The sequence below is a fragment of the Triturus cristatus genome, chromosome 4_1 (assembly GCF_964204655.1).
Source record: "Triturus cristatus chromosome 4_1, aTriCri1.1, whole genome shotgun sequence".
Lineage (NCBI taxonomy): Eukaryota > Metazoa > Chordata > Amphibia > Caudata > Salamandridae > Triturus > Triturus cristatus.
Genome location: NC_140585.1, coordinates 1128819681 through 1129108038, shown reverse-complemented (window position 1 = coordinate 1129108038; position 288358 = coordinate 1128819681). Strand labels below are relative to the sequence as shown.

At 43.9% G+C, this 288358-nt stretch overlaps 1 protein-coding gene and 1 long non-coding RNA gene across 3 annotated transcripts in view; one reads left to right on the top strand and one right to left on the bottom strand.

The window, feature by feature from the left end:
- Window positions 1–1776, top strand: part of FEZF1 (FEZ family zinc finger 1) — an 8764-nt gene extending 6988 nt beyond the window's left edge. The window contains exon 4 of the mRNA XM_085650705.1: window positions 853–1776. Within this exon, the coding sequence (XP_085506831.1) occupies window positions 853–1136 (284 nt within the window). The 3' untranslated portion in view covers window positions 1137–1776. The remainder of the gene's footprint in view (window positions 1–852) is intronic.
- A 56993-nt stretch (window positions 1777–58769) lies between these two features.
- LOC146856144 (uncharacterized) lies at window positions 58770–286808 on the bottom strand. Of its 2 annotated transcripts, none has more exons than XR_014980908.1 (4): window positions 286279–286808; window positions 280302–280458; window positions 153662–153709; window positions 58770–63074 (listed from the first exon to the last, which is right to left on the bottom strand). It is a non-coding gene; the product is annotated as an uncharacterized LOC146856144 (long non-coding RNA). The 2 variants fall into 2 exon arrangements; XR_014980909.1 differs by having other exon boundaries at window positions 286328–286808.
- Between the last annotated feature and the right edge of the window lie 1550 nt (window positions 286809–288358).

Sequence of the window (288358 nt, the reverse complement as noted above, 5' to 3'; positions counted from 1 at the left end):
ATTTTCTGGTAGGATCGACTTCTTAAAATGTCACCAACTGATGGAAATGTTAAACGTGCGTGTGCGCCAATAAACACAGAGGGCATGGGCGCAAAGTGGTGATTACGGCCCCAAATCTGAGAAACGCAGCGGCAAGCGTGGAACCGGGGTGACAAACCATGTCTCTGCTCAGGCAATAAGTTCATCCCCTACGGGGGTGCTTTCTTAAAAGAGAAACCAGGATTTGAATGTGTAACCTTTGAGCCTAGACAGTAAAATCCACTTTGCACATTGTCTGTATTCTCTTAAACTATATATATATATATATATATATATATATATATATATATATATATATATATATATATATTCGCGTTCATATTGAAAATAAATCTATATTAATATATATCCATAAAATAATTCTAGCAGGTTTACAAAATGGAAGAAGGGGATTTCATTCTAACCAAGTCCAATTTCCTTTATTTCGTATTATTTAAACATAGCCCCACCCACAATATCTGAAAAATCTTTTTTTTTTTCATCTTCAATTTGATTTTTAGTTTTAGTTTGATGGGGGTGTGCAAATGTCTCAAAGCAGAGCGGGTGCCATCTCCTGGCTGACTGACTAGGACAGCAGTCACGGCTGAAATATTGCAAAAGTGCATGTTTTAATGAAGAATGAATGCACTCTCTCTTGTGGGTACGAACATAGGAGGACAAATGATGAAAGGAGGAGTTGTCAATTGAAGCTGCTAAAATGCGGAGTAGTCATGCTGATGTATGTGGGGGGGATGGGGTTGACAGTCGACACTGCGTGTTCAAAGGGAAAAGATGCTTGGCTCCTTTGCTAACCTCTGCTCCTCCTTTTCTCAGGGAATTACAAGAACCACAAGCTGACGCACAGCGGGGAGAAGCAGTTCAAGTGCAGCATCTGCAGCAAGGCCTTCCACCAGGTGTACAACCTCACCTTCCACATGCACACGCACAACGACAAGAAGCCCTTCACCTGCCCCGCCTGCGGCAAGGGGTTCTGCCGGAACTTTGACCTCAAGAAGCACGTGCGCAAACTGCACGAAGGAGGGCCCCAGGGAGGCAGCCCCGGGGCCCCTGGAGACCTGCTGCACCCCGGCGGTCGCAGCCCCAGCCCGGGCCCCTGAGGCCAGGAGCTCTACCCCACCTGTTCCTCTCTCAATACATGGAGGGGGTGCCGCCCTGGGCCACCGCCCACTACAATCACAGACTAGAAGACCTGCTGCCCCCACTACAGGGTGTCTCCCTAAATCAAGCCTGTGGACCCTCCCAACTTCCTCCGATCCAGAGCTGCGGGAGGAGGGACTAACAGCTCAGGGCAGCTACAGCAACTACAAACTGTCCCCCTGGACCCCCAGCCGCCCCGTTCTCCTCACGGAGGGGGAGGGGCTGGACCGCCACCCTGGACCATCCCTACTGCAGCCACAGACCAGAGCCCAACTGAGACAATGGACAGGTGACAGGTGTGGGGCGCCCACCCCAAGCTGTAGGGATGGGGAGCAGTGCGCCCAGCACCCCCACACCCGCATGAATTCACTTCTTTCCTTCCCCTCCCGCTTCCCTCATCTCAGGATCCCGAGATGTAGCACCAAACGCGAGAGGCGCGGACCGGAAGCGCCCCAGTATTTATTGAACTCTGTATTACCCGCCCGGAAGCCGCGCCGCCACGGTGATTATATTTAAAGTGTACAGATTACATTTCCGTTGTGTTCCTTTTTTGTTACTCCCGTGCCAGGTGTTTGCTGGCTCCACCCTTTTCTACCTGTTTTGAGTATCTTATATAAATATATATATAAATATATAAATATTCTATATGGAGAGATTGTGCTAACGATGTGCCGGATTAAACGTTACTTTGGTTATTGGACGCGCTGTGAGTGTCTCCGACCCTGTGTGGGTAACTCCACCCCCTCCCCCAGGGGAGGGAGCGAACTGGCTGTTGGGGGGTGGGTACCATGGCCATGGGTGAGGGTTTTACTTTTAACGGGGATGTGTTCCATGGCAAGGCCATTTGTGGTCGGTGAGGGGGGTGGGGTGGAGGGTGGCTTGCCTGGCATGACCATTATATGGACTTCTACGGGGTGGTATGCCTGGCATGGTCGTGTGTATGAGTGGGGGGGGGGGGGCAGTTTACGGGGATGACATGCCTGGCCATTGGATTGACTTCTACGGGGGTGGTCTGCCTGGCATGGGTGTGGTGGTTTCGCCGGTTTTAGGTTGTCTGTGGGATTTTATGGGGGTGTGTCTCGCGCTCTCGAGGTTCAGTCGATCAGACTGAATGAAGCTGGTGGCAGGGAGAACGGATGCTAAAAACAGCTCTATCCGTAGCTCCTGGTGGCGCCCCCCCTCCTCCCCCCCCAGGGGAAGCATGGAGGGCCCCGCACCAGCCGCAGGGCCTCGGAGCCGCCAGGCGCGCTCTTGTTGTCTTGCCAGGCGGTGACACAAACTGTTAAAGACTTTAATTAAGAGGGGTAATTAGTTCAGATTTATCAAAGACGTGCTTGTTACACAATTAGCGATTGAGCACGCGCGCACAAGCTGCCAGATGAGCCCCTGCGTCTGTAGAGGAGGGGGCGGGGCGTTCAGGCGCAGCAATAACACACAGACAATAACACGCAGACAATAACATGTGGACAAGAACGAGAGGGTCCCCCTAACCCTGTACTGAATAGCAGGGGGCAGCCACCACCCAACGACCCGATGCCCCTCATCCCAGAAAGAAATTAACTAGGACTTTCAGACGCCTGTTTTCAGAGCCCCATAGCGCCCACCGGACGCTTCTCTGAGCTGTAAAACGCCCACTGCCTCCACAGTTCGTGTGGACACTTTGTTGTACGGGGTCCACGTGACCATGAACTTGGCAAGGGAAAGAGACCGCGGCGGAGGCGTCCACGATCACACAGCTCGGTTCATTAAAACATATAGCGCCTGCTGACTCTTAATCCACTTCCCTTTTTACCATCTCTGTGACAGGAACATCTCAAATTAAAATTAGATTTGCTGATGTCGAGGTGGTATGTATATATATATATATATATATATATATATATATATATTTATTTATTTATTTATTTATGACTCCAGGCACTTTGTTCTTTCATAGTAATTCAGAGATGTTATTGTTACACACCTGCACTATACTCGTATAGTATACATTTGTGCTTGATAATTTTAAGCAAACGTTTTCAACAGTCTTTGAAAAGGCAACAAAGCTGTCGAGATAAAGGTATCCATAAATTAATAGGCCGCAATGCAACAAGTACCGGCGCCAGGAGGAAAATTCGTTGTCTCTGCTCATTTTAAGATTCTTGGTGTGTTTCTGGTGGGCTGCAATGCCCGTTCGACTCGGAAAAAAAACAGTAATGGTAATGTATTTTGTGGGGCCAGTGCGGTGCAGGCTCGAACCCTCCAATCTCCGCGACCGGTTCGAGCTGCGCGATAAAGCTCCGCGGGCGGGACTTTCCCCGAATGTCCGCCGGTCCGCGAAGATGCGGGCGCTCTTTTTAACAGCGTTAAAAACACAAAGGCTTGACTCCGGGGTTAACACAACAGTAGGAAACAATTATAGGATTAGGGCGTCCTTTTACCAATTACCAGAGGACAATAAGTGTGTGTGTGATGAAAGGGTGGACTGCGCAGGGCCATGCCACGGCAGATGACGCAGCTTCATAAAGAGGGGACGGTGGGGAACCCGAGGAGGAGCGTGGGACAAAGACCCTCTCATGGCACCTCTGCCCCCTGCGCGGCCCAGCCTGGGCCCGCTTCACCCTCGTCCAAGGTGGGTGTGCGCTGAAGCATGGCCCTCCGAGGTGGTTGTGCGGTGGGGGCGTCTATCCTGTCATTTGGCGCCATTAACCCCCACCTCCCAGAATGGCATCCTCACAAGAGCCCCTTCAAAGCTGAGCTATATTGTATATGTATACAGAAAAGAACGCATAGAAATGCCTTCTACAAACGAAAGTTTTGCACCAGGACGTAAAATAAAACAAACAAAAATAAAAAATAAACGGGCAAACTGTCTGCGCAATACGTTGCTGCTTACATCGTTTCCTCAATAAAAGGAACAAAAGGTTTTCCGAGGTCAGAGCATGATCCGTTTGTTCATTTTTTTTAAAAATTGGGTACACAGTAAAATAATAATAAACTACATTTGAATTTTTTTATATACAGATAACGCTTTTAATAGGAAGGTAACATGTCGAATACTTCATATTAACGCGATGTGTCATATTTTTATGCGTTCATAAACCTGACCCTGCGTTTTCTAGGTGCACAATTATTTTAAAAATGTGGACAGAGGCAAACTTAGTAATGACAATTGTTTCACATAGCTCTTCCTACCGCACATCTGGTGTTTCTAAGCGCTGAACATGACAGATACACTCGTCGAACCATCTTGCTGGGTTTAAAATAACTAACACAAATGGTGCAGTGTGGATTTTGCACGTTTTTGCGCTAAGGCAAATTTTATGAAATGTGGGATGTCCCGGGCCCGTGGGCTGTTTCACGAGCACTCCACTCCACGGAGCTAAACATCTCTTATGCATTGAAATGCACTGTCACGCTACATACAGCAAAGCACGGTAGCCGAGCTCTGAGTGGTGACTTCCGTTCCCAGCTCTGGTGGCCGGATATGACGTACTAATAGAATTATAGCGTCAGTGCAAATTTAGCACGCTTTCCTTCACAATAGTCACACAGCCCCATTCTGCACCCGTGCACACTGTTCATATAACAAAACCCGGTATTCCAGAAACCTCGGGTTTGCGCACAAATAGTTTGCTTTTATTACATTTATTTATTTATGTGCTTTTATAATACACAGTTGGACTGATTTTACTGCGGTTTATGCAACTGAGAAATGTTCCGCACCAGGACAAAACAGAGGAAATTAACTGTGCACCAAAAGGAACTCGTTTATTGTATGACGGTATCAGTCAGTCAGTCAAACGTCATTATTCGGTTCAAGAGAACCATAAAAGTAGACAAGATAAACATTAAAAACACAATAAATTAGGAGTCACAGTACAAAATATGATTTAATCCTCATTTTGAAAATAATCCCAGTAATCGCATGATAAAATAGAACAGACTAATTAGCGCAGCTGTTGTTAGATATATACTTATATAAATGGAACAAATTGGATTTACTTAAAACAGGGTCCCACAGTACATGTTCAAAAGTCGTGAAAACGGTATTTTTCCGTCTTTCAATAAACAAGGCTGAGTGTAGAGTCCGGCCAGCATGGAACAGATTTCCACCGGGCAGATGCGGTTTGCTCCATTTCCTAATGCACACCACCCAACATTTTACCCTGTTTAGGGCACTGATGAAAACTCTCTGATCATGAAAACAGTCAGCGCCCATCCAGCGACAGGTGTCCACATGGCCATGCTTTCCAAAATGACGCTGTGTACTTTAGGCAGGGCTACTGAAATTATGTGGCAGGGGAGGTCTAAATGATGTGGCAGGGTAGCATTAAGTGGCAAGAAAAGGCAAATGATGCCATCTAATCGGGCACATTTTGTGACAGTATTGCTTCCTCATTTTGTCATTTTTACACAGTTTAGCACAGTCTGGTTAAAGCTTTCCCCCAATAGTACCAGTCTAACAGCCACACGCAGCCATAAGAAACAGAAAGGTGGCCGGTCAACCTTTGGGAAGGGCTTTCCGCTGCACGGCAACACGTGTTGCAATGTTTTAGTAACTTTTGACCCATTCAAGCTAGAAACTATTTTTTCCTAAAATCTGCAGATTATTCAACAGATAATGGATTATGTGGCAAATGAGGCAAATTTAAAATTATGCGAGAACACCACAGCTGCAAAATCGGCTAAATCTACTTGCCTTGGCCTTAAGTCTGAACATCTAGATGTTAGTGCATATGAGCTTCCAACAGCACCGCAGGTTACTGCGCTAATGTGTGTGCCAAAGTCAGAGTAATATCAGTAAACAGACACGCGCGCCTTCCCCCACGCACGCGGGTGCAGAGCAAGCTGATGAAACGTCACTTCCTGTAAGAGCCTTTCGCCTGGGCCCATGCCACAGAAAACGCCTCGATCGGTTTCTGTCTTTTGCATTTTACAACCCGAGGCCTTGCAATCTCAATGCGCCACCGGTGTAGAGGCGACTCGGTGGTCTAGCAAGTGTGCCAAGGGGGCCCGTGAAGGCAAATAAAACGGGCCCGCAAACTACGAGCTTTATGGACTCAAGAACCGGCTGTTCGAATAGACTCGCATCACGCTAGCGCCTGGATACCCCTCGGGGTGATTAGCGTGCTATCCAAACGGATTGATTGATAAGAACATTCTGCACTAGCCAGGGTTCAGTGGACCCCGCTGCCACTGCTCCTGCTGCACCGCTGATAGCTATACTACTGAGGCGAGACGCTTTGCGTTTTACGACAGTAGGCTGGGCAGTATTGCGCAGTGGCATTCCTACAGTGAGAGTTTTTTGGACCCTTTGCCACCCGTGATATGTGCCACTGGCTTTAGCAGCCGGTCTGTACGGGCTTCGGGGCCTCAGGGTTTCGAGCCCGAGGGGCCGTCAGGGACTCTCACGGTGCTTACCATGGCCAGGCCTGTTAGGGGGTCTGGATTCCACCGCCTGCCTGCTGAAGGACCGGGTGCTGAAGAAAATGGTCACCACGTGGTGTGGAGGGGCCGGAGACTCGCAGGGAGGGTCGGCTTTAGGGTGCTGCCACAGGTGCAGCCGCACCTGGCGCTGGCGTGGGGGCGCTGTTTAAAAATAATTTAGGGCCCAAAAGCACATGCTGCAGAGACCTGTGTGTGTCCGGCAGTTTTCAGGCAAAATTAAAACTGTCAAGATAACTCTGGGGATTAATGTTCCTTCTGGAGAGAGATCTGAGTTTTGTCTAGGGACAGTTTTGTCTCATCCTAAAGAAGGGTAGAGGGTTAATGTACCTGCGGCAAATAACGTCTACCATGCAGATGCCTGTGAGTGAACTACCTCGCTCTAAAAAGATGAAATGCATGTCAGAAAGGAGGCTATGGGGAGATGAGGGGCGCTGCTACGGGGGTGAAAGTGAGGGAATCTGTTGAGAAGGAGGTCATGGGGTGGGGGGGTCAAAAAGACTACGGCACCAGGTGTCACCAGCGCTAAAGCCGGCCATGCCACAGGGGCCTCCAATTAAACACCATCTTTCACTTCATGGAGCCTCAATGCAACAGCATTACCACGCAACAGCATCACCACGCAACAGCATCACCACACAACAGCATTACCACGCAACAGCATCACCACACAACAGCATTACCACGCAACAGCATCACCACACAACAGCATTACCACGCAACAGCATCACCACACAACAGCATCACCACACAACAGCATTACCACGCAAGAGCATTACCACGCAAGAGCATTACCACGCAACAGCATTACCACGCAACAGCATTACCACGCAACAGCATTACCACGCAACAGCATTACCACGCAACAGCATTACCACGCAACAGCATCACCACACAACAGCATTACCACGCAACAGCATTACCACACAACAGCATTACCACGCAACAGCATCACCACACAACAGCATTACCACGCAACAGCATCACCACACAACAGCATCACCACACAACAGCATTACCACGCAAGAGCATTACCACGCAACAGCATCACCACACAACAGCATCACCACACAACAGCATTACCACGCAAGAGCATTACCACGCAACAGCATTACCACGCAACAGCATTACCACGCAACAGCATTACCACGCAACAGCATTACCACGCAAGAGCATTACCACGCAACAGCATTACCACACAACAGCATCACCACACAACAGCATTACCACGCAAGAGCATTACCACGCAACAGCATCACCACACAACAGCATCACCACACAACAGCATCACCACACAACAGCATTACCACGCAAGAGCATTACCACGCAACAGCATTACCACGCAACAGCATTACCACGCAACAGCATCACCACACAACAGCATTACCACGCAACAGCATTACCACGCAACAGCATTACCACGCAACAGCATTACCACGCAACAGCATTACCGCACCAAACACAGAAGTCTTTTTAACTCTTCGAAAACGACTCTTTTTTCAAGTACCAACCGAGCTTACCTCCCCATTAATATTACGTATTATCAATTCAGTCGTGCGTAGAGCCAACTATCTCTTCATATGTGGCAAAGATGTCATTTGCAGTAGCTAAATTAACTTTTAAAAGCAATTTTCCCATTTCCGATTCTCATGCTATGTAGTTAATTGCACTTGTACAGTGACTACTGTCAAGAGACTGCTTCGGGGCGCTAAGAATAAAAAGCTCACGCGCCTCTGTAAAACACAACACAACCCCTGCCTCCCTATAAGTAAAACAGCACTCTTGTTCCGTGGCGCCCTTTCTATATCACAAACCAGTCCATTTGATGTGTCGTTTCATCAGTGACGTCAACATGATGTGATCCAGATAAAAAAAGGGTTCGTCCCTCTCAAGAGTGAGATAATTTCTCAGTTGGTTTTTGCACGGCAGGTATCAGGGAATCGTTAAAGAAACATGTCTTATTTTTAATATAGGCCTATGTATTGCCTAAACACTCACTGTTGGGTAGCGGCGGGTAGATGGACAAATACGTGTTTCATGTATTAAGTCACACATTGTGCACGCCTACACAGCGCTCTGAGCAATGTCACTGCCCCGCGAGGGGCTCAGTGCCCCACAAGGTACCCAGTTACTCTTGACTCTGTGACCTTGGCATGGTGGGCATTCTTACAGTAGCGCTGTACATCTGCCGCAGTGGGCACTCTGGCACTCGTGGGTTCGTGCCCAGGCACGGGGGGCACTCTGCCATTCGTGGTTCCGTGTCCTGGCACGGTGGGCACTCTGACGCTCGTGGGTTGGTGCCCTGGCACGGTGGGCACTCTGACACTCGTGGTTCCGTGCCCTGGCACGGTGGGCACTCTGGCACTCGTGGGTCCGTGCCCTGGTACGGTAGGCACTCTGACACTCGTGGTTCCGTGCCCTGGCACGTGGGCACTCTGACGCTCGTGGGTTGGTGCCCTGGCACGGGGGGCACTCTGGCACTCGTGGGTCCGTGCCCTGGCACGGTGGGCACTCTGACACTCGTGGTTCCGTGCCCTGGCACGTGGGCACTCTGACGCTCGTGGGTTGGTGCCCTGGCACGGGGGGCACTCTGGCACTCGTGGGTCCGTGCCCTGGCACGGTGGGCACTCTGGCACTCGTGGGTCCGTGCCCTAGCCCGCTGGACGTTTCGAGACAGGGTTTTCTGCAACTTGATAATGCGCCACAGAAGCTGCAGCGGGAAAGTTCATGTGCCACCCTGAGGGTCACACACGGAAAGGTAACACACGTCTGAGAGTGCCCATCCAGCAGCTTGCAGAGCTGACAGCTTCGCGCCGCTCGGTGTGAAGTGACTGCAGCAGCAAGAGGCCCCGAGGAGACACGCGTCCGATGTGATGGTCTGCAGCTGACACCCACCCATGGTCTCTACACTGGCCTCTCTCTGGAAATAGAAACACCCGGTGTTCCACTCCCGGTCTCCACTAGCACGTGAAAGGCTGGCAGTGCCAGGAGACGGCGTGCATCTGGGCATTCCTCGAGGGGCAGTCTCGATGTGCCGACTCGTGAAGGTGTTAAGTGCCAACTGCTGGGCCCGCGGAAGAACGCCACTCTGACGTAGTACTTTCTTTCCACAGCCAAGACATGTCCTACCTCCCTGCTAGGAAGGCCTGAGAACCAGGTTCAAGGAGCAGGTGATGGGTATGAAAACATTCGGGTCAAGGCGAGCACAAGGGCCTCCATCCTGTAAGAAAGAAAAAGGAGCTGAAAACTAACTTTGTGATGAACACGTTTAGGGTAGTGGTTTTACACAAAATCCAAAAACATCACAGCGATTCAAAGGCGGACAAAATTAACTCTTTCCAAATCCGTTCATTAACATTATCGGTCCACCCCTGCATCAGCATACGAGCGCCGAGATGGAGATCCATCGCCTCACCTCACCGGGTCACTCACGCTGACCCGGAAACGATACGTCTGCGCATTGGCTGCAAAAACTGACACACCCAGAAGATTTTCTGGGAAAAAAACAAACCACGCAGTGATTCCCAAATCATTGGTTACTTTTATTGGCTGTTGACCTTTGCAGCTAATAGCAGTACATCTTTCTGACGAACGATTTTCTAGAGTTTTTTTTTTTTACATAAAAGATCACATGACACCTTTAATTACGACTTTTAAAACACACCTGCATCAAAATGTGTTCTGCCCCAGCCAATCTAAGCATCCCACCTGTTGGAAACGGCCCCGGGGGCCCATACATACAAAAGAGAGGCGCCATTAACCCCCTACTTTAGCAGCTTGGGGGAGTGGGGTGTCCACTGGATAGTTTTGTGTAATATACAATATTTGCGTTTTTGTTTATGGATCCTTTGACTTTGATGGGAAACTGCTCTGCAAGAATATGGCGAATATACCGCTTGCAGCAAATTAACGGGGGAGTGGGGGAGGAGGGATGGAAAGAAGAACAGAGAGAATGCATGGATGCAGAGAAGAATGGAGTGTAGGGTGAAGGGATGGATGGAGAGAAGGGGGAGTGGATGGAGAGAAAATATAGGGATTTGTGGAAGGAAACAAGGAAGATAAGATGGATGATAGAAGGATGAAGGGATGGATGGAGAGAAAGATGAATCGACGGAGAGAAAACAGGTATGACGGGTAAGAAACAAGAATGAGAAGATGGAGGTAGAGAAGGATGGATGGATAAAAAGAAAAGTATATCTAAGGATGGATCGATAAAGCAGATGATGCAAAAAATATACAAAGGATGGAAAGACTGAAGGGAAGCAAGACTGACAAATATATATTAAGATGGGGAGAAGTAAGGGCACAAGACAGATAGAAAGATAGATTAAAGGAAGTGATGACATTTAAGAATTTATGAATCCCCTCGGCAGGAGCAGCTTCACGAACAACTGCTGGGTTTGCTTGCCTTATCTGCTCACTCAGATCTATTCTGAACATGGTTCAAAGTGGAGGTATTTTATTTTTCTGACTATTTCGTTTCAAGGCACCCATACCTACAATTTAAGGCACCCTCATCCACCCGGGCTCCCTTCCAGGACACTGAACACAGGGATTGAAGGCGAACCACTGGTATTGACATTCTGCTACTTTCACACCTGACTTACACCTTGAAAAGTTACACCAGTTATGATTCTTGAACTATTTAAAAACTGTATAGTTCATCATATAGGAATGTCTATAGGATGATCCTATTCCATCATAAGGCCTCTCTAGCACCCCAGGAAGAAGGCAGACCGTAAGATGTTCAAAAGATACAGAGAGACATCCAGGCCTCGATCAGACAAATGGACTCCTCCATGTGGAACATCAGATTCCTGCCTCAGCTGCATTTTTCCTCATGTTAATTTATCCAGTTGCCTATTAAGATACCTCACAGACACATTCTAAACTCTGAAACAATCTGAAGGCCTCAAGACCTTCCCAGTATCACATATGGCCATGGAATGCGAATGCAATAATAATTAGGCAGCCCTTTAAATTAATTGACAGTGTTGTCAAGGACAGCTTGCCTGTTCAAACCCACCAGATTGTTGCCACCAAAATGAAGAACCAGGAGACCTGGATGAATCAGCCCCTTTCCAGGTTTTTCCTACAGGCACCCTTAGATGTCTGATGTTGAAGCGTCTCTTTGTGTACATTACCAATGATCAGAGTGGGTTTTGGGTCAGCCCATTGCTTATCATTGGCTGTCTTCCTTGTCAATCTCATTTGCTTACTTCTTATTCAATGACTTTCTTTCCATCATGTTAGACCTGGCACCATTGGCGTGGGTCTCCCTTCCATTTTTTGCTGTTGCCTCATGTTTTTTTGCTGGTGTTAGATGCTTTGGGTACTGTGCCACTGCTATTTAGTGCCACAGTGCAAGTGCTCCCTATGGTAAATTGATGTATGGATTAGTGACTCCATGATTGGCTGGTTCCGTTTACCTGTCAGACCCTAGTACAGTGCACTGAGTGTGCCCAGGGCTTGTAAATCAAATGCTGCAGGTGGGCTTGCAGCACTGGTTGTGCCACCCACAGAAGCAGCCTGTAAAGTATGTCTCAGGCCTGCCATTGCAGAGCCTGTGTGCAGTCTGGTACTGCCATGTTGACTAGGCAAGTACACCCACTTGCCAGTCCCTAAACCTTCCCCTTTCTTCATATCAGACACCCCTAAGGTAGGCCCAAGGGCAGGGTGCATTGTAAGTATAAGGTAGGACATGCCCTGGTGTGTGTGGCATGCCCTAATAGTGAATTACAGCCATTTTCGTTTTTCACTATTGCAAGGCTACCTGTTCCTCATAGGCCGGAATGGGCAGTTTGATTATAACATCTTATAATCCTAACTGACTCAGGGAACTAGGTAGACGTTCAAGTTTAGTATGCCTGAACTCAGAATGATAAGATACATCTTTTAGTGAAGTTGGTTTTAACATTCTGTGTTTGAAAATACCACTTTTAGAGAGTAGGTATTTTCTTGCCTAACTATCCAAGCCTGCCTCTGCTAGGTTGTGTATTCCTTGTCTGGAGTTTGAGTGACAGGGGCTGGGGGATTCCAGGAGACAGGGTGAGTCAGCACAGGGCTGAATAGAGAGATCTGCATGTAGATGGGTGGGAGGAGTTGCACCTGGGACCTGAATAGGGCTGTGCCTTCCCTCCACAATGCTGGCTCCACCTCCTGTGTTGCGTCTGATGTCCCTGGCCTACACTGTGAAAGGAAAGAAGGAGTATTGTCAATAAATTGCTTCAGGACTGACCAGAACTGGTTTGGACTAGGCAAATGCCTCTCTGCCTTCAGAGAACAAAGAGAAAATGAGTATAAAAGGGGGGACCCAGACCCCAGAACTTTAGATCACTTTTGGGAAACAAGAAGAACCTTTGCTGAGGAGAGGAACTAGAGAAACCGAGGAAGAAACTATTCCTAAGCTGAGTGCTGTTTGGGGGATTGGCCTGCAGTGGTTGCCTGACTGCCAAAGAAAGGAGAAAGGAACTTTGTGCTTTTCAAATCAACTTGTAAAGGATCTCCAAGGGCTTGAGATAGAGCTTGCCTCCTGCTGAAGTCTCAGGGACAACAGACTTCACCAACCAGCTCCCCTGCCTTTCCTTGCTGGGAATTGAAGTGCCTGCTGTTGAGCTGGGCCTTCTGAGAGACTGCGTGTCGCTGGGAGCTGGAAGGGCGACTCAAGACGAAGAAGCGTGTCGCCGCCGCAGCCGTTGTCATCGCATCACCGGAGAAGAGTGTCGCATCACCGGAGAAGTGTACCGCCACTGCCGCTGTCGCCATCGCATCACCTGAAGCGCCTCGTATTGCCGGAGAAGAGTATCGCCGTCGCAGCAGATGCTGTTGCATCTTCGTAGAAGCATGTTGCAGGGCCTGTCACGGCTCAGAAGATTCGCTGAGTCGCCGCACGGCTGTAAGGCCTGCATGAATCGTTGTCGCATCAAGAAGAAGACGCCATTTTGTTTCATTACACTGGATCGTCACCGCATCACGGCGTTGCTGGTCGCATCGCCACAGAAGCGCAGTAAGAAACCGACGCATTACCTCCCCATGCTGAGAAGAATCGACGCATCATTGTCCCCTACGCAGCAGTAGGGAACCAACGCATCACCGTTCTTGCGTGTAAGGAACCAATGCATCGTCTTCCCTGCAACACTTTCATTGTATAGCGTTACGCATCCAAAGGTACATTGAACATAAGTGTTGCATTTACCATCTGAAGAGAACTAAGCTATTTCTACCATTTTTAAAGTACAGTATTTTGGATTTTTGTCGTTTGTGGTCTTGTAATAAGCCTATATAAATAATACTTATTTTTGATATAAAACTTGTATGGTGTCCATCTGTAGTGTTGTCACTGTATTACTGTATGTGTTCACAAATGCTTTCCACACTGCCTCTGAGATAAGCCTGTCTGCTCGTGCCAAGCTACCAAGGGGGTGAGCAGGGGTTATTTTAGCGTGTACCCCCTTACCCTGACTAGACGCAAGGGTCCCTATTTGGTCAAAGGTACCTACCTCTGCCAACTAGAGACCCCCAGTTCTTACATTGGTGGTCAGCGGTGAGGATTCTGGACTTGCATTTGTGACTCATATACAGTGATTGGTGAACACTACTAGTGAGTGCAGACCAAAACGCGACCACATACTTTTGGTAGATTGTTTTTCCTGGGATTTCCTATTTTTGCCAAGAACTGCCAAGTTTAGTCACCATGAGTAAAGCAGCATCCATCACATCTGTTGATTTTGATTGGGGAGAGGAGAAACTTGAAAGCTACAATGTGAAACAGCTGAAGCACTTTTGCAGGAGATTTAAAGTTGCCATGACCGGTCTCTCCAAGAAGGATGAGTTCCAAAAGGCGCTGAGGGCCTGGGTGGAAGCAAGGAATACCCCTGAGAATGAGGAGGGGGTTGAAGATGCAGAAGGGCCACTGGAAGTGCCATTGGGTCCAGGGGGGAGGAGAGCACATTCCCCAACAGGTAGCAGTGTTTCTGCCAAAGGTCTGTCCCCAGAGGAGCTGGAAGACAGGGAGAAGAGTAGGATGCATGAGATGGAGCTGACCAGCCTCAAGTTGAATGGACAGTTGGAATTGGAAAGTAAGAAATTGGCCCTAGAGGAAAGGAGGATGCAAATGGAACATGAGAGAAGTTTGAAGGAGTTAGAGTTGAAAGCTAGGAGCTTAGAGATTACTCCTTCTGGTGGCAGCACACCGTCCATGCCTGTTGAAGCAAGAGTGTATACACCTAAGGATGTGGTTAGAGAATTGTATAAGTATGATGATATTGGACAGTGGTTCAAGGCCTATGAGGTAGCTATGTCCTCCCACCGGGTCCCTGAGAAGGATTGGGGAGCGGGGTTGTGGGGGCGGTTCCTTAGTGAGGGGCGGGATACACTGTTGGACTTGCCTTCCGAGGTCCACAATTCTTATAGCCACATGAAAGAAGCATTGATGTCCAGGTATGCGTTGACTCCTGAACTGTATAGACAGAGACTTAGGAATTGCAAAAAGATGGAGTCAAGCACATGGGTAAAATATGTAACTTTCTTTTGCAGAGCGTTGGATTGTTGGGTGAAGGGTAGCACAGTGAATGATATTGAGGCGCTCTTTGATTTAATTGCATGGGAGCACTTGTCAAGGTATTGTTTTCCAGAGCTACACCAGCACCTGATTGATAGCAGGCTGACTAACCCTAGGAAGCTTGCTGAGGAGGCGGACCGCTGGGTGAGCTCCCGGATCCAGAAGGGTCACGTGGGAGATTCCGCCAAGAGTGGGCAGGGTCCACAGCAGAAGAGTGGGGGGGACAAGGGTAAACAGAGGGAGTTCCAGAAAGGGCCCCAAAGTAATCCCCAAGGGAACCAAGGGAAAGGTTCCCAGCCTCCCCTGAGAAGGAGCCGGGGCCCGACAGGTAAACCTGTTCCTAGAGGACCCCTGAGGTGCTTCAAGTGTGGTGAAGTGGGCCATAAGTCTATTGATTCCCGGTGCCCACAGTTTGGAAAGACAGCACCCACTGGTGCACCACCCTGACAGATGGCGAGTGTAGCCCTGGGGGAGGAGATGGGTGCCAAAGGTGGGTGGGGTCCCGCAGAGATGTCCCTTGTCTCTTTAGGAGACTGTGAGATGGTCCCCAGAACTCAACTGCCTGATAACACTAAAAAGTACAGGCAGTGGGTGACCTCAATGGCCATAGAGTGAAGGCTCTTAGAGACACAGGAGCCAGTGTGACAGCTGTCAAGTGTCACCTGGTGTCTAAAGAGCAGGTGGTCTCCAATGCATTCTGCCCAGTTGTTGCCGCAGATAACACAGAGAGCCACTGCGAGGTGGCTCAGCTTCCCTTTGAGTGGGGGGGGGGGGTCTCTGGTACTCTTCAAGTAGCTGTGAGGCCCACCATGCCTGTTGGCTGTTTGTTCGGGAATGATTTGGAGAGCTCCCCTTGGGCTAAGGTGGAGCAAAGTGCTCATTTGGAGATGTTGGTTCTGCCTGACTGGGCGTGTGTGACCACATGGCCCATGGCAGCCAGTAAGGGCGTTCAAGAGGACCTGGAGCCTGAGAGGGAGGCCCAGGTGCCTGCCTTAAAGAGAAGAGGCAGGGGGCATGGGAAACTGGCCCCCGAAGTTCCCACGGTCCAGGAGGAGGCAGACCTTGAGGGGGATGCCCTGGAGCCTACAGGGGAACAGATAGCTGAACTGGGGCACCTGCCTGAGCTGACCCATTGGCAGCAGGAAGGAGGACCCTCCAGGGAAGAGTTCTGCGAGGAGCAGAAGAAGTGCCCTTCTCTTGTGGGTTTGCTGTAGCAGGCTGCAAACCAGGCAGCAGGTGGTCAGTCTGGATCACATTGGATTTGCTGGGAGAATGGTCTCCTGTATAGTGAGCCTAAGGTTGCTGAGCCTGCGTCAGCCCGTGTGCTGCTGGTACCCCAGCGCTTCAGAGCCTTCCTACTGGGGCTACCTCATGATGTGCCTTTAGCAGGACATTTTGGACAGGACAAGAGCTTTGAGAGGCTTGTCACCCACTTTTATTGGCCCCAAGTGCGCAAGAGTTCAGACACTCATTGCAGGACCTGTCAGACTTGCCAGGCAAGTGGAAAGAGTGGGAGGAAGCAAAAGGCTCCTCTCCAGCCATTCCTTGTGGTCAGCACCCCCTTTGAATGGGTGGGCATTGACATTGTGGGGCCACTCGACCCCAAGACAGCCATGGGCAACAGGTTCCTCCTGGTCTTGGTGGACCATGCCACCCGGTACCTGGAAGCCATATCTCTCAGGACAGTGACGGCCGCCGTGGTGGGACGGGCACTGATGGGAATTTTCTTCTGTGTGGGGTTCCCTAGAGAGGTGGTGTCTGACAGAGATAAAACTTAATTTCCAAGTATATGAAGTTCCTGTGGCAGGAGTGTGGGGTAACTTATAAGTTCACCACTCCTTAACACCCCCAAGGAAATGGGTTGGTTGAGAGATTCAACCGGACCCTAAGAGGCATGATTATGGGTCTTGAGGAACCTATGAGGCATAAGTGGGACGCCCTCTTGCCATGCCTTCTCTTTGCATACCGTGAGGGGCCACAGAAATCTCTAGAGTTCAGCCCCTTTGAGCTTCTCTATGGTCACCCAGTGAGAGGACCTCTGAGTCTGGTCAAGGAAGACTGGGAGAAATCTCCCAGGAAACATCCCCAGGATGTATATAGCTACATGCTGGCCTTCAGGAACCAGACTATGTGTGTCAGGCAACTCGCTGAGTCGAATCTGGAAGCCAGCCGGGAGGAGATGAAGCAGTGGTACGACCAGAATGCCACTCTGGTGGAGCTTCAGCCTGGTCAGAAAGTGTGGGTCATGGCCCCAGTAGAGCCCTGCGCGCTCCAGGATAAGTGGACCGGACTATTTGAGGTTGTCCTGCTCCCTACTTGGTGGACTTGCGGTCTCCCAGGAAGCCCCTGTGGGTCCTGCATGTCAACCGCCTGAAGCCCCACTTGGAGAGGTCTAAGGTGGGCATGCTCTTAGCGACAGATGCTGGAATGGAGGAGGAGACTGAGCCTCTTCCTAACCTCCTGTCGGTGACAGAGCAAGATGGGTCAGTGGATGGTGTAAACCTCTCTTCCACCCTGACCCCTGAGCAACATAATGACTGTCACCAGTTGCTGGGACAGTTTTCTGACCTGTTCTCCCTGATTCCCAGTGTTACTGATTGATGCGTCCATGATGTGGACACTGGGGACAGTCCTCCTGTTAAGCACAAAACTTACAGGGTGACTGACAGGGTGAGAGCTTGCATCAAGGAGGAGGTCTCCAAGATGCTTGCGTTAGGGGTAATTGAGTCCTCTAACAATCCTTGGGCCAGCCCAGTGGTCTTCGTCCCAAAGGCTGTCGCAACGGGTGCCACCCCAGAACTCCGGTTCTGTGTGGACTACCGAGGGCTCAATTCAGTCACGAGGACTGACGCACACCCCATCCCCAGAGCTGATGAGCTCATCGATCGGTTAGGGGCTGCCCAGTACCTCAGCACGTTTGATGTTATGTTATAACGTTTTATTGAGCGCGAACAGCTGCCCCAGCAACGAGGCGTCCCGGCGCTGAACTATAACGATAACCTGAGAGGGGAGAAGGAAAGGACGGGCTATAGGAGATTAGGATGGGGAGAATAGAAATGTTTTGATCGCTTTGCGGAAGGCCAGCAGGTTAGTCATCGAGCTAATGTGATGTGGCAGGGAGTTCCAGAGTCTTGCCCCCAGGACTCTGAAAGAGCGACCGCCCATTCTGCTTAGCCTTATACGTGGAATAACCACCAAGTTTTGACCCGAGGAGCGTAGGGCCCGTTGAGGGGTATAGGGCTCTAGGAGTGGACGCAGGAGGCCAGGACAGTCAGTTTTGAGAATTTTAAAAACAGTAGTGAGGGCTTTAAACTGAACTCGGGCTTCCATGCACAGCCAGTGTAGTTTCTGGATGGTGTTTCTTGCAGAGCACCTGCGAGGGAGGCCTACAACTGCCCTGGCAGCAGAGTTTTGTATACGTTGTAGCCGCGCCATCTCAGCTTTATTAAGGCCAAGAAAAAGGATATTAGCGTAGTCCAGTCGAGCCAGGATGGTAGATTGGACTATCATTTGGCGTGTATGGTGGTCAAAAAAGCCAAGGATCGGATGAAGGCTCCTCAACAGGCCCACACAGGTGGCAGCTAGTTTCTTGGTGTGGGTCTGGAAATTAAGAGATGTGTCCACCCAGACACCAAGGATTTTTACCACAGATTTGGGGGGGGGGGATAGGGCCCAGTGCGGACGGCCACCAATGATCAGTCCAATAGTCGGGATTTTTACCCAGAAGCAACACCTCTGTTTTGCCAGCGTTCAACTGGAGGCAGTTGTGTGACATCCAGCGTGCAACTGCCTCTAACCCGTTCTTGAATCTCGCCGCTGAGATCGAGGGGCCTTCAGTCAGAGAAATGACGAGCTGGGTGTCGTCGGCGTACGACACTAGCGTCAGGTCCCATTCTTTTGCTATATCAGCGAGAGGCTGGACATAAAGATTGAATAGGGACGGGCTGAGCGCCGATCCCTGAGGAACGCCTTGCTCTATGGGGTGAAGCTGGGATATGAACGGGGGGGCAGAGACCCGGAAAGATCTGTTTGTCAGGAATGATCGAAACCACTCTAAAGCAAGGTCTTTGATACCTATGGCTTCGAGACGTTTCAATAAAATAGAGTGGGAGACCGTATCAAAGGCTGCACTAAGGTCGAGTAAAACCAGCGCAGCACTTTGACCGGCGTCCAGGATGTTCCGTAGGTGTTCGATGGTGGTCAGCAGGGCGGATTCGGTACTGAATCCTGGCCTGAAGCCGTTCTGTGATGGGTCTAAAATTTGGTGTTGTGTCATGTAGTTGGCTAGCACCTTGTTCACATGGGCTTCTGCCAATTTTGAGGCCCATGGAAGCAGTGAAATTGGTCTGAAGTTTTCTGGTTTTGATGGGTCTAGGGTGGGTTTTTTTATGATTGGAGAGACCCAGGCCTGCTTCCAGCATGTGGGAACCACCGCTGAGGAGAATTATAAGTTAAGTAAGGTAGTAAGAGGAGGAAGGAAGAACTCGAGAGATTCTAAGAATTTGGCAGGTCTCATGGCGTCTGTGGGCGAGCCAGATTTGACTTTAGTGCACAGTTTAGCAAGTTCGTCATGTGTTAAGCTGGGGATGAGAGACAAACTGGGATTGTCTGGCAGAGGCTCACGTGGTATGGAGGTGTCCGAAAGATTCTGAGGAAAGGAAGTGTAGATTTTCTTTACCTTTTCGGTAAAGAAGGTGGCAAGTTCCTCGCATTGTTGTGCAGAGGTAATACCAGGGACAGGATTACAACTATCTTTAAGTTTATGAACAATTTCAAAAATAGTTTTTGAGGGATTCCTGCTGGAGCTGATTGCTTCCACGTAGTAGGAAGCACGGGTGGTGCGAACCGCTTTATGGTACGATTTCAATTTTCGCAGGTAAGCAGCTTTGTCGGTGTCCTTGTATTCTTTTCTCCACTGGCGTTCAGCTCTTTTGCAATCTTTCCGCATGGTTAGAAGATTTTCATTGTACCACGGGTTAGATGGAGTGTTACGGGTTTTAGTCCGTTTTGCTGGTATTAGGGAGTCTAGTCCTAAGTTGATCCAATTTTGAAAGGCCGCGTAGGCGGAGTTAATATCTCCGTCTGTGAGGTTGAGGTGGAAGTTACCTAGTTTACTAGTAAGGTCACTAGGAGCCAGTTTGTGCCATGGCCTCTTGTATCGGAAATTGTTGGTGTTTTTCACAATCGAGTCTCTGATTTTCAGAGAAAATTGGATAAGAGAGTGGTCAGTCCACCCCATGGGTTTGGGGGGGGCAGCCGAGGCATCTGAGAGGTTGGAGAAAACTGGATCCAGTAAATGCCCGGCAGAGTGAGTGGGAGTTTGGATGAGCGGGTTTAGCTGAAGGGCTGTGAGGCATGCCTGAAGGTTCTTAATAGTAGGATCGGTCAAGGAGTCGAAATGTAGGTTAAGGTCTCCCAGGATGGTAGAATTAGGAGAGGATATCACTAGAGAGTGAGCGACATCTAGGAATTCCTCAATGAACCTGGCAGCGGGGCCAGGGGGCCGGTAGATATAGAGTCCGGAAAGGGTGAAATGGGGACTAGTGGAGATTTTGAATCTTGCACTTTCACAGCCCCAAATGGCTTCCTTCTCAAAAGTACAGTTGTATGATGATTTGTAAATAACAGCTATCCCCCCACCCCTGGAGTCTCTATTGATAGTTTTGATGGAGAAACCCTCGGGCAGCGAGAGATTTAAAATGCTGTTTTGGTCATCGTGGAGCCAGGTTTCGCATATAAACATAATGTCTGGATGTTCCTCTGTTATAAGGGTGAACACATCAGCGTGATGTTTCACAAGGGATCTAACATTAAGTTGGAAGATGGTAAGAGTGTAATGCTTATAAGCAGTGGTATTGTGGCTGGCTAGCCTGGGTGAAGATGTCAAAAAACAGCACGGCTTGCAGTACAGACCTGTTTGCCCAAGGCAGCCTTCAAGTTTATCGCATCTTGTGTCTGGTTTAAGAGCGAGGAGGGACTTTCTATCGTACTGCAGTAAATGTGGTACGAGTTGAGCAGGGGGACTGGCGAGAGGCGATGGTCTGGCGATGACGGGCGCAGACGGGCTTGCCTTAGGCGCGCCTTTGGCGCGCAAACGGCGCTCCCGCTGCGCTCGTCCGCTGCGCTTGCGTGGGAAGCACATTTAGGGAGAGGAGAGGTGGGCGTGGCCTGTGAGGTGGGCGTGTCCTCGCGACTGGCGATGGCAGCCGATCACAACAAACTCCACGAAGCAGCGCTAGACTCCGCTGAATGTGGAATACAATAAGGCAAGTAGCCCAGCAGAGCTCAAGACAGGAATCAAAGTTTTTAAAAAGTGTTACAAACAAAATAACAATTTAAAATAATGGCGCGTAATTCCTCCGGCTTCCGCCTCAGAGGTGTGGTTACAGAGAGCGCACTCGTAATTCAGCGCGTTCTTATAGGCGGGAGGGGTGGGCGTGGCCTGTGAGGTGGGCGTGTCCTCGCGACTGGCGATGGCAGCCGATCACAACAAACTCCACGAAGCAGCGCTAGACTCCGCTGAATGTGGAATACAATAAGGCAAGTAGCCCAGCAGAGCTCAAGACAGGAATCAAAGTTTTTAAAAAGTGTTACAAACAAAATAACAATTTAAAATAATGGCGCGTAATTCCTCCGGCTTCCGCCTCAGAGGTGTGGTTACAGAGAGCGCACTCGTAATTCAGCGCATTCTTATAGGCGGGAGGGGTGGGCGTGGCCTGTGAGGTGGGCGTGTCCTCGCGACTGGCGATGGCAGCCGATCACAACAAACTCCACGAAGCAGTGCTAGACTCCGCTGAATGTGGAATACAATAAGGCAAGTAGCCCAGCAGAGCTCAAGACAGGAATCAAAGTTTTTAAAAAGTGTTACAAACAAAATAACAATTTAAAATAATGGCGCGTAATTCCTCCGGCTTCCGCCTCAGAGGTGTGATCTAACGTCTGGGTACTGGCAGATCACCTTGACTGATGGGGCAAGAGAGAGGTCAGCATTCTCCACACCAGACGGGCACTATCATTTCCAGGTTAACGCTTTTGGGATGAAGGATGCCCCTGCCACCTTTCAGAGGTTGATCAACCAGGTGTTGGCTGGACTGGAAGAGTTCAGTGCCGCCTACCTGGATGACAATGCAGTGTTCAGCGCCAGTTGGGAAGAACATCTGCGCCACCTCTGGGAAGTGTTGATGGCGCTGCGGAGAGCAGGCCTCACGATCAAGGTGAGTAAGTGCCAGATCGGGCAGGGTTCCGTGGTGTACTTGGAATACCAGGTTGGGAGCAGCCAGGTGGCACCCCTACAGCCCAAGATTGAGACCATCCTGGCTTGGGAACCCCCCAAGACCCAGACAGAGGTGAGAACCTTTTTAGGACTCACAGGGTATTATAGGAGATTTGTCAAGGGGTATGGCAGCATCGTTGCCCCCTTGACAGAGCTGACTTCCAGGAAGCAGCCCAAGAAAGTGATTTGGACTGAAACCTGTCAGAAAGCTTTTGAGGCCCTGAAAACTTCCATGTGCACAGTGCCTGTGCTCCTGGCACCCAACTTCTCAAAAGAGTTTATCGTTCAAACAGACGCTTCAGAGCATGGTGTGGGGGCTGTTTTGTCACAGATAAATGAGTAGAGCCTAGATCAACCTTTAGCCTTCATCAGTAGGAAGTTACTTCCATTGAAACAGAGGTGGAGTGCAATTGAGCGTGAGGCATTTGCTGTGGTCTGATCACTGAAGAAGTTGAGACCATACTTGTTTGGGACTCACTTCCGGGTTCAGACAGACCACAGGCCCCTCAGATGGCTGATGCAGATGAGGGATGAGAATCCAAAGCTGTTGAGGTGGTCCATTTTCCTACAGGGGATGGATTTCACGGTGGAACATCACCCTGGTACAGAACACGCCAACGCTGATGATCTGTCCAGATTTTTCTGCCTTAGTGATGAGAACTCCCAGGAGGTAGGGTAGTTCTCCCCACATTTCAGCTGGAGGGCACACGTGTTAGACCTGGCACCATTGGCGTGGGTCTCCCTTCCATTTTTTGCTGTTGCCTCATGTGTTTTTGCTGGTGTTAGATGCTTTGGGCACTGTGCCACTGCTAGTCAGTGCCACAGTGCAAGTGCTCCCTATGGTAAATTGATGTATGGATCAGTGACTCCATGATTGGCTGGTTTGGTTTACCTGTCAGACCCTAGTACAGTGCACTGAGTGTGCCCAGGGCTTGTAAATCAAATGCTGCTGGTGGGATTGCAGCACTGGTTCTGCCACCCACAGAAGCAGCCTGTAAAGTATGTCTCAGGCCTGCCATTGCGAGAGCCTGTGTGCAGTCTGGTACTGTCATGTTGACTGGGCAAGTCCACCCACTTGCCAGTCCCTAAACCTTCCCTTTTCTTCATATCAGACACCCCTAAGGTAGGCCCAAGGGCAGGGTGCATTGTAAGTATAAGGTAGGACATGCCCTGGTGTGTGTGGCATGTCCTAATAGTGAATTACAGCCATTTTCGTTTTTCACTATTGCAAGGCTACCTGTTCCCCATAGGCCAGAATGGGCAGTTTGATTATAACATATTATAATCCTAACTGACTCAGGGAACTAAGTAGAAGTTCAAGTTTAGTATGCCTGAACTCAGAATGATAAGATACATTTTTTAGTGAAGTTGGTTTTAATATTCTGTGTTTGAAAGTACCACTTTTAGAAAGTAGGTATTTTCTTGCCTAGCTATCCAAGCCTGCCTCTGCTAGGTTGTGTATTCCTTGTCTGGATTTTGAGTGACAGGGGCGGGGGAGTTCCAGGAGACAGGGTGAGTCAGCACAGGGCTGAATAGAGAGATCTGCATGTAGATGGGTGGGAGGAGTTGCACCTGGGACCTGAATAGGGCTGTGCATTCCCTCCACAATGCTGGCTCCACCTCCTGTGTTGCGTCTGATGTCCCTGGCCTACACTGTGAAAGGAAAGAATGAGTCTTGTCAACAAAGTGCTCTAGGACTGACCAGAACTGGTTTGGACTAGGCAAAGGCCTTCTGCCTTCAGAGAACAAAGAGAAAATGAGTATAAAAGGGGGGACCCATACCCCAGAACTTTAGATCAGTTTTGGGAAACAAGAAGAACCTTTGCTGAGGAGAGGAACCAGAGAAACTGAGGAAGAGACTATTCCTAAGCTGAGTGCTGTTTGGGGGATTGGCCTGCAGTGGTTGCCTGACTGCCAAAGAAAGGAGAAAGAAACTTTGTGCTTTTCAAATCAACTTGTAAAGGATCTCCAAGGGCTTGAGATAGAGCTTGCCTCCTGCGGAAGTCTCAGGGACAACAGACCACCAACCATCTCCCCTGCCTTCCCTTTCTGGGAATTGAAGTGCCTGCTGTTGAGCTGGGCCTTCTGAGAGACTGCGTGTCACTGGGAGCTGGAAGCGTTACTCTAGACGAAGAAGCGTGTCGCCGCCGCAGCCGTTGTCATCTCATCATCGGAGAAGAGTGTCGCCGTCGCATCAGACGCCATCGCATCACCGTAGAAGCGTACCACCGCTGCCGCTGTCGCCATCGCATCACCCGAAGCGCCTCGCGTTGCCGCAGAAGAATGTCGTCATCGCAGCAGATGCTGTCGCATCACCGGAAAAGCGTGTCACCGCCGCAGCAGTTGTCGTCGCATTCCTGAGGAAGCTTGCCACCGCTGTCGCATTGCATCACTGAAGCGCCCTGCATCACCCGAGAAGAATGTCGCCGTCGCAGCAGACAACATTGCATCACCGGAGAAGCGTGTCGCAGGGCCTGTCACGGCTCAGACGATTGTTGAGTCGTCGCACAGCCGTCGGGCGTGCACGCATCGTTGTTGCATCAAGAAGAAGACGCCATTTTGTTTCATTGCACCGGATCTTCATCGCATCACGGCTTTTCTGGTCGCATCGCCACAGAAGCGTAGTAAGAAACCAACGCATCACCTCCCCACGCCGAGAAGAATCGACGCATCATCGTCCCCTACACAGCCGTAGGGAACCGACGCATCACTGTTCTTGCGTGTAAGGAACTGACGCATCACCTTCCCTGCAATACTTTTGTTTAATGTTATGCATCCAAAGGTACATTGAACATAAGTGTCACATTTACCATCTTGTCCATCTGTAGTGTTGTCACTGTATTACTGTATGTGTTCACAAATGCTTTACACACTGCCTCTGAGATAAGCCTGCCTGCTCGTGCCAAGCTACCAAGGGGGTGAGCAGGGGTTATTTTAGGAGTGTATCCCCCTTACCCTGACTAACCGTAAGGGTCCCTATTTGGTCAAAGGTACCTACCTCTGCCAACTAGAGACCCCCAGTTCTAACACTCTGCTTCTCTTTGTCCCCGTCCTGGAACTTAGCTTCTTTACCATCATTTTAGATGACTTGAACCCTTCCACGGCTGACATCAGGGAATATCTTTTTTCCTGTCAGCTCTTCATGGAAGTGAAGCTGATTCTTGCTCTCTCCCTATGTGCTGCTTTTCACCTTAATCCTCTACGCCACACTGTCCATGTTGCTCCACATCTCTTTTGCTTTCCCTACAACTCCCATCTCCATCTCACTTGGCTTCTGTTTCTGATATTTTTCCTACCTGCTCATCTCCTTCTTTACTACACTGCCTAGCCCTGCTCGCTGTTGCTCTCCACCACTCAGCGGTGTAGACTTGCCCTCCTTCTCGTTGCATCCCCCATCTCTGGTTCGTTTTTGTTGGTGTTGCTATTTCAGGGGGCCCATTAAATGCAATTTGCTACTGGGCCACTCCTTTTTTAACACGTTTTCGTTCTCACCTAAAGGCAAGCTGTCTGGTTCCGAAAGACTCAATGTGGGCCTACCAAGAATTTACAGTGGGCTCAGATCACACCCATTGCTTACCATTGGTTGGCTTTATTGTCACTCTTATTTGCTAGCTTCTTATTCAATGGCTTTTCTTGCCCATCTTCAGCTCGTCCTTGCACCGGAGCATAGCCTCTTTACCATCCTTTGCTTGGCTGACTTGTACTCTCCCACTGCTCCCTTTTAGGGGACTACTTTTTTTCTTTTTGTAGAAGCACTCCATGAGAGTGCATGGGTTTTTATGCTCCCGCCCTTGTGTGCATCTCCCAAATACCCTCACCACCATGCTCCGTGTTGCTCTCACCTGCATGTGCTGCTCTCTCATGTGCATCTCCACCAGCCCACAAGCTCCATCTTGCTCTCTCCCTCATGGTCTGTTTTTACCCTCCCCCTCATTTTACCTTTATTTTCACAGATTGTCCCCATTGAGCCCGCCCAACCACCCCACAAATGCACCCCTCCCTTCTCCTTCACAGGCATTTACATGATGTTTTGGCCTTCATATTGAGGGTCCGACAACTGCCATTTACTGCCGGGGGCTCTGCTTCAAATAAAAGCTTTTTTGCACGCTTATATTTCTTTTTAGTGACCGTTCTAAGTGCTTCTGTCACCTTACATCGATCAATAAAAAAAGAAAGTTCCACCTGTGTTATTCTGTATGCGCATGCTTGCGTGCTTTCATGCATGCGTTTACAAATTGACAGACTGCCAACAGCGTCTCCGCCATTGCACCTTTTTTGTTCTTTGTTTTGCCAATGCTAAATAGCATCGAAAAAAATCATTGTGCTTTTTACCAATGCTGTTCAGCATCTCAGAAAAAAAAGACTAGTCTAATAGGTCTTAAGGCGAGGCTTATTGGCTTTGCCAATGCTACTTATTTTTTTAACAGGAAATAAAAAGGAAAAAAAATGGAAAATGACCACCACAGTGTCTTGACATATACTTCCACATGCACAGTGGTGTGGAAAGCCCCTCACAATTGCCACTCAAGTGGGGGATGCCACTGGGACTGTTGTGATGGTGAACTGGGTCCCTCTACAACAAGAATTGATTGTTTATGGGCCCCTTCTCTCTGCAGGCTTGCAGGCAAAGGCCCATAAATAACATTGGTAGGGGATACCGAGGTAAATGGGATGGGAAGTTGACTGAAGTGTAAAGTCAAGGAAATGGAGTAAGGAAAAAAAGAGGGATAATAGAGAGAGGTAACGAGTGAGCGAGAGAGAGAAAGTAAAGAAAATAAAAGTAAGGCCAGAAGTAAAAAAACTGAATAGCTAAAAAATGAACATAAAGGGCATGAAGAAGACAGACAGATGATTGGAAGGAATAAACTGTGTAAAGAAAGAATGAAGAACAGGTGAAAGTCAGGATGGATGAGTGAAAGGGGGATGGATAGGTGGACACTTATTTTGAAGGGTGAATTGATTAAAGTATAGTTTGTATATTTGAATAGATGGGTTGGTGGGTGGGTGGATGGATGGATGTATTGATGAATTGGAAGAGTGAATGAATAGATATATGGATGGAAGGAGGATGAAAGGATGAAGGGAACACTTCAAAGGAGGGTCAGGTTTGCTCACTTCACTTGGTGATTAAAGGTATAGTTCTACCTGGGGCGTATTTTAATCATCACACTTGATTTTATCTTAATGCATACTGCTCAGCGTCAGCAACATTTCTTTTTTCACAATGCATCAGTAAAAAAGAAAGACCACTGCAAAGTTATTGAAAGTTAACATCTTTCCACCCAAATTAGACCATCTCAGAGTCCCCATTATGCAGTACGCGGATGACCTGGTACTACTGGACCATATTAGAATTTGGGAAGACAAATAAAGAAAGAATTGAATTGAATTGTATGAAAAGGCACTGGAGTCATTACATCTATACAACATTGAAAACAAACTCCAAGCTAATGCCAGGAAAACTAAGGCACAGGTCTTCGGTCACAAATCAAAAAAGCAACTGCTGGAATGGTATCTTGGCCCAAGAAGGATCGCCACTACCAACAAATATAATTATCTGGGAATACAACTCACAGACACTGGCAGATCAACTTAGCAGGCCAGGGCACTTGAAGCAATGGTGGCTCAAATTGCATGTGGATTATGTAAACTAAATCACAAGCTCCAAAGCCACTCCGCAGTGGGTGTCTGACGGGTCATGCAAAACTAATTCCAACACTGAGCTATGACCATCTCTTCTTTCCGGGTCAACTCACTAAAAAACTGGAGCAACTGCATATAATGGCCTACCAAAAGGTATTCAACCTCCCACACTCAACAAGGCGTATATTGATTTGGCGCGAGTTCAATATTACAATGATGGACATCAAATGCAAAAAAGATATCGGCAAATTTTACTATCGTGTGACTGAGGCAGGTCCTTATACAATCAGGGAAGTGCTAAAAGCAGTTTTCCAAGACAATAACAGCCATTGGGCCGGGTACCTCTCGAAGGCAAACAAGTCACTGGGCTTGCCCCCAGATATCATATTTGATACGTCCTTAACAATGGCCAGACTGAAAAATTTGCTAAAGAAACAGAGTAAGCGCATCTCAAGGTTACAGGACCTTGAATGAATCAGACACACCCCTGGCACAGAGGGCCTTGCTCACTCATATGAAATCACAGCAAGCCAACCATATCTGAAAGCAGGGCTGGGAAGGCAAGCCCTACAGAACATACTAAAAACCAGGCTCTTAACACTGCCAATGTGGGATTACAGAGCCCACTGGAAAAATAGAATGTCAGGTTACAAGGGATGCTGCCTGTGCCAATATCACACAGAATCAGCCAAGCATATCATCTGTTGTTGCCCAGTTCTGCTGGGATAGAGACACATAAGAACAATGCTCCTGCAAAATGGCGTGAGAACATGCAAAGAGGCCCTGATGCTCATTTACACCAACACAGCACCAATGGCACTGCAGGAATTGGCAAGTTTTACGCGGAAGCAGCAAGGATTCTAAGAACAACCCAAGTAACGGAGACAAAAGAAGGCAACACACAAGCCGCTGATCGTCCATAGCCGCAGTAACACCTCCTGAAGGAGCACCCAATATGAACTGGCCATAAACGATTTAACTCTTGCACGCTAGATCGCCAAGGAGCACATTGGCAAGCTTGAAGGATACACCACTCAATGGGCCCGCACGAGGGTCTGACTCCACATCTAGCACCTTACTTATCTCTGGCACAATCTCCTGGTGGGGTGCTTTGCACAATTACCCGCAATATAGACTCACACTCTTACATAGCATGTACAATTGGTTCTAACACCCGATCATCATTGATCTGGGAGGATTATTGCTTTTAACTTGCAGCATATGTTGTATTAATTCCGATACATGCCCACGCACAATTCAATTCTATGTGCACGCTTGCACGGCACAACATTGCACGCTCACGTGCCTCCCAGGCTTGCCCAGTGTCGCCTTATTCTGCATTTGTTCCATGAATCACTTGCTGTTCCCACCCCTCTGGGCTGTAGCACCTCCTGGTGCTGTCAACCTGGCTGGGCGATAAATGTTGTGACACTTCACACTTTTACACAGTGTCACTATACAGCATAATCCACATTGTCTTTTCATATCTTTATACGTGGCGCCTTTTTATAATATTGCTTTTTGTAAAAGATTTTAGGTAATCATACAATAAAGATTTTGCTTACTTACTTACTCCTGCAAAGTTATGAGACTTTTACCAATGCTTTCATTCTCTAGTCTTAAACTGCTTTAACTGTATAGCAGGCCTCTTGTTACCAATTCTTTAAAACATATATAGAGTGTGTATTAAGTCCATCCCAGGGGAGCACTTTTCTCTTACTGCATGCTTTTGGCGATTTTGGTGTATCATCCCACAATCTTTCGAGTGCCTGCATTGCAAGTTACATCTAAAAAGTACACTGTATCGTTATACATTCGATTATCTATGTCATACATGGATTCCACACATGGCAGCACCACTACCAGCATGAGTACCACCATGAGCATTACTACCACTAACATTAATATCATCATTACCACAACCATTCCACAGTTACCATTTCCACCACTTCCATATTGCCACCACTACCATAACCACCACCACAACTGCCTCCTCTAACACCATTATCACCACCAGACCAAAGAGAGAGACAGAGAGTGTGAGTGTGTGTGTGTTTGGCACTACCTCTAATAAAGCAAGGGTTGACAAAGCGATAGGTTTATTATATAACTGAAACTGAAATGCAAGCCGATATATTGAGTTGTATGCCACCTGTGAGAAATTGGAGTATAGGCTGCGGGAAGAGTAAGAACTTATCTCAAATGATAATCACGATCCTTGTTAGGGTGAATCGCAGGAGTCACAAATTAAACCTCTGCTCTGCACCCTGGTAGCTTGGTAGCTTGGCACAGAGCAGCCAGGCTCAACTTAGAGGCAAGGTGTGAAGTATTTATGCAGGGTTCAAACAGCCATAAAGTGAAAACACGTAACAAGAAAAATAGCAAACCAATTTAGAAAAATGGAGAATATTTAAAATGACATAAAACAACAATATTCTAATTAGTGGAACCAGGGTTATACATTTCTAAAGTTTGCATTTAAAACTATTGCTAAAAAAGCACTAAACCGAGCTATTGACAACTGGCTGTGCTGCACCAGGACAACAATAAGATTTATGGTTGACTGTGGTGGAGCATGGCTCGGATACAAGGTTTATTCCGGTCACAAAGATACCATTTCACTTAGAAACTTTTTCAGAGGTAGAAAGTCTTCAGCGGAGTCTGGTAGCCAACTTGGTCCAAGAAAGGGAATGATGATGACAAGGAGACTTTGTACAAGGTCTCAGAGTCATACACTCAGTATCGGTCCGGTGAAGCCATTGCGAAGGTTGTTGCATCACTAGTCGGCATACAGTCCGGGGAAGCTTTCAGGTAGGCAGGAAGGTGGCACTCTGACAGCAGCCAAGGATCCTGGGCTGTGTTTGGGGACAGTACTTGGAGATCAGGACGCACTCCCACAGAGGCCAGCAGAGGGGATCAGGTCAGGTTAAGTTGGGTCTAGTGAGATGAAAAGCAAGAAAAGGCCCCTGGAAACAAGTTGTAGCCTTGTAACTCAAACAGGTCAGCCAAATGATACTTAGAGCCACTTCTGGGGTCCTGGGTTCAAGGGTATGAGGTCTAGTTTTCCTTCAGATTCTTCAGTAAGCAGGGCAGTCCTTCTTCTGATTCTTGTCAGGTCCAGGAGTGATCGGAGGAGGGTTCTGGGGGAATCACATATTTATGCCCAGTGCTAGCCTGTGGGACGGGGCAACCACTGGTCACACCCTAGGCAATGAGGTAAGAGTTCCCAGAGGTCACCCTACCCACTTTTAGAGCACTTGCAGTGTGTTTTACTCTAAACAATCCCACGTGGCACATCTCTACCTAGATCCAAGATGACAGGACTTTCTTTATTTGTCAGAGGTATGGCTATGATAATGGACAAACCCTCCCTAGTGGTCAGTGCTTGAAATGGGAAAATAGAGTACCTGCTTGCTTTTTAGAAGTGCTTGTACTCTCCGATTAAAAGCATTGCATTTCACTTGAGAAGTGCAGGTACTCTCCCTCGCAAAATAAAAAAGTGCAGGTACTCAGTACCGGACAGTACAGGCCCATTTAAAGGACTACTTGTAGTCAGTCCCACCCAGTTCTAGGGTTGCTCTGGGACCAAGCTGACTAGAGAGACAAAAGAAGGGGCCAGGCCAATTGTCAGGTTCATCTGCTTGTGACGAGGTAGGCCTCTTCGAAGTGTAACTAGTCCGCAGGCACAGTCCCCCAGACCATCCTGTCAATGGATGGCTAACAGCACCCCACGTCCAACCCCTTTGTCCTCTGACTGGAAGCAATCGTCATTTCACAACTGGTGAGCCACTGGCAGCCAGGTTTCAGTTGCATACTGGCAAAAAGACCTACAGAGCTTTAAGGCGGGTCAGGTAACTATTCTAAATGTACTTTTTTTAACGTAGTCAACATTCGATTTCACTAATCAATTGGAATTTGCATAACTATTAAAATGACTTCTTGAATTATATTTTTAGCTGCTTCCAACCTGAAATTATCATTATAAGGTTTTAGAAGGTAGTCAAGTATTTTCAGATGAGTCAGCTAAACTTGCCGCAGTGAAAAGGGCTTTCTGAGGCATTTATACAGACAGGACATGTGTAACATTAATTTCTGCATGTACTGCTTTTAAATTCCATTCGCCCTCCCTTGTTGAGCAATAAGGCCTACTGTAGTAGGGGTGAATTATACATTTTTTAAAGGAGAGGATTAGGCCTGTCAAAACGGTGATATTGACTGATTGAAAGGGCAGTTAAAAAACTGCACAGTCAGGTTGCAGTGGCTGACCTGGAGATATGCTTTACCAAAGGGGATGATGGACGGAGCGTTTGAGCAAATCAAACACTCACCCCCAGTCAATTGATCTGGGTTTAATCCATCATCATTCTTTAGCTCACTCCACCACCCCAGTTCAGACATGGCCATATGCAAATTAGTCTGACCCTGTGTCTCATGGGAACAGTCCAGCCCAAACTGCCAGTCCATGTCTTCCCTGGACCGTAAACAGGCATCCTGGGACCGGTTTCGGGTTCATAATCCTCATCAGCCAGGCTATCTTGAATCCAGTGGCAAAGTGAGCAAGGGACCCATGTCTGGGCATACCCTACCAACGTAGGGCGAACAAAGCGATACCAAAGGGGATGATGGACGGAGCGTTTGAGCAAATCAAACACTCACCCCCAGTCAACTGATCTGGGTTTAATCCATCATCATTCTTTAGCTCACTCCACCACCCCAGTTCAGACATGGCCATATGCAAATCAGTCTGACCCTGTGCCTCATGGGAACAGTCCAGCCCGAACTGCCAGTCCATGTCTTCCCTGGATCGGAAACAGGCATCCTGGGACCGGTTTCGGGTTTATAACCCTCATCAGCCAGGCTATCTTGAATCCAGTGGCAAAGTGAGCAAGGGACCCACGTCTGGGCATACCATACCAACTTAGGGCAAACAAAGCGATCCCAAAGGGGATGATGGACGGAGCGTTTGGGCAAATCAAACACTCAACCCCAGTCAACTGATATGGGTTTAATCCATCATCATTCTTTAGCTCACTCCACCTCCCCAGTTCAGATATGGCCATATTCAAATCAGTCTGACCCTGTGCATCATGGGAACAGTCCAGCCCAAACTGCCAGTCCATGTCTTCCCTGGACCAGAAACAGGCATCCTGGGACCGGTTTCGGGTTCATAATCCTCATCAGCCAGGCTATCTTGAATCCAGTGGCAAAGTGAGCAAGGGACCCATGTCTGGGCATACCCTACCAACGTAGGGCGAACAAAGCGATACCAAAGGGGATGATGGACGGAGCGTTTGAGCAAATCAAACACTCACCCCCAGTCAACTGATCTGGGTTTAATCCATCATCATTCTTTAGCTCACTCCACCACCCCAGTTCAGACATGGCCATATGCAAATCAGTCTGACCCTATGCCTCATGGGAACAGTCCAGCCCGAACTGCCAGTCCATGTCTTCCCTGGACCAGAAACAGGCATCCTAGGACCGGTTTCGGGTTCATAACCCTCATCAGCCAGGCTGTCTTGAATCCAGTGGCAAAGTGAGCAAGGGACCCACGTCTGGGCATACCCTACCAACTTAGGGCGAACAAAGCGATACCAAAGGGGATGATGGACTGAGCATTTGAGCAAATCAAACACTCACCCCTAGTCAACTGATCTGGGTTTAATCCATCATCATTCTTTAGCTCACTCCACCACCCCAGTTCAGACATGGCCATATGCAAATCAGTCTGACCCTGTGCCTCATGGGAACAGTCCAGCCCGAACTGCCAGTCCATGTCTTCCCTGGATCGGAAACAGGCATTCTGGGACCAGTTTCGGTTTTATAACCCTCATCAGCCAGGCTATCTTGAATCCAGTGGCAAAGTGAGCAAGGGACCCACGTCTGGGCATACCATACCAACTTAGGGCAAACAAAGCGATACCAAAGGGGATGATGGACGGAGCGTTTGGGCAAATCAAACACTCACCCCCAGTCAACTGATATGTGTTTAATCCATCATCATTTTTTAGCTCACTCCACCTCCCCAGTTCAGACATGGCCATATTCAAATCAGTCTGACCCTGTGCCTCATGGGAACAGTCCAGCCCAAACTCCCAGTCCATGTCTTCCCTTGACTGGAAACAGGCATCCTAGGACTGGTTTCAGGTTCATAACCCTCATCAGCCAGGCTATATTGAATCCAGTGGCAAAGTGAGCAAGGGATACATGTCTGGGCATACCCTACCAACTTAGGGCGAACAAAGCCATACCAAAGGGGATGATGAACTGAACGTTTGAGCAAATCAAACACTCACCCCCAGTCAACTGATCTGGGTTTAATCCATCATCATTCTTTAGCTCACTCCACCATTCCAGTTCAGACATGGCCATGTGCAAATCAGTCTGACCCTGTGCCTCATGGGAACAGTCCAGCCCGAACTGCCAGTCCATATCTTCCCTGGACCGGAAACAGGCATCCTAGGACTGGTTTCAGGTTCATAACCCTCATCAGCCAGGCTATCTTGAATCCAGTGGCAAAGTGAGAAAGGGACCCACGTTGGGCATACCCTACCAACTTAGGGCGAACAAAGTGATACCAAAGGGGATGATGGACGGAGCGTTTGAGCAAATCAAACACTCACCCCCAGTCAACTGATCTGGGTTTAATCCATCATCATTCTTTAGCTCACTCCACCACCCCAGTTCAGACATGGCCATATGCAAATCAGTCTGACCTTGTGCCTCAAGGGAACAGTCCAGCCCGAACTGCCAGTACATGTCTTCCCTGGACCGGAAACAGGCATCCTGGGACCGGTTTCAGGTTCATAACCCTCATCAGTCAGGCTATCTTGAATCCAGTGGCAAAGTGGGCAAGGGACCCACGTCTGGGCATACCCTACCAACTTAGGGCGAACAAAGCGATACCAAAGGGGATGATGGACGGAGCGTTTGAGCAAATCAAACACTCACCCCCAGTCAACTGATATGGGTTTAATCCATCATCATTCTTTAGCTCACTCCACTACCCCAGTTCAGACATGGCCATATGCAAATCAGTCTGACCCTATGCCTCATGGGAACAGTCCAGCCCGAACTGCCAGTCCATGTCTTCCCTGGACCAGAAACAGGCATCCTAGGACCGGTTTCGGGTTCATAACCCTCATCAGCCAGGCTGTCTTGAATCCAGTGGCAAAGTGAGCAAGGGACCCACGTCTGGGCATACCCTACCAACTTAGGGCGAACAAAGCGATACCAAAGGGGATGATGGACTGAGCATTTTAGCAAATCAAACACTCACCCCTAGTCAACTGATCTGGGTTTAATCCATCATCATTCTTTAGCTCACTCCACCACCCCAGTTCAGACATGGCCATATGCAAATCAGTCTGACCCTGTGCCTCATGGGAACAGTCCAGCCCGAACTGCCAGTCCATGTCTTCCCTGGATCGGAATAAGGCATCCTGGGACCGGTTTCGGTTTTATAACCCTCATCAGCCAGGCTATCTTGAATCCAGTGGCAAAGTGAGCAAGGGACCCACGTCTGGGCATACCATACCAACTTAGGGCAAACAAAGCGATACCAAAGGGGATGATGGACGGAGCGTTTGGGCAAATCAAACACTCACCCCCAGTCAACTGATATGGGTTTAATCCATCATCATTCTTTAGCTCACTCCACCTCCCCAGTTCAGACATGGCCATATTCAAATCAGTCTGACCCTGTGCCTCATGGGAACAGTCCATCCAGTAGATCTCCCAGTCCATGTCTTCCCTGGACTGGAAACAGGCATCCTAGGACTGGTTTCAGGTTCATAACCCTCATCAGCCAGGATATCTTGAATCCAGTGGCAAAGTGAGCAAGGGATCCATGTCTGGGCATACCCTACCAACTTAGGGCGAACAAAGCCATACCAAAGGGGATGATGAACTGAACGTTTGAGCAAATCAAACACTCACCCCCAGTCAACTGATCTGGGTTTAATCCATCATCATTCTTTAGCTCACTCCACCATTCCAGTTCAGACATGGCCATGTGCAAATCAGTCTGACCCTGTGCCTCATGGGAACAGTCCAGCCCGAACTGCCAGTCCATATCTTCCCTGGACCGGAAACAGGCATCCTGGGACCGGTTTCAGGTTCATAACCCTCATCAGCCAGGCTATCTTGAATCCAGTGGCAAAGTGAGAAAGGGACCCACGTTGGGCATACCCTACCAACTTAGGGCGAACAAAGTGATACCAAAGGGGATGATGGACGGAGCGTTTGAGCAAATCAAACACTCACCCCCAGTCAACTGATCTGGGTTTAATCCATCATCATTCTTTAGCTCACTCCACCACCCCAGTTCAGACATGGCCATATGCAAATCAGTCTGACCTTGTGCCTCAAGGGAACAGTCCAGCCCGAACTGCCAGTACATGTCTTCCCTGGACCGGAAACAGGCATCCTGGGACCGGTTTCAGGTTCATAACCCTCATCAGCCAGGCTATCTTGAATCCAGTGGCAAAGTGGGCAAGGGACCCACGTCTGGGCATACCCTACCAACTTAGGGCGAACAAAGCGATACCAAAGGGGATGATGGACGGAGCGTTTGAGCAAATCAAACACTCACCCCCAGTCAACTGATATGGGTTTAATCCATCATCATTCTTTAGCTCACTCCACTACCCCAGTTCAGACATGGCCATATGCAAATCAGTCTGACCCTATGCCTCATGGGAACAGTCCAGCCCGAACTGCCAGTCCATGTCTTCCCTGGACCAGAAACAGGCATCCTAGGACCGGTTTCGGGTTCATAACCCTCATCAGCCAGGCTGTCTTGAATCCAGTGGCAAAGTGAGCAAGGGACCCACGTCTGGGCATACCCTACCAACTTAGGGCGAACAAAGCGATACCAAAGGGGATGATGGACTGAGCATTTTAGCAAATCAAACACTCACCCCTAGTCAACTGATCTGGGTTTAATCCATCATCATTCTTTAGCTCACTCCACCACCCCAGTTCAGACATGGCCATATGCAAATCAGTCTGACCCTGTGCCTCATGGGAACAGTCCAGCCCGAACTGCCAGTCCATGTCTTCCCTGGATCGGAATAAGGCATCCTGGGACCGGTTTCGGTTTTATAACCCTCATCAGCCAGGCTATCTTGAATCCAGTGGCAAAGTGAGCAAGGGACCCACGTCTGGGCATACCATACCAACTTAGGGCAAACAAAGCGATACCAAAGGGGATGATGGACGGAGCGTTTGGGCAAATCAAACACTCACCCCCAGTCAACTGATATGGGTTTAATCCATCATCATTCTTTAGCTCACTCCACCTCCCCAGTTCAGACATGGCCATATTCAAATCAGTCTGACCCTGTGCCTCATGGGAACAGTCCATCCAGTAGAACTCCCAGTCCATGTCTTCCCTGGACTGGAAACAGGCATCCTAGGACTGGTTTCAGGTTCATAACCCTCATCAGCCAGGATATCTTGAATCCAGTGGCAAAGTGAGCAAGGGATCCATGTCTGGGCATACCCTACCAACTTAGGGCGAACAAAGCCATACCAAAGGGGATGATGAACTGAACGTTTGAGCAAATCAAACACTCACCCCCAGTCAACTGATCTGGGTTTAATCCATCATCATTCTTTAGCTCACTCCACCATTCCAGTTCAGACATGGCCATGTGCAAATCAGTCTGACCCTGTGCCTCATGGGAACAGTCCAGCCCGAACTGCCAGTCCATATCTTCCCTGGACCGGAAACAGGCATCCTGGGACCGGTTTCAGGTTCATAACCCTCATCAGCCAGGCTATCTTGAATCCAGTGGCAAAGTGAGAAAGGGACCCACGTTGGGCATACCCTACCAACTTAGGGCGAACAAAGTGATACCAAAGGGGATGATGGACGGAGCGTTTGAGCAAATCAAACACTCACCCCCAGTCAACTGATCTGGGTTTAATCCATCATCATTCTTTAGCTCACTCCACCACCCCAGTTCAGACATGGCCATATGCAAATCAGTCTGACCTTGTGCCTCAAGGGAACAGTCCAGCCCGAACTGCCAGTACATGTCTTCCCTGGACCGGAAACAGGCATCCTGGGACCGGTTTCAGGTTCATAACCCTCATCAGCCAGGCTATCTTGAATCCAGTGGCAAAGTGGGCAAGGGACCCACGTCTGGGCATACCCTACCAACTTAGGGCGAACAAAGCGATACCAAAGGGGATGATGGACGGAGCGTTTGAGCAAATCAAACACTCACCCCCAGTCAACTGATATGGGTTTAATCCATCATCATTCTTTAGCTCACTCCACCACCCCAGTTCAGACATGGCCATATGCAAATCAGTCTGACCCTATGCCTCATGGGAACAGTCCAGCCCGAACTGCCAGTCCATTTCTTCCCTGGACCAGAAACAGGCATCCTAGGACCGGTTTCGGGTTCATAACCCTCATCAGCCAGGCTGTCTTGAATCCAGTGGCAAAGTGAGCAAGGGACCCACGTCTGGGCATACCCTACCAACTTAGGGCGAACAAAGCGATACCAAAGGGGATGATGGACTGAGCATTTGAGCAAATCAAACACTCACCCCTAGTCAACTGATCTGGGTTTAATCCATCATCATTCTTTAGCTCACTCCACCACCCCAGTTCAGACATGGCCATATGCAAATCAGTCTGACCCTGTGCCTCATGGGAACAGTCCAGCCCGAACTGCCAGTCCATGTCTTCCCTGGATCGGAAACAGGCATCCTGGGACCGGTTTCGGTTTTATAACCCTCATCAGCCAGGCTACCTTGAATCCAGTGGCAAAGTGAGCAAGGGACCCACGTCTGGGCATACCATACCAACTTAGGGCAAACAAAGCGATACCAAACGGGATGATGGACGGAGCGTTTGGGCAAATCAAACACTCACCCCCAGTCAACTGATATGGGTTTAATCCATCATCATTCTTTAGCTCACTCCACCTCCCCAGTTCAGACATGGCCATTTTCAAATCAGTCTGACCCTGTGCCTCATGGGAACAGTCCATCCAGTAGAACTCCCAGTCCATGTCTTCCCTGGACTGGAAACAGGCATCCTAGGACTGGTTTCAGGTTCATAACCCTCATCAGCCAGGATATCTTGAATCCAGTGGCAAAGTGAGCAAAGGATCCATGTCTGGGCATACCCTACCAACTTAGGGCGAACAAAGCCATACCAAAGGGGATGATGAACTGAACGTTTGAGCAAATCAAACACTCACCCCCAGTCAACTGATCTGGGTTTAATCCATCATCATTCTTTAGCTCACTCCACCATTCCAGTTCAGACATGGCCATGTGCAAATCAGTCTGACCCTGTGCCTCATGGGAACAGTCCAGCCCGAACTGCCAGTCCATATCTTCCCTGGACCGGAAACAGGCATCCTAGGACCGGTTTCAGGTTCATAACCCTCATCAGCCAGGCTATCTTGAATCCAGTGGCAAAGTGAGCAAGGGACCCACGTCTGGGCATACCCCACCAACTTAGGGCGAACAAAGCGATACCAAAGGGGATGATGGACGGAGTGTTTGGCCCAGATCTCTGTACTGGGGTGAATGTATGACATTGTTCTGCATTCTGTCCATCAATAGTTCTTTTTGCATTTTTCACCCCGAGTGGGACGGGTATGCTCAGACGTGAGTACCGTGCTCTCCATGCCACTGGAATCAAGCTATCCTGGCTGAAGAGGGGTGAAACCCCGAAACCGGTCCTAGGATGCTTCTTTCCAGTCCAGGGAGGACCTGGCCTGGCAGTTCGGGCTGGTTTGTTCCCATTGGGCACAGGGTAAAGACTGATTTGCATATGGCTGGGTCCAAACTGGAATGGCATGGTGAGCAAAAAAACTATGGATTTAGGCCCAGATTTCTGTACTGGGGTGAATGTATGACATTGTTCTGCATTCTGTCCATCAATAGTTCTTTTTGTATCTGGAGATATGCTTGGCAGTGCTATGTAGTGGGTAGCACAATGAGTTTCTTCAACCCTTCTAGTAGCGTTTAATTTACATGTCCTGGGTACATATACTACCAAATACGAGGGACATATATGTACATTGAATGTGCCAATCAGGTGCATGCCAATTTCAGCATGTTTTAAGGGCGAACATAGCACTTTACTACTGGTTAGAAAAAGTAAAGTCTGCAGAGTCCTAAAGCCAACTAACAACACGTCAGGCAAAAATCTGGGGGAATACTACACAAAATATGGTAATTTGAAACACGACCTTAGCCAAACCGCACGATGTACAGTGCTGGTGCGTTTATTTGCCTTCAGCTCCAAATGTGTTCACCTAGTGCCTGTCCACTGCATGGAGGGGTGCCTGGCCACCCACAGGGTCCCGGGTGCCATACTTGAATATTATGTCAAAGAAACTATGCATTACAACAAACAAATGATGGAAGGAATGCTGACAATGCATACATTCTCCCCCAGTCAAGAGATCTGGGTTAAATCCATCGTTCTTTTGCCCACTACACCACCCCAGTTTAGACATGGCCATATGCAAATCAGTCTTGACCCTGTGCCTCATGGGAACAGTCCAGCACGAACTGCCAAGCCATGTCTTCCCTGGACCGGAATCAAGCATCCTAGGACCGGTTTCTGGCTATCAGCCGTCATCAGCCAGGATAGCTTGACTCCAGTGGCATAGTGAGCACGGGTCCCACGTCTGGGAATACCCATCCCACTTAGGGCGAAAAGCGTTACAACAAACAAATGATGGACGGAATGCTGACAATGCATACATTCTCCCCCAGTCAAGAGATCTGGGTTAAATCCATCGTTCTTTTGCCCACTACACCACCCCAGTTTAGACATGGCCATATGCAAATCAGTCTTGACCCTGTGCCTCATGGGAACAGTCCAGCACGAACTGCCAAGCCATGTCTTCCCTGGACCGGAATCAAGCATCCTAGGACCGGTTTCTGGCTATCAGCCGTCATCAGCCAGGATAGCTTGACTCCAGTGGCGTAGTGAGCACGGGTCCCACGTCTGGGAATACCCATCCCACTTAGGGCGAAAAGCGTTACAACAAACAAATGATGGACGGAATGCTGACAATGCATACATTCTCCCCCAGTCAAGAGATCTGGGTTAAATCCATCGTTCTTTTGCCCACTACACCACCCCAGTTTAGACATGGCCATATGCAAATCAGTCTTGACCCTGTGCCTCATGGGAACAGTCCAGCACGAACTGCCAAGCCATGTCTTCCCTGGACCGGAATCAAGCATCCTAGGACCGGTTTCTGGCTATCAGCCGTCATCAGCCAGGATAGCTTGACTCCAGTGGCGTAGTGAGCACGGGTCCCACGTCTGGGAATACCCATCCCACTTAGGGCGAAAAGCGTTACAACAAACAAATGATGGACGGAATGCTGACAATGCATACATTCTCCCCCAGTCAAGAGATCTGGGTTAAATCCATCGTTCTTTTGCCCACTACACCACCCAAGAAACTATGCAAGCATCATTGAGGTCATGGGAATTGACACAACATCCCATCATAACACAACTGTTAGATCACCTTGTCAAACACAATTCTAACAAGTTTGGGGGCATACAAACAATATTGAGATCACCATCTCATACAGAATCCTAACAATTTTAGGGCTGAATAACACAACAGTCAGGTCATCATCACACACAACCCTAAAAATTCAGCTCACATAACACTACACGTGGGTCAGCTTCTCACACAAAGCCCAAACAGGTTTGGAGGCACATAACACAACAGATCACAATCTCACAATCCTAAAAGCTCGAATTTGGATAACACTACAGTAAAATCACCATCTCACATACAATCTAAACAAGTTCAAGTGCACATAACACTGGTAAATCACCAGCACACATGAAATCTCAAAAGGAGACCATGCCACTGGGGCTGTGTGCCTGTATCTGGAGACAACTGTAACCTCTAACAGGAGCGGCTACACTGAAGGCTGGCACAGGCTCCCAGACTGCCCTGCGGCCAATCCTGAAGCTGCTTTCATGCATTAGAGCAGCTTCAGGATTGGCCGGAGCGCTGCGAACTTGCGCTCCCAGACAGACTGGGAGCCTGTGCCTGCTCGCTTCAACCCGGCAACACAGCTCGATTTGGAGGGAGCTTCAGTGTGCATGGCGGTTTGGCCGGCCTGAGACAGCCAGCCAAATGGATAACAGTGCCATCACTCTCCCTCCAGTACTGTAACCCCCCCCCCCCCCCAGGTTCAGCAAAAGAGAAGTAAAACGTTAATAAAGCACGTTTTAAACCCATTTTATTTGTCATGTTTTTGAGGGTGCTGGCATGAGGGGGCGGCACTCCTGCGCCATATTGGAGGAGCCGCCACTGAATAGTGTTCGAACTGCAAAAAATACCACAGTGATAGAGTATCCACATACCAGGGTCTCTCAGTCAGGATATCAGCCACTTTCTAGACTGTTATGACGTAGGTCACGAATCCACCGACCTGGCCTGTTATAATTGGACATCCGTTAATGCAGTGCTTTCCGCCCCGGGTTTGATTTTGCCCTGGTCAGTGGTTCACCCATGGGAGCGAAGCAGCATGAAGTTCCTTGTAAATTAAGCTCTAATTAGCTTTCTTTCACCCTTAGGAAGACAAACATGGACCAGTTTTGACAGTGTCATGGCTGACAGCAATTCGAGTTGTCCACATAGGGTTCCATGACAGGATCTCTCTAATTAATTATAAAATCTCCTTAACGCGCGATAGCCCCTTAAAGATGTGCAAATCACGCCATTGCTGATCGTGCCTACACACTAATGAGTGTGGCTGACACTCGGTGAACTAAACGTGCTAGTAATTAATTATTACTTGTCAAGTAACCATAAGCCGTTCTCTGTTTGTTTGACAAAAATTCAGCGAGTCCCAAAAACTCAAGTCTGAGACCTTTTTAGTGAGAATATGGGACCAGTCAGGCCTTTAAGTGGGCCAGGTCTCACTGGGTCTGAGCACCGGCAGTTTTCTAAAGGGGACCTCGAAACGGGTCTCTATCCGGCTCTATTTTGTGCCCAGGCACAGGGGGTCCGTTTTTCTCCGGACTGCAGTGACAGCAGGCACATCGATGTGCGCGTGCTCACAGTGCTCACTTCTCACTAGTGGAGAAGTTACAGCATGACGTCATGCCATGTGAGTGTTGTACGGAAAGGGAAATCCTTTAAAGAGAGTGATTTTCTCTCTGGATTTCCCTTCTCTCTTTGAAACTCAGGAGCAGCAACATTGTCGTGGTGTCACCAGGGCTTTAAGTGGAAGCTTTTTCAATATTATATACAAGCCATAGATGCTGCTTATTTGTCGTATGCAAATAACAACCTTTGACAAAGCCAATAGTCCTGACTTGTTGTAGGTATGGTGTTACTTTTTGTATCATATCTGAATACAATGACAGAAACAGCAAAATACAAGTCGGTCGCCACCCTATGCTAAACACAGATGTTTAGCTTACGTGTTTTAAGCCCCGCCCTTAATTTTCCATCCCATTTAAAGCCCTGGGACCAGTGACCCGTGACAACGTCGGGCAAGAGTGGGCACCCAGATTCCGTAGCTCTGCCAAGTAAGCCGACATCTGCCTCGGAGCCATCTGAAGGCACGATCTGAAATCCTCCACCGTGGAAGAGATGAAACGTCCTGGGTTAGTCATTACCACACACACGTGCGTTCCCTTCAATGCAATGTTCTCTTTCACGCACAGCAGAACGAATCACTTTAGTAACCTGAGCTCCATCTTGAGTGAAGGCTTCGATCGCACCCACTGCAGACGAACTGTCACATCAAAATCAAAAACCCTGTCTAGTTGCGAAACGACCTGCTCCAAATCTGGGCTGCACCCACTGCTGGGAATAACTCCCCAGACTTGGCGTGCCTCACTGGTTCTAAATACAGTGATTCATGCAAACACACCCCCATGAACCAGTCAGCACTGGAAATGTCTGAAAAGCCAGGATCCCTACTAACCAGACCAACTTCAGCACTTGAGACAGGAGGGGCAGACTAAGTGACTGTCCTATGAAAATCTGCCAAGAAAGTTGCCTGCATCTGTAATTTCTTGCTGGCCTGTGCTGTCTGTGTGCCCTGGGAGTTCTGGTCTTCACTATTGGCATCGTGTGTGCTATTGGTTTACAGCATGGGTACTCACAAGCATTTTTCCAGAGGCCAAAAAGCATCGTCTGTGGTGTGACTTAGGGCCACAATAATGCCAGCACAGTGGAGTTCGGAGAATGTGGGGATAAAGTGTGCATAGGGGGAGCAAAGCATGTATGTAACGTGGACTGGGACTCCTGGAGTTATGTTGAGGGTTTTGTTTCACACTTCCTTTTAAATTAAGCCTCTTGTCTCCAGAAGAGTCATAGATTTGACAATACTGTGTTATGCTGTATCTGTGTTGATGTCTCTCTACCGCACCCTAGAGTAAGCCTTCTCTATTTGGTTTTGCTACCTTTGGCAAGGAAAGTGTACAAAGGAAGGAACTTGAATATTGAACTGGAATGCAATAGAATATTATGCCTCACAATCTCCTTATGCCTTCAGTCTCTTATCTGTAAACATTTGGGGACAGATTTACAAGAATTGGCGCATCTCTGCATATTTGCAGAGATGCGCCAGTTCATTTGCGTGACGGAAAAATAGCCTTGCGCCACCATGGATGTGCCGCATTTACAATGCGGCGAACCGTGGCGCAAGAACAGACAAATGCGTGACGCATCTTTTGTCAGAAAGGCAACGCATTGCTGGAGTCATGTCGTAAGCACGAGGCAACTCCAGCAATGGTCAGGAATGCCTAGTCCTAACATGCTGCATCACTCCTTACGCCTGTTTCAAGCAGGTGCAAGGTTTTGATGTAGTGGCGTCGTAAAAGTCACTCAGTGAAATCTTGTAGATTTCACGGAGTCACTTTTACGAGGCTTCCTTGCGACGGAACGCCCACCCTGCATATATTAAACCTGATGTAGGTATAATGTAGCACAGTGCTTTACAACGTGACGCATCTGCCTAGATGTGTCACGTTGTAAATATGTTGCATTGTGGCGCATTGTTTACGATGCCACTGCATCACAGAAGTGACGAACTACGGCGTAAAGTTGGCGCAAGGAGCTTGTAAATCTGCCCCATGGAGTACATAGAAAAGGCTCAGTTAAGTTAGTGAGAGCTTCAAAAATCCTGGACCAAGACCACCAGGTGTGCAATTCACTGAGGTGGGCAGACACAAAAAAAAACCTTCACTGCTAGGTGTTGTGCAGTGAGGAAGCTTTAGTCATGGCACTAGGGGACTTGGGTCCAGATTTACAAAGGTGTCATGCAATTCAGCGCAGCACCCAAAGGTACTACGCTGCGTTGCGTGACAGGGAGAGAGCACAGGAGTGCCATATTGACAGAGATATTGCACTCTCCTCCCGTCTCCCTAGCACTGGCGCAGAATTTAGTGCCGAGCTCCATGTACAAACACACCTTTGCACCACAGTGCAAGGGTGTGTGCGTGAGTCTAGCATAAGTTTTGTATTGGAAGGGTACCCTTCCAGTACAAACTACTGTGACTAGACAAGTTAAAAAAGTTTGCCTACTTTGTAAGTGTGCTGTACAGTGCACCACACATGCAAAGTTGGAAAAGAAAGGAGAAATTACAACATTTCTCCTTCAACAACTACTTACCAGCAGTTTTATTGTTTGGCGCAAAACCCTGTCTACTAGTTTTAGTAGATGGGGTTTTGCGTCAAAAAGCATGGGTGGTTGCATTGGAATGCCCCTGTACCACCCATGTAATGCCCCCTTCACGCTAAGTAACATTAGCATTACTTTCTCTTGCAAACCAACGCAAATACCAATTTGCACAGGTTTGTAACTCCCCAAATAGGTTTTGCAAATGGTTTGCGTTAAAAAAGTAACACAAACCCGATTAAACACCTTTGTAAATCTTGCCCTTGATGTTTTTTCCTGGCTTTAACACTTTGTCAAATTTGCTGATTGTGGACTCTATATAAGGCTATCCAGGTTCCACAACACAGTGGCATTTCTTTGGTGAGTTTTTCCCTGAGTCTCACCATCAGGACAACTCACATCCCAGTGTTGTGAAATGAGCATGATGAAAACTATATAACCAGAAGGCATGGTTTGTATTAACCCCAGCCTCCCCTTGTAACAAATTATGTATACCTGAGCAATTATAATTTGAACATATTTTTTCTTTACAGAGCTAGGAATAATTTAAATCAAACTAAACACTAGTAATATGTGATAAGAAAACTTGATTGTAACCCAACAATCATTTGATTTTACCCATGGGTAGAGAATACCCACTAACAAAGACAATTCACTAAAAAATAGTGTAGGAAGAAAGGTATGACTTTGAAACAAGTAGTCCTGCACTATGGTGTTGGTGCTTCACAAAATTGTTTGATCGTAGTAAAATCATGTCCTTCCTACGCCTGTTTACCCTTAATTGCCATTATATGATAGAGGTGGGCAAACCACTGAAGGCTTGAGCCAAGCTTGAGCCTGATGCTTACCTCTTGCTCAACTTGAGGTTATCTCGGACCCTTGAACACAAAACGAGCAGAACCTTCAAATCTGCCATGCACACTAACCTCATGTCTGAAGCAAGAGAGGGATAGAGATACTCACTTACAGGCTGAATTGTAGAACGTGAAACCAGAAAACATAAGAACATTCCAAGCTTCTCCGACTGACCAAATTGTGTGATCCTAGTTTATTTTATCTTGCCTCCTTTTTCTTCACTATTACTTATGAAAGCACCTTCAAACATAAGTTCAGGATGTGCACTGTACAAAAAACTTCATTGCATTTGATTTATTAGACTATAAAGTAATTTTATGTATAATCACAACCTATGCCACGGAGAGGGTGCACATGACCATTAACTTGTCTCTCTTTGTTGACTAATGGCATTGATCATTCGAAACGGTCAAACATGACCTTCTGATTGACTGTCTACGAAGTTTAGGGATTCTAGACACAGCATTGGCCCTTCTGAGTTCATTTCTCACCGATCGGTTTCAATCAGTGTCCCTTAAAGAATTCACCTCAGAGCCTTTCTCTCTGCCATGTGGGGTTCCACAGGGTTAATCGTTGAGCCCAACTCTGTTTAACACCTTCGGCGCGGCAGGAATTCCGCCGCGGCGCTGGGGGGGTTTGGGGGCAGCGCGGTGGCGCTGTGCTCGTGACGGAACCGCTCCGTCACGAGCCACGGTTGAGCTGTGCTCATGACGGAGTGGTTCCGTCACGTCTCTGCCCACTGCGCTAATCGCCCGCACAGGCGGGGAATTAGCGCCGCGTGAGTGGAGCGGCGGCCAACGGCTGCAGCATGACGGATCCACTCCGTCATGAGCACAGCGCAACCGTGGCTCATGACGGAGTGGTTCCGTCATGAGCAGGGAAGGGGTTAACCTTTATGTGACACTGCTGGCCGCCCTGCTCAAGACCTTTGGTCTATTGTTGGCATCCTATGTCAGCAATACACAGATCGTGGTATCTCTCTCCACGAACTGCAATAATGTAGGTAATTTCTTACAAAACTGCATGAGTGCGGTAAGCAAATGGATGGACAGTAATTGTCTTAAACCAAATGAATCCAAAACGGAGCTTATTCTCTTTAGGGAATAACACATCTTTCTGTTTCCCTTCTTGCTGGCCTGATGATATGGGTGCTCTTCCTGTGCTGGTGAAAAAGGTTAGGAACCTTGGTGTCATGAAGGATGAAAAAATCAATTTTAAAGATCAAGTTAGCAAGTTACCTCATCCTCCTTCTTTGCCCTTCGAGCCATCAAAAAATTGCTAAATTTGCTCGATTAGACCTCCTGAAGACTGTTGTTATTGCATTAATCCTATCAAGACTAGACTATCGCAATGGACCATACCAAAATCTGATGAAAGGTTCTTTAAACAGTCTTCAAACTCCACAAAATGTGGCAGCTGCATGCTTTTGAATGTCCCCAGATTCCATTCTGCATCCTTAGCCATTTACAGGCTTCACTGGCTGCCTGTGGAGCAGCATATAGTGTTTAAAGCTTTCTGCATTGCCTACAAGGCTCTTCATGGACAAGGCCCTGTCTATCTGAAGGAGAGATTCATATGGTATAAGCCTGGCAGGAAGGACTCAGGTCCAGCTTCGCCAGTAATCTGGTTGTTCCTCCGGTTAAACGTTCCTCCTGTCCTGCGCAGGCAGGAGCTTCCTCACATGCACGGCCTTGAACTGGAATCAACTACCTTGAGTCTCAAAGCTGCTATTTCCCTCTCAGGTTTTAAAAGGTCTTTAAAAGCCTGACTATTTAAACAATAGATGTCTTCTGGGCTTCATTGATCCTGTCATTGATTAACACCAAGACGCCTTCGGGTAGTTGTTGCACTTAACAAGTTACTTCATTCATTCATTGTCGTTTGAAATGGGAGGGGGTCTTGAATGTTTCAAAGTTCATGTTTGAAAACAATCACTTCTAATAAATTCCCCTCAATGCAGTGATATAATCTGGAATGCTAAGGTGAAACACATTCACATGTCACAAAAATACATGCAAAATGTTTTTTAATGAGAGTTTATCACATTTTAACTTGTTACATATCTTTAAACAGTAAAGTGTTGCTAAAGGTAAGTGGTGTAGGACACCTTCTGTGTTTCTGTCCCCTTAAATCAGTTAAGGTTTAAATACATGCTTGCCCCTTTTACTTCTTTCTGTATGCTAGGGCTCGGTCAAGTAAACAGTAGCCCAGTGCTGCTGTTCACCAGGCGGGCACATGTAATGGTCAGATGGGCCACAAGTGCCGTAGGACATACAAGTATCTCTGATCTAGAGCAAGGGGCCATTGCCATGATCTGTAAATAAAGCAAAATTAAACTATTGTCCAATAGCTGGGGAAGTTCTGGAATAAGCACCCACAGCAAGCAGAAAAGAGCTGTGGAGGTTAATCCTCCTCGCTCTAGCTGCAGGCTTAAATGCAGGCTTATACGGATGGACCGCGATGAGGTAACAACACACGTATGCGGCGAATGACTTCTCCACATATCCGGAAGACCCTTTAAAAAACACAAAAGCTGGGTGTTGCATTTAACATGCAGAACTTAGAGGACACCAACCAGGTCTGTAGCGGGCACATTGCCTTGACGAAGTATGTTTTGGGGGGATGGGCTCTTTTGAAATTGAATTTGCAATTGAGGTGTCTGTGTTGATATAATGAAGATTGTAAGCTACGGCACCTTTTTTAAGAGAGCACAACTAATTAGTATGCACTTGTACATGAGTGCATGATTAGCACAGTATTGTAGGGATCTGTTGGTCTTGAAGAAAGCCATTTGACCCATAGTGGCATATACCAATATGGCTGAAACATGTCGACCGAGATGTAAGAGACCATAAGAATCTCAAATCACATCACCTGTTTTTAACCTTACCCAAGGTCTCCAGAATAAAAGTTTCCTGTGTGGCAGGGTCCTTTGAGGTAATTTTACTCACCTTGAGCCCTAAAAAACAACCTGCTCTGCTGTAATACAAGCCTCGTAGCACACCCAGATGCACTAGGTGTCTCGAGTGGGAACCGTAGCTGATGCTAGTGGGTAAGGGTTCTTCTAAAAACATTTAAGGAGTCCCTGGTGTAGAGATTAGGGTTATTTAGAACATAGGTGGTGGGCTCCCTCTTATTGTTTGGTTTGATAACATCCATCAAATTTAAATCACCTCCATTGACTCAGAGGGCAGGACATATCGTAGCAAAAATGTCTACATTATATATTTCTGTGACCAAAATTGAGGTGCTTCCGAGCTGTCCCAAGTTCTAATAAAGCGCTCTTCTACTGCTTACGGTTTATGTAAGTCTATTTGTTATGATTATGTTCATTTGAAAAGCACTACACAAATGAATTGCTTCTAGGAACGGGAAACATCGGTTACATCGCGGTGTTCACACCGCAATACCTTTACAACGCGGGTATTACAACGCAAGTCATTACAATGACTTGCACTGGATGGCACTCTAAGCTAAGGAATAGTATGATTTAATATTCCCATACCTTCCCTACTGTAACGTAGGCTGGAGTTTGAATAGTAAATCATGCTATTCCTAAGTCCAGCGCCCTCCAGCTCAAGTCGTTGTAACAACTTACGTTGTAATGCCTGCGTTGTAAAGGTATCGCAGTGTAAACATCGCGATGTAACTTCGTATATTCCTAGGAACAAGAGGAAAAAGAACAATTATGTCCTGGAGTTTCATGTCCGGGTGGAGAGAGAGATGAATAACAGCATAATAAATTACCTTAGCTACTTAATAGATTTCAAACATTTTTACAGATTCCTGGGAATCCATATTTGTAAGTGCGTTAGAGTAAACTACAACACATTCGTGAGAAGTACATTAGAATAATATTTAAAAAAGATGTGTCTTGGCTTGGTGGTATATCGAGCAGATTCTTCAGTGCACTTATAGGTGAGGCGGGGACTCTTGGATTTTATTCTTTCCTGTACTGGGAGCTACTGGAGTCTTTGTAGATCTGCGGCCATTGTGGCGGGAGGGGGGTGGGGTTAATCGTTATTTCATACCTCATTTTTGTGCTCGACGTTGTCTATTTTTATCCTAGGAGAATGGTCTGCTGGAGTCAAGACAGGAGTTATAGTACATCTTAAATTGTAGAGTGAGTAGGTTTGTGGCATTGGGTATGAGCTTGGTTTTCAGTAGATTCATTTTGAAATATTTAACTATAACTATTGCTCCAAGCTGTGAATTGGGGCAAAGTTAAACATCTGAGAAGGTTTACAGCTTGCTTACTTTTTGATTTAAGAGGAACAGTGTGGGAGAGGAATGTTGAGGAGAAGAGACTTCATTTGCAGCGGAGAGGTTGTGGGCCTTGGATGAGGAACAAAAACTGGGAAAAAAACAAAATACCTACAGAGGCATATTTGTCTACATATTTGTATTAAAGTTCATTAATGAGTGCCCCGCCCTTTCCCCCTCCTGTGCCGGCCCTTTCATTAGCGGGCGGGGTCCATGACGAGATAGTCTCGTCATGGGCACAGCGCAACCGCGCTCCATGACGAGACTATCTCGTCATGGGCACAGAAGGGGTTAAAGACCTAAAAGCCGAGCTCAGATGCAAATCAAAATAAAAAAGAAATACATTCCATAATACGCATTACAATATATTATATATAATTACAATCCTATGTCATCCGTAAAAAATTATATTCAGTCTACCAAAAACAATGTGTTTGCCCCTCCTATAAATGCCCATCGTCAACAGTAATTTGATTCTGTGGCACAAGGCTGTAATGCAAAATCATGACTATTTCCTTCATCCTGCATCACGTCAACAGTAATCACAGTTATTTATGTCGACACAACATTTCGGTGGTGTACAATCTTCTTCTCCTTCTTTGAGACATAAAACCTGTTTTTATTATTCCTAATTTCAAAATAGACTCACAATCCGCCTCCTTTTATCAAAAAGACCCTGAAACATGTCTTTCATTCACGCGAAGCACGGGGTTGACTGCAGATCATAACTTAAGATAAAGCCCAATACCTTAAGGACACCATGGGTTATGTACACAGACCCTGTTTCCAAACCGATATTGACGGCTAAGCTCTACTGCGCATGTTCTTTGGCTGTGCGCAGTGTGGGGCAGGTCACACAGCCTGGTAGACCAAGCATTGATTCCCAATGTTCAAAGGCGTCTGACCCCACTGCTGTCAGGATTTCTCTGGAATTCAAGCCAGGGACTCCGATACTAACCATACTCATTCATCTTTTTGCCAAATAAGATCTGTAATGAACTCTAGAATCTGAAGTGGCTGTACAGGGGAAGAAGGGAAGGGCCATAGAGAGAGAGGAAACTGAAAGAAGCATCTCCGCCCACTGACCCTGGAAACGGGGACAAGTGAAAAGAATGAGCAAGAACCCTCGGTCTGCAGAGAACTGACTGGTATCTTTTGTGAGCCTAAAATACAAGGTACCATTAATATAAAATATACTTATGTACAGGTACCAATGTCTTGTGAGTATCAGTTCAATGGCTTACCAGGTATGAAGGAGAGAGGCTGTGACTAGGCCCCAGACAACAAGCATACCACCCAGGATCTGAATACAAAGGGCCTCCTCCAGTAGCAGAGATCCCTGGTGGCAGGATGACTTGGAGTGATTGAAGTTGGAGAAAGAATTGTTGAATGGCAGCAAGCAAAGCTCAGAATCAATGGAAGCACTTGATGGATTCAGAGGGGAGCAAAACAAAAAAAGGTAGTAGGGAATGCAAACAGTGTAATGTACGCAATTGGAAAAGAGAACCCACCAATCGCTGTTGCCAGGCAAAGTGTACTACTGTGACTGATGCCTAAATCTTAACACCTCTGACTGACCTGGAAGTATAAAGAACCTTCTGGCTCCTTCCAGAACGTTCCGCCTTTTCCAGAATGTTTGGCTCTTCTGGAATGGGCTACCTCTTTCCACCTTACCTGAAAGTGCAGATCTGTGTTTTTCTGTGACTCCACCTTCCTTCGCCTCCCCAACCACCACTGTGCCATTTGCCACTATTTCCAAAGCCAGCCGATAGCAAGCTTGTATCGTGGAGTCTGCGAAATGTGGCCACTTTCCTGTGACTCTGGACACAATCCCCAAACAGCATGAACTCCAGGGCTTCAGCTGTGCACAGTAGGGGTGTGCTTTGCACTGCGTCCCATGCTCCATGGGTGTCAAACCCATGCTGACCAGAGACCAGGAATTGCACCTCTCCCTACATGGACATCCAACCCCAGCTGAGCTTGGCCTTCGGCCCTGCAGTGGAAGGAGAGTCAGGGCTTAAAGGCCATGTGCAGCAGGGTGGGGTGCCGAGCCTGGCCTCTGGCCAGCCCAGGCACCACAGCCTATGCAGAAATCTGACCCCCATTGGGCACAGCCTTTGGCAGCAGACAGAGTTGGTATGCCACAAGGCCTGGCAAGCAGATAACCCGCTACAGGCAGCCAATTTTGTTTGTTGTTTTATTTATGACGTTCATATTTTGGAACATTCATTTGTGTTTTTTAGTATCAATTTTTATATTTTTTCCATTTTTGTATTTTTTGTAATTATACTTTCAAACTTTTTTGTTTTTTCTTGTTGTTTTAAAGACTGATATTCATGCACCGATTGCACTAGATAGAGAAATATTCCACCCAGCGATCATCCTCCTCTTGCGGTTTTACTTCAGGCAGAAAGGCTTCTCTTTCTCCCTCCTCATGCTACTGCCCCTGCATTTCCTTTTTCCAGTCCTTGAAAGAATGCATGGTCCTTCCATGTTTTATCATGCCACTGGACTGGTTCCAAATGGATACATGCTTGGATGCCCATGTCACGGCACTTGGGCAGAGAGTGCATGCGACTGCGTGCATTAACTTTTGTATTCCCCTGCTGAGTGTGTGAAAAACTTCCACACCCAGCCGCGCCTGTGCTGGTAAGAGCGGCGGGGCAGATGTCGACAGACAATGATGAGGGAAATTAATTATTTATTTAATTTTCCCTCGTGGTCGTCTGTTGAATCCCCCTGCACTTGTATAGTTTATTGCCCTGGGGAGGTATTGCCCTGGGGAGGTGGTTGTCCCTGGAGCTGCAGGGGCCAGAGCAGGCCCCCGCATGCCAATAGTTGATTGCCCCAGGGAGGTAGCATGCGCTTGTGTTTTAGAAAAAAAATCCCCAAATTTGTGAATTTGTCGCGACCTTGTGGATAAATAATTCTTTATTTACGTGGTGGGGTCCCAGAGGAATCCTAAGAACATGGTTTGGGTGCCAGGGTATTCCTATCGTACCCCCTTTTCTTTATTTTTATGAAAACTAGGTCCTAACTATAACTACCTCCTGGAGCCCGCCAGTAGGTAACTTACATATATATATTACCTACTGGCAGTTGCCAGTAGGTAGTTATAGTTAGGACCTAGTTTCCATAGGAAAAGCGTTTTTTGATTTGCCAATATCTTTGGCGTCGTTTGACGAATCTTCGCGAAAGTGTCAAAACGAATGGGGCGGTAAGGTCACCTACTGTTTTGAAAGTTTCAGCGTGATTCGTCTAGTGGGGCAGAGAAAAGGGGGGTCCCATAGGAAACTTTAGATACAGCTACAGCCTGAACGGCTGAAAGGAATTACACCAAATTTGGCAAAAAAGTATCTCTTGGTTCAGAAAGCACTCTTTTTGTTAAATGGTGTAAATCTGTTCAGTAGTTCCTGAGAAATTTAAATATTTCTCAGATATCCAAGTGGGGACGCGGATGATGCATGAATCCTCCCGATCTCGTGACTGCAATTTGATTGGCTGCGAACACTTCAAACCAGGAAGTGTTGGTAGCCATCTTGTGACTCGGTTCAACCGAGTCACAAGAAGAAGGTAAACAAAAAGTTTAAAAAAACAAGAAAAGAGACAGGGTAGAAACACCCTGAACCCATAGGCCTGCTCTGCGGGTCCCACAGGGACCCCCCAAGGTAAAAAAAGGCATTTTTATAAAATATTCGGCTGGATTCGCGTTGGATTGTCGAGTCTGGCTGAAAAGTTTTACAAAAACGAAGAGCGGGCTCCCGCACTTCATTTTGTTTAAGCCCCAAGGTGAGCCATGTCGAAAATAATGATGCGGGGGCCAACGTGGGCCCCCGAAGCCCCGGAAACCACCACCTCCCTAGGGCTAATTTTAGGAAATGCGGTGGGGGCACACAGCCCCCTGCAGCCCTGGGGACTGCCACCTCCCCGGGGCTAAATGTAGAAAATGCATTGGAGGCTTCAGCCTCCCCACTTAGCCCTGGGGACCGCCACCTCTTCTAGGCTATTTGAAAGATGGGAGGGGGCTGCACGCCCCTCCTCCTGGATCCCTAAATGGCCCTGGGGACCGCCACCCCCCAGGGCCGGCCCCAGCAATGTCCCAAGGTGCCCACCACCAGGACATTGCAGTTTGCCAATGGCATGGTGGGAGCACTGCTCCCGCCATGCCATAGCAAACTCTGCTTTGCTTCATGGAAGTGAGAGCATTGAAAATGCTCTAACTTCTATGAAGCAATGCCGGCTCCTGCAGAAGGAGGGGAGCCGGGAGGGACCTCGGGGCCCCCCAACCAAGAGCGCACCAGGAGGTAAGTTTGCGGAGTGGTGGAGAAAGGGGGCGTAGCCTGTCACCACCTCTCAGATATCCCACTGTGTGATGCTGACTGGAGGTAACAGATAAGCTAGTTGGCCCCTAAGGACTCCCAGCAGTGAAGGGGACTTCATCCACCAACCAAGAGTACACCAGGAGGCGCGTTTGCAGAGTGGTGGAGAAAGGGGGCGTGGCCTGCTATCAGAACTCAGCAATCCTGCTGTGTGGGACTTATTGGAGATAATAGGAGGGGTAGTTGGCCCTCAAGAACATTGTTGGGGACCAACTACCCCTCCTGTTACTTCCAGTAAGTCACACACCGTGGGATTACTAAAAGGTCTTCGGAGGCCACGCCCCCCTTTCTCCACCACTCTGCAAATGCGCTGGTTGGGGGATGGAGTCCACTTTACTCGTGAGGGACTATGGGGGCCAAGAACAACTCCAAGTACCTCCTGTAAACCCTACGCGGCGGAATTCCTGAGCGCTGATTGGAGGCCCAGCCCCCTTTCTCCACCACTCTGTAAACGCAAATGCTAGTTAAAAAACCATAGATAATTAGCATTTAAAAAAACCTTAGAAATTCCCGAAAAAAAACAAAGGTTACCGGGACTGTAAGATTAGGCTGACATTTTACTCGTACAAAACCAGAGAAATTCAGCCGTTATAGTTTTCTCAGCTAACTATAGCTCGCGACCCCGCAATGCACTGCCTATGACCTCACATATTACATCCCTCATGACATAGTCAGTGACATCACTGATGACATCACTGATGACGTCTCAAATGACATCCCTGTTTCAGAACTTGAGTACTGTAACCTCTCTCAGTGATCTGAGCTTCCTCTAAGGATGAAGTCTCACTGCAATTTCTTTTCATCCGTAGATGTTCAGAATACTGGATACTGTGTTTCAGTTTCTGTCGGTGGAAACTGTGTGAATGCAAAATAGAGTTCCCTGCCATGGGCTTTCTGTGTGCCCGTGTGTGTATCTTATTGATTTTTATGAACACCTCAAGATCGAGAAAGCAGACTGAAAGAAAATGTCTTAAAAGTGGGTCATTCGGGTCATAAGGACCACCTCTATGTCTTCCCAAATAATGAAGAGTCAGTCAGACTGTAGAGAATACAAACCAAAGATATTTATTTAATATTGCACTTCTGTGGAGCCCAGTCTGACAAGCCTCATGAAAAGACTGCCGAGGGACTGCCTTTCACAAGCATAAAGGTGACAGTTATACATTTCAATAACAGGACGAAGAGATAGGGATCAACACGAGGAGCAAATCGGGGGCACAACAAGCAGGGCCCAGCAACCAGAGACCCTAGTGACCAATTTATCTTCCCTAATTCTTACAGACGTAGAACAACAAGTCCTAGAGAAAGGACTAGGCTTTGTCCCCACAGCACGCCTTGACCGTTTTCGCTTACACTGCGAATTAGCGGAGTTTTTTAGAAAATTAAAACTCAAACATTTTTTTGAAAAACAACAGTCCAGCAATCCATCAACACTAGAAAGTGATACAGGACTACACTTGAAATCCACTTTTACACCACCCCCTCACACTGTTCCAGCAGAACTTATTGCTTATGAGCAGGCAGTGTTCAATGACATTGAGACGTATGAAGATACCGGCACATTTAAGAACATGAGTGCCGTTTAATTCCAGGCTTTACAATCACTTCAGTCTAACACCACGGTGGTTATAAAACCAGCAGATAAAGGTGGCGGTCTGGTTATTCAAGACGCCTCTGCTTATGATAAAGAATGCAGACGCCTCCTTGATGACAGAACTAGCTATACCCCTCTAACCACTGATCCATCACCTGATTTAAAAGTTATGATTGTTAACCTAGTGGAAGAAGCTGAGTCCAACGGATACATAAGTAGACATGAGGCTGATTTTCTCACAAAGAACGAGGGCATCACTCCTTATTTCTACACGCTGCCTAAAACTCACAAAAATAGGATTCCACCTCCTGGGCGTCCGATAGTGTCCGGTATTGGATCTCTTTTGGAGCCCCTATCCATCTATTGTGATTTTTTTCTAAAACCTCTAATTCAGGCCACACCAACCTACCTAAAGGATACTAAAAGCCTGCTGTTACTCCTACAAGACATCACTTTGGCAGCTGATCCAACCTTTTTGGTTTCTTTAGATATAGAAAGCCTGTATACCAGCATACCCCAGGAAGGTACCATCAGGGTTATTCATGACACTCTGGAAGCAACCTCCTGGGAGTTTCAGACATCAAAACAATTCGTTGTAGACTGTGCCACTCTTGCCTTGAAAAAGAACTTTTTTGAATATAAAGGGACCCTCTTCCTTCAATCCTATGGTTCATCTATGGGGAGTACCTTTGCCCCCAGTGTGGCAGGTCTTTACGTTTATGATTTTGAAAGAAAGTACATCCTGACCGCCACCAACCCTTTTTCGTCCTATATATCTTTTTGGAAAAGATATATAGACGATATCTTAGTGATCTGGCAAGGACCTGAGAAACTACTTTAGAATTTTTTCACTTGGATCAATACCTGTGATCCTAGCCTTAAATTCACCAACTCCTATGACCAAAAGGAAATCATTTTTCTGGATCTGGTATTTACCAATTTGGAAGGGAAGTTGGTTACAAAAACTCATTACAAACCAACTTCGAAAAACAACCTTTTGGCTTTCTCTAGTTTTCACCCGCGACCCCTGAGAGAAAATCTCCCTTTTGGGCAATTTTTGCATATTAGACGCAACTGCAGTCATATGGAAGACTACCGCTCTCAAGCAATGAGTCTTTCCAGTAAACTGAAAAACAGAGGTTACCCTGACAAGATTCTCAAACGGAGTTGTAAAAGAGCAAAGAACCAACACAAACAAGCCCTTTTGGAGGAATCAGTAAGACCAGAGGAGGAAGTCCCATTGACTTGCGTGACTACCTACAGCACTGCCTCCAATGCGGTTACCAAGTCCATCCGCAAACATTGGGGCATCCTTACAAGCAACAACTTAAAGTGGGAGAAACCCCTTTTTTCGTTCAAGAAAGCAAGGAGTATCAAGGATGTCCTGGCACATACTAAACCAAAGCAAGGACTAACTGAGAATACTCCCTCTGTACTCCAGGCCTGGGGGCTCCCAAAGTTGACGGGCCATTTCCCATGCAGCTCGTGTAGTGTATGTCATCTTACAAAAAACAGTAAAATCCTACACCTGGAACAAGACAAAATTTGGACCCAACGGGCACATACTAATTGTAACTCATCCAATGTAATTTACCTGCTAACATGCCCATGCGGTATAAGATATGTTGGAATGACTACGCGCAAAATAAAACAGCGTATTATTGAACACAGGAGCAACATCCGATGTGAGAAGAACATCACCAAATTGACCGAACATTTTACACGTGTCAAACATACTCCAGACGACCTCAACTGGACAGTAATTGAACAGATCAGACCAGGGAATAGGTCAGCAAACATCTTATTTGAAAAAGAACAGAGATGGATTTATCGCCTTTCCACTCACATCTTGGGCTTTAACGATAATATCCCCTGGAGCACGGTGCTAAAACGCTAAACATTATACCATGTTTCAAATATCTAATAACATCAGCAGTCTTGATTGACATTTATTGATATCTTTATTCACAATGGTTTAAAAGAAAACACACCCCTTCTCTTTCAGCCATTTTTTCAGCTATAGCTTTATTAGTCATGGCAGTATACTCTGTAACTACAAGCCTTTTCCAATAGTCGCTGTTAGTTAGACATACCATGTGACTATCGTGGCATTTTGCTTACACTTTATTCCATTACATATGAAGTTGGACATTTGCTGATTTTTTTGGTGCCTTCCGTATTGATAAAAATTCATTTTCTCGCTCCTCCGTTGACTTTGTCACGGGAGCAAAAGCCCCGATTTCAAGACCGCCCCCTTAGACCATCTAAGCGGTCTAGTTGTTTCCCTCCCGTCAAACCTACCACGTGACTAGCGTGATGACGCTTAACGTCTCCAGAGCAAAGCACTTCCTTTATCAACACCGCCCACGGGATGAATGTTAACATTCGAGTCTGAAGGAGGGACAAGCAGGTTTCCCGCGGGTTGGAGGCTTTGGGGTAGTAAGTAGAGGTTCTGGTTTTCCTTAGCCTGCAGTTTCGCCATGACCCCGTAAGTTATTTTAACTTCATTATTTATTTCTCTCCACCCAGAGTTTGACTATAAGTCTCGCCCCCCCCACCTGGACTCATGCTGTGACGTTCAAACGAACATCGCGTAAGCACCCATTGCTAAACTCATTACTCGTACCTTCTTTTGGGTTTACGGATCGGTGGGATCAGTCTCCGTTCTCCATTACTACATCCAAGCATTTGCTTTTGCCTCCTATAGTCAGCCATAGTTTGTTGCTGACTTACAGTTTGATGGTTATTGCTATCTTTCTTTGAGCTCAGTCACGTGAAAAAATTCACTTGTGCCCTAATCACTGCCAAATAGGTTGGCGCTCGCTCTGCACAGTTCATTTGGTCTTACTAACTTCACCACTACTGTGCCACGATATCTCACTATACCAGCATGGGCTGATACGAGTGTATATTCCCATATGTTCAGGTACAATGGCAACTCACTGTTTGTGTGCGCGAAGCTTGTTCACGAACTGTAATTTTTTCTGCCTTGTTTTCTGTTAATATTTATGTATGTTGTGAAGCATTGTTTGTTATGTTATGTCTCCTCACCCCTTTTTTTGCTTCAACAGAATTGAAAGCTTTCAGAAATCCTGAAGGCATTTTTCCACAACCGTAAGTGTTAGCGGTTTCAGACACCACTGGTCAGGGTGCGTCTTAGCGAGCGTATACCGCCGTGGTTGTTCACAATTAGGTCCTGAAGAATGCTTCATGTAATATCGTGCGAAGCAGAAACATGTCGACCATTTTGCACTTCTACTAGGACGTAGCTGGTCTAATAATTACCAGAATTCTCACGTCCACCTCACTCCTTTTTAACCGTGCCCAGTTTACCACCATTAAAGTTTTTCTTGGTTAAAACTGCGACACCTTTTTAAACCACCACCTTCACTAAATTGCACTGTCTTCACTCCAACAAAAACCAGCTCCGCTGTAAATCAGGCGTCGTAGCACACCGGGGAGACATTCGGTCTCTCCGGTGGGAACCCAATGATGAAGCATGTCACCAACTAGGTTGGTGAGTGAGGGTTCTTTTACAAACACAATTATTCACCTTATTTAACACTTTTCACGTGCTTAGTCGTGACGGATACACTCTTCCTTTGTTTACATATACTAGCCCTGGGGGACTAAGAGTGGCTCCAAATAATTTCCCTCTCTCTCCTGTTGTTAATTTATAGTTATACATTTCAGCCTGAGCACAAGACACGCCCACCCAGTAACTTTCCACAGAAGGCAGCAGAAACAGAGGGGGCACACAAAGATGAGCTAAGAGTCTGAGACCGGGCACACACAATTTCTCTGGCAAGGTTATTCTGTCCGAGCCTACAGCTGAGCCAGGGGGGGCAGGCTCCATCTCATGGGAAAGGTATGCAGAAGTACAAACAGTGTATTCATTTATACAGCAAGGCTCAACTTACAGAAACACAGGGAATTCTACACAGCTGCTACTTGCAGAGCCAGGGAACAAATAACATGGCCTAGAATTAGTGGCTATGTATAAAATGGTGCCGCAAAGGCTAACTTAACAATCATTACATATGGTAGCACTGATAAGACTTTTAATTTAACTCTACAGACCCCCGTTTTAGCAATAGCTAAGTCATTTTATACTTTTGAGTGAAACATCTCTATTCACATGAACAATATCAATACTCAGAACTGTTCAAATGTTCGTTATTAAGCAGGGAAACTATAAGAGACATGTTGACCTAAAAAGTATCTACATCAACGCTCATCAACCCTTCTATCTCCTTCTGAAGCATGATCTTAGCATTTGTGTTGCATGAATGTCCTTTCCTTAGTAGTTAATGTACCTACGCAGCAGACGCAACAAACTGGGAGACAGTGCATACAAGGGCCTATTTTTCATGTAACATATTTTACATTGTACCTGATGAAATGTGCAATACGTAGATGGGGCAACAAATACAGTGGGGGAACAAAAAAAGAAAGGCAACATTTGCCAACCATCCCCTCGGATGCTAAGTATGAACTTTTGAACCACGGGCGAAGTGAACATTATAATTAAGGTTCCTGGTTTTCCGTTTTTATGGGATTTTACACATAATTACAGACAGAAAACAAAGTGTTTCCTGTCTGTATTGGAAAAATGCAGAAAAGTGTGCTTCTTGTGGGTGACTCTCCATGCTGTTTTTCGTGATTTCTATGACAACAGCTGAGCAAACAGGCAGCATGGGAAGTTAAAAATAGGTTGAGATTTCCCTAAATGCAGGTGTATGGTAACATATATTTGCATTATACGGCTCATATTTACTTGAAGGTGTAGTTTTTTGCTATATTTGGCTGCCTAATTTGCTAAAACTCGAAAGGCAGCAAAGTATGAGTGCATGTTTATTAGTTAAATAAATGTGGAAATATACCATTTTATGACTCCCTATATTCGCAAAACACAAAATAAATATGGATGAATACTAATAAGATGGGCAAAAAATAAATATAGATAAATACAGTCGGAGATGTTAAAAAAATAAATACCATAAACCGGGAGCCCTAATTATGACACATGATCTAAGTCGGGCCTATTGTCATGTTCAGTCTGTAAATGAAGTCATATGTTCACACCCACCTTAATCTCCCCGCCCCTGGATACAAAAACGAACTGTCATATTAACTATCATGACAGGTGCTTAATGTACACATTCATTTGCAGTGCATAAATCAATAAATGTCATATCTGGGATTGGAGAACAGAATCGAAGGTACACCAATCTAGACACTTGTATCATCATTTTATGTCCTCCTGTGCTCCCCTGTGCGAGGAGCCAAAGTAACAAACATGTTCACAAGAGAAACAGGTGCTGGATGAATTTGAGAGTGCACAGGATACTTCTCATTCAGGGAGTAGGATGTTGCTAACACTATTATTAGCACAATAACAACTAGGGATGCAAGTTGTACTTTCTATGTACCGACCCCGCTCTGGACAGGGAGGTGCAAAAGGCTATTTTCCTCATCAATTGGGTGACCAAACAGATACATGGTGATTGGGAGAGAAATGTAACATAATGGAATTGGTGACCAGGGAACAGGATGGTGGGCAAAACTCTTCTTTCCAGTGTCTTTCAGTGAGCCATCACTGGTAGACTCCTATTGTTCATCTGGCATAGGCGCTATTGAGCACCGGCGGTGGAGCTGTTCGTCCTGCTCGGATCCAGATCCCACATTGCAGGGCAAGGTATTTCTTTCTTTAGAATCACAGTCCCTTGGCCCCGTTCGTTGCCTGTCCAAACAATGCACCAATCTCTATTCCCCTACTCTATCGCTGGTACCTTAGACAGGGTATCCGCACCCTATTCTTCATCCATGAAGTCCATCCCTACTAATGATCTACACACCTTATTCTTCATCTCTACTAATCTAAATTTCCCTTGGTGCACTGTTCCTCCGTCAGGCGTATATTGTACCTTGTCACTCCAGGCACAGAGGGGTCAAGAGAAAAAGGGTTCAAACTCAAGGGGGACCAAGGGGCAGAGACTCAAACACAGGCGAGCCCACAGGCTAGGCTCAATGGGCTGGGACTCAAGCAAAGGTGGACCAGCAGGCTGGGGCTCCTGGATAGCCCCTCTTTCTTTTCTTGTTCGATGGTACTGCCTGGTCCAGCACTTTCTTTGTTTTTATTTGCTCTGCAGCTTTGCCTCAGTCGTATTCATGGATGTTCCATAACAAGCAGCCAGGCTGTGCATCACATCCGGGCCCCTCCTTAATGTGACTGCAGGGCGTCCCAGACCTATTAGTGGATATAATGAGAACTTTTAGTTAACTGGCAAGGAAAAAATTTATATATTTTATTTTTTTCTCTCCCATCACCAAGTAGTGGGGAAAGCCTTTCATTCATTTACTAAGCTCTGAAAAAACAATTCGGACATACTTTGGATCATTGCATCTGTCCATTCCTATATTTTTCATCTGAAGAACCTCGAAGAAGAAAATGTGTGGTGGGGAATTATTGGGGGCCATACAGGTACCCTTCCTAGTAATGTGCATCATGTGCACCATACAGTACACAGGCTGAGCAATGTCTTATTCTGACAATGTTATGTTATGTTATGTGAATTTATTTTTATAATGCGCACAGCTACCCAAAAAGGGTTTCCCAGTGCAGACCTAGAAGGAGACTCTGAGAAGACAAAAGTCACTGAATGATAAAATCATTGATTGAATAGCCAAGTTTTTAGCTGTTTTCGAAAATTTGAATACAAGGGTTCTTTACGCATCAAAAAGGGAAGAGAGTTCCACAGACGTGGACCGAGATAGGAGAAAGAGCGACCGTCCATTCTTGCAAGCTTGATCCTGGGAATCTCAAATTTTTATTGAGTAGAAGAGCGTAACGAACGAGAGGGTTGATAGAGGCGTACCAGGTTTTGCAGGTATTTAGGTGCAGTACCATTCTTGATTTTAAACATATAGCTCAGGGCCTTGAATTTGGTCGATTTTCCACCCTGAGCCAATGCAGATCTCTCAAGGCATTAGAGACATAAGACATTCTAGGAATTCTGCAAAGTAATCTCGCTGCAGAGTTCTGTGCCACCTGAAGCTTACACAACACAGCCCTGTTGGCACCCAAAAAGAGGATGTTTCCATAATCCAGTCGTGAAGTTACAAGTGCCTGGACTACAGTCTTTTGGGTAACAGCAGGGAGCATCCAAATGATTTTTTTAAACCATTTGAGGATGGTGAAACAGGTGGCTGCAGTTTTTACTGCATGTTGTCTCATTGACAATTTATTGTCAGTGATGAAACCAAGATTTCAGACCTAAGTAGAGGGAAAGGGTTGAGGCCCCATTTCATCAGGCCAATGTTGAGGGCCCCAGAGATCTGTATTTTTTCCAAGAATAAGGACCTCCGTTTTTTCCCCATTGAGCTTGAGCAAATTAGATTTCATCCAAGATGCAATATTGCGCAGGCTCAATTGCAGGGTAGATGGACCAGAACTCTTTTCTACAGATAAGGAAAAGATAATCTGAGTATCATCGGCATAAGAAAAGAGCGACAGCCCCGCTTCTTCTGCAATCACTGCCAAAGGTTGTACATAGATGCTGAAGATAAGAGGGCTTAGAATTGAGCCTTGTGGCACCCCATACGGCGAAGGATAAACCTTTGAGGAAGCCCTAGAAGAACACACTTGAAATGTACGTTTAGCTAAGAAAGAAGACAACCAACCAAGTGCCGATCCCGAGATGCCTAGGGATCGTAAAGACTTAATTAATACGGTATGAGAAACCGTATCAAATGCGGCACTTAGGTCAAGCAATATAAGCACCACTGTATTACCTGCATCCAATGTGCCTTACTTTCAATTTAGGCATCATGACTTCCAGTACCCACCCAGCAGGGCCTGCTACAAACATTCTTTCATTTCATTTTAATAATTTTCTGCAAACGCATTGTTCCTTCCCACATCACCTGTTACAACCCTGTTACTCAGGCTAACTAATAAAGGACTTTGAGATCTCTACAACTGTACGGAGTGTTGCAGTAACATGAGCAATAATGGTGGTGCCACCTGGGCAAGCCACCAACATATAGTTCCCCTTAAGGATCAGATAAGGGAACATCAGTCTAGTCTACCCATCCTTTCATCTCCATTTCAATTCCAATTCTATCAATTTTACAGAAGGGAGGGGCAGTCACATGGCTGACTTCAAGGTGACACATTTTTCTAATCATGACAATTTTTGTGAACAGTTTTATTTTATAGCCAATTAGACGTGCACTGGTGAGGTGCTGTGTCTCTGTTTATTCAAGGGCATGTTCACAGCATCCTGTGAAATGAGTGGCTAAAGCGAGTCCAACCGATTGTCTTATGGAAATGGCCACAGTCATGACAGTTCCTAAACAGCTGGGGCGGGCTCAAAAGACAGAAAGTGCACAACAATCTGTCTTGTGTACTTACGACACAAAACAGCATACAACAATATATGTACCAAGCACAGAAGCCAAAGAAAAAAACAACACAGTTTCAAGTGTTAGACATTCAGAGTTAAGGCTCTTGTACCATATGCGCCCATGCACCTCATTTAATGTGTTAGTTCGCCAAGGAGCTAATCTCCTATCCCTCTTCGACAGTAGGTGACCTGAGAAGGAAACCTCCTGTCAAAAATACTTACCCCTTTTAAAAAACAAACTCCCTGGTCAGTCAAAACTAAAGATAAGAACAATCTGTTAGAAATGAGTATCTCTAGTTAGCAGTGGTAGGTATCTTTGTTCAAATAGGGACCCTTCCCTCCAGTCAGCGTAAGGGGAGTACATACTTTAGATAACCCCTGGTCACCTCCTTTGGAGCTTGGCACGAGCAGACAGTCTTATCCCAAAGGCAATGTGTAAAGTATTTGTATCAACACTCACAGTAACATAGTGAAAACACCACAAGAAGACACCACACCAAATGCACACCCTCAGTCCCTGTCACACTGAAACCAAACAGGCAATCCACAATCCGGCAGAAACGCACAGAAAAGTTAAACAAGAAAATAGCCACTTTTTAAAAGTGCCAGTTGCTAACACAGACTTTAAAACCCATCCTTACTAAAAGATGTGTTATCAAATTCAGAGTCCAGGGATACCAGACTCCAATTTTCTACCTTATCCCTATGGGAGGATTTGCTTGTAAAATTTTACAACGCATTACCCATTCTGTCCTATGGGCAAGATAGCCTTTCAATAGTGAAAAATGAAATGGGCAGTATATCACTATCAAGGCATGTTACACACACCAGTACATATCCTACCTTTCACACACAGCGCCCTGCCTAGGGTGGTACCGTGGGCCTACCATAGGTGTGTCCTATGTACAATGTGCGCGCAGGCACTGCGGTGGCAGGCCTGAGGCATCTTTTCCAGGCTACTCATGTGGGTGGCATAATCAGTGCTGCAAGCCTACTGGTAGAAATTTATTTACCAGCCCTGGCACAATCAGTGCACTTCACTAGGGATCTACTAGTAAAACAAATATGCCAATCAGGGAGAACCATTGCAAAAACAACAGTTGATGGACAGAATGCAGAACAATGTCATACATTCAGAGATCTGGGACTAAATCCATCATTTTATTTTGCTCACCATGCCATTCCAGTTTGAACCCAGCCATATGCAAATCAGTCTTGACCCTGTGCCTCATGGGAACAGTCCAGCCCGAACTGCCAAGCCAGGTCCTCCTTGGACTGGAAACAAGCATCCTAGGACCGGTTTTGGGGTTTCACCCCTCTTCAGCCAGGATAGCTTGATTCCAGTAGCATGGAGAGCACGGGACCCACGTCTGGGCATACCCGTCCCACTCGGGGTGACAAATGCAAAAACAACAGTTGATGGACAGAATGCAGAACAATGTCATACATTCACCCCAGTACAGAGATCTGGGCCTAAATCCATCATTTTTTTGGCTCACCATGCCATTCCAGTTTGAACCCAGTCATATGCAAATCAGTCTTGACCCTGTGCCTCATGGGAACAGTCCAGCCCGAACTGCCAAGCCAGGTCCTCCTTGGACTGGAAACAAGCATCCTAGGACCGGTTTTGGGGTTTCACCCCTCTTCAGCCAGGATAGCTTGATTCCAGTAGCATGGAGAGCACGGGACCCACGTCTGGGCATACCCGTCCCACTCGGTATGACAAATGCAAAAACAACAGTTGATGGACAGAATGCAGAACAATGTCATACATTCAACCCAGTACAGAGATCTGGGCCTAAATCCATCATTATTTTTTGCTCACCATGCCATTCCAGTTTGAACCCAGCCATATGCAAATCAGTCTTGACCCTGTGCCTCATAGGAACAGTCCAGCCCGAACTGCCAAGCCAGGTCCTCCTTGGACTGGAAACAAGCACCCTAGGACCGGTTTCGGGGTTTCACCCCTCTTCAGCCTGGATAGCTTGATTCCAGTAGCATGGAGAGCACGGGACCCACGTCTGGGCATACCCGTCCCACTCGGTCTGACAAATGCAAAAACAACAGTTGATGGACAGAATGCAGAACAATGTCATACATTCACCCCAGTACAGAGATCTGGGCCTAAATCCATCATTATTTTTGCTCACCATGCCATTCCAGTTTGAACCCAGCCATATGCAAATCAATCTTGACCCTGTGCCTCATGGGAACAGTCCAGCCCGAACTGCCAAGCCAGGTCCTCCTTGGACAGGAAACAGGCATCCTAGGACCGGTTTCGGGGTTTCACCCCTCTTCAGCCTGGATAGCTTGATTCCAGTAGCATGGAGAGCACGGGACCCACGTCTGGGCATACCCGTCCCACTCGGGGTGACAAATGCAAAAACAACAGTTGATGGACAGAATGCAGAACAATGTCATACATTCACCCCAGTACAGAGATCTGGGCCTAAATCCATCATTTTTTGGGCTCACCATGCCATTCCAGTTTGAACCCAGCCATATGCAAATCAGTCTTGACCCTGTGCCTCATGGGAACAGTCCAGCCTGAACTGCCAAGCCAGGTCCTCCTTGGACTGGAAACAAGCATGCTAGGACTGGTTTCGGGGTTTCACCCCTCTTCAGCCAGGATAGCTTGATTCCAGTAGCATGGAGAGCACGGGACCCACGTCTGGGCATACCCGTCCCACTCGGGGTGACAAATGCAAAAACAACAGTTGATGGACAGAATGCAGAACAATGTCATACATTCACCCCAGTACAGAGATCTGGGCCGAAGTCCATCATTTTTTTTTGCTCACCGTGCCATTCCAGTTTGAACCCAGCCATATGCAAATCAGTCTTGACCCTGTGCCTCATGGGAACAGTCCAGCCCGAACTGCCAAGCCAGGTTCTCCTTGGACTGGAAACAAGCATGCTAGGACCGGTTTCGGGGTTTCACCCCTCTTCAGCCAGGATAGCTTGATTCCAGTAGCATGGAGAGCACGGGACCCACGTCTGGGCATACCCGTCCCACTCGGGGTGACAAATGCAAAAACAACAGTTGATGGACAGAATGCAGACCAATGTCATACATTCACCCCAGCACAGAGATCTGGCTCTAAATCCATCATTTTGTTTGCCCACCATGCCATTCCAGTTTGAACCCAGCCATATGCAAATCAGTTTTGACCCTGTGCCTCATGGGAACAGTCCAGCCCGAACTGCCAAGCCAGGTCCTCCTTGGACTGGAAACAAGCATCCTAGGACCTGTTTCGGGGTTTCACACCTCTTCAGCCAGGATAGCTTGATTCCAGTAGCTTGGAGAGCACGGGACCCACGTATGGGCATACCCGTCCCACTTGGGGTGACAAATGCAAAAACAACCTTTGTCATATTGTCCATCTACTGTTTTTTTGCATTTGTCACCTCGAGTGGGAAGGGTATGCCCAGACGTGGGTCCCTTACTCTCCATGCCACTGGAATCAAGCTATCCTGGCTGAAGAGGGGTGAAACTCCGAAACCGGTCCTAGGATGCTTGTTTTCAGTCCAGGGAGGACCTGGCTTGGCAGTTCGGGCTGGACTGTTTCCATGAGGCACAGGGTCAAGACTGATTTGCATATGGCTGGGTTCAAACTGTTACGGCATGGTGAGCAAAAAAACGATGGATTTAGGCCCAGATCTTCTGTACTGGGGTGAATGTATGACATTGTTCTGCATTCTGTCCATCTACTGTTTTTTTGCATTTGTCACCCCGAGTGGGAAGGGTATGCCCAGATGTGGGTCCCTTGCTCTCCATGCCACTGGAATCAAGCTATCCTGGCTGAAGAGGGGCGAGGCCCAACTTACAGAGACACAGGGAATTCTACACAGCTGCTACTTGCAGAGCCAAGGGAACTATTAATTGAAAAACATGGCCTAGAATTAGCGGCTAACTATAAAATGGTGTGCGCAAAGGCTAACTTAACAATCATTACATATGATAGCACGGATCAGACTTTTAATTTAATACTAACAAGACTTGAGACTCACTAATTGTGCCAGTGAATTGTAAATATTGGGCCAGATTTACGACCATTTGATTTTGTGCCTCGCAATTTGCGACAAATTGCGATTCGCAAATTGTGAGGCGCTAAATCAAATGTACAACAGTGTGTTTAACACTGTTTGTGATTCCAAATGGGATCCCACATTGCGAGGCTCATTAATATTAATGAGCCTCTCACAATTTGCGAGCCCATTGGGAATGACAGGCCCTCCCAGGGATGGTGGCCTGCTGGGCTCAGCAGACCACCATGTCTGGGACTGCTTTCAAATGAAGCAGTTTTTTTTTTTTTTAAATGCAGCCCGTTTTCCCTAAAGGAAAACGGAATACATAAAAAAAAAAAGAAACATTTTTGTTTCTTTTGTTAAGGGCAGGCAGTGGTCCCTGGGAAGACTGCCTGCCCTTAAAAAATAATTTTGCATGCATTTGCAAAGGGACCCCTTCCCATTTGTGAATGCATTACCACCTACTTAAAGTAGGTAGGTGGTAATTGCGAGTGTTTTGCGACCGCAAGACATTAATACATGGGTTTAAAACTCGCTATTTGGAAGGGTACGCCCCTTCCAAATAGCGAGTCTCTAAACACTTTTTTGCGCGTCGCAATTCATTTGCGACTCGCAAAATTGTGTTGGTACATGGCCATGACAATTTTAGCATGCGCGAACGGGTCGCTAACCCGTTTGCGCATGCTAACATTTTTCGTACATCTGGCCCTTAGAGAGTTATCATTCAGCTCTGACACAAACATCTTTGCTGATTCTTGTGAACCCTTCCAAAGAATAAATAGGTTGTCTATAAATCTTGTCCAGATAATGACATTTTCCCTCCATTCTCTGGTATGTCTGACCTTGAGCCCTAGCTCCTCCTACCAGCCCATAAGCAAATTGGCATAACTGAGGGCAAAGCAGGTGCCCATTGCAGTACCTCTCACTTGTCGAAATGTGTCATTGCCAAAGATAAAAAAGTTGTTCTCTAGACACAACCTTGCCATCTCTATTACCATTCCTGAATCTTGGTACGAACTTATAGGTCTTGTATTCGGAAAATGTTGCATGGCTCTGAAACCATCTACATGTGCAATGCTCGTGTAGAACGAGGCTACGTCTAAAATATTCAGGAGAAATGAGTCCTTCTAAGTGATGTTGTGTACCCTTCTTAAAAAGTTCCTTGTGTCTTGGATGTACGTCGGAAGGCCTCTCACAAACTCCTGCAAGAAATAGTCTATGTAACGGGAGGTTGCCTCAAATAAACTACCTATAGCTGATATAATGGGTCTTCCAGGTGGGGTTACTTGGTCTTTGTGCATCTTTGGGATCAGGTACAGATAGGTATTATAGGATCATCTACCTTTAAATACAAATACTCATCCTGTGTAATAATACCCATTCCTCTCCATCTGGCTACATCTTTGTGGAATTTGTCCTCGACCAAGTTGCTTTGTGGGACTTTCTGGTAACACTTAGTGTCCTTTAGCTGGGATTTGGCCTCATTATTATACATACGAAGTGGCCACAAAACAATATTGCCTCCTTAGTCAAACTGACGGACCACAATATCCTTCCTACATTTGATCTTATTCACTACTTGAGAATACTTTTTATCATATTGAGTACTGCCCTTAAGGAATTCCTCACTGGACAACAAAGACAATGCTTATAAATCCGCGATGACAAGATCCGAAAATACATCAATTGAATCTTTGGGTACATTGGGAACCCAAGTAGACTTCGGTCTAAAAGGTGTTTTTGTACTCTCATATATGTCCAATCCCAACAATTCAGCAGTTTCTTTGTGTGATTCTAATGGCCTTGTTCCATCACACTCCATTTCCAATTGCTCCAAGTCATGCAGTAATTTCAGATCTCATACCACCAAATTTGAGGCAGAGGTTTCTATGTCAGATTCCCCCACCGTTTTTTGATCCACTCTGTTGTGAAAGAACTGTCTCAGTTTCAATTTTCTTATAAATTTAAAGAAATCAGTTTGTGTCTGTCCATAATTAAAATTCATTCTAGTGCAGTAAGAAAGTCCCAGAGATAGAATTCTAACTTCCTTATCCGTGAGATCCAAATTGGATAATTTGATTACAGTGGTAAAGCCCAGTCTTACTTGCGCTTATGTGTTTCTGTTTCTCCATGTGGTTCTGACACCTGAACACAATTACATGCCCTCCCCTTCATTTTTTGTGTTTCCTAAACAGTTTTTTCCTTTTCTTTGAGGTCTTTGTTTCACATTCATTGTCCTGTCTAAGCGTAAAAAACGCAACTCATCAATGACTTAGTGGGGCTCCTGGGTATCTCTGCCTCTGTTCAAATGCCCCGCTCTATCTTCTTGATCCGTATCCACCTCAGAGCTCAATTCTGAGCTGGTTTCTGTCATCACCTGAAGCTCCTGATCTCTCTTTTCTAGACCAGCATTACTTGACAACTTCTGTCTGCGTATGGTGTCAAAGCATCAAGCAAAAGTATACATTTGGCCTCTCCGATAGTCCAATCTATCACTTGTGAACTTTGTTGCTTTTCTATCTCTGATTGTTTGCTCATGTTTTTTCAATTTAGTTTCCAGTTCAATTTTTTTGGATTGCCTCTTGTTTCGCTATTGTGCCTATCTCTAATTCCATTAATTTGATTTCTTCCAATATTTTTTCTGTATCCCATTTTGCACATTTAACTAAGATTCTCATCATGTTCTGGGAGGATTCCGCACTATTTATGGCCCATTCTTGCAGCATTTCGGGGTCTGGGTTCTCAGAGGTGGGGGCGATCAATACCCATAAACCCCGCGGAACTCTCCCCACCTCTAGTTATCTCTCCAGCGATTTACATTCCCACAGCTTTGGAATCTCCGTTCTCTTCAATTTTTCCAGTCTGCTCATTTGCACCTGCAGATCCATTTCTGGTAGTATGTTACCAGTTCCCCTGGTCCGATCACTCCTACTTGCTGCATTCTCATCGAACACTGTGTTTGCTGATTCTTCTCTTTCTTTGAGCCAATTATCCATTATTCTTCCCACGGATAGTATCGCCCACTTCTGATTACAGCCCTTCTCGGGCTATCCAAGCCCCGTCGGATCTATCTTCCCAGCGCCTCTCCTGCTTTGCTCACAGAAGCTCCTCGCTGCAGTATCTGACTTCCTTTTGCCGGCTCGGGGGGAGGAGGCTTCACGTTATACGCTGCATTTATTAACCTTCTGACGATCCCTATGAAGCGCCTGAACGAGGGCTTGTCAGGGTAGCCACACTCGGCGGGTAAATACAAACTCCAACTCCAGTTTCTCGATCTAAACCAGACACCAACACCACAGGCTTGGTTTTTAATTCTGCTTGTTTATTGTTCTGCTGTAACGCATTTCGGCACCTCTGCCTTGCTTACACAATGAACACCATTACTTCTCATGTTTTGTTACAAAACTACAGGTCGCATGATTTCCTGCTCCAACTAACATAGACAACATACTTTCCGACACACATGTTTAAACATAGATTAAAGTCACAATTCCTCATCCTTGCTCTCATCATGATAATTAGTATTTTTAAACTTCCTTTACAATTTTTTTAAGTCAATGTTGCATCTTGCTCATTTTTATTGTTTGTTTGTCCCATGTGTCAAATTGGATAAACCAATTTACTCGAGGTTCAGATGGTATATCTCGGAGGCTTATGGCTATGTTTACACAGATAGACTCTAATTATTTAATTAAAGTGCCAATGACAGAACTAATATCATCAATGTAAAATATATATACTTTCCTTTAAATGTAGAATTCCACTGTGTGAAACTTCACAATGTGAGATAAAGTGCTAATGCATCATTACTCAGCCAGTTCCATTAACCACTTTAGATAGTTGTGTATGACTTGTGGATCACCAACAATGATATCATTAGTCATATCCATCTATAATTCCCAATGTTGGTTGTTGGAACCCTCTCCTGTAATAACGTTTAATAAACTGTTTGGCAATAGAGTGCATGTGCAATTTAGCTCAAATGGAATTCACCAAGATAAAGTGCAAGTGCGTTATTATTCACAATCAATGAGCAATCTAATTTTTCTCAATAAAGTGCAAGTGCATTATTGTGCAAATGGAAACATCCACCACATCGAAATGTTTTAACTAGAGTTTTGACAATAAAGTACAAGTGCATGGTTGTTCAAATGGGATTCATGGAGATAAAGTGCAAATGCCTTATTACACAAGTAGCTATGCACAAATAATAGTCAAGCTACTTCTCGGAAATAAAGTGCAAATGCATTATTGCACTAATTGAAAGCATCAACCACATAGGAGTACTTTTACATTGATATTCAAGTCGAGAAAAGTTCCTTTTGATGACCTCATAGTAGGTTCACCATAACAAAGCCATAGAATTCAGCAGTTATAGTTATAATTAGTTCAAGTAACGATAACTTGCGCCATTGCCATGCACTGCTAATTACCCCACATGTTAAATCCCTTATGACATCTTCTATGACATCATTCATAATATCACTGCAACATTTGCAGTGAAGTTGTTGATAAGAAAATTGTGCATGTCGGGTGCAAGAGTTATAGTTACCTTAGGGCATAAGTTACAGTTTCTTGAGATAACTATAACTACTGAATTTCTATGGTTTTCTGTGTGTAAAATTTTAACCTAAATATAACGTCCATGTAACCTTTGTTTTTTTAGAGTATTTATATATTTACATAAGCAAAGCTTCCCCAGTGTGATATATATGTATATTAACTATTGACGGTCGCCAGTAGGTAGTTAAAGTTAGGATGTAGTTTCAACAGGAAGAACATTTTTTTATTTGCCGAATACAATAGCTACCCGGGTCTGTCACAGACCCCCAGCCCCTGAGGACCACTACCTCCCCGGGGCTAAAGTTAACACTGGAGGGGGGCCGCGCTGCCTCTCTCCTGGAGCCCTAGATGGCCCTGGGGACCGTCACCCCCCCAGGGTCGGCTCCAGCAATGTCCCTGCATGTCCACCCCAGGACATTGCAGTTTGCTATGGCTTGGTGGGAGCACTGCCCCAGAAAAGCCATAGCAAACTCTCTGCTTTCAGCAAGCAAGAGCAGAAAAGTGTCTGTTTCCCTCCCCCAAGGACCCGCATTAGCCAAGGGGACTTCATCCCCCTACTAGTAGTGCACCAGAAAGCGCATTTGCGTGGTGGAGAAAGGGGGCATGGCCTTCTTACCAGGTCTCAGCAATCCTGCTGTGTGGGACTTACTGGAGGTAACAGGAAGGGTAGTTGGCCCCCAAGGACCTTCTACATAGCAGGATTGCTAAGAGGTCTTGAGGGCCATGCCCCCTTTTTCCACCACTCTGCAAAGATGGCTTGTGGTGCACTACTGTTTGGGAGATGAGGTCCACCTTACTCCTGAGGGACCTTGGGGCCAAGAAGCCCTCCTGGTACCTCCTGTAAGTCCTGCACAGCGGGATTCCTGAGAGCTGGTTGGAGGTCCAGCCCACTTTTTCCACCACTCTGCAAACCAGCTACTCGTTAAAAAAACATAGAAATTCTGTGAAAAAAACAAGGGTTACAGGTCAGTTATAGTTAGGAATTAGCATTTAAAAGCCTTAGAAATTCACTGGAGAAAACAAAGGTTTCAGGGACGTTATAGTTAGAAAATGGAATTTAAAAAACATAGAAACTCACTGAAAAAAACCAAAGGTTACAGAGACATTATTTCACTCGTACAAAACCAGAGAAATTCAGCTGTTAAAGTTAGGGAGCTAACTATAACTTGTGCCCCCACAATGCACTGCTTATGACAGCATTCCGCTAAGAAAACAGTGTGCCCTGGGGAGGTAGCTGTTCCTGGGGCAGCGGAGAAGGCTCTACGTTCTCTCCCACATTTCCAACCCAAAAATGTGTGCCCTGGAGAGGTGGTGGTTTCCAGGGCTTCAGGGATGACCGGGTGGCCTCCCCCATTCCATTAAGAAAACAGTGTGCCTCGGGGAGGTGGCGGTCCCTGGGTAGTGGAGGAGCGTGCGGGCTCCCCTCATTGACAGTATTCATTGCCTCGGGGAGGTGGTGCAGGGGGCAGTGTTGGCCCCCCATATTTTTATTGTTTTTAGCTCCAGGGAGGTGGGAGTCCCTTGGACTTTTAATAGGCTTGACAGGGTGGCTCCATGAGCCCCCATCCTTCATGACCCCAAGATTTGGCCCACTTGGGTGCCTTATAAATAAGAGGTGTGGTAGCCCGCATGTCTTTACAATCTGTATTAGATTTGCGGATCCACCCGCGAGTCCACAGTAAAATTGAAAAAACTAAATGCTTTTTACCCCCGGTGGGGTCCCTGAGGGACCCCCCACCATATCTGAGGGGTTAGATATTCATACAATGCCCCCTTTCTTTATTTTTGACTTTTTTTCTAGGACTCAGCTTCAAGCCGAGTCCCAAGATGGCTGCTAACACTTCCTGGTTGAAGTGTTGGCAGCCAATCAAATTTTAGTAGGATCCGCAAGTCCACTGCAAGGACTCGCATCCCCAGATATTTATATTATTTTAAGTTAGGTATCAGAAAAACTACTGAACGGATTTACGCAAAATCACAAAAAGCACGCTTTCTGGACCAACATCCACATTCTGCCAAATTTGGTGTAGTTTTTTTCAGTAGTTCGTGCTGTAGTTATGTTAAAAAAATGAAAAATTCCTGTAGGCATCACATGGGGATAACGCATTTTGGGACCCCTTTATTCTCAGCCCCCACTTGACGGATCACCCTAAAACTTTAAACTCAGCAGCTGAAACAAAAAGGGGATTTTTTGTGAACGTTTCCTGGAGATTCGTCAAGGGGCGCTAAAGGTATTGGCAAAACAAAAAATGCTTTTCCTACGTAAACTTTGGTCCTAACTATAACTACCTACTGGCTATCGCCAGTAGGTAATACATGTATGCACAGAGCCCCCCTCCCCAGGTCAATATCCGCCCCCGGGACCCCATAGCCCAGGGTCTGGCTAATTAAAAATGGGGCAGGAGGGCTACACGGCCCACCTCCCTGGGCTGATTTCAGCCTGATGGACCCCATCCCCCGGCATGTGGCTAAGTAGTGAAGAGGGAGGGGGGACGCCCGGCTCCCTACCTGGATACCTCATCCCCGGGCCCAGTCAATAAATAGTGCCTTGGAGTCTAGCCAGATCACCCACTGCATCATTGTAGAGGGCTGCAGTGTATCCCCAATGTCCCCAAGACCCCAGCCAGCTCCCCGCTTCCAGCGGGAGCCAGAATTGCTCCCGCCCATAGGGAGCAGCTAAAAATGCTGCTCCTGGGGTGGGAGCAATATTTTCATCTATTTCCCTGCCCACTTCAGTACAGCCAGGGAAACAGATATAACGTTCGCTCCCATTGGGCGGAAGCATTTTTCATGCTCCCACCTGCTGGGAGCGGACTAAGTGTTTGGTGGGAACTTTGAATTTGCCAAGCGAGAGCAAACACAGGTGTCTCTGCCTGCACCAGTGCGGCCTGGAAAAATGCTGTGCCCTAGGAGTGGGAACCCTGGGACATAGCTGGAGCCGGCTCTGGTGGGTGGGGCCCTTAGGGCCCTTATTAGATCTGGGAGGGGGCTCCACAGACCCTTCCTATTTGTCTGCACAGCAGGGCCCTGGAGGTGGAGGTCCCCAGGGCCAAAAACGACCTGGGGAGGGGGCATGTACTGCCCTCTAACTATGAAATAAGTCTGGGCCCCAGGGGGACAGGATACCTGGGGTCAAAATTGGCTGCAAGCGGCTCAGGGAGGGGGGCTGCCTGCACCCCCTCCCCTACATACTGAATAATGAATTCCTTCCCCACAGGACCTTGCCCACCCGGGGGACTAGTAAAATACAAGTGCAGGATCCATGGACGGTCTGCCTCCCTAGATATACATAAATCTATTTTCTTTAATAACTCCAAAACTACTGAACAGATTAACACCAAATAACAAAAAGGGTTCTTAATGGACCAAAAGCTATCTTTGTACCCAATTTGGTGTAATTCTGTTCAGCGGATCGGGATGTAGCCACGTCTAAAATCTCTATGAGAAATTGCATGGGGAAAACGCGATTTGGGACACCCCCTTTTTCTCTGCCCCAAAACTTTTCAGCCAGTAGCTGAAGTGATTGGTGTACCAGTTTTAAAAATGTCTTTAAGATTCGTCAAATGGCTAATGTTATTAGCAAAACAAAAAAACGCTTTGTCTACGGAAAATAGGACTTTGACTGCCATTAGGTTTTATATATATATATATATATATATATATATATATTACCACAGCAATGACTCTTGTTTTACGGCATCCGGCGCTCTTGACGGTGGGAACAGCATGAAAACGGCAGAGTCAGCCGTTATTCAATTTCGACCAAATTCCTTTGCAGGATTAATCCACACACACTCACTGGCATTGTGTTGTTCCCAATCCAATTTTAATTACATCCGCAGCATTTACAAGCAGGTTACCAACCCAATGCGTTTCAGTCTCCCTCAGACCTTGTTCACGGGTAAAGAAAATTTTCCAACATTCTTTTTTATAAAGTCACCTGATGTTGCATCACATCCTGCTTTGTCACTTTGCATTATGGTCCTTGTAGTGTGGAGACCATATAAGGATTTAATCAAAATTTAGAATTATGTGCAGATTGCGATTATCACCGTCATTGTTTATAATCGTACTGCCATGTGTCTATTTATCAGGTAGTGTGGCCCGTGTCCTTAAGGGAAAAACGTGAGGTATGTTGAATTTGCAATCTTGCAATTATACGTATTGTGTCTAGCCTGTATTGGCTGAGCTCAAGTGTTATATACCTCTTGTTTGGTTTCTTATTGTTTTGTACGTCTATTCATTCTCATTCCTGCCCGTATCATGATTATACCGCTCCTATTCCTTTCTGATTGATACTACTCTCTATTCAATTTTCTTGTATCCCTGTTTATTCGGGCTGTGTGTATCTATGTTCTTTAGTAGGTGTATATGACTCCTCATGTAGAACTTTTAAGTGTACCCTCCAGTGGGTGATTCCCTTTTTGTACCGAACCTTACCCTTAATGGACCCACCTAAGTGATATCAACTGCAATCTCATGTGAAGTCATTTAGAACTTTGACGCCGTATGGTTTGAACAAGGACGAGGAGATGTACTCCCATCTATGAAGCAGCAAAACTGACTAATAGTGACATTAAGGATCAGGACATATATATTTTGGATGAAATACACCACAGTCTGTATAGTTATCTGGTTAACGTCTCTCTAAATCCAGACAGAAAATATGGTATTACATGGAATGACTGGAATGTATTCTTATATATGTAATTTTTAATCACACTTCACATGAGATTGCAGTTGATATCACTTAGGTGGGTCCATTAAGGGTAAGGTTCGGTACAAAAAGGGAATCACCCACTGGAGGGTACACTTAAAAGTTCTACATGAGGAGTCAGCTCCTGCAGTGTCCCGGGGTGCCCACACCCGGGACCCAGTAGTTTGTTATGGCAGGGCGGGAGCCTCGCGGCTCCTGCCCTGCCATAGCAAACTTGGTTTGAATTTTGAAAGAGAGAGCAGGAAAACCTGCTCTCTCTTTCAAAATTCAAACCAAATTGCTTTTCCACACAGGGAGCTGCATCTTAGCAGCTCCCCATGTGGAAAAGCAATGCCGGCTGTCGAAGGACGCTGGGAGCTGACGGGACTGTGGCGGGATTGGGGACCCCCTCACGGTCCCCAATGGAGAGGGGCTACAAGTGGCCAGGGAGGGGGGCCATGTGGCCCCCCTCCCCAAAAATAAAACAATATAAAAAAAAAAGATCAAAGACCGGCCCCGGGGGATGGGGTCTCCGGGGCCATAAATGGCCTAAGGAGGGGGGCAAGGCAGCCCCCCTCCAAAAAAAAATGAAAACAAATATGGCCATGCCCCGGGGGATGGGGTCCCCAGGGCAGATTTTGGCCTCGGGAGGGGGGCCGCTCAGGCCCCTTCCCCAAATGTAAAAAAAAAAACATTTGGGTGCAGTCCCTGGGGGATGGGGTCCCCAGGGCAAAGAATATTTGGAAAAGAAGGGGGGCCACACAGCCCCCCTTCTTAAAAAATAAATAAAAAAAGACCAACATCGCGCCGGAGGCATGCCCCCTCCTTTGAGCACTCTGCAAACGCGCCCCCTGGTGCATTTGCAGATGGGGAACGAATTCCCCTTGAATACTGGGGGTCCCTGGGGGCCAACTAGCCCACCAGGAACCTCCAGTATGTGCCAGGGGGCTTCGTTGCAGAGAGGTGTTCTGAGGCCACGCCCCTTTTTACACCTCTGCAACGCAGCTCTGTGGCGCTTAATGGAGGTAGCTGGTGGGCTAGTTGCACCCCAGGGACCCTCAGTATTCAAGGGGAGTTAATCCCCCAACTTAAAACGCACCACGGGGCACGTTTGCACAGTGGTGAAGGGAGGTGGCGGGGCTTGAGTTGACATGTGTGCAAACACACCCAGTGGCGCGGTTTAAGTTGGGGAATTAATTCCGCTTCAATCCTGAGGGTCCCTGGGGGCCAACTAGCCCACCAGGTACCTCCAGTAAGCGCCACGGAGCTGCGTTGCAGAGTGTTGTAAAAAGGGGCATGGCCTCTGAGCACCTCTCTGCAATGCAGCTCTCTGGCACATACTGGAGGTACCTGGTGGGCTAGTTGGCCCCCAGGGACCCTCAGGATTCAGGAGGAATTAATTCCATGCCACAGGGTGTGTTTGCAGACATGTCACTTCAGGTCACGTTCCCTTCCTTCACCACTGTGCAAACGCGCCCCGTGGCACGTTTTAAGTTGGGGGATTAACTCCCTTTTAATACTGAGGGTCCCTGAGGGCCAACTAGCTCAACAGGTATCTCCAGTATGCGCCAGGGAGCTGCGTTGCAGACAGGTGTTCAGAGACCACGCCCCTTTTTACACCTCTCTGGAATGCAGCTCTGTGCCGCTTACTGGAGATACCTAGTGGGCTAGTTTGACCCTAGGGACCCTTAGGATTCAAGGGGACTTAATCTCTCAACTTAGAATGGCCAAAGGGCGCGTTTACACAGTGGTGAAGGGAGGGGACGGGACCTGAGGTGACGTGTGCAAACACGCCCTGTGGCGCGTTTTAAGTTGGGGAAATAATTCCCCTTCAATCCTAAAGGACCCTGGGGGCCAACTAGCCCACCAGGTGCTTCCAGTAAGAGCCACTGCACTGAGTTGCAGAGAGGTGGTGCAGGCTGTGCCCCTTTTTACACCTCTTTGCAATGGTGCTTACTGGACGTACCTAGTGGGCAAGTTTTCCCCTTGGGACTCTCAGGATTCAAGGGGAATTAATCTCCCAACTTAAAACGGCCACAGGGCATGTTTACACAGTTGGGTGAAGGGAGGGGACAGGGCCTGAGGTGACGTGTGCAAACACGCCCTATGGCGCGTTTTAAGTTGGGGAAATAATTCCCCTTAAATCCTGAGGGCCCATGGGGGCCAACTAGTCCACCAGGTGCTTCCAGTAAGCGCCACTGTGCTGCGGTGCAGAGAGGTGGTCCAGGCCGTGCCCATTTTCTCTGCACGCAGCTCTGTGGTGCGAACTAGAGATACCTGATGGGCTAGTTGTACCCAAGGGACACTCAGGATTCAAGGGGACTTTATCCCCAAATTAAAACGGCCACAGGGTGTGTTTGCACACGTCAGCTCAGCCCCCCCTCCCTTCACCAGTGTGCAAACGCGCCCTGTGGCGCGTATTAAGAGGTAGTTTTAATCCCCCTGCCCTATTATATACTAGGGGCTTACAGAGGAGGTCATGCCTAGTGTTCCCTAGTGTATGTAGGTGTTTTAACTGTATTCTAAGTGTCTTTTAGCAAATCACTGGCTCTAGGACTGGTTAGTCAGAGTCAGTTACCACCAGTACCCATCTGAAAAAGTTGAGGGTACAGGATGATTTTGCAACAAAGACTCTTTCTGCTCCTCTGTTTGTTCTTTCTGCACGTATTCCTTCTTCCTGCACTTTTCTTCGTCTTTGAGGACTTCTGTTGCTTCTTTCTGCATTTCTTTTTCTTCTTTCTGTGTGTTTTTTCTTCTTTCTTCACATGTCCTACCTCTGTAGGCATAGTTAGAAACTAGCATTTAAAAAAGCTTTGCAATTCACTTAAAAAACCATAGGTTTCAGTTACGTTAAAGTTAGAAATTAGAATTTAAAAAACCTTTGAAATTCACTTAAAAAACCATAGGTTTCAGGCACGTTATAGTTAGGAATTAGCATTTAAAAAACCTTAGAAATTCACAGAAAAAAACATAGGTTTCAGGGGTGTTATAGTTAGCTGGACACTTCACTCATACAAAACCATTGAAATTCCACCGTTATAGTTAGTTCAGCCAGCTATAACTCGTGCGCCCGCAATGCAATGCTGATGACGTCACATATTACATCACTCATGACATGGTCAGTGACATCACTCATGACATCACTGATGACATCTCAAATGACATCACTGATGACATTATCCAGTGAATGTGTGTCTTTCAGAAAATGTAATATTTTTATATATGTATATCTCAAGGTCGATGGAAGAATAAATGGGTAAATAAGTGTCATAATGGAAGTTTTTTTTTTTGTAAATTGTTTGTATAACTGATTGATAGCAAAGAAACAACTCCTATCATTGGGACTTTCGTATGGTCTGGAAAGTTCCTTCAACTATGCCACTACAAGAGTTGACATCTATAAAAGTGTGCGAAAACTAAAATTACAAAAATATTTCAAGCAAACAAATTGGTCAAAACCTGGGGCCCCATACAAAATGGATGATGACCCCAACAATCGGACACAAGAACATGAGTCAAGCATGCACAATAACGGATCTGAAAGTCATTTGGTAACATTACTACAAGATCTATTAAATGAAGGAGAAACTTCCAATGCAAGTCAAGAAACACCAAAGTCACCAGTCAGTATTCAACAAACAAGTCCAACACCATTTAAGTCTCCATCTACCTTTTACCCTCTGATGTTAAAGAACACAATAGACAGCTTTCAGGAACAAGTCGTAAATGATTTTAAAAAACTTAAATCGAAAAATTCTGAGTACTAATTTTTCTGGCATTACAAACTAAAAACAAAAGAAAAATACAAAGGAGCTCCAATACCATCAGCTCATGATGAGACTTAAAAACAAAAGCGAAATAGTCATCAGAAGCACTGACAAGGGCGGCAACGTGGTTTTATGGAAACGAGTGGACTACATCAATGAAGCAATGAACCAACTCAATGATACCACTTGTTATTGCCACAGCAACAAACAAACTTTGAATGCCATATATGGAGCTTATAATCCAAAATTGGCTGCCTGGAAAAATATAGGATTATTATCTATGGATGAATATAAGTATCTGAGGAACAACAATCCTGTGACACCGATACTATATTTCATCCCCAAGATCCACAAAGACGCAAGCAAACCACCAGGTAGGCCGATAATATCTGCCAGAAACAGTATCTTTGAAAAGACATCAATATACATTGACTTTTTTCTCCAGAATTATGTCCAGTCATTGGATTCTTATATTAGGGACACTGGGGACTTTTTGGAAAAAATGTTTGATTTGAAATGGAATGATGAATATTTACTTATCACCCTTGATGTAACCTCTCTATACACATCGATCAAACACAAAGATGGTCTTAGAGCGGTGCAATATTATCTTGCACGCAGAGGTCCAGAATACACCGAACATACTAACATGTTAATTAACATGATAGAAAGCTGCTTAACTAACAACATCTTTTTATTTCAAAATGCTTATTTCCAGCAGGCAAGAGGTCTTGTTATGGGAGCCAGCTTCTCCCCCAGCTCTGCATGTTTGCATATGGGCTGGTGGGAGGAGCTGGTTCTCATGCAAGAACACAGAGAGGCAATGACCAGACATGTGAAAACATGGTGGAGGTTCATTCATTAACTCTTCTTAGTGTGGTACGGTGAAGCAGAGATCTTTATTGCCAAAATAAACAAAAATCAACTCAATCTAAACTTCAGTGCCTGCATTAGTGACAAAACTGTCAACTTCTTGGATATGGAAGTTTACATTGATAAAGGAGAAATTGAAACACGACTTCACAGAAAGCCCACAGCGGGGAATGCAATTTTACATGCCAGCAATGCCCACCCTGGGCACTTGATACAAAGTATACCGTATGGGGAACTGTTGCATTTGAAACGCATATGCAGCAATGAACAGGACCTACTGCAAGCTCAGGGGGAATAAAGAGATTAAGGGAGAGAAGATATAGTAAGAAATGTTTGGAAAATGCCCTCACCAAAAGCAACCAAGAATCTAGAGAAGCTCTTGTGAAAACTAAACCCAAGGGGATAAAGGGAACTGGTACACAGGACAAGTTTACATTTATTTTGAAATTCAATCAGCAAGAAGGTGCTGTACGAAAAATAATCGAGAAAAAATGGCACCTGATCAGACAGGACCCTATAATTGGCCCCATAGTCCCTCGACAACCCGTGATCACATATTGCCGGGGGAAATCCATGAAAGACATTTTAGTCAAGAATGACCCATGTGGACCCCCAGTTAAAAATACATGGTTATCTCAATGTTTAGGTTTCCATAGGTGCAAAACTTGTAAGGCCTGTCAACATGGTATATCCAAAACTAATTATAAGACCGCATTTAGTGAAAAAGAATTCCCTATAGACAAATTGCTGAATTGTAAAACTGATCATGTAATCTATGTACTGGAGTGCCCCTGTAAATTAAAGTATGTAGGCAGTACTATTTTACTAGGCCACAAATGGGTGCTTCAGCAAATACGAGCAATCAGAAATAATGATCCAGCATATCCAGTGGCCCGCCATTTTAATGAAAAACATGGTGGAAACCCCAAGGAGCTACAATATTATCTAGTAGACTCCATTCCAATAACTAAAAGAGGAGGAGATCGAGAAAAAGCACTCCAGAGGTTGGAGATGATCTATATTTTAAATCTTGATACCAAATACCCCAGGGGTTTGAATGCCACTGAAGAACTTCATGCCAGTCTATATTTGTAAAACAATTGGGTCCTTACAATATCTAATAGCATTTTTAAAAGGATTTATCAAAACTTTTTACATATTTATATAAATACATATATTTTTTTATATATTTTATGTGATTTATGTATGTGTATGTATATTTATGTATTCTGTGTACTAAAGGGGACACCACATTAGGTGATGATTGATGACCAAATGCAATATTTTTACATATCTACAATTTTATGTGTATTTATGCATTTATTTACTTATATATTTATATATTTACACATGTAAGATTCGAAATTACTGGATTTTATTCTAATCTAATTGATCAACCCACTTCTTCTTTCTCCTCTTCGTTTCTTTTTCTTCCAGAATAATTTATAACAACGAAACAAGTACACAACATAGCTGCCCAAAACTGCCTTGTACATAGAGGTTTTTTCTTATTTTTTATTCACTTGGTTGTGTACAGTTGGAAGATAACAAGATGAATAGCACTAATTAGTATATATATTTCCTTTTGGTTTGTTCAAAAATAAAAACAGGAATAATAGGTTACAGGTAACAAAGGTTGAACATAAAGTGGAAAGATGTCACAGCTATATTAAATTAAGTAGTTGTACAGACTAGGATGATCTAATTGGCCAAAACAATAGGGACCCTATAAACTGTCAGGTATTTAAAACAGGACCCAAGCCAGTTGAAAATATGGGAAATGCATATTTATATATACAAAGATTAAATGTATTTGTCATACAGCGGATATATTTATTTGTATATTTAATTATTTATATGTTTATATATTTATATATTCAATGTTTTTTCATATATATGTATACTCTTTTTATACTAATATTTATGTATTTATTTATTTATCTACATATTTATCTATAAAATCTGCTGACTTTATGTGAATGCATTTATGCAGGAATCAACGTTGATGGATTATGTGAACATTTTTTACTTTACCTGTTATCTAGTTCTGAGTTGCACTGTCACTTTAAGGTGCTAGTCACATGGTGTAAAATATAAAAAAACTTAAGAGTATTTAAACAACTGTCATGGCCGATAGCGCGTCATGTGATCAAGTCCCCTGTGAGGGACGAAACGCGTCATGGCTGCTGCACTACTTGGAGAGTTTGAATAAAATTACAGCTGACGAGCCACGGTGGTCCACGCTCTTTCTTTTTGCCCTGTGAAGACTGGCTGAATGGGAACGAGTCCATTTGGATATATATATATATATATATACATATATATATATATATATATATATATATATATATATATATATATATATATATATATATATATATATATATACATATATATATATATATCTTACGAATCTCCCAATCCGAGAATGTTGGAAGAATGGTCCCAGAATTCAGCACTCAGTTCTAAGAGAATGTTGGATATACTGATTAAGTATGCATGGATCGACCGTGAAGCAATCCTGCTTCAAATTAAAGAACTAATGGAAGATCTTACAAATAACATGGAAACAACAGTGCTTAACAAAGCAATAGAGATAATTAAAGATCGCCTAAAGAAACATGAAGATGACATCAAGGCGAGAAAGCAAAGGAAGCTGAATAGAGACTATGCGGATTATGAAAGCGGGAGAATACTCACGTTTAGCAAGAAATATGACCATCTGTATGCTACTAATATCAACTTAAAACCCACACAAAATGAACCATCAGCAAGTTCCATCTCAGACATTTCAGTAACCAGTGGCAGTGAGTCAGATGTGACAACCAACATTGGCGCTGAACAAGACCAATCAACCAGACCGGCTAATTTTTTAGACAAATACAGACATATGCGCAGGGGTCGTATAACGACAAGGGACACCCTATTACCAAAACAGAGAGGCCGGGGACGGGTTCGGGGTAGAGGCCAAGGAAAAGAAGAAACAGGAGGCAAAGGATCAAACAACGCTGGCAGAAGAGGCAAGGGACAAGGCGGGATGGGAAACAACAGGACCCGCGCCGGAAAGAACCAATGATGGATATGAACATGGTTAATAAAACTATAATCAATCTTTCCAAAAGACCATTCAAGGACATAGAGAAACAGACTCTATGTCTAGGACTTTCCTTCTGTCCCTCATCTGTTTTTAATTATACAGGCACTAGGATAGATCTTTTCAAATTTGTCAGAAAACTTAAACTTAGGAAGTGGCATAGATTGAAGAGACTCGACACCTATAGACATGCACCTAACAGGCGGCAATCATATACAGCAGATGATTTGACCATAGGAGATATTGACACTTTAGCCACCATGTTAGAATTACGTGAGGGGACTGAAGGTGAAACCATGAGAGTCAGTGGGACACAAATTCTTACAGACTTAGGAACCACCTTTGATACATCTGCTAACTCTCACTTCAAACCTCGCTCAACTTTCCTTCCCAGCCTACCTCATGATGGGATCGATACATTCCATGAAAATGTCACAAAAGCACTCATGGAATATAGACACAAGAAATATAAGAAACAGGGTCAAATCAATAACCTCACCTTTAACCAGAGAACAGTACTCAAGGAACTGGCGGATGACAATAATATTGTCATCCATCCAGCAGACAAGGGAGGCAACATTGTGATCTTAGACAGAGAACAATACATCAGTGAGGCCCAACGTCAATTAAATGATCACAACTTCTATGCGCGTATCTCCCAAGATATATATCAGAACAGTATCACCAACATTTGGGACAAATTGTTAGAACGGAAAGACAAGGGCATTCTTCCATGGGATGAGTATTGTTGCCTTAAGAGGGATTACCCCATTCTTCCTGTGCTATATCTCCTACCAAAAGTGCACAAAGATCCCAATAATCCCCCTGGCAGACCTATTGTCGCATCCGGGGCAGTGTGATGGAACATCTGTCCAAATACATAGACCATTTTTTGAGAGAATTTGTCATCAATCTCCCAAGTTACATTCGTGAAACCAAGGATTTTCTTGTCAAAATACAAGACATTGAGTGGTGTGATGACTTCCTGTTGATGTACATTCTCTTTACACCATTATTGACCACCAACAGGGTCTGATGGCATGTAAACACTTCCTTAAGAGGAGGTTGGTGAGATACTGGGAGCATTGCAACATGATCCTTGACATGACCACGTTCTGCTTAACCAATAACATCTTTCTCTTTGACGGTGAGTTGTACATCCAGACCACTGGTACTGCGATGGGTTCATGCTTTGCTCCCAGTTTCGCAAATCTCTTTATGGGATTATTGGAGGAGGAGATTCTTCGGGATCCTGGTTTCTCTCTGGACTTTGGACGGGTGGTCATGTGGCTTCGCTACATTGACGACCTGTTCATTGTGTGAAGGGGCTCGGAACCTGAAGCTAGAGATTTTATCAGCAGATTGAACTCCAATGACCGGAAGATCCTTCTCACAGGCAGCATAGATAACAAACAAGCTGAATATCTTGATGTCAAACTTGAGATCAGAAACAATGCCATTCATACCACCCTGTTCCACAAGACCATAGCAGGCAACAGCATCCTTCATGCCCTCAGCAGTCATCCAGAAACACTCAAATGGAGCATTCCGTATGGGGAACTGCTGAGGGCTAGAAGGAACTGCAATACTGAGGAGGGTTTTAGGCAGGAAAGTACTGCCATGTTGCAGAGATTCAAAGAGAGGGGCTACCCTAACTGGGTCCTTAGAAAGGCGAAAGAGAAGGTAGAAGGTGTCAATAGAACGGACACATTGAGAGACAAAACAGGTCTTGCTGATAACATTGAAGAATGCGATACCAGGATCATACTTACATATCACTCTAACACCAATGATATCAGACGCATCATTGCCAAGAATTGGAATACACTTAGGAATGATAGCACCATTGGTGAGACAATACAAGAGAGACCCAGCATTACGGTCAGAAGAAGTAGGAACATGAGGGATTATCTTGTGCATAGTGACATTACAAGGCGTACCATCGATAGAGAGACCTCAATCTACAGGGATTTTTTCCCTGTGGACATTGCAAAGTGTGCAAGAACAGCACATTTTGCAAAGAAGTCAATATAGGCACATATAAAAAGGTCATTACTCAATTTGTCACATGTAGCACTACTTTTGTGATCTATGGCATCATGTGTCCGTGCAAACAGTGGTACATTGGCAGCACCACTCTGATGGCCAAAAAGCTCATACTTGAACACATGCGGGCTATAACAAATAAGGACCCCAAGTATCCGGTTGCTAGGCACTTTCAAGCCAAACCTTACTCTGACTCATCTATTCTTAGTTACTGTATACTAGAACAAATCAACAGAAATCCCAGGGGTGGAGATAGAACACTAAGACTGAGACAGAAAGAGTCCGCCTACATTGTTGATTTCCAGACTAAGATACCGGGGGGGCTGAAGCAGGATGAAGAACTAGCTATTCACCTGAAGACATCTTAAATGATCTATCCAGTTTTTCCTTTACAAGCCTTGTCTTGCAGCGTTCTGACTTTTAGATTTCTCTCTTGTTATTTATTTCCTTTTGTCTCCATAGCAGCAACGTGTCAGATAGGATCTATAATATGTACTAGATGCCCATTGTCTGGGGATCATGATTTTTATTTAATATATTTTTATGTTTCTGTTTTTCAGGAGGAAAGGAAGGGACCCACTTCACCTGACTGCACTTGACACCACGAGCACGGGTCGCCTAACCTTTTCTTCATTGTGCACTTCGGCTGGTTGGTAATGTCACTTGGCTTGATTTATTCGCAAAAAATTGTGGCAGAGCTCCGCCGTCCTTTATTCAGCCATTTTGAAACAACATTTACCGTGTACCTCATGTATATCAGTGGACAGTCGTCATTGCATGGACATTTAATCATGAACCCCCTTTCTTACTTGTTTCAAGGGCACTTGCCCATGATTGTTTATTTCACCTGAGGAATCTCTTTATTTCATGTTTCTACATGAGGATTGACAGTTCCAGGTACTTACCAGATTATTACTTCTTTCCTGCACGGGTTTAATTAAGGAGCCTATGTTAGGACACTTGTCCCATATTGAGACGCTCTTCTTTCTGACCGTAACAGGATCAATTTTGACAGTTGGGGGTACGACTACAGTATTTAACGCACTGACGTTTTTGATTTGTCAACACATTTACTGAACGCAACAGGATCAATTTTGGCAGTGGGGGGCACAGTATTTAGCGCACTGACGTTTCTGATATGTTAACACATTTACCAGTGACAAAACGTACTTACGTATTTTCTTTTGCACTCGCGTATTCTTGACACATTTGGTTTAACATGCCTTTTATTACATTTGTATTGTTGCACCGTACATGATGGTCAGTTACAATTATTATTTTTGTTTGACTTGCAATATATATTCTGATGGTATTAGGACATTACAAGATGGCTGCGTTATCTTCCTCGTACAATACTTCCTGTACTAGGATGCCATGTGACCCTATTTAACCAACCATTGAATCACTGTTTGTTACATGTGACCAAGATTACGGCTGTAGTCGAAACGCGTCGTGTAATCAAATCGCTTTGATCTACTGTTTTGTCCCGATTCCTCTTTCCTGAGAGCGCACCTACTTAGGATTTGCTGCATTATATATATATATATATATATATATATATATATATATATATATATATATATATATATATATATATATATATATATATATATATGTTTATGATCCAAAGTGCCCTGAAGCATTTTTTCACGGCAGCCTGGCCGTGGGGAGGAGCAACATCACCTGCTGAGCGCGAAATGGTGAACCAGCGAGGTGAGGCTGTAGTCCTTGGAACTGTCGGGACATTATCAGCGCGGCGCTCTTTATGCAAATGAGGCCTGTTTCTGTTCACCACTACCTACTATAGGAAATAAGGATTTTTTAATACAATGGCGACATCTGAACTTACCTGAAGGGATACATTTGCTCACATTGGGACTCTGTGTCCCATCATGCATCTGAACAGTGTTTGCACTAAGCTAACGCCCACTGGGGGCAGTGATACTTATCAATAAAAGCGGAAGTGAACAACCAAATGTGAGCCTCAGATGTTGGTCATTGCAGCCCAAAGAGGAAGGGGGTGAAAGACCCTGAAACGCGTCGGCATATAATTTGCAAGGTGGAGGAGAAAAACGGGCCGCATCTTCAAAGCTGTGAGCTGAGTGCCGTCGAGTGCCCTCCTGCTGCTTCAGGGCACTTTGGATTATAAACATATATATATATATATATATATATATATATATATATATATATATTTTTTTTAGGCATTTGCGCCCGGTCAAAGAGGATTTAATATTGAACAGCTTAGTCTCACGTAGGCCCCTCATTTCGTTTAGAAGAGCTACATCCATGAGGCAACAGCTGATGAAAAGTAGTCCAGAGGTGATTGAAACTGACTGTTTGTTGAAGGGGAATCCAGGCTTTAATAGGTTTCTAAAGTGCAAGGCATGCAAGCATGGAGTAAATAAAAGGGAAATCCACCTACCACTAATGAACAAACCCTGGAAAATTCCACGCTTCTTTAATTGTAGGAGTGACCATGTAGTGTATGTTCTTCACTGCACTTGCTCTAAGATCTACATGGGTAGCACAATCCACATGGCACATGTTAGGATCCTCCAGCACCTCAGGGCAGTAAAAAATAGGGATAGGACGTATCCGGTAGCCCATCATATCAATGAGGTCCATGAAGGCAATGTGAATGAGCTGTTGTATTATGTAATTGATTCAGTCTCTAGGAATAGACGAAGTGGGAATCGTTAGATCAAGCTCAGGCACCTTGAATCTCGATATATATTAATGTTTGATAGCAAGGCACCTCAAGGCCTGAATTCAGAAGAAGAAATGTATGTCCATCTTGAGTAGGAAGAGTACAAGACTGCCCTAACCAGATTAAAATGTTAGAAAGTAATGTTAATTGTGTTTTATCAATGTTTTTAGATAAGGTTTTTTATTAAATGATTTTTGTATTTAGTGTCACGTAAAAACACAGTTTTTAAGATCATGCCCCAATATTTGCACATTGAAAAGTTATATTAATTTGGCACTGAGATTAATTGATATACATGTAGGTATGTATTGGGAATTACTTAAATGATTGATGTTTCCTACAATGCACTGGCACTTTTGAAATAGCACTTTATGTAAGATTGACATTATCAATGTAGGGCAGAAAGAGATACACAATATGTTAATATGGAGTGTTTATTTACAGGACATTTTGGGCAAGGCAATTGCACGATATACATACAGCGTGATTGCACAGTAATATGTTAAATATGGGCTTGGAATTAGGATACAAACAGGAGAGTAGCCGAGCAATTCAACATGTAGACATTTGCACTTTATGCCAATATTCCAACAGTGATTGTAATTAAGGCACTTTACATAAGGAGCAGCTTTTTCACAAATGCACTTGCACTTAGAAACACCGGAGTCCACACAAAAGTACATCACTAGAAGAATGAGCAGTGAGACATAAACTACTGTGGGTTTTTGTAATTTAACAAATTGCATTTGCAATTTAATGAGAAATTGCACCTATCAGAGTCCTATTAATTACTCTGGGGGGTCTGTAATCTGCACAGCTACACTTGCACTTCATTGAAGTAATATAGAGTGCATAGAGTGTTTGTTTACAGGCAATTATTCACTTCATGCCGATATTCCAACAGTGACTGTATCTAAGGCATTTGCACTTTATACAAGGAGCAAGTTTTGCACAGATGCACTTGCACTTAGGAACCCAGAGTCCACATAATAGTGAGACATATATTACTGTTGGTGTATAAAATTTTACAACTGCATTTGCACTTTAATGAGAAATTGCAATTATTAGAGTCCTATTAAGTGCTGTGAGCTTAAGTATTTGCACAGCTAGATTTACACTTCAACGTGAATTTGCACATACAGGAGCCCCTCAATAGTGCCGCATTGAAAGATCAGGCAGTGAGGTATAAGTTACCAGAAACTGGAATTGCAGTGTCGGTATCTGGCTGTGTGAATTTTTATGCTGGGGCTAGTTTGGATATATATATTCCAGCACACACACACACATATATATATATATATTTATTTATATATATATATATATATATATTCACAGAAAAAAACATAGGTTTTAGGGGTCTTATAATTAGCTGGACATTTCACTCGTACAAAACCATTGAAATTCCTTCGTTATAGTTAGTTGTACTAACTATAACTCGCGCGCCCGCAATCCACTGCTGATGATGTCACATATTACATCATTCATGACATGGTTAGTGACATCACTGATGACATCACTGATAACATCTCAAATGACATCACTGATGACATCACTGATGACATCATCCACGTGACAATCTGATACACCTCATCATACACTAGTATAACCTTTCATCACTCACTATAACATATAGAGTACCATGTTTAAACTATTTACGCACCAATACAAGTTTCTAAAAACCCACTCAGTGATTTGTAGATCTACACACACATCTAAACACTTACATATCGATTCACTCATACATGCTGACAAAGATCAATAGAACACTATTAGATATACTTATACACCTATATCAACATTACACACAAGCACACATCCTATTCACTTATGCAGTCATCCTACTCACTTATGCAAATAATTGATCATACTTACATTTACTCAGCTACACACTTATACAAACACCACTTTATTTATTCATATTGATAGTAACTCTTACTTAGTGTGTTATAAAATCACTATTACAAGTATACAGTTTTCCATACAGTCACTCAGACAATCACTGACTCTTATGTATACTTATTTATATATAACAGCTGTCACATACACTGTCTTTTATATTTCTACTTTGTTGGACATGTATCATTGAGAAATATATTTACTCATCAACACACCCATAAAAAGATACACTCACCCGAACAACTGCTACCACATGCAGTCTTAACCTCATACACCTACTAAATCAACTGTTTACACATCTTTGGACAGTCACATACCTCCCACCCAACCACACACACATTCACTCTCCCATACAAATACTCACTTAACTAATTAAAAACTAATATAGACTTTCACATAGCTAGTAACCAACTTATGCAGTAGTTTACACAACAAGAGACAGAGTGAAACAGATATTCACACAGTTTAATCACTATTCCATATATTTACTGAGAGACTTTAAATTAGTCACTTAGACAGTCAATCACAGTGCTAGTAAATCCTCCATCCAGACACTTATACATCCACACAGTCTTCAATGCAGATTGCTATATATATATAATACTTATTTAAATATCGAACCAAACCACATTCACTGGATGATGTCATCAGTGATGTCATTTGAGATGTCATCAGTGATGTCATCAGTGATGTCACTGACCATGTCATGAATGATGTAATATGTAACATCATCAGCAGTGGATTGCGGGCGTGTGAGTTATAGTTAGTACAACTAACTATAATGGAGGAATTTCAATGGTTTTGTACGAGTGAAATGTCCAGCTAACTATAACACCCCTAAAACCTATGGTTTTTTCTGTGAATTTCTAAGGTTTTTTAAATGCTAATTCCTAACTAAAACATACCTGAAACCTATGGTTTTTTCAGTGAATTTCAAAGGTTTTTTAAATGCTAATTCCTAACTATAACGCCCCTGAAACCTACGTTTTTTTCAGTGAATTTCAAAGGTTTTTTAAATGCTAATGCCTAACTATAACATATCTGAAACCTATGGTTTTTTCAGTGAATTTCAAAGGTTTTTTAAATGATAATTTTTAAATATATTAATTGTTATATTTAGTTTTTTTATACTGTTTTTCTACATTTTTTACACTATTTATTTTTACATATTTTATATTTTAAATTACATTACATATTTTTAATATAAATTGAAAAAATATTGAAACTCTATTACTGTTTTTTTTGTATTTTATATATTTTTAAATATATTCATAATATTTTTTTATGGGTTTTTTTTCCAATTGTTTTTGGGAGTCGCGCACCCAAAGCGTACCTTTCTTGATCACTGTGCAGAACCTAGCCGCCATTTTCCGATTGTTGTGTAGGATCCGCGTAGGGTGTGCGATGGGTGAGTATTTTCCTGCGCGATTGCTATGCAACCGGCACGCAACTCCAGGCGCATACGCGACACATATGTATTACGTTACACGACGCTCGCGCGTTTCCGCGTGATGTCATATACGTGTTTGACGCGGTGGGTGCGCGACTAACGCGAAATTTTTAAATGTCAAAAAAGATATATATATGTATTTAATATAAATATTAAGGCAAGACATTATCTGAGCTAACCATAAAATAATATACTTTTACTAAAACTATATTAGTTTTTAATGCGATTTCATGAAATGGTGTTGGGTGCGCGACTCCTAATTTGGCCGTAAAAATTTTTTTTGCACCTATCACTAATTTCTATTCTCCGCGGGAACCCCATCCCCCCGGGCCTATATACAACGTTGGGGATCGTGTGGGAAGCCCCAATGCCCCCATGGTCCCAGCCGGCTCCCAGCGTCCTTCGGGAGCCGGCATTGCTTTTCCACATGGGAAGCTGCTAACATGTAGCTCCCCGTGTGGAAAAGCAATATGGTTTGCATTTTGAAAGAAGAGCAGATTTCCCTGCTCTCACTTTCAAAATCCAAACCAAGTTTGCTTTGACAGGGCGGGAGCCTCCCACCCTGCCATAGCAAACAGCAGTGTCCCGGGGGTGGGCACCCCGAGACACTGCAGGAGCTGGCCCTGGGGGGGGTGGTGGTCCCCAGGGCCATGACGGCTCCAGGAGGGGGGCCACACGGTCCCTCTCCCACAATATAAAAAGCCCAGGGGGTGGTGGTCCCAGGGGCTGGGGGGGTCTTTAAGCCCACCACCCATTTATTTTGTAGCCCTGGGGGGTGGCGGTCCCCGGGGCTGGGGGGCCCCTCTGGGCCCCCCATCAAATTTAATATTTTTGCCCCCGGGATTACGATCCCCCGGGTCGCTTCGTTTTATTTATTTTTTTACGGCAGGATCTGTGCACCCTGCGTGCATTTTGCCGTTTTTTCTAAAAAAAATTGGGGGGGCCCTGGGTGTCCTTGTGGGACCCCCTAAGCAGGCCTGGAGGGTCAGGGTATTTCTACCCTGCCCCCTTTATACGTTTTGCACACTTGATCCACTGATTTCTTGAGCCTCGCTTCTACCGAGGCACAAAATGGCTGCCAACACTTCCTGGTTTGGTGTGTTGACAGCCAGTTGACAGCCAATTAGCATGCAGCTTGTGATCAGGAGGGTGCGCACTGGGTGCGCATAGGGTGCACGGATCCTCCGCGGCCATAGATATATATGTGAATTTACTTTTATTTTTCTCAGCAACTGCTGAACGGATTTACACCATTTAACCAAAAGGCACGAGTGTGAACCAAGGGCTACCTCTTTGCCAAATTTGGTGTAATTCCGTTCAGCAGATCGGGCTGTAGCTGCGATTAAAGGTTCCTATGGAAAATTGCATAGGGAAAACACGTTTTGGGACCCCCTTTTTTTCTTAGCCCTCGCTTGACGAATCCCCCCGAGACTTTCAGGATAGGAGCGGACCGGAGCGCCCCACCAGTTTTGAAAATTTTGCGAGGATTTGTCAACCGGCGCTAAAGTTATTCCAAATAGAATGTTGCGGATTTCCTATGGATATTAGGTCCTAACTATAACTGCCTACTGGCAACCACCATTTCGTTATATATATATATATATATATATATATACATCCAACACACTTTCCCTCCATCAGGATCCAAACCACATTCCGGGCGGCCTTGGCACATGGGGACGGAGTTTCTCATTTAAATCCACAAAATCTTCTCTTCCTACAGAACACTCCACAGAAACAGAAGAGCGCCGCACACCGGATTCCTTGAAAAAACAGGCGCTTTATTTTCCAGAACATCCAGGCAAAACACAGAATTTTAAATCAATGTCCTTCCTAACGCGTTTCAGCTATCGTGAAGCCTTGATAATAGGTGATACTTCTTTGGTAAACTGTGTGACGCTCTATCATTAAGCTCCTGACGGGACTATAATGTGTTACGTAGTCAACTTGTCAACCGCAAGTCCCAAAATGCACTGTGAAGGTCCCTTTACGCTGTTTCACATTCTCCCATTCTTACTGCTTCCAACTCGGAGAAAAACAGCTTTAACACTTATTGTTTTACCTATGTATTTCTGTTGTTCAGGACGTTTTACAAAATGAACACAGCGGCGACATGTGGAAAAGACATGTACACTTTGAAAGTTGACCCACGCAACGTTAAAGCTGTTTTTCTCCGAGTTGGAAGCAGTAAGAATGGGAGAATGTGTAACAGCGTTTGTACTCATGCATTTTTTAGTTTCTTTGTTGTTTGTTTTGTCAACCTGGTCTGTTCTATTCTTAGGGGTCGACATTCCTTTACACAGTAGTATACAGGCACTATGCCTTCATACACATGGACTATTGTGTCATTTGATATTTGTTGTCCAGCACCAGGTCATGCTTATTTGTGGCGACTATCTGGACTGTACAATCCCCTTAGGTGGTCTTTATTCAACCACACAATACTGTACGAGCACTATGCCGTTACATGTCAGGACCATTGTGGTCACTTTGTACCATGTTTGGGATGCATCATGTAAGCTCAATACCTGTTCTGGCCAGGGTTTCGTACCATTGCTATATGGCCAAAATGTTATATCCTCATTGTTGCCCTTTTTATATGTTTAGCATTAATTTTTAAGGCACCCTAGTGGTGATGATATCACATGTCGCCAAGGCTGCTTGCCAGCCGAAACACATTATGTGAATAAACATTTTCCTGCTTACATTGTGGTGTGGACCTTGCTGTAACCTGAGAGCGCGCCTATTGAACTATGTGGAAATATATATATATATATATATATATATATATATATATATATATTATATATATGCAGGAACTTTGCCACAATATTCAAAGTGGTAGAAAAGGACGAAGCGGACCCAATATCAGTGCAAGCAATTTAATTCAAAGGTATGTCCAGCACCGCCATGACGCGTTTCGGCCTCAGATAGGCCTTGATCACATGACGCTGTCTTAGGCAGCCCATAGGTTTATAAAGTGCAATAGTGCGAATCAGGTGATGTGTGGGCCAATAGACATAAAAAACATACATTGTGTCAATACCTTACATGCTGATATTAAACGAACACATTTGGCAATTTACAAGATCATGTAAACCACTTAGTTAATATTACAATTTTCTTTGTATAAAAACCACAATTATGGTTTTATGAAAAAGAGACAAATGCTCACTTACTTGACAAAATGCAAAGACAGAAAATTGTGAGCTTACAAGTCGCATATGCCATTCGCAAGAAATATATGAAGAGAAGTCAAGCAAGGTGATATTTCATAAATCCCTACACTGCTAATATTGGGATTAATCCCAATTGTGCAAAATAGTGCGATGACAGGTACAAATGTGCAAAAAAAATGCAAGTGCAAATTGTATGCAAGTAACCCCATTAGGTTCGTACCGTAGTCACAGTGAAGTCACCCTGGCTCCTTTATCTGTATAATACACTGCTGTTACCCGGTAAAGTCCTAAATGTGCAAAGTTGCGCAAGTGCAAATAGCGAGTATATATGTGCAAATAATGCAAGTGCAAAAAATAGCATATAATAAACTCACCACAGCTCATTTGTGTGTATAATACTACTTTAGAACCCTCTGTAAAAACCTGTGTTTACACAAGTTATGTAAATGCTCATGTGAGCCGACTTACTCCTCTAGCTAGTGTAGCTGTGGGATTAGAAAAAGGGACTTTGCTGCATGTCTAATATCTCCTAAGATTAAATATCTACTAGCAAATATAATACAGCTTGCTGGCTCACTTGTATGTTCTTCTCCTAAAATAGGAACAATTATTTGTCTGTAAAAACTGCCAAAAAAAATAATTATATATGTCTATTACCAGCATATATGAATAATTTGCCCACTAAATCCCAGATAAAAAGTGAAGGGAGGGGTGAAGTGACAGAAGGGGACACTTTATAAAAAAAAAAAAAATTTTGAAAAAGTATACCAGATGTATTTACATGTCTGCAATATTTTCTAAAATGTCTCAGATACAAAAGATATTAGAAGTTTGTACGGTGCAGTTTATGTATACTTCTGTTACATAGATCGTAGGACTGTCAATACTAAATATCATGGTACTGTTAATGAAGGCAAGTAAAGAGGTCCTCACTCGAATTCAAGCCATTCGGATTTTTGGTATCCAGCTCGAGAATGTATTTTGTTTCAAGCTGCCTAAGCTGAACCTCACGGTTTCTCCCCCGGCGTAGTGGTGGAACCATGTCCACCACAAAATAACTGAGAGAGTCTAGACAGCTACCATGTACCTCTTTAAAGTGCCTAGCGACCGGGTACGTTGCATCGTTGTTGCTGATGGCCCACATGTGCTGGAGTATACGTTTGTGGACCTGCAATTTGGTACTGCCAACATATTGCAGGCCACATGTACACTCCAGCACATACACCGCAAAGTCAGATTTGCATGGCAATTTTTTAGAAATGGGCACAATGATATCGCTGAAAGGTGTTTTATAGCCAGTCTTGTTCCTACCGTACTTACAGGCTTTGCATGAAGCACATTTAATGTAGCCTTTGGTGGATTGTAACCAGGTAACATTTTTACAAATTTCAGGACTGCTCTTAACTAGCATATCATTCATGGATCTAGCCCTACGAAATGTTATCTCTGGATTTTTCTTAGAAGGTGACCAATAATTGGATCATTTTGAACTATTGGCCAGTTTTTGTTAAAGATCATGCATAATGTTCTGTGCTGGCGATTATAGGTAGTAATCAGTCTGGGTGGTTCTGTACTTGTTGAGGGTTCCACCGATGTACTTCTCTGTACGTTGACTTTTGCTAATGTTACATGCCGGGGAACTGAATTGGCCTTTCTGATTGCTGTGTTGATTGTTTCCACAGCATATCCTCTGGCCAAAAACCTCAACTTGCTAGACAACTGTGCCTCTGCACAGTCTGATTCTACACTACAAATCCGTCTGATCCGCAGCATCTCCCCATAGGGGATACTGCGTATCAGATGGTCAGGGTGGTGACTGGTGGCATGCAAGACCGTGTTGCCTGCTGTCGATTTGCGGTGCAATCGGGTCTCCAGATTGTTGTCATTTATATATACTTCTACGTCCAAAAAGTTCACAGAGGTCTTACTCACATGCCCTGTAAACTCGAGATTAAGCTGGTTTTTATTTATACCCTCGATGAACAGGTTGACTGACGATTCTGACCCCCGCCATATAAAGAATAAATCGTCAATACAGCGGTGCCATGCTATAATATGATTGTCGAGGATGTGGCCAAATTGAACTTTGAGGACTTGCTCCTCCCACAGACCCATATGCAAGCAGGCATAACTGGGGGAGAAGCAAGCCCCCATGGCCACGCCTCGCAACTGCTGGAACACCTGCTTCTGAAACAAAAAGTAATTGTGATGAAGACAAGTATGAATCATGTCTATCAACATCCTATTAAGCTCCAGCATATTGACAGATCTTGAACACAGAAAATATTCCACAGCTCTAATACTGTCAAGATGGTGTATGCTGGTATATAGAGCTGTGAGTTCTTATGTACCTTGGGGATTAGATAAAAAACAGGAATGACCGGGTGATTTACTTTAAAAAATTTAAATTCATCGCTGCTCAACAACCCCAGACTTTTCCAAGCCAATAGTTTGATGTTAAAGTTATTCCAGGCTGATTTAACTGTTGGCCAGTCGCTATGTTTGTAGCATTGCCGATCATTCAGATATTGTAAAGCCTCTTCCATGTACAAGGGTCTGGACCACAGGACAAAGTTGCCCCCTTTGTCTGATTGCCGTATTATAACATTGTCATTGCTTTGTAGTTTCTTCATCAGACTCCCATAGCAGTTGTTTTGTCTGCCAAGTTTTTGTTGGGTCTGCAAAATTGTTCTGTGTAGCCTCTTTAATTGAGAAATTACAAGATCGCTGTATACGTCAATGTTATCGTGCAACAGAATAGGGTTAAAAACAGATTTCGGTTTGAAGTTTGTAAGCCCTGGCAGATCTAGTTTAGGTGTAGTATCGGCAACTGATGTCATTTCGTCAATGGTCCCTTCATTGTGCAGGTCTTGTAAATCACATAACAATTCATATTCCCTTTCACTGCTCAACGTAGAAGCCAAGCTGTATGCTAAGGTCTTGGCCACGCGCCTGGCGCTCTTGGTCCCGGAGCTGGTTGCCCCGGAGCAGGCGGGCTTCATCCCATCGAGGAACCTCACATACAACATCCGTACGGTACTGGGAGCCATGCAACATGTGCGTCCGGATTGCAAGGTGCTGGCGCTTTTCCTGGACATGGAAAAAGCATTTGACTCCGTAGAATGGCCGTTCATGGTACGTGTACTCCGTAAGTTGGGGCTGGGCGAGCCCTTCCTGCAGATGCTGGGGGCCTTGTACTATCGCCCCACTGCTAGGCTGCGGATTGGGGATCGTGTCACGGATGCATTCGACATCGGCAGGGGAACTAGGCAGGGCTGCCCCCTCTCTCCGCTCCTATACGCCCTGGTGGCGGAGCCTTTGGCTTGCGCTATCAGGGAATACCATAGACACGAGGGCATCAGCTTTCCCACTTACAAGATCGGCATCTCAACCTATGCTGACGACACGCTGCTGTATGTCCGGGACCCGGAGGTGAATCTCCCTTCCATCCTCAGGGAGGTGGTCCGGTTCGGGGCGCTGTCGGGCCTGCGGGTTAACTGGAGTAAGTCGTTGGCGTTCCCTTTGTCGCCGGTGACCCGGCCGTTCCCCATGGAGTACCCCCTGCAGTGGACCACTGATTCGATAAGGTACTTGGGGATCCAGCTGCACAGGGACCCGGAGGTGCTGCTTCGGGAAAATTACGGAGTGGCATACACCAAGTTGGTTGAGGATGTGGAGGCGTGGAATAGACTGCCCTTGACGTTGCTGGGCAGGATAGCCATCATGAAAATGGTGGTCCTGCCGCGGTTCCTGTTCCTGTTTAATAATATCCCGGTTGTGTTGTCTAAGGCCTTTTTTAAGCAGCTCAACCAAACGCTTACTGCCCTGGCCGGGGGGGGCAAGCAGCCCAGAGTCCGATGGGAGGTGCTGACGCTGCCGTACGAACAAGGGGGACTGGGGGCTCCAGACCTAGAAAGGAACTACAGAACAGCGCAGGCGGCGCATCTGCATACGTGGATTCATGCTGATCCGGGGGTCCCCCATGTGGCCCTGGAGAAACTGTTCGCGGACCCGCTCCCCTTACCGGCTGTTGCCCTTCAGCAGGTAGATCGCAGAGTGGGCAGTCTTGACTCCCTTAAAGCCACGACACACGCCTGGTGGGAGTTGGCGAAGGCCCGGGGCTGCGCGATTTTGTACTCCCCGCTGCTACCAGTGGAGTGGGCGGTGTGGCTCCCCCCGCTGCGAGAAAGGGGTGTGTTACGGGCGCTGCACGCTCTGGGCATCTCCAAGATGGAGGACCTGTTCGTTAATGGGGCGGCCAGGGCGTGGGACCAGCTCGGGTCGGCGCCGCCGGCTCCCATGCCATTGCAGCGTTTTCAGTTCCACAGAGTGCGAGCTGCGCTCTCTACTTTGTTGGGGCTGGGAATGGTGGAACCTCCGGAGGTTCCGGAACTCACTTATGTAATAAAGACCGCGGCGCCTGCCAGGCTGGTCTCGACGCTCAAAAAGCTGGGGGACCAGTGTATGCCGCGCCGGTGCGAAGCGGTGAGAACTGCATGGCAGACGGACCTGGACATGGAGATCACAGACGATATGTGGAGGTACTGCTGCGCCAGCACTAAGACGGTGTCCTTGAACGGCCGGCACAGATTGGTGCATTTTAAATTCTTGCAGCGGGTATAATATACCCCGCAGCGGTTACATAGATATGGGCTGCGCCCAACTGCGGAGTGTGAGCGCTGCCACCATATTTCATGCATATGGCTTGGAGCTGCCCAGGGGTTGCCAGGTTCTGGGCGGGGGTGTTCCGGGAGCTCAGTAAGATACTTGAGGTTGAGATCCCTCCTAGCCCCGCTTTGGCGTTGCTGGGGTACTCTCGACCCCTCCGACCGGCGTTGCGTCGCCTGGCGGACATTGCTCTGTTGATAGCCAGGAGAGTGGTGGCGCTTTGCTGGATGAGAGGACCTCTGCCCACTGTGAAGCGATGAGCCAGCGACCTGTTGTATTGTAGTACGCAGGCGGAGATATATAGTGAACTACTACCACCCAAAAGCCGCCCCAAGAATTTTTGGGGGCTGTATAAAGCGTCGTTGAAGACCGGAGACCCTGCAGTGGATGGTCAGGGGGAGATACTGAATGTGGAGCTCAGTGGGGGTGTGGCGGCGGCCGGGGATGCCGAGCATAGCCGGCGGACCGGGGAGGAGCGCCCAAGAGGCACGCAATAGCACAGAATGGTGGAGAGCGCTGCATACGGAGAGTGTGGACGGACGAATCCATGATTTGGCTAGGGTCGGGCTCCCGTTGGTACAACATTAGGGGTGAGTGTGCTGCTAGAGGGAACGTAGACTGACTGCGGGAGGGCACTTTGCCTGGGTTTGCCAGGATGGCGGGATGGCAGATGCGGGTAACATCACAGAGACATGGGGGTAAGGCGGTGCGTGTGTGCTGGGAGGGGTGGGAGGGGGGGGTTATGGGTACGGTTGGAGCTTGCAGGGGATAGGCCGGCGGTCGATGCCCTAGTGGGTGCGTGTGTGGCCACAAGATCTACTGCCACGCTATCCGAGGGCGGGGGGCCCACCGTGGTCGTGTCTGCGGATGGGGCACTGCTTGGGCGCTACTAACATATTGAAGACGCAACGCTGCCGGTCCTCCGGGATGTCGGCTAAATGGCTGTGTAAGAGTGATCCTAACTGTTTGCACGAGGGGTATCCCCCCGGTGTTGTGATATGCCCGGAGGGCGACTGTACCTGTATTGTTGCTTTGAGTTAATAAAGACTTATTGAAAACTTTAAAAAAAAAACAATTCATATTCCCCTGCAGTCATTGTGGGGGGCTTATATATATATATATTCACTGAAAAAACCATAGGTTTCACACATGTTATAGTTAGCGGAAATTTTACTGATAAAAAACCAGTGAAATTCCCCCGTTATAGTTAGTGCAGGCAACTATAACTCACGCGACCGCAATCCTCTGCTGATGCTAATACTGTATTTAGACACTTATTTGCCCATGTCTTCTTCCATACATTTTTAGCTATACATATATTACAAATATTTTTTTTTCATAAAGACACATATGTCATCAGCAGAAGATTGCGGTCGAGTGAGTTATAGTTGCCTGCACTAACTATAACGGGGGAATTTCACTGGTTTTTTATCAGTAAAATTTCCGCTAACTATAACATGTGTGAAACCTATGGTTTTTTCAGTGAATTTGCAAGGTTTTTTAAATGCTAATTCCTAACTATAACGTGTGTGAAACCTATGGTTTTTTCAGTGAATTTGTACGGTTTTTTAAATGCTAAGTTACTTTACGCCATTCGTGGCGTGCGCGCCCACTTAACGCAGTTCGCGGTGCTTACTGTGCTTACGGTGCTTATAAGCCATGCACAAATGGTGCCCTTCGGGCACCATTTGCACACGGGGTGGAGAGAGTGTGGATAATTTTTTCTTTGATTATTTTTGTTAAAAATATTGTGGTTTTTCACACTACTGATACGCCCTGCACATTGGGTGGCCTGCGGCCACCAAAAGCACAGGGGGTGGGGAGAGTGTGGATAGTGGTTTTTTTTTACATTTTTTACCGTACGCGTACGGTAAGCGTAATCGGCGAAATTAGCGAAAAAATAAAAATTGCGTTTTTGGCCTTGGGGGGTCTTGGGGGACTCCCTCATCATGGCTATGTGTGTGTGAGCTGTCAAAACAGCTCCTTTACATGTGTATTGGTTTTATTTAACAACCTAACTCTCAGTGCGAGAGAGAAAATGGCGGCCGCCGCTTCCTGGTTTCGGCCGATTCGAATGTTTACTAAGATCTAAGAGCCAATCAGAATCGCGCTCGCGCACGCCACCGTACGCGTACGGTAAGCTTACGGTAAGCGTACCGTAAGCTGGCTCAGATATATATATTGATTTAAAGGCTATTTTCTCAGAATCTACTGAACAGATTTACACCAAACCTACAAAAGGCACTTCCTTGACCTGAGGACTACCTCTCTGCCAAATTTCAAGTAATTCTGTTCAGCCGTTCGGGCTGTAGCCCTGTCTAAAGGTCCTATGGAAAAATGCATGGGAAAAATGCGTTTTGGGACCCCCCTTTTATCTCAGCCCCCGCTTGACGAATCCTCCCGAGACTTTCAGGGTAGGAGCGGAGCGTAGCGCCCCACCTATTTTGAGAAATTCGCGAGGATTCGTCGACCGGCGCCAAAGTTATTCAAAATAGAATGTTGCGGATTTCCTATGGAAAAGGGGTCCTAACTATAACTACCTACTGGCGACCGCCAGTAGGTAATATATATATATATATATATATATATATATATATATATATATATATATATATATATATATATATATATATATATAGTCTACTGATATATATATTATCTACTGGCGGTCGCCAGTAGATAGTTATAGTTAGGACCGAGTTTCCATAGAAAATCTCAAAATTCTATTTTGAATAACTTTGGCGCCGATTGACGAATCCTCGCGAAATTTTCAAAACTAATGGGGCGCTCCGCTCCGCTCCTACCCTGAAAGTCTCGGGGTGATTCATCAAGCGGGGGCCGAGAAAAAGGGGGGGTCCCAAAACGCGTTTTCCCCATGGATTTTTCCATAGGGACTTTAGTCGCAGCTACAGCCCGAACAGCTGAACAGAATTACGTGAAATTTGGCAGAGAGGTAGCCATAAGGTCCATGAAGTGCCTTTTGCAGGTTTGGTGTAAATCTGCTCAGTGTTTCCAGAGAAAATAGCATTTAAATCAATATATATATCTGTATGCGCGCAGCGTGCGCGCTGGGTGCGCGCACCTTGCCGTGCGCGAGCGCAATTCTGATTGGTTGTTAGATCTTAGTAAACATTCGAATCGGTCGAAACCAGGAAGTGTCGGCCGCCATTTTGTCTCTCGCACTCTGAGGGGGTGAAAAACAAATGTGGAGAACGTGAAAAGGGGGCAGGGTGGACAGTTCCTGACCCCCTAGCCGTGGTCAGGGGGTCCCAGAAGGACCCCCAAGGGCAAAAAAGTTTTTTTATTTTTTTTTCAAAAAATCGCCGAGTGCGCGCACCCTGCGCGCACCACCCAAAATGAAAAAATTCTGCGAAGTTCGCGCAGCGTGCGCGCACTCCGCGATTTTTCCCCCAAAAAAAATGTATTTGGCCCTTGGGGGCGAAGCGCTCCGTGCCCACCGCGCGCGCATGGTGCTGCGTAAAGTGTGCGCGAGGTGCCCACTGTGCGAGCACGGTGCGCGAAGCGCACCGTGCGCGCACGGCACGAACTGCGTAAAGTGGGCACGCGGTGCGCGCAGTGCACCGCGTGCCCACCGCGCGCGCACGGTGCGCGAGAAGCGCACCATGCGCGCGCCGTGAAAAAGTTTTGTTTAAAAAAATATATTAATAAATACATAACTTAGCATTTAAAAAACCGTACAAATTCACTGAAAAAAACCATAGGTTTCACACACGTTATAGTTGGGAATTAGCATTTAAAAAACCTTGCAAATTCACTTAAAAAACCATAGGTTTCACACATGTTATAGTTAGCTGGGCATTTCCCTCGTAAAAAACCAATGAAATTCCCCGTTATAGTTAGTGCAGGCAACTATAACTCACGCGACCGCAATCCGCTGCTGATGACGTCAGATATTACATCACTGTATTTAGACACTTATTTACCCATGTCTTCTTCCATTCATCTTTAGCTATACATATATTTCATTTTTTTTTTTTCAGAAAGACACATATGTCATCAGTGATGTAATATCTGACGTCATCAGCAGTGGATTGCGGTCGCGTGAGTTATAGTTGCCTGCACTAACTATAACGGGGGAATTTCATTGGTTTTTTACGAGGGAAATGCCCAGCTAACTATAACATGTGTGAAACCTATGGTTTTTTAAGTGAATTTGCAAGGTTTTTTAAATGCTAATTCCTAACTATAACGTGTGTGAAACCTATGGTTTTTTCAGTGAATTTGTACGGTTTTTTAAATGCTAAGTTATGTATATATTAATATATTTTTTTAAACAAAACTTTTTCACTGCGTGTCAGTGCGACCTATATCCTGTTGGTAAATGCATGCATCATGGGAAGTGTAGTTCAGGGGCCTCGGTAGGCGCGGTGACGCTTGAATCCTGACAGTGACAATGCAGTGGAGAATGGCACATGTGGCAATGAGTTTGTAGAGTAATGCTCCACCAGTCTTGTGGAGGCATCTAAAACATGATCTGAGTATTCCAAAAGTGTGTTCAATTATTGATCGCATTGTTTTATGTGCCCTGTTATACTGTTTTCACTTCTGGTTCTAGGGTGCAAGTATGGTGTCAGCATTCAAGGATGCAAGGCATATGCACTGTTTAAAATAGTAGGAGAAAGAGAAACTATTAGATTATTTGACAAACATACTTTTGAACACTGTCTGAATTGAGTTTGCAATCCTCTTATCAAGTAAAAAGCCATGACCAAATTCACCTCTGAGACAGACGGTTATTTATTCCACTGTGGCAGAACATAAAGGAGTCATGTGTGCTGCCTGGGAATCTGGCTACAAGATCTGTTATGATGCATGATTTAGCATTCACTATCCGTACCCTGAGTAAATGGGTGTGTTTCCTGTTTCGATAAATAAATTAATTTGCAAAGAGGGGAAAAATGGCAATACATGTGCCATCAAGACAACCAATAATGTGCTACTCGAAATCCATTGCATTTTTCATACTTTTGCATTTCACATAACGAAAAAACGGCAGTCAGAATTTGCTGTAATTTGGCAGCATTAGATATTAGGGGGCACAGATTATTCTTATGAGTACTGCAAGTAAGTAGTGTTAGTATTTGTTAAGTTATAAGGTTTTTCAACTTAGTGATTTTGTGTAGCGTAATACTACTAAAATTAGCAAGGAAGGCCAAAAAAGAAACTAAACTGAATATGTAAAGTTTCAGATTTACCACATGAACAACTGACAGACCCATTTATGGTCACATGCTAATGGAAACCTAGAAACAAATATATAGCAAATAGAATACATCTTAATCTACATACGTTTTCTTTGCATGCTGTCTGGTTCACAAAATAAAACTGGCCCAACAAGCCAAACAAAACCATCATTCTTATGCACCCCTGTGCAACAAAATGAAAAATTGCCCTAACAGTGAGCTACACAAACTACTATTTTGAGGCAATGATAATTGGCCCCTAGGGAAAAAATCATAATTTTTATAACAACAATGATTGGCTTTTGTTCATTTTGGGTGCAATGTGTAGCACAATCCTACTAAAAGTAGCAAGGAAGCCCAAAAAATAAACCAGACTGCATATGTATAGCTTCAGAATTACTACATGAACAACTAAAAGACACATTTATGGTCACATGATGATGTAAATCAACAAACAAATACATAATAAATCCAATAGATAAAGAGAAAGAAATCAAATTAAATCTGATTGCCACTCTCTAGTTATAGTTAGTATTCCCAAAGGTAGGAATTCCTCAGGTATTAGCTCCCTAATAACTTTCCACCTATTTGACAAATCACCATAAAACTTTCCAGACGTATAGCATTTTCTACATTTTGAGATTATGTAAATTTTTGTGGTGCATCGTTAAGGGGGTGCAAAGATAAAAGGGGTCCCAAAACTCGTTTTTCCAACGTTGCATTTTCCATGGACTATTGTATTTGACTTAGTACAAAAATGGCTGAATGGATTTACATGAAATTTGGCAGAAGTACATTATGTGCAGAGATGATGCTGTTTGGGTACTGAAGTTAAGCAGCATAAATATTTTTTACATTATAAAGCATTTAAACTTAGTGATATCTTTCACCGTGGTATTTTCACGAAATTTCACAACATTTTGTGAAACTACAGCAGTACATGGCCGAAAACGTATTAAAAAAATATATGAAAAATATTAAATACATTTCCCGACCTATTACCACTTTAATGAAGTGGTAATCAGCAGGGACTTACTACTTGCCTATAACTAAGACCCTAACACTGAACACAGCCAAAGTGTAGTAGAAACCATATGGCTGCCTTTTCATTTTCTAAAAACAATCATTACCCAATTATATACTAGCTTGTCATCACCATGTACCACGGTATACTGCAAAGTTATTACAATGGCCCAAAATATAACTGAGGCTTGCTGTATTATTGGATTACAGTTCCCTTATATCTCGCATGGTGTTTCATGGGTAATGCAATACTTAAGTCAGAATTACAAAGGAATGCAAGGCTACTATTTGTGGCCTTGTGTTGATTAGTAATTCTGGAGAAACACAAGGCAGCGCACTTCTCTATTTTGTGTTAACCTGCATACCATAAGCTACATTGCTGCTAATTTTCACATAAATCCATATCCCATACCACTGTGGCAACTCCACTATGTGCTATTTCACTCTACGCCTCTCCACTGTACAAGACTCCACTCTACTCTACTCCACTCTAAGCTATTGCACTGTACGCAATGCCACTGTACGCCACTCCAGTGTACGTCACTCTGCTGTATGCCACTCCACTCCACTGCACGCTACTCTACTATAAGCTATTCCACTCTACGCCATTCTACTGTATGCTACTCCACTCTATTCCATTGTATGCCACTCCTCTGTATGCTACTTCACTCTACGCCACTCCACTCTATCCCATGCTATTCCATTGGACTCCAGTCCACTGTATGCTATTACACTCTTCCCCATTCCAGTTTATGCCACTCCAGTCTACACCACTTCACTGTACGCCACTGCACTGTACCCTACTCCTCTATACCCTATTCCAGCCTACGCCACTCTACTGTACACTACTCCAGTCTACGCAAGTCAACTGAATGCCACTCCAATATATGCTACTCCACTCTACGCCACTCCAGTGTACACTATTCTACTCCACGCCACTGCATTCTACGCTATTCCACTGGACATCACTCCATTCTACACCACTCCACTATATGCTATTTCACTCAACCCCAATCCACTGTACACTACTCCAGTCTACACCACTCCACTCTATGCTATTCTACTCTATGCTATTCCATTCTATGCTATTCTACTCTACGCCACTCCACTGTACTCTACTCTATGCTATTCCATTGTACGCCCATCCATTCTACGCTATTACACTGTACGCAACTGCAATCTTTACCCCTCTACTGTATGGTATTCCACTCTACCCTACTCCACTGTACGCCACTCCACTGTATGCTATTACACTCTACCCCACCCCACAATACTCCAGTCTAAACCACTTCACTATACTCTACTCTACTGTACGCTACTACAGTATTTGCTATTCCACTTTATGCCACTCCACTGTATGCTACTCCACTCTATGCCACTCCATTGTACTCTCTTCTACTCTCTATAACTCCACTCTGCAAAACTCTACTACACTCTATCCCACTCTACTAGATTCTACTCCACTCTATCCCCGTACACTCCAGTGTCCAAATTTGCACTGGACTCTATGCCCGTACACTATATTGTACAGCCCTCTACTCCACTCTATGAAAGATTCCAACAATGTACGACACAGCACTCCACTCCACTGTATGAGACTTCACTCCAATTTATAAGTTTCCTCAACTCTACGCTATGCCACTTTAATGCATGCCACCTCACTCTACGCTAATCCACTGGACCGTCCTCCAATCTATGCCACTCTACTGTACACCACCTCATTCTGCGATATTCCACTCTATGCCACTCCACTCTTCTACACTCCACTGTACAGTATTCCACTATATGCTATTCACTGTATGCTACTCAATTTACTGCAATCCACCCTACGCCACTACAGTGTACGCCACTGTATGGCACTCTCTTCCACTCTTTTTAACTCCACTCTATAAAAGTCTACACACTTCATGGCACTATACGACATTCTACTCCACTCCCTACCCCGTACACTCTACTGTCCAACTCTATGCATGTACACTCCAATGTACAATGCTCTATTCCAGTATATGGCACTTTTCTATATGACACAGCACTTCACTCTGCTGAACAAAACCCCACTCCAATTTATAACAGTTTGCTGCCTGCGCTACACCAGTACACTCCACTCCATGCCACACTACCTTACGACACATCAATAAACTCTCTTTGACACTTTATTCCTGTCAACACCCCTTCACTCCACCATATAACACTGTACTATACTGTATGACACTGTACAACACTCTACTCTACAATACGCTAGTCCTCTATACAATACTGCACTGAACTCTTTGTATGCCACTGCACCCCACTTTACTCCACTCTACTCTGACACAGTACTTCACTCTCCTCCACTGTAGGCCACTCCACTCTATGCCACTCAATGCTATTGTACTCTATAACATTGTGTGCCAAACCACTGTACTACACTTCACAACACTGTACACCACTCCACTCTACAAAAAGTGGAGTTATATAGAGTGGAGGAAAGTGTCATACAATGGAGTGGCGTAGAGTGGAGTGGCATACAATATAGTGGCGTAAAGTGGATTACAATAAAGTGGAGTAGCATACAGTGGAATAAGATACAGTGGAATCCTGTACATTGAAGTGTGGAAGAGTAGAGTAGCATAGAGTGGAATAATCAGAGTGAAGTGGTGTCCAGTGGAGTGGCGTAGATTGGAGGAGGGTACAGTGGATTAGAGTAGAGTGGGGTAGCATACATTGAAGTGGCATAGTGTAGAGTCAAGGAAACTAATATAAATTGGAGTGGTGTCTCATACAGTAGAGGGGAGTGCTGTGCTGTACAGTATTGTAAACTGTCATAGAGTGTAGTAGAGTGTTGTACAATAAAGTGCACAAGCATAGAGTCGAGTGCAAATTGGGACAGTGGAGTGTACGGGGATAGAGTGGAGTAGAGTCTAGTAGAGTGGCAAAGAGTGTAGCCACTACACTCTACATTAAAATCCATTAACATACAATGGAAAAACAAAGTTTAAGAATTATTTATTGTTTGAAATACCTTATGTTTTCTTTCTGCACAAACCCAATGTAGAATACACGGACATGAAAAATTGTCAATTTAGAATTATAACTTTAATTTATAATTTCCGCACCACATTCAAATTACTATAAGTCGAGTACCTCTGAACAGTCTAGTCATCTCACTGGCAAAACTATATTAACTACAACTCATGCCTTTTCCATGCACTGTTTATACCCTTGCATACTACATCACTAATAACATGTGAAATCATAGCATTCATAACAAAACAAAACTTATAACTTCTCAAATGACATTATTTGTCATGACACAGTGCATGGTAGAGTGGTGAGTTATAGTTAGTGTTGTGTGGTTAGCGAGCTGAAAAGAGTGTGTAATGAGGTCCAATACTTATATTAATTTGAAGGTAGTGGATACATTGTAAATGAAAGTTATAATCATTTAAATGTCTAAAGTTTGTGTAGTTGAAACTTGGTTTGTATGGGGAAAATATGTTTTCCTACCTATAACTAAATTTGGTTATGTCAGCGACTGGGCATACACAGAGGTTCTTCCGGTGAGACGATAAGTTCCCCTGCACCCAGCGCGAATTTGGCCTATTTGTTTAAAAAAAATGCTTTTTGTGGCCCTGGGGGTCCTTGTGGGACCCCCTGAACAGGCCTAGGGGTCAGGGTGTTTCTACCCTGCCCCCTTTTCTTTTTTTTCACCTTTTTTTCCTGTTTTCTTGTGACTCGGTTCTACCGAGTCACAAGATGGCTGCCAACACTTCCTGGTTTGGAGGGTTGACAGCCAATTAGAATAAAGCTCGTGGTCGGGAGGGTCCGCGGATCCACTGCGCCTCTTGATATCAATATTTTTTATTTTTTAAATTTCTAAGCAACTACTGAACAGATATACACCATTTTTAAAAAGGTCGCTTTCTGAGCCAAGCAGTGCCTTCTTGCCAAATTTGGGGTAATTCTGTTCAGTAGTTTTGGCTGTAGCCTTGCCCAAAGTTTCCTATGGGAAATTGATTTTTTGACTCTTATTTTTTGAATTTCTCAAAAACTACTGAACGGATTTACACCATTTAAAAAAAAGGTAGCTTTCTGAACCAAGCTCTACCCTTTTGCCAAATTTGGCGTAATTCCGTTCAGCAGTTCGGGCTGTAGCCCGCATCAAAATTTCCTATGGAAATTAACATGGGGAAAACGCATTTTTGGACCCTCCTTTTTTCTCAGCCCCACTTGACGAATCACCCCCAAACTTTCAGAAAAGGAGTTAACCTGGATAGACTTTATTTTTGGAGAATTTTGCGAAGATTCGTAAAACGACGCCATAGTTATTAGCAAATCAAAAATGCTTTTCCTACGGAAACTAGGTTCTAACTATAACTACCCACTGGCGACCGCCAGTAGGTGATATATATATATATATATATATATATATCATGGGAACAGGATATAGGTCTCACTGACACGCAGGAAATTGCGCGTTATTTTGTATCGAGGATCTTCCTTCTACCTCGGCTGAGTGTGGAGGAGGTGGGAGTTCGGAGCGCCGACGGTTGATTCTGTTGACGGATACCGAGGCTGGGTCACAGACGAGAGCGGATACTTCATTTTTGGGACTGTGAGTAGTCAGCGAGCAAGACGCTGAGTAAACGAGCTAAGCTCATCTTGCGAGGTTCTCGTGAGACCATTGTGCAGGTCTCTCTATCGAGCAGACGTTAGCGGTGATTGCAAGCTTGCAGTACCGGGGAAGGAACGTCTAGTTGCTCAGTACTTTGTGCGGGTGTAATTACTCAGTGATATACGGCGGTGAAGGAACCGCGTAGTCACGCTTGCACTCCGCTTGGAAATTAACATTAAATGTTCAGAGCGTTACGGCGGTGAATAAACCGCGAATTACCGTGTGGGCGTTCTGGGGGTAAAAGAACCCATCAAAAGGTGCAGGCTACAGCCAACCTGGGATTACAAATATATATGACCCTAAAGGAGAAGGGATTACGAGGTGAAGTAACCTCAGGACTACTTGTGGACAGCATAAGGAGAGTGTTGATATCTCCATTGGCAGACAATATTCTTTCGTTCTTTTCGAGACTGTTCTTCCTGCAGGGATTTTCCGGAAGGAGGTCCTTTATCGCATTATCACAATCTGCCTGGTTAAGCCCTGGTATGTGAGAGTTGTAAGGTCGAGTGCTGCTTGTCGCGTGTTGGAGTTGTGGATGTAATAATCTGTCCTTTCTATCTAATAGGTTGGGTGATGGTCGAAAGACGTGCCGGCCTTTTAGGGTATTGCGGCCTTTGTGTTTATGCAGGTACCTATCCGTTCTAGCGAGATCATATTGAGAGTAGACGTGATTGCTATATATTACTTCTGTCTGTTTTGTTTTCACAGGTTCTATGTCCACTGCTGTCCCTTCCCACTCCTTTTCCCCCGCCTGATCTTTCACACACCCAGTTCCCTTCAGTGGTTGGGTGTTGGTAATATCTGGAGGTGGACCTATTTTCTGCGGCAACTGGATCCTGCGAAGCTGAGCCTGACAGTCACAATGTCAATATACAGCGGAACCGGAAATCGTGACTTGAGAAGCACTTTGTGCTGGAGCAGGGAGGCCGCTTGTTAAATTATCGTATCGCCAATGAGGAAAAACGCGGACACACTCCAGAAAGAAAAGCTTATTACCCCAGTATCAAATGGGAAGCTTCTATATATAAAATAAACTTTTATTTGGTTTTGAGGCTTTTTCGAGATCCAAGAAACTGCCCTGCATACAAACTTGATGGTGGCTCCAGCCGAACATTTTAAAAGTATCATACTTGATTATTCAGTTCACAGTCCAAAATTGGATGAGGTTACCCCTTCCAACTGCGAGATATCGTTTCATCGTTCCTTCTTTTTTTTTTAAATCATTAAATTCACAAACTCCATCCAAAGATCACTAGGTTAGAAAACTTGTTCTGAAGAAGGTGAAGAAAAACAGTTGTCACCGAAACGCCGCGTCAACTTTTATTGAAGTTTTCTTACACTCTGTATTTCCTTACCATACAAGAGAAACAATGTGTATTTGATTTGTAAAAAAATATTTTTCTTCTGATTTTAAGTATACTTCTCTATGAGAAGACATTTTGAATTTGTGCTTATTGTACAATTTTATATTTGATTTAATAAATTGTTCACTTACATAGTGATTACTTTTTTACCATTTTGCAATCCTTCACTATATGTTCTTAAATGCAATACATTATGTTTGACTGAGGGTATTTTAATAGCACATGATCCATTAGGCAGACCCTCCAGGATTTTCAAGATTTGCACTTTTGTAAAAATGCCGCGATTTTTACAAAAGTGCCCGCGAAATCGGCACTTTTGTAAAAATGTCGCGATTTTTACAGAAGTGCCCGCGAAATCGGTAATGTGCACAATCAGACAGCAACTGCTAGTGACTACGTTTAATGGGGAGATGCTTCTTCCCAACATGACAAAAGTAGGTGGCAGGCGAGAGAAGGGCAGGCGGCAAGCTTCCTGGTGACAGAGTTGGCACAAGTAAGGGCCAGGTGGACGAAAGGTGTCGGGCATCATGGCTCAAAAGGCAGTACAAGAAGATGAGATGAGGACAAAGGCAGGAAGGAGTGGGATGGCAGCGAGCACCTTAGGGCAGAACCTGGCACGGGTAGACATCAAGATAGAGGAGGACATTTTCCAGGTATCAAGAGAAGTGACGAGGTAAGACCAGGAAATGAGTTGATGAGGTGGCAACTGGATAAAAGCAGGGAGCAGAGGAAAGGTAAACAGGAAGGGACCATCTTAGGGGCAGAATGGGATACAGGCAGGTAATTTATGGGAAGCAAGGTGATGGGTACCATGGAGACAAGGGACCAGAACAGGACACTTAGCGCGCAGGCAGTGAACCCAATGGGGGAGAGCAGGTGAAAAGAAGTCACACTCTGGAAACTGTCAGGCGGCAAGGAAGTGGTGGAGAGAGGACAGAGCAGCAGCAAAATCCATCCATACATGTCCCGTGTAAATGTCTGTCACCCTAGCAGAATAGTAAAAAAACAAGCATTTGCAATGCAATAGGTCTCACATTTACGCGAGTTCCAGCTCCTGGCATTGTAAATGACAATGCCTTTTATTTATGTTTTGGTTTATAAAACATAAATAAATGGCATTGTCATTTACAATGACAATAGTTTGAACGCGCGTTCATTGCAAATGTTATAACGTTGTGCCCCTCCGCCCCCTTCACCCGTGAAAACATAAACGGTCGGAGCCCTAGCCAGACCCTTCGGGATTTCGAGATTTACCTTGAAGTATTACATGGTTGTATAGTGCCTTTATTATTAGTTTCTCCTCAGCTGCTCCTAAGTGGATTCCACAGGTCATATACTGTGACTGGTTGCATAATTTAAATTTCACCATTGGCGCTTCTTGTAGTGCAAGGGGGAGACAGACAAACCGTTTCCCTGGATTCCTCACAGACAGCTAGGAGTTGTGGAGCCAGAATTTCACAATCAAACCATTTGCCCTTGGGACCTTGCCAGAGGGAAGGCTCCGATTCACCTGTACAATCGCCTCAATCGATATGGGCTTGTCAAGATAATGACAGTGAGCCCCCTCACCAATAGTGTCAAAACAGAAGGTGATGTGTGCCTGCCTGAGGTCAGACTTAGATTGGTAAAGGTCAGTATATAGGGAAGAGACCAGTTAAAAATCTCCTCAGCATCATGTGCAGTGGTATAGTCTTCCTGGGGCATTTCAATAACGTCAGACTTGGTCCATGAGTGGCATAGTAAGCGTGCCAAGGTTCTGCCCTGTCTGCACCCTCTCCATATCGTCTGGCTCTAGGCCCCAAGCCCAAATAACAGAGCTCTCCTTCCGTTATTTCTCTCTTTCCCCCAAGATTAGCGTGGATCGCAGCCTGCACCAGTGTCTTGCTCCACAAAAATGTTTTACATCACTAAGGTAGGTTCTGGAATACCATTTCCCATGGGATGCTACCAGCCCATCTTTTATGGGCTTCTCAGAACCTATACTAAAGCAAATGGAGGAATGCATTTCCAAGGGGTAACAGCCTTCACCTATGGGCTGCTTCCTCTGTTCCATATCCCAGGTTGCCTATTTCAAAGCGGAATACTCTGATAAAACAGTTTCCATTGATTTAAGGCTGAGAATGAAAGATTATGAGTAAAATAAAGTGCCGCAAAAATGCCGCTAAATTTCCATATTTGTGCCGCTAAATTTCCATATTTGCTAATCCATGCCGCTATATCCTGGGGGGTCTGATTAGGGGATACTTTTCCTGGTCATATGATCTTTGTTGTCATACATTGTTGTCTTAACTAAGATTGACTAATCAGGGACTTCCTTCGTTTTCTAAAATTGTTTTGAAATCATTCTAGAAAAGTAGATCGTTTGTAGCTCTCACGAATGCTGCATGCCAGAAGAACAATTTAAAATAATGTTTTCAAACTAAGATCCTATAAGCAAATAATTCAAAAGATGGGAAGAGTAATATATTAAATATGCCAAATAACCTGCTTTTACCTCCTTACACGATTATCAGTCACTTTCTAAAGCAATATTGTGTCTGAATTTGTTTTGTATGTGATTGATTAATTGAAAAGATTCACATATCTTGTATGAAATAAATGGAGTGATATTTCTAACTCATACTGTTTCTCAATATACAGACAAGGTATAGTGTTATACAAATAAATAGTAAGATACCAAGCAGTTGCTAACAAAGGTCTGAGGTGGCATTTGATCTTCTCGCCATTATCCATTAAACCACTTATTTATTTATTTATTTATTTATGTTTAGGGTTAATAAAGCTCACACCTAATCCATGGGGTTTCCCGGTGCTAAATATCCGGCAGGAAACCAACAGAGCCAGCCGCTCAGAACAACCATGTTTTCAGCTGTCTTCTGAATATTGATAGTGAGGGACATTGTCTTAGCTGTTTCTGTAAGGAGTTCCATAACTTAGGGCGCTGATAGGCAAACGAACGCCCTCCCATACATGATCGTTTAACTGTGGGGATCACTCACAGGGACAGATCACTGGAGCGAAGAGGACGTAACGCTTGTATGGATTGACAAAGTCCTGCAGGTGCCGTGGGACCGCCCCTGTTCTTCCTCTGTGCACGTAATGCAAGGTTTTGACCTGGATTTGCTTCTCAACTAGGAGCAAATGCATCTCCCCTAACAGACCCTCTGCCAAGGTCCGACTTGGAAGCCTGTAGAGCAGAGGTCTTCAAACTTTTGGATGCCGAGACCCCCCTGTCAACATTTTGAGGCGTAAGGACCCCTCCTGACAACAATTTCTAAACCTGTAGGCAGGGCTACTGGAATTATGAGGCAGGTAAGGACCAAATTACACGACAAGCTTGACTAAATTGTGTGGGAAGAAGATGTAAATGAGGTAATGTGATGCCACGTATTTTGGGATAGCATTGCTTCATTATTTTGAAATTTTTTACACACAGTAACACTGAGGAAAGATTTCACCCCATCAGTACCCGTTTATAACCAAAATACAGCAATTAACATCAGAAAGATTTCTAGTCAACCTTTGTGAAGGGCCTTCCACTCCGCAGGAATAAGTGCTGCCATATTAGAAGCTCACCTGGCCCTGGCCGGGAGAAGCAGGAGTCCCTTAAAACCCTGGCAGTTTTGTGCAGAGTTAGGCAGTTTACCCATGCAGCTTTCCTCTCACCCCCTCCCTTCCACCCCTCTCTCCACTCCTAATCTTGGATCCCTCTCTCACTTTGCAGGCCATTTTCTTTCACCCCTTTTTACAACTTCTGGACTCTCCCCATTCAACCTCTCACTTCACCTTTAATCACCTCTTGCCATTCTGTCCTTTCACTGCCCTCATCTCTAACAGTCTCTCGAATTTATCTCATGGCCTCTCTGGCCCTGTCACTTCCCGTGCCCCTCAGCATTTTTCATTCACCTCGTCTCTCCATTCACATTTTTCTCTATTTGTATCTTACACCTCTCCAGTCCCACCATTCATCTTTCACATCTCCCCTTTGTTCTAACAGAAGCCATCACCTTTGGCTCACACTCACTTCTTGCGTGTCCACACTTCTCTTCAGCAATTCACATTTCTCCTCATCCCTGACCTCTTCAATCAAATTCTCTCACTCCCTTCCTGTCCTCTCTCATCCTCTCATCTCTCCTCACCAAGCATACAGGTCGGACCCGTATGCTCCTCTCGGCCTGTGCCACTCTGTTTATTGTTCCCTAATTCAAGAAGGCATGAGTTTTCTGTCTCGCTGTTTTGGTGCAGGCCGTGCAGTTATGGAACTTGCACCCTCCTTTGCTTTGCTCCACCAAGAATCTATTATCCTTTAGGAAGATATAAAAACCTTTCTCTATGCTCTGTAGGTTACCCCATTTAGCTGGTTCTCCTTCTGTGTGTTTCTCATTTGTCTTCAGGCAGCAGATGGTTATTAGCCCCAGGACATCTTTTGGTAACAGTAGCGGACTACAAATGTAAATAATAATAATAGGCAGAAGCAGGGGAGTCACTAGACCAGAACTTCGGAGGAGGGGGGGAGGCTAACACTCCCAGCCAGGGCTGGTCCTAACACTGGTCGCACACGTTGCAACAGTCTTTTTTGGTGCCCCACCCCCATTTCCTCCTCCTCCATGAATTCCTTCACTGTCACTCACCAACCATGCACCTCATCTCTCTATAGCACCTTTCTGACAAACATTTCATTTTTTTATAGCGCTACTCATAGCTTACTCACACTCATTTCTGTGATCTGCATGGTACATATTATTTGTAGCAGGCACATTAACCCTCTGCACTGTGTAGGTGACAAGAGTGTACATGTGAGTGCACGGTGAGCGATGCAACAGTGTGAGAGTAGGGTAAGAGGAGTGACTGCAGGGTGAGTGAGGTGGCGTATGTATTTGGGTGCAGATGCAAGTTCAGAATGGGATGAATGAATGTATGATTACTGATGGGCTTGTTTGAGTGAGTTGCATATTGAGCAGTGAGGGGGACAGGTGAGTGAAGTGTCACATGAGTGCAGGATGAGTAGGTACTTGTGTGACTGCAGGGTGAGGTACAGGGTGAACAGCGCAAATGCATTGTGAGTGCAGAGTGATCACTGTGAGTGCAGGGTGAGCGGGTGAATGGTGTGAGTGCATGGTGATCAGTGTGAGTGCATTGTGATCGCTGTGAGTACAGGGTGAGCGTGAAATTGAAGGGCGAGAATGAGGAATGAGTTGTCTGAATGCAGGATGCATTCCCAGACACATGAAGTAACTCAGCTTGATATTGACGGCGGCGTAGTGTTTCAGATATAAGTTGAACTATTGTGGCATTAATCGGGGATCGAGTGTGAAGGAAATAAATAATGTGCTGATCCTGCAACAAACTTACAGTCCTATGGTTAGGGTTGCCAGCAGATTATTTTGATGGCCCAGTCAGTACAAAAATAAGCAGTCACCTAAAGCTGTATTTTCAGCACTTATCTGTGCATACTTCGAACAGCAAATATAAATAGAAAGCACTTTTAGTTGTGTTCTAGGGCTGCCTCAATGATCCATGACTGATAATTAAACAGAACAAAGATGGAAAAGTCACATAACTAATGCATACATACTTTTTTATTTATAAGTCTATTTAGTGTCAAGACTAGGTCCTTGCAGGCTCTTTAAACAAAACACTGTAGGCATTTTTCTTTTGGCAAACCTACTTTATATTCCTTTACATGAAATGTATTCTCACACTACGGCAGTGAATGTGAAATACAAATGTAAGGAATAGGCACAGTGGGGACGTAGGGGGTACTGGAACCAGGAAAAAACACTAAGCCTCTGTAACCAGTTTACAAAGGCATGTAAATATGCAAATAGACTTTAAAGACCTGTGAAAAACTCCGGCGTGCCCGGAGATAAGACTCCAGACACTGCCCAGCTGAGCCCCCATCAGCTCGAGTTGCACTGCAGCAGCCCGGGCTGAGACACAGGACGGGGGAAGTGGGGGGCTGAAGCCCTTGGGCCTGGGCAGAAGTGTGACTGGGAAGGCACGACCCCCTTTGCATCGCTCCACGGCCCCCTGGGGGTCGCGCCCCACAGTTTGAAGACCCCTGCTGTAGAGCATCCTGGCCGCAGAAATTCGGACTCTCTGCTTCTGTCTAATGGAGGCCTTGTCCGCCCCCAAATAGAGCATGTTGTAATAGTACAATCTTGACATTATTAGTGCCTGTACCACCATACTTTGAGCAGAGAATGGCACTAGCCAAATTATGTTCCTCAACCACTTCAAAATGGCAAAACGTGGCAACAACCTTTAACACCTGCAGCTTCATTGATAACATATTGTTAAACCAGAAACCCAGATTGTTAACCATGGGGGATGGTTCTGGGACAGGGCCGAGATTTGTGGGCCACTGATTGGGACACCACAGGGATGGATTCCTTACCAGCACCAACACCTTTGTCTTATCTCCATTAATTTTTAATGAGCAGAGGTTCATCCACTCTGCCACCTTACTCAGACAGGAGTTCAAGGTTTCCGAGTTGGGGTTTTGAGCCAATAACAAGGAAGAGATGATTTGGGTGTCATCGGTGTACGAGAATAACATGAGACCACAGTTTTCCACCAAGTCTGCTAGTGGGCACACATAGATATTAAAAAGTGCTAGAGTTAGGGTGGATCCCTGAGGGACTCCTGAAATAAGTGCATATCATCTGATAGTTTGGCCGAGATCACCTGGAAAGACTGATCTTCTAAAAAAAAGATACCAGCCAGGCAAGGGCCATTACTGATCTCGCTCATCCTCTCAATAAGGGGGGCACGGGACACAGTAACAAAGGCTGCACTAAGATCAAGACGAATCAATGTGGCTGTCTCATCCTCATCTAGGAGCCATCTGAGATGTTCTGTGACTCCTAGCAGGGTGGACTCAGTACTGTGTCCCTTCCTGAAGCATGGCTGAGATTGATGAAGATACTCATGAGATTCTGCACAATTTTAGAATTGTCTGTTGACATGCTTCTCCAACACTTTCCCCAAAATGGGAAGTATTGAGACTGATCTGTAATCAGACCAATTCTCAGGGTCAAGATTCTCCTTCCTCAGAAGGGGCCTAACCAAGACGTGTTTCCATGCCTGTGGAATGTCCCCTTGCCTAAGGGAGGTGTTAGGGAGTTCTTCTACAACTTGCAGGATCTCAGGTTAAGAAGCACTCTACTTAGTCAGAGGGGGCCGATGACCTGGCAAGCTCAGCCTAATTGAGGTCAGTAACACCAAGAACATGGGCAGATCCAGAGTGTCCCAGAAATTCAGTATTGGTCTGTCTTGTCTTGATCTGATTCCCATTATATCCTTGGTCCCGACAGAGCCCAACATAGTGCTTGGCCACCCAGCATTCTTCTCTCCCATCTTCAGCCCACCCAGAATATTTGTCACCTTTTTGACTACGAAACCAGCCAATTCGTCACACTGAGCCTGAGACAGGACTGGTGCTGATATGATTTTCTGGGGGATCCGAGAGTTCTTTCAATACTCTAAACAGGGCTTTTGGGCAATTTTGGGCAGCGTTGATTTGGTCTGTGTAAAATGTGGCTCGAGCTGTGCTGCAAAGCCCATGATACCTTTTGAGCGCCATTTTATGTCTAGTCTTACTCTCTTCCTCATTATCCCTTCTCCAGGATCTCTCTAGGGGCCTTATTATGAAACTGGTTGTTCACGGACCGCCAGAATCACGGTGGCATTCTCCTGACCGCCGTATTACAACTAGGGTGGTCAGGCCGCCCTGGGACTATTGATTCCACCAGGGAACCACCATTCCCTGGTGTTTTCGTAGCAGTCCAGAGGCTGCAATATGCTTGGCGGGACCAGCGCGATTCTGCCAAGCATATTATAAGCTTCCCTCTCTCACCATGCTTGCCATGAAAACCGTGGCAGAGAGGAAACAAAGGGGGCCCTCCAAGGCACCCTGGTGCCTAACGCCATGTGTATGCACACAGGGGGCACAACATGTGCCCCCCTATGTGCAAGCAACCTAGTACCTGCATGGCATGATTACAGCAGTCCGTGCAGGTACTGCCATTGACGTTCCCATGGTGGTCCTATTTCACAGGCACCGCATTTGGGAATGCCAAAGAACTGCCCGCCAGACCCGGGGAAAACTCATGATCTGGCCGGTGGTTCGCACACATGTTTGGCAGTGCGGGAGCGGGACCAGCACCGCCAAACTCCTAACAAGGCCCTAAGGCTTTACACCTAACTTCTCCGCCTTTAATTCCTCCAAGGCGCTGGTGGGTGAGATCTGACTGTGCGACTAACTTCAGCTGGCAAGACTATATCCAGCGCTTCCTTCAGCCATACCCCATCCTCTGCTGATCTAACTCATCACCTTGATTTAATTCCGGCAGTGTATTCCTCAATTGGTTATTAATTTCATGTAAATCTAATCGCGACCATTCCCTGTACTTAGTGTCGGGTCTCTTCGCTACTCTGGTCAGAACATGACCTGTATACGACCATAGTGGTTCGACCATGTAATGGAAGAGGAAAAGATAGGATCCAACAGATGTCCTTTGTGCGTGGGAGCTAAATTCACAAAATCCAGGTTTATCACTTTCAGGTTTTGTATTAAGGTTTGCCCAAGACTCCCCGTACTCTCCTCGAAGTGAATATTCAAGTCGCCCAGTACTATAAAATTGGAGGATCTGAGATTATGAGGAGTCAATAAATCCAGAAACAGTGAACACCATTTCCCATCATAAACTAGGGTGTTGGGCGGTGGGGGGGGGCGGGGGGGGTGATATATCAAGGCGTCCAACAGAGTTAAATTGTCTGAAAATTTCAAAGCAAAAGTAATTGCTCCACAGTCTGGTATAGGAATTTCACAGATATTGTATGTCAGACTACTTTTAAATACTATGGCGATTCCACCACCCTGTTTCCCACCCATCCCTTCTATCGAATAGTTAGGTTGCAGGGAAGCAATTATATCCAGGGTAGACGCACCATGCAGGCATGCCTCTGTCCAAAATACTGCATCAGGTGCATGGTCCACCAAAAAATTAAAGACATCTTGTTGATGGCACTGTAGTGATTGAATGTTGATACAGGAAAAACACAGCTTAGCACCTGTCTTCGTGGATGTCCTGCATTATATTCCCCTGCCTGCTCCTTGGTCCCTTGCAGACCAAACCTCCAATCAGTAATGGAGAAATTGCAGTATGTAAGTACCTGTGTGTCCTTCCATAAATCTACGACGAGCAACAGGCATCCAGACGTCCCAGTCACAGTGCTTTCAACTGCTCTGATGAGGAGGAGTGTGGCTCAATGGTTAGAGCGGCAGACCCTGAAGCAGAGTTCTGGCCAGGGACCAGGGTTCGATTCCCGCCTCGGCGGGGCTCGGGCTCAATTTCCTCGGACCTGTCTATTCTCGCCTCGGTGCCTATTCTAATCACGGGCCCCACGCTGCAACTCTGGGCAATAGCTTGCTTAGCCTCCACACCGGCCCCAACAGCGCTAAGGATGCCTGGCTTCACCCTGGGGGTGCCCAGGAGTGGACACTTCACAGGGAAAGCCAGGAGGGGTTCCACAGCGGTATGAGTATCAGCGCCAGGAAACCGCAAAGGTGACACCGCAAGGTGGCCGTCTGGTGACAGTGCGCTCTATAAGTACCTTGACATTTTACATTTACATTTACATTTACATTTACATTTTTATTTACAGTATATCTTCAAATCTAACAGCCCACGGGCAGGGGCATGGCCCTTGGACCCAGCCGGGTGCAGACGGGCTTACCTTAGGCACGCCTTTGATGAACCAGCGGTGCACTTGCTGTGCACATCCACTCTGCATTCGCGTCTAGGCCATCTTGAAATAGAGGCGTGGCCCAAGTACACTAAACACTAGACCGTTAACCGGTAGGTAGCATGTCTTTGCTGTTCTTTAAATGGAAGCCTTGAAGTGTTCATAGTTTTGTGGGTCACAGTCCATACTTTCGCTTTAACTTGGGTTAGAAAAATCATGGATCAAATTAGTTCAAATTAGCATTATGCAAATAATGATATATATGACAGGAAAAATGATAAATGCTCTTCCTCTTTTCAATGTGGCATTTGTCTGATTATCAAACAAATGTTTTTGCAAATCAGTGAAAAATTACCCCTGCCACTACGCATAGGAGATGCTCACAGGCCATTGTTGCAATGTTAGATGTAGTGGATAGAGACATTATCAACAATGGCCCCATTAGGGTTGAAGAAGAAGCACATTTATCATGTTTCTTGTAACACATTTCATTGTTTGCATAATATTTATTTGAACAACTTTGATCCATGAATTCTTTAGCCCAAGGTGAAGGGTAAGTATGTAACACAGTCCGCAGTGCGTAATTTGTAAAAACAAAAATAAGTGCCAGGGCCCTTGTCAGGAGGCCAATGCAGCTTGCTCCACCCATTGCCCCTACCAGTGCTGCCAATGACACTACCAATACAACTTCTAAAACTCACACACCTTAAAGTTTGACAATTCAGACTATTCCAGGCCCCCAAAGCTTTAAGAATGGTTTGGGCTGCAGGTATTAGTCATTATTAACGTATATTTACTTAATAAAAAACTAATTGTGTGCTCATCTCTATAGTAGATAAACAGCACTCCCATGTGGCAGGCTGTAATAAGTGCCGGTGTTGACAACTAAGTACCAGTGCTGAGCTCCGGAAACTTCTGGCTCAAATTAAGCACTGAACACAGATTGAGAGCCTAAGTATTAATGTCAAGTGAATCAGTAAATTTGAATGGGGAATGTTTTACAGACAATAAAAGTATGTGGTGAGGTGTATGCGGAAATAATGAAAAACTTCTATCTCTCAAGAATCAGCGTGTTTTCTGTTATGTTCTTCCAGTGCAACTTGTAGTTGAACTCATGACTCATTAGGAGTGACCTTTCAGTTCTAATGGGATTGGTGACGGCTGTAACCAAGCCCAGTCAGAATAATGAGATCGGCTGGAGCACCAGCCCCTTTACCGGACCACTCCTGATGAGGGCCTGTGAAGGGTAGGACTGATGTAGATGGACAGGACAGAGACCAGTCCTGAAAAATACCCCTAACCAATACATTGCATATGCCAGGGCTAGGCAGACACATTATGATTTCACTAAAGGCTTACATAGTATGACATTTTAGGACAGCTGTTTTAGAAGTCTATAAGAACAAACCTACTGGATTTACTAGAGACCACCTTTGATGCAATTTTGACCTAAAAGTCTCCACATAAGTAAAAATCACGGCAACTATGACTTCTCTAACCTGAATGAACCCACTCTGAATGTGCACATCTCATTCAGATAAGGCCTTTTTCATGCAACTGAGAGCTCCGGAGGGAGCCCGCCACACGTCTAATCACACGGTGGTAGCAAGGAGGTACCCGGTGATGAAGCATGCCACTGGAAGTGGGTGAGGGTAACTGCCCTTCTTTGGGGGGGGGGGGCGAATTGTATGGAGACTCGAGTCCTTCCCGGATTCTCTTTTCAACTAGGATTTCCCCCGTCTGTAGCAACTTCATCAGGCACCCTGATACATATTTTTTGTGTGTGATATTGCGGCCCCCAGGGGAAGTGAGGTTGACAGACCAGTCTTCCCCGGGGAGTTCGCGCGAGGCCAGGACAGGGAGGTTAGTCAGGGTCAAGGGGTGGGGTTACGGGTTAGGTAGAAAAGGGGGCAGGAGAGGAAGTTCTTCCTCTTCCTGTCCCCTGCGCCTCAGGGGAAGGGTCCAGTCAGGTGTTCGTTGTCCACCCGCCCACCCTACGTTTTGGGGGGGAAGTAAGGGTGTCATTGTTTAAGCGTGCCAGTTTAGGACGGGTTGTGGTGAGGTTGGCGGTGCTTGGGAGGGGGGGGAGTCCATGACGGGCATACTCACCCTTCCGGGGAGGGGGATACAGGTGCAAGGTGGGGGTGCGTCATGCAGGAGTGCGATGGCTGGAGATGATGGAGGAGGTGGAAAGAGAATTGAGGAAGCGAATGGGATAAGTGAAGAGGTCGCTGGTTGATGTGGGAGTGAGTGATTGGAGTGTGGGAGTGAATGGAGCTATGAGAGAAATGTTGTTGGGGGGATTGTTGTGGGGTTTATGGAGATTGTCATATGTTGTTCAACCCAGTCCTAATAAATGGCCTTTTACGCTAACTAAACAGCGTGGAGTGGTTATTGCGCGATAGTTGCCTTTAAGCACCTCTATCGCTTTCCCTGTTAAACTATGGACTAAGCCACTAACACTGGGTTCCCGAAATGTAGCCTGCCACCCGCCGGCAAAGTACTCCAATGCCTCGTCAGGGATAGTAAGCGCTAAATAAATACACATATTTCACGCCACGGTTTCGTTTGGATTCGTTTTACCACTAAACCGTTGATGACCTCAGATTACTGCGCAATCAAGATGGCTTCTCACGCTCGGTTGTATTGCAGCACTACTGCTCTCGGAGCCACGGACCTACCTGCTCGACGCAGTAATTTGAGCGCGTTGCGAGCACCGTGTGATAATAGCACGCCGACAGCAGCGTTTAGAGAATAATTGTGGTTATTAAAAGCGCCGAATTCAAAACACTGCGCTTAATTTGCATGTTTAAAATGCATGTTTACACACCTAATTAGCTGTGTAAGTACAGGGAATTAGCGGTCTGAGCGCATTTATCGCCTGCCCAGAAGGTATCTGTTGTATGTTGCGCCCGTGACACAGTGTCCCCGGTTCCCTGGGAGATTTGTATTTTTTTTAGCAACTGTGGTGGTACAGCGTCACACAGCGGGTTAAAGAGGTGAGGAAAATACGAGTTGTCATGTAAAAGCAGTGGCTTAACGCAAAATGATGGCCCACTCTGCAGAATGTTGTGGGGTTCGAGATTCTATCTTGTCCACTTGCCTTGGCCTGAACGGGCCCCCACAAAACGTAGCACGCAGGTGCCTTTAAAACGTAGGAGTCCCCTGTGCCGCAGAGGCACTAGGGAATTTACGGTAAGCCCCTATCTAGAAGTCTTGCCTTTTCCGCCCTGACATCCTCATAGTGTGTGACTCGGCGCTGTGTGACCTACGTTCGGCAAAGCAGAAAGATAGACGTGCCTATTTCTGAGGCTGGGAAACGCATGCCCTGCTCTCCCGACCTCCGTCAGGAAGAGGACAGTGCCACCTTGTGACAGGTGCCGAGAATCGCACCTTTCAAACCCTGTCCGAGTACAGTGAAGCGGGATTATAAGTAGCAGTGGTAGGAGGAACATTATTGTTGGAAAGAGCACAAGGCCAACGATTCACCCGTGTAGGCTCCATTGGGACAATGGGTTCGCTGGGAGACCCTATTTACAACAATTTAAAAAGCACCATTAGAAAACACAGAAACATCAGCCCTGGCTGCGCTCCTGAGGGTGATCGTTTCCTTACTTCTTTGATGGGGAAAATATCAAGTTCTGTGCTTTGCAAAACGCAAGAGGGGCCTTTTGCTGTGATGCTAGCAGCCAGTGCCCCCCCCCCCCCACCTGTGCTCTGTTGAAGCTCCTCTTGCTGTGATTAGGATGACGAGCCGTGGGATGCAGGTGCCAGCTTTGGAGTGGTGTTGACCTGATGACGTACAAGCACCATTTCAAGCACCCTTAAAGAGACCTGCTACAGGTGAAGGAGGGGACGCAGAAACCGTGTCCGGGAATGCACTGACATACCAGAACCGCCCGTACCCACTAACAGTGTCCACTTCCTTACTCCTGAAGTACTGGCATCTTCATGAACTAGATTTGCCAGAACTAGATGGGAATGGGGGATTTTAATCACAAAAAGATGGCCACGTCTGTGGAGGGTGCATGGTAAGGCCCGGCAGATGCTTACATTTCACCGCTGAACACAGAGCAAAGGGGCAGCCAACCAACAGGCGCATGGAGGCACCTTTCTACACCCCAGGGACACGGACAACCAATGATGATCGGTGGGGTCTCTGTGCTCTGCATTGAGGAAAGATGTCTGACGCCCCCTAGCCCCCCCCCCCCCCGCCCCACTGGTAGCTGAGTGAGCCCTTGAGCTGGGGAGCAGCAGGCAAGAGATGCTGGAGAAGAAGGACGAGGCACTCCAAACAAGTCCAAGGCGGAGTGATGGGTGACATAGACCACAGGCGGCTCTCCAAGCCAGGCGGAGGAGTGGATTGACATCTCTTTTAGACTGGGCTCGATACGCTACTCCAACCTGAGAGGACCAAAGCGGGAACAGAGGTTGTGGTATTTAATTTTGGTAAGCCTTTCACGATTCCAGAAAGCTTTTCACGCTGTAATGGGACCTGAAAATTTGTCAAACCGCGACCCAGTATGTACACTGTGCCCTGAGCGCTGTTACCAGGAGTGAGTGATTCCAGCAGAAGCTGATCCTGCAGTACTGGTCCTGTCTTGCATCCGTTCCTTTCTAAATTGGGCACAGCAGCTTGATGGACTGCGAGGCATGTGCATAAGTCTGATCTCATGATCACCTCTTTGATGTGCTCCCAGTCACCGAGACGCTAGTAGTAGGTGAAGTGAGTAAACCGACATTTACCCACAGTGAAAGGGGCTTTCACAGACCAGAGTCTGCAGCAATCCCAAGGGGCTACACAGGACCACCATCACAAGCCAGGAGGAGGGCTCCAAGTCATCTACAAGGAATCCATCAAATGCACCACATCCACAGAGAACGCCACCCCAATCATGGAACACCTGCACTTCAAGTTGCAAATCTCTGAAAAATTCATCCTGAACTGAACCATCACCTACCGACCACCCAGACCCCGAGCCACCTTTGCCAACCTCATCATTGATTTTCATGCTCCGCTCACCATTAACTCCAGAGCCTACATTCTCTTCGGTGACCTTATCTTTCACCTGGCAGACCGACTCAACCTCTGCTCTACAGCACTCCTCGAAAGCTTGAGCAACATCAGACTCACCCCGCTCGTCTCAGAACCAGCACGCACCGCTGGACACACGGTGGACTCAATCTTCAGCACAAGCAACAGCATCAAATACAACTCCACCACATAGCTCACATGGACCAACCACTCTATCATCCACATCACATCAAGACACCTAAATTCAACACCCCTAGCAGGTTCAGCACTCCAAGCCACTGATGGAGCAAAATCACAGAAGCAGAGTGCCCTCACCACTGATCACCCTAGCCCCACAGACAACCTTGACAAGGACATCACAACTTCAACAGCTGGATCAAGAACTGCACGGACTCCCTCGCAACCATCAAACCCAACAAGCATAGTAGATCTACAAGCAAGCCATCTGGTACACAGAAGACCTCTGAGACACCATACGACACTGTAAACAGCTGGAATGGAAATGGAGAGCCAGCCGCAACACCACCAACAGAGCTACCTACAAGGCTGCACTCAGATGCTATCACCAGCAAATTAGAGATACCAAGAAAAAAGCACTAGTGGGTCACATGTAAGGAACAGCTGCAGAAAGATCTCAATCCACAAGGATTTTACCTTGCCCCCAGCCACTCTCCACAACATTGCTCCCTCCCAACAACTCTGTGACAACCTATCCAAATTCCTCCACAGCAAAATCGCAAACATCTACAGCAACTTTGCACACCAAACCAACCCCAGAGAGCTCATTGTTAACCTACGCACCACCAACCAAGATGGCTGCCTGACTGAATGGACAACCCTCGCCAGAAACGACACAGCTGCAATCAAGCGGAACATCCACTCAGTGGCCCCAACGGACCCATGCCCCCACCACATCTACAACCTGGGCACCTCACCAGTCAGCACCACCCTGACCCACATCATCAACACCTCCATCATGTCTGTCACATTCCCAGGAGAATAGAAACTTGTAGAATTCAATGCACTCCTTAAGAAGCCCACAGCTGACTTGAATCAACCGAGCAACTTCCATCCCATCTCCATGCTCCCCTATCCAGCCAAAGTGATCGAGAAAGCCATTAACAAGAGACTCACAACCCACCTTGAACTTCACCATCTCCTAGACAACACACAATCAGGATTCAGAAAGAACCACAGCACCAAAACAGCACTCATCGCAGCCACTTACGACACTCAAAGCATCCTGGACCAAGGAGAAACAGCAGCCCTCATTGTGCTTGATCTCACTGCAGCCTTCATCACTGTTATGTTATGTTATTTTAATTTATTCAGCGCACAGCTACTCGGAAGTGTCCCGGCGCTATAGACCGCTGGGGAACCCGTCCTGGCTATCCCTGTGAGATGGTCCCTTTCTGGGTATCTCCAAGGTGAAACCAGGCATCCCCGGCGTGTGTGGGGGGCCGTTGTAGAGATGAGGCAAGCTTAATGCCCAGAGTTGCCGAGTGTGTTCCTGGTTAGAGTAGGTACCGAGGCGAGAATTATCGAGTCCGTTTTGACCCTGGTCCACGACCCTGCCGCGTCGGGAATTGAACCCTGTTCCCTGGCCAATTCTCTGCTTACGGGTCTGCCGCCTCTAACCAGTAAGCCACACCTCTCCACTGTCTCCCTAAACACCCTCATCAGAAGTCTCCACGAGATTAGCATACAAGGATCTGCTCTTAAATGGATCTGCTCCTTCCTCATGGGAAGAACCCAAAGGGTCTGGCTAACACCCTTCACATCAGAGACCAAGAAACTGATATGCCGTTTCCCACTGGGATTGTCCCTCAGCCCCACTCTTTTCAACATATAAATAATACTGCTCGCCAACATCATCCAATAACAAGACGTTACCATCCTCTCCCTGATGGACAAGAAAAACACCACCAGAACCAACTACACCAACTGCATGACCATGGTAGCAGACTGAATGCAAACCATCTGCCTAAAGGTCAACTCCAACAAGACAAAAGTACTGGTCTTCGGCAAGAAGACCTCCCCATGGGATTCCACTTGGTGACTGTCAGTCCTAGGACCAATACCCATACCCACAGACCACGCAAGCAATCTAGGGACCGTCCTAGATGACAAGCTCAACATGACATCTCAAGACAGTGATGTGTGCACCTCCAGCTTCCAAATCCTGCGCATACTGCAAAATAACCTCAAATAGTGCCTTAGAACACCAGACAGACTGTCACACAAGCACTAATCACTAGAAGGCTAGACTACGGCAACCCTCCTTACACCAGAATTTTCAAACAACTCCTACACAGACTCCAGACCATCCAGAAACCAGCCGCAAGACTCATACTCGACCTCCCATGCCGCACTCACATCACAGCACACCTCAAAAAGCTTCACTGGCTCCCCATTACAAGCGCATCCAATGCAAACTTCTCATGCACACCTAACAAACCCTACACAACACAAGAGCAGAATACCTGAATAGCCGCATACACTTCCATCCAACCCACCAGACATTTATGCTCTGCCTCACTCTCACTCAACACATGCTCCCCATCCACATAATCAAAGCTGTAGGTCGCTTATTTCCTGTATGCAACAACCTCCCTCAACACATCAGAGCCTCCTTCTCACTTATTGAGTTCTGCAAGAAGCTGAAGACCTGGCTCTTCATATAAGCACCGTGGAGACCACATACCTACACACCTTGCCCAAGTGCCTGGATACCCTCTTGGGTGATTAGTGTGCTATACAAATCAACATAACATAACTGAGTGGACACCATTGCCCTTTACAGGCAAGGCCAACCAATTAGAGATGCTGTAGTTGTCCTACCACACAAGTTCTACCTGGCACACTATGTTCGCTTTCTGTCAGTTTGGCCCACTCTCATACATCCTCATACTGAGAAATTCAGTGACTGGAACTAACACCACTGGCCTCAGGTTTCACCACAGAACATGAGCAGAACTGTGAGGCAATAAGACGCAGAGAGTGAAACATTCCCAAGAGGAACAGGTCACATCTACATCAAAAGGTTCCACACCAATATACAGCTTCTACCCTCCAGATGCTTCTGCCATGTCTTCCTCAAGGCAATAATTTTCATGGAAGTAGTGGGGGAACCAAATTAGTCAATCAAACAGCAAAATCCACCAGCAAAATCACAAGAAAATGTGTTGAATGCAATCATGAGAGAAATATCAGCAACAGGAACCAGATTGTGATCAGTCGACTCTAGACTTGCATAACACAGTGGAAGTCAAATTTCTCATGCTAGGACACAAGCTCCAAATATTGGACATTAACTACTGTTTTGCAAAACTCATGCACTAAACTGTTTCTTCTTTGGGTTGTGAAATCTTGTATGTGCGAGATGTGATCCCAAAAGTGAGTTCCCAATGGCTTCCCATCACTGACACTGCCCCAATCCTGTCAAAAGAGTCAAGCTGTGCCAGTCCAAGAGGAAGTGGATTGACTAAAGAAGAATAACGCCCTCTGTTCATCCTGGTATCTCTTAGCATAGAGACTTCACACTATTTCCCACTCAGATCGCTATTGGAAATGTGTGTACATTCATCTATAAAAACAAAAGAGATTGTGTAAACTATTGAATATTTCTAACGTGTGGTCTTTGAAAATTAACATGGTTCCTAATATCTAGCATACCTCAAATTCATTCTTTCCCACTTAAGGCTTTGGTTAAGCGAAAACAACATAGGCGTTCAGTAACACCTAGAGAAAACCAAATCATGCAACCAGGTGAGACTTCTTTGGACAATGTCTATTGTGAAATAATTCCCTTTTTGGAGCCCTCTTAATTACTTATATATCATCCAGTGGTAGAATTAACATTAATCTAAGCTTAGGAGTTATCCAATCATTCTCTAGCACGCTTCCGGCTTTTGGGGCCAAAAATAGATGCTGGATGGGTCAGACGAAATTCAAATCAAAGTTTCTAAAAATCCAAGGAAGACGTTTTACAGAATCGTCTTTGGAAGACAACCTTTTCCTAATCAATGTACATAATGTCTTTAATTTTCAGGAACTTCAGAATCTGGAATACTGCAAGGGCTGCTCCTCCATAATGGCGGAGGAGCGTCGCCCACTGGCTCAGAGCCAGAAGGCGAAAAATAAAATGATGTTCTATCATCGTTTTATTTTTCATTTTCTGGCTCTGAGCCAGTGTGTGCAGGGAGGGGCGGGGCCGGGGCATGGGAGGGAGGAGTGCTATGTGCACTTTTAAGTGCGCATGTGTTGTTTGGCCGGCCTTCTCAGGCCGACCAAACACACATGTGCACTTAGATTTCTCTGACTTGGATGTATCGTACAGCCGGGCTGGAGAAAGTGCACAGACTCCCTGTCTTGAGCAGAGTGTCTTCAGCCCGCTCAGTCCAATCCCGATGCTGTTCTCATAGCATGAGAGCAGCACAGGGATTGCACAGGGAGTCTGTCCCAGTGTATGCTGGGAGCCTGGGACCAGGAACAGCACACAGAGGCGCAAGGCGACGCGGGAGGCGGCCGGCAGCTTAAGGAAAGTTCCATTAAAAAAATATATTATTAAACCCCCCTGTGTTCTCCCTCCACCCGCCCCATCACCCTTTGCTTTACCTTCCTGCAATCCATTCCCTGTGAGCCCCTAAAATGAGGTAAGCAGTGGGTAGTAGCCCTAGACAAACCAGAGACAATTCCTACTGTTCATAATAGAGAGTTCCTCTAGGAAGCTAGACACTCACACACCATTACTCCAACTCCCTTACTATCTTATCGTTGAACGTCAATGGCATGTCTAACTATGTGAAAAGGCAAACATCCTTTCTTATGGAGCCTCCAAATTTTACAGATATTGCATTATTGTAGTATTGTAGGAGCATAGCTCATGGGGTGTATTTGGGGTGTGACACTCCCCAAATAGATGCATTCTTGGATTAATAGTTGGGTCTGGGCCCTGAGTCGGGTCTGCTATATCTGTGTTTTTTTTTCATTGTGTGCCGAGAATAAAGGCAGGGGAAGTTTCTCCATAGGTGCCAAAAGGGCATCGACCCCCTCCCACACATATACAGGTCACACCTGCAGCTTATTTCTTAAAATATTACAGCTTTTATATCTAACTAAAGATTCTCTCTGTTCATTTCTTTACATATAGAAGCTGCAATATCACCTTGCGACAGAACAGGGCTCTCCGGGGCTGTATTGCGCATGTGTCAGCCTATCCTTTCCTTTCACAGAAGCAATACATATCTGACATGCCGCACTAGCGTCAGGCAGTGCAGCATGTCAGCAAATGGTGAACTGAGGCCTGTCAGTCATGCACCCTTATGCCCCATCAGAAGCCATGATAAAGGAAAAAGGACAGCAATCCATCCTATCCGTGCTTCTGATTGGGCATAAGGGTGTGAGCCTCACTTTGGTGCCTTGTTTGTTCATTCTGGAAGTCGGATATCCATCTGCAGAGGAAACTGCGCTGATGACTACGTCAGGTAAGTTTCCATGTTGTGTGTATGAGTGAGAGCATGCTTGTGTTATTTATGTGCCTGTCTGTAAGCGTGTACCAGTTTCTGTGTATGTGAAAGTGTGTGAGAGTGTTTGTATGTGTCCTGACAGCCGTTTCATAAAAAAATTATTGATGAGATGCTTGCTGCAAGTGTATGCCAGCAAACAGAACTTTCTTCTGATAGACCTTCCATTTTATAAATTAACCAGCCGCCACTGAATAAAAGGCAAAGCAGTAACGTTTGATGTAAAATGGGACAGGGGTACCCATCTCATGGTTGAATTTTAAAACGTCAAACCAGATAACCTGGAATCAATCCGAGATGCACTACTTGTCCAGATTGTGTAATTCTAGGCAAATGTTTTATTTCATTATCAGATAGGAGAGCACTTTTAAATGCACATGTTCAAGATATGTGCTGGACAGGTACTTATTATGTTTGATTTGATAGACTACAATGTCACTCTATCTAGTGTAAGAATTAAGGTCACAATTAGGGTCTAAATGAGTATTGCCTCTTCACTAATGGCATTTTCATGGGGGGGTTGGGAGGGTGAGCCATGAATGTTTCTAACTTCATGTTTAAAAACAATCTCTTTTACTAAATGTCTATGTAGTGAACTGATGCGCTAAGGTGAAACGCTTCTTCAGTATGTTAAAGACATACACTTTTTGGAATTTTTTTGAAGAGACTGTATCATATTTTTACATTATTTTTGTGATGCAATATACAGTCCAAACCTTTTCATGGCTCGACTTGTGCATGGGCTCTTAAAGCCAAGCCAGACCCTTTTCTCGGCTCAGCTTGCCCTTTTAACTTGCTGGTGCACCCACCTCTATTTGGGACTCAGACTTAGTACATGGGGCCGTCAGTCACTTGATAAAATGATTTGTAAAAAGTGATAATTAGAAACATGAAGTCAGCCTACATTCACCGATTTGACAGCTCTACCATGAAGCCGGCTCGTATCAGAGTCAAAGAAGAGTGCGTGCAGTGCGCATGCATTTCAAATAAGTGATCCTAGGGCAGGGTCCCCTGGCCGCTGTGTTGCAAGTGACTGTAATCATGAGTGCCCAGGGAGAACTACCAGGCACAGGTGGGACGGCAGGGCCTCAGCTTCAGTGAAGGGGGTTTGGGGTGTGACACTGCCCAAATGCATTATTGGCTGGGTGTTGGGTCTTGAGGCCAGAGTCAGATCTGCTGTGTTTGTGTCTTTTTTTATTGAGTTTCGCATTTCACTGAGATTTTAACTTAACTTGTTTAATTTTTTCACTTTGAAACTTCTATATAGTGGCTGGTTTACCAAAAGAGGAGCACATCTGCACTCATATTAAGTACTCCTTGAATGGGTTAAATGTATTACTTTTCGCAATTTTCAAACATTGACAGTCAGCCGCGGTCGATAGTAGGAGTAACTGCAGGCCGGTGACGTGGGGAGGGGTAGGGGCAGGGTGGGGGGTAGTAAACTATGGATTACAGAGATTTACAGGTAAGTTAACATATAAATTATAAAAGCAGTGCAGAAAAGACATCTGACAATCTCGCTGTAGTTACAAAGCGAGATCTCCATAAAGAGGAATTCTGCATTTAAACAAGGGCCCCCCAAGTGAAAGTGGGGAAGGGCACGGGCGCAAGTACACACATAAGGCACAACAGAGCGTGGAGAAATTGACTTTAACGAAAAGGCACGCTGTGCCTTTAACACGCGCGGAACCCAACGTGCCGGAAGGTTTTTTCTTACTTTATTGAAATCAATTGGGGAGAACAAGGACTCGCGTCCCTTCGAAATCGGCAGAGACGGCTCCTAGCCTTTGTGGAGAAGAACGACTGGGACGGCTATCTACTCCCCGCTTCAGCCTTCAATCATGTGGAGTGAGGAGAGCTTCCTCTACATGTAATTGACTCTTTGCCACTCTCAGAGCTTCACCGTCAGAGACTGTAAGTCCGTTCCTATTTTTTATGTAAGCTCAGAACTTTGTTGCTCGAGCACTACGTGCATACTTTCCTTTTGCATTTCCTACTGGACGTTCGAACCCCTACGTCTTGGAGATCTTGTTTTCATGATACTACTCCTGGGGGATCTTGAGAAAACAGAGACACTATCCTATCCCCCTAGTGGAACTATCATAAGATAGAAGATCTTTACAGGAACCCTGACACCTCTGGAGCCACGGAAAAGCGAGGGGGTGACTACTGGTGTCCTGCCCTGTCCGCATTTGCTCACCTGAGTGCCGCTGCTGCTCCGCTGGGTGTCCCTCTACCGTTGCTGTTGCCGCCACGCTATCCTGCGGCCCCGGCGAGTGGAGACCACATCTCCCAGGCGCCCTAGCGCCATCTGACGTCATCAAAGCGCCCGGAGGCGCTCAAAAGAACGCCGCTCCTCCCGCGTCGCGGGACGCGCGCGGGCGGGCGCCAGGCTAAGCCCGGGCAAAGGGCGGGCCCCCTAAGGCCCTCTGAGACCGATTGAGGTCGGGCAGGGCTTGGTTATGTACGCCCTGTAAGCGATACGCTGCCTACCTTATTGAGGGATATCACCGTACCTATGGCCCAGAGCCCTGATAAAGTGAGTGGGGAGAAGCCGGGGGGTTCGTCTTATGGCCCCTTGGATATGTACTTCAGGAAGGTTGCCAGGGAGGAAAAGAGGGACCTTTCTTTGGACGAACGTAGGACTGAGCGCCATCGCTCCGTTGAAACTATGAAGCTTAGGGCTGTAGAAGTCAGTATTATTGAGGAACCCTTGGGCGCTGATGGTATTGGCGGGGCCAGTGATGCTATTTTTTCTCAGGACGGTGTGCCCTTGCTATTACGTGATTGTTCACCTGTGGGTTGTTCCCCCGAAGTACATGATATTAGTAATACTGCCCTCTCTAATGATATAATTAGCCCTATGGTGCCTAGACAGCTGTTGCCTGCTCGTGGTAAACTAATAGTGAAAAAGTACAAGAAATTGGATAAGGGTAAATTCTATGGCCCGCCCCCGAGGAAAATAAGACGTAAGGAGCGGCTGGGCCAGGCTAAACTAACAAAACACAGCCATTATGATTTTGGGTGCCAAATCACAGCTACACATAGTGCTGGTACAAAGCTGGCGGTTGGACCAGTTAATAGACCAAATCTGAGTCCATTCCACCCTTTTACGGACTCTGATTTGGCAGGGTCCAACTCTGAAATCCACCGGACCCCCGAGGTTCTAGCAGAGCCGGACGCTTCATCTACATCACTGTGTACCAAATTGGGAGAGCTGTTTAGCACCTTTATTTTACCTATTACCAATAGTTTGAAGAAACTGGAGCAGAGGTTGGAGGGCATAGAGTCTACTCTGAGTAAAATGACCAGTCCGGGAATGGTCCAAGCATATAAGAATATTACTCATGCTAGGACCCCCCCCACCCATGCTCACAAGGAACCCCCCCAGCCTGGTATAAATCTCTTACAGAACTTAAACAAGCCGCTGCTTGATTTACATAGACAGGGGCCCCCCATGATAGGGAAACACCCAATCAGTAAGTCTATTACTGAGCCAGTGGAAGGGAACGCTATGGCTGCTAAGGAGTCTGTGAGGCAGGAACAGGGAAGTTCTAGCCATTATGGTAATATGGGGAATCATAGGCCACAAGTAGACTTACCCCCTGAGGCGGTGCCTCTGGTGGTGGTCTTAACGGGGGTTCCCGTGCTAGCGGACAATAAGAGAGAGGGTTTTTACCAGCTGAAAAACAAAATTGTTCATTGGCTAAGCATACATAGACCAATAAACAATAATCTTAATGGGGAAATATTACACGTTAGGCGCCTTCCCTGGATAGGTGGCAGATGTAAAGATGTTGAGGGAGATATCGTCCTGATCAATTTTAGAGACCCGGGTGTGGTTGACTACATAATAAATTGGCCCCCGGGAGTGAGTGATAGTTGTATTAGCCCTCGAGCTTTAACCTATTTTTATCCGAGATCCCTGGTTTTCCCTCCATCCCATCACATGAATAAGGATAAAGCAAAACTAAGTATTCCGACAATACCCTATGGTAGGAATATGTTACCGGACCCCCAGGGTTGGAATGTGATCCCTCCTAGATTTACTAGGCATAATAATCAACGAAAGGAGTACTTGAGGTCTTTTACACCCCTGGAGACAATAAATAGGTTCGATGTGTTCTCGGGTATGGATGATTGTGATTGATGTTTAAGGATTGAGAAGGAACGGGGGGTTAGCTCTAGTGCATCCAGGCCAATGGGAAATGGGCTGGTGATCCACGGTAAGGCTAAAGAATTACCTAATGGAATTATGGCCCCTGCGGATCTTTCAGGTCTGGATTGTTCATCTTCGGTCCATATGGACGGAGGGAGTTATCCCCTAATCCCTACAGTGTACTCCCAAACTCCCAAACTCCCAATGCCCTGGAACCACGAGAAGCGGGTGGTAGTAAAGAAGTCCCCATTACTCTGCCCTCCAACAATAAAAAGATCATACATTTAGTTTCTTGGAACATAGCAGGTCTGAGGAAAAAGTTGGCCCTCCCAGAATGGCACAACTTTATTGAAAAATACGACGTATGCATGTTCCAGGAAACATGGAGTTTAACCCCCGTTTTTAAATCGGGGTATATAACCTTTTGGCTACCCGCTCATAGTGGTGGTAAGGGCAGACCAGCTGGGGGACTACATATATGGATAAAAGTAGAATTAAATTGGAAGGTTACTGCTCATGATCTGGAAAGTGAGGACATCCAACATCTAACAATCATAGGCCAGGCAAAAGATAGCCGAGTGGAATTATTCAATATTTATGATAGAGGGATCCAGGGAGATAAAACGTCAAAAACCTTTATGCTCTTAGAGCAGGCCTTAGGTAACTGCTCCCCATCATCTAAATTCCCTGTGTATGTGGGGATTTCAATTGCACATTCGAACCGCTAAGCAGGGATGACCTTCTGGGCATAGCGGAGGAGGATGCAAACTGGTCTATCCCTACCTTGTCACTTCCTCCAATCAGGAAATGGACAACCAAGGCACTGCAGATTAACGCTCTTACTGTTGATTTCAAATTAAGAGCATTGAATGGTAGATCATCCTCTGATCGGGCAGGGGCCATGACGTTTAATAGACTTAATGGCCCGTCCCGAATTGATTACATTTTATTGGACATCACTATGTGGTGTGACTTAGTGGATATGGAGGTAGTTCCCTCGCAGGACAGTGATCATAACCCACTGAGTTTGAAGTTGGGGTGGAGCAAATTAAAAAGTAGTAGTGAGCAACCCCCACTGAGGCGAACAAATGAGGTGGTCCCATATAATGGAAATCGGAGGCTGAAATGGGAGAAGATTAGCTCCGACCCTGAGAAACTGTTTAATATCAGGGCTCATATAGAAGATCTGACTTGTGAACTGACGGGATTAGATCCAGAAATAGGGGATGCTCACGAGCTGCTTCTTCCCCAGATTTATAAAAAGGCTATCGAGAAAGTGGGCAACTATTTTCTAATCTCGAGCTCAAAAAAAATAACGCCCAAACCCAGTAACCCCTGGTACTCTGCAAAGTGCCGGGCTAAAAGACGCGAGTTAACTGTGGCCCTGCGCAAAAATAATCAACCCCTAATTAGAGTTGCAAGGAAGAAATATGCAAAAGAACAAATACGAGCAAAAAAAGACTGGGAAGAACAGTATTGGCAGGATCTCAAAAGTGCCTCAGAAAGGAAAAATGCTTCATTGTTTTGGGATCTGATCAACAAGGCTAGACAGGGTAACCAACCTGTACTTGTGAATCATATTACCAGCGAACAATGGTATTCCCACTTTTCAAAAATATACAGCGGACTGGAGGCAACCAGGCCCCCCCCCTTTGATCCAGCCAGACGGGTTTCTCCCATCATGGGGCCCGTGGATCCGTTCTTGACTTCGGAAGTAGTATTGGCTATAAAACACCTGACCCCGAGGAAGGCCGCCGGTCAAGATGGTATACCTGGGGATCTCCTTTTGGAAGATCCCACAACCTGGGCTTCAGTTATTGCATTGATAATGAATTTAATTTCCAGGGGTCACCCCATCCCAGATTCGTGGAGGGGTGCTGAGGTGATCACAGTATATAAAAAAGGTGATAGGGATGACCCTGCTAACTACAGACCGATCAGTCTGATTGACGTGATCCAGAAAGTGGTTGGCAGGGTCATCATCCTGAGGGTAGGTGCATGGATGGAGGAGGAACAGGTGCTCTCCCATTTCCAGGCCGGGTTTCGGAAAAAAGTGGGCACGATGGACCAGGTCTTCCGCCTCCTTGCGATCTATTGGAAGTCGGTGACAATTAATCGTGCTAGCCTTTATCTGGCTTTCATAGATCTCAGGATGGCGTTCGACCTGGTCCCTCGCGCAAGGTTGTGGGAAATCCTGGAGAAGATGGGCTTCCTGGCTCCATTGTTGGATTTCATTGTGAGACTCCACGAGGATAATTATGCTAGGGTCAGATGGGGCACTCAGGGACAACTGACGGAGAGGGTGCCCGTGAGGAGAGGAGTTCGCCAGGGATGTGTTATTGCGCCGACTTTATTTTCCCTATTCGTGAATGGTGTGGTGGATTATCTGAGGGAAGAGCCGGCGGATGCACCATCCCTGGCCGGGGAAAAACCCCTACTCTTCTCTTCGCGGATGACACCATCTTGATCTCGAAAACCCCAGCAGGGCTCCAAAAGCTTTTGAACCGCTTTAGTGAGTTCTGTAAGGATAGGGGTCTCACAATCAACACCTCCAAAACGAAGCTAATGGCCCTTGCACCACCCAAAAGATTTAAGAACTCCCTCACGTTAAATGGTGAACTCCTGGAGATGGTGGATAGTTTTGATTATTTGGGGGTTAGGGTGAATAGCCGGATGACCTGGAAAGACCATCTGGCTAAAATGCTATTAAACTTTAAAAGAGTAGCTGGGGCGGTTTTGCGAGAACATAGGGCGTCATTGAGCAAACCAGTGGCACCTATCCTCGTAATTTATGAAGGACAGGTTTTGCCATCTGCACTCTATGGCTCTGAATTATGGGGGTTTGAGAACATCCCGGAGATAATCACTTCAGAAAACAAGTTCCTGAGGGATCTTGTAGCATTACCAGTCTCCACTCCATTAATCCCCTTACGTCTTGATATGGGCAGGCGCCCCCTTAAAGAATTAGTGCGCCTTCGCCCTTTACTTTTTTGGGTGCGTCTGAGAAGAACTGAAGAGCTCCAAAACTATGCAGCCGCTCTAGATGATCTTATCCTACTCGATAGAGGTAATAGGATTAAGTGGCTGTGTAACCTGAGACAGATGGTTGGGTTTTTGGGTCTGAGTGATCTATGGAGGAGTCAATCCCCTCCACCCAAGCTAGTTATTAAGAAGCTGTATTGGGATTGGGTGCAGCGGGAGACTTCTAGAAGAGGCACAGGGGGTGCTCTTACTGAGCGATTCCTAGAGTTCAAATGGTCTAGGATATTTGAACCACTTCTTGATTTTATTGAGAAGCCCTTGGATAGATCACTGTATTTAAAAGTTAGGTTTGGGATCCTCCCAGTAAATGCATTCACCTCTGGGTGGAACAACCTATGTGGCTCCTCTAAGGCTTGTCCGTGCTGTGCAGCACCTTTAGAATCTGTAGCACACCTTATGTTTGCTTGTCCAGCTTATAGGGTGCCGAGGAGGATTTGGTTAAAACCTTTGTGTAAACAATTGGGCCTCAGGTGCCATGTAATGGCGCTGAGGGTCCTTTGTACTGATACGTCTTCCACCTTGATGGTATGTGGCGTAGCCAAATTCATTGGAAAAGCCTGGTTGATACGAATAAGGAGACTTAAGTCCCAACTTACCCAACAGGATAGAGGGCTTTTAACAATATAGATTTGACACTATTGGCATTAGACAAAATGGAAAGTGGGTAGTAAGATCCTACCACGTATCTAGCATATCTGCTTTTTATTATAAGTTGTGTAGTATGATATTATATATTCGATTTTATTATTGTTAATGAAATATATTGACGAGTTGTTTTACTCTTTTAAATGTGTTGTAACAGTCAGGATCTCGACATGATTTAATTGTATTTTAACCTTGTATTTATGTGCTTTTATGATGTTTTATTCATCGAATAAAGAATACTGACTGACATATAAATTAATAAAACGAATTTCGTTGCGTGCACTGCATCCCCAAATGCGATGCAGTGCACGCAACGAAATTCGTTTTATTAATTTATATGTTAACTTACCTGTAAACCTCCGTAATCCATAGTTTACTACCCCCCACCCTGCCCCTCCCCCTCCCCACGTCATCGCCCTGCAGTTACTCCTACTACCGACTGCGGCTGTTGACAGTGTTAGACTTTGAAGGCTGCACCAGTCTCAGATTTCCAGGCATACAACTGGCAAACACACACTAAAGAAGTGATTGGATGGATGCTTGCAAATAATCTACGCAGTGGCAATTGCTCAGGTAGCATTCCAGCCCATAGTTTTTCACCCAATGTGTCACTCTAGACATAGGATACAATGTAGGAATGAGGTGCACATCTTTATTTAATGACCTAAGCAGCCTTAATTTCTATTTGACCAATGGTGCTACACCGCAACGTATGCTGTCAGAAATATTTCTGGAACAATCAATTACTATTCTCAATTGATTAAACTTGAAAGCAGTGTGCGCTGTACATGTAGGTATCTCCACCAAATTAATCACCTTACTAAATTCTCATTGTGTTCCTTTTCATTATTTATTTATTTACAATTATTTCATGATTCGCCGTTATATAATTCATTCGCATTCATGAATATATATAACCATGTTTCAATCTGATATTATGCCCATATGTTGCTGAAGTGGTGTTAGTATAACATTATAAAGTCAACCTATGTCAATGACGTGCTTCTGTTTCGGGGTATCAAATGTGGTGTCGCTCAAAATCCAATGTTTACTTTCACCCTCTAAAGAGCTATGCCAGATGTTTCTTCATGCTTTAGTGCCTTGAATGAGTATATTATTGCTAATTTTTATGAACATGGATATTATCAGGTCATGTTTTTAGATACAAATCTACCCTTGTACTTCATCATTTTTTTTCTCTTGCAGAATAGTCCCTGAAGAAGGGACTCAGAGTCCTGAAATGCATTGGGCATGAAATATACCACTTTGTCATAACATGTTTATGGCACCACATAATGTACATGAAAGAGGGTTATGTGCATATATTATAATTAGGGCTCCCGGTTTTATGGTATTTATTTTTTTGTCATTTGCGCCTGTATTTATCCATATTTATTTTTTGTGAACTTTATCTGTATTTATCCATATGTTTTGTGAAAAAAGTAAAGCTGAAACTGGCATATTTCCACACTTATTTAACCAATAAATATGCAGTCATGCTTGAATGCCTGCCAGGTTTCAGTGATATGAACACCTGCAGAAGATAAATCAACGCACTTATATGAAAATATGCATATTTCAGTATCTGCTTTGTGCATAGCTACTGCTGTGTAAACCTCTTTACTAAAATTACTTTCTTTTTTCAGGGCCGGTTCTAGGATTTGCGGGTCCCTGGGCCAAAAGGGAATGTGCGAGACCCCTCTAATTTACATAAGTGACCCCTTGCAAGGAGGCCATTCAGAGACACTGCGAGAGGCCCATTGTCCAGCATTTTAGCACCCCCACAGTTTTAACTATCAGCCCACAAGCTATTCTCACACCTTCAGCCCGATAGGTGTGAGAATTGCTTGTGGACCAAAAGTTAAAACTGTGGGGGGGCTAAAATTCTGGACAATGGGCGTCCCGCAGTGTCTCTGAATGGTCTCCTTGCAATTGGGACAAGAGGAAGTGTCTCCCTCCCCTAGGCCTCAAGACACCATTCCTGAGAGGCCTGGGTAGGGGACACCTCCCATGGACCCTAATTGCATGGTGACACCTTTCTTTTAGTTGGATCGGCAGGGAAACAACAGGACACACAATCGGTGCGGGCCCCATGCTGGTAGGCTGAGTACGAGGCCCTGGGCAGCTGCCCACAATGCCCATGCTGAGCGCCAGCCTTGTCTTTTTTTAACCTCCTACCTATCAATCCACACAGTTAATGGCCTGGCAGTCATGGCAAAGTGTTTTTAGAATCACTCAAAAAGCACCCAATTTCCGTTTTTATCCACATTTAAAACTAAATACAGACAAGAAAATGAATGGTTTTCTGTCTGTATTTATCTGTAAAAATCAGTTAAAACAGGGAGCCTTAATTATAAATAACACAATGTATATTCATGAATGCGAATGAATTATATAACTGTGAATCATGGAACAATTGTGAATAAATAATGAAAAGGAACAAAATGAGAATTTAGTAAGGTGAATAACTTGGTGGAGATATCTACATGTACACTGCTTACAAGTTTAATCACTTGAGAATAGCAATTTACTCTAGACATAGGCACACCTAATGAAAATAAGTACTGACCCTGTTTCTCATAGTAACATTCTTTCTCACCTCTCCACCCTGCAACTCACTGCTTGCTTAGTTGGGACATTTGAGATTCACCCCCCCCCTCCCAATTCGTACTGACTAAGCTTCACCCCTGCTCATCTGTGAGTTCTAGAACGGGAAAAGTTAAAAAAAGAACGGGTGGTGAAGTTAGTGTAAAGCAGCAGTCAAAAAGGGGCTAATCACGTGCCCACCTGTCATCATGTAAACTCTACTAAGTGTACGGTTGCTGCATTAATACATAAAACTATTCCTTGTATAATCATTAGTTCTTGGTCAGACACAGGAAGGCAATACACTTTCACCAAACTTGGTTTGCCACACACACTATCATTGGGGGTTCACTCTATGCGCCAAACACTGCTAAGGACACTTTTTCTCGAAACTGTCTTCAGTGTTATTGGAACTTGTAGAGACTCATATGACATTATCAGGAGATTGAAAACTGACACCCGAACCTATCATAGTTGGGTGTGGCCAAACATAAAAAGCATATAATTATGATACAGCAATCCTGGTGGATGTTTGGAAAGATCATAGCCTCTTAATTATATGGCGTCTAGTACACCTGATATATCAGGAACACACATTTCTCTCCTGTGCATATGGTCCAATGTCAAGTATTGATTACTTTCCCGCTCATGCTCCCTGACACTAGGACTATTGAAATGCAAGGTTCTTGATGGATCGCACACAGTGACCTGCTCCTACCATGAATCCTCCCTTCTGGAACTGATGAAGATAATTCAATATGTTACCATTACTTCCTGGTGAATATAGCACTTTACTATGCGATGTATTACATTGCATGCTATTACAATGCGGTCGTTACAATGACCGCGTTGTTAGTACGCGATGCATTTACATTGCAAGTCTTTACAACGACTTCCACTAGGGAGCGCGCTGGACTTAGGAATAGTATTATTTACTATTCCTACTCCAATTTGCGCAACAGTAGGGAAGCTGTTGGAATTCATTTCCAATACCTCAGCGCCCCCTAGTGGAAGTCGTTGTAAAGACTTGCGATGTAAATGCATCGCGTACTAACAACGCGGTCTTTGTAACGACCGTGTTGTAAATTTATTGCGGTATAATGATCGTGTTGTAAAGGTTGTTTCCCTTTCCTGGTATAAAGTAAATTGGAAGAAGCATGAGGCCATCCCATGTCTGGAACAATAACAACAGCTGAAATTGAGAGGTACAACTTCGTTTCAGAATGAAATTGGATTCAGAGCACCAGAGTGCCAAGAGGGCTGCTCTTCTTTGAAGCTCTGCCCCTTACCACACTGATGTTTTAACGATAGAGGGAGTCTTTTTCCACAGTTTCTAGGGGCACATCACAACGTTTGAAGGTGGAGGTTTTACTTACTGAGGCTTGTTTTGAAGTCTCTGAACTTTTTGAGTCTATTTGTAGAGTCCAACGTGACTGGACCTCCTCAACCCCTGGAAGGGATCTTATCACAATAATCTGTACCTCTTTATAACGTACTATAAATTGAGGTGTGGCCTTGACTTAAACACCTCCCAGAGTCCATTATAGCTGCAGTACAGGCTCCTTCTTGTGACACTGCCTCATTGTTATCAGGAATCAGTTATTTAATTTGCACTAGGCCATCTTGAGGTTTTTTACTTCTCTTGTGTGAAAATACTGAGTCCGTTTGCTATTATAACCACTGTGTTTTTTAATACTTCAGCATTATTTATCTGATTTTCTCACTTTAATTTGCATTACAAAGTTTTGTAAAATGGCTGTTTCTAGAAATTACCAGTTTACAAATGAATAACCTCCTGCTATGTTTAAAGCAGTGGAACTCACAAACCCTCTTCGCCCAAAAAAATCTAGAAGAGCTTCAGACAATGCATTTCAATACTGATTCTATCATTAGGACTGTCAACAAGAACATCAGATTACAAACTTAAAATTAACGATAATAGAAAGATATTAAACCATCTTTCTCCTATTGTTAAACTGGTTACACCCATGCACAATATCATAGATGACCTAGAAAACAGAAATAGGCAATATAATCTCTGAGTTTTCAACTTGCCAGAAAACATTGAAGGTTAGAATTATGAAATTCATATGGAGAGCCTTTTACCCAGCAATTACACTTAAAGTTCAGAGACAAGTGTGAAATCCATATGGTGCATCGTTTGCCTTCCCGATGCAAACCTAATGATGTTAAGCCTAGGCAGATGATTTTCAAAATATTACATCATCATCTTATTCAAATTTGCAAAGCAGTTAGATAAATTCCTTCACTTCTAGTGGATTGATACAAAATCTTTATGCATCAAGACTATGCTAAAGAAACTGTGGATGCTAATAAAGAGTTTTCACTCCTCACGCAATGTCTCTAAGATGCAGGCTATTAATATGGCCTATTTGACTCTGCAACAATGACGATTTGGAAAGGGAATATGAACAAGTCTTTTACATCTCCTTTTGAACTCAGCTCATACTTGAATCTCAATGTACCCATCCCAAAGGATTCCAAAGATTCAGAAGAATTACATGTTTTAACATAGCTTGCATCTAGTCTTTAATGCACATGCTCTAATGACTTTTTCATGATTTTGAAGACTTATCTGGTATATCCCATGCTGTGTTACCACTAATGTTTTTTCACCTGCATATTTGTTCTTTCTCTGTAGTGAAACAGGTAATCTAGTTTATCATCCTTGGAATACGCTTCTGTATCCAACTATATCTACTTTGGTCTCCCTATGGACTAATCTTTATGTTTTCTGTCTTGTCTTTATTTATTCATGTATTTTGTCATGGGGTTTGTGGTTGTTTGTTGGCAATACGGTTTATTCCCAGAAATTGTGCTTTGTGCTTTCAGTGGATAGTAGCTATGGGCAGTAAATATATTGCTAAAATTGTTTCATTAATAGTTTGAATCATCCAGTCAAGAGGAGGGAACTTTCTGAATACTAACATACAAATAAGGCTGATGTTAGTTATTTACAGGAAGCTCATATTGATGACATAATTTTATCTTTTATGAACATAGGTGGATTGGTAATATTGTTTCCTCTAATGCTACTAGATTCAAACGTAGAGTGGCCATATGTTTTGGAAAGGAATGAAATGCTAGAGGTCTCCAACACCATAGTGATGCAGACGGATTTATTTGTTCAAGCTAAAATATATACATTTATTTTCCACATATTTAGTTTATTTGTATCTATTAGTTTTTTGGAACCAAACTACAACGGAAATAATCCAATTAACAATATACCTCTTATTGTAGGTGGCGATTGTATCTTAATTAGTAATTCATTATCAGACAGATTTCTCACAGTGAAATTTAAACCTTCTAAAGCTTTTTCATTAGTTCAATCTTTTTTTACTACTTCTAGATTACTTAATATTTGGAGATCACATAATCCTACTAGTAAAGCCTTTACCTTTTTTTCGAATTCCTACTCGGTCTTTTCTAGAATTGATTATCTTGTTTGTTCCCGTATTTTATGTAATTCAATTACCAGCTCTGAAATTGAAACAATTAACATTTCGGACCATGCTTTCATCTCATTTAATCACACATTACTTCTCGCTAAGTGGAGAATTAATGTAGCCATGGTTTTAAATGGGAACAACAAACTACTTCTCCTTAGTAATTTTATGAACTTCTTAGTTAACAATAAAACTTCAGATACTTTCCAAATTATAGTTTGGGATGTTTTTAAAGCATTTATTCAGAGTATATCAATTATGGCTAATGAAAATACAACTTTTAATAAGACTATTGCAGACCTATCAAAGATTTTGCTAAATATGGGAAGCTTTTCATAACTTCAAGAAATAATAATTGAAAACTTAAGTTGCAAAAATTGAGATATGAATTTAATAGAATACTTAGGGGCCATTACGATCTCGTTAGGAAACTCACCTGACCAAATCGCTTTCGGAATCGTTTCCGAGCAAATCGGGTTCTGCAAGTCCAATTACGATGCTTCCCAACCTCATTCGGACAGATTCCCATTGACTCTGAATGAGAACACAAGCTCCCATTGACAAAAGGGTTGTTGGGGAAAACCATCCACCCTGTGATGGGCACCCCATGCTGCCTGCCACACTGTGCATGGTTTAACAGGGGGGTCCCATGGGTATCCCCATGAGCCCCAACCGGAGATGTCAGGGTGAAGGGGGGCCTGCTATGGGCCCCCGAAGTCAGATTGTGACAGCTGTTTTGTGTCAGGCAAACCGAATCAGAACGGCTGTCCGAATCGGTCATCGTAATCGCTCGTTCGGTAACAGTGTCCATAGAGCTGTACGAATTGGCTCAGAACGACTCGGTCTGTCAGAATGTTATTCAAAACCGATTCGGATAGCCCGAGCAGTTTCCTTGCATCGTAATCGGTCATTCGAAAAGATGTCCTATTCTGTCAGAAACATAGGTTCTGAATCAGATTAGCGGAATCCAAATCCCTTTCGGAGCCTTTCTGGCCGACATCATAATCGACCCCTAGGTAGAAAAGCTGGACTGTAAATTTCTAATGTAAATGAATGTTGATATGTCTCTAATAGATCATGAAAATGTTTGGCTGAGTACTTGAGAATTAAACAAGCAAAAACCCAAATTCATGCAATAAGGTCCACCAGCAGGAAGTTACTTACCAACTCAATGGATATTGTCAATTATTTTTTATAAAGAATTGTAGAGCAGCTCCTCGGTATCGTCTGATCAAAATTTTGACTTTTTTTATTATCCTGTGGTTTACCTAGAATCTTTCCGCAAAAGAAATTATCATTGGAAGAACTCTTTCCTATTCAAGAATTTATTACAGATGTCAAATATCTTAAATATGGAAACTTCACAGGTCCTGATGGTATTCTGGCCGAATGTTATAAGAAGTTTTCCACTGTTTTAGCCCCACTTTTCATGCCCTTATATAATAAATTCTCTCACATAGCTATGGTTGTTGGGTCATATAGGGATGCATTAAGAATTGTTCTCCTCAAACCATATAAAAGCCCATTATATATTACTAATTACAGACCTATTACTCTTCTTAACCATGATTACAAAAGCTATGTACAAATATTAGCAGATAGGCTTTAAAATAATTCTCCCATCAATTATCCATAATGATTTATATTAGATTTATGAAAGGGAGGGTTTCATCACATAAAACTAGTATAATATGCCATGTGTTTTCCAGTAATATTAAATCTACCTTTCCTCTAGTGCTTAGGGATTTAGATGCTAAAAAAGCCTTTGATAAAGTTCAGTGGTGATCTTTTTTCAAATGCTTAAAACATTTAGATTTTTGTGATAAATTCCTTGGTTAGAGCTCTTTATGTTGAGCCTAGAGCTAGAATATATGTTAACAATTTTACATCAAATCCTTTTCAATTACACACTGGACCAAGACAATGTTGCCCAATTTCTCAACTTTTATTTGTGCTATCTATTAACCCTATCCATGGTTAATTCGTAAATATTCATTAGTTAAACAACATCACAAATGTTAATTTAAAGACATTGGTCTATGCAGATGATGTTTTATTATTTTTTCGTCATTCTTCCATCACCTTACCACATATTTTAGAAATTATTAGACTGTACTCAATTGTATCTGGTTCTTCACTAAGGGCTTCGTTTATGAGACCCATGCAGCACTTTTGTGCCGTCAGAGCGTCACTTTCTATTTGACGCTCAGGTGGCACAGTGTGCCGCAGTGTATTTAGAAGGCTACGCAAAGCCACTGCGTGTTGCTTTTCATGGCCTTTCTAAATATGTGCCCCTTTCACTCAGAACACTGCATGAAAGGGACATTCCATGGAATATGAAGCATTCCCAGATTAACAAGGAATGATAAACTTGGGGATGCGTCAGATTCCTACTGAGTGGCGCAACGAGGAAAAATACTTTTATTTCTCCTATTCTTTTCCTCTTTCTATGCGAGCTGCAGAATAGAGCATGCATAGAAAGATGAAAATGCCATCAATGGTTGATTTCATGCAGGAAGGTGTCCCTTCCTGCACAAAAACAATCATTCCCACAATGCAGGTACCCTTGCAACATGACGCAGGGGTGTCTGTGTTGACGCACGGCTGCTGTTTCTACACTGGCGCAGGGAAGGAGGACAGGAATGCACCGTATCTTGTAGATACAAGGAATTCCTGCCCTTTTCTTCTGATGCACGGCAGCGCAGCAGGAAGAATGCTGTTCTGCAGTGTGCCAAAAGTATGTAAATGAGGCCCTAAGTATTTCTAAAACTGAATTTTCTCCCTTAAATGTTAATTTTATACAAGATATGATTGCTGGATCTTGCATTAAATGGTGTATTCATTCACTAAGATATTTGGGTATTAATGTCATTAAAAGTTTGAAGTTAAAGTTGACAAACGTGGTGCTGTGCTGTTTCAAATAACATTGGGGATAAGAGTAAAAAATGGTCACCTTTATTTCATAGTGGAGTAGAACAGACGCTGTGAAAATGATTTTGTTCGATTACCAATCATATTTTTCCCTTAATTGGATATTTTGTTTTTATTTTATATGGAATAATAAAAAAACTAGAATTTGTTACCAAAACATACAAGAGCTCAAATAAATGGCTGTTTCGGTCTGCTGTATTACACCAAATATGATATATCTTTTTTGGTTGCTACAGGAAGTCTTTGGTTATGTGAAAGCTGTAAAGGGTCAATATTACTGGAATTGAGTGGCTGGAGCAATTAATCCTGAAAGTGTGGCCATAAGACCTCCTTTTTGGAGCTCCTGATGATGACGATGGTGTTTGTCTGGTGTCCTGGAATATATCTGTCTTAAAAAGGAATCAGAAATCATTATTGTCGTTTTTAGAAAATACTGATTATTTGATAATAGCTTTGCAAGAAAAATGGGAAACTGAAGAAGATGTGATGAATGATTTTATGGCTTATAGTGTGGATGCAGTTAAGGGACACTATGGAGGCCCCACAAGGGGGATTAGCATTTTTAGTTTCAGTTAAACATAATGTAAATGTTGAAATATTTTCTACAGATTCTCACAATTGTTTTCATTATTACAATTTCAGGTCTGAAGAAAAGCAGTTAAACGAGTTGGCAATGTTAGTGGAAAAACTTATGGCTAATTTCCCCAAAATCCCAATACTATTGGAAGGTGATTTTAATGCTAAATTCCCTAGTCACATATTGCATGATTACTTTCAAAATAATAATATATTAGGAATCCAAGGTAAGGTTCTTCTTAATTGTTGTCCTTATTGTATAGCCTTAATATGACAGTAATTAATGAGAGGTGATATTTTGGAAAAAATAGGGACCCCTACATACAAAGATGCCACTTGCTATCTGTAGGGAAAACAATAAAAGGAGGAAAGGAAACCTAGGGCCAAGTATACAATATTAAAAAACCCATTAATCTGTCAGGACAACATATCCTTAATCAAAATAACATTGTGCGTGTATTTTATCATTTTTTTTTAATTTTCATGATATTTGTTATTGTTAGGTATCAAAACATTTTCATTTCATTAAAATCATCAATGCATCAAACGGATTATATTGTATGTTACATAATCATATTTTTAGAGAAGATCTTATAGTACAATAGGATTGTATATGCGGTACAGCACTTTGTCACATGTATTAGATCTCAAGAAAAGTGAGAGGGACCCACACACCAAAGCAGAAGGGTACTAAACAAGACTTTAGTCAGCAAAACACCCCTTTGGGTAGATAGGTGTACATAAATCACACTAGCACTCAGAACCTTGTGTCGCCAGAATGTACACAACACATACAGGGATAAGGAAACCAAGCAACAAACACAATTCTGAATAATCAGTATCAATTAAATTTATATATGTTATAATATACACAGTTTGTTCTTGGTTAAACGTACATTAAAAATTCATCATAAAATGCAATTTAAAACAGCCATATGGAAACCAATATGGTCATTACAATATACAATTGTAGACAATAAATGAAGATATTTCTGCCTTCTGAAATTCCTGTGCGCTTGTTCAGCAAGGGCACTAGGGCCTTTTGGAGAAAACGCAAAAGGGAAAAGGAATTTTGCTCATCCTCAAATCTTGTTCAAACTTCCAAACTAACCTGGGGTTAAAGTTACCTTATTTTCAGAAGCAGCAACAGAGAAGACCCCTTAAATTCAGGAAAAGGCAATTGCTGTTTTTTTTTTTGTTTAAGAGTATTTTTTTCCCTTCCTGTTATTTTAGGGTTCTTTTGATTTGAGATTGATAGAAGCTTGGCAGTAAACCCCTATTAGGGAGTAAATCGAGAGGAAGGAATCTTTTCCACAGCCTAGATACTGAAAGAAAGAACTGGGGAAAAGTTGTTTAAGCTATAAGAAAACAGACTTTGGGAACCCCCTACCCTAAAAGAAATAAATGAAGGGTAAGGAAGAAAGCGGCAAAGGAAAGTAGTAGATAAAGAAGGAAGAATGAGCCAGTGAGCATCATTAAGAATAAAGGACTTACCTGTGCTTTTGTTCTTTTCAAGGGCTCTTGACGGAGCGGACCCACGAACTGAAAAGGAAGACAAAAAGGGAAAATCAACACAACTAAGTCTAAAAGAAGAGAAAGCACAAGGAAAAGAGTGGGACAGAAATTAATAGAGAACAGCATGTCTTTACATCTGATCTAAATAAACCACTAACCAGTTACCTATAAAAATGGGTTATCGCCTCTTTTGTTTCCAAGAATCTCAGCCGACACCTACAAAGTAGGTGGTGTAAATAGGGAGACTCTATTTAGACAATATAAGAAAGAGTATAGAAAGGGAATAAGGGAAATTACTTGGAAAAAAGATGCAGCATGGACGAAGGTTATAATGGCTCTTCGTACGGGCAGAATGAAGGGTTTGTGGGATGCAGTGGGTGATATCTTGGGGTCCTTGAAAAGTATAGAAGCAACCCCAGTAGCTGAAAAGGAGTGGGTTAAGTACATAACAGAGTTATGAACAGTAAAAGATGGCAATATGGATAAGCCAGTGCACTTCTGGTGTTTAAAGTATGATTACAGCAGAGGAGCAGTCTTCTCTGACTCCCACAGTAAAAGGGGTAAAAATAACAGTAAAAAGTCTAAAAAGCTCACGGGCCCAAGGAATAGATGGACTATCCGCTGACATAATAAAATTTAGTCCTAGTCTGTGGGTGCAGGTTTTGACCCTGGTGTTTTTGGTTATAATAAGTGGTGAAGAAATACTGGAATCCTGGTAAGGAAGTATAAGGCTTCTGCTTTACAAAAAGGGGCTTCGTGATTCTCCCAAGAGTCACCTAATGACTACCTTGTTGAATATTTTGAGTAAAATCTATGCCAAACACCTTTTGCATGCCTTGGAAGAGTGGATTTTAAATGCGGGGATGCTTCCCATAGTGCAATTAGGTTTCGTAAGGGTTGCTCTACAGTTGACGGGTGTCTATTATTGAAACTGTTACCTTTAAAAGAAACCAGTCTCGTTGCGTTTCATATATCGATGTGCCTTCCGCATTCAATACAATTATTTGGAAAAAAATGGCTAAGTGGAATATTCCTATTGGATTGTTAAAATTGATAATCCAACTCCTTGAGGGGTCATGGACAAGTATAAAAATGAAAAGTAATTGAGCATTAACAAGGAGGATATATACTCCCAATGGCTTACATCAAGGGTTCATATTAGCGCCTTTGTTTTATTTTATATATATTGCTGACGCTCCAGCAGTTCAGAACTAGGTTCGCTCTTTTCCTCCAAAAATAGGTAAGGAGGTCATTTCTTCACTGTATTATGTAGAAGATACATTTATTTATTTATTTATTTATTTATTTATTTGACTTCACCCCGGTAGACCTTCAAAGGCAATTAGATGCTTTCTCATTATACTGTAGTTTGAATAATTTGACAATAAATGTCTCTAAAACAAAAGTGATGGCATTTTGCAAAAGTGTTATAGGGAAAGTTGACCAGAAGTGGTGGTTAAATGGGGCACAATTAGAGGTGATGAAGAAGTATAGGTACTTGGGTGTTCTTTTTAAATATAAGCTTCTTTTTAATGCACACTTAGAACAACAGGAGTTAAGGGCCATAGCAGGTGTTTTACAAAGACTGGAATTGGAACTTGGCCATAAATCTGTCGAAGGTCTTAAAGAAACCTATAATTCGAAAATAGTAAATCTGTATGCAAAGTACGCTTGGAAAAAAATATTTTTTGTTTGTCAGTTATTGAAATGAAAATTTGGAAAAGATAGATAAGTCTCCTAAATGGCACTGTTAACAGTGCACTGTGACTTGAGTTTGGCCTGATTTATATAAAGCATACTTAGTCATTGGGCCTGTCTTGTTAAAGCAGCTGATGGCTACCTGAGGCAGTCAATTAATGATTACTTGTAGTTAAATTCAATACCACCTTTGAGCTCATATCTGCATAATATTAAGGCTAGTCTAAATATATCACCATCGTTTGATATCCATTGTATATCCGTGGGCCACCTGAGAAAGGTAATAAGGGTGTGGTTAGAGAGAAATCTATAAATTGTGATCTAGAATATCTCGCAAGATGTGGGCAAAAGAAATAAGTTGCCCCCTCTTTTGGAAACATACTATAGAGGTGCGTCACAAAAATATCTGTGTGTTGTACAGAGTTCCTATGTTGGAAGATGGTTATTGAAGGTTAGGCTTAGACAAGCGCCAGCCTTCATACAGTGGTGGATTGGGATAGTGTGGCTATTTCTCTTTGCCCATTTTATAAACATTCTCCATTGACACTTGCTTTTCTTCTTTTCTAATTAAATGACACTTGCTCATTTATTCGTTTTTGTGCAGCTTTTGTGAGAGATAGGAAATGTTTGTTATTACTGATTTTTTAAATTTTAAAGGTTGGTTGCACTCAAGATCTTTTGAAAGCAAATTTTACTTATGACTATGATATTATGTTATGGTATAGGGAAATTCTTATCTATTGTATTGGAACAATTAGATAAATTGACTAGAACGTTTTTATAATATGAATTTTTCATCTTATATCTCTTATGATAATGTTTTGCACTCCATGGGTTTTTAGAGATGTGTTTGTGTCAGGTGACTATTTCTCATATTTAATAGGAATGAACTGTCTTTTTATGGAAAGAGCTTTGAAATGTATATAATATATATTTTTTAAGGTTTTTAAGTTTTTTGTATATTAATGTGTAATGTTTGTGTTGCCTTGTCCGCACATTATCAACCAAATAAATGAATACTGATACACTTAAAACTTATATATAACCGAAGCTGGATTTCAAGAAAAGCTAGGCAATATTGCATTGTACAGGAAAATCTGAATTTAGGCAATGATAACATTTACACACCCACATTTGGAATTATATTGGGATGGAAATGACCCCTTCATGATGTAGAGTTGTGTTTCCCTAGCCTTATTCCTGACTAAAGGTATCTGGCATGTTCCTTTTTTATTTTGGCCCCAGCTGCACGCTAATCTGGACCTGTCCTCGACCTGGAGGGGCTCAAAAGCTTGCCGTCAATTGTTTGACAATGAATGCCATTTGTGACATGGGCTTAGCATGTCAAGCACTGGTGATTGAGTACCATGTTTTGTTAACCAGTAGTTGTGACCAGACCTTTTTATCTGTGTCTCGGCAGTGGAGGTCTACTAGCCCACTAAAGTAAAGTTACACTGTTCTGCGCTCTCCCAGGTCCTAGCAATAACTTGCCAGTGCATGTTTGCATGTATGTAAGTGTTTGGCCTGCGTAGTGCATGGGGAAAATGTGTTTTGGGCTCCCCTTTTTCTCGGCCTCCACTTGACGAATCACCCCGAAATTTTCAAGACAGCAGCTGAAGTGAGTGGCAAATACGTTATAAAATTTTTTGTGAGGATTTGCCAAATGACACCAAAGTTACCGGCAAAAGAAAATGAAACTGGCAACCGCCAGTTGGTTTTATATATATATGGTGTCATTTGGGAATCCTCACGAAATGTTATATATATATATATATATATATATATATATAGATATCCAAGCAATTGCTGGTTCCTTTTCCAAACAGCACACCGAAGACCGGAGTGTTGCAGCAGCGGTAATTTATTCAGGCTTTGTACAAAGCCCAACCCCTTGATCATGAGTACAGGTGTCTTTGGCTGATGTGCTTAAGTAAACAAACAGTCATGTGACTGACAATAATAGAAAAAAGACTAAGGTGAGTTACAAACACTCAAATAGCCATTAGATTAATGCAAAATAACATATGTTCATCAAAAATAGGAAAACATATTTGTTGCTGTTCAAGATATTTTCCACAAGCTAAAGTTAAACAAAAAACTTTATTGTTCACCTCATAACACTGTTATCTCAGCATGTATTGTGCCAAGGTATCATGCCCAACTTTCATTTAACAATACAGAAATCCGAAAGTCGATAGTAGAAATATTTCAATCAATTTTGAAGAAAATATATATAAATATATTACTTATGTATACCAAAACCAATAAAAGTGTGTTGCCCCAGTGGGCATATTCCCACACACCTATTTTTTCTTTCTTTATATTAATCTTTAGAATAATAACCTCAAGATTAATGAAGATATACATTTATAAAAAATAAATTCACATACAGATTTCTACCATCTTCTCTGAAGTCTCTACTGCGGAGCTTCTTTTCTAATTAAATGAATATGTGTAGAAAGTGTCAGATGAAAACTGGCTGGTCTTCAATAATAATGAACAGAACTCCTTCCTTTTCATAACTGTTTTCTAATCAATCTGACCTGTGATCTAAACAAAAACAAAAATTGTTCTTATGTTTCCATAAAATTAAAGCAAAGACAAACAAATATACATAAACACAATGGTGCGAAGCAACAGACATATATAATTTCTTCTCTAAATGTTGATTGAAAAAGGCAACGTTAAATTGGTTCCTCTAGATACCTATATAGTATTGATAAAAAGTTTAATACATACAAATCCCTGACGACACATGTTATCTGAGTCTGGTTAAAAATACAGAGAAGGGGAAACAGGATTACAGCAAGATGTTGGCATTGAAAATATTTAAAATTCAAATTAAAGTAGATTAAGAAAGGAGGTCAACCCAAATGTACTGATAAATCCTCGTCACAATTGTGCCCCCAGGAGCCATTGTTCGATATTGAATGATTAACCTTGATTCCAAGCGTCTTAAATCTTGTACACGGTTTCCTCCTCTTATATTAGCATTGACTGAATCCAGGACCACAAAAGATAATAATCTTTCATCTCTGTTGTGGAATGTCTGAAAATGTCTAGCCATTGGGTACTGTTTGTCACCGTTTCTTATGGCTCTAAGATGTTCAAGTACCCGCTTTTTGGCTTTATGTAATGTGCTTCCTATATATGTCTTCTCACAAGGACATTGGAGGGCATACACTACATGATCTTTATTGCAGGACAGGTGTTTCTGAATTATAAAGGGTTTGCAAGATGGTGATATTTTGCACTGTTTGCAATTCTTGCTGTATTTGCATGCTTTGCAATTACGGCATGTGAAAAAACCCTTTATATCTGATTTCTTAACATTGGATGCTTCCAGTGTCCTGCAAACGGTGTCTTTTAAAGATTTTGCCTTTCTGTACGTGATCTGAGGGTATGCTTCCACTTGTGAAGCTAGAACTCTATCAGTAGAAAGCACTTGCCAAACTTTGTTCAGACTCTGCCTCACTTGTTGAGCTTGTCTGCTGAAGATGGTTATGAATCTAATCTTGTCGTCAATGTTGACTGATTCTACATGTTCGTTAGCCAGAAGATCCACTCTCTTCTGGTTTCTAACTTCAAATTTAGCTTTTCTGATAACAGTTTTGGTGTATCCCCTCTGAAGAAATCATTTTGTCATGGCATCTTCTTCTAGGCTATAACCCTTATCTGTACTGCAATTGCGTTTTGCCGCAGAAATTCCCCCAGGGGAATACTCTGGGTCAAGTTTTTTGGGTGGCAACTTCTCGCATGTAGCAGGCTATTGCCTGCTATCTCTTTGCAGAAGAGGTTACTTTCTAGTTTACCTTCGACCACTGTGAGTTTGATTTCTAGGAACTCTATGGATGAACTAGAAAATTGGCTAGTGAACTTTAAATTGAAATCATTATTATTCAAATCGCCCACAAAGTTATTGGCCTCCTCTTCACTGCCATCCCAAACGATAAAAATATTGTCTATGTAGCGCGCCCAGACAACCACTTTTCTCTCTCTGGTTTCCATTTTCATTACTACAGTCTCATCCCAAAATCCTAAGTAGAGACCGGCAAAGCATGGAGCAAAGCAACTTCCCATAGATGTTTCAAGGGTTTGCCTAATGGTTTTTCCATCAAATATAAAAATGTTTTGTGTTAAACAACTGAGCATCATTGAAGTTAACATTTCAGTGTGCAAAGTAAATGAGGCTGATCTTTCTTTAAAAAAATATTGGCACGCTTGTATACCTAAATCATGAGGAATACAAGTAAAGAGGCTCATTACGTCTAGGCTTAAAAGTTTATACCTAGCTTCCCAATGTATTGTGTTAAGGAGTCTGAGAAAATCTCCTGTGTCCTTAATGTAGGACAGCAATTTTTGTACTAATGGCTGGAGGAAAAAATCCACGTATTTGGATGTATTTTCTAGATAGCTTCCCCTAGAAGAGACAATAGGTCTGCCGGGGGGATTCTGTCTGTCCTTGTGGATTTTTGGGAGCAAATAAAATGCCGGTAATTTCTGATGCTTACAGGCAAGAAAGTTATGTTCTTCCTTTTCAAGGATACCTCTTTCCAGTCAGATAGTTGAACTTGGTAAGACTGAGCAAATTTTTCATGTTCTTTTCTACTGCTCACCTCATATTTGTCTGGGTCAGATGACTGCTTCATACCTTCATTGACATACATTTCATGTGATAATACCACCACATTCCCACCTTTGTCAGCTTTTTTTATGACTATGGTGTGGTCATTTTTAAGGCTTTCAATAGCCTTCAGTTGGGCATTGGATAAATTATTATTGCCAAACCATCTTTTTCTGGATAATTTCAGAAAGTCTTGCATTATCCCTCTTTCGAATACATCAATTGTGTCATTTTTAATTTGTGGGAGAAAAATTTATTTAGGTCTGAAACCAGTGCTTGCACTCATATCAGTACGTATATTTGCATCAGCCACAACTTCATAATCATCACACTCCAACCCCCTCAAGGTATTCAATAGTTCAACATCTTCTAAGCTGACGCTGCTGGGATCATTTACAACATTCTCCTTGGTGTCTGTAACCTTAGTTGCATATCATTTCTTAATCCTAAATTTACGTGTAAAATAGATTAAGTCTATACGACTTTGAGTATAATTAAAATTCTGTGATGGACAAAAGGATAGACCCAAAGAAAGAATCTCTACCTCAATGTTGGTCAATGGATGATTTGAAAGGTTTATCACTGTGTTCTGTTGCATTATTTCTTCTGTTGTTGGCCCCTCGTCCGACTTCCCACCGGTCTTCCCAAGTCTCCTAGTGCAGTTTTGCTTCCTCTAAGCGCGCCTCTGCCTCCTCTTCCACGACCTCGATTTGATGTTTGTTTGTTGGCTGTCATTCTACCCTTTGCCATTTATGTAAATTCTGTTAAAATGCGTTCTTTTACCCCATCACACATCCTGAAATACTTGAGATGTCACTTTCGCTAACAATACTTTCATCTCTCAAATTATCACTTGTTTCACCCGTTTCATTGATGCGCCTTCTTGCCTGATCAATACTCGCAGCATCAGTGGTTGTGTGGGTATCTCGTAATAGATCGTATTTCTTGGCAAAGGTGAAGACCTGGCCTTTCTGTTGATCAATCAGGTCTCTATGGAATTTCCTTTGTTTTTTAATTTGTATGTCTTCCTCAATTTTGCTCAGCTTCTCATCAAGTTTCTCCATGTATATATATATATATATATATATATAAAAAGAAGCACCACCAGCGTTCAGGATGCACGCCAGAAATCCAGGTCAGCCATAAATGGAAAGCAGCTTCTGTATACAGCAGCACTCTCAACACCAGAGACACTCTAGATCTGCTCACCTCAAATATCTGCAATGTGATATATATATTGCACACCAACTTCCTGCCTGCCAATCCTGGCAGTACACTCAGGCACGGACCTCAACAATCTCCAAAGAAGATTTTGAAAAGACTCCAAACAACTCCAATGTTGTGAGGAAAGCAGTGTAGATTTTATTCAGGAGTTATCCACAAATATGCAGGCATAGTGCCTGTCATGACGCGTTTCGCTTGTCAAAAACGAGCTTGATCACATGATGCACCACGTAAGCAGGGAACCAAATAAATAACAAAATGTGCACTAATGGCTCTGAAAACAACATCACCACGTGAATAAAAATAAACAGCAGACGGGAGCACATATAAGATGATCCCTATCCTAATTGGTGGTAAATGAAAGTAAAGAGCTACACAGGTTTGTTAATGATTTCAAAAACAATTATAAATGCATAATATAGACGAAAAGCAGTATAGCAGACATTATGACCTCACATCAGCTCAAATGTGCAAATACGCAAAATGTACATTTCATACTGGAAAGTGGCAATGCCTGAGTGCAATATTTAATGCAGTACATATAGAATCCAAGTATGAATAAATGTGCAAATATGCAAAACCTCGAAATGACTGATATAGTGCAAATATGCTACACAAGTTTGATAACGATCTTAAAAACAGTTATAAATGCATAATTTGAAAGGGAACACAACCTAGCAGTCATCATGACCTGATATAAACCGCAGCTCTAATGTGCAAATACGCAAAATGTACATTTCATACTGGAGAGTGACAATGCCTGAGTATAATGTTTAATGACAGTGCATATAGAATCCAAGTATAAATGAATGTGCAAATATGCAAAAGTTTCAAAATGGCTTATATAGTGCAAATATGCTACAAAAGTGCAAAGATGTATGTATGTATATCTAGTTTTTACCTTACCAGACATGACTGTAAAAGTTTACTAGAAACGCCAATTTATGTGCAAATATGCAATTCACAGTTGAATAACGTTAGAGTATGTAAATTAGGGCAGTGTACTTAAACAGTATTGTAAATACACATAGTGGACAGATGGAAACAAACAATTGACCAGTTCAAAAATAGTGAACTGGAGAATATATTGGACATACAGTGCTAGTGCATTATTGATCGAGAAAACCAATAAAATATATTGCTTAATGCATGGTAACTGCTGAAATGTCCATTCAAATCGGGTTCTAAAATATGAACATATTAATATTCATTAATAAACCATCGTCACTCTACATATAGCCAAAGATACCCAGGGATTGACATTTTCTCTGCCCTTGCGGCCATCAATCAATAATGTTATGTGAAATTAGGCGTCATGATAATCTTAAAACTATTGTATACACACATATTGATGTTGAAAAAAGCACAAAGTCTACAGTGTATCTCAATCCTATTGATGTGAAAGTTACAAACTTATACAAAGATAAAACCAGTCTATAAAAGCAAATTCATGTGATAAAGTGCAAAGTAAACAAATGTCTGTGCAAGAGTGATACTGTGTAACTGACACATTCAATAGCAGCATATATACACACTATTCAGGCCTGAAAAGTCATAAGGTGCAAGTGCCAATAGAAGTAATGTAGTTCACAGAAAAGAAAGAATAGATATTAAAAAACCTTAGAGAGCAAATTCAAACAGTAATTGCCGAATGAAGTCATGAGAGTGGAGAAACCTCAGAACATATGGCTGAACATATTCTTAATCGGTTATTATCATCCTGCGTGGGAGAGGAAGTTATACCTTAGAGAAAATTGTGCATGTTCTCACTCGTGTTTAGACCATTCGGCATATTTGTATCGAGGGCCAGAATGAAATGAGTTTCGCGTTCGCACAAACTTTTTTCTCGGTTCCCTCCCCGTCCGGAAATGGGAACAGCACCTAACACAGTGTACTCTAAGTCTTTGAGTTTGTTCTGATGAACCAGTTTAAAATGCCTGGCAACAGGATAATTGGGATCAGCGTTTACAATGGCCCTTACATGTTGAAGGATCCGTTTGTGTACAGGGAGCTTTGTGCTCCCTATATACTCAAAGCCACAAATACAGCGTAGTTTATAAATGGCATATTCATATATATATGTAAATATATATATATATATATATATATATTACCTACTTGCTGTCGCCAGTAGGTAGTTATAGTTAGGACCCTGTTTCCATAGGAAAACCGCAACATTCTATTTTGAATAACTTTGGCGCCGGTCGACGAATCCTCGCTAAATTTTCAAAATAGGTGGGGCGCTGCGCTCCGCTCCTACCCTGAAAGTCTCGGGGGGATTCGTCAAGCGGGGGCTGAGATAAAAGGGGGGTCCCAAAACGCGTTTTTCCCATGCATTTTTCCATAGGACCTTTAGACACAGCTACAGCCCGAACGGCTGAACAGAGTTCCTTGAAATTTGGCAGAGAGGTAGTCTACAGGTCAAGGAAGTGCCTTTTGTAGGTTTGGTGTAAATCTGTTCAGTAGATTCTGAGAAAATAACCTTTAAATCAATATATATATCTGAGCCAGCTTACGGTGCGCTTACGGTGCGCTTACCGTACGCGTACGGTGACGTGCGCTAGCGCGATTCTGATTGGCTGTTCGATCTAAGTAAACATTCGAATCGGTCGAAACCAGGAAGCGGCGGCCGCCATTTTCTCTCTCGCACTCTGAGGGGGGCAGCATAAACAAAGTCAAAAAACATCTAAAGGGGTAGTATATTTAGTTCTTAACCACCCAGCATCGATATAGGTGTCCCCCAAAAACCCCCAAGGCCAAAAAAACAATTTTAATTTTTTTCGAAAAATCGCCGATTACGCTTACCGTTAAAATTATTAAAAAAAAAAATAATTATCCACACTTTCCCCACCCCGTGTGCAAATGGTCCCCGAAGGGCATCATTTGTGCATGGCCTATTTTTTTCAAGGAAACTAAAAAAGAATACCTTTTACAAGGAAGCACATAATATGTCCCCCATGTGCGCAGGGTGCGCGAAGCGCAACGTGCGTACATGGCCCATCCCGCGTAACGTGGGCACGCGGTGCGTGCAGCGCACCGCGTGACCACCGTGCGTGCACGGCACTAACTGCGTAAAATTGCCGATTACGCTTACTGTACGTGTACGGTTAAAATTATTTAAAAAAAAAAAGATTAACCACACTTTCCCCACCCTGTGTGCAAATGGTGCCCGAAGGGGACCATTTGTGCATGGCATATATTTTTTCTTGGAAACTAAAAATGAATACCTTTCACAACGAAGCACATAATATGTCCCCCATGTGCGCACGGTGCGCGAAGCGCATCGTGCGTACATGGCCCATCCCGCGTAACGTGGGCACGCGGTGCGCGCAGCACCGCGTGCTCACTAACTGCATAAAGTGGGCGCGCGGTACGCAAAGCGCACCGCGTGCTCACTGTGCGCGCACGGTGCGCGAAGCGCACCGTGCTTGCACGGAACGAACTGCGTTAACTGGGCGCGCACGCCACGAATGGTGTAAAGTAACTTAGCATTTAAAAAACCGTACAAATTCACTGAAAAAACCATAGGTTTCACACACGTTATAGTTAGGAATTAGCATTTAAAAAACCTTGCAAATTCACTGAAAAAACCATAGGTTTCACACAAGTTATAGTTAGCTGTACATTTCACTCGTAAAAAACCAATGAAATTCCCCCGTTATAGTTAGTGCAGGCAACTATAACTCACGCGACCGCAATCCTCTGCTGATGACCTATGTGTCTTTATGAAAAAAAAATATTTGTAATATATGTATAGCTAAAATTTAATGGAAGAAGACATGGGCAAATAAGTGTCTAAATACAGTATTAGCATCAGCAGAGGATTGCGGTCGCGTGAGTTATAGTTGCCTGCACTAACTATAACGGGGGAATTTCATTGGTTTTTTACGAGTGAAATGTACAGCTAACTATAACTTGTGTGAAACCTATGGTTTTTTCAGTGAATATATATATCTATATATATATATATATATATATATATATATATATATATATTCAAAAAAACAGGTTGCCCCATAGAGAATGGCCACAGGGAAAGACCTCTCTTAGGCTGAGGATAACAGCACAGGTGCAATTCACTGTCTCTCACATCATGCGGCTCTACGCGTTTCAAACCGAAGTCCTTGTTCACGAGCCAGGAATGAAGAAAGCAACAACAGCTTGAAGGAGCACCACTTTATTCCAATGACCATCCCGCCCATGTGGGCGTGTCACTCAGGCGCTATGCCTTCTGGTATTTGCAGTGCTCCCGGTAAGTATCAGTCCAAGTGGATGCTGTTGCCTGCTAATATCATGTCCAATAAAAACACCCAAGTGGGCTGGGGAAACACTGGATGTCACATGGGCTGCCTTACGTACTCCAACAGTCCGAGCATTGCCCTTCTGAAACGGCATCCGGCAGTCCGGACGCCACAGATCCGCTCTGCGGCGGGCCACTGTCGCGACCTGGCCGGCAGCTTAACACTCAAAAAAACAGGTTGCCCCATAGAGAATGGCCACAGGGAAAGAGCTCTCTTAGGCTGAGGATAACAGCACATGTGCAATGTGTCAGCCCTACCAGGAGCAGAGTTGTTGGTTCTTTTTGTCGTCGCCTCAGGAGGGGCCGCCTGTTGTCATCATCGCGTCTGGAGGCGCCACTGGGGGGTAAAGGCACTACACGGGACTCCGTATCCCAGGAGCCCGTGTGTAGTCGCACCTGTGCTTTTCCCCGCCCACCCGTCCTATTCTCGTGACGCCCTACTAAAGACTTGACGACACCCGCTACGCGGTACGCGGGCGGGATGCGCCGGACGAAGCCCGGACAAAGGGCGGGCCGTCTGTGGCCGTCCGGGGCTGGCCAAGGCTGGGCTGGGCAATCCCTCTTTCAGTGAGCGTTTGAAGTAAGTCTGTGGTGGAATTGTTATGAGAACAGTGTTGCTCGTGTTGCTAATACACTTATAACACATTCTAAGAACCCATTAGTATTGGACCATATGGCTGGGAAGGGGAAGCGTGCCACGGCCCCCACAACAGTGTCTGGCACTATGGACCAGTTCATTACCAGAGCAGTCTCGGTAATAGAGCATGAAATCGCCATAACTGAGAGGCGTCTTTCTACAGATCCCATGCACGCAAGACGCTCCTCATTAGGCCCATTGGCTCTGTCTAAATCTCCAACCAACTCAAGGGAGCAGACTTGGGGGGATGTACCCTCGCTTGCTGAGACTGAAATGCTTCTTAACGTGTTAACATCTCCAGATAGGTTGCCGAAGTTACCGATACGAACGATGGTGCATCCGCAGCCCAAGCAATGGCTCCATCTAATTCTAGAGCCATTCCACCTCAGACTAGGGCTGGCACCAAACTTTCCATATCCGCCAATTTAAAAAGGAAAAGGGGCGAAATTACGGAAGGTATTTGGCAGGCAAAAATGTCAAAAACATCTAAAAACATAGTGGTGCCTGACACTTCGCATACCCAGGAATGTTTAAATGTGGAGGATGTTAGCATTAGTACCCCCCTTTTGTTAAATAGTAGCGACATGATCTCCTAAGCTAGAACAGGCTGTCCGTTCCTTAATCTTACCACTTCTAGAAAGAGTCAAGGTAGTCACTGAAAAAGTTGATAGGCTGGAACAAACCATTTTGGACAACTTTTGTTCATTAAAGAACGTTGTCAAATTGTCCACTAGAGACATTGTCAAAACCAATTGCCCCCACATTGCTAACTCTTCGACTTTTGTACCGCCCCCAATTGAAAAACATCCCTTACCAACTAACACAGGTTTGGGCACTGGCTCACCTAATTCTGTGACTAACACCCACCAGTTGTCAGGGCGGGCGGGAGGGACAAGTAAGGATCCTATGGGTAATTATACAAAGGATACTCTGGAAGGGAGAAAAGCTGTTAATCTTGCTATTCCCGTTAATCCATCAAGTCCACCCTTAGCCCAAATTCATTTACCACCCGAATCCCTCCCTTATGTAGTAGCCTTAACTGGTGTTCCAGAATTATCTGTTAGCAAAACTGAATCTTTACAGGAATTAAAAAATAAAGTGAGTCACTGGCTAAATACAAACAGGCCAATTCCTAATAACCTGAATGGGAGAATACTATTTGTAAGAAGAGTAAAATGGGTAGGCCCAAGTCCCAAAAACATCCCGGGTGATTGTATCATTGTTAACTTCGAAGATACACGAATCCCGAGGTTCATCACTGATCATACACTATATGGCTCTAGATCAGGGATAGAGGTGCACAATCTACACCATTTTTACAATCTAGGGCCACGTTATTGACATTCGTACTGTAAACCAAACTTCACATCCTTCGAAGGTTTGGGGGCAAGTGAATGTGATTTTACCTGTGACCGTGATGTTGTCACCCCGGCTTCAATAGGGGTCCCTGCCTCACCTAGGGTTTCTTTAATAAGCCCCCGCAGAAGGAGTTTAAAGTCAAGTGAGCCAAGTCGGGCCGTTGTACACCATGACACATTGATGGGCAGCAGACTAGGCACTTTGTTATCTTGGAATATAGCTGGTATTAAGACTAAACTAGACACTCCTGAATGGGTGGGCTTTGTTAACAAATATGACATTTGTCTTCTGCATGAAACATGGACCTGCGAGGCCCAGTTTTTGCTGGGTTACTTGAACTTTTACGTCCCAGCGGTCAAGGGCCCAAAAGGCCGCCCTATGGAGGGACTAACCATCTGGGCCCGACAGGATTTATTCACTAGGGCAGTCATGATTGATACAGGTTCCTCGGACATCCAATTAGTAAGATTAATTTCTGGTCCAACACACACACTAGACATTTACAATCTATACCTTCGAGGGACAAAAGGGAAAAGGTCACGGGTACTGGATACTCTGATCAGTCTCATTGAAACCAACTCGAGTAACAGGGATTTGATTGTCGCGGGTGACTTCAATGTCACATTTGAACCCCTTCTAGATTCGGACTCCGAATGGGGCCTCGACCCCGAAGAAGACCGGCTGTGGGGAATACCTGCCCTGCCACTTTCCCCAATCAAAAGGTGGACCACGGTAGCAGTGCAGGTAAATGCACTATGCTACGAGAAAGGCCTAAGGGCCTTGAACGGAAGGACCCTAGGAGATAAGAAGGGTGCATTCACCTTCGACAATGGTCGTTCAGCCAGCAGGATCGACTATGTTCTTTGCTGCATGAGGTTGTGGCAGCATATTACCGACATGGTGGTTGTACCAAGAGTCGAGAGTGACCATAACAACATCTGTGTTACTCATCGTTGGTGGGGGGATTGTAGCATGGCGAGAGAGGATCCAAAATTGGATCACCCTGACCGCGTTCCTACCAATGACATGCGAAGACTCAAGTGGCCTCAGGTCAAGATTAATGCTAAAGTCATCGCTAGCATCGACGCTGAGTTAGCCCAAACCATTGCGAAATTGGAAGACGCTTTGGTGACCAAAGAAGCCAGCGATCAAGTCACTAGCCTACATGAGTCCTTCTTTGAGGGACTACGCGGTTTCTTTTTCAAGCCAATAAACAAGGGCAACAAGCCACTCTTCAAACGATTAAAATGGTACGACGAGGAGTGCAGACGAGCCAGAGGCAATCTGACGCAAGCCCTCTCTGGTGGGAACAAGACATCTATCCAAACAGCCAGACATTACTATAAGAAGTGTCTTGCCCAAGCCAAAAAAAGATGGGATGAATTGTATTGGCTAGATTTGAAGGAGGCATGCTACGCCAGGGACTCCAGATTGTTCTGGAATGTGATTAAATGGAACAGAGGTGGCACGCCTGATAGTCCATCTAACCATGTCACACAAGAGGACTGGATAGGGTATTTTAAGCCACAATATGCATGTAATCCCCTACTTAAATGCCCCGGGTTCACATCGTATGTTTTTTATTCGCGTGGTCCCTTCAGTCCAAACGACGTTTTAGTAGCCCTGTCCTGCGTAGCTGCTGGGCGGGCACCGGGTCTGGATGGGGTCCCATCTGATCTTTTCCTCAACAACAAGCCCTGTTGGAGCAAGTATATATCATTAGTGGCTAATGCCGTGGCCGAAGGCGCTCGAGTGCCCAAATCTTGGGGGGGCGCAATCATAATCCCTATCTTCAAAAAGGGAGATAAATCCCTCCCAGGAAATTATAGACCTATCAGTCTAATAGATACAATCCAAAAGGTCATCGGGAGGATGGTCCTAAACGTGCTACTGGAATGGATCGTAGACAATCGGATACTCTCCTGTTTTCAATCTGGTTTCCGTAAATCCACCAGTACGGTGGACCAGGTGTTCCGCTTTGTACAACTGCACTGGAAGGTAGTAACACTAGGCAAAGGCAGTCTCTACGTCACTTTTGTGGACCTAAGAGCTGCCTTTGACCTTGTCCCTCGAGAGCAGTTGTGGAGGGTTCTGGAAAAACTTGGGCTCTCCTTGGAACTTCTGACTTTAATCAGGCGGCTTCATGAGCCAAATTTTGCAAGAATTCAGTGGGGAGGTCCAGGGGATATTACCCCCGAGTTCCCGGTTGAGCGAGGTGTGCGCCAAGGATGTGCCATGGCACCCACCCTCTTCTCCCTGTACATCAATGGAGTAGTAGACTATATGCTACGAGTTAACACCGATGCTCCCAAGTTGGCTGGAGTGAGCACTCCAATATTGATGTTCGCTGACGATGCCCTTATTGTATCCAAAACCCCGAGTGGCATGCAAAGGGCATTGTTAGCTTTTGAAGATTTTTGTAGAGATCATGGCTTAGAGGTGAATGTAACCAAGACTAAACTCATGGCCTTTAACCCTCACCCAAGCTATAGGGCAGGAAAGTTTTCTATGAACGGGCAAAAACTTGAGGAAGTTAAAAACTTTGTCTATTTGGGCATGCATGTGACACATGATAACAAGTGGAATAGACATCTGGAAATGTCTACACTGAAATTTAGGCAGATTACTGGAACTTTGATAAGTGAACATAAAAAATCTTACACTAAGCCTATTAAACCAGTGCTTCAAGTATATGAGGCTAAGGCGTTAAGCTCAGTGTTGTATGGGGCTGAGTTATGGGGCTTCGACGCACTAACATCCTTAGCAGTCGTTGAAAATAAATTTTACCACGGCATAGCTGGTCTCCCGCAGAGCACGCGCTTGGTACCACTACAGTACGATCTAGGTAGGAAGGCTATCAAGGATCTAGCCAAACTCCGCCCGGTTTTATACTGGAGGAGACTCTGGACTACTCCGGAGCTCCATCCATATGCTACGGGTCTTATGGACGTAATACAGGTCGACAAGTTCCATAAGATCGGGTGGCTGAGGAACGTCCGGGAAAACATGATAGACCTGGGCTTGGAGGGGCTATGGAGTGACCCTGTGGGTGCCGCGTTCCCCTCGAAGAGATACCTGAAAATGCTCTACTGGGAACGGATAAATCACCGGGACTGGAGCGCCTCTGTCTCCTCCTCGATGACTAGCCGATTTTTGGAGGCAAAGGTTTCCCCAGTCTTCGAACCTTACTGGGATTTGATCACCCAACCCAGAGATAGGAAACTTTATTTCCAATTTAGAGCAGGCTCTCTTCCTCTCAGGGCTCTAACTAACGGATGGTTTGGAGCAAGTACAGGGAACTGTCCTATTTGTGGCTTTCATGAGGAAACAATTGCCCATTTCTTGTTTGTCTGCCCTGCATACGCTAACCCTAGAAGAACATGGCTGACCCCATTGTGTAAAACCTTGGCCACAAGGAGTTCCGCCATTGCTCTCAGACTTTTATGCACAAGTACTCTCCCAGTTCTCTCAATCGCCCTAGCTAAATACCTGGGTTGGGCATGGTCCTTGAGGCATAGGGCTCTTAGGGAAACTGCGGGAGCACCCCCGTAGGGCTTTATGGGACGCTGGTTGCAAATCCCCTTGTACGAACAGAAGTATTACTTTGAATTCTATTTTATTAATATATTTCCATCCTTAGTCTGTCGATATGTTTAATTCTTGTCTTAACCTTAATTTTTCAGTTTGTTGTCTTAATTGCAACTTTTAGATACTTAAGGGATGATTTTATGTATTTTACGATGAATTGATTAGTGACAATTGTGTCTTTTGTACATGTTTGTGTCTTTTATGAATCTTTTTAAAATTCGAATAAAGACTATGATGATGAGGTAGCCCTTGGTTCAGAAAGAGACCTTTTTGTTAAATGGTGTAAATCCGTTCAGTAGTTACAGAGAAGTTCAAGCAAAAGAGGTGAAAAAATCACTTTCCCATAGGAAACTTTAGACACGGCTACAGCTCGAACTGCTGAACGTAATTACACCACATTTGGCAAAAAGGTAGTGCTTAGTTCAGAAAGCGCTCTTTTTCTTAAATGGTGTAAATCCGTTCAGTAGTTGCTGAGAAAATCAAAAAATAAAAGTTTCGATATCTCTGGCCGCGGTGGATCCGCGGACCCTCCCGACCACGAGCTTTATTCTAATTGGCTGTCAACACTTCAAACCAGGAAGTGTTGGCAGCCAACTTGTGCCTCGGTAGAACCGAGGCACAAGAAAACAGTAAAACAAACGCGCAAAACAAGAAAAGCGGGCAGGGTAGAAACACCCTGACCCCCTAGGCCTGCTCAGGGGGTCCCACAAGAACCCCCAGGGCCCAAAAAAGCATTTTTTTAAAAATAACAATCTGCCAAATTTGCGATGGGTGCGTGAATCCGGTCGAGAAAAAAAAAACGAAGCGCGGACTCCCGCACTTCGTTTAATTGAAGCCCCCGGTTGGGCCAGGTCCCCGGGGCTGTAAAAAATGTGTGGGGGCCCTAATCCCCCCCACTGCAGCCCCGGGGACCAGCACCCCCCGGGCCTTGTTTTTTAAAGTTAGGGAGGCCTCCCCCGGGACACTGCAGTTTGCTGTGACAGGGCGGGAACCTCGCGGCTCCCGCCCTGTCATAGCAAACTGTGGTTTGGTTTTTGGAAGAGAGAGCAGGGAACCTGCTCTCTCTTCCAAAAACCAAACCAGATTGCTTTTCCACATGGGGAGCTGCATGTCAGCAGCTCCCCATGTGGAAAAGCAATGCCGGCTCCCGCAGGACGCGGGGAGCCGGCAGGGACCGTGGGGGCATTGGGGCTCCCCCCACGGTCCCCAAAGGAGAGGGCTGTCCCCGGGGGATGGAGTCCCCGCGGCCAGAAGTGTCCCGAGAGGGGGGCCAAGAGGCCCACCTCCCCTGTCTCTTAAAAAAAAAAAAGGAGAGGCCAGGTCCAGGGGGATGGGGTCCCCAGGGGCCATATTTGGCCTGAGGAGGGGGCCACGTGGCCCCCTCCCCAAATAATAATAAAGGATTGCCAGGCCCCGGGGGATGGGGTCCCCGGGGCCAGGAGTGGCCTAGGAGGGGGGCCACGCAGCCCCCCTCCTTTCTAATATATATATATATATAGCTATGCCCTGGGGGATGGGGTCCCCGGGGAAGAAATTGGCCTCAGGGAGGGGACGCCACTCTGGCCCCTCTTCCCATTTTTTTCTTTAAAAAACGTTAAAATGGGGGTCAGACTCTGGGGATTGGGGTCCCCAGGGCCAGAAAAAAAGGAAATTTAAGGGGGGCCACACAGCCCCCCTTCTAAAAATCAAAAGGAAAAAAAGACAGCATTGTGCCGGAGGCCCCGCCCCCTCCCTGCAGCACTCTGCAAACACGCCCCCTGGCGAGCTGTAAGATGGGGAACTAATTCCCCTTGAATACTGGGGGTCCCTGGGGGCCAACTAGCCCACCAGGAACCTACAGTATGCGCCAGGGAGCTGCGCTGCAGAGAGGTGATCAACTAGCCCACCAGGTACCTCCAGTATGCGCCAGGGAGCTGCGTTGCAGAGAGGTGTTCAGAGGCCACGCCCCTTTTTACACCTCTATGCAACGCAGCTCTGTGGCGCTTACTGGAGGTACCTCGTGGAGTAGTTGGACCCCAGGGACCCTCAGGATTCAAGGGGACTTAATCTCCCATCTTAAAACGCGCCATGGGGCGCGTTTGCACAGTGGTCAAGATAGGGCGCGGGGCCTGAGGTGACATGTGTGCAAACACGCCCTGTGGCACCTTTAAAGTTTGGGAATTAATTCCCTCTCAATCCTGAGTGCCCCTGGGGGCCAACTAGCCCACCAGGTGCTTCCAGTAAGTGCCACTGCACTGTGTTGCAGAGAGGTGGTCCAGGCCACACCCCTTTTTACACCTCTCTGCAACGTAGCTCTGTGGTGCTTACTGGAGGTACCTGGTAGGCTAGTTGGCCCCCAGGGGCCCTCAGGACTGAAGGGGACTTCATCCCTCAACTTAAAATGCACCACGGGGCGTGTTTGCACAGTGGTGAAGGGAGGGGGCAGGGCCTGAGGTGCCATGTGTGCCCTGGGACACGTTTAAAGTTGGAGAATTAATTCCAATTCAATCCTGAGGGCCCCTGGGGGCCAACTAGCCCACCAGGTGCTTCCAGTAAGCGCCACTGTGCTGCGTTGCAGAGAGGTGGTCCATGTCATGCCCCTTTTTACACTTCTCTGCAGCGCAGCTCTGTGGCGCTTACTGGAGGTACCTGGTGGGCTAGTTGGACCCCAGGGACCAACAGGATTCAAGGGGACTTAATCCCCAACTTAAAATGCGCTACGGGCGCGTTTGCACAGTGGTGAAGGGAGGGGCGGGGCCTGAGGTGACATGTGTGCAAACACACCCTGTGGTGCGTTTTAAGTTCGGGAATTAATTCCTCTTCAATCCTGAGGGTCCCTGGGGGCCAACAACCCCACCAGGTACCTCCAGTAAGCACCACTGCACTGCATTGCTGAGAGGTGGGCCAGGCCATGCCCCTATTTACACCTCTCTGCAACGCAGCTCTGTGGCACTTACTGGAGGTACCTGGTTGGCTAGTTGGACCCCAGGGACCGTCAGGATTCAAGGGGACTTAATCTCCCAACTTAAAACAGCCACAGGGCGTGTTTGCACACATGTCACCTCCCTCACCACTGTGCAAACGCACCTGTAGCGCGATTTAAGAGGTAGTTTTAATCCTCCTGCCCTATTATGTACTAGTGCCCTACAGAGGAGGTCATGCTAATCACAGGGGTACCCCAACGCATAGTGTTCCCTAGTGTATGTAGGTGTTTTCACTGTATTCTAAGTGTCTTTTAGCATAGCACTGGCTCTAGGCCTGGTTAGTCAGAGTCAGTTACCACCAGTACCCGTCTGAAAAAGTTGTGGGCACAGGATGATTTTGCAACAAGGCCTCTTTCTGCTCCTCTGTTGGTTCTTTCTGCACATGTCTTGCTTCTTCCTGCACTTTTCTTCATCTTTGTGGACTTCTGTTGCTTCTTTCTGAATTTCTTGTGCTTCTTTCTGTGCGTTTTTTCTTCTTTCTTCACATGTCCTACCTCTGTAGGCATAGTTAGAAACTAGCATTTGAAAAACCTTTGAAATTCACTGACAAAACCATAGGTTTCAGGCACGTTGTAGTTAGAAATTAGCATTTAAAAACCTTTGAAATTCACTGAAAAGACCATAGGTTTCAGGCACGTTATAGTTAGAAATTAGCATTTAAAAAACCTTAGAAATTCACTGAAAAAAAACATAGGTTTTAGGGGAAGGTATAGTTAGTTGGACTTTCACTCATACAAAACCAGTGAAATTCCCCCGTTATAGTTAGTTCAGCTAACTATAACTCGCGCCGCCGCAATGCACTGCTGATGATGTCACATATTACATCTCTCATGACATGGTTAGTGACATCACTTATGACATCACTGATGACATCTCAAATGACATCACTGATGACTTCATCCATGTGATAATTTGATGCATCTTCTCACACCCTAACATAACCTTTGATACACCCCCTCTAAATTACAGACTGCCATTCTCAAAACCATAGACACTCCAACAGCAATAACTACATACACATTCACTGATTCTTAGGTTTACACACACATCCACTCACTCACCCGTACAGTCACTCATACTTATGGTCACTCAGTACAGGACTATCATATGTACTCATACACCTTATAGGCACTCACACACCACCACTCATCCATAGAGGTACTCACACACCTAGTCAGTCATGCAAAAAATTAATCACACTGCCATTTACTCACCTATACAGTTATACACACACCAGCTCAATCACTCACACAAATACTAGCACATTCTTACGCTCTTATACAATCACTGATACAAGCACACACTCATCCATACAGCCACTCTCACAATCACACACTCTCACTTATAGCCATTTATATACTCCAACACACATATATACTGCCTTTCACATATGTAGTTACTCACACATGTACCACTGAGATATACACTAACTCACTAACGCACCCATACACACACTCACCCACCCATACAGTCCATCACATATGCACTCTTGAAACCATGCACCCAGTGAATCACCAACTCACACATCTATGCACAGAGTCACACACACCCCATCCACATAAACACTCAGGCACCCATACAGATACTCAGACAACCAATCAATAACCCATATAGACACTCATGTAGCTATTCACAAACCCATGTAGCCACTTACACACCAACAGACAGACGGATACAGACATTCACGCTGTTTAGTCACTAACCCATGCATTCATTAAGATACATTTAATCACTCACTTATAGAGTCAGTCACGCACCTGCTAAATCATCCATTCAGACACTTATACACCCACTCATACTTCAATATGCCTTTCCCTATATATATTAAACATATATAAACTTTACAGAAACACACAGTCACTGGATGATGTCATGAGTGATGTCACTGACCATGTCATGAGTGATGTAATATGTGACATCACCAGCAGTGCATTGCGGGGGCGCGAGTTATAGTTAGCTGAACTAATTATAACGGGGAATTTCACTGGTTTTGTATGAGTGAAATGTCTAACTAACTATAACTTTCCCTGAGACCTATGGTTTTTTCGGTGAATATATACCTTGCTGCTTGCTGTTGCTGCCCGGACGATCTGGAGTCTTTGCCTGCCGTTGTTGGATTGTGCCCCGTGCTGAGGGGAGGAACTTGCATCTTGCCGGACCCGCTGCGCGGGTCCCGCTGCGCTAGGAGTCACTGTGGGGAGGCGAGCTGAAAAAAAACTGAGCCCTCGTGAACCGGCAGGGCTGCGAGCAGCCCAGCAGGGACTCCATTGCCCAGGAGTCCTTGCGTGTCACACCTGTGGCCGCTCTCCCTGCCGGCCACGCCCCCCGACACTGTAAAAGCAGCCTGTGTTAGAAACACTGCGGGAAACCTTGCTGCTTGCTGTTGCTGCCCGGACGATCTGGAGTCTTTGCCTGCCATCGTTGGATTGTGCCCCGTGCTGAGGGGAGGAACTTGCATCTTGCCGGACCCGCTGCGCGGGTCCCGCTGCGCTAGGAGTCACTGTGGGGAGGTGAGCTGAAAAAGAACTGAGCCCTCGTGAACCGGCAGGGCTGCGAGCAGCCCAGCAGGGACTCCATTGCCCAGGAGTCCCTGCGTGTCACACCTGTGGCCGCTCTCCCTGCCGGCCACGCCCCCCGACACTGTAAAAGCAGCCTGTGTTTGAAACACTGCGGGAAACCTTGCTGCTTGCTGTTGCTGCCCGGACGATCTGGAGTCTTTGCCTGCCGTCGTTGGATTGTGCCCCGTGCTGAGGGGAGGAACTTGCATCTTGCCGGACCCGCTGCGCGGGTCCCGCTGCGCTAGGAGTCACTGTGGGGAGGCGAGCTGAAAAAGAACTGAGCCCTCGTGAACCGGCAGGGCTGCGAGCAGCCCAGCAGGGACTCCATTGCCCAGGAGTCCCTGCGTGTCACACCTGTGGCCGCTCTCCCTGCCGGCCACGCCCCCCGACACTGTAAAAGCAGCCTGTGTTTGAAACACTGCGGGAAACCTTGCTGCTTGCTGTTGCTGCCCGGATGATCTGGAGTCTTTGCCTGCCGTCGTTGGATTGTGCCCCGTGCTGAGGGGAGGAACTTGCATCTTGCCGGACCCGCTGCGCGGGTCCCGCTGCGCTAGGAGTCACTGTGGGGAGGCGAGCTGAAAAAGAACTGAGCCCTCGTGAACCGGCAGGGCTGCAAGCAGCCCAGCAGGGACTCCATTGCCCAGGAGTCCCTGCGTGTCACACCTGTGGCCGCTCTCCCTGCCGGCCACGCCCCCAGCCCTGCCCCACCCCTAGATAACCAGCTGGAGTCACCGCTGCGCGGGAGCGAGCGGGAGCGACCGGGGCGAAGACCGGGCTAAGAGCGGGCCGTTCGAGGTCTGCGAGGACTGGACTGGGCCACCTTCTTTCGTTCTTTTTCCAACATTTCCTCGTCTGAGCCTAAATTGACAAACCATTCTATCATTTCATCCCCACTGTTAAGCCAGGGGGTTGCCCTTGTTGTTGTTGTTAAGTTATGTGCACCAGGTTAACACGGAGCAAGGCCGCCAAGGGTGGCCCTCCAATCAATGGCCCCATGGATGATTTCATCACCCGTACCAATATAGCCATAGACCATGAAATTTCTAAACTTCAGACTCGTGTCTCCCTGGAATTGGCAGCCGCCAGAAGACTGTCCCAGGTAATCGAACTCTCAAAAAAATCCTCCCTGGGCCACATAGCCACCGCGGTTACCCCGGAGCGTCCAGCCATTCCCCATTGTGTAGTCACGCAGGTTGATGTTCACCACACCCCGACTCTTCCCCCATTTTCCCCTACTTTAGAGCCTCTGACTCAGGAAAGTGTAGTGAACCTACCTACCATTTCTCTCAAGCAGGATGTTAGTTTTAATTCCCCCACGCCTGTAATGTTTTCACCTAGGTGTATCACTAGTAAAGATAAACAACCTAAAAGAAAATGCAATTCTTGGTCTGCTTACTGTCGTAAGAAGGCTAAAATTGCGGTTGCACAACAGCTGAAATTGATTAGTGTACCGGTATCCAATGCTATAGGAGGGTGTGTTTCCAGGGAACAACCACAATGTGAGGGAGCCAAAGAGGGGACAGCCACTGCTTCTTCCACCATCATGGCAGAGGATGAGGGCTTACACGTAGAGGGTCTGGAAAGGAATGAAAGGGAATTTATAGGTTTAGTTTGGGAAACTCTTAAGAAACTTCTCTCCCCCCTTGATCTTAGACTCTCACGCATTGAGAATAACTTGCTTGAGATTGAAAAGAGCATTATTGCCCTGGCCACTCTCGGCCTGAGAAGTCTAGAAAATCAGGGCTTTCCTGTAGTTGACCCACCACCTCAAGTCCTAATTTCACAAGCCCCGCAACCCCCCCTTCCAGTACCAACTTTTGTACGGCCGGTTCCCAAACCGCGGACCGTGGGTGTGGATCATATTACCACCGCCCCCAAACTTAAGGCTCCCAAGCGCCCCACCCCTCAACCATCAGTCAAACCTAATGCAGGCGTCCCACATAGACCCCTCCCAGTGAAGTGGCGTACCAACCAACCCAGGGCCCTCCTGTTAAGAACAATTTTAGAGGGGGCTATATCGGTCTCCCTCCAGAGGCCAATGATTATGTGGTTGTGTTGACGGGTGTCCCCCAGATTGGAAACGGACAATACGAGAACCACTGGTCTCTGAAGAATAAGATAATGCATTGGCTTAATGTGAATAGACCAATTCCCAATGGCCGGAGAAGCAGAGTCCTGATGGTACGTAGAATCCCCTGGGTGGGTCCCACAAGGAAAACCAGTTCCGGGGACTGTATAGTGGTGACCTTTGAGGACCCTCACATGGCACACCACATCTGTTCTTGGCCCATCGGTGAAGGTTCTCTTGTTATACCTAGGCCTCTGTCCTTCTTTTATCCACCACGCCCTAGACATACACGGGAAGAGGACTGGTCATTGGTACACCATCACACTTGGAGGAGTCATCCTAATATCCACCAAGATTTCCCCTTAAACTGGAATGGCCTCCCAACCTCGAATAGGTTTGGTGGTCTTGAGGAGGTAGATTGACTCCCAAGGCAATCTGCTATCCAAGCACCTTCACCACAGGTCCTAGGGCTCACAGAATCTTTTCCTGTGTTGATTGATCCTTCTGCTGTTAGCTCCCTAGGCCCAGAGGGAATGCCATTTGCTTTACCTACAGAGGGGGGATTGAACACGTCATGCACTTTAGGCTCCCAAGTCGTAGTGGAACGACTGGACTCTCCTCGTATGATTCCCTTGCCACCTACTCAGAATGTCCCAACAGATAGGAAGTTGACCGATGCAGCAATGGCTCCCTACCATCACCAGATTGAGCCACTGCATAGGTTAAATAGAACAGCTGCGGGGGTAGCAGGACCTGTGCTCAATCTGGCTATACCTGTTAACCCTTCAAGGCAGATTACCCCAGCCGAACCCTTGTTAAAGATCATAAGTTGGAATGTGGCAGGGCTTGCCCGCAACTTTGAAATTCCCGAATGGAACGCCTTTTTGGACCCTTATAACATCTGTCTCTTGCAGGAAACCTGGTGCCTAGAACCCAGGCACAGAGTAGGCTTCACGACCTACTTCGTCCCAGCTTCCCAACAACATGGATGCAAAGGTCGCCCGTCTGGTGGCCTTCTTATATGGGTCAATATCGCACTAGGTTTAAGTGTAAGCCAAAAGTCCACTCATTCTCCTGACCTTCAGAGGATAACTATACTATGCCCAGGGGGAAGGAAGTTAGAAGTTTTTAACCTCTATCTAAGGGGGGCCAGGGGTGGGGCATCATCTCTATCCTCTACAGGTTTAAACAGTGATCTAGCCGCCTGCAGCACTGATTCTTACGTTCTTCTTGCAGGCGACTTCAACTGCTGCTTTGAACCATTGGCTAGGGAGGACATTCTGGACACTTGGGATGAGGACACAAGGAGAGGTATCCCCACCCTGACCCTAGACCTGATTCCTAAATGGACGCAGAGTGCGATAGACATCAATGTACTCTGCTTGGAACACGACCTAAGACCAACTAATGGACGATCCAAATCGGATCCTATGGGTGCGCATACCTACAACAGGATGGGACATACCTCCAGAATAGACTATATCCTGCTGAATTACAATCTGTGGTCATTCCACCATGACATGGAGGTTATAGCGTCTTGTGATAGTGACCACAATCCTCCCTCTCTAACCCTGACTCCGCCTTGGCAGGTCGGGAACCTAGCCAAGTTTCCCCACAAGTGGAAAACCTCCCATGAACTTGTACCTTCAAACTGTGGCAGGCGCCTAAATTGGGCTAAAGCAGCGGCGGATGAGGAAAGGATGGCTCAGGCAGGGACCATCATGTTAGCGGTGGGGTCGCGCCTCGATGCCTTAGATGTCACCAGCCAAATTGTTTTACCGATATTCACAGAAACCATTGTGGCATTAAGCGATCTGTTTATTATATCCCAAACCAGCGCGAGGGTTGCTGTGAAAGGTGCTTCTAGGGCAAGAGATAAGTGGTATTCCTCCAAATGTCGGGTTGCTAAGGGGGAACTCATTTCCGCAGTGAAAAGCAAGGATCCAGGCAATATCAGACTTGCGAGGAAACTTTACAAAAAAGTTGTAGCTGAGGCTAAGGAGGCTCATGAATACAGTTTTTGGCGGGATCTAGTGGAGGCAAGTACCAGGAAAGATTCCAAGGGGTTCTGGGATCTGTTGAGAGCCAGGGACAAACCTCTTGATCTTCAGTTTACCTGTAATATCCCTGGTGATGTCTGGTTTGCCCACTTTTCCAAACTGTATTCTGTTCCACGGGGGGCTCCCCAACTTAGCATGGGTCTTCTTGCCAGTTTTCCAGCCGAGATTTCATTTAACGACTGCCCCTTCAGCACTGAGGAAGTTGAAAGGGCAATCAGCTGTATTGTATCTAATAAGGCTGCAGGTCCTGATGGAATTCCGGGTGACCTGTTGAAGAAATACCCATCACTGTGGAGTAGACTAATTGCCTCACTCTTGAATGAGGCTCTGCTGGGAGGTTCTCTCCCTGACTCATGGAGGGGCGCTGAGGTCGTCCCTATTTTTAAGAAAGGCTGCCGGGACGACCCAGCTAACTATCGCCCTATTAGTCTGGTTGACTCAACACAAAAGGTTGCGGGCAAAGTGGTACTAGGTAGGATCTTGCAGTGGGCCGAAGAAAACCAGGTTCTGTCAGATTTCCAGGCAGGTTTTAGAACAGGGATAGGCACCATCGAGCAGACATTTCGCCTTCTAATGATATATTGGAAAGTGGTTGTGCTGGGTGGGGGCAGCTTGTATCTAGTCTTTATAGACTTGCGAACTGCCTTCGACCTGGTCCCACGAGCCCAATTGTGGAATGTCCTCGATAGGTTGGGCATACCCCCTTACTTGTTGGCTTTGCTCATAAAGTTTCATGAAAGCAACTTTGCTCAGATTAGATGGGGTACCCAGGGGGAAAAAACATCTCGTATTCCCGTAGATAGGGGCGTCCGCCAGGGGTGTGTGCTTGCCCCCACTCTGTTTTCTCTCTATGTTAACGGAGTGGTGGAGCATCTGCTTCAACACCCGTCAGATGCACCATCCCTGGCTGGCAGGAAAGTTCCTACGCTCCTATTTGCGGATGATACCCTCCTAATTTCAAAATCACCAGCAGGTATCCAAAAGTTGCTTTCTAGCTTCAAGGCCTTCTGTGACATCAAGGGCCTGTCCATAAATATAAGCAAGACCAAATTCCTTGTTCTTAACCCCCCCAGGAAATCTGTTGTCCCTCCTGTTTTAGACTCTGTTCCACTCGAAAAAGTCAAAGAATTTGACTACCTAGGCATTCGACTCTGTGACAATATGAGTTGGAAGGGGCACCATCAAAAGGTGTTTCTGACCCATAAGAGGGTTGCAGGGGCCCTGCTCAAAGAACATCGTGCCTCATCCTTAAAACCTATTGGGGCACTACTAGACATTTACAGGGCAAGGGTGGTGAGTGCAGCATTGTATGGTGCGGAATTGTGGGGCATACAGAGAGTCGACATCTTAACCCACCTCGAAAACAACTTCCATAAAGATCTTATGAAGTTACCCCACAGTACCCCTACAATCCCCCTCTTGCTAGATGCAGGTACACGCCCAATTTGCGAGCAAGCTAGTCTACGCCCCCTTTTATTATGGGCCAGGATATGGAACGTCCCTGAACTGAGTAGCTATGCAGATGCCCTAAGCGAACTCTTATCCCTATCAGGCTGGCATAAGGTAACCTGGCTCAGGGAGGTTAAGCGACTTCTTTATGAGTTGGGTTTAGGAGACGCTTGGGTCAACAGAACAACACCTTCAAAACAAATGCTAAAGAAGGCTTATTGGTTTTGGGTGGATAACGAGAGATTGTGCAACCCTAAACATTGTAAATCTGTTGCCCAGTTCCTGCTAGTTAAGGAACTCCCCCTTAGAGAACCTTATCTGGTCTTAATCCATAACTCGGGCGACAGAGCATTGTACTTTAAATTTAGGGTGGGTGTACTTCCCTTAGGATTGTTAACTTCCACCTGGAAACCTCCATTTCAAACTATACCTTATTGCCCCTTCTGTGACTCAAGGGTTGAGTCCATAGCTCATCTGTTGTTTGAGTGCCATGCTTATGCTGTGCCTAGGTTGAGATGGTTGAAGCCCCTATGTAGGAGTCTGGGCACAAGATCACATTTGGAAGCTTTACGCATATTGCGTTCAGATGCCCGTCCCTTTTTTGCCTGCTGTATGGCTAAATTTCTGGGCTGGGCTTGGAGGATAAGAACTGCAAAGAAACAGTTGATACAGTAATGTGCTTCGGCCTGTACTGGCTCTTAAAATTTGGCTACCATTTTACTTTTTTTTTTTTTTTAAATGCCACTGTTGATTCTGTAGGCTTTTATACTGCGTATTTAAATGTTACTAACCACGTGACTTGTTCAATACTGCATCTCCCACAATGCATCAGTTTATGTAACGATGTTCAAACTGAGATAATACTCATATTGCTGGAACGTAGAATATGTACTCACAACCATTTGATGCATTGGTTAATCCTGGAATAAAATGGAACAGTCTCGTAACATGTTTAAAAATACTTGGCATTACTTGAATTGCAAGCTTCTTTTCCTGAACGATCAATGGGGAAGTGCGTCCCCATCAAATCCCTTCCAGCGCCGCAGTTGTTTTTGCTTTAGTAGCTTCTCCCACGTGGGTTTAGCTGCAGCGAGTGGGTCATGCCGCCTTATTAAACCAACAACAAGAACTCCGAGCAGGCGGCCCCCGACCCTTCAGGGCGTCCTCACAGATGAGCACGGAGACGCTCGCCAATTCAATATTCAAACCAAAGCCAAAGAAGCTTTCAGAGGCACATTTCAGGAAAAGTTGCTTTCAATCCAAGTACCACTGCATACATGCTCCTTCTAGTCCAACATGTTTCGGCGATACTGCCTTGATCACGGACAGGAGTGGTCACAGATTGCCTCGCTGTAGGCGTATTTAAATGTTACTAACCATGTGACTTGTTCAATACTGCATCTCCCACAATGCATCAGTTTATGTAACGATGTTCAAACTGAGATAATACTTATATTGCTGGAACGTAGAATTTGTACTCACAACCATTTGATGCATTGGTTAATCCTGGAATAAAATGGAACAGTCTCGTAACATGTTTAAAAATACTTGGCATTACTTGAATTGCAAGCTACTTTTCCTGAACGATCAATGGGGAAGTGCGCCCCCATCAAATCCCTTCCAGCGCCCAGTTGTTTTTGCTTTAGTAGCATCTCCCACGTGGGTTTAGCTGCGGCGAGTGGGTCATGCCGCCTTATTAAACCAACAACAAGAACTCCGAGCAGGCGGCCCCCGACCCTTCAGGGCGTCCTCACAGACGAGCACGGAGACGCTCGCCAATTCAATATTCAAACCAAAGCCAAAGAAGCTTTCAGAGGCCCATTTCAGGAAAAGTTGCTTTCAATCCAAGTACCACTGCATACATGCTCCTTCTAGTCCAACATGTTTCGGCGATACTGCCTTGATCACGGACAGGAGTGGTCACAGATTGCCTCGCTGTAGGCGTATTTAAATGTTACTAACCACGTGACTTGTTCAATACTGCATCTCCCACAATATTCAATTCAATATTCAATATTCAACCCAAAGCCAAAGCCTATTCACAAAACCATGTAGCCACTTACGCACCAACAGACAGACGGATACAGACATTCACGCTGTTTAGCCACTAACCCATGCATTCAGTAAGATACATTTAATCACTCACTTATAGAGTCAGTCACGCACCTACTAAATCATCCATTCAGACACTTATACACCCACTCATACTTCAATATGCCTTTCCCTATATATATTAAACATATATAAACTTTACAGAAACACACAGTCACTGGATGATGTCATTAGTAATGTCACTGACCATGTCATGAGTGATGTAATATGTGACGTCACCAGCAGTGCATTGCGGGGGCGCGAGTTATAGTTATCTGAACTAATTATAACGGGCAATTTCACTGGTTTTGTACGAGTGAAATGTCCAACTAACTATAACTTTCCCTGAGACCTATGTTTTTTTCAGTGAATATATATATATATTATCTACTGGCGGTCGCCAGTAGATAGTTATAGTTAGGACCGTGTTTCCATAGGAAATCTGAAAATTCAATTTGGAATAACTTTGGCGCCGATTGACGAATCCTTGCGAAATGTTCAAAATAGGTGGGGCGCTCTGTTCCGCTCCTACCCTGAAAGTCTCGGGGATATTCGTCAAGCGGGGGCTGAGAAAAAAGGGGGGTCCCAAAACGCGTTTTCCCCATGCATTTTTCCATAGGGACCTTTAGTCCAAGGTACAGCCCGAACGGCTGAACAGAATTACTTGAAATTTGGCGGAGAGGTAGTCCTCAGGTCAGGGATGTGCCTTTTGCATATCTGGAGTCAATCTGTTCAGTAGTTCCTGAGAAAATTGCAGTTAAAAGTACATATATATCTATAGGCGCGCACCGTGCGCGCACTGTGAAAAACCTGAAAAAAAAAATATTAATAAATACATAACTTAGCATTTAAAAAAACGTACAAATTCACTTAAAAAACCATAGGTTTCACACACGTTATAGTTAGGAATTAGCATTTAAAAAACCTTGCAAATTCACTTAAAAAAACCATAGGTTTCACACATGTTATAGTTAGCTGGACATTTCCCTCGTAAAAAACCAATGAAATTCCCCCGTTATAGTTAGTGCAGGCAACTATAACTCACGCGACCGCAATCCTCTGCTGATGACGTCAGATATTACATCACTGATTACATATGTGTCTTTCTGAAAAATAAATATTTGTAATATATGTATAGCTAAAGATTAATGGAAGAAGACATGGGTAAATAGGTGTCTAAATACAGTGATGTAATATCTGACGTCATCAGCAGAGGATTGCGGTCACGTGAGTTATAGTTGCCTGCACTAACTATAATGGGGGAATTTCATTTGTTTTTTACGAGGGAAATGTCCAGCTAACTATAACATGTGTGAAACCTATGGTTTTTTAAGTGAATTTATATATATATATATATATATATATATATATATATATATATATATATTACCTACTGGCGGTCGCCAGTAGGTAGTTATAGTTAGGACCGTGTTTCCATAGGAAATCTCAATATTCTATTTTGAATAACTTTGGCGCTGGTTGACGAATCCTCGCGAAATCTTCAAAACTAATGGGGCGCTACGCTACGCTCCTACCCTGTCTCGGGGTGATTCGTCAAGCGGGGGCTGAGAAAAAAGGGGGGTCCCAAAACGCATTTTCCCCATGCATTTTTCCATAGGACCTTTAGTCCGAGCTACAGCCCGAACGGCTGAACAGAATTACTTGTAATTTGGCAGAGAGGTAGTCCGCAGGTCAAGGATGTGCCTTTTGTAGGTCTGGTGTAAATCTGTTTAGTAGTTCCTGAGAAAATAGCATTTAAATCAATATATATATCTGTAAGCGCGCTCCGTGCGCTTACGGTAAGCTTACCGTACGCGTACGGTGCCATGCGCGAGCTCAAATCTGATTGGTTGTCACATGACTGTAAACATTCGAATTGGACGAAATCAGGAAGTGTCGGCCGCCATTTCGTGTGTTTCACACAGAAAAAAAAAGGGAGATAACGTGAAAAGGGGGCAAGGAAGAGAGTTACAGACCCCCTAACATTTGAAAGGGGGTCAAAGAAGGACACAAAAGTACGAAAAAAACATTTATTAATTTAAAAAAAAAATCGCGAGGTACGCGTACGGTAAGCTTACCGTACGCGTACGGTAGAAAAAAAAAATAAAAAAAGAAATAAAATTCAGATTTAAGTGTTTAGATATTAGGGGGCTCTAAAAAGAGCCGTTGTGTTTATGAAGTGATTTTTTAGTGGTACCTACAAGTAAGTACCGACGCAGAGTCTAAGGTTCAAGAGGAAGACTCTGTTCCCTTCATCAGTGAAGTGTACACCATCTCCTCTATAAATGTCTTGCATGTTGTAACGCAAGTTGTTGTGGTAAATGGAACCCATACCATAGTCTCGGAGGAAAGCAGAAACAGATTTGTTGACGTGCTTTCTTGCTTTGTCAATCTGTGGACAAAAATGATTGGACCAGTTCAATTTTTGCCTTTGGCATATGTTAGAATACGCAAAGGCAGTTTTAGGGAAAAGTGAAAACAGTTGTGCAAAGGTCTCCTTCATAAGCATTTCCAGACCTACCCCAGTCAAAGTGCCTAGGTCATTGCCACCACAGTGCACTATTATGAGGTCAGGGTGTTGGATTTGCATGAAGGATTTCACCAATGGCATCAATTGGTGCCACTTTAACCTTCTCTGACCAATCCATTTAATGTCTACATTTGGCAAAGCAAGGTCTCTCACCATACCTGTTTTCTCTGCATACTTTTCACTCCAGAAGACATAGCTGTGCCCTACAATCCACACTGTGAACATCTTCAAAGGAGATCTGGATGCACTCAGGATGTGTATTTCAGTAGAATGGGAAAAAGAAATGAAAGACAGTTTGGAAATGGAGGCATACATATTTTTTTTAAAATAAAAAGAACTCATTGGCTGTTTCATACCATTCTACACTAAAAACTAGGCTGTATGTGTCAATTTATAGAAGCATGTTTTGTATTGGTACAGAAAAATGTGTTACCAAAGAACATTACTATGGATTTGCTGTTAGGTTTGAAAAGTCAAGCACTCTTGCTCTTTGGAAATGAAACATTGTGTGGTGAACTTCTGACCTGACTCCACACAGCAGTGTTCCATGAGCTGTTGCTATGGTAGCAGGCAGAAGTCAAGTTGGGGGAAGGGTACTTTTGGAAAAGGGTTGGTTTTCAACCAATAGAAATGTGTGATTACATTTGAAAAAAAGGGGGAAGCACTGAGATTTGAAATTAACATGTGTATGTGTAGAAAAAGAGAGGGAAACATTGCCATTATCTGGTTCTGCTGAGAGGAGAGAGGTGTACAGAACAGAGATCCTGGTTCTGATAATCTGCTGTTTGAGTGCCACATTTCTTTCACAACTAACTAATTTTAAAGGTGAGTTAAGAGTTTGAGAGGGGATGTATGTGGTAAATTAAGAAATGAATAATAGAATTGGAATTCCTTTTGTTGAAGTTGTGTTTATCATTTTGTGTTTTGGGAGAAATTTAAATGTAAGGAACATGTAAAATATTATGGACTATGTTTTCACCATAAATTAAGGTGTACTGGTATAAATGAGGAATACTGTTTTCTGCATAGAATCAGAAGATGACTCTGTGTGCAAAGAGGAATTGTTGACAGAGATTTATTGCGTATTACTCTGGTAATTTTAGATTTGCATTAGTAGGAAAGGGGCAGCTATTTTTCTGCAGAAGCAGACTCTTAGCACACACCCAGCTGCTTACCCTGTAGAATCATGCATAGTATTCACAACCGAGTGGGGTTTGAGGTTGCAGTGAGTAATGCAAATACATTCAGCATCACTAAGGCTGGTTGCCCTTGCTGGAGTGTAGTCATTCACCCAGGTTACACATGTTTCTGGTCTCAAAAAGCTGTTTGGACATGTGCTGTTTTCAGAATCTGAAAAGTGGATTGAAAATGTGTCAGACTGTAAAAGTACTTATCACTTGCCAAAAAAGAGTAGTAAGTGTGCTTTCAAATTGGCAAAGAAATTTCGTTTTCTGCCTAATATCAAACCATGACTCTGTGTGCAAAGAGGAATTGTTGACAGAGATTTATTGCGTATTACTCTGGTAATTTTAGATTTGCATTAGTAGGAAAGGGGCAGCTATTTTTCTGCAGAAGCAGACTCTTAGCACACACCCAGCTCCTTATCCTGTAGAATCATGCATAGTATTCACAACCGAGTGGGGTTTGAGGTTGCAGTGAGTAATGCAAATACATTAAACATCACTAAGGCTGGTTGCCTTTGCTGGAGTGTAGTCATTCACCCAGGTTACACATGTTCCTGGTCTCAAAAAGCTGTTTGGACATGTGCTGTTTTCAGAATCTGAAAAGTGGTTTGAAAATGTGTCAGACTGTAAAAGTACTTATCACTTGCCAAAAAAAGAGTAGCTTTCAAATTGGCAAAGAAATTTCGTTTTCTGCTTAATATCAAACCATGACTCTGTGTGCACACAGGAATTGTTTTTAGATATTTAATTTGTGATGGTTTTATTGTGATTTTCACTTGTAGGAAAGGGGTACATAGTATTTTAAGATTTGAAAAGATCATAAAAAATATAGTAATATATTTAAATAAAATAAAGGATTTTTTTTTTAGTTTTTTTCAGGTATTGCTGAAGAGCAGTGAACAAAATTTAAGATGCCTACAAAATCCAGACTAAGGAAAAACCAGAAAAAAAAATCTATATTTGAAGACAACTGGAGGACCTAAGTTAGTTGGAGATGCTCATGTTGGGAAAAAGAGAAAGTCTTCTGGTAAGCAGACAAAAGATTTTTTTAAAAATATCTTCAAAAAAAGGAAAAATGTACAAAATGTCTGTACTGGAAATAATGTTTTAAATAGAAAACAACAGGAAAAAATTGAGCATTTAGTTAATGCAAATATACCTTCAGAAACAATAAAGATTAACTTAAAAAGAAAAACAGCGTTTAAAGAGATTCATAGAAAAATGTTTCAGAGAAGAGTTATGTCCAATTTGATAAAGGATGTGAAGAAATATAAGAAAAAAGCAAAATTATATAAGAGAAAAAAGAAATTGAAGCCATTGTAGCAAAGGCTTTAGAATTAAAAAGGAAACTATTCATTTTAATTTTGAACAGGATGCGTACATTAGATAAAATGGTCAATGTACTGAAATCACAAAGCAAAAGGAAAAGACTAGTGAAAAGAACAAACTTTTGTAAAGTGTTTTTAGGAGAATGGATGCATAGTTCAAGTAGTGAACCTTTTTTTAATGAAGAGAGTTATCTTCAAAGTAATAGTTTGCTGCATGCAGTTGACACCAGAGGTCGTGCTTATGAAGTGAAAAAGGTTGTATAATGGAGAAGGAGAAAATGGTTCCAAGAGATGAGGAACAAGTGATGGCGGATGAGGTTATGAGGAGACGTCCTAAAGCCCCAGTGTATACTTGGAATTGTAGTAGTATTTGCACTGTGCGTCAGGAATCTATTGATAAATTTCGTGAGTTTCTAAGAGAATATAGTAAAAAAAGTGTTAAACAGAAGATTAAGGTGCTTCAAAGTCTAGATCCATGCAGAGTGAGAGAGAATACTGGTTTGCAGGGACATTCTCTGGCTTGTCTATCTAGAAAAGTGTGTAAAAGTGTTTTTCATCATTTTAGGATGCTGGCTGTTCATCATACTGAAATGAGAAAGTTAGTGAGACGATTGTATTTTGCTAAAAGTCCAGCAATAAAGTTAGATTAATTGAATAGGGCTCTGTTCCGTGGATCGGTATCAGATGTAGAGAAGGTTACTGATGAAATTCAGTTTAGTTACTTTGGTCCAGAACAAGACAGTGCAAGTAATGACACAGTTATTGAGGAAGATGTGGAAGAGAATGTAGAACCCTCTGTAAGTAAGAAATTTGATGATCAAATGACAAAATTTGCAATAATCTCTAATGAAAGACCAAATATTACTTGTATTTGTTGCCGCAGAACTCATTATAGAAATCAAACCAGGAATGTTGATCTCTACAGAAAAAGTGAAAATGAAGATAATTATAAGTGGAAGGATTTTGCAACATATATATTTCTGGAAAATTGTTTTGAATTGGGTGAAGATCAGCGTATTTGTAAATACTGTTATAATAAGTTAGAAGAAAATAGAATGCCGACCAGAGCTGTACATAATAATTTAGAATTGGATGCTATTCCTGCCGAACTTTCTGAATTAAATACATATGAGTCTATACTCATTCAATGTGTTCATCCGTTCCAGACCATAGTACGTATGGAGCCCAAAACTGGTAAATTACCTCCTTCAGATTTACTGAGAGGTTTAAAAGGTAGAGTGGTGTATTTGCCCTTGGATTTGAAAAAAAATATGGAAACTATTGATGCAGATACTTTGGAAACTGAACCATTAGTTATTCTGGTTAATGGTGTACCTACAAAGTATAAGAAGATTTGGCAGGAGCTGGTAGATGTACGGAAAGTACAAAGAGCAAATTTGTATTTGAAAAGGAATAACAAATGGTATGAATCAATTTATATAGAAGAAGAAGAAGAAGATTTACAAGAAGACACAGAAACACCAACTGGACAAATTGAAAAAGTGGACAAGTCAAAGGAAGAAGAAATTTATGAACATTTTAGCATACATCCTCTTCATTCAAAAGAAGTTATGGGAGACACTATTGATTTGTTTCAGATGAAGAAAGCAAAAGGAACTCCCGTGAGTGTATGGGAGGAGAGCTTGAAAGCTCGATGTTTTCCCCAGCTGTTTCCTACAGGAAAAGGAGGACGATACGATGAACGTCCAGAACAGATTCCAGCTTCTGAGTATCGGACTACAAGACTATATGCAGAAGATCCAAGATTTCGACAAAGTATTCCTTATTTGTTCCATCTTTTATTTGAAAGCGACTTGTCTGCATTATCTTATGCAGTAAATCACATTTTAAAAAGTGGAGTACATTTACAAAATGTGTCTGCTAAGGATTTTATGGAGAAAGTGCAGCACCGAGATGATCATTTGGAAACACAACTGATCAATCTGATGGCTTGTCAGCGTGGGACAAATGAATATTGGTACCGACGCCATGGTGAATCAAAATGCATGTTACGGAATTTAGGAACTCCAACATGGTTCCTTACCCTAAGCTGTGCCGAGTACGCTTGGGATGATTTACTGGATTTTCTACGAGAGGCAAATTCAAACATTAAAAACATCGAATACAAGGAGAACTGTGCTCATTGGATCCGGTTAATGTTTGCAGATATTTCAATCATAGATTTGAGGCCATGATGTGCTTCATCTGCAATAAAAAAATCCACCTCTTGGAGAAGTTGTGGATTTCTTTTGGAGAAAAGAGTACCAAGCAAGAGGTGCTCCTCATATTCATATGCTGTTGTGGATCAAGGATGCCCCAAAGTTTGGAACAGATGCTGATGATGCAGTTTTATCTTTCATTGAAGAATATGCAACATGTGCTATACCAAAAAGCACAGAATAGAAAAAGTTAAAGGAGCAAGTTTTACGTTTCCAAAGTCATCGGTGTGGAAAATACTGTCGATGGAAATACAAGAGCAAAGATAAATTCTACACTAAATGTCGATTTGGATTTCCTAGACCTGTTCTTTCAAAAGGAAGAGTAAACAGTTTTATGTCAGCTGTGAGACATACTATTACAAGAAAATCACCTAAGAATACCTACAACCTAAAAAGAAAAGAAGAATCAAAAAATATAAATGACTACAACCCAGTCATTTTATCCATGTGGAATGCTAACATGGATATACAGTATGTAGCTGACAATTCCATTGCTGTTGCTCGATATGTAACGTCTTACATTACTAAATCAGAAAAAACTGAATTGAAAGAAATGTGTGAAGAGATTTCTCACGAGAAGACTGTCAGTAAGAAGCTATACAATTTCAGTTTAAAGATGTTATCGTATCGAGAAATTGGATCCTGCGAATGTTCAGATAGGTTATCTTCTGCAAGTCTCTACTCGAAATCAAGAAGAATAATTTGGGCAAGTTTAGGCCTTGCAGCAATGAGAAATCGGGTACTGAAATCTGTGGGAGAAATTGAATATTTAGCACAGTTCGAACCTGAAAGTACAGATATTTTAAAAACAAACATGTTGGACACATATTACCCAAAAAGAAGTCATCACCTTGAAAACATGTGTCTCTATGAAGTGCTGCAGAACTTCATTTTTAAACGGAATGCCACAGAAGACATCAACAATGGAAAATATAAAGTCAGTGGTGAGGAAGGATGCTTGGTGAAGCAAACAAAAGGAAGTTTGATAAATCATCGGAAGCTGACTTGCGACACTACTGACAAAAAGGAATTTTACTACTTGGCACTTTTACAGCTGTTCAAACCATGGCGTTCAGAGGATGAACTACTTGGAGAATTCCAGAGCTATGAGGACTCATTTAATGCATGTAAAGATACGATTGAATTCAGTACTTTCACAAATTATGTCCAAATGTTAAATGAAGAAATTGAACAGGAAACTACAATTGCAGCTGAAGTAGCTAGAGACAGTTCTCAAGACAGCCAAAGTTCTGGAACGCTCAGTCAAGATCCCCTAGGACAACCAATCGTAGAAAATGAAGCTGCAATAGCTATGACTGAAGTGGAAACGGCTATGAATCAAGCTCAAGAAGAATTAATAGACTTACCAAATTTGGAAGAACAACTGAATGAAGAGCAGCAACAAATTTATGAAGGGATCAGAAACAAAATTGATCACGGATTACTACATGAAAAAAAAGAGTGCTCATGCACATCATTTCAACCAATCAGGATGTATGTAAGCGGATAAGCTGGAACTGGAAAAAGTTTCTTAATAAAAGTCATCAGAAGCTACCTACAGCAAAAAACAGATTCAACTTTGTCTTGTGTGGTTACTGCTCCAACTGGGTTAGCAGCATATAACATAAAAGGAATCACCTTACATCGTTTGCTAATGTTACCAGTGGAGCATGAGAACAAAATACAATACCACAAGCTAACTGGAGAAGCATGCTTGGAAGTTTCAAGAGTATTGAAGAAGATGCAAGTTCTCATTATTGATGAGGTGAGCATGGTATCAAACTTAATGCTTGCCTTTGTGCATTTAAGAATGCAGCAAATTCTAAGGAGAGACTATGACGTGTTATTTGGTGGAAAACATGTCATAGTTTTTGGGGATCTTCTACAGCTTACTCCAGTTAAAGGACAACCAGTGTTTAATGCTGTGACACATGAAGACACAAAGAAGTCATTGGGAAGCATTGGTAATGCAAATATTTGGTCCTTCTTTGAGTACAAGGAACTTACTACTAATATGAGGCAAGCAAATGATGAAGAATATGGAAGTATTCTGAAAGATATCAGAATTGGACTACTCACTGAAGCTGGCACGAAAGCATTACAGAGTCGGTTGCTACATAATTTATTCCCAAAGGAAGAAATAGTTGCAGAGAAAATATACAAGAACATTACAGAAAAGAAAAGTGTAATCTGCTTAATGCCAACTCTACGTGAATGCTCAATATTCAATGAGGAACTTTTGAAATTGGAAAAGGAAGAGATTAGGAAATTGGAAGCAGTGGACAAAATTCAGCATGAAAGAATTACTATTACATTAACAGGCAAACTAAAAAAATAAATTGGATTCACTAGAGAAGAACATTTCCAAAACTGCAGGATTAGAAAAAAATCTATATGTTTGCATGAACTGTAGAGTATTTTTAAGGAGAAATTTGGATGTTGAAAAAGGTTTAGTGAATGGAGCTATGGGAAGAGTTGTGGGTTTTATTAATTACCAGAAAAAAGATGGAATTGAATGTTTAAAAATAAAATTTGATCAGATAGAAGAAGTTATAGACATTTGTCGTTGTACAGTTCGTTTCATGCTTGTGAAAGACTTATATCTACAAAGAAAGCAGTTTCCGTTTTCTCTAGCATATGCTGTAACTATTCACAAATCTCAAGGATTGACTGTAGATTGTGCTTTTGTGAACATTGGTTCAACTGTGTTCAAAGAAGGTATGGCTTATGTTGCTTTGTCACGAGTGAAAACATTACCTGGTTTATTTATGATAGACTTTGATGACTCAAAAGTTAGTGCTGATGCAAATTGTGTAAAGGAGTATAATAGATTAAGAAGAACCTATGCTCCTCATTTAGGTCAGTATCCTGTGTTGGAAAAACGTGTTGTTTCTCGAAAAAGGAGAATTGAGAATATCTGTAATGAGGATGTAGAGAGGAGAAAAAAAAGAAGAGTGATGTAATTGCAAGCAAAAAGAAAAAGGAAAATGTTGAAGAGGTTGTTGGTTGTCATTTTGAAAATAGCTCTGGTGTCAACTGCTACGCTAATGTAGTGCTGAATGTTGTATTTTATCTTGAAAGTTTGCAAGAGCAGATAATAGTAAATCAGAGAAAAAGATTCTGTTCTGAGTTGAGTCTCCTTTTTGAAAAGCTGAGTAATGATAAAACTAAAATAGAAAGTGCTACTGAAATTAGAAAACTTTTAGATGTATGTTCAGGATGTACACAGTTTTCTCAAAATGTACAGCAAGACGCACAGGAATTCTTGATGTACTTTCTTCAGGTACTGGAAGAAGAAGGAGTACAAATTGAAAATATTTTTGGTCTCTCTTATAAATGGGAACATAGTTGTGAAAACTGTTTCAATACATGTGGCTCTAATGTTGATTCTGAAAGGTTTATTTATTTAACATTGCCAGAGAGTAAAACAGTCACTTTTGCTAAATTAGTTAAAGATGCTAATCATAGCATGGAATGCGGTGAGTGTAAATCTGACATGTTTTCAACGTTAATTTTAAAGGAATACGGACAGTATGTAATTTTAATGATGCAACGATGTAGAGCTGATGGTTCAAAATTGGATACTTTAATAAAGAAGTTTACAGGACAGCAATTATCAATTTCAGGAAAAACTTTTGTAACAGTTGCAATAATTTTCCATGATGGACCTACTGTAACTTCTGGTCATTACACAGTTTATCTAAAATGTAAAAAAAGCTGGACAATGTGTAATGATTGTCAATTGGTTTTTAAGCAACGTTTGCCTTTTGATGCAAATTCCTATCTAATCTTCCTGAAACCTAAATTTTAGAGAGAATTGGCAACTTCTGTACAAAACAATTTTACCATTTTATTGGATTACCATTGGAATTTTCAAATAAAAAGATTTTTAAAATTACCATTTGGCCTAAAGGAAAGGTAACCAATTGTATTGTGGACTTATTTAATTCCTAATTAATCTTTCGGAAACCAAAATTTTAGAGAGAATCGGTAACATCTGTACAATTTAAATTTTGGAATTTTATTGGATTACCATTGGAAATTTAATAAAAAAAGATTTTTAAAATTACCATTTGGCATAAAGGAAAGGTAACCAATTGTATTGTGGACTTATTTAATTCCTAATTAATCTTTCGGAAACCAAAATTTTAGAGAGAATCGGTAACATCTGTACAATTTAAATTTTGGAATTTTATTGGATTACCATTGGAAATTTAATCAAAAAAGATTTTTAAATTTACCATTTGGCCTAAAGGAAAGGTAACCAGATGTATTGTGGAGTTATTTGATATATATAATTTTTGTGATTATGCTTCTGTTACAAAATTGTCAGACGGTATTTTTTAGAAATAGTTATTGTTATTAGATGATATTTTTTTTGAATATTTTGCATTTCTATAATGTTATGTTTAAGTGAGAAGAGATTCTGGGCTTTTTTAAAACAATTTTTGAGATTGTTATTTTTTTTTTGCCCGCTGTTAAGTGATGAATGCAATTGCTTTCACGATTTATAGTGAAATGCAATATATTCTGAAAACAGCAAAAAAATGTCAAAAAATTGTTTTTGGAAAATATGTAAATACGTGTACTGTATTATAAAATGTTTTATTAAATATTAATACTTTTTTCTTTTTTTTTCAGATTGGGAAAGAAAATTTTCGAAAAATAAAACCATTTTTTCAAGCAATTTCAATAAAATTTAAATTGATAATTAAATTTTTGGGTGGGTCAGGTAAGTCAGAAATTTGATGGTCCCTTTTTTCCACTTCTCCTCAAACATATTTTCAGTATTTCGTTATTAATCCCTCAAGGACCTTGTAATGTGGTAATTGTTTTTTAGTGTTTTTAAAAAAAAAAAAAAAAAAAAATACGCTTACCGTACACGTACGGTAAAAAAAAAAAAAAAGTTTTAAAGAAAAAATTTAAAAAAGTTGAGAGGTAAGGTTGGCTCTTAAAAGAGCCGTTGTGTTCATGCAGGGACAGAGGAAAGAAAGAATGGGAATATTAGCTGGTAGGACAAATGTGCTGGTCTATTCTGTTGTTAATTAGGGGAACACTGGTCTCCCCACGAACAATTAGACCATGGCAATTTGAGCACCGCATTGTAACCCTCGCAAATCGATGGTTAGTTTCCAGAGGACCAGAAAAAGGTGAATCTCCCCCCACAGATGAAGGGCTCAGCTGAGCTGCCGAAGATGGACTCGGCTGAGCTGCTGTGGATGTGCTCGGTCGACTTACTGAAGGGTTTCCTGCAGTATGTCGAGCATGTGTCCTAGGGTGTACATCCTCAAGGTGTCTTAACATAGTGTGATTCCCGAAGGAATACTTCTTGTTAGGATTACCTCTAGAAAGTACACGCTGACAAAGCTTGCAAGTCACTAAAGCAGCATTTACTTTTTTCTGGCCCTCAGGAAAAGTAAAATACTCCCATATAAAAGAGCTCTTTTGTTTCCTCCTTCTCTGCCTGATGGTGGTGCTGCTAGCCTCACTCTCAGAAGAGGAGTGCTGGGCTGCCATCGTATGCCAAAGACAACTCAGCTCCTTCTCCTAAGGGATCACAAGCAGAAATGAGGGGAATGGGTGTGGTGTAGGAGAGTTCTAGAACTGAAAGTACTTTAAACCAATCAAAAGAGTTGTTTCTTGATCACATGACCCACCGTGCGCGTACGTTACGCTTACGGAGCGCTTACGGAGCGCTTACGGTGCGCTTACGGTAAAAGTACGCATGCGCGTATAAAAGACACGTGCACGCGCGCATGCGCATAACAGGCACGCCCCAACACTTCCGCGTAACGTGCGCGTGTAACGTATGCGCGTAATCACACATTTAATATAAGAATTTGTATTTAAAAAACCATACAAAATCACTGAAAAAAACATGGGTTTCACACACGTTATAGGTAAGAATTAGCATTTTAAAAACCATACAAATTCACTGAAAAAACCATGGGTTTCACACACGTTATAGTTAGGAATTAGCATTTAAAAAACCTTGCAAATTCAGTGAAAAAACCATGGGTTTCACACACGTTATAGTTAGGAATTAGCATTTAAAAAACCTTGCAAATTCAGTGAAAAAACCATAGGTTTCACACACGTTATAGTTAGCTGGACATTTCACTCGTAAAAAACCAATGAAATTCCCCCGTTATAGTTAGTTAAGCTAACTATAACTCGCGCACCCGCAATCCACTGCTGATGATGTCACATATTACATCACTCATGACATGGTCAGTGACATCCCTCATGACATCACTGATGACATCTCAAATGACATCACTGATGACATCATCCTTGTGACAGAGTGGCAGACCTCCTTTCACCCTAATATAACCTTTGAAACACACATTCAAAAATAGAGACTAACATTTTCAAAAAAATGGACATACCAATACCAGTTACAACAACCTCATGAGTAATTCTAAGATCCACATACACATCCACTCATTCACCAACAGTCCTGTACAGTCACTCATACATGTACTCACTCATCATATGTACTCATACACATATGCATCCTGCTACACAATGCCACTCATCCACAGAGTTACTGACACACATACTCACTCATGAAAATAAAGAATCAAACATAGATTTATTTGCATATACAGTTATACACACACCACCACACTTACTTCTACGGAAACTTACACATACTTAGTCTTTTAAACAATCACTTATAGAAACACATACTTATTCATACAGGAACTCTTTCAATCTCTCACTCTCACATATACTCACTTATATACACCAATAGTCACATATACTAGTTTAAAACATATGTAGTTACTCATAAAGACACTATTGAGACAGTCATTCACTCACTAACACACCCATGCACACACTCATCCACCCATACAGTCCTGCACACATGCTGTCTTCAACACATGCAAACAGTGAGTCACTCATTCATGCACCTATGCACTACGTAATACCCCCCACCGAACCATGCAGGCACTCAGACTGATACTCAAAAAACCACCTAATATCCTATATAAACACCCATGTAGCTACTCACCAACCCATGCAGCCACTTATACACAAAGTGAGAGACTGATAAAGATATTTACATATTTAAACATTACTCAGTAAGCCATGTATACACTTAATCACTCAGTTATACAATCAATTTTTCAAAAACAAATCATCCATTTAGACACTTATATACCCATTTATTCTTCCATCGTCCGAGAGATATACATATATAAAACATATTTAATTTTCAGAAAAATACACATTCACTGGATGATGTCATCAGTGTCATTAAAAACAAAACATATTTTTTAATTTTTAAAAGAAATAAGTTAAAAAAAAACTTTAAAAATGGTGAAAAACAATATAAAAAACATAAATAAAGGAATTGATGCACACTGAAAAATAAAGATTTAGAAATCCTATGAAAATCATTAAAATTCATAGGTTTAGAGATAAGTTATAGATAGGAATTAGCATTTAAAAAACCTTTCAAATTCACTTCAAAAACCATAGGTTTCAGGTATGTTATAGTTAGGAATTAGCATTTAAAAAACCTTTGAAATTCACTGAAAAAAACATAGGTTTCAGGCACGTTATAGTTAGGAATTAGCATTTAAAAAACCTTTGAAATTCACTGAAAAAACCATAGGTTTCAGGGGCGTTATAGTTAGCTGGACATTTCCCTCATACAAAACCATTGAAATTCCCCCGTTATAGTTAGTTCAGCTAACTATAACTCGCGCCCATGCAATGCACTGCTGATGATGTCACATATTACATCACTCATGACATGGTCAGTGACATCACTGATGACATCACTTTTTTTCAGTGAATTTCAAAGGTTTTTTAAATGCTAATTCCTAACTATAACGTGCCTGAAACCTATGGTTTTTTCAGTGAATATTATATATATATATATATATATATATATAGATATACTCTCACCATACCATTCCTTATTTCAAGAAAGGACCTGCACTGAAATCTCTGTTATATATCTTTTGATTCAGTAGGCAGCGCTCGTAAAACTTGGAACGGTTTTCGGCTTATAAGTCAGCCTTTGTCCACCATACATATATGCAGCAGACACAGTTCAGAAAACGCTGCGCACTCCGACCGTAATTATGGATGAGTCTTTATTTTAGATGAATGCAAACTCAGGCATACTGACAAACGCGTTTCAGCCTCCTGGCCTTCGTCAATTATATAATATAAAAATATTCTCTCAGTTGTTATTAGCCATGTCTTTGTCCCCGATGCCTCACCCAAACATTCTGACACTGCACCCACCATTGTAGTCATAAGTTTGAGTGCAGCTCTGCTGGATTGATCAATTATAACCAGACACTTGATTGCCACAGTCTAGCTGCCTGCCTAATCTTCAGATCGGGTGTGCTGGGGCACCAAGGCTATAGATTGGTGCACCATGCTGTGCTAATTGCAGACAGACTTAGTCTGGCACTTACCATGGAAGAAGCCTGTTCCTGGACTTTGAAATCTGATCTCACAGCACTGTCTGCCACAATGATTACTACTACAGGGTAAGCTCATTTCTACGCTTGGCTGCCGATTTGCTGCTGCTGGCATTGTGTTGGGAGCAAGGCTCTTTGTGTCTCTCTTAGGCTTCTACCCAAGTGGAGACAGGAGTGAGTCTTCCCAGCTGTCAGTGCATCTATAGGGCGCAGCCACTGCCACTGGGGATGGACAAATTGTGTTCCCTGTTCCTTTAGACAAATGACCGGAGTGTTGGTGAGTGGTGAGGGGTTGTTGACTTGTCGGCTACACATTTTTATCATGATCCGACCCCCACTGGAGTGGCTGCAAATTGCTTGGGCTGGAACTGGCAGGACTCGAGACGGAGAGGAAAACAACATGATCCTGCCAGTTGAATCTACTTCACAGCACTATGAGGGTTGCAGCATTTGCCCCAAGGCAGTGCCACAAGTCTGGCAGGCCCCTCGGCAATGGGAGGAAAAAAACGAACCTTGCGCACTGCCTTTTGGTCAGTCGTGATTGACTGATACACGATTAATGTGGCGCCTTGCCAGAAACAACAGACAATACTGATTCACATAGGGCTGCAGTGCTGGCTGGATAATGAATAATTAGCTGGATGTTAAGATCTATTTTTGTTCATCACACATTGCTGATTTCGTGGCCTGACCAGAAAAATTGAGCCAGGACCTGATGATTGAAAGAAGCGCCTGGCCTTTACTGTAAACAACAGTGCTCACCGCTTAAATTCCAGCCTGTCTTGCCGCCGGTGTGAGATGATAATTAGGCTCTATGCAACAGCAGTGCAGTCAAAAGCCAGTTTAAAGCAAGGCACAGTCCTACCTTCCAGCTGCTGCCGGAGACAATGCTTATGTTTTACCACCAGTGCTGCTAAGACCACGTGGTGCAGCCCATACTTAGAGACTGGGTGTTGATCTGAAGTTCATGGCAGCCGGGCGCGCTGTGATAACACATACCCAATGAGAACTAAAAAATGATTTCAGGCACCACTAGTGAGACGCAAATGTCAGAGGCAGGCAGAACAATTGATTGTTCCTCGAGTGTCTTCATCCACAAATCTGTGATAACGTGAATCCTCATCAAGAGAAGACAACAAGACTAGAAAGAGGTGAATCTCCACCAAACAGGGGTACTTCCTTTTAACTAAATGAAGTAAGTGCTTCATTTTGTTTGGTGAAGATGTCTCTCTGCATCAATAATGCATCAACAAATCAGCTGGAACCGTGCTCGGGGGTCTTTTGTTCAGCTGTCCATCAACGTGGGCAAAGGTGGGAAGAACTTTCCTTCCGACCAGTGAAAGCGAGGCCTAATGGGCGGACCTTGCAGATGATTTTGGCCGTTTGTGAATTCAAGGTAATTAAAAGGGAGTCATGGACTCTTCTCTCACCATGAGACAACGAGAAAGAAATCATCCATCACAACCACCCCAGATCAGATTGCGTTCCAATTAATCAACAATGCATTCACCTCCATTAAGGATTTCAGATTGTTTTTCAATGTGGAATATGAGAGGAAACACATGGTCTTTGCCTTTTCCAAGCCAAGAACTTAGCAACTTTTGTGCTGTAATCAAGGAGATTGGGGCCGTGCAGCCCCCCTCCCCAGGCTGATTTAGGCCCCGGAGACCCCATCCCCTGGGGCCCAGCCACATCTACCTGAGTCCCCTGGAGCCCAAACAAGGGACCCAATGTACTACTTTGGCGACCACGGGGGGGGGGTAGGTTTTGTTTAACCTTTTTATGGGACTCGGTTCAGTTTGACACCCAAGAAGGCCACAACACTTCCTGGCTGAAGTGTTGGCAGCCAATCAGAACCCTGCATGTGATCTGGAGGATTTGGGGAGGAGTAGTGTCCCTATTTATACAAATGCGGTTCTTCTTAAGTATCTCCATGTTAGACCTGCCCTTTTGACAGGTTTATCCCTAAACCTTTTGCCTTTTGCCTCCTATTTTTCTGACCCTGTTTTTTGTTGGATATAGGATTCTGAGAACTTTACCACTGCTGACCATTGCTAAAGTGCATATACTCTCTAAATATATCATGATATGATTGGTTATCCATGATTGGCATATATGATTTACTGTAAGTCCCTAGTAAAGTGCACGGTTTGTGCCAGGGCCTGTAAATAAAATGCTACTAGTGGGCTTGCAGCACTGGTTGTGCCACCCACGAGTAACCCTGTAAATGTGTCTCAGACCTACCACTGTAGTGTCTGTGCACACAGTTTTAAACTGCCATGTTGCACTGGCAAGTGTACCCACGTGGTAGGTACAACGTGCCCCCTGGGCAGGGTGCAGTGTATGTGAAAGGTAGGACATGTACCAGTGTGTATGATATGTCCTGATAGTGAAATATTGTGTATTTCGTTTTTCACTATTGAAAGGCTATCTGTCCCATAGGCTAACATGGGAGTTGCTTTGCAACATATTACAAGTATAACTTTCCATAGGGACAAGTTGGAAAAATGGATTTTAGGCTCTCTGAACTCAGAATCTATTAACACACCGTTTGGCAAAGGTGGTTTTTAAATTCTGTGTTTGCAAGTGCCACTTTTAGAAAGGGGGCATGTTCTTACTTTACCATCCTGTGTGCCTCTGGCTGTTTCTGTATTCAGCATCTGGTATTGGAGTGACAGGAGCTGGGGGTGTGCATTCACTCTAGACAGTCACTGGAGGGGGTTGAGGTGTGTTCCGCCTTGCCTTGGTGACTCATCACTGGGCTGAATAGACCTGGTCTGCATTTAGAGTGGTGGGAGGAGTTTCACTTGCACCTAAATAGGTTGTGTCTCCTTTTCACAATGCTGTCCCTGCCCCCTGTGGTCATGCTGCACCAGGGAGCACAGGACTGGTTTGACTGGGTTCAGAGACTCTTGCTACAAAGAGAACAGTGACAACATGGGGTATAAGCATTAGACCTTAAACCCCAGGACTTTAGATTACTTCAAGGAACAAGTGGACCCTGCCAAGAAGTAGAGCAGAAGGACTATGTGTGGAGCACTGCCTTTTCTGAGTGAGGGGTAGGTTGGCCTGCAGTTGCTGCTTCTGTCTATGGTGGAGGAAAAGGACTGACTCTTTTTACCCTGCTGTGGTATTCTGCTTGTAAAGGACTCTTCAAGGGCTTTTGTGTGCTGGCCTCCTATTTCAGGGAAATCAAAGTCTTCATTCTGTGTGCTACGCTTTATTTTGAATTTCTGGTGCTTCACAAGATCTGTTAGTGTTGATCTAAACCTCCTTGCGCTGCTGGGGGGGTTTATGTGTTCTTCCAGAAATCACTGAGCACTTTATTTGTTTTACAAAAGCCCTCCAGGGCTTGTGGAAAACTCCCTTGCACTGCTGGGGTGGCGGAGTTCCTGCAACTGTCCCAGAGTTCCCAAGCAAAATATCTGCTTTACAGGACCAAGAAGCCATGGGAAGGAGACACATCGGTACCTCCTGACACTGCCCAAGCAGGGGAAAGGTTGCCTAGCAACCTTCAGCCGGAGTGCAGCCTCGCCCGATCACCTGGAGAATACATAAGCTGACTGGACGGCCGCAACAGCAGTTGGCCCTCGTGGGAGAAACCCTCCGATGTTGCAGCACAGAGCTGCGAATCTGCCAGGTCTCCAGGAAGTGAGTGGAAGCCCCAGCATGGAAAAGGAAGTGCGGCTGACCTCTAGCTGAGATGCCAGTAGTCAACTGCTGCAGCAGCCGGAGGGCCTCAGAACAGTGCAGCTGAATTGCTGACCCGCTATGAACCGTGCAGACCAGAGGTAAAGCAGTGGTTCGGAAGGCCTTGAAGGGCTCTGGACATGCTACAGAGTGGTGCAGTGGAGACTGAAGGCCTGGTTGTGCCCCGTGCCCGTGGGCGCACATATCTGGGTGCACTTGTTCCTTGCACAGGCATAGGGGGGTGGGGAGAGCCTCCATGGGTAATGCGGTAGTTCATCCCCAGGGAAGAATTACCGCATTAGCCAGTAGAGGCGCTCAGGTACGACTGCGGCCCACAGTTTCAGCTGGGCCTCTCCTGAGCCACTTGCATGTTCATTTCATTTTGGGTTATGTGCCCGGTCACTAAAGTGTGGTGAAAGTGAACGTAACCCACCTGATGATGAGGTGAGAGTAATGTGCCCAAGGTAGAGTGGACTGTGGTTTCTATCACGGGGTGGGGGCTTTACAAAATTACTGTACAAAAGGTTGTAAGAGTGCAGGGAAGCTGCACCCTATATGTTCATGGTGATGTTTAATGTCCTCATGTAAATATGTTCAGGAGCTGCATAATATGTACAGTAATGGTTCTTCATGATGTTGGTATAACATGGGCAATGAGTATTCACTCTAAGGCAAAGTGATTTATAATCTTGGAGTAGTTACTTGTGTTGCACTCACTGTGATGTTATGCATAATGTTGTCATGATGGTCTTATGACCTGTGCAACTTATGAGTATTTACTTTAGTGCACTACATGTGATGTTATGACCATTGCCTTATGGCAAAGTGATTTATGACCTGTGTGATGCCATGACAATTGCCTAGTTGGCAAAGTAAATTATATGATTGTGGTCTATGTGTTTTATGTACAACACAAAGGATATTTCTAAATAACCTTGTATGAAGTCTCTTTTGGTTGTGTGCCTAGTGTGTCACTGGTGTGTGTGTGTTGCACAAATGCTTTACACATTGCCTCTGGGATAGGTCTGAATGCTCTGCTAAGCTACCAAGGGGGTGAGCAGGGGTTATCTTGGGTGTGTAACTCCCTTACCCTGACTAGAGTGGTGGGTTCTGCCTGGCTTAGGTGCATACCCTAGCCAACCAGAAACCACATTTCTAACACTCCAAAACTACTTAACGGATTTACACCAAATAACGAAAAGGTCGCTTTCTGGACCAAGAGCTACCTTTCTGACAAATTTGGTCTAATTCTGTCCAGCTGTCCCGGCTGTAGTCATGTCTAAAATTCCTGTGGAAATTTACATTGGAAACATACTTTTATGACCCCCCCGCTTTTTCTTGGCCCCCGCTTGATGGATTACTCCAAAAGTTTCCATGCACAACAAGACTCAACTTGACCCTTTTTTGGAAAAGTTTGTGAAGATTCATTGAACGGCGGCCAAGATATGTGCAGTTAAAAAAATGCTATTCCTATGGAAACTAGTTCCTAACTATAGCTACCTACTAGCAACCGCCAGTAGGTAATATATATATATATATATATTCACTGAAAAAACCATAGGTTTCAGGCACGTTATAGTTAGGAAATAGCATTTAAAAAACCTTAGAAATTCACTGAAAAAACCATAGGTTTCAGGGGCGTTATAGTTGGCTGGACATTTCCCTCGTACAAATCCCTAGAAATTCCCCTGTTATAGTTAGTTCAGCTAACTATAACTCGCGCTCCCACAATTCACTGCTGATGACATCACATATTACATCACTCATGACATGGTCAGTGACATCACTGATGAAATCACTGATGACATCTCAAATGACATCACTGATGACATCACTGATGACGTCATCCATGTGATAAATTAGTGCATCTTCTCACACCCTAATATAACCTTTGATACACCGACTCAAAATTTCAAACGGCCATTTTGACAACCATAGATACTCCAATACCAATAGCTACACACCCACTCATTGACTTTTAGGTCTACATACATGTCCACTCACTCTCCTGTACAGTCACTCATACTTACAGTCACTCTGTGCATTTATACACCTATATAGACACTCACACACCGCCAATCATCCATTGAGGTACTGACACATCTAGTCAGTCATGCAAATAATTAATCACAGTCCAATTTACTCACCTATACAGTTAAACAGACTCAAGTTCACTTACTCATAAAAATACTAACAAATTCTGTGTCTTCCTGCAGAAAAACAAACAGCACATGACACAGATATCCTTGCACTATGGCGCATACAGCCACTCCCAAAATCACACACTCTCACATATAGATAGTTATATACTCTTACACACATATACACTGCGTTTCACATATGTAGTTACTGACACATGTACAACGGAGAAATTCATTAAATCACTAACACACCCATACATACACTCACCCAACCATACAGTCCATCACAGATGTACTCTTAAAACCATGCACCCACTGAATCACCCACTCACACATCTAGTCACAGAGTCACACACACCCTACCCACACAAACACTCATGCACCCATACAGATACTCAGACAACCAATCAATAACCCACATAGACACTCATATAGCTATTCACAAAACCATGCAGCCACTTATATACCAACACACAGACACATACAGACATTCACACAGTTTAGTCACTAGTCTGCAGTAAGATACATTTAATGACTCACTTATAGAGTCAGTTACGCACCTAGAAAATCATCCATTCACACACTTGTACACGCACTTATTTTTCAACAGGCCTTTCCCTATATATATTAAACATATTAAAACTGTTCAGAAACACATACTCAATGGATGATGTCATCAGTGATGTCATCAGTGATGTCATTTGAGATGTCATCAGTGATGTCACTGACCATGTCATGAGTGATGTAATATGTGACTTCATCAGCAGTGCATTGCGGGGGCGCGAGTTATAGTTAGCTGAACTAACTATAACAGGGGAATTTCTAGGGTTTTGTACGAGGGAAATGTCCAGCTAACTATAACGCCCCTGAAACCTATGGTTTTTTCAGTGAATTTCTAAGGTTTTTTAAATGCTAATTCCTAACTATAACGTGCCTGAAACCTATGGTTTTTTCAGTGAATTTCAAAGGTTTTTTAAATGCCAATTCCTAACTATAACGTGCATGAAACCTATGGTTTTTCAGTGAATTTCAAAGGTTTTTTAAATGCTAATTCCTATCTATAACTTATCTCTAAAGATATCATGAAAAGCATTCTTTTTTAAAAGTAGGGTGCACATTAGTTTTGTGGAAAAGCATCTTTGTGATTGGTTAAGAAAAAGCAGTTTCAACGTGGAGTACATATCATAGGATACAATTTGCTCAGCTCAACCACACCTGCTACTTGCATTTGGAAGGCACTGTTCGAACTTAAAACAATCGTGAACTTTTAACCTGCACGTGTCGTTAAATGTTCAAGAAAATGTTTCAAAAAAATGTCTTGAAGTTTCAAAAAATTGATGAACTTTTAACCTGCACGTGTTGTAGAATGTTCTAGAAAGTGTGTTGATAGAATACGTTGCACTTCTGACTTCTATGTGTTGTTGAATATTTAAAAAACGGTTCATATGGAAAATTAAAAAGAAACCAACAGAAAAGTTTTGAAACCTAAAAGAATCAAGAAACTTTTCTAATGTATTCTTTACATATATTTATGTGTGCAACAACAAAATTATAGACACAACAGCACTAGGAAGAGGAAGAAGCAGGGAGTGGGGGGAGGGGGAGATGGGCAGAATGGCACACATGCACAATTAAGTACAACACACATATAGACTAACAATGGCCAAAATGAAACACACCAACAAGGAGAACAAGTCACACAACCCGCCAACATAACACCACTGAACGAGCATAGAAGTGAAAACCACGCTGCATTCATACAGGATGTGTACAAAGGCCAGTCGTTGGTGTTGTGGGATGTCTGCGACCGTGGTCATCATGGATAAGATGCCCAGCATGTGGCACATGGTCGAGTTCACTGTGTGTTATGTTACCAAACGGCTGCTCCTCCCTCCCACGAGCCCCCAAACTTTTGTACGGTGCGCTGTTGTATCTCGTGCACTCGTACGGCACACCATTGTAATGCCTATTTGCGCATGTCCTGCTACATTCCAACTACACCATCACAGTGCCGTTTGGAGTTGGTGCATGCCACTTTACAACATCGACTGCTGCGGCTCTTGTAGCAGGCCACACCAGAACACAGAGACACACTTACCGCACTTCCTGTACACGGACATGTCCGAGACACCCCGTCCCCCTTGCTGGATAGGCACACCCCTGCACTGACCTGTGAACCCCAGACTAGCACATGCCAGTTGTGCATGCAGGAGGATGCGTGCGTAGCTACACATCCAGGCTCACTGCCAACGCTGAGGTGACAGCACACTGTGATGTTGCAGGGCTCGTGCCTATCATGCTAAGACAATGACCACAGGGACACACTTACTAAGATGTGGGTTTGGGGGGCATTAGCGTTCCAGGAGTTGTTGAGATGAGTCTTCTGGCCCTCATGGGTATCCCTGTATCATGCTCATTGACTCTATGGCACCTGTGGGTGTTCTGGTGTGGCTCTTGGCTGTGTTCCCTTTCATGGTACAGGTAGTTGTCCTGCTTAACACCAGCCAAAAGCAGGTGTAAAATCCCTGGTGCTAACGTGTCTTATCGCCGGAATTTGTTTCGCATTGCAATTGGTGTGAAAGTTGTGATGTGATTTTTTTCGTGTGCAGAACAATATACGAACTGAGAAGTGTATCTCGTCAAGATCCAGCACCTGACGCACTATTCCCAATCAATATAAATACAATGAGATTTCTTAATAGATTTTGTGTGTACACTGTAAGTGCAGCCAATACCTCGGTGCAATTCAATACAGGATTTTAGTATTTAGAATAAATCGGAAAGGTGCACCTCGTGTCTTTTTGCACGAGAACGGCTAGTCTCCATTTCATTATCAGCACTTTAACGGAAGTAAAGTTGAGATAAATCTAACACACTATTCAGAAGTTGGTGCAAACTGCAGATATCATCAGTATTCCAGCGATAAGTGCCCCAAAATTTAACACCATGGTGGACTACATCAAATAACAGTAATAAGAACAAGAAAGAGTCACACAGCAGTTAAGAGAACAACCAAAAACGTTATTAATTTTTTTTTCAAACTTTATTTTTTGTAATCATAAATATGTAAACGATGAACTATTTTCAAACTTTATTTTTTTATTAACATATGTATGAACGATAAACTAATAAACAAAATGTAACAACAATAATACAAAACAACAAGGCGGAACACTCCTGTGGGGACCATGGATGTCGACGACAGACCTGGAAAATCAGAAAGATTGCTAAAAAGAAACCAACATGGTATTCGCAACAAAATACCACAAGAAACAAATCACAGATATATAAAATGCATAAAGCTAACAAAATTTTATAAGTTTATCTTACAATAACTGTAAATGTTGCCGCTTTAAAATATTTACCGAATTGAGGAAAATTTCTTGCAGAAGGCACCACACCCACAAGGTTTTTCTTCAGTGGTGAGGAAATTTTTTAGTTTTCCCAAGGGGCAAACAAAGACCAATGCCACCTTGATCACGTGCAAGATTTGCAAAAGAGTTCTCTCACGAGGGGATCCTAACAAGAAATACTCGTACGGCACGGCAAGTATGATGAAACACCTAAGGACCCTTCATCCGAACAATCTTGCACGAGAAGAGTGCAAACAGATGAGAAACACTCCTATTCTGTATCTGTAAAAAAGAATCACAAATACATGTATATTAATATCTTTCAAAATTATACTATTCCATTACTGTACAAACACATTTTATATAAATACTGACTAAGAAACTATGTCCCTGAACCACAAGTGTGACGATAATTAAAACACTACATGCATAGTGCATACTAGTTTGAAGCAGTTCATGCCCTACAGCCTACCTCACTAAGGGGCATATTAACAAGCCAGGCGATAAAATTATCGCCGCTTTAGCGGCAGAAAACCGCCGCTAAAACGGAGATAATGGGCTTGATAATGTGCTCTATGGAATTCCAATTGAAGCCCATGTTAGATGTCCTTCACATTTAACATGGGCTTCAATTGGAATTCCATAGAGCATATTATCAAGCCCATTATCGCCATTTTAGCGGCAGTTTACTGCCGCTAAAGCGGCGATAATGTTATCGCCTGGCTTGTTAATATGCCCCCAGAACTCTACATGCTAACTGACTAAATGATTACAGTACTATAAGGAGACACACTGGGTGAGTGACAGGGTGTTTGCTAGAAGAGTATGAATACTAACTAGGGAATTGAAGGTGTGAAACACAACTGTGTAGGTGATTAGAGGACTGCATCCATACTGCATAGGCATTTAAAGCAGTCCATGTGCTAAGGCCTGGCTCACTGCATGACTATGTGGGTACTGACTGAATGATTACAGTACAGCAAGGAGAGTGCCTAGGTGAATTTATAAGTGTTAGGCTTTTCGCACAGGGAATGGATTAGTACTTGGTACTGAATGGGTCACTAGAGGAGTGCAAAGGCAGTGACAAGTGCTGAACTGTATGGATACTGACTAGGAAATTGAAAGTGTGAAAGACAAGTGTCTAGGTGGTTAGAAGACTGCATGCATAGTGCATAGGGGTTTGAAGCAGTCCATGTGCTAAGGCCTGGCTCTGTGCATGAATACTTAGGCACTGAGTGAATGATTAGAGTACTGCAAAGATAGTATCTTGGTGAATTTATAAGTGTTTGGGTTTTACCACAGTGAATGGATTAGTACAGGGTGCTGAATGGGTCACTAGACGACTGCAAAGGGAGTGACAGGGTGTTTCCTGGAAGTGTATGGATACTGACTAGGGAATTGAAGGTGTGAAAGACAATTGTGTAGGTGGTTAGAGGACTGCATGCATAGTGGATAGGGGTTTGAAGCAGTCCATATACTAAGGCCTGGGTCACTGGATGAGTACGTGGGTACTGACTGAATGATTAGAGTACTGCAAGGAGCGTGCCTGGGTGAATTTATAAGTGGTTGGGTTTTGGCGCAGTGAATTGATTAGTACATGATGCTGAATGGGTCACTAGAGGAGTGCAACAGGAGTGACAGGGTGTTTGCTGGAAGTGAAGGGATACTGCCTGGGGAATTGAAGGTGTGAAAGACAAGTGTATAGGTGGTTAGAGGACTGCATGCATAGTGGATAGCGGTTTGAAGAAGTCCATGTGCTAAGACCTGGCTCAGTGCATGAATACTTAGGCAGTGACTGAATCATTAGAGTACTGGAAAGAGAGTGTCTTGGTGAATTTATAAGTGTTTGGGTTTTGGCACAGTTTATGGATTAGTACATGCTGTTGAATGGGTCTCTAGAGGACTGCAAAGGAAGTGACAGGGTGTTTCCTGGAAGTGTATGGATACCGACTAGGGAATTGAAGGTGTAAAAGACAAGTATATAGAATGTTAGAACACTACATGCATACTGCATAGACATTTGAAGCAATCTATTTGGTACTTAGAAACTGACTAAATAATCAGACTACTTCTAGGACAGTGCTTAGGTAAAACGTTTACATTTTCAGTTCTGCCACAGTGAACAGAATAGTACATGGTACTGCACCTTAGTGTCAAACCCTGATTCATTTTATCAATGCATAAGCAAAGACTACGTTCTAATGCTTCTAAAACTTGACAACATGACAGATTTTAAAAGAGTTACCTGCTAAAAAATTCACGATGTTACCAAATGCTTCTCTCACAGTGCTTCCCAAATGCACACAGACTCACAGTGTGATTCTAGACAACAACCACTATACCTAGGAGTTTACCAAAAATCATTCACTACTGTGGAAGTGGTAAGGGAACTGCACACAATCTTCATATTTCAGGACTGCACTTTTATGTCAAAGCCTGATTCATTTAATCAAAGCATAAGCAAAGACTCGCTTCTAATGCTACTAAAACTTGACAAAATGACCGGTTTTAAAACAGTTATCTGTCAGCAAATACACAATGTTACCAAATGCTTCTCTCACAATCCTTACCCAAATGCACACAGACTCACAGTGTGATTTTAGACAAGCAACACTATCCTAGGAGTTTACCAAAACTCATTCACTAGTCTAGAAGAGTTAATGGTACTGAACACAATCTACATATTTAAGTATAGCACATCAGTGTCAAAGCATGACTCATTTAATCTACGCATAACCAAAGCCTGGATTCTAACGCTACTAAAACTTCACAACATAAAAGGTTTAATAAAAGTTATCTGTAAGCAAATAGATGATATCACCAAATGCTTCTCTCACACTGATCCCAAATACACACTAACTAACACTGTGATTCTAGACATGCACCACTATCCCTAGGAGTTTACCAAAACTCATTCACTACAGTGCAACTGGTAAGGAAACTGCACACAATCGACATATTTCAGGACTGCACTTTTCTGTCAAAGCCTGACTCATTTAATCAAATCATAAGCCATAACTGTCTTCTAATGCTACTAAAACTTCACAACATGACAAGTTAAAATAGTTATCTGTCAGCAAATACACGATGTCACCAAATGCTTCTCTCACAGTGGTTCCCAAATGCACACAGACTCAATGTGTGATTCTAGACAAACAACACTATCCCTTGCACTATACCAAAACACATTTCTTCATCTAGAAGTAGTACTACATTTTAGTATAGAAACATAACATAACTCATTTCACAAATTCATAAACAATGACTGGTTTCTAATTCTACCAAAATATAAAAACAACACAGTTATCTGTCTGCAAACACATGAAAAACACAAATGCTTATCACAGAATGGTTTCTACATGCACACACACTGTCAATAAGATTGTAGAGAAAAAAAAGTACTCTCTACACTTTAGCAGGAGAAATACATTAGTCTGATTAAAATCAAAATAGTCTACATACATCCCCTCACAATTAAATAACTCATCTTTCAAGTTCTTTTGTAGATTAAGAAGTATATCAGTCACTCACCATATTTTCTTTTACAGAATCTCTGCACTGTGCACCTCTCAGCAAAAACAAAGAATGGAAAAGTTTCCCTTTCATTTTCCACACATGTACATGTAAACATCAAACCACAATCCTTCACACATAAACTCAAAAGCAAACACACATTTCTATTGGTTAAACATTTCAAACCTTTCCAACTGAAATACATTTCAACCCTTTCCCCAATCTGCCTTCTGCCTCTTACCATAGAAACAGCTCATGGAACACTGCACTGAGCTCACAGGTCACAAGTTCAGCACACAATGTTGCTACACAAGAGAGGAAGTGTGCTTGACTTTTCAACATATCGGCTTATCATATATAATGTTCCTTACAATCTGTTTTTGTTAACCAATAAGAATCATACCTTTAAAAAACAGAAATATACACCCTATCTTTCAGTGTAGAAAGTAGTCATACAACCAATGATTTCTTGTCTTTTTTCAAAAAACATTGCCGTGGATCCGCGCACCCAACGCGTGAGAATCCGTGCACCCAACGCGATAGGATGCGCGCACCGTGCGCGCATTTCCCGTTTTTTTGGGTTTTTTTTAAACGGGGCCCCAGGGGGTCCTTCTGGGACCCCCTAAGCACCTCTAGAGGGTCAGAGTGTTTCCACTCTGTCCCCTTTATATGTTTTACACACTTATTCCCCTTGCTTCTTCAGCCTCGCTTCTACAGAGGCAGAAAATGGCTGCCAACAATTCCTGGTTTTGAATGTAGAGAGACACTCGACAGCCAATTAGCATTCAGCGCGCGATCGGGAGGGTGCACGCTCAGTTCGGGGAGGGTGCGCTTACAGTGCGTGTACGGTCCGCGGATCCTCCGCGGCCATAGATATTTATGTACTTTTAACTCTAATTTTCTCAGGAACTACTGAACGGATTCACACCATATATGCAAAAGGCACGAGTCCGAACTGAGGACTACCTCTTTGCCAAATTTGGTGTCATTCCGTTCAGCGGTTCGGGCTGTAGCTGCGACAACAGATCCTATGGGAAATTGCATGGGGAAAATGAGTTTTAGGACCCCCCTTTTTTCTCAGCCTCCGCTTGATGAATCACCACGAAACTTTCAGGGTAGGAGCGGAGCGGAGCGGAGCGGAGCGGAGCGCCCCACCTATTCTCTGCTGATGACGTCAGATATTACATCACTGATTACATATGTGTCTTTCTGAAAAATAAATATTTGTAATATATGTATAGCTAAAGATTAATGGAAGAAGACATGGGTAAATAGGTGTCTAAATACAGTGATGTAATATCTGACGTCATCAGCAGAGGATTGCGGTCGCGTGAGTTATAGTTGCCTGCACTAACTATAACGGGGGAATTTCAATGGTTTTTTACGAGGGAAATGTCCAGCTAACTATAACATGTGTGAAACCTATGGTTTTTTAAGTGTATATATATATATATATATATATATATATATATATATATATATATATATATATATATATATATATATATATATATACATATATATATTTATATATATTACCTGCTGGCGGTCGCCAGTAGGTAGTTATAGTTAGGACCTATTTTCCATAGGAAATCCGCAACATTCTATATGAAATAACGTTGGCGCCGGTTGACGAATCCTTGCTAAATTTTCCAAACTTTTGGCGAGCTCCGCTCCGCTCCTACCCTGAAAGTTTTGCGGTGATCCGTCAAGCGGGGTCCGAGAAAAAAGGGGGGTCCAAAAACGCGTTTTCCCCATGCAATTTCCCATAGGATCTGTTGTCGCAGCTACAGCCCAAACCGCTGAACGGAATGACACCAAATTTGGCAAAGAGGTGGTCCTCAGTTCGGACTCGTGCCTTTTGCATATATGGTGTGAATCTGTTCAGTAGTTCCTGAGAAAATTAAGGTAAAAAAGTTAGTGATATCTATGGCCGCGGAGGATCCGCGGACCGTACCTGCACCTTATGCGCACCCTCCCCGAACCGAGCGCGCACCCTCCCCGAACCGAGCGCGCACCTTCCCGATCGCGCGCTGAATGCTAATTCGCTGTCGAGTGTCTTTCAACATTCGAAACCAGGAACTGTTGGCGGTCATTTTATGCCTCGGTAGAACGAGGCTGAAGATGCAAGGGGAATAAGTGTGAAAAACATATAAAGGGGGCAGAGTGGAAATACTCTGAACCTCTAGAGGTGCTTAGGGGGTCCCAGAAGGACCCCCTGGGGCCTCCCTTTTTAAAAAAAAAAAAACGGCGAAATGCGCGAATGGTGCGCGCATCCTATCGCGTTGGATGCACGGATCCTCTTGCGGTGGGTTCGCGGATCCACTGCAATGTTTTTTGAAAAACGACAAGAAATCATTGGTTGTATGACAACTTTCTACACTGAAAGGTAGGGTGTATATTTCTGTTTTTTAAAGGTATGATTGTTATTGGTTAACAAAAACAGATTGTAAGGAACATAATATATGATAAGCTGATATGTTGAAAAGTCAAGCACACTTCCTGTCTTGTGTAGGAACATTGTGTGCTGAACTTGTGACCTGTGAGCTCAGTGCAATGTTCCATGACCTGTTTCTCTGGTAACAGGCAGAAGGCAGATTGGGGGAAGGGTTGAAATGTATTTCAGTTGGAAAGGGTTGAAATGTTTAACCAATAGAAATGTGTGTTTGCTTTTGAGTTTATGTGCGAAGGATTGTGATTTGATGTTTACATGTATATGTGTGGAAAATGAAAGGGAAACTTTTTCATTCTTTGCTTTTGCTGAGAGGTGCACAGTGCAGAGATTCTGTAAAAGAAAATATGGTGAGTGATTTATATACTTCTTAATCTACAAAGGAACTTGAAAGATGAGTTATTTAATTGTGAGGGGATGTATGTAGACTATTTTGATTTTAATCAGACTAATGTATTTTTCCTGCTAAAGTGTAGGGAGTACTTTTTTTCTCTACAATGTGTGTGCATGTAGAAACTATTCTGTGATAAGCATTTGTGTTTTTCATGTGTTTGTAAACAGATAACTGTGCAGTTTTTATATTTTGGTAGAATTAGAAACCAGTCATTGTTTATGAATTTGTGAAATGGGTTATGTTATGTTTCTATACTAAAATGTAGTACTACTTCTAGATGAAGAAATGTGTTTTGATATAGTGCAAGGGATAGTGTTGTTTGTTTAGAATCACACAGTGAGTCTGTGTGCATTTGGGAACCACTGTGAGAGAAGCATTTGGTGACATCGTGTATTTGCTGACAGATAACTGTTTTAACTTGTCATGTTGTGAAGTTTTAGTAGCATTAGAAGACAGTTATGGCTTATGATTTGATTAAATGAGTCAGGCTTTGACAGTAAAGTGCAGTCCTGAAATATGTAGATTGTGTGCAGTTTCCTTACCAGTTGCACTGTAGTGAATGAGTTTTGGTAAACTCATAGGGATAGTGGTGCTTGTCTAGAATCACACTGTGAGTTAGTGTGTATTTGGGATCACTGTGAGAGAAGCATTTGGTAACATCATGTATTTGCTGACAGATAACTGTTTTAAAACGTGTAATGTTGTGAAGTTTTAGTAGGATTAGAATCCAGTCTTTGCTTATGCGTTGATTAAATGAGTCATGCTTTGACACTGATGTGGTGTACTTAAATATGTAGATTGTGTGCAGTACCATTAACTCTTCCAGAGTAGTGAATGAGTTTTGGTAAACTCCTAGGATAGTGTTGCTTGTCTAAAATCACACAGTGAGTCTGTGTGCATTTGGGTAAGGATTGTGAGAGAAGCATTTGGTAACATCGTGTATTTGCTGACATATACCTGTTTTAAAACCGGTCATGTTGTGAAGTTTTAGTAGCATTAGAAGCCAGTCTTTGCTTAAGCTTTGATTATATGAGTCAGGCTTTGACATAAAAGTGCAGTCCTGAAATATGAAGATTGTGTGCAGTTCGCTTACCACTTCCACTGTAGTGAATGAGTTTTGGTAAACTCCTAGGGATAGTGGTGCTTGTCTAGAATCACACTGTGAGTATGTGTGCATTTGAGAAGCACTGTGAGAGAGGCATTTGGTAACATCGTGTATTTGCTGACAGATAACTAATTTAAAACCTCTCATGTTGTCAAGTTTTAGTAGCATTAGAAGCTAGTCTTTGCTTATGCATTGATAAAATGAGTCAGGGTTTGACACTAAGGTGCAGAACCATGTACTATTCTGTTCACTGTGGCAGAACTGAGAATTTAAAAGTTTTATCTAAGCACTGTCCTAGAAGTAGTCTGATTATTTAGTCAGTTTCTAAGTACCAAATAGATTGCTTCAAATGTCTATGCAGTATGCATGTAGTGTTCTAACATACTATACACTTGTCTTTTACACCTTCCATTTCCTAGTCAGTATCCATACACTTCCAGGAAATATCCTGTCACTTCCTTTGCAGTCCTCTAGAGACCCATTCAACAGCATGTACTAATCCATTCACTGTGCCAAAACCCAAACACTTATAAATTCACCAAGACACTCTCTTTCCAGTACTCTAATGATTCAGTCACTGCCTAAGTATTCATGCACAGAGCCAGGTCTTAGCATATGGACTTCTTCAAACCCCTATCCACTATGCATGCAGTCCTCTAAGCACCTACACACTTGTCTTTCACACCTTCAATTCCCCAGTCAGTATCCGTTCACTTCCAGCAAACACCCTGTCACTCCATTTGCACTCCTCTAGTGACCCATTCAGCATCATGTACTAATCCATTCACTGCACCAAACCCTAATAAATTCACCCAGGCACTCTCCTTGTAGTACTCTAATCATTCAGTCAGTGCCTAAGTATTCATACACTGAGCCAGGCCTTAGCACATGGACTGCTTCAAACCCCTATGCACTATGCATGCAGTCTTCTAACCACCTAGACACTGGTCTTTCATACTTTCAATTTCCTAGTCAGAATCCATACAGTCCAGCACTTGTGACTGCCTTTGCACTCCTCTAGTGACTCATTCAGTACCAAGTACTAATCCATTCCCTGTGCGAAAATCCTAGCACTTATAAATTCACCTAGGCACTCTCCTTGCTGTACTCTAATCATTCAGTCAGTACCCAAGTAGTCATGCAGTGAGCCAGGCCTTAGCACATGGACTGCTTTAAATGCCTATGCAGTATTGATGCAGGCCTCTAATCACCTACACAGTTGTCTTTCACACCTTCAATTCTCTAGTTAGTATTCATACTCTTCTAGCAAAGTCTAGCGAGTTATAGTTAGCTGAACTAACTATAACAGGGGAATTTCTAGGGTTTTGTACGAGGGAAATGTCCAGCTAACTATAACACCCCTGAAACCTATGTTTTTTCAGTGAATATATATATATTCACTGAAAAAACCATGGGTTTCACACACGTTATAGTTAGGAATTAGCATTTAAAAAACCTTTGAAATTCACTGAAAAAACCATGGGTTTCACACACGTTATAGTTAGGAATTAGCATTTAAAAAACCTTAGAAATTCAATGAAAAAACCAAAGGTTTCACACATGTTATAGTTAGCTGGACATTTCACTCGTAAAAAACCAATGAAATTCCCCCGTTATAGTTAGTTTAGCTAACTATAACTCGCGCGCCCGCAATGCACTACTGATGATGTCACATATTACATCACTCATGACATGGTCAGTGACATCACTCATGAAATGACATCACTGATGACATCATCCAGTGAATGTGTGTTTTTCTGAAAATTAAATATGTTTTATATATGTATATCTCAAGGTCGATGGAAGAATAAATGAGTATATAAGTGTCTAAATTGATGATTTGTTTCTGTAAAATTGATTGTATAACTGACTGATTAAGTGTATCTTTTTGAATACATGGCTTAGTGAGTAATGTTTAAATGTGTAAATACCTGTATCAGTCTCTCACTTTGTATATAAGTGGCTGCATGGGTTGGTGAGTAGCTACATGAGTGTCTATATAGGTTAATAGTTGGTTTTTTGAGTATCAGTATGAGTGTCTGAGTGTCTTCATGGTGCGGTGGGGGGTATTACGTAGTGCATAGATGCATGAATGAGTGACTCACTGTTTGTATGTGTTGAAGACAGCATGTGTGCAGGACTGTATGGGTGGATGAGTGTGTGCATGGGTGTGTTAGTGAGTGAATGACTGTCTCAATAGTGTCTTCATAAGTAACTACATATGTTTTAAACTAGTATATGTGACTATTGGTGTTTATAAGTGAGTATATGTGAGAGTGAGAGATTGGAAGAGTTCCTGTATGAATAAGTATGTGTTTCTATAAGTGATTGTTTAAAAGACTAAGTATGTGTAAGTTTCTGTAAAAGTAAGTGTGGTGGTGTGTGTATAACTGTATATGCAAGTAAATGGATGTTTGATTCTTTATTAGCATGAGTGACTATGTGTGAGTAACTCTATGGATGAGTGGCATTGTGTTACAGGATGTTTAGGTGTATGAGTACATATGATGTGTGAGTACATGTATGAGTGACTGTATAGGATTGTTGGTGGATGAGTGGATGTGTATGTGGATCTTAGAATTACTGAATAGGTTGTTGTAACTGTTATTGGTATGTCCATTTTTTTGAAAATTTTAGTCTCTATTTTTGAATGTTTGTATCAAAGGTTATATTAGGGTGAGAGGAGGTCTACCACTCTGTCACAAGGATAATGTCATCAGTGATGTCATTTGAGATGTCATCAGTGATGTCATGAGTGATGTCACTGACCATGTCATGAGTGATGTAATATGTGACGTCATCAGTAGTGCATTGCGGGCGCGCGAGTTATAGTTAGCTGAACTAACTATAACGGGGGAATTTCATTGGTTTTTACGAGTGAAATGTCCAGCTAACTATAACATGTGTGAAACCTTTGGTTTTTTCATTGAATTTCTAAGGTTTTTTAAATGCTAATTCCTAACTATAACGTGTGTGAAACCCATGGTTTTTTCAGTGAATTTCAAAGGTTTTTTAAATGCTAATTCCTAACTATAACGTGTGTGAAACCCATGGTTTTTTCAGTGTATTTGCAAGGTTTTTTAAATGCTAATTTTTTTATTTTTTATTTTTTTTTTTACATATTTTTATTTTAATTTTCTATCCTTTTTTAAAGACTATGGTTAAATTTTTAAAATTCTACAATATGTTTTTTTTTAACATTTTTTATAAAATAAACAGGTAAAATTTATTAGCAATACATTTTTTCCTTTTTTTTTAATTTTTTTTTAGTGCGCGTACGGTAAGCTTACGGTAAGCGTACGGTTTACGCACTGTCCGTAATTTATCTACGCTGTTTGCGTATAGTTACGCAATTTGCGTAGCCGCGCGTACTCCGCGTGGGGCGCGTACGCGTGTACGCTACACGCGCACGTTACGCGGAAGTGTCGGGGAGTGACTGTTATGCGCATGCGCGCGAGCGCGTGTCTTTTTTACACGCATGCGTACTTTTGCCGTAAGCGTACCGTAAGCGTACGGTAGGTCATGTGATCATGAAACACAACTTTTGATTGGTTGAAACTACTTTCAGTTCTAGAACTCTCCTACACCACACCCATTCCCCTCATTTCTGCTTGTGATCCCTTAGGAGAAGGAGCTGGGTTGTCTTTGTGATACGATGGCAGAACAGCAGAGCTCTTCTGAGAGTGAGGCTAGCAGCACTACCTTGAGGCAGAGAGCGAGGAAACAAAAGACCTCTTACGTATGGGAGTATTTTACTTTTCCAGAAGGCCAGCAAAAGGTAAATGCACCCTTAGTGACTTGCAAGCTGTGTAAGCGTGTACTTTCAAGAGGTAATCCTGACAGGAAGTATTCCTTTGATGAGACACCTTAAGGATGTACACAGAAGGACGCATGCTCGACTTACTGAAGGTAACCCTTCAGTAAATCAACCAAGCACATCCACAGCAGCTCAGCCTGGACCATCATCTGCAGGGCCGAGTCCTTCTTCTGCAGGTCAGGTGAGCCCTTCATCTGTGGGGGGGAGCATCTCCTTTTTCTGGTCCTCTGGAAATTAACCCTCGGTTTGCGAGGGTTGAAGTACGGTGCGCCACTTGTCACGATCTAATTACTTATAGGGAGACCAGTATTTCCCTAGTGAACAGTAAAATAGATCAGCACACTTGTCGTACCGTCTAATATTCCCAATCTTTCTTTCCTCTGTCCCTGCATGAACACAACGGCTCTTTTAAGAGCCAACCTTACTTTTCATCTATTTTTTATATATTTTTTTTAAAACTTTTTTTTTTTTTTTTATCGTACGCGTACGGTACGCGTAATTTTTTTTTTTTTTTTTAAAAAAACACTAAAAATCAATTATCACATTACAAGGTCCTTGAGAGACTACAATTAAAAACTGAAAATGTGATTGTAGAGAAGTGGAAAAAAGGGACCATGACATTATTGACTTACCATACCCACTCAAAAAAAGATTTATTCATTTAATTTTTTTTTTTAATTGCTTTAAAAATGGTTCTAGTTTTCGAAAATGTTCTATCTCAATCTGAAAAAAAAGAAAAAAGTATTAATATTTAATAAAACATTTAATAATACAGTACACATATTTACATATTTTTCAAAAAATATTTTTGCCTTTTTTTTGCTGTTTTCAGAAAATATGGCATTTCACTATAAATTGTGAAAGCAATTGCATTCATCATTTAACAGCAGGCAAAAAAAAAATTAACAATCTCAAAGATTGTTTTTAAAAAAGCCCACAATCTCTTTTTGCATAAACATAACTTTATAGAAATGCATAATATTCTTAAAAAATATCATCTAATATCAATACTTATTTCTTTAAAATACCGTCTGATATTTTTGTTTCAGAAGTATAATCACAATAATATATGTCAAATAACTCCACAATACATCTGGTTCCATTTCCTTTAGGCCAAATAGTAATTTTAAAATTCTTTTTTTGTTTAATTTCCAATGGTAATCCAATAAAAAACAAAAGTTTAAATTGTACAGATGTCACCGATTCTCTGTAACATTTTGGTTTCCGAAAGATTAATTAATAATTAAATAAGTCCACAATAGAATTGTTTACTTTTCCGCATGGCCAAATAGTAATTTTAAAAATCTTTTTTGAAAAAATTTCCAATGGCAATCCAATAACATTCCAAAATTTAAATTGTGCAGATGTTACCGATTTTTTCTAAATTTTTGGTTTTCCAAAGTTTCCTTAAAAAATGGAAAAATTCCACATTACAATTGGTTACCTTTCCATTAGGCCAAATGATAATTTGTTAAATATTTTTATTTGTAATTTCCAAATGGTAATCCAATAAAATGGTAAAATTGTTTTGTCCAGATGTTGCCAAATCTCTCTAAAATTTAGGTTTCAGGAAGATTAGATAGGAATTTGCTAAATCAAAAGGCAAACGTTGCTTAAAAATCAATTGGGAATCATTACACAGTGTCCAGCCTTTTTCACATTTAAGATAAACTGTGTAATGACCAGAAGTTACAGTAGGTCCATCATGGAAAATTATTGCAACTGTTACAAAAGTTTTTCCTGAAATTGATAATTGCTGTCCTGTAAACTTCTTTATTAAAGTATCCAATTTTGAACCATCAGCTCTACATCGTTGCATCATTAAAATTACATACTGTCTGTATTCCTTTAAAATTAATGTTGAAAACATGTCAGATTTACACTCACCGCATTGAATGCTATGATTAGCATCTTTAACTAATTTAGCAAAAGTGACTGTTTTACTCTCTGGTAATGTTAAATAAATAAACCTTTCAGAATCAACATTAGAGCCACATATATTATAACAGTTTTCACAACTATATTCCCATTTATAAGAGAGACCAAATAAATTTTCAATGGGAACCCCTTCTTCTTCCAGTACCTGAAGAAAATAAATCAAGAATTCCTGTGCGTCTTGCTGTACATTTTGAGAAAACTGTGTTCGTCCTGAACATACATCTAAAACTTTTCTAATTTCAGTAGCACTTTCTATTTGAGTTTTATCATTACTCAGCTTTTCAAAAAGGAGACTCAGCACAGAACAGAATCTTTTTCCCTGATTTACTATTATCTGCTCTTACAAACTTTCCAGATAAAATGCAACATTCAGCACTACATTAGCGTAGCAGTTGACACCAGAGCTATTTTCAAAATAACATCCTACAACCTGTTCTTCATTTTCCTTATTCTTTTTGCTTGCAATTACATCACTCCTCTTTTTTTTCCTCCTCTCTACATCTTCATTACAGATATTCTCATTTCTCCTTTTACGAGAAACTACACGTTTCTCCAACACAGGATACTGACCTAAATGAGGAGCATAGCTTCTTCTTAATCTATTATACTCCTTTACACAATTTGTATCAGCACTAACTTTTGAATCATCAAAGTCTATCATGAATAAACCTGATAATGTTTTCACTCGTGACAAAGCAACATATGCCATACCTTCTTTGAACACAGTTGAACCAATGTTCACAAATGCACAATCTACAGTCAATCCTTGAGACTTGTGAATAGTTACAGCATATGCTAGCGAGAACGGAAACTGCTTCCTACGTACATATAAGTCTTTCACAAGCATGAAACGAACTGAACAACGACAAATGTCTTTAACTTCTTCTATCTGATCAAATTTTATTTTTAAACATTCAATTCCATCTTTTTTTCTGATAATTAATAAAACCCACAACTCTTCCCATAGCTCCATTAACTAAACCTTTTTCAACATCCAAATTTCTCCTTAAAAATACTCTACAGTTCATGCAAACATATAGAATTTTTTCTAATCCAGCTGTTTTGGAAATGTTCTTCTCTAGTGAATCCAATTTATTTTTCAGTGTGCCTGTTAATGTGACAGTAATTCTTCCATCCTCAATTTTGTCCACTGCTTCCAATTTCCTGATATCTTCCTTTTCCAATTTCAAAAGCTCCTCATTGAATATTGAGCATTCACGTAGAGTTGGCATTAAGCAGATGACACTTTTCTTTTCTGCAATGTTCTTGTATATCTTCTCTGCAACTATTTCTTCCTTTGGAAATAAATTATGTAGCAGCCGACTCTGTAATGCTTTTTTGCCAGCTTCTGTGAGTAGTCCAATCCTGATATCTTTCAGAATACTCCCATATTCTTCATCGTTTGCTTGCCTCATATTAGTTGTAAGTTCCTTGTACTCAAAGAAGGACCAAATATTTGTATTACCGATGCTTCCCAATGACTTCTTCGTGTCTTCATGTGTCACAGTATTAAACACTGGTTGTCCTTTAACTGGAGTAAGTTGCAAAAGATCTCCAAAAACTATGACGTGTTTTCCTCCAAATAACACGTCATAGTCTGTCTTCAGAATTTGCTGCATTCTTAAATGCACAAAGGCAAGCATTAAGTTCGATACCATGCTCACCTCATCAATAATGAGAACTTGCATCTTCTTCAATACTCTTGAAACTTCCAAGCAGGCTTCTCCAGTTAGCTTGTTGTATTGTATTTTGTTCTCATGCTCCACTGGTAACATTAGCAAACGATGTAAAGTGATTCCTTTTATGTTATATGCTGCTAACCCAGTTGGAGCAGTAACCACACAAGACAAAGTAGAATCCGTTTTTTGCTGTAGGTAGCTTCTGATGACTTTTATTAGCAAACTTTTTCCAGTTCCAGCTTGTCCGCTTACATACATCCTGATTGGATGAAATGATGTGCATGAGCACTCTTTTTTTTCATGTAGAAATCCGTGATCAATTTTTTTTCTGATCTCTTCATAAATTTGTTGCTGCTCTTCGTTCAGTTGTCTTTCCAAATTTTGTAAGTCTATAAATTCTCCTTGAGCTTGATTCATAGCCGTTTCCACTTCATTCATGGCTATTGATGCTTCATTTTCAACGATTGGTTGTCCTAGGGGATCTTGACTGAGTGTTCCTGAACTTTGGCTGTCCTGAGAACTGTCTCTAGCTATTTCTGCTGCAATTGTATTTTCCTGTTCAATTTCTTCATTTAACATTTGCAGATAAGTTGTGAATGTATTGCATTGTATGCTGTCTTTGCAAGCATTAAAAGAATCTTCATAGCTTTGAAATTCTCCCAGTAGTTCATCCTCTGTACACCATGGTTTAAACAGCTGTAAAAGAGCCAAGTAGTAAAATTCCTTTTTGTCAGTAGTGTCGCAACTCAGCTTCTGGTAATTTATCAAACTTCCTTTTGTTTGCTTCACCAAACATCCTTCCTCACCAATGACTTTATATTTTCCATTGTTGATGTCTTCTGCGGCTTTCCGTGAATAAATGTAGTTCTGCAGCACTTCATAGAGACACATGTTCTCCAGATGATGACTTCTCTTGGGATAATATGTGTCCAACATGTTTGATTTCAAAATATCTGTACTTTCTGGGTCATTCTCGGCCAAATATTCAATTTCTCCAACAGATTTCAGTACCCGATTTCTCATTGCTGCAAGGCCTAAACTTGCCCAAATTATTCTTCTTGATTTCGAGTAGAGACTTGCAGAAGATAACCTATCTGAACATTCGTAGGATCCAATTTCTCGATGCGATAACATCTTCAAACTGAAACTGTACAGCTTCTTACTGACAGTTTTCTCGTGAGAAATCTCTTCCCACATTTCCTTCAATTCTGTTTTTTCTGATTTCGTAATGTAAGACGTTACATATCGAGCAACAGCAATGGAATTGTCAGCTACATACTGTATATCCATGTTAGCGTTCCACATGGATAAAATCACTGGGTTGTAGTCATTTATATTTTTTGATTCTTCTTTTCTTTTAAGGTTGTAGGTATTCTTAGGTGATTTTCTTGTGATAGTATGTCTCACAGATGACATAAAACTGTTAACTCTTCCATTTGAAAGAACAGGTCTAGGAAATCCAAATCGACATTTAGTGTAGTATTTATCTTTGCTCTTGTATTTCCGTCGACAGTATTTTCCACACCGATGACTTTGGAAACGTAAAACTTGCTCCTTTAACTTTTTCTCTTCTATGCTTTTTGGTATAGCACATGTTGCATATTTTTCAATGTAAGATAACACTGCTTCATCAGTATCTGTTCCAAACTTTGGGGCATCCTTGATCCACAACAGCATATGAATATGAGGAGCACCTCTTGCCTGGTACTCTTTTCTCCAAAAGAAATCCACTACTTCTCCTAGAGGTGGATTTTTTTTATTGCAGATGAAGGACATCATAGCCTCAAATCTATGATTGAAATATCTGCAAACATTAACCGGATCCAATGAGCACAGTTCTCCTGCTGTCTTGTATTCGATGTTTTTAATGTTTGAATTTGCCTCTCGTAGAAAATCCAGTAAATCATCCCAAGCGTACTCCGCACAACTTAGGGTAACGAACCATGTTGGTGTTCCTAAATTCCGTAACATGCATTTTAATTCACCATGGCGTCGGTACCAATATTCATTTGTCCCACGCTGACAAGCCATCAGATTGATCAGTTGTGTTTCCAAATGATCATCTCGGTGCTGCACTTTCTCCATAAAATCCTTAGCAGACACATTTTGCAAATGTACTCCACTTTTTAAAATGTGATTTACTGCATAAGACAATGTAGACAAGTCGCTTTCAAATAAAAGATGGAACAAATAAGGAATACTTTGTCGAAATCTGGGATCTTCAGCATATAGTCTTGTAGTCCGATACTCAGAAGCTGGAATCTGTTCCGGACGTTCATCGTATCGTCCTCCTTTTCCTTTAGGAAACAGCTGGGGAAAACATCGAGCTTCCAAGCTCTCCTCCCATACACTCACGGGAGTTCCTTTTGCTTTCTTCATCTGAAATAGATCAATATTGTCTCCCATAACTTCTTTTGAATGAAGAGGATGTATGCTAAAATGTTCATAAATTTCTTCTTCCTTTGACTTGTCCACTTTTTCAATTTGTCCAGTTGGTGTTTCTGTGTCTTCTTGTAAATCTTCTTCTTCTTCTTCTTCTATATAAATTGATTCATACCATTTGTTATTCCTTTTCAAATACAAATTTGCTCTTTGTACTTTCCGTACATCTACCAGCTCCTGCCAAATCTTCTTATTCTTTGTAGGTACACCATTAACCAGAATAATTAATGGTTCAGTTTCCAAAGTATCCGCATCAATAGTTTCCATATTTTTTTTCAAATCCAAGGGCAAATACACCACTCTACCTTTTAAACCTCTCAGTAAATCTGAAGGAGGTAATTTACCAGTTTTGGGCTCCATACGTACTATGGTCTGGAACGGATGAACACATTGAATGAGTATAGACTCATATGTATTTAATTCAGAAAGTTCAGCAGGAATAGCATCCAATTCTAAATTATTATGTACAGCTCTGGTCGGCATTCTATTTTCCTCTAACTTGTTGTAACAGTATTTACAAATACGCTGAACTTCACCCAATTCAAAACAATTTTCAAGAAATATATATGTGGCAAAATCCTTCCACTTATAATTATCTTCATTTTCACTCTTTCTGTAGAGATCAACATACCTGGTTTGTTTTCTATAATGAGTTCTGCGGCAACAAATACAAGTAATATTTGGTCTTTCATTAGAGATTATTGCAAATTTTGTTATGTGATCATTAAATGTCTTACTTACAAAGGGTTCTACATTCTCTTCCACTTCTTCCTCATTTACTGTGTCCTTCTCTGCACTGTTTTGTTCAGGACCAAAGTAACAAAACTGAATTTCATCAACAACCTTCTCTACATCTGATACCGTTCCACGGAACAGAGCCCTATTCAATTCATCTAACTTTATTGCTGGACTTTTAGCAAAATACAACCGTCTCACAAACTTTCTCATTTCAGTATGATGAACAGCCAGCATCCTAAAATGATGGAAAACACTATTACACACTTTTCTAGATAGACAAGCCAGAGAATGACCCTGCAAACCAGTATTCTCTCTCACTCTGCATGGATCCAAACTTTGAAGCACCTTAATCTTCTGTTTTACACTTTTTTTGCTATATTCTCTTAGAAACTCACGAAATTTATCAATAGATTCCTGACGCACAGTGCAAATACTACTACAATTCCAAGTGTACACTGGGGCTTTAGGACGTCTCCCCATAGCCTCATCCGCCATCACTTGTACCTCATCTCTTGGAACCATTATCTCCTTCTCCATTATGCAACCATTTTTCACTTCATAAGCACGACCTCTGGTGTCAACTGCATGCAGCAAACTATTACTTTGAAAATAACTCTCTTCATTAAAAAAAGGTTCACTACTTGAACTATGCATCCATTTTCCTAAAAACACTTTAGAAAAGTTTGTTCTGTTCACTACTCTTTTCCTTTTGCTATGTGATTTCAGTACATTAACCATTTTGTCTAATGTACGCATCCTATTCAAAATTAAAATGAATAGTTTCCTTTTTAATTCTAATGCCTTTGCTGCAATGGCTTCAATTTCTTTTTTTCTCTTATAAAACTTAGCCTTTTGCTTATATTTCTTCACATCCTTTATCAAATTGGACATAACTCTTCTCTGAAACATTTTTCTACGTATCTCTTTAAACGCTGTTTTTCTGTTTAAGTTAATCTTTTTAGTTGCAGAAGGTATATTTGCATTAACTAAATTCTCAATTTTTTCCTGTGCTTTTCGATTGAAATCATTCTTTCCAGTACAGACATTTTGTACATTTTTCCTTTTTTTGAATATGTTTTTTAGAAAAAATTTTGTCTGCTTACCAGAAGATTTTTTCTTTTTCCCAACATGAGCATCTTCAACTAACTTAGGTCCTCCAGTTGTCTTCAAATATAGGTTTTTTTTGTGGTCTTTTTTTACTCTGGATTTTGTAGGCATCTTAAATTTTGTTCACTGCTCTTCAGCAATACCTGAAAAAAACTAAAAAAAAATTCCTTTATTTTATTTAAATATATTACTACATTTGTTTTCACATTAGTCACAAAACGAAATTTCTTTGCCAATTTGAAAGCACACTTACTGCTCTTTTTTTTGGCAAGTGATCATCACTTTTACAGACTGACACATTATGAATCCACTTTTCAGATTTTTTAAAAAGCACATGTCCAAACTGCTTTTTCAGACCATCACCATTTGTAACCTGGGTGACTGCCTACACTCCAGCAAGGGCAACCAGCCTTAGTGATGCTGAATGTATTTGCATTACTGACTGAAACCTCAAACCCCACTCGCTTGTGAATACTGTGCATGATTCCACATGGTAAGCAGCTGGGTGTGTGCTAAGAGTCTGCTTCTGCACCAAAAAATGGCTCCCCCTTTCCTTCTAATGCAACTGTGAAATCACCAGAGCAATACGCAATAAATCTCTGCCTGTAATTCCTATTTGCACACAGAGTCATGTTTTCACATTAGTCACAAAACGAAATTTCTTTGCCAATTTGAAAGCACACTTACTGCTCTTTTTTTTGGCAAGTGATAATCACTTTTACAGACTGACACATTATGAATCCACTTTTCAGATTTTTTAAAAAGCACATGTCCAAACTGCTTTTTCAGACCAGCACCATTTGTAACCTGGGTGACTGCCTACACTCCAGCAAGGGCAACCAGCCTTAGTGATGCTGAATGTATTTGCATTACTGACTGAAACCTCAAACCCCACTCGCTTGTGAATACTGTGCATGATTCCACATGGTAAGCAGCTGGCTGTGTGCTAAGAGTCTGCTTCTGCACCAAAAAATGGCTCCCCCTTTCCATCTAATGCAACTGTGAAATCACCAGAGCAATACGCAATAAATCTCTGCCTGTAATTCCTATTTGCACACAGAGTCATGTTTTCACATTAGTCACAAAACGAAATTTCTTTGCCAATTTGAAAGCACACTTACTGCTCTTTTTTTTGGCAAGTGATAAACACTTTTACAGACTGACACATTATGAATCCACTTTTCAGATTTTTTAAAAAGCACATGTCCAAACTGCTTTTTCAGACCAGCACCATTTGTAACCTGGGTGACTGCCTACACTCCAGCAAGGGCAACCAGCCTTAGTGATGCTGAATGTATTTGCATTACTGAGTCCAACCTCAAACCCCACTCGCTTGTGAATACTGTGCATGATTCCACATGGTAAGTAGCTGGCTGTGTGCTAAGAGTCTGCTTCTGCACCAAAAAATGGCTCCCCCTTTCCATCTAATGCAACTGTGAAATCACCAGAGCAATACGCAATAAATCTCTGCCTGTAATTCCTATTTGCACACAGAGTCATGTTTTCACATTAGTCACAAAACAAAATTTCTTTGCCAATTTGAAAGCACACTTACTGCTCTTTTTTTTGGCAAGTGATAAACACTTTTACAGACTGACACATTATGAATCCACTTTTCAGATTTTTTAAAAAGCACATGTCCAAACTGCTTTTTCAGACCAGCACCATTTGTAACCTGGGTGACTGCCTACACTCCAGCAAGGGCAACCAGCCTTAGTGATGCTGAATGTATTTGCATTACTGACTGAAACCTCAAACCCCACTCGCTTGTGAATACTGTGCATGATTCCACATAGTAAGCAGCTGGGTGTGTGCTAAGAGTCTGCTTCTGCACCAAAAAATGGCTCCCCCTTTCCATCTAATGCAACTGTGAAATCACCAGAGCAATACGCAATAAATCTCTGCCTGTAATTCCTATTTGCACACAGAGTCATGTTTTCACATTAGTCACAAAACGAAATTTCTTTGCCAATTTGAAAGCACACTTACTGCTCTTTTTTTTGGCAAGTGATAAACACTTTTACAGACTGACACATTATGAATCCACTTTTCAGATTTTTTAAAAAGCACATGTCCAAACTGCTTTTTCAGACCAGCACCATTTGTAACCTGGGTGACTGCCTACACTCCAGCAAGGGCAACCAGCCTTAGTGATGCTGAATGTATTTGCATTACTGACTGAAACCTCAAACCCCACTCGCTTGTGAATACTGTGCATGATTCCACATAGTAAGCAGCTGGGTGTGTGCTAAGAGTCTGCTTCTGCACCAAAAAATGGCTCCCCCTTTCCATCTAATGCAACTGTGAAATCACCAGAGCAATACGCAAAAAATCTCTGCCTATAATTCCTCTTTGCACACAGAGTCATGTTTTCACATTAGTCACAAAACGAAATTTCTTTGCCAATTTGAAAGCACACTTACTACTCTTTTTTTGGGCAAGTGATAAACACTTTTACAGACTGACACATTATGAATCCACTTTTCAGATTTTTTAAAAAGCACATGTCCAAACTGCTTTTTCAGACCAGCACCATTTGTAACCTGGGTGACTGCCTACACTCCAGCAAGGGCAAACAGCCTTAGTGATGCTGAATGTATTTGCATTACTGAGTCCAACCTCAAACCCCACTCGCTTGTGAATACTGTCCATGATTCCACATGGTAAGCAGCTGGGTGTGTGCTAAGAGTCTGCTTCTGCACCAAAAAATGGCTCCCCCTTTCCATCTAATGCAACTGTGAAATCACCAGAGCAATACGCAATAAATCTCTGCCTATAATTCCTCTTTGCACACAGAGTCATGTTTTCACATTAGTCACAAAACGAAATTTCTTTGCCAATTTGAAAGCACACTTACTGCTCTTTTTTTTGGCAAGTGATAAACACTTTTACAGACTGACACATTATGAATCCACTTTTCAGATTTTTAAAAAGCACATGTCCAAACTGCTTTTTCAGACCAGCACCATTTGTAACCTGGGTGACTGCCTACACTCCAGCAAGGGCAACCAGCCTTAGTGATGCTGAATGTGTTTGCATTACTGACTGAAACCTCAAACCCCACTCGCTTGTGAATACTGTGCATGATTCCACATGGTAAGTAGCTGGCTGTGTGCTAAGAGTCTGCTTCTGCACCAAAAAATGGCTCCCCCTTTCCATCTAATGCAACTGTGAAATCACCAGAGCAATACGCAATAAATCTCTGCCTGTAATTCCTATTTGCACACAGAGTCATGTTTTCACATTAGTCACAAAACGAAATTTCTTTGCCAATTTGAAAGCACACTTACTGCTCTTTTTTTTGGCAAGTGATAAACACTTTTACAGACTGACACATTATGAATCCACTTTTCAGATTTTTTAAAAAGCACATGTCCAAACTGCTTTTTCAGACCAGCACCATTTGTAACCTGGGTGACTGCCTACACTCCAACAAGGGCAACCAGCCTTAGTGATGCTGAATGTATTTGCATTACTGACTGAAACCTCAAACCCCACTCGCTTGTGAATACTGTGCATGATTCCACATGGTAAGCAGCTGGGTGTGTGCTAAGAGTCTGCTTCTGCACCAAAAATGGCTCCCCCTTTCCATCTAATGCAACTGTGAAATCACCAGAGCAATACGCAATAAATCTCTGCCTGTAATTCCTATTTGCACACAGAGTCATGTTTTCACATTAGTCACAAAACGACATTTCTTTGCCAATTTGAAAGCACACTTACTGCTCTTTTTTTTGGCAAGTGATAAACACTTTTACAGACTGACACATTATGAATCCATTTTTCAGATTTTTTAAAAAGCACATGTCCAAACTGCTTTTTCAGACCAGCACCATTTGTAACCTGGGTGACTGCCTACACTCCAGCAAGGGCAACCAGCCTTAGTGATGCTGAATGTATTTGCATTACTGACTGAAACCTCAAACCCCACTCGCTTGTGAATACTGTGCATGATTCCACATAGTAAGCAGCTGGGTGTGTGCTAAGAGTCTGCTTCTGCACCAAAAAATGGCTCCCCCTTTCCATCTAATGCAACTGTGAAATCACCAGAGCAATACGCAAAAAATCTCTGCCTATAATCCCTCTTTGCACACAGAGTCATGTTTTCACATTAGTCACAAAACGAAATTTCTTTGCCAATTTGAAAGCACACTTACTGCTCTTTTTTTGGGCAAGTGATAAACACTTTTACAGACTGACACATTATGAATCCACTTTTCAGATTTTTTAAAAAGCACATGTCCAAACTGCTTTTTCAGACCAGCACCATTTGTAACCTGGGTGACTGCCTACACTCCAGCAAGGGCAAACAGCCTTAGTGATGCTGAATGTATTTGCATTACTGAGTCCAACCTCAAACCCCACTCGCTTGTGAATACTGTCCATGATTCCACATGGTAAGCAGCTGGGTGTGTGCTAAGAGTCTGCTTCTGCACCAAAAAATGGCTCCCCCTTTCCATCTAATGCAACTGTGAAATCACCAGAGCAATACGCAATAAATCTCTGCCTATAATTCCTCTTTGCACACAGAGTCATGTTTTCACATTAGTCACAAAACGAAATTTCTTTGCCAATTTGAAAGCACACTTACTGCTCTTTTTTTTGGCAAGTGATAAACACTTTTAGAGACTGACACATTATGAATCCACTTTTCAGATTTTTTAAAAAGCACATGTCCAAACTGCTTTTTCAGACCAGCACCATTTGTAACCTGGGTGACTGCCTACACTCCAGCAAGGGCAACCAGCCTTAGTGATGCTGAATGTGTTTGCATTACTGACTGAAACCTCAAACCCTACTCGCTTGTGAATACTGTGCATGATTCCACATGGTAAGTAGCTGGCTGTGTGCTAAGAGTCTGCTTCTGCACCAAAAAATGGCTCCCCCTTTCAATCTAATGCAACTGTGAAATCACCAGAGCAATACGCAATAAATCTCTGCCTGTAATTCCTATTTGCACACAGAGTCATGTTTTCACATTAGTCACAAAACGAAATTTCTTTGCCAATTTGAAAGCACATTTACTGCTCTTTTTTTTGGCAAGTGATAAACACTTTTACAGACTGACACATTATGAATCCACTTTTCAGATTTTTTAAAAAGCACATGTCCAAACTGCTTTTTCAGACCAGCACCATTTGTAACCTGGGTGACTGCCTACACTCCAGCAAGGGCAACCAGCCTTAGTGATGCTGAATGTATTTGCATTACTGACTGAAACCTCAAACCCCACTCGCTTGTGAATACTGTGCATGATTCCACATGGTAAGTAGCTGGCTGTGTGCTAAGAGTCTGCTTCTGCACCAAAAAATGGCTCCCCCTTTCCATCTAATGCAACTGTGAAATCACCAGAGCAATACGCAATAAATCTCTGCCTGTAATTCCTATTTGCACACAGAGTCATGTTTTCACATTAGTCACAAAACGAAATTTCTTTGCCAATTTGAAAGCACACTTACTGCTCTTTTTTTTGGCAAGTGATAAACACTTTTACAGACTGACACATTATGAATCCACTTTTCAGATTTTTTAAAAAGCACATGTCCAAACTGCTTTTTCAGACCAGCACCATTTGTAACCTGGGTGACTGCCTACACTCCAGCAAGGGCAACCAGCCTTAGTGATGCTGAATGTATTTGCATTACTGACTGAAACCTCAAACCCCACTCGCTTGTGAATACTGTGCATGATTCCACATAGTAAGCAGCTGGGTGTGTGCTAAGAGTCTGCTTCTGCACCAAAAAATGGCTCCCCCTTTCCATCTAATGCAACTGTGAAATCACCAGAGCAATACGCAATAAATCTCTGCCTGTAATTCCTATTTGCACACAGAGTCATGTTTTCACATTAGTCACAAAACGAAATTTCTTTGCCAATTTGAAAGCACACTTACTGCTCTTTTTTTTGGCAAGTGATAAACACTTTTACAGACTGACACATTATGAATCCACTTTTCAGATTTTTTAAAAAGCACATGTCCAAACTGCTTTTTCAGACCAGCACCATTTGTAACCTGGGTGACTGCCTACACTCCAGCAAGGGCAACCAGCCTTAGTGATGCTGAATGTGTTTGCATTACTGACTGAAACCTCAAACCCCACTCGCTTGTGAATACTGTGCATGATTCCACATAGTAAGCAGCTGGGTGTGTGCTAAGAGTCTGCTTCTGCACCAAAAAATGGCTCCCCCTTTCCATCTAATGCAACTGTGAAATCACCAGAGCAATACGCAAAACATCTCTGCCTATAATTCCTCTTTGCACACAGAGTCATGTTTTCACATTAGTCACAAAACGAAATTTCTTTGCCAATTTGAAAGCACACTTACTGCTCTTTTTTTTGGCAAGTGATAAACACTTTTACAGACTGACACATTATGAATCCACTTTTCAGATTTTTTAAAAAGCACATGTCCAAACTGCTTTTTCAGACCAGCACCATTTGTAACCTGGGTGACTGCCTACACTCCAGCAAGGGCAACCAGCCTTAGTGATGCTGAATGTATTTGCATTACTGACTGAAACCTCAAACCCCACTCGCTTGTGAATACTGTGCATGATTCCACATGGTAAGTAGCTGGCTGTGTGCTAAGAGTCTGCTTCTGCACCAAAAAATGGCTCCCCCTTTCCATCTAATGCAACTGTGAAATCCCCAGAGCAATACGCAATAAATCTCTGCCTGTAATTCCTATTTGCACACAGAGTCATGTTTTCACATTAGTCACAAAACGAAATTTCTTTGCCAATTTGAAAGCACACTTACTGCTCTTTTTTTTGGCAAGTGATAAACACTTTTACAGACTGACACATTATGAATCCACTTTTCAGATTTTTTAAAAAGCACATGTCCAAACTGCTTTTTCAGACCAGCACCATTTGTAACCTGGGTGACTGCCTACACTCCAGCAAGGGCAACCAGCCTTAGTGATGCTGAATGTATTTGCATTACTGACTGAAACCTCAAACCCCACTCGCTTGTGAATACTGTGCATGATTCCACATAGTAAGCAGCTGGGTGTGTGCTAAGAGTCTGCTTCTGCACCAAAAAATGGCTCCCCCTTTCCATCTAATGCAACTGTGAAATCACCAGAGCAATACGCAATAAATCTCTGCCTATAATTCCTCTTTGCACACAGAGTCATGTTTTCACATTAGTCACAAAACGAAATTTCTTTGCCAATTTGAAAGCACACTTACTGCTCTTTTTTTTGGCAAGTGATAAACACTTTTACCTACTGACACATTATGAATCCACTTTTCAGATTTTTTAAAAAGCACATGTCCAAACTGCTTTTTCAGACCAGCACCATTTGTAACCTGGGTGACTGCCTACACTCCAGCAAGGGCAAACAGCCTTAGTGATGCTGAATGTATTTGCATTACTGAGTCCAACCTCAAACCCTTAAACTATTCTTTTATTATACCAGTACACCTTAATTTATTGTGAAAACATAGTCCATATTATTTTACTTGTTCCTCACATTTAAATTTCTCCCAAAACAGAAAATAATAAACACAACTTCAACAAAAAGAATTGCATTTCTATTATTCATTTCTTAATTTACCATATACATCCCCTCTCGAACTCTAAACTCACCTGTAAAATTTGTTAGTTGTGAAAGAAATGTGGCACTCAAACAGCAGATTATCAGAGCCAGGATCTCTGTTCTTTACACCTCTCTCCTCTCAGCAGAACCAGATAATGGCAAACTTTCCCTCTCTTTTTCCACACATATACATGTTAGTTTCAAATCTCAGTGCTTGCCCCTTTTTTTCAAATGTAATCACACATTTCTATTGGTTGAAAACCAACCCTTTTCCAAAAGTACCCTTCCCCCAACTTGACTTCTGCCTAGTACCCTTCCCCCAACTTGACTTCTGCCTGCTACCATAGCAACAGCTCATGGAACACTGCTGTGTGGAGTCAGGTCAGAAGTTCGCCAAACAATGTTTCAATTCCACAGAGCAAGAGTGCTTGACTTTTCAAACCTAACAGCAAATCCATAGTACTGTTCTTTGGTAACACATTTTTCTGTACCAATACAAAACATGCTTCTATTAATTTACACATACAGCCTAGTTTTTATTCTAGAATGGTATGAAACAGCCAATCAGTTCTTTTTTTAATGAAAAAAATATGTATGCCTCCATTTCCAAACTGTCTTTCTTTTCATATTGCCATTCTACTGAATTACACCTCCTGAGTGCATCCAGTTCTCCTTTGAAGATGTTCACAGTGTGGATTGTAGGGCACAGCTATGTCTTCTGGAGTGAAAAGTATGCAGAGAAAACAGGTATGGTGAGAGACCTTGCTTTGCCAAATGTAGACATTAAATGGATTGGTCAGAGAGGGTTAAAGTGGCACCATTTGATGCCATTGGTGAAATCCTTCATGCAAAACCAACACCCTGACCTCATAATAGTGCACTGTGGTGGAAATGACCTAGGCACTTTGACTGGGGTAGGTCTGGAAATGCTTATGAAGGACACCTTTGCACAACTGTTTTCACTTTTCCCTAAAACTGCCTTTGTGTTTTCTAACATATGCCAAAGGCAAAAATGGAACTGGTCCAATCATTTCTGTCCGCAGATTGACAAAGCAAGAAAGCACGTCAACAAATCTGTTTCTGCTTTCCTCCGTGACTATGGTATGGGTTCCATTTACCACAACAACTTGCGTTATGACATGCAAGACATTTATAGAGGAGATGGTGTGCACTTCAATGATGAAGGGAACAGAGTCTTCCTCTTGAACCTTAGACTCTGCATCGGTACTTACTTGTAGGTACCACTAAAAAATCACTTCATAAACACAACGGCTCTTTTTAGAGCCCCCTAATATCTAAACACTTAAATCTGATTTTCATTTCTTTTTTTCTTTTTTTTTTACCGTACGCTTACCGTACGCGTACCCCGCGATTTTTTTTAAAATCAATAAATGTTTTCTTTGTACTTTTCTGTCCTTCTTTGACCCCCTTACAAATGTTAGGGGGTCTGTAACTCTCCTCCTTGCCCCCTTTTCTTGTTATCACTCTTTTTTTTCTGAGTGAAACACACGAAATGGCGGCCGCCGCTTCCTGGTTTCGACCGATTCGAATGTTTACTAAGATCTAAGAGCCAATCAGAATCGCGCTCGCGCACGCCACCGTACGCGTACGGTAAGCGTACCGTAAGCGCACCGTAAGCTGGCTCAGATATATATATTGATTTAAAGGCTATTTTCTCAGAATCTACTGAACAGATTTACACCAAACCTACAAAAGGCACTTCCTTGACCTGAGGACTACCTCTCTGCCAAATTTCTAGTAATTCTGTTCAGCCGTTCGGGCTGTAGCCCTGTCTAAAGGTCCTATGGAAAAATGCATGGGAAAAACGCGTTTTGGGACCCCCCTTTTATCTCAGCCCCCGCTTGACGAATCCCCCCGAGACTTTCAGGGAAGGAGCGGAGCGTAGCGCCCCACCTATTTTGAAAAATTCGCGAGGATTCGTCGACCGGCGCCAAAGTTATTCAAAATAGAATGTTGCGGATTTCCTATGGAAACGTGGTCCTAACTATAACTACCTACTGGCGACCGCCAGTAGGTAATATATATATATATATATATATATATATATATATATATATTTTACACCAATATTGCCCGCATGCTGTTGGAAGCGCACACTCAGCAAACTAAACCATCCAGGTTCTTCATTCAAGGCAGGAGCTGGAACTGCTTCCATTGGATTGTATCTCGTAGACCTGACGCGTTTCAAGGCTTGTGCCTATCTTCAGAGGTCGCTTTTAAAATGACTCGTGCAGTCAATTCTGGTTGATTTACTTCAGCTGGATTCATGCCACGCCCACAGTGGGCCTTGCTCAGTGCTCGCAGTGCATGATGGATTAAGTAGTTCAGTCCAGAACAGTGTATCACCTATAGTAGGTACTGCCACGATGTCACAGTTTTAAAAAAGCATTGTTCACCCACAGTGGGCTCCAGAAAGCAGTGCAAGCTGTTTTTCGCCTCAGTTTGCTGAACCGTATTCAAGTCCGGGTCCAGTACCGAACACGGCCCCCTCATTTAATTCAAGGACGGTGCTGCTTCCCGCGACAGGACTGCCGCGCTATTTATTTTACACCAATATTGCCCGCAAGCTGTTGGAAGCGCACACTCAGCAAACTAAACCATCCAGGTTCTTCATTCAAGGCAGGAGCTGGAACTGCTTCCATTGGATTGTATCTAGTAGACCTGACGCGTTTCAAGGCTTGTGCCTATCTTCAGAGGTAGCTTTTAAAATAACTCGTGCAGTCAATTCTGGTTGATTTACCTCAGCTGGATTCATGCCACGCCCACAGTGGGCCTTGCTCAGTGCTCGCAGTGCATGATGGATTAAGTAGTTCAGTCCAGAACAGTGTATCACCTATAGTAGGTACTCCCACGAAACTGAGGCGAAAAACAGCTTGCACTGCTTTCTGGAGCCCACTGTGGGTGAACAATGCTTTTTTAAACTGAGACAAATAATTTATGTTACAAAATGATATGTATGTGTCTTTAATATACATATTAAGGCAAGAGATTATGTAAGATATTCATCAAAATAATATATTTGTACTTATAATAAATGTATATTATTTTTAAATATATTTTCACAAAGTCGGGTGCGTGCATCGTGAGTGCAGAAAACCAGGTCAGCAGAGCTGCTGTAGAGCCAGAGAGCCAGGTCAGCAGAGCTGCTCTAGAGCCTAAGAACTAGGTCAGCAGAGCTGCTCTAGAGCCAGAGAACCAGGTCAGCAGAGCTGCTGTAGAACCAGAGAAACCAGGTCAGCAGAGCTGCTTTAGAGGGAGAGAACCAGGTCAGCAGAGCTGCTTTAGAGCCAGAAACCAGGCCAGCAGAGCTGCTTTAGAGCCAGAGAACCAGGTCAGCAGAGCTGCTTTAGAGCCAGAGAACCAGGTCAGTAGAGCTGCTCTAGAGCCTAAGAACCAGGTCAACAGAGCTGCTCTAGAGCCAGAGAAACCAGGTCAGCTGAGCTGCTTTAGAGAGAGAGAACCAGGTCAGCAGAGCTGCTTTAGAGCCAGAGAACCAGGTCAGCAGAGCTGCTCTAGCTGACACTGACTGACTGACACTGACTGACTGACACTGACTGATTGACATTGACTGACACAGATTGACTGACACTGACACTGACTGACACTGATTGACCGACACTGACTGACTGACACTGACTGACTGACTGACACTGACTGACACTGATTGACACTAACTGACACTGATTGACTGACACTGATTGACTGACACTGACTGACTGACTGACACTGACTGACTGACACTGACTGACTACTCTCTACTACTCTACTACTGACTCTCTACTACTCTCTACTACTCTCTCTCTACTACTCACTCTCTACTACTCACTCTCTACTACTCTACTGTCTACTACTCACTCTCTACTACTCACTCTCAACTACTCACTCTCTACTACTCTACTACTCACTCTCTACTACTCACGCTCTACTACTCTCTACTACTCACTGTCTACTACTACTCTCTCTACTACTCACTCTCTACTACTCTCTACTATACACTCTCTACTACTCACTCTCTACTACTCACTCTACTACTTTCTACTACTCTGTACCACTCACTCTATACTACTCTACTGCTCACTCTCTACTACTCACTCGCTACGACTCTCTACTACTCACTCTCTACTACACTCTCTACTACTCTTTCTCTCTACTACTCTCTACTACTACTCTCTACTATTCACTCTCTACTACTCACTCTCTACTACTCACTCTACTACTCTCTGCTTCTCTCTACCACTCACTCTTTGCTACTCTACTACTCTCTACTACTACTCACTCTCTACAACTCTCTCTCTACTACTCTCTACTACTCCCTCTCTACTACTCACTCTACTACTCACTCTCTACTACTCTCTCTCTACTACTGACTCTCTAATATTCACTCTCTACTACTTACTCTCTACTACTCGCTCTCTACTACTCACTCTCCACTACTCACTCTCTACTACTCACTCTCTACTACTCTCTACTACTCTCTCTGCTACTCTACTACTCTCTACTACTCGCTCTACTACTCACTCTCTACTATTCTCTACTACTCACTCTACTACTCTCTCCTACTCTCTACCACTCACTCTCTACTACTCTGCTACTCACTCTCTACTACTCACTCTGTACTACTCTCTCTCTACTACTCACTCTACTACTCTCTACTACTCACTCTCTACTACTCTCTACTACTCACTCTGTACTACTCACTCTCTACTACTCACTCTCTACTACTCTCTACTGCTCACTCTCCACTACTCATTCTCTACTACTCGCTCTCAACTACTCTTTACTACTCACTCTACTACTCACTCTCTACTACTCTCTCTCTACTACTCACTCTCTACTACTCACTCTCTACTACTCTCTACTACTCACTTTCTACTACACACTCTCTACTACTTGCTCTCTGCTACTCGCTCTCTACTACTCTCTAGTACTCACTCTACTACTCACTCTCTACTACTCTCTACTACTCACTCTCTACTACTCCACTACTCACTACTACTCACTCTCTACTACTCACTCTCTACTACTCTACTACTCTCTACTACTCTCTACTACTCTCTCTCTACTTCTCACTCTCTACTACTCACTCTCTACTACTCTCTCTCTACTACTCTCTACTACTCACTCTCTACTACTCTCTACTACTCACTCTCTACTACTCTCTCTCTACTACTCTACTACTCACTCTGCTACTCACTCTCTACTACTCTCTAATTTCTCTCTCTCTGCTACTCACTCTCTACTACTCTACTACTCACTCTCTACTACTCACTCTCTACTACTCTCTACTACACACTCTCTACTACTCTCTACTACTCTCTACTACTCACTCTACTACACACTCTCTACTACTCTCTACTACTCACTCTCTAATACTCACTCTCTACTACTCACTCACTACTACTCACTCTACTACTCTCTACTACGCACTATCTGATACTTTCTCTACTACTCTCTACTACTCATTCTCTGTACTCTCTATTACTCGCTATCTACTCTCTACCTCTCTAACTCTCTCTACCTCTCTCTCTACTACTCTCTACCTCTCTACCTCTACCTCTCTACCTCTACACCTCTACCTATACACCTCTACCTCTCTACCTCTCTGTGCATGCACACATATGCACATATATACGCATATATATGCATATGCATTTATAAATATGTATGTGTATATATATATATGTATGTGTATATATATATATATACATATATAAACATGTCAATACGAGTTGCCACTGTTGGAAGCACACACAATGACAGGCGGACTCAGCCTTGACGGTAGAATCCTTTATTCGGCAATACGGGCAGCTGCGCTGAATATTTCTTTCAGCCCCAACGCGTTTCGGAGCTCCTTCATGCTCCTTGCTCAAGGGGCAGCTTGCAATGTGCAGACGCAGAAGAAGAAAAGTCCCCAATCAGCCGTTATATCGCCCCTTAATTGGCTCACGTCATCATTAGACTTCTGGGACTTGTAGTCTTTCTGCCACAATACGACACATGGTGGGTTCTGCCTTATGCAAAATACTGTCATGCCCTTGATAGGGCCTTCAGTTCATAGCCCGTTCTCAATATTGCACAAACCTGCCATCCTGCATTACGGTTTCCGTGAATCACAAACCACAGTCCACAATGAGTTCTAGTGGTGGTGCTGCCTCCCCGACCTGGCACGGCCGGAAGATATGTCGATACGAGTTGCCACTGTTGGAAGCGCACACAATGACAGGCGGACCCAGTCTTGACGGTAGAATCCTTTATTCAGCAAAACTGGCAGCTGCGCTGAATATTTCTTTCAGCCCCAACGCGTTTCGGAGCTCCTTCATGCTCCTTGCTCACGGGGCAGCTTGCAATGTGCAGACGCAGAAGAAGAAAAGTCCCCAATCAGCCGTTATATTGCCCCTTAATTGGCTCACGTCATTATTAGACTTCTGGGACTTGTAGTCTTTCTGCCACAATACGACCCATGGTGGGTTCTGCCTTATGCAAAATACTGTCATGCCCTTGATAGGGCCTTCAGTTCATAGCCAGTTCTCAATATTGCACAAACCTGCCATCCTGCATTACGGTTTCCGTGAATCACAAACCACAGTCCACAATGAGTTCTAGTGGTGGTGCTGCCTCCCCGACCTGGCACGGCTGGAAGATATGTCGATACGAGTTGCCACTGTTGGAAGCGCACACAATGACAGGCGGACCCAGCCTTGACGGTAGAATCCTTTATTCGGCAAAACTGGCAGCTGCGCTGAATATTTCTTTCAGCCCCAACGCGTTTTGGAGCTCCTTCATGCTCCTTGCTCACGGGGAAGCTTGCAATGTGCAGACGCAGGAGAAGAAAAGTCCCCAATCAGCCGTTATATCGCCCCTTAATTGGCTCACGTTATCATTAGACTTCTGGGACTTGTAGTCTTTCTGCCACAATACGACCCATGGTGGGTTCTGCCTTATGCAAAATACTGTCATGCCCTTGATAGGGCCTTCAGTTCATAGCCAGTTCTCAATATTGCACAAACCTGCCATCCTGCATGACGGTTTCCGTGAATCACAAACCACAGTCCACAATGAGTTCTAGTGGTAGTGCTGCCTCCCCGACCTGGCACGGCCGGAAGATATGTCGATGCGAGTTGCCACTGTTGGAGGCGCACACAATGACAGGCGGACCCAGCCTTGACGGTAGAATCCTTTATTCGGCAAAACTGGCAGCTGCGCTGAATATTTCTTTCAGCTCCAACGCGTTTCGGAGCTCCTTCATGCTCCTTGCTCACGGGGCAGCTTGCAATGTGCAGACGCAGAAGAAGAAAAGTCCCCAATCAGCCGTTATATCGCCCCTTAATTGGCTCACGTCATCATTAGACTTCTGGGACTTGTAGTCTTTCTGCCACAATACGACCCATGGTTGGTTCTGCCTTATGCAAAATACTGTCATGCCCTTGATAGGGCCTTCAGTTCATAGCCAGTTCTCAATATTGCACAAACCTGCCATCCTGCATCACGGTTTCCGTGAATCACAAACCACAGTCCACAATGAGTTCTAGTGGTGGTACTGCCTCCCCGACCTGGCACGGCCGGAAGATATGTCGATACGAGTTGTCACTGTTGGAAGCGCACACAATGACAGGTGGACCCAGCCTTGACGGTAGAATCCTTTATTCGGCAAAACTGGCAGCTGCGCTGAATATTTCTTTCAGCCCCAACGCGTTTCGGAGCTCCTTCATGCTCCTTGCTCACGGGGCAGCTTGCAATGTGCAGACGCAGAAGAAGAAAAGTCCCCAATCAGCCGTTATATCGCCCCTTAATTGGCTCACGTCATCATTAGACTTCTGGGACTTGTAGTCTTTCTGCCACAATACGACCTATGGTGGGTTCTGCCTTATGCAAAATACTGTCATGCCCTTGATAGGGCCTTCAGTTCATAGCCAGTTCTCAATATTGCACAAACCTGCCATCCTGCATTACGGTTTCCATGAATCACAAACCACAGTCCACAATGAGTTCTAGTGGTGGTGCTGCCTCCCCGACCTGGCACGGCCGGAAGATATGTCGATGCGAGTTGCCACTGTTGGAAGCGCACACAATGACAGGCGGACCCAGCCTTGGCGGTAGAATCCTTTATTCGGCAAAACTGGCAGCTGCGCTGAATATTTCTTTTGGCTCCAACGCGTTTCGGAGCTCCTTCATGCTCCTTGCTCACGGGGCAGCTTGCAATGTGCAGACGCAGAAGAAGAAAAGTCCCCAATCAGCCGTTATATCGCCCCTTAATTGGCTCACGTCATCATTAGACTTCTGGGACTTGTAGTCTTTCTGCCACAATACGACACATGGTGGGTTCTGCCTTATGCAAAATACTGTCATGCCCTTGATAGGGCCTTCAGTTCATAGCCAGTTCTCAATATTGCACAAACCTGCCATCCTGCATTACGGTTTCCGTGAATCACAAACCACAGTCCACAATGAGTTCTAGTGGTGGTGCTGCCTCCCCGACCTGGCACGGCTGGAAGATATGTCGATACGAGTTGCCACTGTTGGAAGCGCACACAATGACAGGCGGACCCAGCCTTGACGGTAGAATCCTTTATTCGGCAAAACTGGCAGCTGCGCTGAATATTTCTTTCAGCCCCAACGCGTTTTGGAGCTCCTTCATGCTCCTTGCTCACGGGGAAGCTTGCAATGTGCAGACGCAGGAGAAGAAAAGTCCCCAATCAGCCGTTATATCGCCCCTTAATTGGCTCACGTTATCATTAGACTTCTGGGACTTGTAGTCTTTCTGCCACAATACGACCCATGGTGGGTTCTGCCTTATGCAAAATACTGTCATGCCCTTGATAGGGCCTTCAGTTCATAGCCAGTTCTCAATATTGCACAAACCTGCCATCCTGCATGACGGTTTCCGTGAATCACAAACCACAGTCCACAATGAGTTCTAGTGGTAGTGCTGCCTCCCCGACCTGGCACGGCCGGAAGATATGTCGATGCGAGTTGCCACTGTTGGAGGCGCACACAATGACAGGCGGACCCAGCCTTGACGGTAGAATCCTTTATTCGGCAAAACTGGCAGCTGCGCTGAATATTTCTTTCAGCTCCAACGCGTTTCGGAGCTCCTTCATGCTCCTTGCTCACGGGGCAGCTTGCAATGTGCAGACGCAGAAGAAGAAAAGTCCCCAATCAGCCGTTATATCGCCCCTTAATTGGCTCACGTCATCATTAGACTTCTGGGACTTGTAGTCTTTCTGCCACAATACGACCCATGGTTGGTTCTGCCTTATGCAAAATACTGTCATGCCCTTGATAGGGCCTTCAGTTCATAGCCAGTTCTCAATATTGCACAAACCTGCCATCCTGCATCACGGTTTCCGTGAATCACAAACCACAGTCCACAATGAGTTCTAGTGGTGGTACTGCCTCCCCGACCTGGCACGGCCGGAAGATATGTCGATACGAGTTGTCACTGTTGGAAGCGCACACAATGACAGGTGGACCCAGCCTTGACGGTAGAATCCTTTATTCGGCAAAACTGGCAGCTGCGCTGAATATTTCTTTCAGCCCCAACGCGTTTCGGAGCTCCTTCATGCTCCTTGCTCACGGGGCAGCTTGCAATGTGCAGACGCAGAAGAAGAAAAGTCCCCAATCAGCCGTTATATCGCCCCTTAATTGGCTCACGTCATCATTAGACTTCTGGGACTTGTAGTCTTTCTGCCACAATACGACCTATGGTGGGTTCTGCCTTATGCAAAATACTGTCATGCCCTTGATAGGGCCTTCAGTTCATAGCCAGTTCTCAATATTGCACAAACCTGCCATCCTGCATTACGGTTTCCATGAATCACAAACCACAGTCCACAATGAGTTCTAGTGGTGGTGCTGCCTCCCCGACCTGGCACGGCCGGAAGATATGTCGATGCGAGTTGCCACTGTTGGAAGCGCACACAATGACAGGCGGACCCAGCCTTGGCGGTAGAATCCTTTATTCGGCAAAACTGGCAGCTGCGCTGAATATTTCTTTTGGCTCCAACGCGTTTCGGAGCTCCTTCATGCTCCTTGCTCACGGGGCAGCTTGCAATGTGCAGACGCAGAAGAAGAAAAGTCCCCAATCAGCCGTTATATCGCCCCTTAATTGGCTCACGTCATCATTAGACTTCTGGGACTTGTAGTCTTTCTGCCACAATACGACACATGGTGGGTTCTGCCTTATGCAAAATACTGTCATGCCCTTGATAGGGCCTTCAGTTCATAGCCAGTTCTCAATATTGCACAAACCTGCCATCCTGCATTACGGTTTCCGTGAATCACAAACCACAGTCCACAATGAGTTCTAGTGGTGGTGCTGCCTCCCCGACCTGGCACGGCTGGAAGATATGTCGATACGAGTTGCCACTGTTGGAAGCGCACACAATGACAGGCGGACCCAGCCTTGACGGTAGAATCCTTTATTCGGCAAAACTGGCAGCTGCGCTGAATATTTCTTTCAGCCCCAACGCGTTTTGGAGCTCCTTCATGCTCCTTGCTCACGGGGAAGCTTGCAATGTGCAGACGCAGGAGAAGAAAAGTCCCCAATCAGCCGTTATATCGCCCCTTAATTGGCTCACGTTATCATTAGACTTCTGGGACTTGTAGTCTTTCTGCCACAATACGACCCATGGTGGGTTCTGCCTTATGCAAAATACTGTCATGCCCTTGATAGGGCCTTCAGTTCATAGCCAGTTCTCAATATTGCACAAACCTGCCATCCTGCATGACGGTTTCCGTGAATCACAAACCACAGTCCACAATGAGTTCTAGTGGTAGTGCTGCCTCCCCGACCTGGCACGGCCGGAAGATATGTCGATGCGAGTTGCCACTGTTGGAGGCGCACACAATGACAGGCGGACCCAGCCTTGACGGTAGAATCCTTTATTCGGCAAAACTGGCAGCTGCGCTGAATATTTCTTTCAGCTCCAACGCGTTTCGGAGCTCCTTCATGCTCCTTGCTCACGGGGCAGCTTGCAATGTGCAGACGCAGAAGAAGAAAAGTCCCCAATCAGCCGTTATATCGCCCCTTGATTGGCTCACGTCATCATTAGACTTCTGGGACTTGTAGTCTTTCTGCCACAATACGACCCATGGTTGGTTCTGCCTTATGCAAAATACTGTCATGCCCTTGATAGGGCCTTCAGTTCATAGCCAGTTCTCAATATTGCACAAACCTGCCATCCTGCATCACGGTTTCCGTGAATCACAAACCACAGTCCACAATGAGTTCTAGTGGTGGTACTGCCTCCCCGACCTGGCATGGCCGGAAGATATGTCGATACGAGTTGTCACTGTTGGAAGCGCACACAATGACAGGCGGACCCAGCCTTGACGGTAGAATCCTTTATTCGGCAAAACTGGCAGCTGCGCTGAATATTTCTTTCAGCCCCAACGCGTTTCGGAGCTCCTTCATGCTCCTTGCTCACGGGGCAGCTTGCAATGTGCAGACGCAGAAGAAGAAAAGTCCCCAATCAGCCGTTATATCGCCCCTTAATTGGCTCACAGTATCATTAGACTTCTGGGACTTGTAGTCTTTCTGCCACAATACGACCCATGGTGCGTTCTGCCTTATGCAAAATACTGTCATGCCCTTGATAGGGCCTTCAGTTCATAGCCCGTTCTCAATATTGCACAAACCTGCCATCCTGCATTACGGTTTCCGTGAATCACAAACCACAGTCCACAATGAGTTCTAGTGGTGGTGCTGCCTCCCCGACCTGGCACGGCCGGAAGATATGTCGATACGAGTTGCCACTGTTGGAAGCGCACACAATGACAGGCGGACCCAGTCTTGACGGTAGAACCCTTTATTCAGCAAAACTGGCAGCTGCGCTGAATATTTCTTTCAGCCCCAACGCGTTTCGGAAATCCTTCATGCTCCTTGCTCACGGGGCAGCTTGCAATGTGCAGACGCAGAAGAAGAAAAGTCCCCAATCAGCCATTATATCGCCCCTTAATTGGCTCACAGTATCATTAGACTTCTGGGACTTGTAGTCTTTCTGCCACAATATGACCCATGGTGCGTTCTGCCTTATGCAAAATACTGTCATGCCCTTGATAGGGCCTTCAGTTCATAGCCAGTTCTCAATATTGCACAAACCTGCCAACCTGCATTACGGTTTCCGTGAATCACAAACCACAGTCCACAATGAGTTCTAGTGGTGGTGCTGCCTCCCCGACCTGGCACGGCTGGAAGATATGTCGATACGAGTTGCCACTGTTGGAAGCGCACACAATGACAGGCGGACCCAGCCTTGACGGTAGAATCCTTTATTCGGCAAAACTGGCAGCTGCGCTGAATATTTCTTTCAGCCCCAACGCGTTTTGGAGCTCCTTCATGCTCCTTGCTCACGGGGAAGCTTGCAATGTGCAGACGCAGGAGAAGAAAAGTCCCCAATCAGCCGTTATATCGCCCCTTAATTGGCTCACGTTATCATTAGACTTCTGGGACTTGTAGTCTTTCTGCCACAATACGACCCATGGTGGGTTCTGCCTTATGCAAAATACTGTCATGCCCTTGATAGGGCCTTCAGTTCATAGCCAGTTCTCAATATTGCACAAACCTGCCATCCTGCATGACGGTTTCCGTGAATCACAAACCACAGTCCACAATGAGTTCTAGTGGTAGTGCTGCCTCCCCGACCTGGCACGGCCGGAAGATATGTCGATGCGAGTTGCCACTGTTGGAGGCGCACACAATGACAGGCGGACCCAGCCTTGACGGTAGAATCCTTTATTCGGCAAAACTGGCAGCTGCGCTGAATATTTCTTTCAGCTCCAACGCGTTTCGGAGCTCCTTCATGCTCCTTGCTCACGGGGCAGCTTGCAATGTGCAGACGCAGAAGAAGAAAAGTCCCCAATCAGCCGTTATATCGCCCCTTAATTGGCTCACGTCATCATTAGACTTCTGGGACTTGTAGTCTTTCTGCCACAATACGACCCATGGTTGGTTCTGCCTTATGCAAAATACTGTCATGCCCTTGATAGGGCCTTCAGTTCATAGCCAGTTCTCAATATTGCACAAACCTGCCATCCTGCATCACGGTTTCCGTGAATCACAAACCACAGTCCACAATGAGTTCTAGTGGTGGTACTGCCTCCCCGACCTGGCATGGCCGGAAGATATGTCGATACGAGTTGTCACTGTTGGAAGCGCACACAATGACAGGCGGACCCAGCCTTGACGGTAGAATCCTTTATTCGGCAAAACTGGCAGCTGCGCTGAATATTTCTTTCAGCCCCAACGCGTTTCGGAGCTCCTTCATGCTCCTTGCTCACGGGGCAGCTTGCAATGTGCAGACGCAGAAGAAGAAAAGTCCCCAATCAGCCGTTATATCGCCCCTTAATTGGCTCACGTCGTCATTAGACTTCTGGGACTTGTAGTCTTTCTGCCACAATACGACCTATGGTGGGTTCTGCCTTATGCAAAATACTGTCATGCCCTTGATAGGGCCTTCAGTTCATAGCCAGTTCTCAATATTGCACAAACCTGCCATCCTGCATTACGGTTTCCATGAATTACAAACCACAGTCCACAATGAGTTCTAGTGGTGGTGCTGCCTCCCCGACCTGGCACGGCCGGAAGATATGTCGATGCGAGTTGCCACTGTTGGAAGCGCACACAATGACAGGCGGACCCAGCCTTGGCGGTAGAATCCTTTATTCGGCAAAACTGGCAGCTGCGCTGAATATTTCTTTTGGCTCCAACGCGTTTCGGAGCTCCTTCATGCTCCTTGCTCACGGGGCAGCTTGCAATGTGCAGACGCAGAAGAAGAAAAGTCCCCAATCAGCCGTTATATCGCCCCTTAATTGGCTCACGTCATCATTAGACTTCTGGGACTTGTAGTCTTTCTGCCACAATACGACACATGGTGGGTTCTGCCTTATGCAAAATACTGTCATGCCCTTGATAGGGCCTTCAGTTCATAGCCCGTTCTCAATATTGCACAAACCTGCCATCCTGCATTACGGTTTCCGTGAATCACAAACCACAGTCCACAATGAGTTCTAGTGGTGGTGCTGCCTCCCCGACCTGGCACGGCCGGAAGATATGTCGATACGAGTTGCCACTGTTGGAAGCGCACACAATGACAGGCGGACCCAGTCTTGACGGTAGAACCCTTTATTCAGCAAAACTGGCAGCTGCGCTGAATATTTCTTTCAGCCCCAACGCGTTTCGGAAATCCTTCATGCTCCTTGCTCACGGGGCAGCTTGCAATGTGCAGACGCAGAAGAAGAAAAGTCCCCAATCAGCCAATATATCGCCCCTTAATTGGCTCACAGTATCATTAGACTTCTGGGACTTGTAGTCTTTCTGCCACAATACGACCCATGGTGCGTTCTGCCTTATGCAAAATACTGTCATGCCCTTGATAGGGCCTTCAGTTCATAGCCAGTTCTCAATATTGCACAAACCTGCCATCCTGCATTACGGTTTCCGTGAATCACAAACCACAGTCCACAATGAGTTCTAGTGGTGGTGCTGCCTCCCCGACCTGGCACGGCCGGAAGATATGTCGATGCGAGTTGCCACTGTTGGAAGCGCACACAATGACAAGCGGACCCAGCCTTGACGGTAGAATCCTTTATTCGGCAAAACTGGCAGCTGCGCTGAATATTTCTTTCAGCCCCAACGCGTTTCGGAGCTCCTTCATGCTCCTTGCTCACGGGGCAGCTTGCAATGTGCAGACGCAGAAGAAAAAAAGTCCCCAATCAGCCGTTATATTGCCCCTTAATTGGCTCACGTCATTATTAGACTTCTGGGACTTGTAGTCTTTCTGCCACAATACGACCCATGGTGCGTTCTGCCTTATGCAAAATACTGTCATGCCCTTGATAGGGCCTTCAGTTCATAGCCAGTTCTCAATATTGCACAAACCTGCCATCCTGCATTACGGTTTCCGTGAATCACAAACCACAGTCCACAATGAGTTCTAGTGGTGGTGCTGCCTCCCCGACCTGGCACGGCTGGAAGATATGTCGATACGAGTTGCCACTGTTGGAAGCGCACACAATGACAGGCGGACCCAGCCTTGACGGTAGAATCCTTTATTCGGCAAAACTGGCAGCTGCGCTGAATATTTCTTTCAGCCCCAACGCGTTTTGGAGCTCCTTTATGCTCCTTGCTCACGGGGAAGCTTGCAATGTGCAGACGCAGGAGAAGAAAAGTCCCCAATCAGCCGTTATATCGCCCCTTAATTGGCTCACGTTATCATTAGACTTCTGGGACTTGTAGTCTTTCTGCCACAATACGACCCATGGTGGGTTCTGCCTTATGCAAAATACTGTCATGCCCTTGATAGGGCCTTCAGTTCATAGCCAGTTCTCAATATTGCACAAACCTGCCATCCTGCATGACGGTTTCCGTGAATCACAAACCACAGTCCACAATGAGTTCTAGTGGTAGTGCTGCCTCCCCGACCTGGCACGGCCGGAAGATATGTCGATGCGAGTTGCCACTGTTGGAAGCGCACACAATGACAGGCGGACCCAGCCTTGACGGTAGAATCCTTTATTCGGCAAGACTGGCAGCTGCGCTGAATATTTCTTTCAGCCCCAACGCGTTTCGGAGCTCCTTCATGCTCCTTGCTCACGGGGCAGCTTGCAATGTGCAGACGCAGAAGAAGAAAAGTCCCCAATCAGCCGTTATATCGCCCCTTAATTGGCTCACGTCATCATTAGACTTCTGGGACTTGTAGTCTTTCTGCCACAATACGACCCATGGTTGGTTCTGCCTTATGCAAAATACTGTCATGCCCTTGATAGGGCCTTCAGTTCATAGCCAGTTCTCAATATTGCACAAACCTGCCATCCTGCATCACGGTTTCCGTGAATCACAAACCACAGTCCACAATGAGTTCTAGTGGTGGTACTGCCTCCCCGACCTGGCACGGCCGGAAGATATGTCGATACGAGTTGTCACTGTTGGAAGCGCACACAATGACAGGCGGACCCAGCCTTGACGGTAGAATCCTTTATTCGGCAAAACTGGCAGCTGCGCTGAATATTTCTTTCAGCCCCAACGCGTTTCGGAGCTCCTTCATGCTCCTTGCTCACGGGGCAGCTTGCAATGTGCAGACGCAGAAGAAGAAAAGTCCCCAATCAGCCGTTATATCGCCCCTTAATTGGCTCACGTTATCATTAGACTTCTGGGACTTGTAGTCTTTCTGCCACAATACGACCCATGGTGGGTTCTGCCTTATGCAAAATACTGTCATGCCCTTGATAGGGCCTTCAGTTCATAGCCAGTTCTCAATATTGCACAAACCTGCCATCCTGCATGACGGTTTCCGTGAATCACAAACCACAGTCCACAATGAGTTCTAGTGGTAGTGCTGCCTCCCCGACCTGGCACGGCCGGAAGATATGTCGATGCGAGTTGCCACTGTTGGAGGCGCACACAATGACAGGCGGACCCAGCCTTGACGGTAGAATCCTTTATTCGGCAAAACTGGCAGCTGCGCTGAATATTTCTTTCAGCTCCAACGCGTTTCGGAGCTCCTTCATGCTCCTTGCTCACGGGGCAGCTTGCAATGTGCAGACGCAGAAGAAGAAAAGTCCCCAATCAGCCGTTATATCGCCCCTTAATTGGCTCACGTCATCATTAGACTTCTGGGACTTGTAGTCTTTCTGCCACAATACGACCCATGGTTGGTTCTGCCTTATGCAAAATACTGTCATGCCCTTGATAGGGCCTTCAGTTCATAGCCAGTTCTCAATATTGCACAAACCTGCCATCCTGCATCACGGTTTCCGTGAATCACAAACCACAGTCCACAATGAGTTCTAGTGGTGGTACTGCCTCCCCGACCTGGCACGGCCGGAAGATATGTCGATACGAGTTGTCACTGTTGGAAGCGCACACAATGACAGGTGGACCCAGCCTTGACGGTAGAATCCTTTATTCGGCAAAACTGGCAGCTGCGCTGAATATTTCTTTCAGCCCCAACGCGTTTCGGAGCTCCTTCATGCTCCTTGCTCACGGGGCAGCTTGCAATGTGCAGACGCAGAAGAAGAAAAGTCCCCAATCAGCCGTTATATCGCCCCTTAATTGGCTCACGTCATCATTAGACTTCTGGGACTTGTAGTCTTTCTGCCACAATACGACCTATGGTGGGTTCTGCCTTATGCAAAATACTGTCATGCCCTTGATAGGGCCTTCAGTTCATAGCCAGTTCTCAATATTGCACAAACCTGCCATCCTGCATTACGGTTTCCATGAATCACAAACCACAGTCCACAATGAGTTCTAGTGGTGGTGCTGCCTCCCCGACCTGGCACGGCCGGAAGATATGTCGATGCGAGTTGCCACTGTTGGAAGCGCACACAATGACAGGCGGACCCAGCCTTGGCGGTAGAATCCTTTATTCGGCAAAACTGGCAGCTGCGCTGAATATTTCTTTTGGCTCCAACGCGTTTCGGAGCTCCTTCATGCTCCTTGCTCACGGGGCAGCTTGCAATGTGCAGACGCAGAAGAAGAAAAGTCCCCAATCAGCCGTTATATCGCCCCTTAATTGGCTCACGTCATCATTAGACTTCTGGGACTTGTAGTCTTTCTGCCACAATACGACACATGGTGGGTTCTGCCTTATGCAAAATACTGTCATGCCCTTGATAGGGCCTTCAGTTCATAGCCAGTTCTCAATATTGCACAAACCTGCCATCCTGCATTACGGTTTCCGTGAATCACAAACCACAGTCCACAATGAGTTCTAGTGGTGGTGCTGCCTCCCCGACCTGGCACGGCTGGAAGATATGTCGATACGAGTTGCCACTGTTGGAAGCGCACACAATGACAGGCGGACCCAGCCTTGACGGTAGAATCCTTTATTCGGCAAAACTGGCAGCTGCGCTGAATATTTCTTTCAGCCCCAACGCGTTTTGGAGCTCCTTCATGCTCCTTGCTCACGGGGAAGCTTGCAATGTGCAGACGCAGGAGAAGAAAAGTCCCCAATCAGCCGTTATATCGCCCCTTAATTGGCTCACGTTATCATTAGACTTCTGGGACTTGTAGTCTTTCTGCCACAATACGACCCATGGTGGGTTCTGCCTTATGCAAAATACTGTCATGCCCTTGATAGGGCCTTCAGTTCATAGCCAGTTCTCAATATTGCACAAACCTGCCATCCTGCATGACGGTTTCCGTGAATCACAAACCACAGTCCACAATGAGTTCTAGTGGTAGTGCTACCTCCCCGACCTGGCACGGCCGGAAGATATGTCGATGCGAGTTGCCACTGTTGGAGGCGCACACAATGACAGGCGGACCCAGCCTTGACGGTAGAATCCTTTATTCGGCAAAACTGGCAGCTGCGCTGAATATTTCTTTCAGCTCCAACGCGTTTCGGAGCTCCTTCATGCTCCTTGCTCACGGGGCAGCTTGCAATGTGCAGACGCAGAAGAAGAAAAGTCCCCAATCAGCCGTTATATCGCCCCTTGATTGGCTCACGTCATCATTAGACTTCTGGGACTTGTAGTCTTTCTGCCACAATACGACCCATGGTTGGTTCTGCCTTATGCAAAATACTGTCATGCCCTTGATAGGGCCTTCAGTTCATAGCCAGTTCTCAATATTGCACAAACCTGCCATCCTGCATCACGGTTTCCGTGAATCACAAACCACAGTCCACAATGAGTTCTAGTGGTGGTACTGCCTCCCCGACCTGGCATGGCCGGAAGATATGTCGATACGAGTTGTCACTGTTGGAAGCGCACACAATGACAGGCGGACCCAGCCTTGACGGTAGAATCCTTTATTCGGCAAAACTGGCAGCTGCGCTGAATATTTCTTTCAGCCCCAACGCGTTTCGGAGCTCCTTCATGCTCCTTGCTCACGGGGCAGCTTGCAATGTGCAGACGCAGAAGAAGAAAAGTCCCCAATCAGCCGTTATATCGCCCCTTAATTGGCTCACAGTATCATTAGACTTCTGGGACTTGTAGTCTTTCTGCCACAATACGACCCATGGTGCGTTCTGCCTTATGCAAAATACTGTCATGCCCTTGATAGGGCCTTCAGTTCATAGCCCGTTCTCAATATTGCACAAACCTGCCATCCTGCATTACGGTTTCCGTGAATCACAAACCACAGTCCACAATGAGTTCTAGTGGTGGTGCTGCCTCCCCGACCTGGCACGGCCGGAAGATATGTCGATACGAGTTGCCACTGTTGGAAGCGCACACAATGACAGGCGGACCCAGTCTTGACGGTAGAACCCTTTATTCAGCAAAACTGGCAGCTGCGCTGAATATTTCTTTCAGCCCCAACGCGTTTCGGAAATCCTTCATGCTCCTTGCTCACGGGGCAGCTTGCAATGTGCAGACGCAGAAGAAGAAAAGTCCCCAATCAGCCATTATATCGCCCCTTAATTGGCTCACAGTATCATTAGACTTCTGGGACTTGTAGTCTTTCTGCCACAATACGACCCATGGTGCGTTCTGCCTTATGCAAAATACTGTCATGCCCTTGATAGGGCCTTCAGTTCATAGCCAGTTCTCAATATTGCACAAACCTGCCAACCTGCATTACGGTTTCCGTGAATCACAAACCACAGTCCACAATGAGTTCTAGTGGTGGTGCTGCCTCCCCGACCTGGCACGGCTGGAAGATATGTCGATACGAGTTGCCACTGTTGGAAGCGCACACAATGACAGGCGGACCCAGCCTTGACGGTAGAATCCTTTATTCGGCAAAACTGGCAGCTGCGCTGAATATTTCTTTCAGCCCCAACGCGTTTTGGAGCTCCTTCATGCTCCTTGCTCACGGGGAAGCTTGCAATGTGCAGACGCAGGAGAAGAAAAGTCCCCAATCAGCCGTTATATCGCCCCTTAATTGGCTCACGTTATCATTAGACTTCTGGGACTTGTAGTCTTTCTGCCACAATACGACCCATGGTGGGTTCTGCCTTATGCAAAATACTGTCATGCCCTTGATAGGGCCTTCAGTTCATAGCCAGTTCTCAATATTGCACAAACCTGCCATCCTGCATGACGGTTTCCGTGAATCACAAACCACAGTCCACAATGAGTTCTAGTGGTAGTGCTGCCTCCCCGACCTGGCACGGCCGGAAGATATGTCGATGCGAGTTGCCACTGTTGGAGGCGCACACAATGACAGGCGGACCCAGCCTTGACGGTAGAATCCTTTATTCGGCAAAACTGGCAGCTGCGCTGAATATTTCTTTCAGCTCCAACGCGTTTCGGAGCTCCTTCATGCTCCTTGCTCACGGGGCAGCTTGCAATGTGCAGACGCAGAAGAAGAAAAGTCCCCAATCAGCCGTTATATCGCCCCTTAATTGGCTCACGTCATCATTAGACTTCTGGGACTTGTAGTCTTTCTGCCACAATACGACCCATGGTTGGTTCTGCCTTATGCAAAATACTGTCATGCCCTTGATAGGGCCTTCAGTTCATAGCCAGTTCTCAATATTGCACAAACCTGCCATCCTGCATCACGGTTTCCGTGAATCACAAACCACAGTCCACAATGAGTTCTAGTGGTGGTACTGCCTCCCCGACCTGGCATGGCCGGAAGATATGTCGATACGAGTTGTCACTGTTGGAAGCGCACACAATGACAGGCGGACCAAGCCTTGACGGTAGAATCCTTTATTCGGCAAAACTGGCAGCTGCGCTGAATATTTCTTTCAGCCCCAACGCGTTTCGGAGCTCCTTCATGCTCCTTGCTCACGGGGCAGCTTGCAATGTGCAGACGCAGAAGAAGAAAAGTCCCCAATCAGCCGTTATATCGCCCCTTAATTGGCTCACGTCGTCATTAGACTTCTGGGACTTGTAGTCTTTCTGCCACAATACGACCTATGGTGGGTTCTGCCTTATGCAAAATACTGTCATGCCCTTGATAGGGCCTTCAGTTCATAGCCAGTTCTCAATATTGCACAAACCTGCCATCCTGCATTACGGTTTCCATGAATTACAAACCACAGTCCACAATGAGTTCTAGTGGTGGTGCTGCCTCCCCGACCTGGCACGGCCGGAAGATATGTCGATGCGAGTTGCCACTGTTGGAAGCGCACACAATGACAGGCGGACCCAGCCTTGGCGGTAGAATCCTTTATTCGGCAAAACTGGCAGCTGCGCTGAATATTTCTTTTGGCTCCAACGCGTTTCGGAGCTCCTTCATGCTCCTTGCTCACGGGGCAGCTTGCAATGTGCAGACGCAGAAGAAGAAAAGTCCCCAATCAGCCGTTATATCGCCCCTTAATTGGCTCACGTCATCATTAGACTTCTGGGACTTGTAGTCTTTCTGCCACAATACGACACATGGTGGGTTCTGCCTTATGCAAAATACTGTCATGCCCTTGATAGGGCCTTCAGTTCATAGCCCGTTCTCAATATTGCACAAACCTGCCATCCTGCATTACGGTTTCCGTGAATCACAAACCACAGTCCACAATGAGTTCTAGTGGTGGTGCTGCCTCCCCGACCTGGCACGGCCGGAAGATATGTCGATACGAGTTGCCACTGTTGGAAGCGCACACAATGACAGGCGGACCCAGTCTTGACGGTAGAACCCTTTATTCAGCAAAACTGGCAGCTGCGCTGAATATTTCTTTCAGCCCCAACGCGTTTCGGAAATCCTTCATGCTCCTTGCTCACGGGGCAGCTTGCAATGTGCAGACGCAGAAGAAGAAAAGTCCCCAATCAGCCAATATATCGCCCCTTAATTGGCTCACAGTATCATTAGACTTCTGGGACTTGTAGTCTTTCTGCCACAATACGACCCATGGTGCGTTCTGCCTTATGCAAAATACTGTCATGCCCTTGATAGGGCCTTCAGTTCATAGCCAGTTCTCAATATTGCACAAACCTGCCATCCTGCATTACGGTTTCCGTGAATCACAAACCACAGTCCACAATGAGTTCTAGTGGTGGTGCTGCCTCCCCGACCTGGCACGGCCGGAAGATATGTCGATGCGAGTTGCCACTGTTGGAAGCGCACACAATGACAAGCGGACCCAGCCTTGACGGTAGAATCCTTTATTCGGCAAAACTGGCAGCTGCGCTGAATATTTCTTTCAGCCCCAACGCGTTTCGGAGCTCCTTCATGCTCCTTGCTCACGGGGCAGCTTGCAATGTGCAGACGCAGAAGAAAAAAAGTCCCCAATCAGCCGTTATATTGCCCCTTAATTGGCTCACGTCATTATTAGACTTCTGGGACTTGTAGTCTTTCTGCCACAATACGACCCATGGTGCGTTCTGCCTTATGCAAAATACTGTCATGCCCTTGATAGGGCCTTCAGTTCATAGCCAGTTCTCAATATTGCACAAACCTGCCATCCTGCATTACGGTTTCCGTGAATCACAAACCACAGTCCACAATGAGTTCTAGTGGTGGTGCTGCCTCCCCGACCTGGCACGGCTGGAAGATATGTCGATACGAGTTGCCACTGTTGGAAGCGCACACAATGACAGGCGGACCCAGCCTTGACGGTAGAATCCTTTATTCGGCAAAACTGGCAGCTGCGCTGAATATTTCTTTCAGCCCCAACGCGTTTTGGAGCTCCTTTATGCTCCTTGCTCACGGGGAAGCTTGCAATGTGCAGACGCAGGAGAAGAAAAGTCCCCAATCAGCCGTTATATCGCCCCTTAATTGGCTCACGTTATCATTAGACTTCTGGGACTTGTAGTCTTTCTGCCACAATACGACCCATGGTGGGTTCTGCCTTATGCAAAATACTGTCATGCCCTTGATAGGGCCTTCAGTTCATAGCCAGTTCTCAATATTGCACAAACCTGCCATCCTGCATGACGGTTTCCGTGAATCACAAACCACAGTCCACAATGAGTTCTAGTGGTAGTGCTGCCTCCCCGACCTGGCACGGCCGGAAGATATGTCGATGCGAGTTGCCACTGTTGGAGGCGCACACAATGACAGGCGGACCCAGCCTTGACGGTAGAATCCTTTATTCGGCAAAACTGGCAGCTGCGCTGAATATTTCTTTCAGCCCCAACGCGTTTCGGAGCTCCTTCATGCTCCTTGCTCACGGGGCAGCTTGCAATGTGCAGACGCAGAAGAAGAAAAGTCCCCAATCAGCCGTTATATCGCCCCTTAATTGGCTCACGTCATCATTAGACTTATGGGACTTGTAGTCTTTCTGCCACAATACGACCCATGGTTGGTTCTGCCTTATGCAAAATACTGTCATGCCCTTGATAGGGCCTTCAGTTCATAGCCAGTTCTCAATATTGCACAAACCTGCCATCCTGCATCACGGTTTCCGTGAATCACAAACCACAGTCCACAATGAGTTCTAGTGGTGGTACTGCCTCCCCGACCTGGCACGGCCGGAAGATATGTCGATACGAGTTGTCACTGTTGGAAGCGCACACAATGACAGGCGGACCCAGCCTTGACGGTAGAATCCTTTATTCGGCAAAACTGGCAGCTGCGCTGAATATTTCTTTCAGCCCCAACGCGTTTCGGAGCTCCTTCATGCTCCTTGCTCACGGGGCAGCTTGCAATGTGCAGACGCAGAAGAAGAAAAGTCCCCAATCAGCCGTTATATCGCCCCTTAATTGGCTCACGTCATCATTAGACTTCTGGGACTTGTAGTCTTTCTGCCACAATACGACCCATGGTGGGTTCTGCCTTATGCAAAATACTGTCATGCCCTTGATAGGGCCTTCAGTTCATAGCCAGTTCTCAATATTGCACAAACCTGCCATCCTGCATGACGGTTTCCGTGAATCACAAACCACAGTCCACAATGAGTTCTAGTGGTAGTGCTGCCTCCCCGACCTGGCACGGCCGGAAGATATGTCGATGCGAGTTGCCACTGTTGGAGGCGCACACAATGACAGGCGGACCCAGCCTTGACGGTAGAATCCTTTATTCGGCAAAACTGCCAGCTGCGCTGAATATTTCTTTCAGCTCCAACGCGTTTCGGAGCTCCTTCATGCTCCTTGCTCACGGGGCAGCTTGCAATGTGCAGACGCAGAAGAAGAAAAGTCCCCAATCAGCCGTTATATCGCCCCTTAATTGGCTCACGTCATCATTAGACTTCTGGGACTTGTAGTCTTTCTGCCACAATACGACCCATGGTTGGTTCTGCCTTATGCAAAATACTGTCATGCCCTTGATAGGGCCTTCAGTTCATAGCCAGTTCTCAATATTGCACAAACCTGCCATCCTGCATCACGGTTTCCGTGAATCACAAACCACAGTCCACAATGAGTTCTAGTGGTGGTACTGCCTCCCCGACCTGGCACGGCCGGAAGATATGTCGATACGAGTTGTCACTGTTGGAAGCGCACACAATGACAGGCCGACCCAGCCTTGACGGTAGAATCCTTTATTCGGCAAAACTGGCAGCTGCGCTGAATATTTCTTTCAGCCCCAACGCGTTTCGGAGCTCCTTCATGCTCCTTGCTCACGGGGCAGCTTGCAATGTGCAGACGCAGAAGAAGAAAAGTCCCCAATCAGCCGTTATATCGCCCCTTAATTGGCTCACGTTATCATTAGACTTCTGGGACTTGTAGTCTTTCTGCCACAATACGACCTATGGTGGGTTCTGCCTTATGCAAAATACTGTCATGCCCTTGATAGGGCCTTCAGTTCATAGCCAGTTCTCAATATTGCACAAACCTGCCATCCTGCATCACGGTTTCCGTGAATCACAAACCACAGTCCACAATGAGTTCTAGTGGTGGTACTGCCTCCCCGACCTGGCACGGCCGGAAGATATGTCGATACGAGTTGTCACTGTTGGAAGCGCACACAATGACAGGCGGACCCAGCCTTGACGGTAGAATCCTTTATTCGGCAAAACTGGCAGCTGCGCTGAATATTTCTTTCAGCCCCAACGCGTTTCGGAGCTCCTTCATGCTCCTTGCTCACGGGGCAGCTTGCAATGTGCAGACGCAGAAGAAGAAAAGTCCCCAATCAGCCGTTATATCGCCCCTTAATTGGCTCACGTCATCATTAGACTTCTGGGACTTGTAGTCTTTCTGCCACAATACGACCCATGGTGGGTTCTGCCTTATGCAAAATACTGTCATGCCCTTGATAGGGCCTTCAGTTCATAGCCAGTTCTCAATATTGCACAAACCTGCCATCCTGCATGACGGTTTCCGTGAATCACAAACCACAGTCCACAATGAGTTCTAGTGGTAGTGCTGCCTCCCCGACCTGGCACGGCCGGAAGATATGTCGATGCGAGTTGCCACTGTTGGAGGCGCACACAATGACAGGCGGACCCAGCCTTGACGGTAGAATCCTTTATTCGGCAAAACTGCCAGCTGCGCTGAATATTTCTTTCAGCTCCAACGCGTTTCGGAGCTCCTTCATGCTCCTTGCTCACGGGGCAGCTTGCAATGTGCAGACGCAGAAGAAGAAAAGTCCCCAATCAGCCGTTATATCGCCCCTTAATTGGCTCACGTCATCATTAGACTTCTGGGACTTGTAGTCTTTCTGCCACAATACGACCCATGGTTGGTTCTGCCTTATGCAAAATACTGTCATGCCCTTGATAGGGCCTTCAGTTCATAGCCAGTTCTCAATATTGCACAAACCTGCCATCCTGCATCACGGTTTCCGTGAATCACAAACCACAGTCCACAATGAGTTCTAGTGGTGGTACTGCCTCCCCGACCTGGCACGGCCGGAAGATATGTCGATACGAGTTGTCACTGTTGGAAGCGCACACAATGACAGGCCGACCCAGCCTTGACGGTAGAATCCTTTATTCGGCAAAACTGGCAGCTGCGCTGAATATTTCTTTCAGCCCCAACGCGTTTCGGAGCTCCTTCATGCTCCTTGCTCACGGGGCAGCTTGCAATGTGCAGACGCAGAAGAAGAAAAGTCCCCAATCAGCCGTTATATCGCCCCTTAATTGGCTCACGTTATCATTAGACTTCTGGGACTTGTAGTCTTTCTGCCACAATACGACCTATGGTGGGTTCTGCCTTATGCAAAATACTGTCATGCCCTTGATAGGGCCTTCAGTTCATAGCCAGTTCTCAATATTGCACAAACCTGCCATCCTGCATTACGGTTTCCATGAATCACAAACCACAGTCCACAATGAGTTCTAGTGGTGGTGCTGCCTCCCCGACCTGGCACGGCCGGAAGATATGTCGATGCGAGTTGCCACTGTTGGAAGCGCACACAATGACAGGCGGACCCAGCCTTGGCGGTAGAATTCTTTATTCGGCAAAACTGGCAGCTGCGCTGAATATTTCTTTTGGCTCCAACGCGTTTCGGAGCTCCTTCATGCTCCTTGCTCACGGGGCAGCTTGCAATGTGCAGACGCAGAAGCAGAAAAGTCCACAATCAGCCGTTATATCGCCCCTTAATTGGCTCACGTCATCATTAGACTTCTGGGACTTGTAGTCTTTCTGCCACAATACGACCCATGGTGGGTTCTGCCTTATGCAAAATACTGTCATGCCCTTGATAGGGCCTTCAGTTCATAGACAGTTCTCAATATTGCACAAACCTGCCATCCTGCATTACGGTTTCCGTGAATCACAAACCACAGTCCACAATGAGTTCTAGTGGTGGTGCTGCCTCCCCGACCTGGCACGGCCGGAAGATGTGTCGATACGAGTTGCCACTGTTGGAAGCGCACACAATGACAGGCGGACCCAGCCTTGACGGTAGAATCCTTTATTCGGCAAAACTGGCAGCTGCGCTGAATATTTCTTTCAGCCCCAACGCATTTCGGAGCTCCGTCATGCTCCTTGCTCACGGGGCAGCTTGCAATGTGCAGACGCAGAAGAAGAAAAGTCCCCAATCAGCCGTTATATCGCCCCTTAATTGGCTCACGTCATCATTAGACTTCTGGGACTTGTAGTCTTTCTGCCACAATACGACCCATGGTGGGTTCTGCCTTATGCAAAATACTGTCATGCCCTTGATAGGGCCTTCAGTTCATAGCCAGTTCTCAATATTTCACAAACCTGCCATCCTGCATTACGGTTTCCGTGAATCACAAACCATAGTCCACAACATATATAAACATATAAATATAATCTGCATATCTATATAAATATAAATGCATGCAAACATATACATATACATATATGCATACATATGCATGGTATGTACATGAAAGTTTGGAAAACTCTAATACAAGCAAAGCTAAAAAGCCACCTAATTACAAACAGAATTGCTTTAACTTAAACGAGGGCGAGACCTATTGCATTTTCAATGCTTGTTTACTTTGATTCCATCAAGAAGGCATTCAGATGTGTCACACATTTTCCATAAATTCTGAATGGTAGCACTCTAGTTGCTCATTAGATCACTGTAGTAAAGCTGCTGCTCACCAGGGAAGTCTGCTGCTGGTATTCAAAGTGCATGTTTCAGTCTGCATGTCAGAATTTTTTAATGAAATGGAAGAGGATTTGAGAAGTCAAAATGTGCCCTAATCTTTCTTTCTGCAGCACTAATCATAATTTCTATGGCAAAATGAACCCCCTCATTTTGTTCCTTTGCAAATTAAATGTTTTAAGTGTTACCACTTTATTCCAATCAAGATGGCATCAGGTGTGCCATACTTTTGTCATAAGTAAGACTGTTAGTGCTCTAGTTGTTCTTTAAAACACTCTGGGACATTCTGTCATTGGGCTATAATTGGGCTACATCTCGGTGATATTTGTGCTACATTTGGGCTCTTTTGTCTCTGGTGGCCATCTTGGGAGACTTATTTGTTTTGAAGTTTCCTAATTTCCTCATTGACAACAGTCTCCTCAGTCGGAAATACTTTCAGGTTTTTTACTTTCATTCCATCAAGAAGGCATTCAGATGTGTCACACATTTGCCATAAATTCGGAATGTTAGCACTCTAGTTGCTTATTAGATCACTGTAGTAAAGCTACTGCTCACCAGGGAAGTCTGCTGCTGGTATTGAAAGTGCATTTTTCAGTCTGCATGTCAGAATTTTTTAATGAAATAGAAGAGGATTTGAGAAGTCACTCAAAATGTGCCCTAATTTTCTTTTTTCCGCACTAATTATAATTTCTATGGCAAAATGTACCTCCTCATTGTGTTCATTTTAAATTAAACTACTCACTCTCTACTACTCTACTCCTCACTCTCTACTACTCTCTACTACTCTCTCTCTAGTACTCACTCTCTACTACTCACTCTACTACTCTCTCTCTACTACTCACTCTCCACTACTCACTCTCTACTACTCACTCTCTACTACTCTCTACTACTCACTCTCTACTACTCACTCTCTCCAACTTTACTACTCTCTACTACTCTCTCTACTACTCACTCTCTACTACTCACTCTCTACTACTCTCTCTCTACTACACACTCTCTACTACTTGCTCTCTACTGCTCACTCTCTAGTACTCTACTACTCTCTACTACTCTCTCTGCTACTCACTCTCTACTACTCTCTACTACTCACTCTCTACTACTCACTCTCTACTACTCTACTACTCTCTACTACTCTCTCTCTACTACTCACTCTCTACTACTCACTCTCTACTTCTCTCTACTACTCTCTCTCTACTACACACTCTCTACTACTTGCTCTCTACTACTCACTCTACTACTCACTCTCTACTACTCCCTACTACTCACCCCACTACTCACTCTCTACTACTCTCTACTACTCACTCTCTACTACTCCACTGCTCTCTACTAATCACTCTCTACTACTCACTCTCTACTACTCTCTACTATTCACTCTCTACTACTCTCTCTCTACTACTCACTCTCTACTACTCTCTACTACTCTCTCTCTACTACTCTCTCTCTACTACTCTCTACTACTCTCTACTACTCACTCTCTACTACTCTCTACTACTCACTCTCTACTACTCTCTCTCTACCACTCTCTACTACTCACTCTACTACTCATTCTCTACTACTCTCTGCTACTCAGTCTCCACTACTCACTCTCTACTACTCCCTACTACTCAGTCTACTACTCACTCTCTACTACTCTCTACTACTCACTCTCTACTACTCCACTACTCTCTACTAATCACTCTCTACTACTCACGCTGTACTACTCTCTACTACTCACTCTCTACTACTCTCTACTACTCACTCTCTACTACTCTCTCTCTACTACTCACTCTCTACTACTCACTCTCTACTACTCTCTACTACTCACTCTCTACTACTCTCTCTCTACTACTCTCTACTACTCACTCTCTACTACTCTCTACTACTCACTCTCTACTACTCTCTCTCTACTACTCTCTACTACTCTCTACTACTCACTCTCTACTACTCTCTACTACTCACTCTCTACTACTCTCTCTCTACCACACTCTACTATTCACTCTACTACTCATTCTCTACTACTCTCTCTCTGCTACTCAGTCTCCACTACTCACTCTCTACTACTCACTCTCTAATACTCACTCTCTACTACTCTCTACTACTCTCTACTGCTCACTCTACTACTCACTCTTTACTACTCTCTACTACTCACTCTCTACTACTCACTCTACTACTCTCTCCTACTCACTCTCTGCTACTCTCTTTACTACTCTCTACTTCTCTCTCTCTAGTCTCTACTCTCTATTACTCATCCTCTACTCTCTACCTCTCTACCTCTCTCTACCTCTCTCACTACTACTCTCTACCTCTCTACCTCTACCTCTCTACCTCTACGTCTCTACCTCTACACCTCTACCTCTCTACCTCTCTCTACCTCCCTCTACACGCACACATATGCACATATATGCATATGCATTTATATATATGTATGTTTGTATATATATATATATATATATATACATACATATATAAACATATATAAATTCTGCATATCTATATAAATACAAATATAAATGCATGCATACATATACATATATGCATGTTATGTACATGCAATTTTGAAAAACACTAATAAAAGCAAATCTAAAAAGCCACCTAATTACAAACAGAATTGCTTTAACATAAACGAGGGCGCGACCTATTGCATTTTCAATGCTTGTTTACTTTGGTTCCATCAAGAAGTCATTCAGATGTGACACATTTGCCATAAATTCTGAATGGTAGCACTCTAGTTCCTCATTAGATCACTGTAGTAAAGCTACTGCTCACCAGGGAAGTCTGCTGGTGGTATTCAAAGTGCATGTTTCAGTCTGCATGTCAGAACTTTTTAATGAAATAGAAGAGGATTTGAGAAGTCAAAATGTGCCCTAATGTTTCTTTCTGCAGCACTAATCATAATTTCTATGGCAAAATGAGCCCCCTCATTTTGTTCCTTTGCAAATTAAATGTTTTAAGTGTTACCACTTTATTCCAATCAAGATGGCTTCAGGTGTGCCATACTTTTGTCATAAGTAAGACTGTTAGCGCTCTAGTTGTTCTTTAAAACACTCTGGGATTTCTGTCATTGGGCTATACTTGGGCTACATCTCGGTGATATTTGTGCTACATTTGGGCTCTTTTGTCTCTGGCGGCCATCTTGGGAGACTTGTTATGGAGTTTCCTAATTTCCTCATTTACTACAGTCTCCTCAGTAGGCATACTGTCAGTTTTTTACTTTGATTCAATGAAGAAGGCATACAGATGTGTCACACATTTGCCATAAATTCAGAATGTTAGCACTCTAGTTGCTCATTAGATCACTGTAGTAAAGCTACTGCTCACCAGGGGAGTCTGCTGCTGGTATTGAAAGTTCATGTTTCAGTCTGCATGTCAGAATTCTTTAATGAAATAGAAGAGGATTTGAGAAGTCTCTCAAAATGTGCCCTAATGTTTCTTTCTGCAACACTAATCATACATTCTATGGCAAAATGAACCCCCTCATTTTGTTCCTTTTTAAATTAAATGTTTTAAGAGTTACCACTTTATTCCAATCAAGATGGCTTCAGGTGTGCCATACGTTTATCATAAGTAGGAGAGTTAGCGCTCTAGTTGTACTTTAGAACACTCTGGGATGCTGCAGTAGAACACAAAGGAATCAACTGACAGTCTCTGCCCTTGTTGGATGTACATGTTTTACTGAGAATGTCAGACTTCATTCTCACATGACTAAGAAAGATAATGTGAATTTACAGAAAATATGCTCTCAGTTTAGCTTATAGATCACCTTCCAAACCTCTGTGGGAAAAGCATGTGAAAATAGTTTTCTCTCAAACATGATTCATGATATCCCAGCAGAAGGCTTTTTCACATGGTAAAATCACCTTAGAACATACCACAATTCCTAAAATGAGTACGGTACCATCAACAAATGATTTATAATGCAACTAAAGTCTTAAATTCTTCTATTAACTGCAATGCTTTTTAATGAGGTGTTATCATGTATATTGGTCCCAAGACGGCTGCCAACACTTCTTGGATGAAGTGCTGACAGCCAATCAGATCTCACGATGAGATGTGTGGTTAGGCTCCGCCCAGATATACATGTGATTTTACTTTTGATTTTCTCAGGAACTACTGAACGGATTTACACCATTTAAGCAAAAGGCACGACTCTGAACCAAGGTCTACCTTTCTGCCAAATTTGGTGTAATTCCGTTCAGCAGTTCGGGTTGTAGCTGCGTCAACAGGTCCTATGGAAAATTGCATGGGGAAAAACATTTTGGGACCCTCCTTTTTTCTCAGCCCCGCTTGACGAATCACCACGAAACTTTCCAGATAGGAGCGGACCGGAGCCGGCCAACAGTTTGGAAAATTTTGCGAAGATTCGTCAACCGGCGCCAGACTTATTGGGAATAGAATGTTGCGGATTTCCTATGGAAAATAGGTCCTAACTATAACTACCACTGGCGACCGCCAGTAGGTAATATAGATATAGATATAGATATAGATATAGATTACCTACTGGCGGTCGCCAGTAGGTAGTTATAGTTAGGACCCTGTTTCCATAGGAAATCCGCAACATTCTATTTTGAATAACTTTGGCGCCGGTCGACGAATCCTCGCGAATTTCTCAAAATAGGTGGGGCGCTACGCTCCGCTCCTACCCTGAAAGTCTCGGGGGGATTCGTCAAGCGGGGGCTGAGATAAAAGGGGGGTCCCAAAACGCGTTTTTCCCATGCATTTTTCCATAGGACCTTTAGACAGGGCTACAGCCCGAACGGCTGAACAGAATTACTAGAAATTTGGCAGAGAGGTAGTCCTCAGGTCAAGGAAGTGCCTTTTGTAGGTTTGGTGTAAATCTGTTCAGTAGATTCTGAGCAAATAGCCTTTAAATCAATATATATATCTGAGCCAGCTTACGGTACGCTTACCGTAAGCTTACCGTACGCGTACGATGGCGTGCGCGAGCGCGATTCTGATTGGCTGTTACATCTAAGTAAACATTCGAATCGGTCGAAACCAGGAAGCGGCGGCCGCCATTTTCTCTCTCGCACTCTGAGGGGGGGGCTGTAAACAAAGGCAAAAAACATATAAAGGGGCTGTTTAGACAGCGCCCATGCACATAGCCATGTTAGTTGAGTCCTCAAAGATCCCCCAAGGCCAAAAACGGTAAATTTTTATTTTTTGAAAATTTCGCCGATTACGCTTACCGTACGCGTACGGTGCGCTTACGCTAAAATTTTTTTTTAAAAAAACACTCTCTGTGCATGGCATATTATTGTCATCACTTACAAATTAAATTTAACAGATTACCTATCACAAGGAAGCGCATAATATGTCCTCCATGTGCGCACGGTGCGTAACGTGGGCACGCGGTGCGCGTAGCGCACTGCGTGCCCACCTTGCGTGTACGGCACTAACTGCGTAAAGTGGGCGCGCAGTGCGCAAAGCGCACCGTGCGCGCACGGAACGAACTGCGTGAAGTGGGCGTGCACGCCACGATTGGCGTAAAGTAACTTAGCATTTAAAAAACCGTACAAATTCACTGAAAAAACCATAGGTTTCACACACGTTATAGTTAGGAATTAGCATTTAAAAAACCTTGCTAATTCAATGAAAAAACCATAGGTTTCACACGTTATAGTTAGCTGGAAATTTTACAGATAAAAAACCAATGAAATTCCCCCGTTATAGTTACTGTAGGCAACTATAACTCACGCGACCGCAATCCTCTGCTGATGACATATGTGTCTTTATGAAAAAAAAATATTTGTAATATATGTATAGCTAAAATTTAATGGAAGAAGACATGGGCAAATAAGTGTCTAAATACAGTATTAGCATCAGCAGAGGATTGCGGTCGCGTGAGTTATAGTTGCCTACAGTAACTATAACGGGGGAATTTCATTGGTTATTTATCAGTAAAATTTCCAGCTAACTATAACATGTGTGAAACCTATGGTTTTTTCATTGAATATAGATATAGATATAGATATAGATATAGATATAGATATAGATATAGATATAGATAACGGAGTATTTCGTCAAGGGAGCTCCTGTACACCAGAAATCCGAAGGAAAACAGGAACAGACGATATAGATATATGACTGCCAGGGTTGGACTATTCAATCTTTTCACCATGTTCATAATGCTGGTTATTTTACTTTGTTTTAACTACCTTATTATCTCAGCTCATTCTCTCTATGCAAGATTACTATTGTTTCAATAAATGTATTGAAAACTGCCAGAGTATCATATATAAGCTTGCCAAAATCACCTTCTAACCCAGAAGGGTTAGAGGTTGGAGTGAGGCACTGTGAGCTAGTAAGGAGCTGGGCCACCAGTCTCTGATGGTGTAGATGGGCTCAGTCCATGCATACTGAAATCCTGTTCTCCTAATTGGCAGTCTAACATTTTCAAGTGGGAACCGCATAACATGGTGCTACCACTACCGCCGTTCTTAGGTGAGGTACTTATTTAACGTGTCTCCTGAGTAGTTCTTGTGTATGCCCAAGGTAAACCTAGTCACATTTTATCAGAGACGTCTGTGGTGTTAGGAACAAATCCTCCTCAGCACTCAGCATAATAGGTGTCTTGCTTGCGCCAATCAGATAATACAGCTCCCACACGATGGCTCAACACTCGGCGAAGCAAAAGACTTTAACACAAAACAAACAACACCTTTAGAAAAGGGTTTTATTTTACAAAATGCAAGAACTCTCTCTTTTAGAATAAGGCTTGGGGTTTTATTTTGCACAATGCTCTCTAACAAAAAGGCTTTCCCAGATGCCAAATACAGAACATTAAAATATATGTAGAGATATATGTTTATATGCAAGCAATAATCTAAATGCATGAATAATACTGATTGATAAACAAGCAGCAAATACTATGAAATAAGACTCAAGCAAATATACTGGGACGTCCTGCAAGAGATCAGAAAGATATATATACATCAAATGATTACTTTGGATGTGCACCTCAACTCACAAAGAAAACACCTCAAATGACCACAGCCACTGGAATCACACATCACAATGGCACAAGTCAACACACAATACTTCGCCTGGTGCAAACAATGCATCTCAGCCCACTCCTGACTGGGGAAGTTAAACAGCCATGGTTGAGAGCCTCAGCAACCAGAGTTCTACACTCCGAGGTAGACGCGTCCGTCCCTGTTGGGATTCCAAACTCCCGGTTTCTAAGTCAACAACCCTCAGCTTTATAATTTCAAAACACACTAGAAGGTTCAGGAGAGACCTCCCCCGTGCCAGAGAAATCCTACCAGAACTGGCCAGGTTCCAAGCAAGCATTCCCATGGCAGGAAGGAGTTCCCACGTCCCCTTCTCCAAATTTCGCATGTTCCAGCCTTGACGAAGCTCACAAAGCCTTCCGGGTACATTAAACAATCTCTCACAAATACAATCCTTGAACGTGATTAACCCAAACAACTTGCAAGCGCTGCTGTGCACACAGAAAAAGCTCAAGCAATGCAGAGTCAGGAAAAAAGATGACATGAGGCCATGTCAAAGTCAATAGGAAGAACTTCATAATTCTCATCAATGTTCAACACAATGCACAATTGTGCACAACTGCTTATAGATTCACATACTTCATCTCTCAATGTCCTATAGCATCACATACTTCATATCTCAATGTACAACACTGAGCACAGGTGTGCATCACTGCCCACAACACTGCACTTCGAGACCTAAAATTACATTCCACACCCCTCTCTCTCATGCTTTCAAATGCACATCCCACACGTTCTGTTCTTGGCAAGGCTGTCCTACTCCATGACAGCTCCCACTGAAAAAAAGCGAGATTACAAGAACTAAACCTGTAAGTGAAGCAAGGCATATGCTGGACATCATACATTCAGGCTAGGATAAAATAACACAGTAAAGTCAATTAAAATAATGGTAGTCAAAGGTCATCACAGGGTGTCAGACCACAAGCGTACCTCTAGCACTACAATAGGATGCATCTATTTTTGTCTGTAAGTTGTTCAAGCTTGAACCTTTAAAAGGATACTCCACTAAAGTTATTCCCTGTCTGAGTTCCATTCACTACAACAGCAAACCAAATGAATAATTCCGCTAATTGCAGACCTGCTGTTAAAGCACATTTAACATTACATGGGCCACAAAATGGAGGTGGAGATGTTACTTTCATGGTTGAGGCTCACGCTGCTTTTAGAAGTGAAGTTTTATAATCATGGGTCACTTTCCCAGCAATAAACGCTAATACTAACATTCCACTATTGTGATGAAGCTGCCTTACTAGGCCAATACAGAGCTTACAGTGATTCAGAAATACATTTAATATATCAGGAACATCAAAATTAGTTCAAAGCGCCCTCCCATGTACATGAAACGACATCTGACTGGATCCCCTCAGTAATGATGAGGCTAGCTAGCCAGCACTACCTGGCTACGCACCATATCCAAATTTTGCACCGCTTAATGCGGGTGATTTACACACTCTATATACTGGTCTAGTTAGACTATATAGAGGCCTAACAAACTTTGTTATGCGAACAATAACAACTGCTCCCGCAAGGGCTGTTCAAGCTGACCAGCCACAGTTAGCTAAGCCTGCGATTAGTCCTGTGACTATTATTATTATTTTTTATTATATAAATATTTGTAAAGCACAACGTTCACCCAGCAGTCATCTTGGCGCTATCACAATGTCAGTCTATGCAGAAGATCTTTTTTCCAATTATTCTTGAATCAATTAATGCTACTATGCGTAACATTGCGACCAGATGGGAGGAAATTCGGTTCTGGATTGCACAAAAAACAAATCAGCTTGAAGCAATGTTTCCCCATAGGGAGCCCCACGAGAAACAGAATTCTCACAATGTGATTTCCTCTTGGACTGGTTCCCATCATTGATGGCTGTGCTACATGGGATATATATTTTTTGCTGCAATATATACCATAACTCATGGTACACCATTACTAGCTGTTTTGCCGGAAGTGCTAAAGCAGATTCAAAATGAATATGGGGCGGGCCCTGCCCTGGATTTTGGGAATGAAATTAATTGGAAATGTTGCTACAGTAGCCTCAATTATATTTAGTAACATTAAAGGGGAAGCAGCAGCATTGGTAATCGGCCAGTGTCTCACGAAGGTCATGGCAGTAGACCAGGACTGCGAGTTACCAATAATTATTGCGGACACCTTTTCATCTATAGATCGAGATAATTTGGGGGTCAGACCAAATAAGCCACAGCTTAAGGGTAGTTTTGAAACGGACGGTACCAAGCAAGCATCATAGTCTTCTAAAAGTGCTGGGACAAACTGAAAAAGAAAGAAAAATACAAAATCACGGTTGGGGGCTCTCCACAACCGGAGACCTCTGATAGACGTTACAATTTACATAACCGTGATACAATTAAACAGCCTTATAGGTATCAGTACACTGATACACATCCTTCTCATTCCTTTTAGGACTCATCTGACAAATGATCAGAGAGGGGGGCAGTCAGAGCGCAGACAAGAAAAGTATGTGAAACCGAAAAAGGACTCCCAACACTCGGCAGACATCAGCATAAAAATGGAAGCAACACTTCTACAACAAAAACCCCCAAATGAAGAAAAAGAAGGTTGCAAGGATTTCGGCAAATATGGCACACATATTGAGAACTCGTGGGAAGTGACTCTGCTAGACAGCGTGGCAGAGGTCACAATAGTACACCAGAATCTTCTAGAGTTTATAGAAGGCAAAACATCTGATCAATGCGTCAGCCCTCCAGACAGACTTTACAGATTAAACATACAAATTGAGGGTGACATCCCATCAGGATAATATTCTGGGAACATTTAACACTTAGTTATGACATTCTCTTAGCAGAGGTTGATATTGTCCTTAAAAAATCCCAAACAACCTTGGATATTTCCAAAGGTTTTTGCTGCCAAAACATAGCACCTGAAAGGAAATACTTGTCAGCAATTTCTGTGCTCAGCTTTCCATGTTTCTTTTATCGACTCTACAGGTAAAACCTGTTCTTATACCCTACAGGGTATAAGAACAGTCCTGGACTGTTTGCTGCCCGAGTGATGTTAATTCTACATGATATTGACGCAAAAGCATTGTCCTATGTTGATGACATATATCTAATGGATATACATATAGCCAGAGTGGATCACATAGTATTGGGATTTGCTGAACATGGCCACAAATTCATTTGTAAGAAAACAAAAATTGCCTTTCTCAGTGTCCTATTCTTAGGATATGAGCGATCAAATGAGGGTAATAGACTGGCGCCGCATTTCCTAGAGAAATGTGGTCTTTTACAACCACCAAACACACTAAAGAAAATGCAGTCCTGGTTCGGATTTTTCAACTTTGGCAGCACATACATACCACATTATGCACAACGTATAAAACCCTTATACTATTTAAATATGCCATGATTTTTCCAGTACACATTGGAGATCAGAACATGCACAAATACTCAGATCACGACAGACTGACATGTTTGCATCAAAACACTTTCATACACATGTCAATAAAACAAATTTGGTCATCCGTATAATTGTGGGTACCATGGGCTTTACATATGCATTTTAAATTAGGGTGCTTGAATTGAAATGCTGAGATGGGTTTTGCATCCACTTAAAAATTACTAATTGCTGTTTAGATGGCTGTCCTTAAGGAAAGACCACTGGCTTAAAGTAAACGCATAATTGTCATTAATTACATCCCAGCCTTAGAGGCTTTTATAAAGGCCACCATTCCTAGCACAAAAGCCTTACATCCTAGAAGAATACAATGGGCCACTTCCCTGATGGCTACTGATGTAGATAATGCTTTTGGTCCTACCTTACAAACTCAAGGATTTCTCCAATATGAACATGAACACCCCATGCCCAGTAACATTTTCCTCTTAATCAATACAAATACTTCATGTACACTGATGGTTCAGCCCAGTCTGCTATAGTAAGTAATTAAGTATAGTATAAACACCATGATCACACGCTCCCTAGGAGATTGTACTGCGTAACTGGCTGAACTAAAAGTGTTGATTCTGGCACTCAAAAATTCGGATCCTGAATTGCCCACACTCATAGTGTGTGATTTGTATTAATCTGTCCAGTCTTTTAATGAAAACTTACATTACTGCCTGCATTGATCCAGAGATTCAAAGGGTAATACTAGAAAGCACAACCTGCTTTGGGGAAAGGTGGCACAACTTAAAGAAAGTTTGCCACGGGCTCATGTGATACGCACATTGGTGCATATTTATAAGTGCCTAACGCCACCGAGGCGTCACTTTTTCTGACACTCGGTGGTGTTGCTTTCAACCCAATATTTAGAAGATAGCGTTAAGCCATTAATGTGGCTTAGCACCACCTTTTAAATATTCCCCTTACCACAGCAGTCTGCTACAGCAAAGGGGCTGGCAATGGGTGTTGTTGCCGTGGACGTTCCACCACAACACCCATTGCTTTTTGATGGAAATACCTGGTCTTAAACAGGCAATACGAGGAGAAATTTATTATTTCTCCTCGTATTTTGCCCTTTCCATGTATGCTGCATTCTACAGCACACATAGAAACAGCAAATCACCTGTAAGGATAGATTTTTTTATGTGCAGGAAGGTGTCCCTTCCTGCACATAAACAAAGCAGGTGTTCCTTCCTGCACATAAACAATCAGCCCTGCAGCGCAGGCACCCTTCCACCATGGTGCAATGGTGCCTGCACTGGCGCTAGGCAGCTTTTTTTGCATCAGTGCCAGGGGAAACGCAGGGGTGCACTGTATTTTTGTAAATACTGCGCATCCCTCTGTTTAACAAATGTCAGAACGCGGCGTTAGCAATTTTGGAGTAACACTATGCGCCCACATTTTTTTGTAAATATCCCCAATTGTGTCACCAGCATGTTGGAATACACATTATAGCTAATTCATTGGAAGATGAAGCTGCCAAATCTGCAGTTAAGATTGCAATTATAGCTGCGATTACTTGTTCTCACACAAGGGTAGATGATGATAACATGGCTGCTGTCACTGCTTAATGCAATGGCACCCCATTAACTAAAAAATATCCATCAAATATTCCTACCACTTAATTGCCCAAAATTTTTCTTTTGCTACCATCGCTGGGATGGGTGATCGTAGGATTCCCAACCAAGACCACATAGAATTAATCATAGCTGCCCATGAGGATGTGCCGGCCACAATTATACTATTGCAAAAACGCTACTGGTGGCATGGTATGTATATGCAAATTAAACAGTATGTCCTTAGTTGTGAGATCTGTCAATAAATAAAAAGCTCCGCCATTGCTCGTCCACCCCAGGCACCCCTCTTCGTTTCAAACAACCCACTCCAAAACGTATCTCTAGACCATTGCAGTCCTCTAAATTTGGATGGTGCTTTTACATTTATTCTACTTGCTGTAGATTAATGCTCCAGATTCCTATGAGTGTGACCACAACAATCAGCTGACGCTCACACTGTTATTAAAGATTTGTAAGTCTTCATTGGCACATATGCATTAGCTGCATTCCACTCAGACAAAGGCCCTGCTTTGGCCTCTAAAGCTTACAGGGATACTATGGGAACCCTGGGTGTGGCTGTGCATTATTCCTTGACATATCATCCTGAGTGAAATTTGATAGTGGAGAGGAAGAACCATGACTTAAAGCAATCCTTCACAGATAGAGTAATATGGTGATCAGTAAGCATTAAATAATCTGCCTAGAATATGTTTGGGTGGCTGGACCCCGTACAAGGTCTCGTTTGGCATCCAGATGTATGTTCCAGTTCTTGACTGTCCTGGTGCTGTGGCGGCAGATACACCTTTTGACATCAATGAACATTTACCTGTTGTATAGGAATTACAAGACTTCCAGGATGAGCGGTCTAATGACCTTTCTAAAAATCCCACCGTTGAAGGAGTGGAGTAGCAACCAGCATCTTCCAGCTGGATTCCAAGGGTTGGGGATCAAGTTTGAGAGAAGATGGCTGGAAAGAAAGAATTTGGCCCATCATACCATGCACCGATGCCAGTCCTCGGCATTCAAGGTTACAAGAACTGTGATTTTGCCACTGCTTCCTGGTTGTAAAGACAATCAACTTGTCTCCATTGATCAAGTTAAATTACATCATGTGGCCAGTACTACACAGCAGGCCTTGGGGACTACTGGGTAGTTCCCTGTTTCCTCCAGCTATCCTGCTGGAACTTTCTCTACAAGTATTGAGCAACATCAATGTTGTTCCCCCCTGGTTGCAGAGGACAGAGAAGGAACTATTGTTGATTTCAGTTACCACCGCAAATACAATGCATACTTCGGATGTGAGTGTTCAGTTTGGTTCTGCTACTTCTGGCAAAACTGTTGTTTATGACGAGCTACCTTTGTAGGTGTCTACCAGTTCTTTTCTGCCTGGTACGGCTCCTGCCTTTCAACAGGTTGCTTCTGGTTACTTTGTCAATGTTGATGACTTTTCATCTGACTCTTTTCACACTTTACTCCATGGTGTATGTGACTTTCTTCTTTGGTTAAAACACTCTAATCTGATACCTCCATAACGTTACATTTGAATTGACATTTCACTATTTTTCTCTTCTTCATTGTGTTGGATTTGTGATTGTTTTCTTTTTGCTAATAAATGGACATTATATCCCAGAATACTCTGTTGCAGAACTGGTAGGAGAGGTATTGAAACTTAATTTGCCTTTGCACAAAGTGCAAAGAGACCTGTCCCTTGTGAACATTTCTGCTTTTCCAGTACTCAATGGGATTGTTTGGGATAAGGTACCATATGATATTTTTAATCCTACAGAGGCCACTGCAGATTGCACATTTCTTTAAGATCACAATGTGTGATTTGATTACCCCTGGACATGTGATTGGAATGTAAAAACAGTTGACTCAATGCTCTTGGAGCCTAAATATTATAATGTATTTGAAAGTGAAGATTTGTACCTAAACACTGCTAATTATGGAGAAATTATTTGTTATCATCACTCTGCACCTAATGTTTTACCCAGAGCTAGTGTACCACGTACAGTTTACAATTTCACACAATGGGAACTTTGCCCAATTAACCAGTGGGTAGCTCTAAAACATACATGGACAAATTTGCCTAATTTAGTTCTCAACTGGCCCTAAAAGGCTATGACTATTGGAAAGTCACAATTGATTTCAAATTGTGGAACAAAAGACTGGCAAGTGCAGGGTACAGACACTTTATTTTAAGCCTGCATGATTCCAAAACAAATGATTTTCTAAAAAAAGAGATTGCAGCACACCATGTGTTTGGGTCTTGCTGAAATTAAAGAAATTACTTGGCCAGTATACCTTCAACTGCCCACTTTGATAATTGGCATAATTTATTAAATTACATTGAGGAACAGCTCAATTGTATGGTGCAAGATGGTACATACAACTCAACGCTTGCAGGTTCTGACAGGTGGTTATTGTGGCCTGTGGACACAAATGGTTGTCATGCATGTTTTTGAACTGTACACGGGGTTTTAAAGCTACCAGTTCTGACCGTCATTACATCCTGTCTAAAACATTCAGGGGTCGGTACAACCCATTCCTTAGGAAAATTGTGGCAGCAATGGTTGCAACATTCCACTTTGTCTGCAATAAAACAACATTTTTCTCTCTTTCGGAGGACATGGATTTGCAAGATTTCTTGTTAGGCCCTAAGCCCCGGCATTCTAAAAGATTTGTTCATGCTACCTACAAAGAAATATTGAAAGTGTCACAAATAGAAGTTGCTGTGCGTTTAAGGCAAATTGATCAAGCTATTTTAGAAAAAGCACTTGCTGTTTTTGATAATAGCATGAATAAGTTGTCAACTCATGTATACAATTTGAATAACATTGTATAGTCTGCTATTGGCATCACCAAACCACACAAAGTGAGAAGAGGAGTGTATGCCACTACATGTCCCTCCACAGACTGAAACCTACCACATAAACAGGTGCGGTAGTGCTACCGTACCCATCTATGTGGTAGGTTGCTGTTGACATAATACAAAATTACATGTCTTTTTATACCATGGGCAGAGTTAGCTTAGGTCAATTATGCAATTGTGTTGTACACCATAGGTTTTAAAATCTTGTTGCATGCTCTGGAATTACTTGATGTCCACAGAGCTATATTTGCCTTTTAATTTAACAAGTAGGCAACAATTGATGGCTAACAAAGACGCTACATACGCAATGCTAAACATTGAGAAATTAGAACAGTTGCCTTTCACAGTAGCCGAAACACTGTATGGTTAATAAACGGGGTGATCCCTTTACCAATTTCAATGCTTCCATTTACATCCTGCATGGAATATTTTCTGACAGGTAGATATGAGTCTTTAGGGGAGAGTTTTGTCCACAAAGTGTCATCATTGTCCTTTTATTACAGATGTGTTAGTGGGGAACGAGAGGTGTTCGTCAGTGGAAACAAATGTGAATTTTTACTTGGCCCCTCATTCATTTATAAACAGGTGACACTTCATGAATGGCTAATCTGGCGTGTTACCTGAAGTGAATACCAGCTTCTTCGATTCATTCAGTCATTAGATTACTTTTGAATGGAAGTTATTTGATGTTGAACGATGAAAGTTGCTATGGGATGAGAGTAGGTGTCCGATATTTTATTTCAGCCTCTTGGATAGTCACATGTTGCAATTCTGTGCTATTACCCTCAACACACACAGTTTCAGGAGTAAGCTTGTGGCCTTCCATTCAAACTTTGAAGGTTAACTTTGACAAACTGCGCAGACTAAAAGCCTTATTCTCTCAGAACGACGTGGTACTTATATCTGCCTGTGAAGCCATTGAACTACAAGTAGCAAGGTCGTCCTCCGAAATTCAATCACTACTATGCACAATACTGCCTCTACATTTTTATGAACTTGTGCGAGGCATATTAAATTCTTCAAACACCGCTGGTGTGGTGAATTTTTATAAAGCGGTTGGGTCATCCTTTGTCAGCACATTTCAGACCATTTTTAGAGTGATCCTTCATACAGTCTATATTTTCTAGTGTTTTTTGAGGCATACCACTTGTGTTATTCCTGATTAGTGGTATTTTGGTAATATTTTTCTTGCTCCAAAATGGATGTTCTGTTTCGAGGCCAGATGTTGATGGATCTAACACCCATCCAGCTATGAATGAATTATACAGTTTTTTAAAGTGTTTTTGCTACAGAAACTAAATATTGATTGGTCCCTGTGCTTTCGACCTGTGTGGTTTACTTGTGTGTAGCCTGTGTTTTACTGCCCTTTCGAGTGGGCACTCAACATCTACCTTGCAATGCAATTGGTACCATTTTAAGGATATAAATCTGCTGGTGAGTCTGATGAGGACCCATTCCCGGATAAGTCCCATGAGAATGCCATTGCTTTACGATGCATTTTATGAGCCATCTCTCTCCTTGGATGGGGATGCTTTTGGCTTCTGAGTTCTTGGACCTGTGTCTAACTTAATGCGGGTGCATGACAGGAAGACACGCCTTCAGCATCGGCTGATTGTGATGATTATTCTTTGGAACTAATCAACAGGGCCATTGTGAAAATGCCGTCTGCGGATGCTGCAGTTATCCTGGATTCGTTCAACACGGAGAATATGGATGACCTCTTGGGAGCCGCCTGTGAATTTTAATTCGGCCCTAGTTTTATCTTTTTTTATTTTTTTTAGAAATAATAACATTTTAATTGGCATGTTTAAATGCATTTAGTTTGCTTGGTTTGTGAATGTAACCAATTTTATTATATTTAGAGTAGTTTATGTAGAAGCTTAGTCTTTTCTCGGCCAAGGGGAGGGTGTGGCGAAGCCCTTTTGGACCCACTTTGGTTCTCCTTGTTAATTTTATATTTTACATTTTTTAGCAGACTTTGGTTTAGCTACATTATTTTACTTACACAATGTTATTCTAAGAAACGCTGTCCATGCTGCTAGGTTTTAGAAAGGCTCTCCTGCGACATTATCAGGACACTTTGTTCAAGGTTGAGAAATAGAACAATATATCTTAGTGCTTGCATTGTCCGCTTGGAGACAGCTTCTAACATCTAGAAACAGCATTACATCACAGCTTTATGTCTAACACAGTAGTTTTATCATATAAACAGTGCACTGACCCTTACCAGGTCAGAGGGGGCACTTCAGCCACAATGGTTCTGGAATGAATGCAGTGTTTGACATGCAGCTCTGCTAATGCTGATCTACCATTCCGATGCTGCACAGAGAGGGTGCCAATCCAACTCCAGACCAAGTCATCCAGGTATGGGGTCTCAGGCCAACCTAAGAGACAAAGCAAAGGGTACACTTACTATGCTCTCAGGGTAGGGGTAGAGCTCGGTAGGGATATATATATTATTTCTATGCAAGATTACAATTGTTTCAATAAATGTATTGAAAACTTATTTGTACCTTATTTATGTTTACATGCATGAGTAACCTGCGAAAGGGGTAGCACCTGTTTCCATGATTCCTTGGGGATCAGAGTGTCATGTTCGAAGTTGCCAAAATCACCTTCTACCACAGAAGGGTTAGGGGTTGGGGTAAGGCACTGTGAGCTAGCTAGGAGTTCCCCCGACAGTCTCTGATGGTGTAGATGGACTCAGCCAATGTTTTTTAAAGTCCTGTTGTCCTAATACGTAGTCCTACTTTTTCTACTGGGAACCGTATAACACAAAGCCATTCCTAGAGACGTCCATCATGGAACACCCGGGTGCTGTGGATGGCCCCTGCATGTTCTAGGGACAGGACATTCCTCTGGTGCTAGCACCAGACGGATTTTAACTTTTTTGTTTCAGACTGGCCTAATGGGGAAGAGCTTCCCCAATAGCCAGATACTTTTTGGGGGGAAGGTTTTAAGGATGATCGGTGCACATGGTTTGCTGACATCATTAAAATGAAAGTCAAAGTGAAATGAGCCAAAAGGCTTTTTGAACTTTCCTTCAATTTGTGCTCACAAGCATTTCTCAGACCCCTGAGGACCAATTTGAATGGGAAAGGTACTGTTGGAAAGGGGAGAATGTCCCCTTTCCAAAGATATGCCTGCCTAGGGGATCCCTGCTAAGGGATCGCCAAGCAAGGGTAAACTCCAAGCAGGGAACTAACCATTAGACACCAGGGAGTGTTTTCGGAGTGGGGGAGTGGCCCCTCTAGCAAAGGGGCTAGTGCTCACCCCACCCTGTAGCCACAAACATCTTTAGGTCCCATCGGGGGCAGATAGGAGGTCATAACCTCTCATCTGTCACCTCGAGGTGGCAAAAAGGCCACTAGACACCACGGACAATGTTTTTATTGTTAGAAAAGGGTGGGCCCTTGGTCAATGGCTTAAAAGAAAAAGTGCGTGTGTGATGCAGCTCACCCATCATGCCTTGCTCCCAATTTAGAACTGGAACATCAGTCCTATTGCCCCAAGGCAGTGAATTGAGGGTGTTTACCCAAAATCTGCCCTTGGGGGACAAAAAGGCTACTAGACACTAGGGGAAACATATTACCAAAAAATTAAAAAGGGGCTTGGGTGGGTCACCAAGGAATCACGTTGTGCTCCCATTCCAGAACAGAAGCATCAGCCTTTCTGTCTCCCAGGGGTGGGTTGAGAGTGTTTACCCTCAATCTGTCATCAGGGGACAAAAAGGCCACTAGAAACCAAGGATTCAAATAAACAAACGGTTAGATTACCTACTCTGGCATCAAGCCAATACTCCAACCCCAGAATGAACAAAATAATCTTTCTGCATCCATGGGGACAAAAGCAACTTCATTCCTATGACAAAAGGGGACTTTTTTATTTTTTCATTTTATTTTTATAAAACAAACCAGGCTCAATTTTGATTCTTTTGGATTTTTCTTTTACATTTTTACAAATCAAACCAGGATCAAAGAGAGTCACCGTGTAGGACTCCTAATGACCCTGGTTTGATGCATGCCCATTGCTGGCACTAACTAGGCCCAGCCACACAAGTGGGTAGAATTTTTTATAACTGGAGGAGGCTGAGTGGTAGGAATTTTGTGGATCGCTGTGGTGTCTGGAAGTTCATGTCACAAAATTGGAAGGAAAAATGTGGGCCAAAGTTTGCAGGGCATTGTGGCTAAGAAAATGTTGTGGGACCCATGCAAGGCACACCACCCCGAATTTCCCCAGATGTCTGCTTTTCACATATGACTGGATTTGCTAAGTTTCCCAAGGTGCCATCATTGCAAAAATAAGCATCAGTTTTCAGTGGAAAAATGTGTTTTGTTCAAGTTGCGTTTTGGGCCCCTTGGCTGGGTGGTAGGAAATGTGTGTCTCCTGGCAGATTGCAGAAGTGTTTTTAGCCAAAATGTATGATTTGCAAGGGATTCTGGGTAAACCCTGTGACTGCAACACAAGTCATGCCACCCTGGACTCCCCCGGGCATCTAGTTTAAAAAAAGTGCAGTTTTGCTAGGTTTTGCTAGGAAACAGCTGCACAAGGGCCCAAAAGACACAGCTACCCACATTCCAAACAAGCATTTGCAATGCAATCGGTCTCGCCGTTGGGAACTTATATGTTTATAGCTATGCAGCACATTAGCCTGGGTGCTGAAACATCTACTGTTCTTTAACATGGAGGGAAAGTAAGCACCAAACTACGTGACACACTAGGTATGGGAACACATGGAGATAAATATGCCTTTTAGAGGGAAATGGTATAGTCCAAAGCTCTGTTTTTAATATAAAATCAGGGCCTTTGGTGGTCATATCACTGAAAATACAGTGTGGTCCACTCCTCGGCTAGGAAGGCACTCATATTTCGTTGGTAAGAAGTCAAAAGATTGATCAAATTGAAAACCTGAAATGCAAAACGCAATCCAACAATTTGCAAGTACATCTCATCTATGTTCAACAAGCCATGTTTTACCCATGATTGGAATAGTGAATCACCAAATAAACTGAGCCACCGCAATCAAAATCAACCAAAACTGTGGCTCAAGGTTACATATTGGCAGAAACAGTATAAAACAGAAACACAGTCTAAATAACTATGAAAGTGACACATAAATATTGACCATCCGACTCAAACTCAGAAATTCCATGTCCAATTCACTGCCAAAGCAGGCCTACTATGTGTCATTTCATGTGGGCTAAGTGCAGTCTACAATGCATGACTTGCAAAAGCAAATTAACATTCTCTCATATTTAAAATTTCCTGTAGCAGACAAAATTTTAAGTTACTGCAAAGCGGGACAAGATTTTACATTCCAACATTCAATGGTCTGTTTCAGTGTCTGATTATAGTACAGATAACGGTGTACGTATGCTCATACCTATATCTGTCTTACTTCCTATGTCCCTCTTTCTCTCTCTAGCTCAACATACTCGTTATTCCCCTCTCTCTTTCTGCCACACTCTCTCATTCTGGTTCTGCTTAGCTCCATCTCTCTCTCTGTTTCTCTCTTTGTAAAAAGTGCAAAATAAAGTGACAAAGGAAAAGCAAAGCCATTGTGATCAGGAAGTCAAGCTTTGTCCCCACGCAGAAGGTAATAAAAAGTAGAGTAGCCAGCAACTCGCTCCCCCTTGCATAGAAATTGATGGTGGTCATTTGGCATCAATTCATTTTACTAGCCCAGTATTAATGCTTTCGTCTCATATAAGAAATTCAATCATAGATACGCCTGACATTATGACGTCTATTTTGGCTCCGATCTCAGACTTTAACAAACCTAAACAAAGAAAGGCCCGTAACACACTATTCGGCAATGAGCAGGCTGTTAGCACCTCACAAATAAAATAAAAAGAAGCCTGTTTTAAGCTGCAAATAAAAAAATAAGATGTGTAATTTTAATTTCTAATGCGACGTGAAGAATTAGCATGAGAGCAGTCAGACAGCATAGGGTTTGCTTTCAAAGAGGGCTGCATTTCTGGATTAATTCATCCTATAAGCAGAAAATGTACAGGCGGTGTGCACAAAGTGTGTTCACGATTCTGAACCTTTACAGAGGAGACACTGAATCAGAGAGAGCAATGATATTCTTTAATCATCACCATCAGAGGGAAATAGTCAAATGTTCCTAATCTGCTTGCCATTAATAGTCTTAATCTCACCGGTTCTACCTTCTACAGTAAGCAACGGTCCGGCCACCTTCCGAAACCAACGACAAAAAGTGTGCACTGAGTGGCTTCACAGTTCAGGCAGAGCCGAGCACGTAATAGCTGTGGAGCAGACCCGCTAAATCACCTCAACCATGCATCAACTCTGTTCACTGCACCAGGGAACCTCATCACAATGAAGCACCTTATTACTGTGTTCTAAAGTGTCTATGGTGTCCGGTTCATGTGTGTACACCATGAGACACATGCAGATCAGTCCTAATTTCGAATGATGGCCTAGTGTAACATATAAGGGCTCTTTACTTTCATTGTCACAGTATGCATTGATTTGTTTATGAATCCTATTCTCTCGGTAATGTAAGACAGAAAAGTAATAGTGGATGCCATGCAAGTATTCCAAAAATACAGAATGTCAGATTTGTTTTGTGGGTTGAAGGCGGAAGGGCTTCCAAGAGACCTGTATTTCTATCCTCTACCTGCTCCCTTCCTCATGGCTTTGGGTCGAACACCTTATAGTCCAAAAACAATTATTTAACCATACTTGCTTGGAGCCCACAGTACCAAAAAGCAATCTTATTTAGTTCGTGTCTCTTGCTATGATTTTCTTATAACGAAAACCTGTCTTTTCATTATTTGTACTTTTAAGGTTTTATTACTGTGCAAGTCTTCCTTCAAGGGCACACAAGTGCTGTTTAGAACAGCCCACTTTAAATCTGCCTATTACCAGGTTCGAACAGCGAGATCTCACCTGCCTGCACAGTTAACTAACCCCCTCTGCTCAGCTTGTACCGCTTAAGGACCATTCAGCTGAACTGCATTTGTTATGAACATACAGCAAGCATTCTTTTAAATTAAACCTAGCTGTTCAGAGCACAACTTGCTCAATCCGACAAATCATATTGGAAACTAAGACTCAACTTACTAATCACACATTCAGAGATGCAAGTAAGTGCCGAAAACAGAAACAAGTGACATTGTGTTCAGGCCTTCACAATATTTATTTTTACCGTTATCCTCTCCTTCGCATCTAATTTGCTCTTCATTGTCAATCATTTGGCACTGGTGGCATGTGGGGCAGAGAGTACATTGTTTTGTATTTTTTTTACTTTTCTCATTGAATGCTTGGTGTTTTGAATCTTTGCACTGTACATCGCTGTGCTGGGTTGGAGCGAAATTTACACTTTATAAAAACTTGATTACCTATTTTACTGAAAGAAGCCACTAAAGTTAGGGGCCACAAAAAGGAGAGGGCATGTCTGTGATTGTGTGGACCTGTGACATTTCTGTACAGCCCACGTACGCCTTTACTTGCGGCTCGAGGCAATACTTGGAGTCAAGGCCCCATAGTCAGTCATGCTACAACTTCAAGACATCTTCTGACAAGGAGAAGCAGCACATAATACGAGCATAGCAATTAAAATGTAAAGTATGTACCATATAAAACAAAATATGCACTGCAAACACATCAGCAAGCACTGAAACGTGAGCAGTTCTATTTGGTAATGATAACACTAAAACAAGCTAAAGAAAGGGCGTTGCAATTTTGTTGAAATTGAAAATGGAAGTGATACATCTAAATAGTTCTACGCAATCACTCCCAGTTGTGAGTCTCAGATGCAGCAGGGAAGCGGAAAATGGGAAAAACTGTCACTTTAACTTAAATGGTCACGTAAAAGTATATGACCATGTACTATAAAAAAGGAATGCAATCTGTGGCAGGGTGTTAAGCAGGTTCTGTAAAGCTAAACAGCCTGCACTTCAAATCTTGGCTGTTGTCCTTGGGCGTGCAGTGAGAAGCGCCTGCCACAAGGCAGTGTTTTATGCAAATCATGCTTGTACATTACAGAGAAACATAATCACTGCGAACAATGACAACATTGTGCAGTGACCACGCAAACCCTATGTCATGTGGCTGACGCACTTCCTTTAGCTGTTAGGCATGCATCCTAGTTTTTCACCAAATCCTGTGTCAATAATATTTTTAACAAAAATGCTTTCTGAAGACTGGAGCAATGACCGAGTGAAAATATTTTTTACAGTGTTCAGTGCAGGTCTTTAGGCGCTAGCCATGCTCTGTGCCAAACACCTGAGGCTTTCATCCATCCATTATTTTCTTCGTAGAAACAGGTTTTTCAGGTGCATAAAAGCTGCTCCCAGTAAGGCCCGATTCCTGGTAAGAAAGACAGCTACGTCTAATGTACCAAAGCCTGCAGTCCGCTTCCAAAGGCGGATTACCGCCAGTGGCGCCATGATAGTGAACATTTCCAAACATCCAATCGTATTGAAGTGCACGGTCACTCTGGGTCTGTGGAGCCGAGTCACAAACATATCTTCATTTAACAAACTTTTGTTATGTGCCAGATGTGTTTTTTTCTGATGTCGAAGTTCATTTTTCTACCCCCTTGACACGAACAATGGGAATGCTTTGGAAACGTTTACACCCAACTTACACACAAACACAGTCGTGGCTCGCGGGAGGGGGGAGGGGGAGGTGTCATGTCACCTGTTCTATCATATATCTGGATACAATGACAGAAGCAGAAAGCGATAGACGCGCAGTGCATGCTCTTGTAGCTAGCTGGCAGACACGTCACACGGGAGGAGAAGTGCGTTCCAAGCCTCATTCTGGCAAAATAAATTTCATTGGTAAAAGAAATAAAGGAAGGGCTAGGCTATTTAGTGCAAACTCGACCTGGAGGAATGCAACATTTATATCAGCACTACTTGCTTGCATGACACAAGAACAAATTAATTTTTGTGTATTTTTAGGCATTGGAATATTAAATAATTTGCCCAGGATTTCAAGATGGTGAGCCGATGTGAGATTCGAACCGGGTTCCCTACTTACTGCCTATCTGACGTCAGCAGGCGCGCAACACCCATTGGACTCACAGGGCTTCGTCGTAGGGTGCAAATTACGGGTGCCAGGGTCCGATGCTAATAAAATAGCTCACTGGGTTTAGGCATCTGTTGTATGGGTCTTTGTGTAACCTTCGAATTAGAGGTTCCAATCCAAGTAAACCCTGTAACCTTCAAGGGGCAGATTACATGGCCAGACAAACAACTCAGTGATTTAATGCACCTGTTAGTTACCTGCGTGTGATTCTATCAGTTCAAAGGTTCGAGCCCCCAAACCAGCTTGCCCTTTCTTCCGTGCAAGGAATATACAGTACGTGCAGCTTGAGTCGTAATAGCTTTTATTTTAGGGGCATAATAAAAATAATGAACTGCTGTGCACTTTTATCGCGTGTGCATTATTATAGTGAACTACACAGGGCATATACCTTGATGGCTGACTTCCAAATCTATTCATATGCGAATGCACAATGTTTGCTGCGCAGAGGAAGTAACGTAGGCTGTTATCTGCATGTGCGCGTCACCGAGAAGACGGCAAAAAATAAAGCAAAGCACTGCTGATACTTTAAGACCCCCAGCGCCTGCTGTCACAATGTGCGGGCTGGAGAGGGAATAGTTTCTGCCAGCAAACATGCCCAAACAACTTTTATTTGAATCTCGGAACACTCAACAACCTGTAGTTGAGCGCGAACTATCGGAGGAACTGTGCACATATGGTTTTGTGTTTACGTGCTTGCACTGTAAACGGAGTGTACAGGCTCGACAGACACATTACAGGTTTAAATTATTAGTATTGCTCGGCCCTGCACAGACCACTGGGTTTTATGCTGTGTTTTATTCCGGGTTTTGTCGGATACAAGACACTCGAACATTCTGCAGTGAAGAGTAATGAAGAGAGAATGGAGAAGATGTGCCCAGGATCACATCGGGGAATAGGGGTTGGGAGGTGTAAATGAATGAAGGAGGGATGGGGCATGTTGGGTAGAGAGGAGAAGGAGACGGGGCGTGGACTGAGGAGGTGAAAGAAATTATACGGAATTTGAAAAACAACTAAAAACAGAGAAAGGGAGTAATTTAGAGAGCGCTTTATCGGCGTGTAAAGGGCCTCTTTGCTCTACCGTTAAAATGCCGTGGAAGGAAAAAATGCCTACTATTAAGAGCCACATCAGAGAGAGGAGGGTGAGTTATGCCAGATAAAAAGTGGGCAAGTCTAGGGGAGAAGGGCAACACCATGAGAAATTACAAAAAAAATAGTGTAAGA